The following is a 282,236-nucleotide window of genomic DNA, read 5'->3' as shown; positions in this document are numbered from 1 at the left end:
TTGATTATGATTAGTGATGTGCTGCTGGTTTTGCTGTGTTGTGTTTTACTGTTTTGTGATTTAATTCTGCTTAGATTGTGATTGTCTTGATGATTTATTGATTTCAGTTATGGATGATGGTATCAATCAAGAAGCATTTGCCGATAATAATACATCTATGTTTATTCAACCTAAATCCATTAATTCTGTTTAAGCCTTCAAATGTATGATGAACATACTTTTCTTTACAGTCTGATTTTTATTTATTGAATTTTTTTAAATATATATTTTGCTGTTGCTGTTACTGTTGCTTTGATTCATAACAGTCTGATTAATTTTTCATGAATTGTTTGTTCCATGGGAAAAGGAAGATTAAGTTAAGGTAATTGGACATACTGTTTGTGTCATAACTCATAAATCATAATTTCTTAATACATTTCAGGCTGATGTAGAAGAAATTGTGCTTAGACTGTGATTGATAGAAGAAGAAAATATGAACTTATAACTGATTGAATATGAATCTAAATTCAATGAATTTTCACTTAAGTAGTTATGTTTATCATCTAAATTCAAGGAATTGTTGATTTATATTTCATTTAGGTCATTGAATTGTTCTAAAAATTTTGGTTTCGTCCTTGAGCCACTGTGCTTGTTTTCATGGGATCATTTTTTTTTTATTATTATTATTTCATGATTGCATCTACAGGTCCTAATGGTTATGTTTGGTGGCTTTGGAAAGTATGCCTGCACTTTGTATGTTGAGCAGTGAAAGCTAATTCAATCGAAAAGGTTGAGTCCGTGATTCTTCAGTTTGTTGAGGCATTAAGAACAATACTAGAGTGGTTCGATGACCGGACCAGTTTTCAGAACCTTGAGAAAGACAGAGCTGAACAGAACAGAGTATCCAAGTTCCAGTGTTTGGTGCTGGCTGCTGTGTTATTGTTCAACCATGTTCAATGGCATACCAGTGCACAACACCACTTCAGAGACCATTTCCTTCGATATTTGAATGTACTCTTCAGCAAATATGAGGCTTCTCAACAACCTGCGAACAAAGACACTTAAGTGTTTTGTCTCTTCCGTGGCCGCAACCTCACACTCTTTAGCTCCCACTTTTCCCCGAACTTCCCCTCCCATCAGAATATTCTCCTCCTTTTCGCATAAAGATTCGATTTTGATCCCACCCACCAAGACCCATCTCTATGCTTTCTTCTTCTGCACCCTCATTCGCCTCTACGTGGTCTGTGGCAGGTTTTGCAAAGCCTCTTGTGCTTTCTCTTCCATGTGTGGACTTGGTCTTGTTCCTGTTTTGCCTTTGTGGAATAGGCTCTTGTATGAATTCAATGCTTCTGGTTTCGTTTCTCAAGTAAAGGTTCTGTTTTCCGAAATGGTCTTCCGTGGTGTTGTGCCTGATGTTTTTAGTGTCAACATATTGGTTCATTCTTTATGCAAAGTTGGAGAATTGGATTTGGCTTTAGAGTATCTTAGGAGCAATGATGTTGATACTGTTACGTATAATACTGTGGTTTGGGGTTTATGTGTGCAAGGATTGGCAGATCAGGGGTTTGGTTTGTTGTCTGAGATGGTTAAAAGAGGGATAAGTGTTGATTCAATTACCTGCAATATCCTGGTTAAGGGGTATTGCAGAATTGGATTGGTTCAATATGCAGAGTGGGTGATGTACAATTTAGTTGATGGGGGTATTCCAGAAGATGTTATAGGCCTCAACACATTGATTGATGGGTATTGTGAAGCTGGACTAATGAATCATGCATTGGTTTTGATGGAGAACGGCTGGAGGGGTGGCATCAGGCCTGATATTGTTACCTACAATACTTTGCTCAAAGCTTTTTGTAAGATGGGCGACATTGTGAGGGCCGAGTCTCTTCTCAGTGAGATTTTGGGGTTTCAGAATGATGAAGAATTTGGTCAATTGAAAAACCGTTTTGTTAAAACTAAGGCTGAGATAAGAGACTTGCAGCCAACACCTTCCACGTACACAACAGTAATTGATGGGTATGCTAAGCATAGTGGAATTGAAGAATCCCTTTCTCTGTATGAGCAAATGATTATGAACGGGATCATACCTGATGTGGTTACTTGTAATTCAATTATCTGTGGACTTTGCAGGCATGGCAAATTAAATGAAGCGGCAGTGCTACTGAGGGAGATGTACACAATGGGTTTAGACCCTAATCATGTCTCGTACTCTACAGTTATTAATTCCTTGTTCAAATCGGGGAGGATAATGGAAGCTTTTAATCTTCAAGGCCAAATGGTTGTTCGGGGCTTATCTTTTGATCTAGTTACGTGCACAATTGTGATGGATGGACTTTTAAAGTCTGGAAAACTCAAAGATGCTGAGGACATGTTTCAAACAATTTTAAAGTTAAATCTTGTCCCAAACTGTGTCACTTATTCAGCATTGCTTGATGGCTATTGCAAGGTAGGAGACATGGAACGTGCGGAGTTAGTGTTGCAAAACATGGACAAGGAACACGTTCTTCCAAATGTTGTTACTTTTTCTTCTATTATGAATGGATATGCCAAAAAAGGAATGCTCAGTAAAGCAGTTGATGTGTTAGGGAAGATGATTAAAAGGAACATTGCGCTGAATACTTTTGTTTATGCAATTTTAATCGATAGTTATTTTAAGGCAGGCGAACAGGAAGCTGCTGCTCACTTTTATAAGGAAATGAAATCACAGGGATTAGAGGAAAACAATGTAATATTTGATATCTTGCTTAACAACTTGAAAAGAGTTGGAAGAATGGAGGAAGCTGAGTCATTAATTAAAGATATGTGTTCTCGGGGTCTTTGCCCAGATATTGTTAACTACACTTCTCTGATAGATGGCTATTTTAATGAAGGGAATGAATCAGCTGCACTCCCATTAATCCAGGAAATGACAGAGAAAAGCACACAGTTTGATGTTGTTGCATATAATGCTTTCATTAAGGGGCTTTTGAAGCTTGGGAAATATGATCCGCAGTATGTGTTTTCGAAAATGAAAGAGTTGGGTTTAGCTCCGGATTGTACTACATATAATACTGTAATTAACACATACTGCATAAAAGGGAACACTGAAGATGCACTGGGTCTCTTGACCGAGATGAAGAGCTACGGGATAATGCCAAATGCAGTCACTTTTAACATTCTGATTGGTGGGCTTTCTAAAGCTGGTGAATTTGAAAAGGCGATAGATATTTTGAATGAAATGTTGGTTATGGGGATTGTTCCCATGCCAATTACTCATAAATTTATGCTTAAAGCTGCCTCAAGGAATAGAAGAGCAAATGCGATTTTGCAAATTCACAAGATGCTTGTGGATAGTGGCCTCACACTCAACCAGGCTGTGTATAACACTCTAATCACCGTATTCTGCAGGTTAGGAATGACTAAAAAAGCAAATGCGGTGCTCACTGAAATGGTGGCAAGTGGAATTTTAGCTGATGTTGTTACTTATAATGCCCTTATTCGTGGTTACATTGTAGGAAGTCATGTGGAAAAGGCATTCGATACTTATTCTCATATGTTAGCTGATGGAATCTCTCCAAACATTACCACTTATAATACCCTTTTAGGAAGTCTTTCAACTTCTGGTTTTATGAGAGAGGCACATAAATTAGTTAGCGAGATGAAAGAAAGAGGACTCACACCGAATGCCACTACTTACAATATTTTGGTTTTTGGCCATGGTAGAGCTGGAAACAAACAGGATGCTATGAAGCTCTATTGTGAAATGATAATCAAAGGTTTTGTTCCCACTGTTGGCACCTATAACGTTCTTATTAATGATTATGCAATAGCAGGAAAAATGCGCCATGCTAGAGAACTGTTGAATGAAATGCTGACAAGGGGGAGAATTCCTAATTCTTCAACATACGACATTCTAATTTGCGGATGGTGCAAATTATCCTGCCAGCCAGAGATGGATAGGGAACTTAGAATGTCATATCGGGCTGAAGCGAAAAAATTGCTGATTGAAATGTGTGAGAAAGGACATGTGCCATCTGATAGCACAATCTCATATATCAGTTCAAATTTTTCTTTACCAGGGAAAAAGTCTGATGCTCAAAAGTTATTGAAGCTATTTACTGAAAGGAAGAATAGCTGAAAAATGGTCTAAAAAGTGGGTCATAAATGTTAATCCTTGAAGTGGAGTGAGGAAGTTGGAGGACTGCCAATATCTTTAAATTTGGTATATTTTCAATAAAAGTTTTTTTTTTTTTTTGGTGGGGGGTTTTTTAATTTGAAGGATTGAAACTTGATCATGGTATTGAACAACTGCTTGATTTTGTTTGCTATTTTCATATAAGCTGATTTGGTAAAGTTGGATAATTTAGTGATTTAGTCCAGTTTTGGATTTAGGTGTAACGGACTAATGGAGTCTCTCTTTTTATTATTATTATTATTATTATTATTATTATTATTTTAGTTTCTCTGTTGATCCGTTTTTTAAATTAACAATTTCTGGTTTGATTTTCTGGGCTTGTTGATTTCTGTCATTTATAATGAATAGTAATCATATTTTGTATTATGACCTTAAAATAATGAAGATGGAAATGATGCGTTTGTGGAATGGGATAACATATTGAGATGAAACAATTATGGTGGTGATTGGTTTCTGTGATGATCAGTTTTTCTTGGACTGATATAAGAACAGTGTTTTGGGAAAGAAAAGAAAATCACTTGTGTTTGATATGCATCCTCTTCTCTTAGTTCAAGACGTAATTCTAAAGAACGTGTAAGAGAATTTTTCTTGGCGGCTTGTCCTACGTGTGTTCAAAACTTCAAATATGTTGTGTTTCATCATTGAATTGAGGATGTGAGGTTTGACCTTTCAAGTGTTTTCTACTGCAAGTTGTGTATAGCTTTGAGGGTAACCTTGTTTTGGCTCTTTCTTATCACAAAACAGAGATTATGGTGACAAAGACATGGTTTCGAAAATAATAATTAACATTCAGAGTCTAAGTATTGAGGATGCAATGACACTGTAGTGTCATTTTCAAACAAAAAAATGTATTAAGAATTTCTAGCTTCCTTGATTCAGATTCTGTTGAATGTGTTTATTCACTTATTTATTTTTTATCTATTGCAGAAATTGGTGTACTACTATTAGAGCAAACTATGATTATTTAGTTCTCATTTTTCTTAGAACTCAAATAACAGGAGTTCTTCTTTTCTTATCAATTTGACAGGGTATAAAGGTTGATGATCTTGAGACGAATCATTTTGTTCTTGTTCATGGAGGTGGTTTTGGTGCTTGGTGTTGGTACAAAACTATAGCACTTCTAGAAGAAGCTGGTTATAAAGTATCCGCCATAGATTTAACCGGTTCTGGAGTTCATTCATTTGATACAAACAACATAAAGAGTCTCTCACAATATGTGAAGCCACTTACTGACTTTGTTGAAAAACTTCCTGAAGGAGAAAAGGTGCTTATTTCATTACATGCCCATTTTAGAAATGATGGACTGTTGTATGTTAATTTGTATCTTTATTGGCTGTGTTTGAGAGTTTCCGATTCTTAAAACAGGTAATCTTGGCTGGACATGATTTCGGCGGGCATGTATATCGTATGCGATGGAGCTGTTTCCTCATAAGGTTTCCAAGGCTGTGTTTATTGCTGCGGCAATGCTAACAAGCGGACAAAGTACTCTGGATATCATTTCTCAAAAGGTTTTCCATTCTTGCTACCATTACATCTCATTTTTCACCTGTTCTTTGGTTGGATTTGTCATTTGTGGGCATAATATGCTTCAATTGCATGCTAAACTGATGAACTTGCTGTCTTTTGATGAAGATTGTTTATATTTTACAAGGAACTAGTGAATTTGAGAACAGAGAATTAACATGTCCTTTTATTGATGATTTTCTTTCTGGCTATCTGTTGCAGGAAGGTTCAGATGATCTTATGCAACAAGCACAAATTTTTCTGTATGCAAATGGGAATGATCATCCTCCCACTGCTTTCGAAGACGACATGTTAGACTTTGTGTCTATAGAAGAATTTTTCCTATCAGAATTAGTCATAACAATAAGGGAGGAGATACCTGAAATACAAAATTAAAATCCAAAATCTACTTCTCCATAGCATGGGATCATGTCTATGCACATTGCAAAGAAGGAAAAGTCTTTGCATGAAATGCGTTCTACATTCCTTTTTTGATGGTCTAACATGGCTGGCATGTCTTATGTTCTACTCTCTCTCTCTGTGGATACTTTCTCCAACATTTTAATATTTTTTTTCCACTCTAATTATAATAGATGGAAACTGTTAGCAAAATTAATAAAGAAATTCGTCGTGCTTTACAAATGTTCAAGGAAAGCTAAGATGTTTTAACTACTTAATTAATCTCTTGATTTTGTTGATATCTCGCGTGGGAACACGTTTGATATGTTAATTGACCTTTTGAGGTACCATTGGAATGGAGAAAGAAACTCAGAACTTTTTTGAGATATCAAATATTGAATTTGAGATATCAAATAAAAAAAAATTCGACAATGCTTTAGAAGATTTTATTAAAAAATATTCATCAAACTAACTAATATGACGAGTCTACTATAATATTTTAGGAATGAATATAATTTCATACAAATTTATGCAATGTACACAAGAATTAAATTCGTAAATCAACTTTTGAGATAATATTTGCAAGTTTGCACTAACTCGGTAAAAGTGGGTTAGTGGCTAAATAGTAAATATATGTATTGAGGTGAATGATTTGAGAACAGTTGTTTTATTTTTTCAATTTAATAGTGGTGATGCTTGTTGGGCTCGAATTATGAGTCCATTTTGAAAAGCCCAACATGGTATCCTGAAAATATACCTTGTGTTTGGTGTGTCAAAAAGTCTTAAAAAGTTTATTGTACAACACACCAAAGGGCTGAGTTTTGGTTCTTAACTTCTTATTGTGTGCTTTTCAATTTCTTTTTAGGGTAAAAAACACAAATAAACCATGGGAGGAAAGTTGTTACATGAATAAGCCAAATTGAAGATTGATTCACGAATCAGCCAAAGTATACTTATATGTAATTCGAACCTATTTGGTTCGAACTACATTTGCATATAAATCGAAAATATTTGGTTCGAACTTCACACACATAATTCGAACCTAATTGGTTCGAATTACTTATGAATTAGTGCAACCACAAATTCAATTGGTTCGAATTACGAACAATTGGGCTATATAAGGAGTTCAAATCAAGCAAATTCGAACCACTTCTCATTTTCCATACCCCACCAAATCCCAGAGAAAACGACCCAGATTCGATCCGAGAAATAGTTGAACCGAAGACTCAGCTGATGGGGGACGATCCTGCAAGGCTGTACCGGTTGGACGGGGTTGCTCATATAGCCGGGGTCATCAACGACGAGGTTAGTACATAGAAAACGACAAGGTTTATTTGAGTTAGTGGTTTTGCATGTGATTTTAGTGGCAATTTATGTTAGCAGTTTATTGTGGTGGTATTGCAAATGGTTTATATTAGAGGTTTTGCATGCCGTTTAGTTTGTGGTTTTAGGTAAGTGGTTTTATATGCGCTTCTGTTAATGGTTTATGTAAGTGGTTTATGTTAGGTGGTATTGTTAGTGGTTTATTGTAGTGGTATTGTAAATGGTTTATTTTAGAGGTTTTGCATGCGGTTTAGTTGGTGGTTTAGGGTAAGTGGTTTTTTGTACGTGGTTTTATATGCGGTTGTGTTGATGGTTTATGTAAGTGGTTTATGTAAGTGGTTTATTGTGTTAGTTTTTTTTTTCGTTATCAGTATTGTATGTAGTTCTAATAATGCGGTCCATTTAATGCGCAGCCACAGCGATGCATCAGGAGCATGCGGCGGCAACAAGGCATGCCACTCGATGAGCGTTATGTTCCCTACTTGCAGATGGCCAGGTTATACCATCTGGCTAGGCTGAACGATAGATGGTTCCGGTTAGACGAGCCTCTTGTCAGCGCCTTCGTCAAGCGGTGGCGTCCTGAGACGCACATCTTCCATATACCCTTCGGAGAGTGCACGCTCACGCTTCAGGACGTGGCGTACCAGTTGGGGTTGGCAGTGGACGGGCGTTATGTCAGCGGTTGCCTTACAGAGTTCCATTTGTATATCGAGGGTGGACGTCCAGCTTGGGTGTGGTTCGAGGAGTTGCTTGGAGTGGTTCCTCCTCCGAGCCAGGTTCAGAAGTTCGCAGTAAACTGCACCTGGTTCCAGGAGACTGTGCGGCGCTTTGCTCGTGCCTATATCATGATGTTGTTGGGCACTCAGCTATTTGCCGACAAGTCCGGCAACCGCATTCATATCAGATGGCTTCCCTACGCAGCTAGGCTTGAGGAGATGGGTTCCTACAGTTGGGGGTCTGCAGCATTGGCATGGTTGTACTGGTGCATGTGTCGAGTGGCAAACAGACATGTGGTGAAGTTAGCGGGCCCACTTCAGCTACTTCAGTCCTGGATCTTCTGGCGCTTTCCCAGGTTTAGGCCTGCTGGGTATGATACGTGCAGCTGGCCTTTGGCATCGAGGTACGCTACTTATGCTTTTCTATTTCAAGTTAAAATAATTGATGTTCATGTACGCTTGTACTGTATTACAAATCTGTCATACTTCTGATTAAACATAACACCCATGTGCACTGCAGATGGTCAGGTTACAGCCCTTCCTACAGCGAGAAGAGTCCTAGAGTGCAGAGCACGAGACTGAGGATAGACATGTTACAGCCCAGGGATGTGAGTGTTGTTCCGGTTACTTTTATTTGAATAACTAGACATCACATGTTTCTGTAGAAGGAGTTGGCGTGACAACATAGCTATTTTTTTTGTGCAGTTTATCTGGATGCCGTATAGCTCCCCCGAGGTACTTCAGGTTTTTTTTGTTCAATATATTCATCACTACATAAAAATATTAAAAGTTAACATTTAACTTGTATTTTCCATCAAAATTGTTCACTTATATTATAGTTTTCTAATTAGTGTCTTTGGAAAATTTGTTAATTAAAAAGAAAAAGTAAAAGAAGCAAAGTTAGTAGTAGGTCATGCATGTTTTTTTTTTTTAATTAAGATATGGCTTATATATAATTAATCCGGTAATTAATTAATTAGTCCTACTTACTTTAATTTGGATTTTAAAATATTATCAGTACATTAGACACTTTTGATATTCAAATAAAAATATAATTATTAATTAATTAATTATGTTAGCTAGATTATTTTTTTAATTAATAAAATATAAAAAAAGGGTAAAAAACGTAAATAAGCCAAGGGAGCTGAGAAATTACGCAAATCTGCCAAACTGTAAATTGCTTCACGAATGAGCCAAAGCACATTACTATATAATTCGAACAAGGTTGGTTCGAACTACAGAAACACATCATTCGAACCAAGGTAGCTCGAATATTGATGGAATAAGTGATGCATGTAATTCGAACCTAGTTGGTTCGAACTAGGATTGAGAGTAATTCGAACTAGGTGAGTTCGAATTACACGTTTGGACGCTTCAGCAAGTAATTTGAACCTAGTTGGTTCGAATTAGTCAAAGTTTGCCTCGAATAGTAATTCGAACTATGCTGTTAAAAAATTAATAATTTATTAAAAAAATTATTAAAAAATTTATTAAAAAAATTAATAATTTAAAAATTAAAAAAATATATATTTTATTCCATCCAAAATAATTAAAAAATATATTTTATTCTATACAAAATAATTTTAAAAAATAACTTAAAAGATGTTATGAGTACTATAAAAGTTTGTAATATTCTATTGATTTAGGTAAATACATGATAAAAATATTTTTTCTTTAATTTCTAAATTATTAGTGACTATGTGGAGTATTTCTTTAATGTCCTAAGTCATTAAGACATTATAAATTTTATAGTACTTCTAACATTTTTAAGCCATTTTTTAAATTATTTTGCATAGAATAAAATATTTTTTTGTGGTATAATTTAAATAAATTTATTAAAAAATATTCATGATAATTTTTTAATAAAATTATTTAAATTATATGGTAAGATATTACATAATTCGAATTACGCATGTGGAAGTTCGAATCACTCTGATTCAAATTATATGGTGAGCAATTCGAATTCTATACAATACTCTTCTGTCCATTCTTGATAGCTAACGAATATTTTTTAATAAATTTATTTAAATTATACAAAAAAAAATATTTTATTCTATGCAAAATAATTTAAAAAATGGCTTAAAAAATTTTAGAAGTCCTATAAAAATATGTAATGTCCTAATGACTTAGAACATTAAAGAAATACTCTACATAGTCACTAATAATTTAGAAATTAAAGAAAAAATATTTTTATTATGTATTTACCTAAATCACTAGAATATTACAAACTTTTATAGTATTCATAACATCTTTTAAGCCATTTTTTAAAATTATTTTGTATAGAATAAAATATATTTTTTAATTATTTTGTATGGAATAAAATATTTTCTTTTATTTTTAAATTATTATTGACTATGTAAAATATTTTATTTAAAATTTGAGTACATTCATGTATTTACCTAAGTTATTAGAACATTACAAATTTTTATAGTACTCCTAACATTTTTTAAGCCATTTTTTTAAATTATTTTGCATAGGATAAAATATTATTTGTAGTATAATTTAAAAAAATTTATTAAAAAAATTTATTAAAAAATATTCATGAGCTATTAAAAATGGACAGAAAAGTATTGTATGGAATTCGAATTGATAGCTTATTAATATTTTAAAAGTCTCGTAATTAAATATTTTGTTAGCTTTTTTTTAACGTATGAAATAAAATATATATTTTTTAATTTTTAAATTATTAATTTTTTAATAAATTATTAATTTTTTAACAGCATAATTCGAATTACTATTCGAGGCAAACTTTGACTAATTCGAACCAACTAGGTTCGAATTACTTGCTGAAGCGTCCAAACGTGTAATTCGAACTCACCTAGTTCGAATTACATGCATCACTTGTTCCATCAATATTCGAGCTACCTTGGTTCGAATTATGTATTTTTGTAGTTCGAACCAACCTGGTTCGAATTATATAGTAATGTGCTTTGGCTCATTCATGAAGCAATTTCCAATTTGGCGGATTTGCGTAATTTTTCAGCTCCCTTAGCTTATTTACGTTTTTTACCCTAAAAAAAATATGCTAATTATATATTATTATTTTGTGGCAGTGAGGAGGGCCTAACTATGAAGTGCCACTAGGAATAAGAGATGGCCTCAATTTCAGCATTTCAGGAACAAGAAGAGATTCTCGCCAAGTGCAATGTGGTTAATAATAAGTTGACTTCTGTTGTGGAAGAATTGGTTGACTTCACTCAGCAGTTTTAAATAATAAAGTGGACGAGAAGTGGTGTTGTTTTAATTTGGTTACTTATTAAATATTATTAGCTTGTGGTGTTGTTTTTTGTGTGTTTTGCGGCTTCTGTTTTACAATCCTTTTTTAAATATATAATAAATACATTAAAAAAAACTAATTTCAAGTAATTTTAACACAATTTTTTTATATTAAGAAACTTAAGCAAAACACTATATATTATTATTATTATTGTTGTTATTACTACTAGTATATTAATAGACACTACCATGCTATTAATTAATTAATTAATTTAAATATGTATAATTATAACAAATATGAGTTTGGTCAATATGGTAAATTTTTAATATTCAAACAAAAAAGTTTTGGATTTGATTTTTTCAAGTAGTAAAAATAATTTTTTATAAATTATATATAATAAAAAATATTTCAGGAAAAGAAATGTGTTCACCAAACTTCTTTGACTTTAATATCTCCTTTATATAATAGATAGATTATATTATTATAACAAAGAGTACATTGTTGGATTAAGTGGTAAAAAAACTTGGTCTCCATGTGAAAATGAAGAGACAAATTTAAATGTGCACTTATTGTAAAAAAAGTAACTAAATGTTAGTAATCTATGAAAGCACGGATATTTAAGTTGCTGTGTTTGCGTGTTGGACACATTTCGGACACGACACTCACCGACACTCGTCCGACACGCGTGTCTGCTGTGTTCAAACCGTGTCTCAATAAAAAAAATTCTTCTCCGGACACACTTGGACACACCTAAATACCATCACGTGTCAGCGTGTCCCGTCTTATTCTTAATATATATTCTTAAAATAAATTTAGATATAGTATATATTATTATTTATTAAAACAAAAAATATTTTAAATACTTGATATAATTAAAATAAGACATTAAAAATAATTTAAAAAATTAATTTATATTTTAATATCAATAAAATATTAAAATATCATTACGGTTTATCTAAAAAATATTTTATATTTTATATGTATGCGTGTCCCCGTGTCATGTAAGATTTTAAAATTTGCATGTCAGCGTGTCTCGTGTCGTGTCCCGTGTCCGTGTCAGTGTCCGTGCACTATAGTTAGTAATACTTCAAAGTAGTAGGTACTTGAGCAAGTTAATATAAGAGGCATAGATAGAGTAGAAAAGTTGGTGTATCCTTTTGGACTTAGAAAGGAACTTACTACCTGTCCCTACTATCTATGAAGAAAACTTTGCTTGCATCAAACTCATGTCTCTCATTACTCAACGTGGATACAAATTCAAAGACCATGAAGAAACAATATCCATTAGCCTCACTGTATTATTCTTAGTTGGCAAGATCTAAAACAGTGACACATGTTACTTCAAATGATACCACATTTGCATTAAGTTTCATGCCAAACTTGTTCAAACCCAATAATAATTTCTTAGACAAAACATTTAGATATCAGAAATCCTAGAGACAAAACAAACAGCTGAGGGTAAATTGGTGAATTCTCAGTATGGTGAACCTAACCCATGATAGAGCAACTGCACAAACAGCTGAGGTGTTATGTTCTCCAGCCTATTGTTCTGGTCAGTGGCTGTTGCTTCAAGATATGGGAATCAAGTTGAATTCAAGATCTGAGTGTGTAAGTGAGACAGTGATAGCAATATATATGCACTGTAAGGTACCTAACAACCATTAGTTGAGCCATCACTTGAATCACAATTCCCTCTATTGCTCTTTTTCTACATTACTACACTTCCAATGCCACTCCAATAAGGTTTCTAAGTGAATCCTGGAGGCAAAGATTGTCACATTATTATTTGATAAAACATTAGAGGCACAACATCTTGATCAGGCAATGAGGCTTGTCATAATAATACCTCTCTGTGTTATTGTTCTGTTCTCTTATGCAGGTTTTGCTTCATTTTCACCTTCATTTGCCTTTTTCATTTTCACACACACATATTTCACTTATTTATTGATTTTTTTTTTTTTTTTTAGCTGCATATGATCCTTTGGATCCAAATGGAAACATAACAATCAAATGGGATGTTATGTCTTGGACACCAGACGGCTATGTGGTAAGCAATAAAAACAAAAAACATCCTTGTTGCTTGTTTCATATTTTTAACATTTATTGAACAATTTAGATAAACTTTCTTGTTCAATATGTATGTCATTCTCACATTTATTGAACAATGAATTATTTGCACTAGTTTGTAACAAGTCCTATATTTTGGTTTCTTTTGAAAGAGTAGATAGTAAGAGAATTGAAAATTCATCAGAGTGTTTGTGTCTATTGAATTTTTTCTAACCAGGCAGTGGTAACAATGAGCAATTTCCAAATGTTCCGGCACATCCCGAATCCGGGATGGACCCTGGGATGGTCATGGGCAAAGAAAGAGGTTATATGGACCATGGTAGGAGCTCAAACCACAGAGCAAGGAGATTGTTCTAAGTTCAAAGGCAATGTACCTCACTGCTGCAAGAAAACTCCAACAGTTGTAGACCTTCTCCCTGGTGTACCTTACAATCAGCAATACTCAAACTGCTGCAAGGGTGGAGTGGTTTCAGCATGGGGCCAAGATCCTTCGAGCGCTGTCTCCGCCTTCCAAGTCAGTGTTGGACAAGCTGGCACCTCCAACAAGACAGTTAAACTCCCCAAGAACTTCACTCTCTTGGCTCCAGGACCTGGCTATACCTGTGGCCCTGCCAAGGTTGTTCCCTCCACTGTTTTCCTTACACAAGATAAGCGCCGCAAGACTCAAGCACTAAGCAAGTTATCTTAACTCTCAAGACATGTCAATTCTTCTCCTTAGCATCTGAAAAATTCTAAAAAAGTTTCCTTTGTTCTGTTTTTATGTAGTGACATGGAATGTTACCTGCACATACTCGCAATTTCTGGCTAGAAAGAACCCGAGTTGCTGTGTATCTTTGTCATCCTTCTACAATGAAACCATTACTCCTTGTCCTACTTGTGCCTGTGGTTGCCAAAACAAGAAGAATTGTGTCAAGTAAGCTTAAAATCTCAAAACACTCTAATAGAATTTCCAGTTATTGCTAATAATCTTGTCATGGAATGCAGGAGTGACTCGAAATTCCTCAACACACCCGGCGCTCACACTCCGAAGAGAGACAATGATCCATTGCTGCAGTGCACTCATCATATGTGTCCAATCAGGGTACACTGGCATGTGAAGCTCAACTACAAGGACTACTGGCGAGTCAAGATCGCCATAACGAACTTCAACTATAGAATGAACTACACCCTCTGGACTCTCGCCGTCCAGCATCCGAATCTCAACAATATCACCCAAGTTTTCAGTTTTGATTACAGGCCAATTCTTCCCTATGTGTCCATCAGTGAGTTCATCAAGCAAATTGATATGTTATGTTTATGCTTGTTTAACAAGTAAAGAACTTTAACAATGACTATTCAACTGTACTCATTTTTTTATGCAGATGATACTGGTATGTTCTATGGCATGAAATTCTATAATGATCTATTAATGGAAGCTGGACCAAGCGGGAATGTTCAATCCGAAGTGCTTCTTCGAAAGGATCAGGATACCTTCACGTTCAAGCAAGGATGGGCGTTTCCTCGCAAGGTTTACTTCAATGGTGAAGAATGCATGCTTCCACCACCAGATACCTACCCATTCCTCCCCAATGCTGCCCCTGTAAAGCTACTTAACTTAACATCACTCATTTTCTTCTTGATTCTCTTGCTTGTAGCTTAGTGAGTTTAGTACATAATTGAATGGAAGCTGTGTTTTTGTGAAAAATCTTGAAGCCTGGTATTAAGACTTAAGACCCTAAAGCATTTGTTGAGAACACCAAGCCAAACTCATGGATATATATTTAGTGATTCATGATCACTATAAGAGAATGAAAGTTACAACACCCTACAATGATTTTGTCTTTAGTTGAGTAAATGATTGTATTGCAATGTTGTAATGAATTGGTCATATATTTTTCATTCTGTTTCTCTGGGAAAAGTTGAACACGAAAATAGAACAATATTCTCTTGCAAAATAGACCACTAGCATTTCAAATCCATATAAAGTTCAAGAAGTCTATCTTTTCATGTGATATCTTGCTGTATATGTTTATTAAAATTATAATTACAGGTTAAAAAATACAATAAGAATACATATATCATTACATCATAACAGGAGAAGAAAAAAAGAAAACGTAGTAGCAAACTCTAGCACCAAAATGCAGAATCAGTTTGTAACAAATTGTAGGACAACTGAGCTAATCTTCAATTGCCACTGGATGTCACTCCCCTGCTTGCTTCAAATTCCAAATTGACATCACAAACATGAGCCAAAATTGGTCTTACTGAAAATTTTTTATCACCAAAGTCGAGTGAATCGCGGATCGGAACCTCAAGCACATGCGTAAAAGACCAAGGATACCAAATAAGCCAACACTAATACAAGCAAGGAAACTTCCTTTTGAGAACCAGCATTAGGCAACCATGGATAAGCATCCGGTGGTGGCATCACGCAGTTGTCGCCATTGAAATAGATCCTTCGAGGGAAAGCCCAACCTTTCTCGAAAGTGAAAGTTGACTTATCCTTTCTGAAGAGCAGCTCTGATTGTACATTACCATTAGGCCCAGCTTCATTGAGAAAATCATTATAGAACTTAACTCCCCAAAGCATAGCAGTATCATCTGATAAAGAACAACAAGCATAAGTAACTATCCAATAACAAGTCAATGAAACAATCAATTAGGATTATACTTACTTATGTTACCATAAGGAGTTAATGACTTGTAGTTGAAACTGAAAAGTTGAGTCAGATTATCAAAGTTCGGGTGTTGAACAACTAAGTTCCACTCTGAATAATTCATCCTGTAATTGAAATTAGTAACCGTGACCTTCACGCGCCAGTACTCCTTGTAGTTAAGCTTAACATGCCAGTGGACTCTAACCGGACACATATGGCTAGTGCATTGAACTAAAGGAGAAAAGTTATTCTTTCCAGCAACGACCGATGCCAAATGTGGCGTATTTGCACTGTAATATACAAAAGAGAAAAAGAATAAGTGAAGGTACAGTCTTATTTTCTAGAAGAGAATCTCAGTGCTGAGTGATGAAAACATACTTTACACAAGATGAGTTGCTCTGGCAGCCACATGCACATGTTGGGCAAGGCACAATAGTATCATTATAGAACGACGAGAGAGAGACACAGCAAGTGGGAGTTTTCTGGGCTAGAAACTGCGAATATGTGCATGTCACGTTCCATGTCACTGCATCGAATCAGAGTAATGTTAAGTTCAAAGGAAACTGTAGTAAAAATTTCAGTGAGGATGCTTGGTAAATGTTGTAAGTACATAAAAGTTTTACTTACTGAGTGCTTGGGTCACTCTTCTTTTGTCTGATTGAATGAACTTTGTTGGTGGCACAATTTTTGCTGGCCCGCAAGTATAGCCCGGACCGGGTGCTTTCAAGGTGAAATTTTTTGGCACTTTGACAGTTCTGTTGGTGGTTCCAGCTCTACCAACACTGACTTGAAACGATGCGACTGCGTTGGTCGGATCCTGGGCCCATGAGCTAAGTACTCCACCTTTGCAGCAATTTGCTATTTGCTGGTTGTAAGGTGTGCCGGGAAGTAAATCCACAACGGTCGGATCCTTCTTACAGCAATGTGGAGGGTTTCCCTTAAACTTTGAACAATCTCCTTGTTCAGTGGTCTGTCCTCCCATCATGCTCCATATAACCTCCTTCTTCGCCCATGTCCATCCCATTGACCAGCCAGGTGCTGCAATATGCCGATATTGTTGGAAGTTGTTCATTGTAACAACAGCCTGTCCATTCAATTTTTTCTTAGATAAGAAGGTAGCTAATAGAACGAAAACCTTGGTACTTTTCAAGCTGTATTTCTAGTTATATAGTCCAAATAAGAACTAATATATCAAACATGAGATGAAGCTGAAAGCTAACATGCAGATCAATCCCTTCAGATGCCAAAATTGTACAACAGATGGTTAGAGTTTTGATTCACATATGAATTGGCAAAGGTTGTTAAAAATTGTACTTACAACATAACCATCAGGTGTCCAGCTTATGATATCCCATTTGATTGTGATGTTTCCATTTGGGTCAAGTGCATCGTAAGCTTCTGAAACATAAACAGAAGTTATTAGCATTAAAAGAAAGGAATTAAAAAAAAAAAAAAAGAAGAAAACTCAAAAAACATTGAATCTTCCTATCACAGAACAATGAGTGGTGTGACACATGAAAATGTTTTACACTAAGTTACTAATGTTTTAAGCACTGGAATACCTAAATCTAAACCTTCAATACATGAATCATTTCATTTGAAGCAAAAATTAATCAATAGTGATAACCACCCATGTGTGAATTCCCCAATTTTATGGCTCCATAAGCACAAATCTCGTTTTAGCAACCATAGATTCGACTTGAAAGTATTGTAGACACACAAAAAGAGGTTTTGAAAAATGAACTTATACTTATCACTTAATTCAAATGAAAATCAATTATAATCAGAGCAAGTTATTACTTAAAAGATAATCAGAACATAAAACTTCGTAGTAAATCTTGGCATCAAGAAAAGAAGCTAAACGCCGCCATAATTTTTCAGCTGAGACAATTGACATCAAGTTGAAAAGAATAAAACAGAAGAAGCTAATAAATGCTTTCCACATTTGGATAAGAAACATCAAATTCAAAGAACAAAGGTTGAATCTTTGACAAGAATTAGTTCCAAATTGTCTAAGGTCCAAGCACCAGGAACTGAAGGCTAAGAAAAATTGACAGCCCAAGTTCAGAAAAACACAAATCGAACTAAAAAGATAAGAAATTTGGTGAGAAAAAAGGAAATGGGGGTGAACCAACCTGTTGAAGTGAAGCAGGTGCAAGAAAGCAGGAAGAAGAACACAAAGCAAGTGGGAACAGCTTTGTGGTGTGACATCAAAGAGAAGAAGAAGCCCATCATGTTTGTTAGTGGCAAAAATGGAATGTGGTGTGACTCTGATGCTCTCAGTTCTTGCCTGAAACAGATCAAGATCTGTTTACAGAGAAGAAAACTGAGAGAGAGAGAGAGAGAGAGAGAGAGAAGGTGAAACTGACTGTTATGTCTGTCTGTACTATGTAGCTAGCTGGCTCCTTAGCTCAAGTAAAGTATATAAGCAAAGTGTTATCTTAAACTCACAGTGAGTTGGATTTTCTTTTTTCTTATTTTCTTTCACCTTATATGTCTAATTTTCATTAACAAATGATTAATTGTGATTATCATTGTGGAAAACAAAATGGTTAGTTGATTTTTTTTTATTTAGACGTATCTCCCAATTCGGTAGGTTAAAGATTAATTTATTGCGAATCGAAATTTTATTTAAAAATTTATTACTAGTCAATGAATTACTGTATACATAATGTAAAATTTAAATCTTTAATATTTATTTAAGTAGACTAATAAGTTAATTATTAGACCAATCAAATTTAATTGGTTAGTTGATTTTTATTTAATTTATTTATTTTTGGGCATGGTAGTTGATTATTATAAGGAAAAAAAGTGAAGATGGTTGGGCTTGAATAATTAATTTAGCCTCAAAATATCATGGCCCATGTGGCATATGATTAGTTACTTGTATGAGTTAAGTAAGTGTTAGAATTCGAATCATGTCTTGTGTATATAACAATTTATTGAATATTAATTAGTGATAAATTTTTAAATGAAATTCAGGATTACGATTGATTAATATTTTACCTGTCTGAGTTAAGGAATAGGTAGAAAATTAAAAAAAAAACAAAAGAAAAAAAATTATTTTATGCGATATTCATAAAATAAATACTAAAATATAATAAACATTTTCGTTTTCATATTCCCAAGTGAGAAAAATGGAGTAATACTGAATAATAATAACATTTACGAGAATTCATGTAACTTACTTTGTATTAAGTTTCCATAGGGCATGTACGTATATTAGTACAATTTTTTTTTTTACAATCTTCAATCGGTACGACATAATCTTGTTTTAACTTCTAAAATTTTGGATAATGTAGAAATAAAATAGGAGTTCTCATTACCAGCTCCTTATATAGTATGTATTATCACGTTATTTCTATTAATGAATTCATGGTAATTCAAATTATAAGTTAATCGAGTAATTAATTTAATCGTTTCTAAAATAAATATTGAGAATTTAAAATTAATTTTGTGTCTAATAATTTATTGAATAATAATAATTTTTTAAATAAAATTCAAATTCGATAAATATTTTATTTTACTGATTGGAGACTACTGTAAAAACAAATTTTATTTTCTATCTTCATTGTTTCCATTCTTAACCAAAATGGAATTTTAACATTTTCCTTTTCGTGTTAACACCAACGGCCTTCTAAGTTCTAATGCAAGAGACTCGCTCTAAATTATTTCTTAAACATTTCTAAAGTTATTCACTTATGCCATGTTCTGTTTTAAGCCATAAAATAATTATATGATCAATTTGTTGCACCTAACATATGAATTGTTTTTCCTCATGGTTGTAGATGACAATAGAATAATAGAACTAGACGAATTTTCTTAGTTTTTATTAATGTGAAACAGCTATTGATTAATCACCCGATCAATATCGAACCAACTAAATATGTAGATTCTTGAAAGCAACCTGTGGCATTGGGTCAGCTCTTGCATTAATTTCTTTTTCTTTGTTTATTTATACAAATCAATATTTGTCGTTAATTGAATTACGATGCTCTAATCAAATACACGTGTCAAATAGTGATTGGAGGAACAATGTGGAACATAAGATGGACCTCATTTTTGTGTCGGTGGTAATTGGTGTCTCGATTTGCATGTGATGGAATCCTTGCTTTATAGGGGGGTGTACCTTACCGACACAACTTGACTCTCCTAAGGTACAACCTCTTCAAGCGTTCCTAATGCACAAATTAGTATGCTGATAAGAATCATTTATATTCTATCTGTGAAATATAAAATATTAAAAAATAGCGTTTATATTTAGTATATATATAATGAGGATTAAAAGAAATTAGTATACAAGTTTTTGTTACTAAAATATTCTTTATCATATATATTTATAAAAAAAATTACAATTTGTAAAACATGAATTCAAGATACCTTTTTGTTAAAATATAAAGTATATATTAATTATTTTAACTAATCTCATATTTATTATTTTTATACATGTTTAATAAATAAAAAAATTAATAAATACCTAAGAACTTATTAATAACCAACAAAAATAATGATAATCTGGAAAATGGTACAATTATATGGAGAGTGGAGAGTGGAGAGACTCTCAACAATTGTTCATAAACAAATAAGAAGTAGAGAGTGGTTAAGAAATTTTGATTAGGCGTGGCAATAAATGAGTTTACTATCACTAGCTCATAGTGTTCAATGAAAATGCATAAACATTGGATTCACTATGCATATATATATAGAGAGAGAGAGCGAGAAAGAGACATCAAAGAGTTCATTATACAACAACTTGGACAGACATCCATATCCATTATTTAGGGATATAAATGTTTGTGTTGTCATAAACTTAACTTGTCTTGTATGTTGGGCTGTGTTAGTGTGTTAGAAATATCAAAAATGTCATTTGTAAATTAAAATTAGCTACTAAAATTAGCTATTAATGTATTTGTATATAAATATGTGTGGTTTAATTTGTTTTTAATGTATATTTATATTATAATATATATTTTATACTAACTACTAATTTTAATATCTGATTTTAGTGTACACTTAGTATAGTCGTAGAAATATAGAGAGACATGAATGGGAGTGCCAGCATTGAGACTTGTGTGTGTCTCTAAGCTCTCACATGGGGGCTACCTCTTTGAAATATAATTCTCACATATACATACACTACTCTTCAAAGATGTTTATATATTATGGTGAATGCTATGATGCCTATCACTTTGTATTTAAATTATTAAAAAAGGTAAATAAATAATATTTAATAAATTTTATATAATTTATTTTTTATTTTAAATATTTTATTTTTTATTTTAAAAGAAAAGTTAGACAATTTAGGCACCATAATAAAAGTACCATAGAACTCACCATATATTAAATACAACTTAATGCTGAAAATGCATCATCTATCATTCATAATTAACAGAACATGTTTGTAGGGAATGTATCTTTACATATAAAATGATATATATAAATCTTATCTTTTATGCATAGATTTAAGAGAGTCTAGCTAATTGATAGTAAAAATCAACCATATTATATGTAACTTTTTGCAAAACAATAATAAAGTGTTTAATTTGTGTCAATTAATAAGTAATGTTGTATCACAAGTTCAAGCATAATTAGGCAACCATGGATAAGCATCAGGTGGTGGCATTACACACTGGTCACCATTAAAATAGATCCTTAGAGGGAAACCCCAATCTTTCTTCAAACTCAAACTTGAGTTATTATCCTTTCTAAATAGTACCTCAAATTCTACATTACCAGCTTCAATGAGAACATTATTGTAGAACTTAATTCCCCAAACCATAGCCAGATGAATACCATCTGTTTAAAACAATAATTAAACACAATTAAATTAAACGACAAACAAATAAATAGTTATAAATATTTTTATCACATGCATTTAACATGTTGTAGGATTTAAATGCAATAAGGATCTTACTTAGGTTACTTACCTAGAGGAGTAAATAACTTGTACTTTAATCCGAAAACTTGAGTGAGATTATTGTTGAAATTAGGGTGTTGAATAACCATGTTCCAATCTGAATAATTCATCCTATAATTGAGATTGGAAATAGTAACATTCACACGCCAGTAGTTCTTGTTATTAAGATTAAGGTGCCAGTGGACACTGATTGGACACATATGATTACTACATTCAACTGAAGGATTCTTTCCGGTATCTGTTCTGTAATGTACAAACAAAACAGAAATACAATTCAGAATTAGACCAGATATTCAATTAGAGTAAAGTATCGTTTTTATCCCCAACGTTTGGGTAAGTTCTATTTGTATCCCTAACGTTTAAATCGCCCTATTTGTATTCTTAACGTTTATAAAAGTGATTCAATGTTATCCTATTATCAATTATAATAACAAATCAGATTATATTTTTCAATTATTTTCACTTGGATGTATTCATTCTCAATTAGGTCTCACTTGGATGTGTTGATGTGTTCGATTTTAATATTATACCCACTATTTGTGTTTAGATTTAGTTATGTCCCTAGAAAAGTGAATTATGTAAATGTTGTAGGAATTAGTTTCAACATTTGATGAGCTATTTTTCGGAGTAGATTATTGATTCTATCCCAGACATTTGTATTCTAACTTCAAGAAGAGATTTTTAAAACTCAAACTAAAGCGCTCGTGATGTTTAATTGACGGCAGGATAACATTGAATCACTTTTACAAATATTAGGGATACAAATAGGACGATTTAAACGTTAGGGGCGCAAATAAAATTTACTCCAAACGTTGGAAACAAAAATGATACTTTACTCATTCAATTATTTGGTATAATAAATTATAAACATATTTTTTTATTTATTAAAATGACCTATATAAAACAGTATGTTTTTAGTTTAGGACTAACTTGTGACTTATGTAATAAATCAACTAAATCAGCCATCAAACTAGTCATTATGTATTTACACATTTTGAATATGTATATTATATTCTAAGATGTATTGACTATTTGGTGACTAATTTGTAATATATATGTAGCTTAATAATTGTTGACTCAAGTGAAAGGGAGAAACATTGAACATTATATACTTTAGGAAGTTATATAAAATCTTAGTTCCTAGAAGGAAATCACTTACTTGACACAGGTTGAGTTGCTGTGCTTGCAGGCACATGAACATGTTGGGCAAGGCACTGTAGTATCATTATAAAACGTTGAGAGGGAGACACAGCAAGTGGGAGTAGATTCTTGAGCTAGAAAATGTGAATACGTGCATGTCACATTCCATGTCACTGCATTTACTCAGAGTAACACACATTAAGGTCAAAGGGAAAAATCATAAACAATGAAAGATTGATGATCTAGGTAATTAGATGTCTTACTTATTGCTTGGGTGACTCTCCTTTTGTCTGGTGAAATAAACATCGTTGGTCTAACAATCTTGGCCGGGCCGCAAGTATAACCCAAACCGGGTGCATAGAAGGTGAAGTTCCTTGGTACTTGGACGGTTCGGTTGGTGGTTCCAGCATGACCAACAGTGAGTTGAAATGATGCAACCGAATTGGTTGGATCCTGAGTCCATGAAGTAAGCACTCCACCTTTGCAACAATTTGGAAGTTTTTGGTTGTAAGGTGTGTTGGGAAGTAAATCCACAACTGTTGGATTCTTTTTACAAGAATGTGGGAGGCTTATTCCCTTAAATAACCTTGAACAGTTTCCTTGTTCAGTGGTCATGGCTCCCTTGATGTTCCATATAACCTCTTTGCCGGCCCGCCATGCCCATGTTAATGACCAGCCAGGTGCAGAGATATGGCGATATTGTTGGAAGTTGTTTATTGTAACAACAGCCTGTTCTTATATTCAGTAAGAACTAGTTATATAAGGTTTTTATAGTATTTTATAACAGTAGTGCTAAGGCCAGTATATTTTGTAATTTGTAATCATCAATTAATCATTATTAATAATTTTAATGGTGTGAGATTACATTTAATGGTATAGAATTATACACTTTTTTTTATGGTTAAATGCCGACTAAATTTTAATAAAAGTACTGACTCGAGACTTTCTCATTTTATAATGTGCAACAAATATTTAGTTTGTTTCACATAATATTACGAGATTTTCTTGGAAAAACTCTGTTTTCATGAAGTTGTCATCAAAGTGACAAAGAATAAGCAGAACAAAAACACTAATGTCATAGTTTAATAACACTTTAGATTTGTATACATTTTTTTCTACAGTATTTCTCAATTTGGTAAGTTAATGACTAATTCGCCATATATCAAAATTTCATTTAAAGATCTGTTACTGCTAATAATTGTTGCATACATAAAGCATATTCGAATTTCCAATACTTATTTAAGTAGATAAGTAAGTTAATCATTCCACCCATCTAAATCAATTATTCAACTTTACGAGATAGTCATAGGTAATTACTAAAATTCAAATATTCTATTACGTTTATAGTATCATAGAGTTGTTGAAATTTAAAAAATAAATTAAAATAAGGTGCTCTGTGCTTACGCAATTTGATTATGAATAGGTGAAGGAATTGTAAAAAACTTTACTTACAACATAACCATCAGGTGTCCATCTAATAACATCCCATTTGATTGTGATATTTCCATTTGGGTCAAGTGCATCATAAGCTTCTGAAATATGCAACAGCTAATTAAGTTATTATTAAAGTAAAAGAAAGGAGAAACAAAACAAAAACTATATTACTAACTACATATATTACTCATCTTTGCATATTTACTATATATTCCTATAGAATAGAATGATTCCATGGACAAATTCAACAGTTGGTGCCTAAGATCCACGCACTAATTAAGAAAGGATCGAAGTCCAAACATGTGATGATGAGAATAGTGAAATAAAGCAGCAATATCATTATCATATACCTGATGAAGAGAAGGAAAGTAGGAATAAGAACACAAAGCAATAGCAAGTATGAAGTGCTTTGTGCTCTATCAAAGAGAACCGCATCATCATAATCAATGTGTTGTTTACTTGGAACAAAATAACATACCAGTTGCTGCCAATGATAATGTTTATAAGCAAAGGAAAGTGATGATATCTCTTGAACTCATCACTATGAGTTGGATTTTCATTTTTCTTTATTCACCATTTTTCAAAATTCTTTACTTAAAATCGCTGGTCAACTCGTTCTATTCAGAGTGTTCAAAATATTCATTAGGATTGTTTAGTACAGCACAAGTTAGTTGACTTTTTCCCACTACGTAGAACTAGCTAGGACGCTAGAAATAAAAGTCCATAATGCGAAGAAGTCGGAGTTGTTTAATAATCTTGCCTACCCTACATAACTAAGAATAAGAGGGAATAAAAGAAAAAAAAAATGAAAACCCCGGTACAGTAGATGTCTTTAAGTGAAATTGATAGTCTAAAATCATTAAATATCAATTTAATCAAATCTATCAAATTATCTAATAATTTTTAATTATTAACTTCATATGAAGTTAACTATACGTAATCGTAAGTCATAAAAAAAAATGTTAAAGTCAAAAAGCCAATGACATATGAGTTATATATATGTATGTAATGTATTAGATAAATTCTATGGTATTTATAAGAGTTAAATCTCAATTTTGCCTCTGAAATTTGGCTTAATACTTAAAATGACCCCATAATTTCGTTGGCCTCAATTAGAACCCTAAGTTTACAATTGTGGCTCCAGATTGTCCCTGCGATCATCTCCGTCACCGGAATGCTGATCTAGCGCAATTGCATGACATGGTGGACACTACTTAAACGAAGGTGTATTAGTTTCGCGCGCAAATCCTTTGGAAACCACGTAATGTAAGGGTTTTCTCGATATTTGGCAACTTATGATCGTGGTAGTGGAAAGAAAGAGAGTTTTAACCCACAAAAAACTGAAACGACGTGGTTTCCAAAAGGTTTGGGCGCGAAACCAATGCGCCGTCGTTTAAGTAGTGTCCACCGTGTCATGCAATTGCATCAAATCAATATTCTGGTGACGAAGATGATCGCAGGGGCAAGTTGGAGCCACAATTACAAATTTGGGGGTTCTAATTGAGGCCAACGAAATTATGGGAGTCATTCTGAGCATCGGGCTAAATTTCAGGGGTCAAATTGAGATTTAACTTGTGTTTAATTTTTATCTAATTTATTTATTATGGAAAATTTTAAATATTTAATAATTATTTATTTTTATACTTTTAAAATTAAATATTAATTTTTAATATTTTTAATAAGTTAGACAAATACTTTTAGACACTATAGTAATCACCAATATATTATGAAAAAGTCTACTTAAAAAAAGAAGATTTGTAATCGATAGATCTATATAGTATAAAAAAGTTTTCAAGTATACCTATATATCAGTATTTCAATGATTTTTAGCTGTTAATCTTAATTATATATATTATATATATTTTTTATAATTAAGATCTACGGTTAAAAATTTTTTGGAGAGAGAAAGATTTTCTCTAAAGCCACAATAGATCTTAATTTTTTATAAGATTTTTTCATCATGGATCAATTGGGATAAAAAGTTTAAGAACATTCATTTAATCAGTTTTTATCATTGAAAAAAGACACATAAGTCTTATTGTTGACTAAATAAAAAGACTTTATGTCTCAATAAAAAAATTATTTGTTTCGTTTTTTCAATAGTAAAAACTTTATAATTATTTAATTTTAATTTAAGACTTATTTGTTCATGCAAAAAATAGTTAATATATAAAATATTTGCATAATATTTGTTACACCTGTAATATGCGAATGTAAAATGATGTAAACTCAAAATTAACTCTATAAAAAGTTGACTTCAACTGGAATAAAACGAAAAAAGGTTGACTTAAACATTTCCATGTATGAGATAAATTAGCAAAGTAAATATGGAGAGAAAAACAAGGGAAAAAAAAAAGAAGAAAAAGAGTTGAGCTGAAAAGGAAAATGGAGGAATGAGCGAATGAGGATGCAAATGAGGAAATGCAGGGTGATGTTAAACATCCATCTCCAGCAACAGATTAGAAAAAAGGTGCGAACGAAAGAGGAAGATTCTGCATCTTAGAAAAGAAAATATAGAATAGAAAATTAGAAATAGAATAGAGTAAAAAATAGTCAAAGTTAAAAAGCATGGAAAACATTGTCTTTGAACATTTTCGAAGGCGTGCTGCCTTCTCCCACAAAACCGCGTATGCCGTATGCGCAGCCTTTTCCCTTTACCATTCTTCCACCAAACATTAACATTAACATCCACAACCTTAAACCTTAATCACCCAATTCCAGCAGATTTCAGATGTCTTGTTCTTGCAAAATTGTTGTTCTTACCATTTAGGATAATTTGCCTTTTGATCTTTTGATCTTTTGTTCTTCATTTTTGTTCTGATTTTTCTGAGAATATTGGATCCTTCATTCCCTTCAAATGGCTCAATCATTTGGTCAAACTGAAATCAACTGGGACAAGTATGCTCCTTTTTTCCCTTCCTTTTTCCATGTTCTGCTTTACAACTTAATTTTTAATTATTAATGGAATTTGAATGTTGATATGATATTGGTTGTTGCATTTTCGCATACCCATTACTCGAAAGTTTTTATCTTTACCTTTGCTATCAATTGGGGGTGGGAGAAATCATAGATTCTGATTTGCTAGCTTGTAACGGTGAGAATCAAGCGAAATCCGTTCAAGGGGAACTGCAATTTTTTTTGCTTTGAGGGAAAAAAAAAAGAATGTAAATTTATCAACTTGATTGGATATTTGTATATTGGAGCTGTTGAAGATTGAAGATTTAATATTGAGGCATCTTTCCCTTGATTTGGTTTTGTGCTTTATCTATCTCATGAATGTTGTTTTGGCTCTTTTAGCTGAACCTTGCATGTGCTAGCTCTGTATCCTAATCAAAGTTCACTCAATTCTGCAGGCTAGATAAAACTAAGTTCTATGTCATAGGAGCTGGCCTCTTTACCGGTGTTACGGTAGCACTCTACCCGGTTTCTGTTGTCAAAACAAGGCTGCAGGTTGCTACAAGGAATACTGTAGAGAGAAGTGCTTTCTCTGTTGCAAAAGGATTGATCAAAACCAATGGCATCCCTGGTTTGTATAGAGGGTTTGGCACGGTTATCACTGGTGCAATCCCTGCCAGGATCATATTCCTAACTGCTCTGGAAACCACAAAGTCGGCTTCCTTCAGAATGCTCGAACCGTTGAAGCTATCTGAAACTACCCAGGCTGCCATAGCAAATGGAATTGCAGGCATGACATCGTCACTTGTAGCCCAATCTGTATTTGTTCCCATGGACGTGGTATGAGAATCTAATTCATTTGCAATGTGCTCCAGAACCAAATCACTAACTAACAACCAGATATACAATTGATATGAGTTTGGTGATATATACAAATACATCTGTCGTTGAACAGCAGAACAAGTTATTTTAGACAGCTCAACAGTCTTTTATGCTTTTCTATTCTTTTTCTTTTTTATGAAAATATGAAATTATAGTATCTAATCTTGAAAGATATTCAGGTTTGCCAAAAGTTGATGGTGCAAGGATACGCAGGCCATTCCCAGTATAGCGGGGGTTTGGATGTTGTTCGTAAGGTTTTAAAGACCGATGGTATCCGAGGATTATATCGAGGTTTTGGTCTATCTGCTATTACTTATTCTCCTTCAAGTGCTGTATGGTGGGCAAGTTATGGTACAAGCCAACGCCTAATGTGGAAGTAAGACATAATAATTCCTTCTCCAATTGTTTTTATTTAGTATTTATTGTCAAATGGTAAGAAATTCAATTTATTCCCTCTCCAATTGTTCACTAATAGAAGGACCCTTCTATTTGTTTGCCAAGATTTGATAATAGGGAGGAGTTACACTCCTATTTACCGATGATCTTATTTAGACTTGTATTTAATATTTAATGGAATTTGCTACTGAATCTTTTATTTTTTTTTTAAAGGGTTAGACAATTTTGGTGTTACTTTCCATGTCAATGAACTTAATTGGTGTCAACTTTCTTTATTCTGTATAGATTCATAGATTGAATCCTGCATGTTTTCCTTTAAAAGTTGGGTCAATACTTAGATATATAATTATTCATATGGCTCAACCTAATAGTTTAAGTATTGGGATAAGTGCTTTTATGATAAAGCTTCTATGACTAAAAGTTTATAGTTTAATTCTTCTTAAGCATAGGGTGAAAAAAAATATCCTATGCAAAGTTCACATATCAAGTCCAAAAGAGGCTTTTGCATTAGGGGCTATATAACCATTCATGTACTTCTAATAGCTTAAGCTTTTAGGATAAGTGATTTCATGTCAGTTTTGTCTTTGATTCCTTGATTGGTATGTTCTATATATCTTCCATCTTATTAGAGTAACAAACATTTGAAAAACATGGATAAACTGAAAAACCACTAGCATTGTGCGTTGCTCAAATATGATAGAAACTCTTGAAGTTTGATCTTTTAGCTTTTTAGATCATTGATGAATTCAGTCTCAAGGGATTGAACTTTATCATGCTGCAACTGCATCTGTGTGCAGGCAGTACCTTGTGTTAATACGGGAATGCTAGAATTTCCTATTGGCCAAGAGAATCGAAGAGTCTCTGAAATGGATAACCCAATTTTGCAGTTATTTTATGAGGGATTTATTCTTTCAACTTTTTAGGATTGATGAATTTTATATAGGTAATAGGGTAATGAACTTCTAGTACATTTGCATACCGATATTTTGATGTCTACACTATTATTAAACGACTAATTAGCACATGGCTGCATGGACAGATTCTTGGGACATGATAGCCCATCCGACGAAAACCCGCCTAGCGTGCAAAAGATTATGTTAGTTCAGGGTACTGGAGGGATGATTGCTGGTGCCACTGCATCCTGCATTACAACCCCATTGGATACTATCAAGACACGATTACAGGTTTGTTATACAATTGAGTTTTAATGTGGAAATGTTAGGTCTTAGGGGTGTGGAAAATTTAAGATATTTCCTTATTCATTTTTTTTATCTGCATGCACTGCAGGTGATGGGACATGAACATAGAAGCTCGATAAAACAAGTCGCGAAAGATTTAATCAACGAAGATGGTTGGAAAGGCTTTTATAGAGGGTTTGGTCCGAGATTATTTAGCATGTCGATGTGGGGTACTTCGATGATATTGACATACGAGTACCTAAGTAAGAAATCCTATCCCTTCCTGTGATTACATTCTCTTTATGTATTGTATCTGCACTTGAATATAAGTTCATCATTTTGTTAGTGTCTTATAGTCTAGTGTATGCAAATATTGGAATAACTACTTATCTCAATTTCAATTCTTTTTTCTTTGATCAGAGCGTGTGTGTACTAAAGATGAATAAAGGCATTTTAGTCTGCAAGCTTTGTCTTCTGTTTTGTAACTAGCCATGAATAATTGACAAGCACAGATTGGATTATAAACCTACACCTTCAGCACTGGAGTTGCTGTTCTACATTTATCATCAGCAGCTTTGGAAGATTAACCTTTTTTGCATTTAAGCTATATATACTAAGTACTAACAGTGACAGAGTGAAAAAATTACTGCTGGATTTGTTGCAGCTAGAGATGTAATAAGTTCATTCTTTTATATGACTAAATTGTATTCATGTATTCATTTTTGGCTGTGCCTTGTATAATGTATATTTATTATATGGAAGGAAATCAGAAATAGATTGTAATGAAATATGAATAATCAATTAGAAACTCTTAAATCTGTGTGTGCAACTATGGATGTGTTGCATACATTAGAAACAGTTTTATGCACAACCATGCATATATTATTATATATGAATAACATTTGTTTTTCCCCTTTAATAATATCACTGGTTGTCATGTCTAATTGTCTAGCTTATTATCTAAGCGAATATGATTCACTGTCCTACAAATTTTACATGCGATGCTGCATTTCCTGTATCCATCTAATGCATCATTTATTAGGTCATTTGTCAGTGACGGATTTAGAAAATTTTAGAAAATTTTGATAGTGGGAACAAAATATATATATATATATATATATATATATATATATATATATATATATAACTTTTATAATAAAAATATTCTGTGTACATAAAAATTAGTTATTAAATTATTTATTAATCATTATGTATTCGTATATAAATATATGTATTGTTTAATTTATTTTTAATGTGTATTTTTTATTTCAATATATATACACAGGTAGTTATTTTCGATGTAAATATAACATGATTAGTTTTTATAATATCTAATTTTACAAATTAAAACACTAAAATAATTATTTATAAATAGGGTAAAGTACATTTTTTGTTATTAAAGTTTGACAAAAGTTTTAAAAATATTCCTAAATTATATTTTGTTTCAATTTTGTCCCAAAAATTTTCGATTTGCATCAAATATACCCCTAACAGCTAATTTTTCAAAAAAGTTAAGATCGATTCAACAACAATTTCATAAAAACAATTCCTCAACACAAGCAAATCAAACATAATTTTCATGCATTATTGTTATATTGGTCTTAAATTTTTTGAAAATTTAGCCTCCAAGGGTATATTTGATACAAATCGAAAACTTTTGGGACAAAATTGAAACAAATTAAAACTTAGGGGTATTTTTAAAACTTTTGCCAAACTTCGGAGACAAAAAATATAGTTTACCCTTATAAATATCTTTCTTTTTATATAGGATAATACTACATATTCATATTTTTTTGTTAACCAAGTCCAATCAAATTTGTCTAAGACAACAAAAATCAATTATGACTAATATTATTTTAAGTTTTATTGTTTAACTTGGTTAAACTTAGTTCATAAAAAGACTTGGATGTGTAGTATTTCTTTTACATATATATAAGTAAATACTTATTTAAAAATTTACTTCTTATACAATTAGAAGTCAATTCTTATTGAAATTCATAGTTGAAAAATTTCTTTCAATTAATGTAGTTACAGAAAAAAAATTAAAACTAATATAAAAAAAGATAAATAACACTCTTTCGAGTTGATTTTTAAGAAAAAACACAAATTTTATTTAAATTGAGAATTGATCATTCTCTAATATAAAATGTTTAAATTGACTATGAAGTACTAAAAATTGAGTAAAAAATTATTGTGGAGTCAAATTTAATAATTTAGTGAGGACAAATAAATATTATTATCATATACTACTCAAAAAAATTTCAAATCGCCTCCACACACATATACATACATCCGTCCCTGATTTCTTGCATAGCTTTTACTCCTAAAATAATTTAATATATCAAACTAGATTATTATCTAACAATTTTTAACTATTAAATTTATATAAAAATAATTACATATTAGTTTTTATCTCCAATAATCTATCCATCAATTTGAATCCCTCTAAAGTCCACACTACTTAAATAATGTGCCTCTGGATTCTAACCTTTAGGCTTTATCTAGTCATGTGTATATGTTGAATAACTTTCATAACAAAACAAAATAAAATGATATTACTAGTTTTGTCATTTGTGCATGGCCCTATGCTACTACATACAATATCATCAACTAGTATTATGTAATAAAAATATTTTATTCTCAACCTAACAATTGGTCAAGTGACTAGAGTAGTTTAATTAATTTTGTTGAAAATGGGAACAAAATCTCTCTTTTTAAGGAGTGTCTCTAATAATCTATCCTCATCTTGTCTAAACGTTCATGCATTTGATTCATCTTTTCCTCTAATTCTCTTTGGCATAAAGTTTCCATTAATTTCATGGCTAACAAGGTGAATTTGATAGAGAAGTGTCAAGTTGGTCCTCCACAAGGTTCGGTTCCTTCTCCAACCTCTATTCCTCTTTCTTCCTTTGATCTTCCATGGCTATTATGTCCTGTATCATGTAAACGCATTTTCTTCTATGAATTTCCTTACCCCAAAACACACTTCTTACAAAAAGTACTTCCAAATCTAAAACAATCACTTTCACTCACTCTCAAACACTTTTTTCCTCTCTCTTCCAACATAGTTTTCCCTCCAAAGCCACAAACCCCTCACATCCTTTACTTAGAAGGTGACACTTTAACTTTTACTGTTGTTGAATCCACAACAACAAATCTCAACAACCTCGTATCTCACACACCAAGAGATGTCACGTGCTTGGACCCTTTTATTCCCATTTTGCCCTCACCACATGTTTTAGAAGATGGCACCTTGTTCATCACTCCTATGGCCATTCAAGTCACTCTCCTTCCAAATTCTGGTTTCACCATATGCATCACTTTTAACCATGTGGTTTCTGATGGAAGATCCTTACATAATTTCATCAAGTTTTGGGCTTCACTTTGTATGTCAAAAAAGGACTTGTCTTCTTTCCCATTTCTTGATAGGGACAAAATTGGAAATTCAAATGAACTTAAGTCTATTTTCTTAGAAGAACTTTGGAACATGCCCTTAAATAGCATAGGTCACATGGACTTTGTTCCTAATAATAATGTTGCTAATGACATGGTGAAACACACCATTGTGTTGAGGCGTGACCAAATTGAAAATTTGAAGAAACTAGTGTCTATTAAGTGTCAAAGCCTTGGTCTAGGGACATTGTTGCATGTGTCCACATTTGTTGTGACATGTTCTTTGATTTGGGTTTCTAATATTAAATTAGAATGTACCCAAATTAGTGATGAATTTCCTAATGAAGATGAAGAATTATACATGATGGTGTTGGCAGATTGTCGTTACTTTAGTGAAATGAAAATTCCCTTAACATACTTTGGAAATTGTTTGGTTAGTGGCTTAGCTACAATGAAAAGGAGCAAGTTAGTGGGGCAAAATGGTCTTTTTGAGGCAGCTATTGCTATTGGAAGTAAAGTTAGAGAATTGCAATGTGATCCCTATAAGGGTGTTGAAACATTGATGTCAATATGTAGGAATGTTGTAAGAATAAGGCAGCGTTTGTTGGCTATTGCAGGTTCACCAAAGCTAGGTGCGTATGAGAGTGATTTTGGATGGGGAAAACCTAAATTGAGTGAAGTAGGTCATGTAAATTCTCCAGGAGTATTCTCCCTCTCTGATTGTAGAGACATAGAAGGTGGAATTGAAGTTGGGATAGCACTTGAAAAGAGTCACATGCACAAATTCAACATCATTTTGAATGAGCTTCTTACAAATCTTGTACTTCATCAAGATTGAAACACCTCTATTTATGTGTTTTTAGAAGAGTTTAGAGATCATTATTCTTGTACACGAACATTTGCTTATGTATTTGAGTTTATCAAACAAGTTGAAAAGTCTATGTGTTATTTTTTATTTTCTCTCTCTCTCTCTCTCCTTATCTCTAATGTTTAATTATATACTTTCTTTTTTTGTCATGCTTTGACTTTGACCAAGAGCTATGAATGCATAAAACTTCTCTCATTCTCTGTAATAGAGTAAAGATACTACCTTCTATTATTATATGGCCATTTCTTGACTTGTTCCTCAAATCAACCACCACAATAATTCTATACCCAAAGTTTCCATAATACCATGGCTAACAAGATGAATAATCATAATGATTATGATCACAAAGTAAAGGTGTTAGAGCAGTTCCAAGTTGGTCCTCCACCAGGTTCTGTTCCTCTTTCAATCTCTATTCCCTCATATTCTCTACTCAGAAGGTGACACTCTTCCTTTCATAGTTGCTGAATCCACAACAACAAATCTAAACAACCTCGTATCTGACACACCAAGAGATGTCACGTGCTTGCACCCTTTTGTTCCCATTTTGCCCTCACCACATGCCTTAGAAGATGGCACCTTGTTGATCCCTCCTATGGCCATTCAAGTAACAATCTTTCCCAACTATGGCTTCACCATATGCATCAACTTCTATCACGTGATTGCAGATGGTAGATCCTTTCATAACTTCATCAAGTTTTGGGCTTCAATTTGAGGGTCTAGAGAGAACTCTATTGCTCTGCCACTGCATGACAGAGACATGATTATTCAAGACCCAAAAGGGCTTAACTCTATTTTCTTAGGAACATTATGGAATTCTCCGAGAAAAAGCACCTTGACTATTGTCCGTGATGTTCCTAGTGACATGGTGCGCCGCTCCTTTGTTCTAAGGAATGATCATGTTGAGAATTTAAAGAAGTTAGTGTCTGCTAATTGCCAAAGCCATGGTTTGGTGGGGACATTACATGTGTCAACGTTTGTTGTGACATGTTCTTTGATTTGGGTTTGTAAGGTAAAATCAGAAGTGATGAATACTCATCCAAATGATGATGAAGATTTATACTTTTATTTTTGGGTTGATTGTCGCTACCTTGCTAAACTGAAAATTCCTTTGACATATTTTGGAAATTGTTTGATTAATGCAAACACAGCTATAAAGAGGAACAAGCTAGTGGGACAAAATGGTATTTTTGAAGCAGCGGTTGCCATTGGAAACAAGATTAGAGAAATGCAATCTGAACCGTATAAGAATGTTGACACATTGATGTCATGTTTTAGTAAATTTGGATCAATGGAGCAGCATGCTGTGGCTATTGCAGGTTCACCAAAGTTTGATGCGTATGAAACTGATTTTGGGTGGGGAAAACCTATGTTAAGTGAGGTGCTTCAAGCAGATTCAAGATTGGTCACCCTTTCTGATTGTAGAGAAAAAGAAGGTGGAATTCAAGTTGGAGTAGCTCTTGGGAGGACTCAAATGCATAAATTCAACTCTATTTTGGAACACCTCCTTGCTGATATTGCAATCAAGGAGGGTGAATAATTAATTTCCTCAAAAGTAATAATTATGAGCTTTGGCTCGTATATATCTCCAGTAGCTACTATATATTTTAATCTCTTTTTGTGGCCATGGTTATTTATTTCAGTAAGTGGAAGAATTATGTTATTGGGATTCAATTGCAATACCAGGTCATGCATGTTCAGAGAATAATTGGTCATTTGGTCTTATATTTTCTTTTGTTAAATAAGGTTTTTTTTCTCAGGATTAATTATTCTATCAATTCCTATAATTTTACTGAATTTTTAATTAAATTTTATACTTTTGTTCTTTATGATTGGGTGTCTATACCATATCAGATTTTATAATTAAGTTTTTATCGTAACAATTATAAAAACCAACACAGTAATTAAATATTTTTTATATAAGTTTTTATTGTATTTTGATCTTTATGATTCTCTTAAAATGTATATATAATTTTGAAAGAATTTAATTTAACACCTATAATTTTATAACACCTGTAATTACACCATTATTATATCTGATATCATGTATTTATTTAAGTTCTTTATGATGATTGGCCATTTGGCCTAACAATTTGTCCGATTGTAGTGTGAAATTTTGACTTTCACAGTTTCACTAGAGTTGCATTATTATTAAAATATCTGTCATGATAGAGACAAGTCTTTTTGTCTTTCTTGGATTTCTTTTCTATATACTAACCATATCTTGAATCTTGCAGTTGTTCAAAAATAATAAACCACAAAGTCTCCATGGCTAACAAGTTGAATCATGATGACACAGTAGTGAAAATCATAGAGCAATGTCAAGTTGGTCCTCCACCAGGTTCTGTTCCTTCAACCTCTCTTCCACTTACTTTCTTTGATCTTCCATTTTTATGCTGTCCTGTTACATGTACACGCATCTTCTTCTATGAATTCCCTCACACCACAACACACTTCATGCAAACACTGCTTCCAAATCTCAAAAACTCACTTTCACTCACTCTTCAACACTTCTTCCCTTTATCTTCACACATAGTATTCCCTCCAAAGCCACAAGCCCCTCACATCCTCAAGAGATGTTACAAGCATGTACCCTTTTGTTCCTGAGTTACCTCAAACAATTGCCTTACAAGATGGCACCTTGTTGATCCCTCCAATGGCAATTCAAGTCACTGTTTTTCCCAATTCTGGCTTCACCATTTGCATCAACTTCAGCCATGTGGTCACCGATGGAAAAGCCTTCCACAGTTTCATCAAGTTCTGGAGCTCACTTTGTAGGTCTAAAGAGAATAATCTTGTTGCTCTGCCATTGCATGATAGAGACATCATTCAAGACCCAAATGAGCTTAACCCCATTTTCTTAGAATCAGTGTGGAATTCTCCAAGAGAATTCATCATGAACCCTATCTATAATGTCCCTAATGACAGGGTTCGCCACAGGTTTGCGTTGAAGCGTGAACAAGTGGAGATTTTGAAGAGATTGGTTTCTACTAAATACCAAAGCCTATTACATGTATCAACATTTGTTGTGACATGTGCTTTGATTTGGGTTTGTAAGTTAAAATCATCAGAAGATGATATAAAAAGTAGTGGTAATGATGAAGAATTATACCTAAGTTTTTGGGTAGATTGTCGTTACCTTGCTGAATTGAAAATTCCCTTAACATATTTTGGGAATTGTTTGGTTAATGGCGTTGTAGGAATTAAGACCATCTCCAGTAGGGAACTCATCCCAGTTCTTGTTTATGGCCCACCTGTCATAAAAAGTAACTCCACATCAGCTTTTGCGTCATAAACAGTAAATAGGAACTCAAAACATCTCTCTCTTCTCCATTAGGAGGAACTAACTTTAGTTCCTGTTGTGGTCCCACTTAATTAATTAATTAAAATACTTAAAATAAATGTAATTTATTTTTTTCAATAATATAATTTAAATTTATAAATTTAAAAATAATTTACAGTTAAAAGATACTAATATTAAATAAATTCATATATAACAATAATACAAAATATATAATTCGAGATTATACTAATTTGTAAAATTACTTAATACAAAGAAAAATATAATTAAATTTTATAGTTGACGACAAACATTGTAAAATGGCCTTATATGTTCAACAAATTCTCTTTTAACTGTCTATACTACTGCCTATTTAATTATTATAATTATTAATTAATTTAAACTAATTTATAAAATTACTTAATATAAAAAATATAATTAAACTAATTTACAAAATTAATTAACATACATATAATAGGTATGTAATATATATTTTAATTTATTTATATATAACATTTTTTAATTCATTTATATGTAACATGCAACAGTTATAATATATATGTATATAATACAATTATCATTTTATGTATATGTTTTAATTTAATTTTATTTATTGACATTCCATGTGTCAAATTTTTGTTGGAGGCTGAGAGTTCCTCTGAGCAGGAACTCTCCTCATCGATCCATGTGAAGGAACTCATTTGAGTTCACACTCCAACAGGCAAAAGTGCCCTTGTGTCAGAGAAGGAACTTGGGATAATTACCATTGAAGTTGCTCTAAGAGAAGCAAGCTAGAGGGGCAAAATGGTATTTTTGAAGCAGCTGTTGCACTTAGAAGCAAGATTAAAGAATTGCAATCTGGTCCTTATGAAAGTGCTGAAACATTGATGTCATTTTTTAGTAAATTTGCAACAATGGGGCATCTCGTATGACGGGAATTGTAGGTTCACCAAAGTTGGATGCATATGAAAGTGATTTTGGGTGGGGAAAACCCAAATTGAGTGAAGTACTTCTTGTAAATTCTCCAGAGTTGGTGTCTTTCTGATTGTAGGGACAAAGAAGGTGGAATTGAAGTTGGTGTAGCATTTGGGAGGGCTCACATGCAAAAATTCAACACTATTTTGGAAGAGATCCTTGCTGATATTGCACTTCATGATCATGAAAAGGTTCAAGTTTTCGGCTAGTTTTAAATAAAATATTTAAGGGTTTTTATTTTAGTCTATCGTTCTTGATGTCTTGCAAGGATTTTACTTTTAATTGAAGTAATGGTATTTGCCATTATAAGATGAGACGACAAACAAAATAAATTACAAGTTTGGTGTAGTGCAAGTCTTTTAAGTCCCTTAAATAAGTTGGTATATATGAATAAAGAGATAGGAGTGGAACCTAATATGTATAATTTTACCAAAAAATTGTGGAAAAGTATTGTGTCTCTACGGATTGAGTTGTTGACGTGGTTTATAATTTTAGAAAGATTGAATCCTAGAGATAGATTATGTAAGTTTAAGATTGTACCAAAAGCAAAATTTTTTTGTGTATTATGTAAGAAAAAATTGGAGACGGTATATCACTTTTTTTTTTTTTCTCGTGTGATTGTATATGGAAAGTGTGGGGATCAATTTTGGTGGAATAGAGTGTGAATTGGGTTTGGCCACCAACCACCAAAAAATGCTTTGAGGTGTGGATAGATAGAAAAATAAAAAAAGATGTGAAGGAAGTGTGGATAGTGTTATTTTTTTCTATAATATGATGCATATGAAGATGTAGAAATAACATTATCTTTAATAATGGAGTGTTGGTATTAGAAACGTTAAAAGAGGAAGACAAGGAAGTTGTAGAATGTACAAATTGATGGTGTCGGTAATTAATGTGTTTATAAGTACAAATATTAAGTTTAAGATGAATAAAAAGACATAAGAAAATGATTTATGATGATTTGCTGTTTAATACTAGATTCTATTTTTTTTTATTTTGTTGTCCTGTTTATACTGCTATTTTTTAGAATTGGGTGGAGATGTAATTATCTAAAAAAATTTCCTTAAATAAGTAATATGATTTAAATTCTATTTTAATTCTTGAATGTGTTATATGACACCACTCTTATTTAAAAATAGAATTCATCAGTCAGCCCTGTTCTACTAGACAACTAGTTAACCCTTTTAACAATGAATATCTTAATTTTACCCAAAACCTAGAAAAAAATGATTTAACCATGTTATGTTTTAAGAATAAGTTTAATGTTTAAACAATTTTATGTATTTAATATATTAAAAAAGTAAAAAATGATTTTTTTTTAATAATTTTTACTAAAATATTTTTTAACAAGACTTTAAAAAAAAAAAGAAATTATAATTTTTAATTAAACAGAGATTTTTACATATGAATGCGTCATTTCCCATACTTCATAGTTTATAGGTCGCGTTTGATTTCTAGATCAGAATAAAATATGAGATTGGAATTTGGAACAGAGACTAACGCGATTTATGACAGGAAGATTTACCACTGAAGCGATATACCTATTAAGAAGGATGATGGAGAGGTATTGTAGTAATAAAAGGGATCTACATATGGTGTTTATTGATTTGGAAAAAGCGTATGATAGGGTACCAAGGGAGGTCTTATGGAAAGTTTTAGAAAAGAGGAGAGTAAGGATCGCATATATTCGGGCAATTAAAGACATTATGATGGGACCACAACTAGTGTGAAGACTCAAGGTGGTGTGACAGAAGAATTTCCTATTGGTATAGGATTAAACCAGGGATCATCTTTAAGTCCATACCTTTTCACATTAGTCTTGGAAGTTCTCACAGAGCACATCCAAGAGCCTGTGCCATGGTGCATACTTTTTGCCGATGATATCGTCCTTATGGGGGAGTCAAGGAAAGACCTAAATAAAAAGTTGGAGTTATGGAGAGAAGCTCTAGAAGTGTATGGTCTGCGCATAAGCCGTAGCAAGACGGAATATATGGAATGTAAGTTCAGTCTGAGAAGGGAAAACCCCAATATAGAGGTGAAGATTGGAGAAAACACCCTACGAAAAGTTAAAAGTTTTAAGTATCTTGGGTGCATCATACAGGATAAAGGAGAGATTGAACAGGATGTAAATCATAGGATCCAAGCAGGTTGGTCAAATTGGCGGAGTGCATCTGGTTTTATATGCGACAAAAAAGTACCTTTAAAACCTAAAGGTAAATTCTATCGCACCGCTATAAGACCGGCTATGCTGTATGGTACAGAGTGTTGGGCGGTTAAAGGGGAGCACGAACATAAGCTGAGTGTGGCAGAGATGAAGATGTTGAGATGAATGAGTGGTCATACGCGATTGGATAAAATAAGGAATGAAGATATAAGGGAGAGAGTTGGAGTAGCACCCATTGTGAAAAAGATGGTTGAATCGCATCTCAGGTGGTTTGGACATGTGAGAAGAAGACCGATAGAACATCCAGTCAGAAGGGTGGATGAGATGGAAGATAGACAAAGGGCGAAAGGCAGAGGAAGACCTAAGAAGACCATCCATGAGGTGGTCAAACGAGACCTACATGTAAACGGTCTCTCTGTAGACATGATACATGACAGAACACAATGGCGTCGTTTGATTCATGTAGCCGACCCCACTTAGTGGGACAAGGCTTTATTGTTGTTGTTGTTGTTGTTGTTGTTGTTGTTGTTGTATATATACATAAGTAGTTATTTTCAATGTAAATAGAACATGATTAGTTTTTATAATATCTAATTTTACAAATTAAAACACTAAAATAATTATTTATAAATAGCGTAAAGTACATTTTTTGTCATTAAAGTTTGACAAAAGTTTTAAAAATATCCCTAAATTTTATTTTGTTTCAATTTTGTCCCAAAAGTTTTCGATTTGCATCAAATATACCCCTGACGGCTAATTTTTCAAAAAAGTTAAGATCGATTCAATAACAATTTCATAAGAACAACCCCTCAACACAAGCAAATCAAGTATAATTTTCATGCATTATTGTTATATTGGTCTTAAATTTTTTGAAATTTAGCCTCCGAATGTATATTTGATGCAAATCGAAAACTTTTGGGACAAAATTGAAACAAAATAAAACTTAAGGATATTTTTAAAACTTTTGCCAAACTTCGGAGACAAAAAATATACTCTACCCTTATAAATATCTGTCTTTTTATATAGGATTATGCTACATATTCATATTTTTTTGTTAACCAAGTCCAATTAAATTTGTCTAAGACAACAAAAATCAATTATGACTAATATTATTTTAAGTTTTATTGTTTAACTTGGTTAGACTTAGTTCATAAAAAGACTTAGATGTGTAGTATTTCTTTTACATATATATAAGTAAATACTTATTTAAAAATTTACTTCTTATACAATTAGAAGTCAATTCTTATTGAAATTCATAGTTAAAAAATCTATAATGTCCCTAATGACAGGGTTCGCCACAGGTTTGTGTTGAAGCGTGAACAAGTGGAGATTTTGAAGAGATTGGTTTATACTAAATACCAAAGCCTATTACATGTATCAACATTTGTTGTGACATGTGCTTTGATTTGGGTTTGTAAGGTAAAATCATCAGAAGATGATATAAAAAGTAGTGGTAATGATGAAGAATTATACCTAAGCTTTTGGGTAGATTGTCGTTACCTTGCTGAATTGAAAATTCCCTTAACATATTTTGGGAATTGCTTGGTTAATGGCATTGTAGGAATTAAGAGAAGCAAGCTAGTGGGGCAAAATGGTATTTTTGAAGCAGCTGCTGCACTTAGAAGCAAGATTAAAGAATTGCAATCTGGTCCTTATGAACGTGCTGAAACATTGATGTCAATTTTTAGTAAATTTGCAACAATGGGGCATCGTATGACGGGAATTGCAGGTTCACCAAAGTTGGATGCATATGAAAGTGATTTTGGGTGGGGAAAACCCAAATTGAGTGAAGTACTTCATGTAAATTCTCCAGAGTTGGTGTCTCTTTCTGATTGTAGGGACAAAGAAGGTGGAATTGAAGTTGGTGTAGCATTCGGGAGGGCTCAAATGCAAAAATTCAACACTATTTTGGAAGAGATCCTTGCTAATATTGCACTTCATGATCATGAAAAGGTTCAAGTTTTCGGCTAGTTTTAAATAAAATATTTAAGGGTTTTTATTTTAGTCTATCGTTCTTGATGTCTTGCAAGGATTTTACTTTTAATTGAAGTAATGGTATTTGCCATTATAAGATGAGACAAACAAAAACAAATTACAAGTTTGGTATAGTGCAAGTCTTTTAAGTCCCTTAAATAAGTTGGTATATATGAATAAAGAGATAGGAGTGGAATCTAATATGTATAATTTCACGAAAAAATTGTGGAAAAATATTGTGTTTCCACCGGTTGAGTTGCTGATGTGGTTTATAATTTTAGAAAGATTGAGTCCTAGAGATAGATTATGTAAGTTTAAGATTGTGCCAAAAGCAAAATCTTTTTATGTATTATGTAAGAAAAAATTGGAGACGGTATATCACTTTTTTTCCATGTGATTGTATATGGAAGATGTGGGGATCAATTTTGGTGGAATAGAGTGTGAATTGGGTTTGGCCACCAACCACCAAAAAATGCTTTGAGGTGTGGATAGATAGAAAGATAAGAAAAGATGTGAAGGAAGTGTGGATGGTGTTATTTTTTTTCTATAATTCCATGCACATGGAGATATAGAAATAATGTTGTTTTTAATAATGGAGTGTAAAGATAAGAAAAGATGTGAAGGAAGTGTAGATGGTGTTATTTTTTTTTTTTTTTCTATAATTTGATGCATATGGAGATATAGAAATAATATTGTTTTTAATAATGGAGTGTTAGTACTAGAAACGTTAAAAGAGGAAGATAAAAAGTTGTAGAATGCACAAATCAATGGTGTTGGTAATTAATGTGTTTATAAGTACAAATATTAAGTTTAAAATAAATAAAAAGACATAAGAAAATGATTTATGGTGATTTGATGTTTAATGCTAGATTCTATTTTTTCTTTTATTATTGTTGTCCTGTTTATACTGCTGTTTTTTAGAATTCCCACATTCTTTATAATTGGAAAGAAGATGTAATTATCTAAAAAAACTTCCTTAAATAAGTAATATGATTTAAATTCTATTTTAATCCTTGAATGTGTTATATGCCACCACTCTTATTTAAAAATAGAATTCATCATCAGTCAGTCCTATTCTACTAGATAACTAGTTAACCCTTTTAACAATGAATATCTTAATTTTACACAAAACCTAGAAAAAAATGATTTAACCATGTTATGTTTTAAGAATAAGTTTAATTTTTAAAATATTTTATGTATTTAATATATTAAAAAAGTAAAAAATGATTTTTTTAAATAATTTTTACTAAAATATTTTTTAACAAGACTTTAAAAAAATAAGAAATTATAATTTTTAATTAAACAGAGATTTTTACATATGAGTGCGTCATTTCCCATACTTTATAGTTTATATAGGTCGCGTTTGATTTGTAGATCAGAATAGAATATGAGATTGGAATTTGGAAGAGAGACTAACGCAGCCTAACGTATTCCCTCACGTCATGGCAACTATGAACGTTGACCTTTTTTTACACAATACGATATAGCTCTACAAGTTGCATATTTTTATTTTTAATATTGGGTTAACAATGGTGTTTTTTTAAATTGTGATCTATTGTACTATTTTTTTAAAATGTGAAATAATTTAATTTATGGAGTATAAATCGAACCATCCGATTTTTAAGAGTTACATAAATCGGACTGTCCAATTTTTAGTACAAAAATCAGACCGTCCGATTTCTGTACTCGGACCGTCTTTAATTTTTTAAACACAAATCGATGGGTTCGATTTGTGTACCCCAAATTTTTAAAATTTTTTAAACACAAATTAAAAGGTCCGATTTGTATACCTTCCATAATTTTAAAAAACACCAAAAATTATCATGTTAAAATATAACACTCTTCCTACTTTCATATTCAAATTTTTTAGCCCTACAAGTTGAAGTTTTGAGCATGTGGTCCTACATACATGACAGTATTTTTTTTCTGAGCAATTTGTTTATCTTTAATCTAATAATATTTTATTCTTTTCTTCCTTTTCTAGTCTTATATCTACACATAGTCATCGGTTATTTATAGAATCAAAATGTAAAGTACCAAATTAAGAGTTCCATTATTAAAACTTGATGGCTAATAAAAGAGTGAAGGTGATAGAGCAGTGTCATATTGGTCCTCCACCAGGTTCGGTTTCTTCAACTTCTATTCCCCTTACATTCTTTGATATTCCATGGCTTTGTTGCCCTCCAATCAAACGCGTTTTCTTCTATGAATTCCATTATCCCAAAACACACTTCTTACAACAAGTGATTCCAAATCTCAAACAATCACTTTCACTCACTCTCAAACACTTCTTCCCTTTCTCTTCCAACATAGTTTTCCCTCCAAAGCCACAAACTCCACACATTCTCTACAAAGAAGGTGACACTCTTCCCTTCATAGTTGCTGAGTCCACAACAACAAATCTCAACAACCTCGTATCTGACTCACCAAGAGATGTCACGTGCTTGCACCCTTTTGTTCCTGTTTTGCCCTCACCACGTGCCTTGGAAGAAGATGAAAGTGGAACCTTGTTGATTTCTCCTATGGCCATTCAGGTAACTATCTTCCCCAACTCCGGCTTAGCCATATGCATTACTTTCAGACACGTGGTTGCTGATGGGAGAGCGTTTCATCACTTCATGAAGTTTTGGGCCTCGCTTTGTGGGCCTAAAGTGGGCCTTGATTTACCATTGCTTGATAGGAACATGATCCAAGACCCAAATGGGCTCAGGCCCATTTTCCTAGAAGCTATTTGGAATATCCCGATTAAAACCATGGAATCCACAGGCCAAGTTAATAATGTTCCTAGTGACATGGTGAGGCGCACGTTTGTGGTGAGGAATGAGCATGTTGAGAATTTGAAGAAATATGTGACTACTAAATGCCAAAACCATGGTCTAGAGACATTGCATGTTTCGACATTTGTGGTGACATGTTCTTTGATTTGGGTTTGTAAGGTGAAATCAGAAGATAATACCAAAGATGATGATGAATTACACATCTTGGCAATTATGGCAGATTCTCGTAACCTTCCTCAATTTTCAATTCCATTAACATACTTTGGTAATTGTGTGGTTTGTGGCAATGCAGAAATTACTGAGAGCAAATTAGTGGGGCAAAATGGTATTTTTGAAGCTGCCATTGCTATTGGAAGCAAAATTAGATGCTTGCAATATGAAGGTTATAAAGGAGCTGAAACATTAATGTCAAATTTTACTGAGTTTGCTACATTGGGGAAGCATATGTTATTAACTGCTGGTTCACCAAAGTTGGATGTGTATGAAACTGATTTTGGGTGGGGAAAGCCTAAGATGAGTGAAGTAGTTCAAGTAGAGTCTTCAATGTCAATTTCACTCTCTGATTGCAAGGGCAAAGGTGGAATTGAAGTTGGGATAGCACTTGGAAGGACTCAAATGATGAAATTCAATAGCCTTATGGAACAGTTCCTTGAAGAAATTGCAGTTCATGATTCATGATTCATGATTCAGACTTTGCTTGGATGAACTTCTAAGAAAATATCTTTTTTTGAGTTATTTCTTTTTAAAAGATCTTATGAAAAAGTAAAAGTAATTTTATATTTGGTATCTCATGCAAAAAGATCTTTTTATCTATTAATTATATTTGGGTATAACAATATAAAAGTATTTTTTTATTTATTTATTACATGAAAAATATCTTTTTTTTAAGAAAAAAAGATCTTTTAAAAAAAAGATATAAATTACAGCTTCTCAAAAAAGATATTTTTTTAATTTTTTTTAGTGCTTTTACTTTTACTACTAGAATCAAAATAATGCACCGAAAACAAGCACTCAAAATATAATATATTGTAAACGACTACAACAATGAGGCCACCATATTCTGTAATGATCATTAAAATATAATGTTATTATTTAAAAATAATCACGATTATAGTCCTCATATTCCCTACTACTTGATTTATTTTAAGGAAAAGTCTAGGGGGCCAGCAATTTTATTGCATTTTGGCCAGCATGTAACCAGTAGAAAAAGGTGAGCCATTGGATGAAATCTCACACCAATCTCACACCATCAAATCATCATTGATGGCTAGTTGATGGCTACCAATCACAAATGTTGCTGGCCCCCTAGCATTACTCTTATTTTAAAGTATCATTGTGAAATATACATGTGCAGTCACGAGACTCAAGACATATAGTGGAGAAACAAAAGCTCTAGCCTCTAGGGAATCTTACCCCTCTCCTATCAGCATCCTATGAGCGTGCTTTGCTAGGGAAGACATGGGGAATCAACACAAACTCTGAATCTGAAACCCAAGTTTCGTTCCATGGAGAACAAGGTGATGAATCATGATGACACAGTAGTGAAGGTGATAGAGCAATTTCAAGTAGGTCCTCCACCAGGTTCTGTTCCTTCTCCAACCTCCATTTCCCTTTCTTTCTTTGATGTTCCTTATTTATGCATGCCTATAACATGCAAACGCATTTTCTTCTATGAATTCCCTTACTCCAAAACACACTTCTTACAAAAAGTGCTTCCAAATCTGAAACAATCACTTTCACTCACTCTCAAACACTTCTTCCATTTCTCTTCAAACATAGTTTTCCCTCAAAAGCCACAAACCCCTCACATTCTCTATTCAGAAGGTGACACTCTCACTTTCATAGTTGCTGAGTCCACAACAACAAATCTCGACAACCTCGTATCTGACACACCAAAAGATGTCACGTGCTTCCACGCTTTTGTTCCTATGTTGCCTTCTCCACGTGCCTTAGAGGATGGCACCTTGTTGATACCTCCCATGGCTATTCAAGTCACTATCTTCCCTAACTCTGGCTTCGCCATATGCATCAATTTCAGGTATATATGGATTTTCACGTGCAGTTTGGATTATTAATGTTGAAGGAAAAAAACAAATTTCAATCCAAATTGTATTATTTGAATTTTGGGTGAAATTTCATCCAATCTTTTTGCACTTGCCATTAGTTCGGTTTGGTCAATTTTAACAATATTTCAGTAAATAAATGCAAATTATGCAATATAAATATATAAGTAAAAAAAAAAAAATACCAAAATGCTATTTGTATATTAAGTACTTGTGGCGTCATTATTTTATTAAAAATTTTTTTTTTTAATAAAAAAATATCTTTTTTTATTTTTTAGTGTATTTAGCAAATTTTTAGTAATAAAAGTAAAAGCACTAGAAAAATAAAAAAAATTTGTTTTTTTAAGAAGTTGTAATTTACATAATTTTTTTAAAAGATCTTTTTTCTTTTAAAAAAAAGATATTTTTCATGTAATAAATAAACAAAAAAGTATTTTTATATTGTTATACCCAAACATAATTGATAGATAAAAAGATCTTTTTGTATGAGATATCCAAACATAAAATTACTTTTACTTCTCCATAAGATCTTTTAAAAAAAGATAACTCAAAAAAAGATTTTTTCTTAGAAATTCATTCAAACAAACCCTAAAATCAGCTACTAAAATTAACCAACAATATATTTGTATATAAATACATATATAATTTAATTTATTTTCAATGTGTATTTGTATTCTAGTATATCTGGTGGCTGATTTTGGTAACTGCATAACTTAAAAAAGTATAGTAATGTTCTTTGGTGGCATAAAAGTATCTATACTTTTATCCATAATTAGCGTCCGTTGGGCTTTTTTTAATAATTTTTAGATATTAATTTTTTTATTGTTTATTAGTATACATTAATTATCTTTACATAAGAATAATAATTAAAAATTATTAAATGATAATTTAATCAAATATATTTAATTATTTAATAATTTTTAATTATGATTTTTATATAAAAATATCTTCACACGAAGAATTATCTTAATAAAATTTGTGAGTTGGTTGATAGGAAAAAAAATTATGAGGCATGAGGAAAGAAAAATAATGATCAAAATTCAAATACTCTCCATTCTCTCATAATCAATTAATATAAAAGAACAACAAAAAATAAATATTAGAACTTTTAGCCATAAATATTTTGATGTTATATTATAGAATCTTTTTCTTAAATTTTGAAATTATTAGGTGAAATACATGAATTATGATACATCTTGAGATCCAATATAAATTGGATCAGATCTGTTCTAAAGTTAAATATTAGAAAGACCGAATATAATTTAGATTATTGTGGTTTTGTTTAAGCTTTCAATCCTATTATTTCAGTCATGTGGTTGTAGATGGGAAGGGATTCCATCACTTCATGAAGTTTTGGGCCTCAGTTTGTGGATCTAAAGAGAATAATATTGTTCTGCCATCTCATGATAGAGACATGATTGAAGACCCAAATGGGCTTAAGGCTATTTTCTTAGAAACAGTGTGGAATTCTCCAAGAGAAAGGTTCATGAGCCTTGGCCACAATGTTCTTAGCGACAATAACCATGTTCGACTCACGTTTGTTTTGACGCGTGACCATGTTGATAATTTGAAGAAATATGTGTCTACTAAGTGCCAAAGACATGGTCTAGAGATATCACATTTGTCAACCTTTGTTGTCACATGTTCTTTGTTTTGGGTTTGTAAGATAAAATTAGAACAAGATATTAAAACTAATGATGATGAAGAACTTTACCTATGTTTTTGGTTAGATTGTCGTACTCGTAACATTGGTGAATTGGAAATTCCCTCAACGTACTTTGGAAATTGTTTGGTTAATGGCATTGTTGCAATTAAGAGGAGCAAGCTAGTGGGGCAAAATGGTATTTTTGAAGCAGCTATTGCTATTGGAAGCAAAGTAAGAGAAATGCAATCTGAACCTTATAAATGTGCTGAAAGATTGAAGTCAATTTTTAGTGAAGTTGCTACAATAGGGCACCGTATGTTGCGGATTGCATCTTCACCAAAGTTGGATGTGTATGAGACAGATTTTGGGTGGGGAAAACCCAAATTGAGTGAAGTAGTTCACCTACATTCTCAGTTGGTGTCCCTCTCTGATTGTAGGGACAAAGAAGATGGAATAATTGAAGTTGGTGTAGCACTTGGGAGGACTCAAATCCATAAATTCAACACCATTTTAGAAGAGGAGCTTGCAAATATTGTAGTTTGTGACTAATCAAATGGCACAATCTTAGTGGTCATGCTTTATTGTTATAAGTGGAACAATGTTATTCGAATTCTAATATTTCAAGACATGTTTCGGAGAATTGTCTTCATATCTATTTATTTTGCAATGCTCTCCCTGAAGCCTTATGGTTACTAAAGTTTCTACCTATACTGTAAAGTACAAAATTCAATAATGTTGTAGTACTTTTAATTGAAATCAGTGTATAACTGCAATTATAAATTCACAATGTAAGAGTAGATAAGCCATTGAAAATTAAGACCTGCGCAAACTTATTCTAAAAATAGCTTTGCTTTGATTTCTAGGACAGTAGAGGTTTAGAGAGTAGAGAGTATGTTTATTGCCACACCAACAGGCAACATGTGCATAATTTTACAGCCAGCAAGGAAGGAATTAAAAAGTATTGTATTTTGTGGCCAGCACTTAACCATCGAAAGAAAAGTGAGTGATCTTTCACCATTAAATGTAATCTCATACCATTAAAAATACTATTGATGGCCAATTGATGGTTACAAAACACAAAAGTTGCTGCCCCTTAACACTCTTCAAAATATATTATTAGGCTGCTAGACTAAAAATACCTGCTGACTAATATAACATAAAATTGTTGTACACGTAACTTTTCTCTTTTGAAAATCTATATATATATATATTTCATCCTTCTCGATAAAAGTTTTATTTGAAGGGGATGCTACGGTAAAGATGCCATTTTTATCTTTTCGTAAGGACGTTTTTCATTTTGTGGTTGTTATTGATTTAAAAGCGTATCACTAAAAGTGTTGCTTAAAGAGAAAGTATTACCCTTAATCGTTAACTTGGCTCTGATACCAATTTTTTAGAGTCGACTTTTCTTTTAATTTCTTTTTCGAAATTTCTATTAACTCTTCATATTTTACTTCGAATAAGTTTATAATTTGTATAGATTCAATTGGTGGTGCTTTATTTAAAGGATTTTGATAAAAATAATTTGCAAATTTATAATTTAAAGTATTGACCATTTTTACTATTTCTCTTGTATGATTATTTATTACTAGTCCTTGATGTATATTTATAATTCTGATTTCATTTTTATAGTTTTTCAATCTTATTTTAGTTTATAATATTCTTTTTTGCATGGATTATTGTATATAAAATCTTTTATCTGTTTATAATTTCTCAAATCCTCAAAAACTTCTTTTATTTCTACACTTTCTGTTGTTTCTAAATATCTTTTTAATTTTTTAACTTCATTCTCCATTTTTTTCTTTCAATAGCTTTAATTCTTTTAAGTCATAATATGGTTTTCCAGGCATTTATAAAATTTTTTAAGTTTAATTCCAACTTGTTTATATTTATTCTTATTTCTATCCTTTTTATTATAAGGTCATTAATTTTGATCTGAAGATTATTTAATTCCCTTTTATACTCCTTTATTTTACTTTTTAATTTTTTTGCCCTTTTTTTTTTATTTTATTTTCTGGTTTTTCAATCTTTTTATGCTTCATTATTTATTTTAGAATTTCTGCAAACTCTATCATCGATTCATCACTATTTTCTAGAGATTCTATTAATTTTTCTAGCTCTTCAACTTCTCTTTTCAACTTGTCATAAATTATTTTTAGAGCTTCAAATGCTCTTTGATTTATTTCAGAAAATTGTAAATAATTCAACCGATTTTCTCTTTCAAAGAGCTCTTGTTTCTTGTCTTGATAAGTTACATATATTTCTTCTTTATTTATTGTCATAATTTAATGTTTAGGGTTTCATTTAATTTTTCGACCTTTTTTGTTAATTCTTTTATTTCAGAATTTTCTTCTTTAATCTTTAACTTAGATAAACTTAAAGGGCTATTAATTTTAGATTCTCTTATTTGAAAATTCGATGAAACTAATTTTCCTGATGGTTCTTTTAATAATAGAACTGGGTTTTCAATAGCTTTATATTTTGGTATTTCTGTTTTTACAATTTTCTGAAATAATTCATCGACATAAATTCTTTCTCTGTTTTTAAATATTATACTATGATGGCTATTTGTTAAAGCATAATTTATTGCATATGTAATTGAAAATGGTTCATCATCTTGTTCCATTAGATTCTTTCTGTGAAATTTATAAGTCAAACTTATAGATCTTCCAAGATTTTCAGTTGATAAAGGTATAGCGTATCCAAGATGGGCATTGAATTTAACATTTACGTTTGCCAAGTTTCCATGAACAATTCCAATTATTTGATCTATTGGGTCATCAGTAATTCTTTTGTCACAGATTGCTAGGCTTATTGGAGAATTAATTCCTTTCATATATGTAGATTTGATTAAGACTTGTATAGTACTAATATGAATCCATCCAATTTTAGATCTTTTTTGTTGATCCTTAATTTTCTCAATCTGTTTACTCAATTCTTCATCATTTATCAAAGCTATTTCAAGTTCTTCATTGGCGGATTTTATCTTTATAGGGGCTTCAAGTTGAATTTTTCCATAGTATATTATATTTTTCTATTAAAAACTTCTTTTAAAGGGTTTTGTTTATTAAAATTTTTATTTGATTTGAGATTTAATTCTGTTTTTAGAACAGCCTGTTTTTCATTATCTAATAAAGCAGTTAATCTATAATAATCAGATTCTTCTGTTAATTCTAAACTTTCTAAATAATTCATAATTGAAAGACTAGGATGAAGATGTACCTTTCTAGAGAAAAACTTCCTTTATTTAGTATATTTTACATAAGGTGTTTTTATCTCCAAAGGGGAGATTGTAGATACTAACTCCAGATGGGAGTTTAGAACTATTTTTCCCTAAGGGAATTCTTCCTCAGACTATAGAATCGCCTCGGTAGCTTCCTCCTTACTCTCCTAGCATATGAGTACTCTTAGCCTTCTACTTTCTATTGTCTGATGCTCTTACAATTGCCTAAGCAATCTATTTATAATGGTTGGGTCTGATGGACAATTCCCATCCTTACCCTTCTTATGACGTCATTGCTTACGTCATTGTTTATTATCTTGCATCAGCTACATTGTTAGTGCTCTATGACCTAAGTGCTTACGTCATTATGCAATAATGTTGAGAGATGCTTTAGATGCATTGTCTTCCTCTTTTATCATGTGGCCTTCAGATGCATTGTCTTCTTCCTTTATCATGTGGGTTGATTCCGTTTCATTATTGCTTTCTTCAGATATTTCTGAGGCACATAGCTGGCATTTGTGGTCTTCTCTGTCTTTTATCAAATAGCAGAGATTCTTCTTTATCCTTTCAGTGAGTTTTTCTAAAAGTCCAGATAAGTTGTAGAATGCTGATTCAAATTCCACCAAGAGTCTCATCTCTCTTTCTTCAATTTCATTTCTCTTACTGGATACAAGTAGAGTATTTCTACTTTTATAATTAATCCTTGTGTGAGATTCTTTCGTTATTTTTTGAGTTCTTTCAAAGACCCTTGCTAATGTGCTGGCTAGCCTTCCTTCATGACTGTAAATTATTAAATCTTGAATCTGATCAATTGGTTGAAAATTTCCTGGGAAGACGGACATGAATATTACTTGGTGTGCTGGAACCAAGCATTCTTCTTCTTCATTAAAAATAGGTTGACTGTTTGTAAATTTTAGGGATATATCCCTTAGATTTACATTGTCAATCATATTTTTAAATCTCTTTACTGCATCAACGAATCCTGCAGGAAACTTACTAATAATTTTTAGATCATTAAAAATTAAAATTGTATCAATTAATCCATACTGAAAAAACTGATAAGTGTCAGATGGGGAAGCCTCTGGAAATATAACCAGCTTTGTTAGCTGTTCTTTGGCAATAGGATAATATCTCAAAATTGCCCTTTTTTCTTTAGTCCAATTCAGGACTATATTAAGGGTTTCTCTGAGATTTGATCTACAGACCCTTTTCTTTTCCTTGATTTCAGCCCTTGTAGGAATGTTTCTTATTATCCCTGTTCTCTGGGTTTGAATTGGAGTTTTATCTGCTCTTTTTAGGGTTTGCTCTGGATGAAGAGCTTCATATTTCCTGAAGGATTCCTTTGCCTCTTCCAGTGTTAAAAACCCTCCTTTATGAATTATCCTTGATTGATGTGTGAATGGTGCTGCTTTTTCCCAGGCATCATATACTCATTTCATGGGGCCATTATAAATTACATAATATTTTTTTATCTTGGGTGGATTTTTTAATAATTTCAGCAATTGTTTTATTTTCTGAAATTTTTTCTTTACCTGATTTGTCCACCATGCTTAGCTGGCTGAACTCTGATGGTTTTGCTTGTTGTGTTGATTTCATTGCTTCAATGGCCTTCTTGAGGGATTGGATCTGTATTCTTATTTGCTGACAATGCTTGCATTTTTCGAGTTCTTGCTCATATTTTTGAATTTCTTGATCTAATGCGTTGTAGACGAACTCCATTCTCTTGTTAATGTATCTGCAATAACATTTTTGTCACCCTTAATATATTCAATTTTTATTGGATATTGTAACAAAAATAATTGCCATCTTACCAATCGTCCATGATTATAATCAACTTTTAAATTATATCGTATGAAACCTATTAGGTAACTTGAATCTGTCCTTAATGTAAATTCTCTGGGTAGTAAATCAATTTTCCATTTCTTAAGAGATTTAATTGCTGCTAGAGTTTCCTTTTCATGAGTGGTATATCTCTATTCTGTTGGAGTAAAAGTCCCTGAAATATACCTGCAAAGTAATTCCTTTGGAGAATATTTAGAATCTAATGATTCTTTTTCTTGTTTCAAACTTTTTATAGCTTTCTTAACTTTTAGACATCCTGACCAGGTTATGTCTGAAGCATCTGTTTCTACTATTAAGTAGTCGTTTTCTTCTGGAATATAAAGTTCTGGAAGTTTTTCACATAATTCTTTAACTCTTTGAATTTGCATACTATCTTTTTCATCCCATTTCCATTCTTTTTTAGTACTTATTTTTGGAAATAAGCTTTTAGTGTATTCTGTTATATTCTTTAAAAATCCTTGATCAGAAATATAATTTATACACCCTAAACATCTTTGTAATTATTTTCTATCTTCTATTTTATTAGGAAATAAATTTACCTTTTCTAGAACATTTGGTTGAAGTTTTAGCTTTCCTTGAGTGGATAGAATTAATCCAAGAAATTCTATTTCTTGTTTTGCTATTCTTGCTTTCTTTTTGCTAAGAACTAATCCTTTTTCTTTACATCTTTCTAAAACTATTAATAATTTTTGAAGATGATCTTCTTTATCCTGTTTTATAAAAATTAGTATATCATCAATGTATACTAAAACAAATTCATTTAACTCTTTTAGATTTTCTTCCATAAATCTTTGATAAATACCTGGGGCTTGTTTTAATCCGAATGGTAATACATTCCATTCATAGAGCAACACACTTGTTGATTCTTTTGTTGGGCAAGTAAAAGCAGTTAATTTTCTTGTTTCTTCGTCTAAACGAAGTTGCCAATATCCTGATTTTGCATCAAGAGATGAAAACCAAGTTGCTCCTTTGATTTTTTCTAAAATAGAATCTTTTCTTGGAAGTTTATGAGCATCATCAATAGTTGCTTCATTCATCTTCTTATAGTTAATAACCATTCTTCGTTTTCCCTTTTAATTTCATTATTGTTTTCGACATAAAAGGCCGGAGCCGCATGAGGACTTTTACTTAATCTTATAATTCCTTTTTCCAAAAGATCTCTACATTCTAATGAAAACTCTTCTCTATCTCTTGCGGAATAAGGAATTTTATTTGAAACATTTATCTCTTTTGTAGGATCTTTTAATTTAATGCTTACTAATTCGTTATTTGTAGTTTTAATATCTAAAGGATTTTCAGCACAAATTTCATCTAAAAGTTCTTCTATCTTTATTTCAAGATTATTTTTTGGAATATTTATCTGAAAGTATAAATTTAAATAACATGTCTCTAATATAGAAAATATTTTAAATTTTAAGATCTTATCTATAGTAGTAGTTGGTATTTTTATACGTTTTGATTTTTGATTTATTGAAGAATCGTGTGGAGCTTTTAAAACTATATATGTTAATTCTTGAATGAATGGATGATATAGCTTTAAAAAATTATTTCCTATGATAAAATCCATTCCAGAATCTAACATATATATAGATGGAACAATGAACCTATAATTTTGAATAAAAATTTCAGCCATCTCTGCTTTTTGGTCAATTTTATGTATTGATTTGTCAGCTATTCTAACTCTTAATGGTTTCTTTAATTTTTTCCAATCAAGTTTTATATTTGTACTAGCAAAGTATTGTGTTGCTCCAGTATCTATGAAAGCATTTGTAAACTTTTCTGTTATTTTTATAGTAACAAATGTGGCATTATTACTCAGTCTCTGAGTCTGTTTCTGAGACATATTCAAAAATATAGTCTAAGTTATCATCAGATTCTTCTAATGGTTCCATGAAACAAGACTTAGCAATTTCTATTTGCTTAGTAAGATCCTTTTTATCCTTCTTTTTTGGACATTCATTTGCATAGTGTACTTCTTCTTGGCAATACCAACACTTACAATTTTCTTTTTTATTCGGGCAATAGTCATTTTTTTGTCTTTTGTTTTTATTGTTATTTCTTTTTCTAAAATACCTCTTTTTTCTCCAGTTTGGATAGTATTTTCTTTTTCTAAATTGATATTTTCTTTTTCTTTGAAAATTTTTATTAAGACCATATTTTTGGGGTATCTCTTCATTATCCTGACAGCAAATTCTAATTATATTTGCAAATTTTTTTGAGTCGCTTCTTGCATACAACGTTCTTTTATTTCCTCTCTTATTGCAGAGGTTGCTCCACCAAAATTATTTTCAATTGTCCCTCTATTTATTTCTCTTATAAATCTTCCCATTATAAATTCATTAGCAGGATATGGAAGTTTTGTTATATACATACTAAGATAATGATTTTTATCTTCTTCTTTTAGTTTGTAATAATGTATTCTATATTCACATATATAAGACTTCACATTACATAGATCATATATCTGAATATTAGCTAAATGGTTTTTTGCTTCTTGATATTCTTTATTATAGACTTCTTGTTTATGATCTATAATATTTTTTCCAAAAAATTCTTTATATAGAATCATCATTATATATAATATTTTATCATAAGCTGTTGTTTTTGTTGCTAATTCTTCTATTATTTAGTTTTCTATTGATGTCATATAATCTCTTATAATTCCTTTAGTATGAAACCCTATGTAATTCCAAATATCTCTTCCAGACAATTCACTAAGTTTTGGATTAGTAAAGGCTTCTAATAAGAAGGAATTCAACCAATTTTTGAAAATTTATTTTTCATTCTTTTTACAGTCTAAGTCAAGCATTCTTTCTCTTTCCATTTCTTGGATTTTAGGAACGTATTTTGATGGTATTTTTGTATATTTTGAATCTTTATTTATAAATCTTTTTTTAAAAGCATAGTTATCAAAACCTGTTTCCATTTAAATTGAGATTGATTATCCTTAGATGTTCCAACTTCATTTTTTACTTGTATTGGAATTGCTGGTTCTTCGTCACTTGAATAATCTAGGATGTGTTCTTCATTTTCTATATTTTCAGAATTTACTAATTCTTCTTCTATTTGAAATCCCTGTTCCATAATATTATTTTCTTGAGTCATTTTTAATTGTTTAAAAAACATTGTAACTTCTTCTAATTTTTCTTCAATATTCATAATTTCAATGGTGGTTTTACTTTTAAATCTATTACGTTGATTATATTTTGAAACTTTTCTTCTTTGGGATTCTCTTTTTCCTTATTTCTTTGAAATTTTATGAATACTAATATTTCTTCAAGCATATCTACTATAGAATTTAATTGTGGGTTAAAAGTATGATAAAGATGTGGAGAATCATTTCCATGGTAACATTTTTTTGAAATTCCGTGTGAAAAATAAGTTTTTTCAGGTTTTTGAAGTCCTTCAATAAAACTTATAGTAAAATAAAGATTTTGAGAAAAATTATTTTATATTGATTTTAAGAATTCGGTATCATTACAATTAACATTAGTTAAAATCATTAATTTTTGATCTATTAATTTTGATAATTTAATTATTTCTTCTCTTAAATCTTCTAATTTACTTTTTTTTATTAGGTGACGCTTTTCTTTGTGAAGAGTTACGGTTTTAAGTGAAAAGTGTGGCTTTAGAATATATGGTTTAGATTTTGCCACGTAAGCGTCTTTACCATAAAGTCATTTTTGGGATCTTTATTTAAGTGGTGCCCTTTATTTGAAGGGAGCTACTCAAATGAAGATGCAAAAAACATCTTTTTATGAAGATGCTTTGTATAAAAGTGTAATTTATTAATTTGGCCACACTTCAAATAAAAACAACACTTTTATAACATATCAAAATCTAACCCTACACTCCATCATCTAAAGGTCAAAAAGAAAAATCATCACATGAAGACAATTATAATATCTTCATGGGAGTATCCACCTTATTTGAATACATTGACAACAACAATAGCAATAAATTAATAATAATCTCTGCACACATATTTGTGTCATTTAACAGGCAGCAAAGAAGGAAACAGAAACATGATTAGTATAAGAAGCACAAGAAATTCAGCTGATACTTGCTCTTAGACTCTTAGTCACTACTTACTTCCGAGAAAGAGCCTTCCTCCATTGAAGCATCAAAGGTCAGATCACCATTACTTATACAACCTGAAAATATATCGGACAAACAAGTAGTGGATAATAAAGTATAGGGAGCAGCATTGGTGTTTGTAATATCAGCTTGTTCCTGCAATGAGAGAGCATTCTCAAGCAGTATCTCAACTTGGCCCATTGTAGGTCGCTCATCTGCTTCGTGCTGCAAGCAACTCTGTATGACACTAGTGAATACCTGCCAACATTCTGGTGCAATCTTCCCATTCAGATTTGGATCTATTGTCTCCTCAAGAGTGTCGGCATCATGTTTGAAGCGCGAAACACCGTGGCCCATCACGAATTGCAGAACCATACCAAAGGAGAAAACATCACTTTTATCAGTGACATAACCATGCCGGATGTGTTCAGGAGCAATGTATCCAACTGTGCCTGCAACGCAATCTACTTCAATTTTCTTTTCCTTTGATGCAGAGAGCGCTCCGTACAATGATAACTCAAAACCCGAGATTTTGGGAACCATATTCCCATCCAATAGAATGTTATGAGGCTTTATGTCACGATGAATGATACAACAACGCTTGGCTCCAACGTGAAGGTAGTGTAGAGCACGTGCTACTCCGATGCAGATCTCTAGTCTCTTCTTCCATGACAGTGGTTCTTTGTTCTTATTATTCAAGTAATCATGGAGTGATCCATTCGCCAGGTACTCATATACAACAATACGTTTCTTTTTTTGGTAGCAGAAGCCTATAACGGAGATTATATTTGTGTGACGAAGCTCACATAGCATCTCAATTTCCTTCTTGAACTCATAATACCAAATAGGCATCACCTTCAATGCGATCGTATGATCACTTGCATCACCATTATTATGTTTGAGACAACCTTTGTAAAACTTACCAAAGCCTCCTTCTCCAATTTGAAGATTCTTGTCAAAGCCGTTGGTTGCCTTTCTAAGAGCTTGAAACGAAAAATGATGGCATTGCTCTTCTATTACTATTGGATATTTTCCCCCCTTCTTTGAATCACCAAAGCGTAAACATTTGAGAAACATTATTCCAATCTGAAACAATGTCAGTCATGAACAGATACATGAGACTTAAGATTATTTCTTTTCTGATCTGTAGAAACTTACCAAATAATCATTTACATATATACATATAGAGAGAAAAGTTTGCCAAGTACCTTATGGAGAAGTGAAGTACCTGAAGCCTGGGTGAAGACGAAGTTAGAGACAAAAGCTTGCTTGACTAGTTTGATTCTGCTTCTTCACTTGTTATGTTTTCGTTATATAATTGCATCTCCGTTTTTTGCTTAACGCGTTCCCTGTCGAAAATCAAAGTCAAACAAGCGTAGAAGATGGGAATGGAAATGGAATCAATAGGACTTCCGAATTTACCTGGAAATGCATGCTTTCTTATATTTACATTTTAGAGTCAAGAGTTTCATTGAATGGGTCCTTGTATTAATTAACCACTGGACTAACTCAAATGTTAATGAGTATATAGTAATTTACTTCAAAAATAAATAAAAATAACACTAACAGCTTAACGCCTTAACCTAACACAAGTATCAATGCAAATGTAAAGAGGAGAAAATTAGTGGGACAAAATAATATTTTTTGTTGTCCATATGTCAGCTGCATAAAGATTTCTGAAAATTAACCCTATATTTTTAACGAGGAATGTTAGGGATCAGTAATTTTTGTAATTTGTAACCATAAAATAGCTATTAACAATGATTTTAATAGTGTGAGATTTCATCCATGACTTATTTTTCTTGTTGATTACATACTGACCAGAATTTAAAAGGTTGCTGTCCCTATACTTTTCCATTTTTAACTATGCATGTTGTCATGTGTCCATCCATTTGCGTATACTTTACTTTCTAATGGTTTATTTTGTGGCAACTACTCCCATGAAGATGGCAAAAACATCTTCTCATGATGATCCTTGTTCAAAAAGTGTAACTTATTTATTTAGCAACATTTTAAATAAAAGTAACACTTTTACTTCAAATCAAATCAAGCCCTACAATCTATCATCCAATGGTCAAAATGATGTATCTTCACATGATGATAATCATTAAATCTTCATTGGAGTAGCCACCTATTTTGTTACTCTATTTAAATCGAAGAGACAAAACTGACAGTGGTGTGACGCCGTAGTGTTTTAAAATATCTGGTTAATATTGTAATTTCAACCCAATATCCTCGTAAATAAAGGATTGACCTCTTTAACTTGTTCAATTATTATTGAAAGAATTAATTTCTATTATTATGATTGATACTAATCATCACTACTCTAACTTAATTAAGTTAATTAAAATAAATTTTTAAACCATGATAAAATTCATTTTGCAAATTATAATTTCTAACCAATTTTTTGTAAATTAATATATAATTTATTTTATGTGACATGTTAATTTTTTATTGATTAATTTTTTATTTAGTTATTAATTACACTGTTACTTTAGATTGCTTAAATTTGATCAAAATTAATATTTAACTATGGTTTGTTACTTTACATTTGAATTCTTGTGTAATTTTTAAAAAATATTATCCCAATTTAAAATTTTCAATTTTTTTAATGTCATTTTTTGGAAAAAAAAAAAGAATAATAGAATAATAGAGAAGGAGCTATTAGCTATATTATTTATATTTTTAAATAGTAATAAACAGGAGTATTTAAATCCAGACCGATCCAAAAAAATTGCAAAATCTCATTGATGTAAATCGAAAATGGAAACAAATCACTCAATTTTAGGATTGGTTTTATTGCGATTTTGATTCGGTTTGCAGTTTTACTGTGCACAATCAAACCAAACTAAACCAAATCGCGTATTGTATATAATAATAATAATAATAATAATAATAATAATAATAATACCCCCTAGTACTTAGAAGTGTCACACACACACACCAGTCTCTACAAACACAAACCCTAACCTAAAAAAGAAACTCCTCTCTCGTATTCGTATTTCACTCGCTCTTACTCATTCTCTCTCACCATCACACGTCTTCTGCTGTCTCCTCTTCTTAATGATGTCGTTTGTCGCCTCCTCTTCTCAGTGACACTGTTGTCGTCTCCTCTTCTCGGTGACGCCGCTGCTATCTCCTCTTATCAGTATGTTTGTACTTATTTTTGTTTAATTTTGTATTGTTCTAGAGGAATTTGTTCTTATTTTTGTTAAACTTTATGTCGTTCTTGTTATTTTTGACAATTTGGTCTTGTTGATTAAAATTTGTTAAACTGTGTTAAATTAAGTATTTTGTTCTTGTTGATTGAATTTTGTTTTTTTATCTACATACATTAATTAACTTTACTATTTTAATATATTTAAATTGCTGATATTTATTTTATTATATTTTATTGTAGAATTTGAGCCGATTTCTCAACTAGGGACAAATCCAAAAATATTATCATGGAGGCTAATAACATATATAATATTAAAAAATTATGCAAAAAATTATATAATGTAAAATGTATTACAAAAATATACCGATAGAGAATATATTTTAAAGTACAAAAAATATGTATGTACTTTTTATTAACGAAGTGGTCGATTATTCGTATCATGAAATTCATCAATAATAGAATCTATGTCAAATTTTTCAACAATTTTCTTTTCAATATAATTAAAATACAATTAGTAAGAAATTCATCTTTCATTTTGTTTCTGAGTCATTCTTCATAATATTCATAGCTAAAAAAGATCCCTCAGTTGTAGTAGTTGAAATAGGAAAAATTAATACTAAATGAATCAAGAAGGATGCTCACAAGAAGAAAAAAATTCACTTTATGGGATTTAAATTTTTTTTATATAATTAAAAAATAATAGTAATAATATCTTTTTAGATTTTTTTAATATTGTTACTTACTTTTTGGATATTAAAAATCATTAATATTTAGGTTAGATTGGACTTTTATTTATATTAGACTAAATACTAAATAATTTTTTTAAAAAATTAAATCGTACTTAATAACTTATTACTATTAATCTTTTTCTTAAAAAAAGCTGGGTGAGCCGAGACTTCCACTTGCCCCCTGTATGTCCGTTCCTATCCTCAACTAATAGATGAAGAAGGTTCTAGTGATGAATCTAATTAGTGATCAGTGCTTCACCTCTCAGTTTGGAGTTTTTATGTTATATTTTTATTAAGACTTATTATGTTATTTAATTTTATGTTGTTGAGACTTGTTTTTATGCTGAAGAATTATTATTTTATCAAGATTTGTTGAAGTTATTGGATGGATTGCTGGACAGGTTGTTTTATAATGTTTATGGGATTTATGTTTTATTATTATGTTACAATCTTGGACATGTTATTTTATAATGTTTACCAAATTATTAGTACTTTAGTAGTGTGTATTTATACTATGTCATGCAGCATTAACTTTGTAAATTAATTATTATTTTTTATTTAAAAAATTACAAATCCAAACTGATCTAAAATCGTTTGTAATCGGATCAGATTAGGTCAAATTTTTAAAAAGAGTTTATTTAATTCAAACCACACTGCACATAAAATAAATGTTTAAATCGAATGACTTTTTTTCTTAAAATCGAACCAAATTGCACCACAATCATTCCTAGTAATGCACAAATGATAAATGTTTTTTGCATCAATTTTCTGTAATAATAAAAATTGTATTTATATATTAATACTATGGCTCCGTTTCATCACTGTGTTTTTTTTTTTCAACAATAATATAAAAAAAAATCTTTGAAAACTTGAATTGGACTAGTATTTTTTAAAAAATAACATAACAAAATTTTAAAAATAAGTTAGTTGCTGACTCTCTCATCATTGAAATACTAATTTTGGTAACTTTTAACAATTCAAATTAAAAGTGAAGTTAATAATCCAATCAAAGAATCAACTAATCATAACATATCATAAAAGATAAACTATATATTAATTTAAAGAAAATTAGTTAAAAGTCATTTATAAAAAAAAAGTATCTTCACATATTTCTTATAAGAAATTCGCCTAATAAGTCCTAGTTTTTGTCTCATTTAATGTTTAATCATTGTACCAAAGCAAAATATTTATTCTAGGTTTTAAAAATATAATAATTTGATTTTCAGTGTTTTAAAATGATAGTTCCAATTCTCGAAACTAAATTACAATAACTTTTCAAGTAGTGGGATAAATAAAGCAAAAATGATACATAAAAGACCTAGAATAATTTGGGCTTATATCAAAATAAAATTTAATTAAGGAAAAAAAGCTAATTTTTTTCTCAAATGTTTAACAAAACTACATTTAAACCAGATATATATTTCATCTATTTGATGTCCCTATTTAATCCATCAATTTGTTTAATTGTATATATAAAATCATTTTCAATAGAGTATTTTTAGAATATTAATTTTGATATTTTTAAGAAATAAATTAATTTAGAATTAAAATCTGCATTAAAAAATCAATATCACTTTAAAGCTAAGATATTACTTGCTAGAAAACCAATAAAATTTTATCACTCATATAATTATATTGATAAAATAATTAAAAATAATATAAAAATATAATTAAACTAAGACATTGACAAATTTTATTTTTAATTTTAAATTATTATTATGTAATTTTATAAATATTTATGTGTCATTTTATAGAAGTCAAAATAAAATTAAAATTAAATCTACCATTAGTATTGAAAATGCTCTAAAACTTCTCTCTGTGTAATAGAGACAACAACTCTCTCTATAATAAGTGAATCTCACTAGAGAGTTAATGAAATATCTGTACAATATGTACTACAGTAGGCTAATTATCTAGCCTAATAAAAATAAATAATAAAAATATGTCCATAGATTACTCTAAATTCAAAAATTCTTATTCAGTTATTTTATATCGAATTTCAAATTTAAAATCCTTTAATTTTAATTTTTTTTAAATTCAAAAAAATAACCATCCAAAATTCTAATTTACCAAAACATTTCATTTCAATATCTTCTTCTTTTTCAACCTGCGCCCATCCCACCTTTATCAATAATCATCTCACTCCACCTTCGCTGCTTGGCTTGCCACAACACGCCACTCACCCTTAATAAAAATAACCATCAACTTAAGAATAAAAATAATCATCTGCATACCTAATGAATTGAACATCCAACATATTTTAATTATATATAACTAAATTCAATTCAGTCAAAATAATCATTTACATAAAAATTAAAATAATCATCCACATACCTACTAAAATGACCATCCTAAATTGACCATTAAATATATTAAAATATCCCATTTACATTAAAAATAAATATCTCATTTACATGAAAAATAAACATTTACATGCATATATAAAACTTTGGCTACATACTGTCTCCCAACAAAGAATTTCTTCCGATTAGTTGCTTCAAAAAAAGTGTCACTGCAAGTAGGTTTATGTAAAGGACTTTCAAAGACACCAACATTTTGTTTCTTGGCATTTTTCTTCTCTGGCCTTCGCTTAAAGCACCACAGCACAAAAATACAAACGCCTAACAAAATAAATATCAAAAGACCAACAGCACCAGCAACCCAAATAATATTCTTAACCATAAATAACTTCTTAACATTTGCAAGCATTAATGCAGTTGGGGAAAAAAGACTATTTGCTACTTTTCAAGGTGATTTCCCAAGGGATGGAGCCATAACTATATGATGTATGATCATACGTATATTCTAATTTAAACATATAAGAACTATTTACTTTTCTTGCCTATTTAATTTTTTTTTGAAATTTAAAATATAATTTCAATAATAATAATAATACCATTAACTGTATTTCATATTCAATATACATTACTATTAATATTCCAGCGGATCTATTGCCATTATGTACAAAAACATGGGTGCTTACTTATTGGGTGTCAAGGTCTCCAAAGTATTCAAGTCTTATGCTTGTACATGCAATTTAAATTTAGTCATATAAATTCATATATCAATAAAAAATAGTTCAATAAATATCTAATTTCATCCGGCGTCAACGCAATATGCCATGATCAATTAATACAAACCAAGGGCTTCATACATATAAGCATACCATGAATATAAGATCATCCCAAATGTGGTTGAATCATGAATGTTTATGATACATCTCGGTAAGCATAAAACATAAAACTAAATACACTATTTGCATTGATTATGAACATCTAAATCGCTTGAAAATAACCATCCATTATCAATGCTTTCAACGTACGTTGCTCACTTTATTACATTACTCACCCTCGACGACGGAGTGATTGGTTATGTTTTCATGTGGATGTGATGAATTTTAATTACCTCCGGAAGATGGAATACAACACAATGGTTCAACCAAACTAACCTCCATTAAGGAACTTCCGCAGAGTGATGAACGTGAAAGATGAAACACACTCGAGAGCCCTTTCTCTTGCGACGTCGATATCGGGAAGAAGGCACACACCAGCTGCGATGGAGTCGCTGGACGTCGGGTTGAAGCGGTGCCGCCCATTCGGCGTACACAATATACGCGTCCTCCCTTGACATTGGGCATGAGCGGACGACGGCATGAGTCAGAATCATAGCAAAGTGATGTCTGACGGCGGCTGCTGATGGTGGTGGCGCTATACCGGTGAAATTTAAGGAGAAAGGGAGAAAGGAGGTCATACCGTATTGGGAGAGGGAGGTCGTTTATTTGTTTCCATAATTCATGGTAACACTAATTTGATTCAAATTTCAAAATACAAACTATTCAAAATTAACTAACTGCCTATAATTTAATTTTAATTTCAATTTAACCCCTATTGTACACATTGTATAAAACATATATTGGCTTTTCGTACTTTCTCTAAGTAAAAATATAAAATTCCGTTAGGAAACCAATGAAGTATTTGTATAATGTGTACAATTGACTATTTATTTGGCCTAATATGAGTTAAAAAATGAACATCCAAGATAAAAAATATTACTAATTTCTCAAACACAATACACCCATACTATCTAGAATAACCATCCGGATACCAGAGATAATAAACATCTGATATCCTACTGAATCGAACATCTCTCAACTACCATTATATACATCGTACAAATTCTCCATTTACTCCCTATACTTTCTCAAGAATATAATAACCATTCCCATCTTGGTTTGCTTTTCTACATAAATATATCCATTTCTCGAGGAATCAAAGTATTAAATTAACACAAACTCTCTTTATCCAAGTTTCATTTCATAATTCCATGGAGAAGAAGGTGAAGCATGATGACAGAGTGAAGGTGATAGAGCAGTGTCAAGTAGGTCCTCCACCAGGTTCTGTTCGTCCAACCTCTGTTCCCCTTACTTTCTTTGATGTTCCTTTTTTATGCTTGCCTGTAACATGCAAACGCATTTTCTTCTATGAATTCCCTTACTCCACAACACACTTCTTACAAGAAGTGATTCCAAATCTGAAACAATCACTTTCACACTCTCTCAAACACTTCTTTCCTTTCTCTTCCAACATAGTTTTCCCTCAAAAGCCACAAACCCCTCACATTCTCTACTCAGAAGGTGACACTCTCACTTTCATAGTTGCTGAGTCCACGACAGCAAATCTTGACAGCCTCGTATCTGACACACCGAGAGATGTCACGTGCTTGCACCCCTTTGTTCCTATGTTGCCTTCTCCACGTGCCCTAGAGGATGGCACCTTGTTGATACCTCCTATGGCTATTCAAGTCACTATCTTCCCCAACTCTGGCTTCACTATATGCATCAATTTCAGGTATGAATTTTCAAGTGCAGTTTGGATTAAACTACTTGAAAAAATTATGTCATAAAAACATAACTGATAACATGTTAGATAAAAACAGAACTCTTTGTATATTCAATACTATCTATTTGAATTGCATTAGATCATTTAAGATTTTTGTTAGATCTGAAATCAGATTCAATTTATGCAACTTTATTTAAAAAGAAATTCAATCTAATTCGGTTTTGTTTCTGACCGTGAAATACAATGTAATATAAATGGTGGAAACTCAGGTGCAGTCGACTTCACGTGAAGTTGATTGTTGAAAGCCGTTAGATGAAAATTTAGTCAAATCAGTCAAACCATCTAACTGCTCTCAGCTATCAACTTCACTTGAAGTCGACTGCACCTGAGTTTCCACCAATATAAATTATTGTGGTTTTGATTCCTATTGTTTCAGTCACGTGGTGGTGGATGGGAAGGGATTCCATCACTTCATGAAGTTTTGGGCATCAGTTTGTGGGTCTAAAGAGAACATTGTTACTTTGCCAATCCATGATAGAGATACGATTAAAGATCCAAATGGACTTAAGCATATATTCTTAGAAACAGTGTGGAATTCTACAAGAGAAAGGTTCATGAGTCTTGGCCACAATGTTCCTAGTGACAATGTTCGCCGCACGTTTGTGCTGAGGCGTGACCATGTTGATCATTTGAAGAAATACGTGTCTACTAAGTGCCAAAGCCATGGTCTAGGAACGTTACATTTGTCAACATTTGTTGTGACATGTTCTTTGATTTGGGTTTGTAAGGTAAAATCCCAAGATATTGTAAGTAATGATGATGAAGAATTATACATATGTCCTTGGTTAGATTGCCGTAACGTTGGTGAGTTGGAAATTCCCTCAACGTACTTTGGAAATTGTTTGGTTAATGGCATTGTTGCAATCAAGAGGAGCAAGCTAGTGGGGCAAAATGGTATTTTTGAAGCAGCTGTTGCTATTGGGAGCAAAGTTAGAGAATTGCAATCTGAACCTTATAAATGTGCCGAAACATTTATGTCAATTTTTAGTAAATGGTCGCATCGTATGTTGGGAATTGCAGGTTCGCCAAAGTTGGATGTGTACGAGACTGATTTTGGATGGGGAAAACCCAAATTGAGTGAAGTAGTTCAACTAGATCCTCAGTTGGTGTCCCTCTCTGATTGTAGGGACAAAGAAGATGGAATAATTGAAGTTGGTGTAGCACTTGGGAGGACTCAAATCCATAAATTCAACACCATTTTAGAAGAGCTTCTTGCAATCATTGTAGTTTGTGACTAATCAAGTGGCACAATCTTATTATTATTGGTGTTTTTAATCCCTTTTGGTGGTCATGATTTATTGTTATAAGTGGAACAATGTTATTGGAATTCTAGAATTTCAAGACATGTTTGGGACTTCGTATTTATTTATATTGCAATGTGCTCTCTGGAGCTTTATGATTTCTAAAGTTTCTATTGCAAAATTTAATAATGTTGTAGTACTTTTAATTGAAATTATTATATAGATGCAATTATAAATTCACAATGAGTAGATAAGCGATTGAAAATTAAGACCTGGGCAAACTTATTCTAAAATAAGTAATATTTGGGAGACAATATTTAAAATTATTTTATATAATATAGAGTTTTATTATACATTTAAATTTTTTGATAATTAAGTATAATAAAATTGGTTTAAGTCCAATAAAACTCATTTTCATTAGTAAGAATGTATTTACACGCGCTAATTTTTTAGTTACTAACGTGAATGTATATTCTTCCTCTTTTTTTGTCGTATTTTTTTTGTTCTTTTTTTTATGTGTTTTTTCATTATTGTCATTCTTTTATTATTGTTGTTGTTGCTGCGTTTGTTTTTTCTTTTTCTCTTTCTCTTCCTAGTGATTTTGTAGTATTATGTATTTTTTATTTAATTTTTTTTTTATTCTTGTTAAGAGGGTAAAACAAGAAGAATTATGAGAAGGTAAAACAAGAAAAAGAAGATGAATAAGAAAAGAAGATAAGAAAAAAAAGAAGATGATGATGATGAAGAAACAAAAGAGGAGTAATTTTGAGTTATGCAGAATTTATCAAAAAATAGCACCGAAATTTTTTAGTCGTGACACAGAAATTTTTTAATTTGACATCGAAATTTTTTAATCACAACATAACTTCTTGTTAGGAGAGTGAAACAAGAATGATGAGAATGAGAAACAAGAAGAAGAAAAAAAAAAGAAAGATGATGAAAAAGAAGAAAAGGAGGAGGAGGAGGAAGGAAAGTTTTGAATTATGCATAATCTATAAGAAAAATAATATCGAATTTTTAACCGTTACATAGAAAATTTTTTTATTTTGACACCGAAATTTTGCTTAAAAAACATAGAAATCTCCTCTTTATTACTGTATTTTTTTTGCTTCTTATTATTCTTATTTCTTTTTTTATTTTTTGTTGCTCTTACTTCTTTTTTTAGGAACATTGCTTCTCATATTAGACTTAAATGAACATGTCTGTACTGTATTATAATCTTATTTAATTGAATTAATGTAAGTTTACAATCATTGAATTAGATTCTTGCAAGAAACAAAAATAACACCGAAATTTGTTTAAATTGATATTGGAATTTAAATATAATGATACAAAATATAGAAAATAAATTACATACTAAAAAATCACGTTGACTCTATAAAATAAAATAAGATAACATTAAAATTACTTAAAATTGATACTAAAAATTTAGTAACATGACACACAAAATATTGAATCTTTATAAAAAATATTACATATTTAATGAATTAAATATTTATCTCATATATAAAACAATACATAAAAATATAAAAAATAACATCGAAATGTCTTTAGTCTAACACCGAAATTTTTAACTAAATGATGTGACACTAGTAAGAACTTATTTAATGAAAACTTAAGTTGTAGATTCACAAATTTTAATAGAAAAGAAAATAAGTGAAAAACCTGTAGATAACACAACGAAATTAACTCGAAAGAGAATGAACAATGACATTTACTTATAAAAAGAAAGACGACTGATATATGAAACAACACATGAATTTTTAAAGAATAATACCACAATGTCTTCATTATAATGTGATCAAATTTAAGAATTTATTTCACTAAAACTTGAGTTGTAGATTTACAAATTTTGTTAGAAAAGAGAATAAATAGATAACGCAACAAAATTAATTAGAATAAATACAAAAATTCAAAAAAGAATAAATAATGTTATTTATGTAAGGAGGAGATAATCATGATGATAATGATGAGAATGATGACGATGATGATGACGATGATGACGACGACGACGATAATGGGGAGGAGGAAAAGGAAGGAAGAGAAGAATTTCAGCTGAGAAAAGGAGGAGGAGGAGAAGCTGATGGCCGTGATGGTGGTGACGACGACAAAAAAAAAAACGATGAGAAAAAGGGAGGAGAAGAAGAATTCGCATAGCAATAGGGGTGTAAAAAGAAGAAGATGACGATAACGTAAAATACGCGTGTGAAACACATTATAACAATTTGGTTAGATTTAGTTAAATATTTTGCTTAGTTGTAAAGTTTTATTGTATAGCATAAACATAACATTTATATATATATATATATATATATATATATATATATATAACATCCGTAATTACATATTTATTACACCTAAAATTGCACAATTATTTTACAGCCTGAAAAAGAAAGAAAAAACATGAAAAGATTTAAGAATAATATTACACATCCAAGTCTTTTTGTTAATTAAGATCAACCAAATTAGTCTAACCTAACAAAAATAAGTTATAACTTGTAATATTCTAAGTCTTATTATTTAATTTAGTTGGACACAATTCATTAAAAGATTTGAATATGTAACATTATTCTAAATTTAAAGTCTTTTAAAAGGAAAAATACAGAAATAAAATTAAAAAAAAAATCCATCAAATTTAGGTGAAGGTTGTCGAAAATTCATGCATTCTGCTTAGCACTTGTGCTAGAACCATATTTCAAAATCTGATATATAATACACCGTTCTCGTTAAGACTTTTATTTAAAGACATCATCAACAACAACATCAATTAAAAGAAGGAAACAGAAGCAGGATTAGTAAAAGAAACACATGAAATTCAGCTGATACTTGCTCTTAGTCACTACTTACTTCCGAGAAAGAGCCTTCCTCCATTGAGGCATCAAAGGTCAGATCACCATTACTTATACAACCTGAAAATATGGTAAAAACTCAGGTACAGTCAACTTTACATGAAGTTGATAGTTGAGAGCCGTTAAATAATTTGACTAATTTGACTAAATTCTTATCTAACGGCTCTCCGCATAAATGTGACTCTACCTGAATTTCTACCTGAAAATATATCGGACAAACAACTAGTGGATAATAAAGTATAGGGAGCAGCATTGGTGTTTGTAATATCAGCTTGTTCCTGCAATGAGAGAGCATTCTCAAGCAATATTTCAACTTCGCCCATTGTAGGTCGCTCATCTGGTTCGTGCTGCAAGCATCTCTGTATGACACTAGTGAATACCTGCCAACATTCTGGTGCAATCTTTCCTTTCAGAATTGGATCCATTGTCTCCTCATGAGTTTGCCCTTCATTATGGCCTACCACGTCTAGTAGAACCATGCCAAAGGAGAAAACATCACATTTATCAGTAACAATACCATTCCAGACATACTCCGGAGCCATCCATTTACATGTACCTACAATCATATCTACTTTGATTTCCTTTGGCTTCAATGTAGAGAGCGCTCCCTGCACTGATATCCCAAAATTTGCAAGTTTGGGCATCATATTCTTATCCAAAAGAATATTATTTGGATTTATACCACGATGAATGATAGCACGCTTGGCTCCTGAGTGAAGGTAGTGTAGAGCCCGGGCTACTCCGATGCAGATCTCTAGTCTTTTCTTCCATGAAAGTGGTTGGTTATTCCTAATCCCATCTCCCAAGTAATCACCAAGTGATCCATTGGCCATGTACTCATACACAACTATCTTTTCCTTTTCTTGGTCGCAGAAGCCTATTAGAGAGATTATATTAGGGTGACGAAGCTGACATAGCACCTCAATTTCCTTCTTGAATTCAAGTGAACCTTGGATGGAGTAATGAGGCACCATCACCTTCAATGTAATGGTATGCTCAGTTGCAGCATCATTATGTTTGAGACAACCTTTGTATACCTTATCACCAAAGAGTGACCACCCAATTACTAGTTTATCGTCAAAGTTGTTGGTTGATTTTCTAAGATCTTCAAAGGAAAATCGATGGCATAGCTCTTCTATTACTGTCGGATAGTTTTTCTCCTCCTTTGAATCACCAAAGCATAAACATTTGAGGACCATTATTCCAATCTGAGACAGTAGATAGATAGATGAGATTAATGATTATTCTAATCTGATCTATTGAGCAATTTCCGCTTTGTGAAATCAGTGACAGAAACAATGGGGGAAATATACAGATACTTATCAAATAATCACTAGTTTGGTTCTCTGTACCCACCTACTCTGCTGCTTCGATTCATATGTTTTCATTATAATTGCATCTCTTTTTCTTCGCTTAACGCGTTCCACAAAGTCAACAAATGGAAATGGAAACGGAATTTGCCTGGAACGTATGCTTTCTTATATTTACATTTTAAGGTCTTTTCTGTTGCTAGGGGTGCACAGACCCGGCCCGGCCCGAAGGTCCGGCCCGGTCCCGAACACTTTAGGGGCTAATTTGGTGTGATTTCATCGGGTTTAGGGCCGGGTAAGGGTCTCAAAAATAGACTCGGTCATTATTTCGGGTCGGGTCCGGGCTATAGCTCGGGTCACCCGAAGTCGGCCCGGTCATCATACACAATTAATATTTTGTGTTATTAGTGATGGATCATGACTATTCTTATGTGGAATTTAAGTATTGTAAACCTTAATATTTTGTGTTATTAGTCATTATAAGACTATAAGTTAATGTTTTATGTTTAGAATGCATAAGACTTTAGACTAATACATAATATTGTGTTATTTGTATTGATTTAAATATTTGGTATTATTAGACAATATTAGTATTGATTGTGGTTTTGCTTTAATATTGATTGTGGTTATGCTTTAATTTTAAAGAATGGTTGGTTCTTGTTATATTTTTCTAAGTAAATTTTATCATGTTAAATAATGGTTGGAGTCTTGGAAATTTGGATATTTCTACATGCTAACTTACAAGAAGGTATCAACATAATGTAATGTTAACGGCCCGGTTTTCACCCGATATAATTGTGGCCCGAAAGTGTATTAGTTTCATCGGGTCTAGGGTCGGGTTCGGGTTTAATAAATAAACCCGATGTATATTTCAGGTCGGGTCTGGGTCACATCAAACCCAGCTTCACCCGACCCATGTGCACGCCTATCTGTTGCTATCAAATCCTCATGGTTAAAGAATTAAAGTCAAAATGACCATACCATATGGTAACATAAACAGCTTAACCTAATAGGCTGTCAATGCACAAGATAAGAGAAAATTAGTGGGACAAAATGGTACTTTTGTAGTAGCTGTTGCTTTTGGAAACGAAATTAGATGCTTGCAATCTGAAGGCTATGTAGGAGCTGAAACACTGTATTCATGTCAAATTTTACTTGATTAGATTGCAATGAAATTAGCATTGGTTCTGCAGCCGGGATAACCAGATAACGATACCTATAACAATGAGCCCACCATTTTTGTAATGATAAATTGATAATTTTGTTGTATGTATTTGAGAAGGGAATGGATTCATTCCCATTCTCTCCATTTTTTTTTAATTATTTTGTAATATATAATCTCTAATCAATAATTATATATTTTTTAAGTAAGACAAAAAAATATTAAATAATAAAAAATTACCATGGACAAAATAATTAAAAAAAATTGAGAGAATATATTTTTATTTAAAAAAAACTTATTATTATTAAAAAAATTTTAATGACTTAATAAAAGAGATTGAACCAAATAAGTATTTTTGATAGTTATAAAAATACTTCTTTTTTTAATCTTAATTTCTCTCCACATTTACTTTCGTTTAGGATAAAAGTAAAAACACTTTCCAAGATTAAATTCCACTAGTAGCACGTCTTTTATGTATATTTTTTTCTCCCATTATATTTAATTTTAGAGTTTTATTTTCTATTTTTTTTATGGTTAATTATGAGCTTATTTTAATGGACAAAGTAAAGAACTAAATGTTTAACTATCCTTAAATTAAAATAATAAAATTCATATACAATAAAAATTACAAATTTAATAATAAAAAATTTTCATTTTATTACTTTACTGTTGTGACTAGGAAAGGATAAGAATGGATGTCCATTTAATGGGCAACCCATTTTCTACGTTGAAGAGAACAAGTTCTTAGGATGAAAGAAATAAATGTAGTTTGAAAAGTAAACTTCTCTTTGCCTATAAAAGCATGATCTGAGGCAAGAGAATATACACAACAATAATAAAATCAAACACTCTCTCTCTTTATGTTACAATCAAATACTCTTCTCTTTATATTTCTACTACAGTTCTTTCTCTTCTTTTATTTTATAAGTATTTTAAATTCTATTTTCTATTACTCTTTACATATAATATTAATAGCAATATTAATCATCTTTATTATATTGAGATTGTAACAATAAACAAATGCGATTCTCTCTTTCTTTATTTTTAATATTTCTTTCTATCTTTGTATATATATACACAATACAACATATAATATTATTATATATATATAAATTATTATTGAGCTAATTATTTTAATACTAGAGTCTTCTATTTATACATCTTTATTTTATATATCTCTTTTATTTTACAACACGTTATCAGCACGAGACTCTGATCAAATTTTTAGGAAGACCCAGGTAACAAATTTTCATTATGTCGAAGCTCTCTCATCTTGAATTCAATGCTCTTGATATATCTGGAAACAATTATTTATCATGGATATTAGATGCTGAAATCCATCTTGATTCAATGGATCTTGGAGATACCATTAACGCTGAAAATAATGCATCCCAGAAGGATAAAGCTAAAGCCATGATTTTTCTCCGTCGTCATCTTGACGAAGGGTTGAAAAATGAATATCTTACATTAAAAGATCCTGCAGATCTTTGGAAAGACCTTGAAGAAAGGTATAATCATCAGAAAACGGTGATACTTCCTCAGGCCCGATATGAATGGACGCATTTGCGTTTACAAGATTTTAAATCTATAAATGAATATAATTCTGCAATGTTTCGGATCACCTCACGAATGAAATTGTGTGGGGAAAAAATAACTGATCATGATATATTGGAGAAAACTTTCTCAACCTTCCATGCCTCGAATGTGCTCCTGCAGCAGCAGTATCGAGAGAAAGGGTTTAAAAAATATTCTGAGTTAATTTCTTGCCTTCTTGTTGCTGAACGCAACAATGAGTTGTTATTGAAAAATCATGAAGCGCGTCCAGCTGGCGCTGCCCCATTTCCTGAAGTAAATGTGGCAAATTACCCCAGAAGAGGTAAATGGCAAGGTTTTAATAATAAGAAAAATTATGGAAGGAAAAAGAATTATGTTCAAAAGAGAGGATCTCACCAGAAGTGGGACAAAGAAAGGAATATCGGGCAGAATAAATCAACCGAGGAGAAGTGTTTCCGTTGTGGTGGAAAGGGCCATTGGTCACGTACCTGTCGTACCCCAAGGCACCTAGTCGATCTTTACCAGGCATCTTTGAAAAAGAACGACAAAGGAAAGGAAACAAATTTTGTTTCAAATGATGCTGAGAACTCCACCACTCATTATGATGTATCTGATTTCTTTGAGGACCCTGAAGGAAATATTGGTCATTTGATCAATGATGGAATAGTTTAACATGTGGGATTGTGAAGTATATATGTAAATAAATAATGTGAAAAAAAACTTATTGTTAAGTTTTATTTTCTATGTATTTAAGTTTCAAATGTGATGTACATAAATAATGAAATATTAATAAATTTTGAAATTATTAAATGTGTCAAATTTTTAAAATAAAATTTTGGTATATGACATTATTTTATGTACAGTGTTTCTTAGAAAATAATTCTGATCAAGTATTCAATTTAACTGTGCATACTACTCATTTTATTATTATTTGTTTTTGAAGAGAATGGCAAGGATACGTAATGAAGATGTATGCCTTGCGGATAGTGCAAGTTCTCACACTATTCTCAAAAGTGATATATATTTTACCCATCTTGTACCAAAAGAGGAATATGTTAACACTATTATTGGCTTAGGCAATGTGATAGAAGGCTCCGGAAGAGCTATAATTTTGTTTCCTGGAGGAACAAAATTTATAATAAATAATGCACTATTATCTACCAAGTCTCTGAGAAACTTGTTGAGTTTCAAAGATATTCGCCGAAATGGATATCATGTTGAGACGATGAATGAGGGAAATCATGAGTATTTATGTATAACAACTCATGATTCAAATAAGAAAGTTATATTAGAAAAATTACCCTCACTTTCATCTGGGTTGTATTATACCAAGATTAGTGCAATTGAATCACATGCCACTGTAAACCAGAAGTTTACTAGCTCAAATGAGTTCATAACTTGGCATGACCGATTGGGTCATCCGGGAACAACCATGATGAGGAGAATCATTGAAAACTCTCATGGACATTCACTAAAGAACCAGAAGATTCTTAAAACTAGTGAATTTTGTTGTGCTGCATGTTCTCAAGGGAAGTTAATTTTAAGGCCATCACCAGTAAAGATTGGATTTGAGTCTCTTGAATTCCTAGAAAGGATTCAAGGTGATATATGTGGACCTATTCATCCACCATGTGGATCTTTTAGATATTTTATGGTCCTAATAGACGCATCTTCGAGATGGTCACATGTGTGCTTATTATCTTCTCGCAACCTGGCGTTTGCGAGATTACTGGCTCAAATTATTCGATTAAAAGCACAATTTTCAGAAAACCCAATTAAAGTAATTCGTCTTGATAATGCTGGTGAATTTACTTCCCAAGCTTTTGATGCTTATTGTATGGTTAATGGAATAAGTGTTGAACATCCAGTAGCTTATGTTCACACACAAAATGGGTTAGCAGAATCACTTATTAAGCGCCTCCAATTAATTGCTAGACCCTTGCTTATGAGAACAAATCTCCCAACCTCGGTTTGGGGGCATGCTATTTTACATGCCGCAGCACTTATTCGTTTGAGGCCAACGAGTTATCATCAATTCTCTCCTATACAATTAGCTTTTGGCCAGCAGCCAAATATTTCCCATTTAAGAATATTTGGGTGTGCAATATATATTCCCATTGCACCACCTAATCGCACCAAAATGGAACCCCAAAGAAAATTGGGGATATATGTTGGATATGATTCTCCCTCTATAGTGAGGTATCTTGAGATACAAACTGGTGATGTGTTTAAAGCCCGGTTTGCGGATTGTCATTTTGATGAATCAAAATTTCCAACATTAGGGGGAGAGGATAAGCTTCCTGAAAAGGAACTTAATTGGAATGCATAATCGTTGATGCATTTAGATCATCGATCAGCGCAATGTGAACTAGAAGTTCAAAAGATTATACATTTGCAAAGAATAGCAAATGAATTGCCTGATGCATTTTCCGATACAAAGAGGATAACCAAATCTTATATACCAGCGGAAAATGCCCCAATTCGAATTGATGTCCCAGTAGGACAAGTAGCTACTGAAGCGAATTCACGCAAGAAGCGTGGCAGGGCGGAAAATGTCCCAATTCGAATTGATGTCCCAGTAGGACAAATAGCCACTGAAGCAAATACACGCCAGAAGCGTGGCAGACCTGTCGGTTCCAAAGACAAAAATCCTCAAAAGAGAAAAGAGGTAAATATGATTCCTGTTGAAAAAGACATAGTAAAGACACCTGCAGTTGTCCAAAATTCTGATATAACGCCAGAAGACGTTCAGGTACCTGAAAATTATGAAAATGACGAGATCTCGATTAATTATGTCTTTACAGGAGAGAAATGAGACCGAAATAAGACAATTGTCAATGAAATATTTGCATATAATGTGGCATTAGATATCATGCATGAAAGTAAGGATCTTGAGCCAAGATCAGTCGAAGAATGTCGACAAAGAAATGATTGGCCAAAATGGGAAGCAGCCATGAAGGCTGAATTAGACTCACTTGCAAAACGTGAAGTCTTTGGACCTGTAGTCCGTACACCTGCAGATGTAAAACCTGTTGGATACAAATGGGTATTTGTGAGAAAACGAAATGAGAAAAATGAAGTTGTGCGCTATAAAGCCCGACTTGTGGCACAAGGTTTTTCACAAAGACCCGGTATAGATTATGAAGAAACGTATTCCCCAGTAGTGGATGCGATAACATTGCGTTATTTGGTCAGTTTATCTGCATATCATAAACTGCATATGCATTTAATGGATGTGGTAACAGCCTATTTATACGGCTCATTAGATCGGGATATCTATATGAAAGTCCCCGAAGGACTAAAGATATCTAAACCATCCAATGAATATTCGCAAGGGTTATACTCAGTCAAATTGCAAAGATCTTTATATGGTCTAAAGCAATCTGGACGAATGTGGTATAATCGTCTTACTGAGTATCTGGCCAAAAACGGTTTCAAGAATGATGATATATGCCCGTGTGTTTTCATAAAGAAAACTGCTTCTGGATTCATTATAATTGCTGTGTACGTTGATGATTTAAATATCATTGGGACTCCTGAAGAGATTCCAACAATTATAAAAACTCTAAAGGAAGAGTTTGAGATGAAAGATCTTGGAAGAACTAAATTTTGTCTCGGCCTGCAGATCGAGCATATAAAAAGTGGGATCTTTATTCATCAAACAACATACACAGAAAAGATCTTGAAAAGATTTTACATGGATAAGTCACATCCATTAAGTACCCCAATGATTGTAAGATCTTTAGATGTGAAAAAGGATCAATTCCGTCCTAAAGAAGAAAATGAAGATATCCTTGGTCCTGAAGTACCATATCTTAGTGCCATTGGAGCGCTAATGTATCTTGCTAATAATACGCGACCTGACATATCATTTGCTGTGAATTTACTAGCAAGATATAGTTCCTCTCCAACCAGAAGACATTGGAGTGGAATCAAACAAATCTTTCGATATCTTCATGGGACGGTTGATATGGGTTTGTTTTATCCCTATGGATCCAAGTCACAATTAGTTGGCTATGCGGATGCTGGATACTTGTCTGATCCACATAAAGGGAGATCTCAAACAGGATACCCGTTCACATATGGTGGTACAGCTATATCATGGAGGTCCACGAAACAGACGATTGCAGCAACCTCCTCTAATCATGCTGAAATACTGGCGATTCATGAAGCTAGTCGTGAGTGTTTTGGCTGAGGAGTCTGATTCAATATATTCTGTCATCATGTGGACTGATTGATCATAAGATAGCTCCAACTGTCCTGTTTGAAGATAATACAGCATGCATTGCTCAACTTAAGGGTGGATACATCAAAGGTTATAGAACAAAGCATATTTCTCCCAAATTCTTCTTCACTCATGACCTTCAAAATCAAGGGACAATTGATGTCCAACAGATCCGTTCAAGTGACAATCTGGCAGATTTATTTACAAAGTCACTCCCAAAATCCTCATTTGAAAGATTGGTACATAAGATTGGGATGCGCCGATTTCGAGACATTAAATGATGTCAGCAAGAGGGGGAGACTGTACTCTTTTTCCCTTGGTCAAGTTTTTTTTCCATTGGGTTTTTCTTGACAAGGTTTTTAATGAGGCAGTTCTCATCACAAAGGATTTTGTACTTTTTTTTCCTTCACTAAAGTTTTTTTTTCCATTGGGTTTTTCTTTAGTAAGGTTTTAACGAGGCATAATCCTAAATGGACATCCAAGGGGGAGTGTTGTGACTAGGAAAGGATAAGAATGGATGTCCATTTAATGGGCAACCCATTTTCTACGTTGAAGAGAACAAGTTCTTAGAATGAAAGAAATAAATGTAGTTTGAAAAGTAAACTTCTCTTTGCCTATAAAAGCATGATCTGAGGCAAGAGAATATACACAACAATAATAAAATCAAACACTCTCTCTCTTTATGTTATAATCAAATACTCTTCTCTTTATATTTCTACTACAGTTCTTTCTCTTCTTTTATTTTATAAGTATTTTAAATTCTATTTTCTATTACTCTTTACATATAATATTAATAGCAATATTAATCATCTTTATTATATTGAGATTGTAACAATAAACAAATGCGATTCTCTCTTTCTTTATTTTTAATACTTCTTTCTATCTTTGTATATATATACACAATACAACATATAATATTATTATATATATATAAATTATTATTGAACTAATTATTTTAATACTAGAGTCTTCTATTTATACATCTTTATTTTATATATCTCTTTTATTTTACAACATTTACCAATTTTTTCATTTTACATTCTCTCAAGATTTTTTCGCTTAGCATCAAACCAAAAGTACTTTTAAGGCTCATTTTTATTTAGTAGCATATTTTTCAAGTACATTTTTTTTTCCGTTTACATTAATTTTAGAGCATTATTTTTTTTATTGTTTATAGTCAATTATGAGTTTTACTTTAATTCTAACTTTTTTTCTTTTCCTATTCCCATCACAATTGTAATAATTTTTTTTTAGTTATATGTAATTGTAATAAGAATGTCTTATCTTTGTATAATTATGAATATAGTTTAGAAGCTTTTTAAGAATAAAAAACCATACAAGTTTTATTTTTTAATATGTCTTTTATGTTACTTAATTAAAAAAATATTTTTTTATCCAAATAAAATTAAAAATACTTTTAATCTTTTTAAAAAAATAAATATGATCTAAATGTTAAATAACTTTTTAAAAAATAAAAAAACAATTTTTTTTTCAAAATCCAATTCAGAACTGACTCTTCCCTTTCCTTGGTCCTCTGTTTTTAACCCAACTTAAAATCTCGGGGCTGAGTGAATTGGTATACGAATTGCGAAAAGCTCAGCATTTCATTTCAATTTCCAAGCATGGATAAGAAGAAGAAGCAGAAGCACACAACAGAGAACAAACCAACACAGCAATCGACCATGGAGAAGAAGAAGAAGAAGCAAGAGCAGAATGAGAATCACAAGAGCAAGAGCATTCACGATATTCTCCCTCTTGAGCTGATTCACAGAATCTTACTTAGGGTTCCGCTCAAACAACTCGGTCGCCTCAAGTGCGTTTCGAAGATATGGAACACTCTCATTTCCGATCCCGACTTTGCGAAATCGCATGTTCACCGCTCTGCCGCATCCACCCATGTATGCCTCTTCATAGATGACTACTCCAAGGCTTTCTCCGTTGACATTGACGCAGTATTTCACCGCCACAAGAGTGCTACTGCAGTAAAAGAGGTATCTCTCCCTTTCAAGATGAAAACACATTATAATTTTGAAGTTATGTGCTCCTGCAGAGGGCTTGTTCTGTTACACCGAGCCCCGCATTTTTTTGTCGTATGGAATCCAGTGACTGGATCCAGCAAAAGAGTATCCCACTCTCACATTGTTTCTCATTGTTATCCCAAGTGGTTTATGTTTCCCTATGGAGCGATTTTGTATGGATTTGGTTACGATGCCTCACAGGATGACTACTTAGTTGTTGTAGCTTCTCAGGATAAGAATGGCCATGAGCACTTTGATTGCCTGTCTTTGAGAACCAATTCATGGATTAATCTTGATTTTGCACTCTCCAAACCCTTGGGTAGGAACAACTGGGAATCTAGTGGGTTCTTCTTGAATGGCGCTATTCATTGGTCGTCCCGCACTCTTAGAGTTAGAGATTATAGTATTCTTATATTTGATTTGAAGGAAAGGAGTTTCTCAACCATATCTATGCCTGAACAAGTGATGGGTTATCTCAATCCCACTCATCTCGGCCTACTAGGAGGCTGCCTGGCCTTGTATTCTTATGATCGCGATAAAACTAACATATGGGTGATGAAAGAATACAAAGTGCATTCATCTTGGACTTTCTATCAGATTTCTGGTGGTGGTGAACAGTCTGCGCCTCTGTGCTTATCCAATGGTAGTGACATTGTTGCACTAGATTCTAGTCTGAAATTTATAGATAGCTACTTAAGGTTTGCCAAATCTAATGTCAGAGGAGAGCTCCTCCAACTCAAATGTTTTGATTGTCGTCATCTGGGACATTTTAAAGGTCGGTCTAGTTGGTGGTGTAAGGACATCAAAAGCTACATTGTATACACACAGAGTCTCGTGCCAGTCCCTAATGAGATTAAGGATAAGGATAAGGATAAGAAGAAGAAAAATGGTATGTAACTATTCTCCTAAGGATTGCACTATGTTATTCCTCATAGTTTTCATTGCTTTGTGATTAATTAAAAATACCTAGCAAGATGCATTATGCATCAAGTTGCAATCAGATTCGGGGTTTGGCTGTTTGAATTTATCAATGCTTATGGAATAATTGATCACTGTCTTGCTTCCTGAAGCTTACTCTTGTGATGAGGGGTTTTAAGTTATTTCCTTTTTCATGTCTAATGCGGTGCTTATCTTTTCTATAGGCCATCCGAATCACAAGGACAATGTCAAACAAGGAAAGAGAACTAGGAGCGAATGACTCAACAACAGAGACACTTAATTATGTTGTAAATAAAGTGTAGTATTGGCAAGTTTAGCTGGAAGAAGCTTCGAGAGAATTTTGTTTTATTTTGCTTTTGCATTAAAGTTTGATTTCCCTTCCAACTATGAATGCCAAAAAGTGGAACATTTGAAAGTGCAGATAGAGTTTCCTCTAGTTAAATCAAATCTCTTATATTATCTGCTTTATCTTTATTCAATATTGCCTTGGTTGAGTTATAATGTCTGCACAGAATATCACACATCAATATTAGATTTAACATGTAAACTAATTGTTAGTTTGTCAATTCGGTTGGGACTTTTGTAGCAAGTATTTCAGTATTTTGTTTGTTGGAACTACAGTTGGGATGTTTGTGTTTGCCCCTTGAATTCTTCGATGTTCATAGAGCATGTGCTCGTAGGTCTTTCTTTCATGGGCCATGGTAGGTTAATTGAACCTAATTAAACTTTACATGTTGATATAATCACTATAGTGGTGTAAATTTTACATTTTTATGTATGGCTTTCAACTTTATTTTATTCAGGTGCTTCCGAGTATATTTACTATGCGATGGTCTCTCGAGTTTTATTTAATAGTGCGGTACTTTTAATATAAATCACTGTATAATTGCAATTATAAGTTCACAAACGAACGTGGATTAGTCATTGAATTAAGTCCTGATTAAACCTATTCTAAACACAACTTTAATTTGCTTTGATTTCTGGGATATTGATTGCAGGATCAAAATGCAGGTTAACATTTTAAAGCGAAAGTTAACGTGTACTAGCAATAAGTTCCTCTTATTCTTTCTTTTCTTAATCTATTTGAGATGTTATATATTGCTCGATAGATCACCACGAATCATGTGTAACATGATATGCCTCATTTAGTGCAAACCTATGTGAGAACTATACATATTGTGTTTTTAGAACCAGAAGAACGAAAAGAAAACAGAGCATCCATAAAAACTATTGATTAGATGAGTAGAAAAAGATCCAGCACTATCTGGGTAGTGATTCATGATCATTATATCGCTCTCGACAATAACAAGGGGTAGTGGATGATAAGGTATAGCGACCAACATTCCTTATAATATCAGCTTGTTGCTGCAATGAGAGAGCATGCTCAAGCAATACCTCTACTTCCCCCATTGTTGGTCGCTTATCTGCTTCGTACTCCAAGCAACTTTGTATGACACTAGTGAATACTTGCCAACATTCTGGCGCAATCTTTCCTTTCAGAATTGGATCCATTGTCTCCTCAAGACTGTGCTCTTCCTATTGAATTAAGTAGTTTAACACATTATGGCCTACCATGTGTAGTAGAACCAAACCAAAGGAGTAAACATCACATTTATCAGTAACAATACCGTGTATAGCATACTCCGGAGCCATCAATGCAGATGTACCTACAATCATATCTACTTTGATTTGCTTTGGCTTCAATGTAGAGAGCCCTCCCTGCAATGATATCCCAAAATTTGTAAGTTTGGGCATCATATTCTTATCCAAAAGAATATTACTTGGATTTATATCAGGATGAATGATAGCAAGCTTGGCTCCTGAGTGAAGGTAGTGTAGAGCACGTGCTACTCCAATGCAGATGTCTAGTCTTTTCTTCCATGAAAGTGGTTGGTTATTCCTATTCCTATCTCTCAAGTAATCACCAAGTGATCCATTGGCCATGTACTCATACTCAATTTCCTTCTTGAATTCAAGTGAACCTTGGATGGGGTATTGAGGCACCATCACCTTCAATGTAATGGTATGATCAGTTGCAGCATCATTATGTTTGAGACAACCTTTGTATACCTTATCACCAAAGGGTGACCACCCAATTACTAGTTTATCGTCAAAGTTGTTGGTTGATTTTCTAAGATCTTCAAAGGAAAATCGATGGCATAGCTCTTCTATTACTGTCGAATAATTTTTCTCCTTCTTTGAATCACCAAAGCATAAACATTTGAGGACCATTATTCCAATCTGAGACACTAGACAGATAGATGAGATTAACGATTATTTCTATTCTGATCTATTGGGACTCTCACATTCCGCTTTGTGAAATCAGTGATAGAAATAATGGGGGAAATATACAGATACTTATCAAATAATCACTAGTTTGGTTCTCTGTACCCACCTACTCTGCTGCTTCGATTCATATGTTTTCATTATAATTGCATCTCTTTTTCTTCGCGTAACGCGTTCCACAAAGTCAACAAATGGAAATGGAAACGGAATTTGCCTGGAACGTATGCTTTCTTATATTTACATTTTAAGGTCTTTTCTGTTGCTATCAAATCCTCATGGTTAAAGAATTAAAGTCAAAATGACCATACCATATGGAAACATAAACAGCTTAAACCTAACAGGCTCTCAATGCACAAGATAAGAGAAAATTAGTGGGACAAAATGGTATTTTTGTAGTAGCTGTTGCTATTGGAAACGAAATTAGATGCTTGCAATCTGAAGGCTATGTAGGAGCTGAAACACTATATTCATGTCAAATTTTACTTGATTAGATTGCAATGAAATTAGCATTGGTTCTGCAGCCGGGATAACCAGATAACAATGAGCCCACCATTTTTGTAATGAAAAATTGATAATTGTGTTGTATGTATTTGAGAAGGGAATGGATTCATTCCTATTCTCTCCATTTTTTTCTTTAATTATTTTGTAAAATATAATCTCTAATCAATAATTATATATTTTTTAAGTAAGACAAAAAATATTAAATAATAAAAAATTACCATTGACAAAATAGTTAAAAAAATTGAATGAATCTATTTTTAGGGCAAAAAACTAGAATAAGCCAAGAGAAGTTGCAAATTACCTAAATAAGCCAAAGTGAAATTCGTTTCAGCAATGAGCCAAACTAATATTTATATAATTCGAAGCAATGTGGTTCGAACTCGAATCATTAATAATTCAAACCAGCTTGGTTCGAATTACACACAAATACACGCACACACATAATTCGAACCAGCTTGGTTCGAATTACACACAAACACACGCACACACTAATTCGAACCAGCTTGGTTCGAATTACACACACAATAATTTATGGTATAATTCGAATTATGCTGTTAAAAAATTAATAATTTATTAAAAAAAATTTATTAAAAAATTAATAATTTAAAAATTAAAAAATATATATATTTTTATTTCATACGTTAAAAAAAACTAACAAAATATTTAATTACGATACTTCTTTAAAATATTAATGAGCTATCAATTCGAATTCCATACAATACTTTTCTGTCCATTTTTAATAGTTCATGAATATTTTTTAATAAATTTTTTTAATAAATTTTTTTAAATTATACTACAAAAAATATTTTATCCTATGCAAAACAATTTTAAAAAAATGGCTTAAAAAATGTTAGGAGTACTGTAAAAATTTGTAATGTTATAATAACTTAGGTAAATACATGCATGTACTCAAATTTTAAATAAAATACTCTACATAGTCAATAATAATTTAGAAATGAAAGAAAATATTTTATTCCATACAAAATAATTAAAAAATATATTTTATTCTATACAAAATAATTTTAAAAAATGGCTTAAAAGATGTTATGGGTACTATAAAAGTTTGTAATATTCTAGTGATTTAGGTAAATATATGATAAAAATATTTTTTCTTTAATTTCTAAATTATTAGTGACTATGTGGAGTATTTCTTTAATGTCTTAAGTTATTAGGACATTACAAATTTTTATAGTATTTCTAACATCTTTTAAGCCATTTTTTAAATTATTTTGCATAGAATAAAATATTTTTTTATGGTATAATTTAAATAAATTTATTAAAAAATATTCATGATAATTTTTTAATAAAATTATTTAAATTATATGGTGAGATATTACATGATTCGAATTACGCATAGCGAAGTTCGAATTACTCTGATTCAAATTATATGGTAAGTAATTAGAATTCTATACAATACTCTTCTGCCCATTCTTGATAGCTCATGAATATTTTTTAATAAATTTATTTAAATTATACCACAAAAAAATATTTTATTCTATGCAAAATAATTTAAAAAATGGCTTAAAAGATGTTAGAAGTACTATAAAAATTTGTAATGTCCTAATGACTTATGACATTAAAGAAATATTCCACATAGTCACTAATAATTTAGAAATTAAAGAAAAAATATTTTTATCATGTATTTACCTAAATCACTAGAATATTACAAACTTTTATAGTACTCATAACATCTTTTAAGCCATTTTTTAAAATTATTTTGTATAGGATAAAATATATTTTTTAATTATTTTGTATGGAATAAAATATTTTCTTTCATTTCTAAATTATTATTGACTATGTAGAGTATTTTATTTAAAATTTGAGTACATGCATGTATTTACCTAAGTTATTATAACATTACAAATTTTTATAGTACTCCTAACATTTTTTAAGCCATTTTTTTAAAATTGTTTTGCATAGGATAAAATATTTTTTGTAGTATAATTTAAAAAAATTTATTAAAAAATATTCATGAACTATTAAAAATGGATAGAAAAGTATTGTATGGAATTCGAATTGATAGCTCATTAATATTTTAAAGAAGTATCGTAATTAAATATTTTGTTAGTTTTTTTTAACGTATGAAACAAAAAAATATATTTTTTTATTTTTAAATTATTAATTTTTTTAATAATTTTTTTAATAAATTATTAATTTTTTAACAGCATAATTCGAATTATACCATAAATTATTTAGGTGTGTGTAATTCGAACCAAGCTGGTTCGAATTATGTGTGTGCGTGTATTTGTGTGTAATTCGAACCAAGCTGGTTCGAATTATTAATGATTCGAGTTCGAACCACATTGGTTCGAATTATATAAATATATGGCTTGGCTCATTGCTGAAACGAATTTCACTTTGGCTTATTTAGGTAATTTGCAACTTCTCTTGGCTTATTTTAGTTTTTTGCCCCTATTTTTATTTAAAAAAATTTATTATTATTAAAAATTTTCTAATGACTTAACGAAAGAGATTGAACCAAATAAATAATTTTGATAGTTATAAAAATGCTTTTTTTTTAATCCTAATTTCTCTCCGCATTTACTTTCGTTTAGGTTAAAAAGTAAAAACACTTTCCAAGACTAAATTCCACTAGTAACACGTCTTTCATGTATATTTTTTTTTCCATTATATTTAATTTTAGAGTTTTATTTTCTATTTTTTTAATGGACAAAGTAAATAACTAAATGTTTAACTATCCTTAAATTAAAATAATAAAATTCATGTTACGGATCCGACCCACGGATCCCGCATACCCGGTTATCCGGGGACGACCCGCCTCAACACGAAGGCCCAAACACCGGCCCTCCAAAACCTCTAATCCAAATATCTCTCTCTTATCTTAACCAAATAAGATAAGATAAGATATTCATCTATAAATAAGAGGACCCAGGTCCCCCCAGGTATTCATTCATTCCACACACTTTCTACCTCTTAGATCCATTCTGACTTGGGCGTCGGAGTGTCTTTGCAGGTACCACCCCCCCATCGTTCCAGTCAAGCGACCCGGCTCCAGTTCCGTCCGCGGGTTCCCGATCCACCCTTCAAACCGTACCAGAGACTTCTCGTACATTGGCGCCGTCTGTGGGGAACCTGCGCCAGCTGGACCCAATGGGGGACGTCCTGGAGGAAACCCCCTCAAGCCAGGATGACTCTCAACCAATTAACCCAACCCCCGAGCACCGTGAAGTAACGAACCAAGCGAGAATAGCAAGCACTATTCAAAACGCGAACGATCACGACATCACGGACCGACGACATCCTGAAAAAGCCAGCGACAAAGCAGCGCAGATCATCCAGGATCTCTGCCTCCGAGTCCAAGAACTTGAAGGCAAGATAACTGATAAAGGAAAACACAACAACGAGCACGGAAGCCATGCAACCTCCAGATCAAGATCTCGCCGCGGAAGGTCGCCAACCCGACGACACGACAGAAGAGACGGTCGCAGCTCAACACGCGATCATAGACACGAGAAATCGCCAGAACGGCGATACAACAAGAAACATAACCGCAGCGCTTCTCAAGATCTGAGTTATCAACACTACTCAGACGAAGATCGGAGAGACCGAAACACCAAACGCACGAGAAACGACCATATAATAATGGGAGCTACACCCTTCACAGAAAGAATCCTGAGGGCAAAACTCCCCAAAGGCTTCGACAAACCTACCGATATGAAATACGATGGAACTAAGGATCCCCAAGAACACCTAACGGCTTTTGAGGCCAGAATGAACCTAGAAGGAGCGGCCGACGCGGTCCGATGCAGAGCCTTCCCGGTAACCCTCGCCGGGCCAGCGATCAAATAGTTCAACGCCCTCCCGAACGGATCCATAGCCAGCTTCCACGATATTACACGAAAGTTCATGGCCCAGTTCACTACTAGGATCACCAAAGCCAAACACCCCATCAGCTTACTAGGGGTCACGCAAAAACAAGAAGAATCCACAAGAAAATACCTCGACCGCTTCAACGACGAATGCCTAACGGTCGACGGACTCACGGATTCCGTCGCAAGCCTTTGCCTGACCAATGGGCTAATGAACGAAGATTTTCGCAAACACCTCACCACCAAACCGGTATGGACCATGCATGAGATCCAGAACGTCGCCAAAGATTACATCAACGACGAAGAAGTCAGCCAGGTCGTTGCTGCCAACAAACGGCAGCACGGCAACGCCCAGCGCGGCAACTCGGCTTCTCACCAAAACCCAACACTCAAAGAGAATCAACGGGACCACCCCAGGCCGACCAGCCGACCACCGAGAATAGGCAAATTCTCAAACTACACGCCCCTGACAGCACCAATCACCGACGTATACCACCAAATAGCAGATCGAGGCATCATTCCGAAAGCACGGCAACTCAAAGAAAGGACAGGAGGCAACAAGACCCTTTACTGCGAATACCACCGAGGTTACGGTCACAGAACACAAGATTGTTTCGACCTTAAAGACACCATTGAACAAGCCATACGAGACGGCAAACTCCCAGAATTCGCCAAAATCATCAGAGAACCGAGACGCGCGGAGAGAGACAGGTCGTCGGAGAGGGAAGGACGTAACCCGAGAACCCAAAAGCAACCCTCGAGGGAAAGCCCAGAGGAAGATCCAACCATCATAGTAAACGTCATCACAGGCAAAGACGTATCAAGCAAGTCAAAACTAACAATGAAGAAAGACCTCAAGATAATGGCTGTAAGGAACCAAGTCCCAATCTCCGCGGCCGACAATACGATAACGTTCTTACCAGAGGACTGCCAACACGGCACCTCAGCTGAGGACGCCCCTTTCGTCATCTCCGCTAGAATCGGAACAGGACTCGTACGAAGAATACTGGTAGACACCGGGGCAGACTCAAACATCCTTTTTCGGGGAGCCTTCGATAAACTCGGACTCCGTAACGACAACCTCCAAACACACCGCCACGGCGTCACGAGACTCGGAGACAACTTCCTCAAACCAGACGGCTCAATCACACTTCCCATCACCATAGGAACGAGCAGCCAAAAAAAGATAATTCTATCTGAATTCGTAGTCCTAAAAGACTCCACAGCCTATAACGTGATTCTCGGAAGGAAAACAATCAACGACTTCTCCGCAGTTATCTTTACCAAATACCTCCTCATGAAATTCAGAACCGACGACGGCTCCGTCGGCACCATCCACGGAGACCGAGAAGTCGCAGCCGAATGCGACAACACCAGCCTAGCCCTAAGGAAGAAATCACGAGATGCGGCCGGTGTATTCCTAGCCGATCTGGATGCCCGACAAGACGGCCAACCCAGGCCAGAACCAGAAGGGGATATGGAAAAATTACAAATAGGGCCAACCAAGGATGAGTACACCTTCATTAACAGGAACCTCCCATACGACCTCAAAGAGGAGCTCTCTCAACTCCTGAAACAAAATAGGGACCTGTTTGCATTCACACCGGCCGACATGCCGGGAATAAGCCCCGACCTAATGTCTCACCGTCTGGCCGTGGATCCCAAAGCTAAACCAATAGCACAAAGGAGAAGAAAAATGTCACCGGACCGAGCCACCGAGGTCAAAAAACAAGTTAAAGCCCTACTCGAGGCCAACTTTATCCGAGAACTCCCCTACACGACTTGGCTAGCCAACGTCGTACTGGTGAAAAAACCTAATGGGAAATGGCGAATGTGCGTCGACTACACGGACCTCAACAAAGCTTGCCCGAAAGACGCCTTCCCCCTACCAAACATCGACGGATTGGTAGACGCCGCATCCAGTCACCGATACCTCAGCTTCATGGACGCATACTCCGGATACAACCAGATTCCGATGCACCGACCAGACGAAGAGAAAACAGCGTTCATCACCCCAGACGGGACGTACTGCTACACAGTAATGCCCTTCGGCCTAAAAAATGCTGGAGCAACCTACCAAAGACTGGTTAACAAGATATTCCGAGACTTATCCGGTAACAAATTAGAAGTTTACATAGACGACATGCTCGCCAAAACCGAATCCGGCGAACAACTAACCGACGACCTCAAAGTCATAATGAACACCCTACGAAAGCACCAAATGCGACTCAACCCGGCAAAATGTGCCTTCGGAATGGAGGCAGGGAAGTTCCTCGGCTTCATGATCACGCAACGCGGAGTTGAAGCAAACCCAGAGAAATGTCGCGCCGTCCTCGAAATGACGAGCCCCAAAAACCTCAAAGACATCCAAAGGCTTACCGGTCGACTAACGGCACTGTCACGCTTTCTCGGGGCTTCAGCCCAAAAAGCGACCCCCTTCTTCAAACTAATGAAAAAAGAAGCCCCCTTCAAGTGGGAGACGGAATGTGAAGAAGCATTCCAACACTTCAAGAGGGTCCTAGCGGAACCACCAATCCTCGCCAAACCCCAGACAGGGGAAACACTTTACTTATACCTCTCCATAACGGAAGAGGCACTCGCAGCAGCACTCGTCCGTGAAAACGAGAAAAAGGAACAAAAACCCATATACTTCATAAGCAAAGTCCTACAGGACGCGGAAGCCCGCTACTCACGCTTAGAAAAGCTAGCTTTCACACTCCTTACAGCCTCCCGACGCCTACGACAATACTTCCAAGCTCACCCCATAACGGTTCGAACCGACCAAGCGGTCAAACAGGTGTTGCAGAAACCCGACCTAGCCGGAAGAATGCTAGCGTGGTCCATCGAACTATCTCAATTCCAGATCAAATTCGAACCCCAGAATGCGATCAAAGCACAAGCTATGGCCGACTTCATCGCCGAGATGACCCCGGGAAAGCTCACCCCCGATTCATGGAAACTACATGTCGACGGCTCATCAAACTCCACCTATGGAGGCGCCGGAGTCATACTCGAAAATCAAGACGGAATCACGATCGAACAATCGGTACGATACGAATTCCCGGTATCAAACAACCAAGCAGAATACGAGGCCCTCTTGGCAGGCCTTTCCTTAGCCCAGGAAGTCGGAGCAAAGGTCCTAGAAGTGAATACCGATTCATAAGTAGTCAGTTCCCAAATTAACGGAGACTACCAAACACGAGACCCCCTACTCCAACAATACCTCGCCAAGGTAAACGAACTAAGAGAAGGATTCGAACACGTCACCATACGGCACGAAATGCCAGAGCAGATCTACTCTCCAAGCTAGCCAGTACCAAACCCGGACACGGCAACAAATCGTTAATCCAGGAAGTCGTTAAGACACCTTCCGTGTCAACAACAACCAGCGCTCACCTGACAATCTCAAACCAGGGATCTTGGACCTACCCGATCCTGCAATACCTCCTCGATGGAACACTGCCACCAGATCACAAAGAAGAAAAGCGAATAAAAAGGGAAGCCGCCAACTATACCATTGTCGCAGGACAGCTGTACAAACGCGGATTCTCGCAACCCTTGCTCAAATGCATAGAACCCGAGAATACGGAGTACATACTCCGTGAAATCCACGAAGGCTGCTGCGGTCACCACGTCGGAGGCAAGACTTTAGCCCGAAAAGTCATCAGAGCAGGCTACTTCTGGCCTACGGTTATCCGAGATTCCATACAAATAGTTAAAAACTGCGACAAATGCCAAAGGCACGCCAATATCCACCAAGCCGCACCGCACCAGCTCAGCACCATATCGGCAGAACGGTCGTTCGGCACTTGGGGCATCGACCTCGTCGGACCTTTCCCAACGGCACCCGGCCAGCTTAGATACCTCATCGTCGCCATAGACTACTACACTAAATGGATCGAAGCCGAACCCCTGTCCTCCATAACGGCAACCCAATGCCGAAAATTCCTCTGGCGTCAGATCATCACCCGATTCGGGATCCCCGAGATCGTTATCTCGGACAACGGAACCCAATTTACCGACAAAAAATTCAGAGAATTTTTAGAGGGGCTACATGTATCCCACCGTTTCAACTCGGTAGAACACCCTCAGACAAACGGACAGGTGGAATCCGCGAACAAAATAATCGTCAAAGGACTTAAAAAGCGGCTCGACGAAGCCAAAGGACTATGGGCCGACGAGCTCGGATCGGTCCTATGGTCATACCGAACCACACCCCAAACAACAACGGGAGAAACACCTTTCCGACTAACATACGGCGTTGAGGCGGTCATCCCGGTAGAAATCGGAGACCCAAGCCCCAGAAAAACGGTCGGAGGTAACGACGAGGAAGCAGAACGAGACCTCATTGACGAAACAAGAAGCATAACCCATCTCAGAGAGCTAGCCCTAAAGCAAAGAATCAGCCTGAGATACAATCACGGAGTCATCCGGCGAGAATTCGCGGCCAACGACCTCGTTTTACGACGAAACGACATCGGTCCCCCGACCCCAGGAGAAGGGAAGCTCACCCCCAACTGGGAAGGACCATACAGAATCAAGGCCGTAATCGGAAAAGGAGCGTACAAACTCGAACGGCTCAGCGGCGACGAAGTCCCGAGAACATGGAACGCCGCCAACTTGCGACGATACTACGCCTAGACCAACCCACAAGGTCGCACCCTTGCCCTCATCTCTGTTTTTGTACTTCTCCTACCAGTATACAAATTCTAAGTGTTTTTATTTCATCTAAGTTTTAAACTCGGGTACTCTTTCCCGCCACCAACGGAGGGTTTTAACGAGGCCCAACCATCAATAAAAATTCCATTAAAACAGCTATTTATATTTTCCTAAACGTCCCAAAAAACGGAACGAAAACACGGCCATAACTGGGGAACTGATCACCCCCCAGGTCCAAAATACGCGGATATCCATGAAAAAACCCCGACCAAACGACGGTCTGAGGGAGCAAAATAGCCTAAAACGGAATACATGATAGGCCCGGACGGCCCAAAAACAACAAACGGAACATACGAAAGGCCCGAATGGCCGATAAGTACCATTAAAACAAAAATAAAGTGTTCCAAAATCAAAATACACGGCCCCCGGCCATCCGAAAATATCCAAAAGCACAGTTCAAAGAAAAAATCCAAAGAGATAAAAGTAAAAGCTACTCGAGGTCAACGATCTGGCCATCGCGAACAGTCTTGAAGGCCCCCATCACGGACACATCCACACCAGGAGCCAGCACTGAAGCTTGAGCCCTCATCGTTTCCTCGGTAGCCGCAATTGCGTCCTTCGCATCAGCTAGTAACTCCGTCTTCTCCCTCCTCAAGGCAGCAACCTCGGCCTTTAGAGCCTCCGACTCGGCGAGAAGCATGGCAGCCTGAGAACCTACATCAGAAGCCCGCTGCCGCTCCTCTGCCAGCTGAGAAAGAAGCGAAGTTTCAACCTCGGCAAGTCGAAGAATCTCTGACCCGGCCTCCTCAGAAGACTTCACAGCCCTCTCCCTCGCAGCTTCGGCAGCCTCAAGTTCCCCCTTCAACTTGGCTACCTCAGCATGAGAATGACGAAGCTTCTTGTCCAGCAAACCGACCTGAGCCATCACAGGCTCAGCCTTCCGAACAACAACGGCAGACCGGAGGAGAGCACGATACACCGACTTGGCCTGGAACGAAACATCGCAGCCATCAAAAAATGGCTCCGTTCCAGGCATCAAGTGTTGATCAATAAACCCCGGAGCATCGAAGCGTCGATCCATCACGCTGGGCACAAGACCTTCATCCTCAAAAGTCTCACTGCTCGGGTCCTCAGGCCTCTTTCTCTTCCGAGAAGCCTCAGCAGCCGTCACCACGACGACTTCAGGAGAGTTCGCAGGGCCAGGGGAAACTTGAGTATCGGCCCGCGCACCTGAGGAAATCACCTCCTGGGAAACCGGCTGCGACTCCACGGCAGGATTAGAAACGGGAGTAGCCGGGGACGACGACCCCTCCTCCTGGGCCATCGCCGCCTTCAGACGCGCCAAGGATGTCAAGCCACCAACCATCTCAACTGCAAACAATACAAAAAAATTCCCAAGTTACAAAAACGGGAAACAAAACATAAAAACCAAAGAAAAAACAGACACACACCAACATATGACCGACAAGCAACCGGATCACCCATCACATCCCGGGGATTAAGAGGACGCTCTCCAAACAACTGCCACAGAACGAGAGCAATATCCCGCTCCTCCGAGGACAGGAACTCTTTCGAAACCCAAGTAAAAACCGACGGTCCCGCCTTAAAATTCCAGTAAGTGGGGAACCGACGATCACCCTCCAACGTCAACCAAAAGGGATGATGTCCCCCCGCGGGACGAACCTTAAAATAACCACTCTTGAAACCGTGGAAGGAGTCTTCATACAAACCGAAAATCCGACGATGGGGCTGAGCTCGGAAAGACACATACCCCTTTTTATGCTTCCCCTCCTTAGTCGGAAGAGTGCACAAGAAAAGGAAAAGAAAAACGTTTACTGAGGCAGGTAACTCTAAATAATCACAAACAAGCTCAAAAGACCGTATTGCCGCCCAGCTGTTCGGATGTAGCTGGGACGGCGCCACGGAGCACCGATTCAACAATTGCTGAACAAAAGGAGAAAAGGGAAGCCGAACACCAAGCCGGGTGAACATCGCCTCATACACCCACATCCAATCCGGCACTGTCGGGGAGTCGAGATTGGTATAGCAAACCCTCTCGTCAACCCCAGAGAGGGCAAGCTCGTAGTGGCGTTCGGCATCGCCACCCCCACAAACAGCCCCTTCATCACGGAGCCGTTGGAGGTCCGCCTCCGTCATCCGCGACGGTGTCCCCCAAACATCACTGGTGACCCAAGAAAAAAGGTCAGGGACACCCCCCGCCGGGGCCACCGGAGCCCTCACACCCTCCATCCGTCGGCGAGCCATACCTAAAATATCGACGAGCACCACCGTCAGCCAAACCTCACGGCAGAAAACGACGGCGGGTAAAAAACCAAAAAATACCGCCACCGCACACCACCAATTATACGGTGGCACTCGCCCCAACCCTTTTCTAGGAAACCAACAGAACTATCTAAACCACCATACAAACACCACAAAACTACTCTAAAACAGCTACACTTAGCAAAAACAAAAACAAAATGCTGCAGAAAATAAAGCAGAAGAAAGCAAAAAGAAACAAGAGAGATGCTAACCTGATAAATCGAAGGAAGACAACCCCAAGGAAAGACGCCGCAAAAGAAATCCAACCGAAACCACAGAAAGCGAAAATGGAGAAGGGAAAATGCTGTAACTAGAAAGAGAAGCAATAGAGAAGTAAAAGCAGAACGAGGGAACTAAAGGAGGAAAACCAAAACGGTTTTGAAAGAAATACAACGACGAAAATACCCTTAGGAAAGCAAAACAAACGCAAGGGCAAAAAAGAAAAAGCACAACCTGCAATAAATACCCCTCGAAAAAAGGTAACGCCTCGAAGAACGCAACAGACGCGACCGATACGGAAGAGTCACGTCAGACCTAAACGGTCAGACGAATCTTCCACAAACACGGAGACCGAGGCACCGACCTCATCTCAAAGAAACCAGACGGGCACCCGAGAAAAATCGAGCCCATGACAAACGTCTCCCAGCGACAGACCGACCTCGCTCGCTCTCCCGCTGCGGGGGCAACTGTTACGGATCCGACCCACGGATCCCGCATACCCGGTTACCCGGGGACGACCCGCCTCAACACGAAGGCCCAAACACCGGCCCTACAAAACCTCTAACCCAAATATCTCTCTCTCATCTTAACCAAATAAGATAAGATAAGATATTCATCTATAAATAAGAGGACCCAGGTCCCCCCCCAGGTATTCATTCATTCCACACACTTTCTACCTCTTAGATCCATTCTGACTTGGGTGTCGGAGTGTCTTTGCAGGTACCACCCCCATCGTTCCAGTCAAGCGACCCGGCTCCAGTTCCGTCCGCGGGTTCCCGATCCACCCTTCAAACCGTACCAGAAACTTCTCGTACAATTCATATACAATAAAAATTACAAATTTAATAATAATAAAATTTTCATTTTATTACTTTACCAATTTTTTCATTATATATTCTCTCAAGATTTTTTTCGCTTAGCATCAAACCAAAAGTACTTTCAAGATTTTTTTCAAGTACATTTTTTTCTATTTACATTAATTTTAGAGCATTATTTTTTATATTGTTTATAGTCAATTATGAGTTTTACTTTAATTCTAAATTTTTTTTCTTTTCCTATTCCCATCACAATTATAATAAATTTTTTTAGTTATACGTAATTGCAATAAGAATGTCTTGCCTTTGTATAATTATGAATATAGTTTAGAAGCTTTTTAAGATAAAAAAAAAAAACCATACAAGTTTTATTTTTTAATGTCTTTTATGTTACTTAATTAAAAAATAATTTTTTTATCCAGATAAAAGTAAAATGTTTTTAATATTTTAAAAAAAAAACTAAATATGATCTAAATAGTAAAGAACTTTTTAAATAATTTTTTTTAAAATAAAAAAATATTTTTTTTCCAATATCCAATTCAGAACTGACTCTTCCCTTTCCTTGGTCCTCTGTTTTCAACGTAATTTCAAATCCCGGGAATGAGGGAATTGCTATATGAATTGGGAAAAGCACAGCCTTCCATTTCAATTTCCAAGCATGGATAAGTAGAAGCAGCAGAAGCACACAACAGGGAACAAACCAAAACAGCAATCGATCATGGAGAAGAAGAAGAAGCAACAGCAGAATGAGAATCACAAGAGCAAGAGCATTAACGACACTCTCCCTCTTGAGCTGATTCACAGAATCTTACTTAGGGTTCCGCTCAAACAACTCGGTCGCCTCAAGTGCGTTTCGAAGCTTTGGAACACTCTCATTTCCGATCCACACTTTGCGGAATCGCATCTTCACCTCTCTGCCGCACCCACCCATGTATGCCTCTTCATAAGTTTCAACTCCAAGGCTTGCTCCGTTGACATTGACGCAGCATTTCACGAATACAATTGTGCTACTGTAGTAAAAGAGGTATCTCTCCCTTTCAAGATGAAAACACATTATGATTTTGAAGTTATGTGCTCCTGCAGAGGGCTTGTTCTCTTACACCGAGCCCCGCATTTTTTTGTCGTATGGAATCCAGTGACTGGATCCAGCAAAAGAGTATCCTACTCTCACATTGTTTCTCGTAGTCCTCGCAAGTGGTTTATGTTTCCCTATAGTGCGATTTTGTATGGATTTGGTTACGATGCCTCACAGGATGACTACTTAGTTGTTGTAGCTTCTCGGGATAAGAATGGCCAAGACCACTTTGATTGCTTGTCTTTGAGAACCAATTCATCGACTAATCTTGATTTTGGACTCTCCAATCCCTTGGGTAGGAGCAGCTGGGAATCTCGTGGGTTCTTTTTGAATGGCGCTATTCATTGGTCGTCCCGCACTCTTGGAGTTAGTGAGTATAGTATTCTTATATTTGATTTGAAGGAAAGAAGTTTCTCAACCATATCTATGCCTGAACAAGTGATGGGTTATCTCAATTCCACTCATCTCGTCCTACTAGGAGGGTGTCTGGCCTTGTATTCTTATGATCGCGATAAAACTAACATATGGGTGATGAAAGAATACAAAGTGCATTCATCTTGGACTTTCTATCAGATTTCTGGTGGTGGTGAACAGTCTGCGCCTCTATGCTTATCCAATGGTAGTGACATTGTTGCACTAGATTCTAGTCTGAAATTTATAGATAGCTACTTAAGGTTTGCCAAATCTAATGTCAGAGGAGAGCTCCTCCAACTCAAATGTTTTGATTATCGTCATCTGGGACATTTTAGAGCTCCTTCTCATCGGCGGTTTAAGGACGGCACAAGCTACATTTTATACACAGAGAGTCTCGTGCCAGTCCCTAGTGAGATTAAAGATAAGGATAAGAATAAGAAGAAGAAAAATGGTATGTGACTATTCTCCTAAGGATTGCACTATGTTATTCCTCATAGTTTTCATTGCTTTGTGATTAATTTAAAATACCTAGCAAGATGCATTATGCATCAAGTTGCAATCAGATGCGGGGTTTGGCTGTTTGAATTTTTCGATGCTTATGGAATAATTGATCACTGTCTTGGTTCCTGAAGCCTATTCTTGTGGTGAGGGGGTTTTAAATTATTTCTTTTTTCATGTCTAAGGCGGTGCTTATCTTTTCTACAGGCCATCAGAATCAGAAGAACGATGTCAAACAAGGAAAGAGAACTAGGAGCGAATGACTCAACAGAGACACTTAGTTATGTTGTAAATAAAGTGTTGGCAAGTTCAGCTAGAAGAAGCTTCTAGAGAATTTTGTTTTATTTTGCTTTTGCATCAAAGTATGATTTCCCTTCCAAGTTCCAACTATGAATGTGAAATATTGGAACATTTGAAAGTACAGATAGAGTTTCCTCTAGTTAAATTCAATCTCTTATATTATCTGCTTTATCTTTATTCAATATTGTCTTGGTAGAGTTATCATGTCTACACGAAATGTCACATATCAGTATGAGAGATTTAACATGTAAACTAATGGTTAATTGAATAGTAAGTATTTCAGTATTTTGTTGGGATTACAGTTGGGATATTTGTGCTTGCCACTTGAATTCTTCACTATTCATAGAGCATGTGCTCCTAGGTCTTTCTTTCATGGTAGGTTAATTGAACCACGTTAAATTTTCTATTTTCAACTTATTTTTGGTTGTATCTGATAATGAAGCCTTGTAGCATGTTGATATAATTACTATAGTGGTGTAAATTTTACATTTTCTTGTATGGCTTTCAACTTTATTTTATTCAGGTACTCCCTAGTTTATTTAATTTCCATGCTCTCTCAAGTTTTGTTTAAGAAAAAGTATAGGAAACAACTCCTCTACAAGTCAACATAAGTCAATTCTATTTATAATTTAAATTTTATAAATAAATAAAATTTAAAAATCAAAATTCAAAATTTAAAAAAGATTATTTCTACATTTATCCTAATCACATTTATAATACACAATAAAAATAGAAAAACTTAATCCTTTATTATTTATTTAGAAACACTCAAATCAATAAATAAATAAAAATTCAAAAATCAAAATCTAAAATTAAAAAAAAATCCTTTCTACATTTATCCTAATCACATTTATATTACACAATAAAAACCATCCATAAAAAATTTAATCCCTTTCCATTTATTTAAAAACAGTTAAATCTCTCCCTTCACAAATCCGCCATCTCCACGCATTTTTTACACTGTCGCCCACCAACCACTGTTGCGACTTTCGTCGCGCTGTGCGACCTCTTGAATTAGGTTGTTTACTATAATTTTTTAAAATTTTATTTGCTTAGGTTGTTTACTAGAATTTTTTAAAATTTTATTTATAAATTATAACGTATTAATTCGTTGGGTTGTTACTTTTCAATTTTAAGTTATTTGCTTTAGTAGGTTGTTTTGCTTAGATTTTTATTTTTTAAATTTTAAATTATCTGCTTATGTTATTTTAAATAAGTTCACATAATTATTGATTATTGTAGCTCATATTTCTAAACTAATAAATTAAATTTTTTAAAAAAACTAATCTAAATTTATTTTAATTTAAATTTATTCCTAAACTAATTAATAAGTTCACCTCATTATTGTGATTTTTGAAAAAATTAAGTTCTATTTAAACAAATTAAATAAAAAATAAGAGAGTAAGTTCACGTAATAAAAATAATAATTCTATTTAAATAACTAAATTTAAAGATACTTTTATCATCTTTTAAACCAAGAACGAATTAGTTTTATCACTTAAGATTTATAACTAAGTGCGAATTAATTTTGAAGTAATAATATTAATTAATAATTAATTAATTAGTTTTCATGTAATAATAATAATAATTAAAAATTAGTCAATTAGTTTTTGTGTAACAATAATAATTTAGTTTGCATTATATCTTTTAGTTGTTAAGATTTATATTTTAAATTCAAATAAAAATCAATTAGGTTTTAGAAAATAAAAATGCTATTTGTACATCAAAATCAACCACTAAAATCAGTCATTAATGTATTTGTATATAAATACATGTGTGGTTTAATTTATTTTCAATGTATATTTGTATTCTACCATGTATTTTATACTGTGGCTAACTTTGGTGGCTAATTTTGGTGTACACGTAGCATAACTCTTCAGAAAATTCTAGTTATAAGTCAACTATAAAAGTACAAATTAAAGATGCATAGCACCACATCTCCCTTGCTTAGTACAATTAATTACTCCTTTTAAAATTTTTCTATCTTTTTTTGGTGGAGGTTCATACTCACAAAATTGTTGAGATCAATCCTACAGTTGATAGTTTGTGTGTATGTATACGAGTGATAAGGTTATGAACACTAATGAGTTACGAAAATTCTCCTTTATCATACTCAATTGTAATTGTTTGGCTTGATGAAGACGTGAGTTTACTACCATTTTTTTTAACAATATTAAATTTATATTATTGATATTTATTCTATTTTGTGATTAGATTAAACGAGTTTTCTATTTTAAAACGAATATTTGTTTTATATCTTATATAATTGCTAATTTAGAAAGTATACTTAATATTTATATTCTATAGAAAGAAGATCTATCGAATACACCTACACTTTTGTTCAATCTAATTGATAAGACCTTTCTCTTTTTCTTTATCATTGAAGTCCAAATATTTGATAATCCACATTTTTTATCTTCTTATAAAGTTAGAAAGATGACTGATGATATAGACCTCATAAATAAATTCAGAGAGGATCACTCTATTCAAATTGTGGGTGCAGTTACAAATACAATTTCTATTAAAAATCAATTAACGATTTTGATTCTATAGTCATTGATAGTATCTAATTTATATAAAATAATTAATAATTAATTATAATTTTAGGATGTTGACTATACTGGTGGTTTGCTTCCAACCTCAAAGACATCCTCAGTCATTGAAGGAGAGAAAATAGAAGGTGCAAAGGTAGTTATTCAAAAAATATTTTTTCGTAAAGTTAAAGTCTAATTTTATTCAAAAAATTTTATTGAGTTAAAATAAAATGTGAGAAGGATGTCTTTAATTTAACATAGTATTTTGTACAAAATTTATTGCTTGAATTCTCCAATGAAATTACGGACAATGGTGAATCTGAGGTGTTGGAAAATGCTATTACGCCAATCAAGCGACTATCTTCGAAGTCCGAAAATTCAAGGGTGGAAGAAGATACCTCAATTTATTGATAATAGTGGATACCCATCATATAGAAGACGAGACACATGAGTAGTTATCGAGAAAAAGAGAGTCCATATGGATAATAGAAATGTGGTTCCATACAATGCATATCCAAGCACATGTTAAAGTAGAGTACTGCAACAAGTCAAATGCTATCAAATATTTATTCAAGTACGGAATAGAGGTCCAGACAGGATAGCTATTGGAGTTTTAAAGAAAGCTTTCACTGGAGAGGATGCTCGGGTTATTGATGAAATCAAACAATTTTATAATTGTAGGTATCTATCTGCATGTGAGACTGTGTAGAGAATTTTGGCTTATGATATTCATTAGAGATGGCCTTCAGTGATGAGATTAATCTTTCATTTGCTTGGAGATCATCTTTAAAGATGATGACAATCTTGAGAAAATCGTGGAAGAAGAGAAAGAAAAATGTACGATGTTCTTAGCATAGATAGAGGTCAATAAATAATTTGAAGCATGTCAAACTTTGACGTATACTGAGTTTCTAAATTAGTTTGTTTATGATAAAAAAGCAAGGGAATGTCATCCACGCAAAAAAGGCATTCTATTGGGAGGTTAAACTATGCTCCATCGAGCACATGTATCTACTATATGAGAATTTTGTTAGCTCTTCAGAAATTTTGCACAACATATGAGTCTATTAGGACAGTTAATGGGATTACATATTCTAACTTCGAAGATGTTTGCTATTCCATGGGACTATTGTGTGACGATAGAAAATTCATTGCAGTTATTAATGAGGTAGCTGAACTTACATCTGGTCATCAATTGAAAAATTGTTTGTGATGCTACTCATATCTAATAGTATATTAGCAAACCAAATCGTATTTGGTATGCAACTTGGACATTAATAGCTGATGGAATACTATATGAGAGGAGAAAAATATTGAAAAACTAAAATATTTCACTATCTTTTTTTATATCAAGATTGTATTATCTTATTACTTTTATTTTTATTAATAATATTAATGATTTTTATTTTGGAATTACTTATTAAATATTTCATAAAACCATCATGTGCTTTTGCTAGGATTAAACATGATTGATAAAGAATTAAAAAATTTCTGCCTTATTGAGATTGAGAAGATATTCAACAATAATACGAGATCTTTAAAAGAGTATCAATCAATGCCATATCCTGAGCTGTTTGATGTTCGCCTTTTTCAGAATAAGCTAATAGAGGAGAAGTTAGCATATGACACAAATGAGTTGACTCATACAAACTTATAACGGAATAAAAGATGACTCATAAACAAAGATTAGTATTCGATGAGATACTCAATGTTGTTATTACAGACTCTGGTAGTTTTTACTTCGTTTATGAGTATGGTGGGTGTGGTAAGACATTTATTTGAAATAGACTATCTTCTGTTATTCGGTTTAAAGGAAAAATTATTTTAAATGTCGCATACAGTGGAATTGCGTCTTTACTCCTACCTGGTGGCAGAATGGCTCATTCTAGGTTTTCAATATTCATTACAATTATTGGTGAATCTACTTGCAACATCAAGCATGACAGTTTGAAGACTGAGCTGTTAATCCAAAGTACCTTAATAATTTGGGATGAAGCACCAATGCTTAATAAAATGTGCTTTAAAGCACTTGATCAGACACTCGTGGATCTTACGTCAGTTACCGATCAACATAAGATACATCAACTATTTGGTGGTAAGATTGTGGTTCTAAAAGGTGATTTCAGACAGATAATTCCAGTGATTCCGAAAAGGAGTAGACACGATATATTATCATCAGCTATTAACTCATCCCATATATGGTCGTTCTGTAAGGTTCTGAACCTGCATATGAATATGAGGCTTCTAATGGCTTTTTCATATCAACATGACGGTGAAATAAAGATATTTGCTAATTGGATACATGATGTTGAAAATAAAAATATTGGTTCTGCTGTTGATGATGAATCAGAAGTTGAAGTTCTAGATGATCTGCTGATTGTAACTACTGATAACCCTCTCTCTCATTTGGTAGATTTTGCATATTCAAATTTGTTGCAAAATATGTCAGATTACAGGTATTTTCAGAGTAGGATAAGTTTTGCACCCACGCTTGAAAGTGTTGAAAAGGTAAACGATTTCATCTTGACAATCTTCACAGGGATGGAAAAGGAGTATCTAAGTTCTGACACATGTCAAGCTGATAAGAATGAAGATGTAAAACAAGAGTGGTTCACACCAGAGTTCCTAAATGACATCAAATGTTCGGGACTACTAAGGTTCTGAGAACCGGACCGATCATCAAACCGTTCTAGTCACTGGTTCACTGGTTCAACCGGTTCAACCGTGGTTCAACTAGAAAAACCGTTTTAGAATAAAATAATAAATAAATTATAAATAAACATTTTAAAATATAATTATAGAATAATATAAATCTTAAAATATCTTACAAATTTAAAATACTACAACAAGAATTTCAAATTTATCGGTATTTCAGAATTTCAGAATTCATATACAAGACAAGAAGACTAAAATCCCACAAGCATTCTCATACACAGGTGGATAGCAATTAAAATAACAATAGCTGATAAACTCGACTTATATGACACATCAACTAGGTTGAAACAGCAACATGATTTAGTATGTGAACGTTATTGAGAAAATGAATAAGTTATACATAACCAATTAATCTCAATTGGAAAATGCGCCAAATTCTTTAGTGAAGCTATGCATAACCAATTAATCTCAATTGGAAAATGCTCCAAATTCTATAAACAAAAAAGCAACTCTACCATAGTCAACAAGAGGTAAAAAAGAAGAGATAATCAACATATATCACACATTCATTTGTACAACAATTAAAAAGTAGAGGCAGGTACTACAGAAACAAATTGGAAGCTTGCTGATAAACATAAATGAAATATAAATCAACAAATTCATTGAATTTAGATGATAAACATAACAACTACCTAAGTGAAAAATTAATTTAGATTCATACCATGAAATAGGAACAAATTATTATAAATAAAACAAACACTTAAAAAATGAGGCCAATAAAAACCATTCCTAAAACATGAAGCTGTGAAAAAAACAAGTATGCAGCAACATAAAACCTCAGCACAAACAACACGGTATAAGTTATCAACAGGCACTAAACCATATCTAAACAGTAGCAGCATTTAGCAACAAAGAACAAACATTTAAAAGGTTACACTAAATTAATCATCAGCAACACCATATCTAAACTCAACAATCACCATTCAGCAATTACAAAACACTAAAATAGCAGTACATTATAAAACACTAAAACAGCAACACCAGTACATTATCGAACAGCAACACCATTCAGCAAGGCAGTGATGACACTAAATTAAATATTAAACACTGAATGAAATTTCAGAAATTAAATAGAGCATTAGCAAGGCAGAAATTAAACAGAGCATTAGCAAGGCAGAAATTCAAAAGTTCAAAACAACAATAAATTAAACAGAGCATTAGCAAGGCAGAAGAAGAACATTAGCAACAATATTTGAGCAAAAATTTCAGAAATTAAAAGGAAGAAGAAGAACCAAGCATTCAGTAACCAGAGCCATCAGTAACCAGAGCAAAATTAAAAGGAAGAAGCAAAGCACGACCACCCACCTTCGACGGAGACACGGACGGTAACCAACGAGAGATGAGACGACAGCAACAGGTGAGATGACAGCAAACGGCGAGTTGCTCCAACCTCCAAGCCACGAAGAGAGAAGCCAGTGGACGACAGACCGAGCTACTTGGGTTCCGGAGCTGGGGAAGAGGAAGAAGCAGAGGTGACGAGAAAGGAGAACCTGGGGCGGCGGCGGCGACAAGGAACCTGAGGAAGAAGCGGCTAGGGTTTTGCTCCAAAGGAGGGGGGTTCACGAATGATTGGGGAAGAGGGGGTTCACGAATGGAATAGCCGAATGGCTTCAGAGGCTTGCACATTTGGGTTTTGTTTTTGTTTTAACACAAAACGACGTTGTTTTTATAGAACCAGCCGGTTACCAATTCGGTCTAACCAGCAGTTTCTAAACGGTTTTTTTATCAGCGGTATTGGCAGCGGACCGGAACGTTTTCATTGCTGGTTCTCGGTTGAACCGGTTCGACCGACCGATTTGCTCTGATTTTTAGAAACCATGGGGACTACCCAACCACAAGTTGACTTTGAAGCCAGGAGTCGTTGTAAAGCATAGACCATACTTCAGGTTTATGCAACGGGACAATGTTAATAGTTAACAAAATTGGCAACAACGTAATTGGAGCGACTGTAGTAACCGGTAGAAATATTAACGAAAAATGTACTTTCCAAAAATGAACTTGATCTCTTCGAATTCAGGATTGCCATTTAAGTTCTAATGGAGACAATCTTCATTAACAGCGTGCTTTGCAATGACCATCAATACGAGTCAATGTCAATCATTATCACATGTAGGGCTTTACTTGCTAAAATTAGTGTTCACCCATGGACAACTTACGTTGCTTTGTCAAAGAGTTAAGAGTCATAGTGGTCTCAAGGTTCTAATTCTGGACGAAGACGGTAATCCAAAGTCATTAACAACAAATGTCATGTTCAAAGAAGTTTTTAATAATATTTAGGTAAAAAAAATAGTATTTTCATTTTAATAACATGTTAAGATTTATACTTTTGCACAAATATTTACAGTAGATATATCTAATTTATCAATAACTCTACTTTCAGACTTGAAATGAAGTGTTAACACGGAGCACATCATATGCTAATTGCTTTTCTAATGATGTTAATAAAATAATAGGTTGTTGATAAATTTTCATTAGCCTTTTGATATAAAAGTTTACTATAAAATTGACATACTACTATTACAGTTATATATGTTCTTATTTTTCCAGGTCTCTCTCTTTATGGTTCAAGAATATTATAGACTTCAAACGGTTCTATTTGTATTTTACTTTGAATAAATATGAAACAACATATTCAGTACGTTTATTATATAATGACGGTGATAATGTTATATTAAACTTGAAACATTTATGATTATAAAATATTATTTTCAATTTATAATGTCAAATTAAAATGTAAGTCCGTACATCACATAAATTTAACACTAGTAAATAGTAAAAGATGAATTAGAGTAAAAAGTAATCATTAATTTTGTATTTTTTAAAAAATAAAATTTAAATAATTAATAACAGTTAATTAATATAGAATATAATTTAAATATCCTTGTTGGCTTGTTATTGGTTATACCCTATTAATTTCCTAAAGAAATTGGTTATTTAATAGTGCAATACTTTTAAATTTTTAATGCAAGTCATTGTATAATTGTATTTATAAATTAAAAATTAACAAATGTGAGTGGATAATTCATTTAGATCTCATTAAATTTTAATTTTTCTTCACATTTACTCTCATTTAGATTAAAAATACTTTCCAATACTAAATTTCACTAGTATGCATCTTCCAAGTATATTGTTTTCTCTTGTCATATATATTTAAATTTAGAGCTTTATTTTTTTATTTTTTGTGGTTAATTATGAGCTATTTTAATTGACAAAATAAAAAGATAAATATTTAATTATTTTAAATTAAAATAATAAAATTCACGTACAATAAAAAAATTATAAATTTAATATTTTATTATTTTACTAATTTTTTCCCTTAACAAAAGAAATCCAAATTCATATTTATATATTCCGTCAAAAATTTTTACTCTTAGCATCATTATAAGTTAGACTAAACGCTTTTCAAGGCTAGTCACAAAAAAAAAAAACGTTTTTCAAGGCTCAATTTTACTAGTAGCACATTTTTCAGGTTTTTTTAAATAAATAATTTAATTATTTTAATTATCAAAATAAATAATTTGTAGTATATTTATTAATTTACATCACATATATTTATTTCATTTAGATGGTCAATGAGATATATAAAATTTTTTAAAATAATTAAAAATTATTTATATATATTTTATAAATAATTAAATATAATTTTTAAAAATAATAAAAAATATTAATAATTCAAATTAAATCAAACTTTTAAAAATAAAATATTTTAAATAATAGAGAAGATGAAAATTTTAAATAATAAAAACAGTCCATTTTAAATAATAAAAAAGATTGACTCTCTATTTAAAATAAGTACGTTAACACGTTTATTTTTTCTAACCATTAAAATAAATAAAATCACATAAATACATTATTAAACTACCTACTATTAATACATCTATATTTTTTCTAATTAGTCATTATTAATTGAGTCCTGCTAGGGAGACGATGAAGTATCTATACAATATATACAATGGGTTGTTTATTTGGCTCAATATGTATTAATAATGTAAATTAAACATCATTATCCCTAATTTCTAGTTGCTTTTTGTGATATCTATCCCCAATTTACTCCAAATTCTTTCACATTAACCCTTCATCACCCACAATTACCTACCCTCCAAAAAACCCCATTTCTCCGCCGCCCCGCCGTGTGCGCAGAATTTGCGTCCTACCACTCTATTTCTGCGCGACGTGTAGCCTCCGTTCCTGCCGATCGGAACTGTCGCGCTTCGCCTCCTCGCGCCAACGTCCTCGCCGGAAGAACCTCCGTCACTCCTCACGTGGCCGAACATCCGTGACCTGCAACTGTCAGCGTCGCCGACGTGAGTTGCAACCCCGAACTGCGATCGCATCATCCCAGCACTGCTGCCTGTGTCTTGTTGAATTACTCGAAGAATAAACATCTACGAAAACTGAGAAAGTGAACATTCAAAATCATACAAAAACGAACATCCAATGTGAACGTGTATAAATTATAACCAGCAATAATCGTCTACAACTAAACACTCAAGAATAATCATCCACGTTCACAGAAAAAGTGAAAATCCGGCTACAGGAAGAAGGCACAAACCGAATGTGATGGAGGTGCTGGACATTTGGGAAACTACTCAAAATTAATTAATTGTCATAACTAACGATATCATAATTTAATTCAAATGTTAAATTGAAAACTACTCAAAGTTAATTAATTACCTCTATTTTAATTCTAATTTCAATTTAATTCCATTGTATACATTGTAAAAAACATACGATAGCTCCTCGTACTTTTCTTTATTAATACTATTGCTTCTTCCATTCACCTACTTCCATCCATCGACGTTTATGGAGCAGAAGAAGCAACAACAGGATGAGAATTACAAGAGCAAGAGCATTCACGATATTCTCCCTCTTGAGTTGATTCACATAATCTTACTTAGGGTGCCGCTCAAACATCTCGGTCGCCTCAAGTGCGTTTCGAAGCTTTGGAACACTCTCATTTCTGATCCACACTTTGCGGAATCGCATGTTCACCTCTCTGCCGCACCCACCCATGTATGCCTCTTCATAAATGAGTATTCCCAGGCTTTCTCTGTTGACATTGACGCAGTATTTGACGGCTACAAGCATGCTACTGCAATAAAAGAGGTATCTCTCCCTTTCAAGACGAAAACACATTATAATTTTGAAGTTATGTGCTCCTGCAGAGGCTTTGTTCTCTTACACCGAGCCCCGCATTTTTTTGTCGTATGGAATCCAGTGACTAGATCCAGCAAAAGAGTATCCTACTCTCACATTGTTTCTCGTTGTAATCGCAAGTGCTTTATGTTTCCCGGTAGTGCGATTTTGTATGGATTTGGTTATGATGCTTCACAGGATGACTACTTAGTTGTTGTAGCTTCTCGGGATATGCATGACCAAGAGCACTTTGATTGTTTGTCTTTTAAAACCAATTCATGGATTAATCTTGATTCTGCACTCTCCAAACCCTTGGGTAGGAGCAACTGGGAATCTCGTGGGTTCTTCTTGAATGGTGCTATTCATTGGTCGTCCCGCACTCTTAAAGTTAGAGATTATAGTATTCTTATATTTGATTTGAAGGAAAGAAGTTTCTCAACCATATCTATGCCTGAACAAGTGATGGGTTATCTCGATCCCACTTATCTCGTCCTACTAGGAGGGTGCCTGGCCTTGTATTCTTATAGAACCAAAGGCAATAAAACTAACATTTGGGTAATGAAAGAATACAAAGTGCATTCATCTTGGACTTTCTATGAGATTTCTCGTGGACAGTCTGAGCCCCTCTGCATTTCCAATGAAAGTTACATTGAGCCTTTCTGCATTTCCAATGAAAGTGACATTATTGCATTATATGATTTTTGTTCACGTCTCTTCTTAAATTTTACCAAATATAATACCAGAGGAGAGCTCCTCAAACACAAGTATTTTGATTATTGTCATCTCGAACATTTTAAAGATCGTTATCATTGGCTCTCTGATTACGGCACAAGCTACACTGTATACACAGAGAGTCTCGTGCCACTCCCTAGTGACATTAAGGATAAGGATAAGGATAAGAAGAAGAAGAAAAATGGTATGTAACTATTCTCCTATGCATTGCACCATGTTATTCCTCATAATTAATTTTCATTGCTTTGTGATTAATTAAAAGTACCTAGCAAGATGCATTATGCATCAAGTTGCACTCAGATGTGGGGTTTAGCTATTGATGGTGAAATTTGAATTTATCAATGCTTATGGAATCATTGATCACTGTCTTGCTTCCTAAAGCCTAGTCTTGTGGTGAGGGGTTTTAAGTTATTTCTTTTTTCATGTTTAATGCGATGGTTATCTTTACGGTAGGTCATCAGAATCAGAAGGATGTCAAACAGAGAAAGAGAACTAGGAGCGAATGACTAAACAACAGAGACACATAATTCTGTTGTAAATAAAGCGTAGGACTGTCAAGTTCAGCTGGAAGAAGTTTCTAGAGAATTTTGTTTTATTTTGCTTTTGCTTTTGTTAGAGAATCATTAGCATCAATTAGGATCAAGTAGTATCGTCTATATTTATGTAGTATATCTGTATATTAATTATAGGATTCTATGCCTTTATTACTCTGATTCATTTAGCACCTATAAATACCTCTTGTATATTGTACTTTTGATCACAACTCAATAATACACCTTTCAGATTACTCTCTCAGTCTCTTGTTTCTAACATAGTAAACTTGAACCTCGGGCTCATATGTGTTGTTTTCTTGGTTATGACACTGAATACAAGGGTTATCGTTGTTGGGATCCTCTTTCTAAACGTATTCGTATATCTCGTCATGTTGTCTTTTGGGAGCACCACATGTTTTCTCGGTTCTCATCCTTTGAGTCGATTCCTACTACTCAGTCACCTTTGTTTACTAACCCCAATGTTGATCTTTTTCCTAGTGATGATTCTACAGGTTCTATCTCAAGTGACCCTCCACAGCCTCCTGTTCCTCCGCCTTCTCCATCTCCCGATGATTCCAGACCGGACAATGATCCTGCTCCTACCATCATGCCTCCTCCTCCCGCTCGTTCTTCTAGGGTAAGGAATCCACCTCCTCATCTTCTTGATTACCATTGCTTTTCTACTATTCTTCATCAACATGAACCTAAGACATTCAGAGAAGCCTCCTCAAACCCAAATTGACAACAAGCAATGCAAGAAGAATTACAGGCACTTGAAAAAGCACACACTTGGGATCTGGTTGATCCTCCTTCTGATCAGGAAGTTGTGGGCAGTAGATGGGTATACAAGATCAAGACTCGCCCTGATGGCTCTATTGACCGTTATAAGGCCCGCTTGGTTGCTCAAGGTTGTACGCAAGAGTATTGTATTGATTATGAAGAGACTTTTGCCCCTGTCGCTCGCCTTACGTCTGTTCGAGCTCTTCTTGCCATTGCCGCGGTTAAAAAATGGTCTCTCAGTCAGATAGATGTGAAGAATGCATTTCTTAATGGGGATTTGAAAAAGACAGTCTATATGAAACCACCTCCGGGATATCCTTGTCCTTCTGATAAGGTTTGTCTCCTTCGCAAGGCATTTTATGGACTTAAGCAAGCTCCTCGTGAATGGTTTGACAAGTTCAGCACTACCATATGCAGTCTTGGTTTTACTTCTAGCCCTCATGAGAATGCGCTCTTCATTCGTAAAAGCGAACGTGGAGTTGTTCTTCTACTTTTGTATGTTGATGACATGATAATCACTGGGGATGATGTTGATGGTATCTCTGCTCTCAAGGCCTCACTTCACCATACCTTTGAGATGAAAGATCTTGGTTCTCTCAGCTATTTTCTTGGTCTCGAGGTCATCTCCACCGATGATGGCATCTATCTCTCTCAGGCTAAGTATGCTTCAGATCTTCTTGCTCGTGCTGGGATTACAGATAGTCGCACTGAGTCTACTCCTCTTGAGCCTAATGTTCGATTTACCCCTATGGATGGCACTGTTTTGGATAATCCGACTCTCTATCGACAGTTAGTTGGCGGTCTGGTCTACTTGACTGTCACCCGTCCAGACATCGCCTATCCGGTTCATGTACTTAGCCAGTTCTTGTCAGCTCCTCGTACTACTCACTATGCGGCAGTTCTACGCATTCTTCGCTACATCAAAGGCACTCTCTTTCATGGTCTTTATTTTTCTGCCCATTCCTCTTTATCTCTTCAGGCTTACTCCGATGCTGATTGGGCTGGTGATCCCACTGATCGTCGTTCTACTACTGGTTACTGTTTGTTTCTTGGCGACGCTCTCATTTCTTGGCGTGCTAAGAAGCAAACGTTCACTGCTCGCTCAAGCACAGAAGCTGAGTACCGTGCCCTCGCTGACACCACTGCTGAAGTTGTCTCGGTTCGTTGGCTTCTCGAAGATTTGGGTGCTCCTCAGTCGTCCCCTACTGATGTTTTTTGTGATAATCGCAGTGCTATTCAGATTGCCCATAATGATGTCTTTCATGAACGCACCAAACACATTGAGCTTGATTGTCACTTTGTTCGGCAACATATCCTTATTGATGCTATTCGTCTCATTGCTGTTGGAACACTAGATCAGACTGCTGATATCTTCACGAAAGCTCATCACCCGACTCGTTTCCGGACTTTGTTATCCAAACTCAAGTTGGTATCCTTAGCTCCCACTTGAGTTTGAGGGGGGATGTTAGAGAATCATTAGCATCAATTAGGATCAATTAGTATCGTCTATATTTATGTAGTATATCTGTATATTAATTATAGGATTCTATGCCTTCATTTAGCTCCCACTTGAGTTTGAGGGGAGATGTTAGAGAATCATTAGCATCAATTCGGATCAATTAGTATCGTCTATATTTATGTAGTATATCTGTATATTAATTATAGGATTCTATGCCTTTATTACTCTGATTCATTTAGCACCTATAAATACCTCTTGTATATTGTACTTTTGATCACAACTCAATAATACACCTTTCAGATTACTCTCTCAGTCTCTTGTTTCTAACAGCTTTAAAGTATGATTTCCCTTCCAACTATGAATGTGAAAAACGGGAACATTTGAAATTGCAAATAGAGTTTCCTTTAGTTAAATCCAATCTCTTATATTATCTGCTTTATCTTTATTCAATATTGCCTTGGTTGAGTTATTTGACGTCTATACAGAATATCACATATCAATATGAGAGACTTAACATGTAAACTAATTGTTAATTTGTCAATTCAATTTGGTATTTAGTAGTAAGTATTTCAGTATTTTGTTTGTTGGGATTACAGCTGGGATATTTGTGCTTGCCACTTGAATTCTTCACTATTCATCGAGCATGTGCTCCTAGGTCTTTCTTTCATGGTAGGTTAATTGAACCACGTTAAATTTTCTATTTTCAACTTATTTTTTGTTGTCTCTGGTAATGAAGCCTTGTAGCATGTATATATAGTTGCTATAGTGGTATAAATTTTATATTTTTATGTATGGCTTTCAACTTTATTTTATTCAGATACTTCCTAATTTATTTAATTTTCGATGCGCTCTCAAGTTTAATTTAATAGTGCAATACTTTGAATGCAAGTTACTGTATAATTGTAATTATAAATTAAAAATTTACAAATGAGAGTGGATAATTCATTAAGATCTCATTAAATTTTAATTTTTTTCACATTTACTCTCATTTAGATTAAAAATACTTTTCAATACTAAATTTCACTAGTAATGCATTTTCCAAGTATATTGTTTTCTCTTGTCGTATTTAAATTTAGAGCTTTATTTTTTTTATTTTTGTGATTAATTATGAGCTTTTTTAATTGACAAAGTAAAAAAATAAATATTTAATTATTTTTAAATTAAAATAATAGAACTCACATATAATAAAAAATTACAAATTTAATAATAATAAATTTTTTATTTTATTATGTTACTAATTTTTTCGCTTAAAAAAGAAATCCAAATTTATATTCATATATTCCGTCAAAGTTTTTAACGCTTAGCATCATTATAAATTAGACTAAACGTACTTTTCAAGGCTCAATTCTACTAGTAGCATATTTTCCAAGTATATATATATTAGATTAATTGTAGAGCTTTATTTTTTTTAATTGCTTACGGTCAATTATGAGTTTTATTTTAATTCTAGATTTTTTTATTTTTTTATTTTCATCATAATCGTAATAATTCTTTTTAGTTATATATAATTACAATAAAAATATCATATCTTTATAAAGTTATGAATATGGTTTAGAAGAATAAAAATTATATAATTTTTATTTTTCGATATGTCTTTTATATAATTTAATTAAAAATTATTTTTTATCTGAATAAAATTTAAAATATTTTTAATATTTAAAAAATACTTTTAATTTTTTGTTAAAATAATAAAGAGTGAATACTCAATCTGACTCCTGATAATTTTTTTGAAAGACAATAAGATTCTTAGAGAAAAAAAATTATTTTCGACCCCTGATATTTTATCCCATAAGACAAATTAGCCCCATATTAATAATTTATCTCTCGGGTTAACAGAATATGAATACGTGACACGTTAAGACGATAATGTGTCCGTTAAGTGTCTCGATTGACATATTAATGAATCACCCATCCCGGTCTCCGACAATTTTTTAAGAATATAACTTCGTATTTTATTTGTGCAGAACATGAGCAATCTTAAGTGTCCCTTCCTCCTTCCTCCTTGTGTAGAATCCTAACTGTGCTACCACCATGAGTCATGGGATCATTCTTCAGAAACTAGGAGTCGCACTCTGCATGATTATAGTGTTAGCAAAGATAGTAGGAGCTGCACCTTTTTTTCTTGGAAGTGTTGGGCAGCTAAAAAAAAAATTGTGTCTCTAAAATGTCATTGTGGCACCTATAGACTTTTCTTTCAATCTTGCACAAAACTTAACTCAGATAGATTCTTCTTGGGATGCCCTAATTACAATTTAAGTATTAATTTATAATTTTTGTATGAAGATTTTTTTGTGTACTTTAAATTTGAAAATTTTATATAATTTGTATATTTTTACAATCAAAATTTTAATTTTCAGGCACCCATCCCATATTGCAAGTATTTCAAGTGGCTAGATGTATTAGTTCAAGAAAATATTGATGGGGATATTATTTTTAAGAATGCTATTTTAATGGAAAGGAGATTGAAAGAAGTAGAACATAGAATGAAAGAGTTAGAGATGGAATTAAATTTGAAAAATCAAAACGAAATTGGATCTCAAGATGGTAGATATTACTTTAAATATTTTAGGTTTATAATTTTAGATATAATTAGTATCATAATTGCTTTAGCCTTTAAGACATGTCCTAAGTAATTGTCATAACCTTAGTTGTGGTATTTTGTGATAATTATGTTGTTTTGTAATGCTTTTAAGATGCAACTAAACTTGTGTAAAATTATATTTTATGTTAATGAATTTGCTATTATTTTAGTCTGAAATGATATTGTATTGAAAGAAATTAGATTATACTACAAATGGATAATTACATATTTTAATGGATAAATATATAAAAATCTGGGTATACAATAATTGTAAACTAAAACTAAAATATATGTTTCACCAATCTGAACAAAATCTCTACAATATAATTTTCATATGTGCTATATGATAGTAAAGATGGAACTATAAGCACAATCTAAAATAGTTATATAATCTATTATGATAAACCTAACACCAAAATATGATTGTTTGTGGGTAACAAAATAACATGTCTCTAAATTGCTGGTTGTCTAACTTATATACCAGCTAATAAGTTTACAACTATTAATGAACCAAAAGATAATTAATTGAGTTCATAAGATACATATGATTTTTCACTTATAGAACAGAAAAATACAAATGAGTCTTCACTTGGTGCTTACGATCCATTAATGAATCTCCTCAAGTGTGAGTTGGAGGCCTAAAACCAGGTATTGACATGAAGGTAAACAAGCTTCCGGATGTCTCTGAGGAGCTGCTCTAAGTGGCTCTAGATGGTTTTGAGCAAGGTTCTGAAAACCGAACCGGTCATCGAACCGCTCTAGGTACTGGTTTACTAGTTCATAGGTTCAACCGGTTTGACCGTGGTTGAACCGTAAAAACCGTTTTATAATAAAATAATAATTAAAATATAAATAAGCACATGAAAATATAATTATAGTCTAATCTAAACTTTAAAATATCATTCAAATTAAAAGTACTACATAAACCAAATGTTATAATCTCATTCAAATACAAATTCAAAGTTCAAAAGTCAACAAACAACCAATCAAACCTAACATAACATCATCAAAATGATCCAAGTTTGTCATCAATCATCAAAATTCTCTATAATTTGCTGCAGATTTGCCTCATTGATTTTCATTTTATTAATTCCCCCGCCCCCAAAAGTACTCAGACAAAATAAGCATTGGTAATGCGGTTTTCCATTTATATTCTGTAAAGCAACGTATCTCCAAGCAGGATCAGTTTTCCCCCTAACACTACAAGTTTGTGATTGATTTTCGTTACTCGCGGGAGGAAGAGAACGTTCATTCGAAGCAGAATTATTTTCAGCATTATTATTCCTAGATAGGTCTTGGTTTATACTTTCTTCCATACCTAAATATTACCAGCAATCCAACCCAATAATCTCAACTCTCAAGTTCACAATAAATGAACAAACAACATCCAAATTCCAAAATCAGAGTATACAAACAAGTACAACATCTCAGGTTCAAAAAATTCTTTGTTCACAAAATCAGAATTCACACAATCATGTCACAAAATCAGTTCATATTTCATCACAAAATCAGTTCATATTTCATCACAGTTTCATCAGAGTTCACAGAGTTCACATATCACTATATCAGTTCATAACAGTTTCAGAGAGTAGAGACTCAGAGTTCAGTTCATTAGAGTTCAGTTCATCAGAATCAATGAAATCACAAAATCAGTTCATAACAGTTTCAGAGAGTAGAGACTCAGAGTTCAGTTCATCAGAATCAATGAAATCACAACATCAGTTCATAACAAGATCAGAGAGTAGAGACTCAGAGTTTAGTTCATCAGAATCAGATTTCATCACAAAATCATGTTCATAACTAAATTAAAAATTACCTGGAAATGAGGAAATATGTTGCTTTCTCTCAGAGCTCGAAGGACAACGCTTCAACGCTTCAACGCTTCTCTATTGCTTTCTCAGAGGCAGAGCTCGATGGAGGTGACATGCGAAGTGGCTGAGGGCGCGACGGAGCTGAGTGCGCGACGGAGCTGACGGTAGGAAGCTACTGACTGCGCGAGGTATCGGAAGGCGCGACGGACCCAATGGCGCCACAGAGCTGAAGGCGCGACGGAGGTGAGTGCGACGGCGGTGAGTGCGTTGAGGGCCTCGTGGAGTCGTGGGTGACTGGGTGTTGTTCTGTTCTGTGGGAGGCTGGAGTTGAGAACTGAGAAGCTGGAGGAAGTGGAGGCTGCGAAGGGGAAAAGGGAATTAGGGTTCCCTCAACACAAAACGGCAGCGTTTTGCTGCAAGGTTAAAAAACCGGCCGGGTCCCGATTCGGTTCGACCGACCGATAACCGGCCGGTTCGTCGGTTCAAGTCCGGGTTTCAAATTCTGCGGTTTTTCTTATTATCCGAACCGCTTCAGTGACTGGTTCACGGTTCGACCGGTTCGACCAGCCAGTTCGAACCGGTTTTCAGAACATTGGTTTTGAGTGAATGGTATTGGAGGCCTCACAATGGTTTACTTCATTCGGAACCCAACAGGAGGTTCGAAAATTTGCTAAGTAGCTTGCATAAGATAAAATAACAAAGGTTGTACATGGATCGAATAATATTCGTATATCCAGTGACGGACCCAGAAAAATTGATTGGCGAGGGCAAAAATATATAAAGATAAAATTTAGATAAAAAAAATTTATAGTTTGAAATGAAAACTAAATATATATATATATATATATATATATATATATATATATTAAAAATTAGAAATATACATCAATACATATATACATATATACATACATAAATTAATTAACTCGTAAACAATATATTAATTTAAATTATGATGAAAAGATAATTTATAATTATTTTTTTTTATTTTTAACAAAACTAAATGTTATTTTTATATATGTATTCTTAAATAATTATTTAATTATTTATTATTTTTTACTTAATTATGATGTTTATTTTTTATAATATTGACAATACAAATAAAATTTTTGACTAATAAAATAATTATTATAAAAAAGACCATTTTAATAAAAAATATTAATATATAAAAAGTATGTTTTTAGTGTTAACTAATATTTAAAAAATATTACTAATAACTAAAGTTACATTTAATTTTAAAATTAAATTTCAACATGATTATTAATTAATTTGCCAGTGTAGTGAAGTAAATTATAATTATTTGTTGATTAATTTATTTATTTTTTATTTTTTTAAAAAAACATAATCTAATAAAAAGACAAACATATGCATCTATATATATTTATTAATTACTTTATAAAATATTTGTCGGGCAAGTGCCCCTCTCTCCACTACTTCGGTCCGTCTCTGCGCATATCCGCGGTAATTATGTGCATCCGATCCGAATTTTGTGGATATTATCCGATCCGCACTATGCTAGGATTGGATTGCGGATTTGCCAATGATATCCACGGATCCGATTCGCATATCCGCACGTCTCATATAAATAATATAGTTTTATGATATCTTGTTTTAATTTTTTATGTTGTACTCTAACTTAGAATAATTAAACTTAGATATTGTGTTATTATTATTTTTTTTTGTTATTCAAGAAAATTTTTATTGATAATATTTTAGAAGTAAATAGGCTTAAACAGGAGAAAAATAAAATTTTTTGAACATTTTTTTGTAAAAGCAACTAAACAAGGCCTTAAAATAGTTTTTTTTAATTATGCTGATATACTCGATATCCGATCTGATCCCATCCGCAAGTATGCGGATCGGATCGGACCTAAAAAAACTGCGGATATCGTATCCGATCCGATCTGATGAGCGTAGTGCAGATCGGATAGAATTATAGACTATATTTAATCCGATCCGATCCGTGTGCAGGCCTAAAAGTAACCATTTTAGCACAAAAAAAACAAAACAAAACTAAAGTCGCCAAATACAATCCTATACTCACAGGTTTATCATTATGAGGTGTAGATTGAGATAAATCAATCTTTTCAACAAAATCTACATTGGGTGAGGCTCTCACTTTTGGCATCTTTTTCTTATAAACTTTCACTAATAAACTCTTATAACAGAATTCAGCAACACCATATACATCATAAATAAACTTCACTAATAAAGTCTTATAATAGAATTCAGCAAAACCATAACATCATAACTAAACTTCACTAATCATACTCTTATAACAAAATTCGGAACACATTATAACAGAATTTATAACACCATAAACACAATTTAAATAAAATTTACTAATAAACTCTTGTAACAGAATTTAGCAAAACCATAAACATCATAAATAAACTTCACTAATCATACTCTGATAACAAAATTCAAAACACATTATACCAGAATTCAGAACACTATAAAATGTCATAAATAAACTTCACTAATCATACTCTTATAACAAAATTCAAAACACATTATAACAGAATTTAGAACACCATAAGCATCATAAATAAACTTCATTAATAAAGTTCACTAATAATACTCTTTAGCATGTTATAGAATGCTTACCTTCTGTTGGTCCGAGAATTCAATTCTTCATTGCAAACATCACCTAAATCTTCTTTCAACCTTGATAGAAACCATTTTCATGCCTCAGTATTTTTACTGTCCACCACTACATAAGATATGACAAAGAAATGATTGTTTACGTCTTGTGCTATGCAGATAGGAGTTGTCTACCATTATATTCCTTCAGAAACCATTTATCAAGGCCAATCAACCGCCTGCAACTAGTCTTGAACCAAAGCTTACAAGCCTCAAGAGAGATGTAAAGCATATCAAACAGTGGCAAGTCCTCTGGTTGAGGTATTGTCCACATCACTGCTGTGGAACTTGGGTTGCTCCTTAACAGCTCACTCAAGTAGTCTTATATTTTATCGTATTGTTCTCCTTCTTTTTCAATTACTTGTTTCCTTGCAGCCTTCAAAGTTATTGTGATCATCTTGTCATGTAGTTGCATATTATACTCATCAACCATGTGCACCTTAGCATCTTTTGATATTAAGTTTGGCCGAGTTTTCAAAACCTTAACCAACTTGCTTGCAACCCATTTGTGGCCAACCATATTAGAACTAAAATTCCTCTCACACGTATGGTTATTTACAAAAGTTTTGATCTGATAGCAATAATCTCTAGAATTATATGAGATTATGAGGTATAGATTAACCACGGACATCCTTGCTTCTTCAGCACACGTCGCCCCTAATTCTTTCTGGTTCGTTCCTAATATATCAACATTCTTTTCTCTTATAGACAAAGTAATCCTTCAAGCACTTCTTGAACTCAGTCATTGTGTCAAACTAACTCCATACCCAACTCAAAGTATATTTCTCCATAGCCATAACCGGTTTTGTGCTTTGGCCATTTGTGTTTATTACCTCCCTCATCATCTGATGAAACAGGAGAGACCAATGCTTCACTCTCATAAACATACTATTTCTCTTCTTCAGAATCAACCTCTTCTATAATGGGCTCAACACTTTTAGTGTGACTTGACCCACTTTTATCTTGTCTAGAACCAGGTTGGGCCTTAGAACCATTAAGCCGAGTATGTTGTCCACCTATATTACCTCTAAACCAACTCCAACATTACCCCTTCTACTAGGATTAAAATTAGGCCTAGCATATTTTTTTCTCTTTCCAGCATACTTCCTTGAATTAGTCTTCTTCTTGTTCGTGTTTACATTCTCAGCAGCCTTCTCATTAGCACCACTGCACCACCCTTTCCATTATCACAATCATCTTTTCCATTAACAACCTTCTTTTTAATAGACGTCCTTAGCTTTCACTCTGTCTTTGTCACTACCAGTGTCACTACTTTTATCATATGCATCTAAAGGAGGATTGTATGCCTTATCCTCGAAACTCCCGTCATCTTCATCAAATGTGAATGAGGAAGAAAAATCATTAACTTGATTGATAACCTGACCTAAATCCTCGTTAACATAGCAAGGATCACCATTTGGGTGTTTAAAGTATAAATTAAAATTCAGACATTCGCTAATAAATTGTTTCTCAAATCATTTATCTCAAAACCTCTCTTAATCACGTGAAATTCAAATTCTAAATTTCAAGCTGTGAATTCTAATCACTACATTATAGCATAATCAGCATATTTTATAAATTTTTTAGTAATTCTTCTAAATTAAAAAAATTTACTAAATCTAAGTTTATTAGAAAAAATTTATGTACCTTTTTATTCAAATACTGCAATATCTTGTTATTATCCTTCCCAAGTCTTTCACTATAGTTAAATACAGATACTACAAAATTAGACATTTCCAACACCAACAAAAGATAAATTTAACAGCAATAACAATAGTTAATACATTTTAAAGTGGTTTCATAATAATACTACTAAGGCATAAAAGCTTAATAACATAATAAGAATACTTTTAATATCATGGACATGTTCTAAATTGATAAAAAAAATCTTCACCTCCGAATATAATTATAAACTATACTCCAAATAGTAAAATGATAAGAGATAGAGGTAGTTAAAGGTTTTATTATTTTCAAACATACGTACAGTCTTATAAATTGTACTGTTCCCTAACAATCTATCTTATTTCTTTATTTATATATTGGGATCTATCCTTGTAGAGCTAATAGGCAGAAAAAGGTATTTGAAGTTCTCTATCTTCACAAAGAATCAGATTATATATAAACTTTGTTAATTTATTAAATTTTCGAGTCCTCAATCTATCGATGAATATATTATTAATGATAACAATGAAAATGGAAGCAACATTACATTTGTTGTAGACTGTCACATAATGAGTTACCAATTTGTTTAAATACTGGTGTTTTTTTGTGATAGCTTGTCTGTTTGTTCCGACATTTGATTCCAATGGCTTAAGCTATGTTCTAATTTAACCATCATGCAAAATTTACATATAAACTATATTTCAAATTATAAGTTTTAAAGCATATTTAATGGGAGAGAGTATGAATAAAAGTATATTCAATTTGATCATATACATATAATAATAAAGAGAGTGAACAACGAAATTATTTTAACAATCAATTCTTCCGTCATGATGTTGTCAAAACGTTATTAATAATTCTGTGAGAACTAACTTCTTCCTCCAAGTGAAGCGTCGTCAACAAATTTTTGGAGAAAAAGAGTTAGGGCTTTTTGTAATTTCAGAGAATAAAAAAAGAGTTGTGATATTAGGATTGAACATTTTATTTTAAATAGAATTGTTAGGAATTGAATTGAATGATCTATTAATTTATCCATTCAGATTGATATTTAATTGATATGTATTTATGGTCAGTTAGCTCTAGAAAAAAATTAACACAGGGTTAATTTATCTAACAGAATTAAAAAATCAGTTATGCTGCACATACAAGTCTTTTTGCCTTACAAGTCATTGGACCAAATTCAATAGAAACTATACTCACCCACAAAAGCGTGTTAACACGCGCATTATGTTTCCAAAGCACTCCTTCACCATTATGAACGACTCTTCTTCTTCTTCTTTCTCGATGAAAACCACAACTGTCATTTTTCTTCGCGTTTCTCCTCCTCCTCCTCTTCTTCCTTCTTCTTCTCCTTCTTCTTTGTGTTTCTCCTTCTTTTTTTTGCGTGTTTCATCTTCATTGTCGTGTTTCTCCTCATTCTTCTTTTGATTTTGCAACATTATGTATTTTTTTCTTCGTTGTTTGATTTTTTCCTCCCTAAAAGAATTATGAGAATATGGAATAAGAAGATGAAGAAGAAGAAGCAGCAGAAGATGAGGAAGAGGAAGAGGAAGTGTTCTGAATTATGCAAAACTTATCAGAATAAAAATACACCCAAATATCTTCGTTTTACACCCAAATTTGCTGCAAATACAGAAATGAGTTATGTTACGTGTACACTAAAATCAACCACCAAAGTCAGCCACCAGTATAAAATACATACTGGAATACAAATATACATTGAAAATAAATTAAAGCACACATGTATTTATACATAAATACATTGGTGGCTAATTTTAATGGATGATTTTACTGTACAAATAGTATTTTTGTACAGAAAAATGTTTCCTCTAATGCTGCATTTTTTTCTTCTTCTTCTTCTTTTCCTTATTTCTTTCTTTCTTTTAGTTAAATGAATATAAGTTCATCCTCTTCCAAGTAATTTTGCAGCATTATGTGTTTCTTCTTCTTCTTTGTTTGATTTTTTTGTTTTTATTCTTGTTAAGGGAGTAAAACAAAAAAAAAAAAACTTGAGAAAGTAAAACAAAAAGGAAAAAATGAATTAAAAAAAAAAGAAGAAGAAGATGGCGATGATGATGAAAAAAAAGAAGCAGCAGAATATGAGGAGAAGGAAGAAGAAGAGTTCTGAATTATGCAGAACTTATCAGAATAAAAATATACCCAAATATTTTCATTTTGCACCCAAATATCTTCGTGTTACACCCAAATATCTTCGTTCTACATCCAAATTTACTGCAAATACAGAAATGGGTTATGTTATGTATACACTAAAATCAACCACCAAAGTCAGCCACTAGTATAAAATATATATTGGAATACAAATATACATTGAAAATAAATTAAAGCACACATGTATTTATACACAAATACATTGGTGGCTGATTTTAGTGGCTGATTTTACTGTACAAATAGTATTTTTGTACAGAAAAATATTTCTTCTAATGCTGCATTTTTTTTTCTTCTTCTTCTTTTTCTTATTTCTTTCTTTCTTTCTTTTAATTTAATGAATGTAAATTTATCCTCTTCCAAATAATTTTGTAACATTATGTGTTTCTTCTTCTTCTTTATTTGATTTTTTTTTTGTTTTTATTCTTATTAAGAGAATAAAATAAGAAGAAACTTGAGAAGGTAAAACAAAACAGAAAAGACGAATAAGAAAAAAAGAAAAAGATGGTCATGATGATGAAAAAAAAAAGAATTAGAAGATGAGGATGGGGAAGAGGAAGAGTTCTGAATTATGCAGAACTTATCAGAATAAAAATACACCAAATATCTTCGTTTTACACCCAAATTTGCTGCAAATACAGAAATGGGTTATGTTACGTGTACACTAAAATTAACCACCAAAATCAGCCACTAGTATAAAATACATACTAGAATACAAATATACATTGATTCTTAATTTCGTTTCCCTTCTTATTTGTGCTTTGAACTCTTGTAGAAAAACTTGCAACCTTCGAATAATCATTGTAAAATTTTGCAGCATCTTCAAGAGTGTTAAAAGTCATCCCAACCTTGGGGACAAACTGATCATCAACACCACAAAAGGACTACAAAATACACTATATTAAAACAAGCATAAATTATAGAATACAAATACAACTATAAAACCATCATAAAAAATAACAAAAATCAGATTCATGAATTATAACTAAACAGAAACTAAAACAATTCAACTAAAAGAATAAGACAATTCACCCTCCGTCAGATGAAAAGTCATAAACTGTAAATACACCCAAATTTTTTTGAAATACACCCAAATATTCCTAGTCTAAACCCGAATGTCTGATATAAAATGGACAAAATTATTTTAATTCTAATGAGAATTAGTACATTAAATTCAATTCAAACAAGGAAGAATAAACAGCAAATATCACAGGCAATGTTCACGCATTATTCAGCTACACAATAAAAAATTACTAACTGGATTCAAATTCATACATAACAAATTTCATTGGATTCAGTTTCAAAATCCACTTTGCTCTAGTTCAACTGACAATTTGAAGTTGAATGATCCATTATTTTCAAAAACGATTTCAGAGCTTGATGTTAAAAAATAATGGAAATTGAGAATAACGAAAAAAGAGAATAGAGAAAGAAAAGCACGTATATGAAGAAAGATAAAGCAGAGAGAAACGCACGTAAACGACGAAGGGGAAGACAGACAAAAACTCACGAAAGAGATTGAAGAGAAAAGGCAAGAAATTCAAAAAAGGAAACGAAATCCTTTCAAAATAGGAAGTTATATATCCGCGCGTTGATTGAGTTAAAAATCTGTTAGAGGCGCGTGAAACATATGTGCATACCAAGCGAATTTGAGTGTAAAATTAATTAGAGGATTTGTAAGATTTGTAGAGCAAAATTACTTGGATATAAAGATTAGGGTAAAAAACCCAAATAAACCAAGGAGACTTCCAAAATACCCAAATCCGCCAAAACAAAAATCTACACGTGAATCCACCAGGACGAATTATTATGTAATTCGAATCAATAAGATTCGAATTATGCTCTCAAGTAATTCGAATTGATATAATTCGAATTATGTGCATGCAACGAGTTAAAGTAATTCGAATCAATATGATTCGAATTACTATGAAGGAGACAAAATGAAGCAATTCGAAACAATTCGTTTCGAATTATAATAAAGGAATTCGAGTTTAGTTAATTCGAATTACTAGGTTAGCTTGTGATACAACATAATTCGAAACAAATCGTTTCGAATTATAATTAAGGAATTCGAGTTTAGTTAATTCGAATTACTAGGTTAGCTTGTGATACAACATAATTCGAAACTTGTTTCGAATTATATATACATAGCACGAACCAGAGCTGTATATATATGCTGTGAACTCATGATGCTCTCAACAAAGAGGGGAGATGGCTAGTGAGGAGAGTTTCCTAGTGCTGGTACATTATAGAGGGTCGATTAAGAGAAAAACTCGGTCCGGCGTGAAGTTCACTGATAAGGATCCCCTATGTATTATCGTGACGCCAACAACCACCTACGATGCTCTTGTTAGCTGTGTGCTGGATAAGCTTGGTCTTGAAGGAGTTAAAAGGGTCAAGAAGTTTTTCTACCGCATTCCAACAGCGGTACTCCATGACACCGTGAAGTTTGATTGTTCCACAATCGGTAGTAACGAGGACTTGCAGGTTATGTTTCTTTGTCGTAGGCAGTTTCCCGAGGTAAGGACACCGGAGTTGTTGGCTAAGTTGGTTGATGTGGTATCTAGCTCGGGTGGTTCAAACCGGAATGCCAATACTATAGCCGCGGTTGCCGGCTCGAGCTCGAGACCTGCTGTTGCTTCGTCCTCTGCTCCTGTGTATGAGCCATCGATGCAGCCTGTTGCGTCCCCTTCGTTTGCCGTCGATCTGGGCGGGAATGTTGGAGACGAGGTTCGGCATGGGGAACATATTCCCACCGAGGTACATTGTCCCACACCGGCTGGTGTTGGTGATGGTTTGTTTGATGATCCAGAAGACGATGACGTGGAGCCGGATATGATCGCTGATGAAAGCGGCGATGATGTTGGAACTACTGTTCCGAGAAGGGCTACAGGTGGATCTAGTTCTGGCACACAGCAGTATCCACCCCATTTTTCCTCATTGGATCTGGATGCCATGCGGCAGGACGAAAATGCTCTGCAGCCCTCAGGATTTGGCGCTAGAGATACCGAGGGGTCTGCCGGTATGAACGAGTTTCAGGTTGGCCAACAATTTCAGGATAAAGATGAGGCGCTGTTGAATGTGAAGACGTACAGTATCCGCCGAGGGGTCCAGTACAAGGTCGTTGAGTCTGACTATCGCAGGTATGTGGGAAAGTGTTCTGAGTTTGGGAATGGGTGCACATGGCTGATTCGGTTGAGTCTCCGACAGCGGAAGGGTATCTGGGAAGTGAAGCGATACAACGGACCGCATACATGTCTCGCCAGCTCCATCTCCAGCGACCATAGGAGTCTGGACTACCATGTGATATCCACCTTCATTATGCCGATGGTTAGGGCTGATGCATCTGTGAACATCAAGGTGCTTCAAAATGCCACGGCCGCACACTTTGGGTTCAGGCCAACGTACAGGAGGGTATGGATGGTGAAGCAGAAGGCCGTTGCCGTCATATATGGGGACTGGGACGAGTCGTACAATGAGCTCCCTAGGTGGGTTTTAGGAGTTCAGCTGACGATGCCTGTCACTGTAGCCGTCCTCAGGACTTGCCCTGTTCGAGTTGGGGGACAGGTTGACGAGTCTCAGGTTTATTTTCATAGGCTGTTCTGGACTTTCCCCCCTTGTATCCAGGCATTCCGTCATTGCAAGCCTTTGGTGAGTATTGATGGCACCCATCTATATGGGAAGTATGGGGGAACATTGCTAGTCGCCATTGCACAGGACGGAAACTCGAACATCCTCCCCGTGGCATTTGCACTAGTCGAGGGTGAGAATGCTGAGTCATGGTCTTTCTTTCTTTCCCACCTCCGTGAGCACGTGACACCTCAGCCGGGTCTGTTAGTTATTTCAGATAGGCATAACGGCATCAAGGCAGCCCTCGAGGCTCCGGATGGGGGATGGCTACCCCCAGCTGCGTACCGGGCGTTCTGCATTCGACACGTTGCATCGAATTTTGCCTTGACGTTCAAGGGAAAAGATGCCCGGAGGCTTCTTGTTAACGCCGCATATGCCAAGACCGAAGTGGAGTTCGACTACTGGTTTGACATTCTGCGCTCTGAGAATCCGGCAATGTGTGACTGGGCGAACCGAATCGAGTATTCGTTGTGGACACAGTACTGTGATGAGGGTCGGAGATTCGGGCACATGACGACCAATATTTCGGAATGTGTCAACTCAATCCTGAAGGGGGTAAGAAACCTCCCTGTTTGCTCGCTGGTGAAGGCCACATACGGAAGGCTAGCTGAGCTATTTGTCCGTAAGGGTAGGGAGGCCGAGGCTCAGATGGGTACTGGACAACAATTCAGTCAATACCTAGTAAAGTGTATCGAGGCCAACCTGAAGACAGCCAGGTGCTTCACGGTGACTGTTTACGACAGGGATAACTCGGAATACACCGTTGCTGAGACGACTCCGACAGGTTCATTCTCCCTTGGTACGTACAGGGTCTCATTAGGGTCTAAGACTTGTGATTGTGGATACTTCCAAGCACTTCATTTTCCCTGTCCGCACGCACTGGCATGCTGTGCTTATTCACGACTTACATGGCAGCCCTACGTCCACGAGGTCTATCGCCTTAGTTCCGTTTTCGGTGTTTATCAGATGGGATTTACACCTCCCATTCCAGAGGGTTTCTGGCCACCTTATGCCGGGCCAACCGTTATACCGGATCCGAATATGAGGCGTGCGCGGGAGGGTCGTCCTAGATCCACAAGAATCCGCACCAATATGGATGAAGCAGATCCGAACCGGCCAAAGAGATGTAGCCTCTGCAGGCAGCCAGGTCACACCAGGCGTAGTTGTCCACAAGGTGCAGGCCCCAGCGGGACTGCTGGAAATCAATAGGAGATTTGTTAATCTATTAGCATTTGTCTTCTACTTCAGTTAGCAACCATTGTGCTCCGTTGTACTAAGTTGTTTCCTATTAGTAATGAAACTTGTTATTCGTGCCAAATATTTCTGCTGAATATGTTTTAAATGATTGAAATTAATATCTAAAACAAACAACATAACCTCAAGGGATGACTCATAATGAATGACATAACATCAAACTATATATCATAACAGAAAAGTAGAAGACAACATAGTAAATGACATAACAAAACATCAAAGTACATACCATAACATCAAATAACATAACAACAACGTACATACCATAACAATGATAACCAACCAATAAGGTACACAATATAAATATAAGAACATGACATACACCACTATCCATAAATCATCTAAATAGGTGCGATCCAGTGCCGCAACGGCGTGGCAACCGTGTTCGGAAACTCCTCCGTATAAGTGGCTCCTCATCCTCAATCGACTCGTCGCTGTCATCCGGAACTGGCTGTCTAGGGGTCACAGGCGCAACATGCACGGGTCTGGATGATGACGGGCCGGCAACTGAATGTGACCCAATAGTCTGGGCCGATGCTGGGGTCCCACCCATGGCAAAAGGATGCGCAGGAGCTACCGTGGTAGGCTCGTTCAGATCTACATCCAGGGGTGCCTGTGTCCCTGTCGTCTGAACCCGTCCGGCTGCAGCCTCATCCTCCTGCATGATGGTCCGGATATCATCAAGGAAATGCGGTCCACCAAACTCGGCCACAATGCCATCACTAGCAAGCAAGTCTCCAAACATCGAGCCCGGACTCACCCATGGAGTACTCTCTTGAAGGGTATGATCATCACCGGGAACACCTACGAAGTAATCTCCAAGACCTCCACCACCAACCCCAGCATCAGTGTGAGTCGTGGGATCTCCCATACCAGATCCACGCGACCCACCCTCATGACCGCCCTGATGGGCCCTATCAACCCCCGCAACATCACCTCCCCTAGGCATCTGGGCACCCTCTCTAGCAGCACCCACCCTCCTCCTGCCTCCACGACCACGAACTCTCCCCCCACCCCTAACTGGATGGTCGACGTCATCCATAGCAAGATCCACCCCGTTCCACTCACGCTGGCTACGACGTGTCCCAACTCGTGCTCTCCGCTCAATACGACGTCTGTCAGGAACATCCTCGACCCGGTCCATATCTGGAAGTCGACCTGCACCCCTCTGCGTCGCCTCATCTAGAATAGGAATACCTCTCGGATCCCCCAATAACATCTCCGGCGACAAAAACCTCTTTCCGTGCTGATACCACCATGTCAAGAAATCATGTGACGGACCGGGGTCGGGCACGATGTCAAACTGTAGAATGTGCTCCGCACGCTCCTGCCAGTGAAGATGCCACTCAGCGTAATGTGCCGGGAACCAATGGTCACCTCCTCTCCCGTCCTTCGACATCAAGAAGTTGATGTTTAAGGCGGGAGACGGTGTGGGCTGAACGCCGCCAAACTGAGGTAAAACTCTATCAACCTGATGCCACTCCACAACCGCAAAATAAATCAGGGAGGTCCTGCACCGCCATAACATCGTATGCCGAGGCTCCAAGACCTCCGGATGGACAACCTGGATGACGTCGAGTGCGCTATAGGGCATCCATATGAACTGGAAAAATAAAAATTCAAACGTTCGTACACTTATGTTTGACAATATAAACTGAAACAATGACTTCAGATACACATATGTTCTGTATACTTACCTGCCGAGGCTGTAACAAGTCGATCTTCAGGCGAGCCATCTGTACCCGAGGTCCCTTGTTGCTAATCCCAGGATTGTAACCAGACCATCTGCGTACGAGAAACATTAAAATTGGTTGCATAATCGAAAATAAATACAAGAAGAATATATAGTACAAAACAAAAACGGTACCTCGAGGCAAGGGGCCAGCTAATCTCATCATACCCAGATGGTCTAAGAGTGGGAAACCTCCAGAATATCCAAGACTGTAGTAACTGTAAAGGGCCAGCTAACTTCACCACATGTCTGTTGGCGACTCGGCACATGCACCTGTACAACCATGCAAGTGCCGCCGACCCCCAACTGTAGCGACCCATCTCCTCAAGCCGAGCAACATAAGGTAGCCATCTGATGTGTATACGATTGCCGGACTTGTCGGCAAAGAGCTGCGTGCCCAATAACATCATGATATAGGCCCGGGCAAAGCGCCTAACTGTCTCCTCATCAGCCCCGTCTGGACACTCTGCAAATGTCTCCTGAAACCAGGTGCAGTTGACTGCGAATTTCTGCACCTGGTTCTCGGGAGGTAAAACACTGAGCAACTCATGGAACCACTGCCAAGCAGGTCTCCCACCCTCAATGTAAAGGTGGAAGTCTGTCAGGCAACCACTAACGTAATCTCCGTCGACTGGCAACCCCAGCTGGTATGCGACGTCCTGAAGCGTGATGGTGCACTCTCCGAACGGCATGTGGAAGGTGTGCGTCTCAGGCCGCCACCTCTCGACGAATGCGCTGACTAGGGGCTCGTCTAGTCGGAACCATCTGTCATTCAGTCTCGCAAGATGGTACAATCCGGCCATCTGCAAGTACGGAACATACCTCTCATCAAGACGCATCCCCTGCTGCCGCCTAACGCTGGATATGCAACGACGAGGCTGGCCAATTCATAAACCGCATAATTAGAACAGATGCACAACCCACTAACATATACAATATGTTTCATAAGGAACCAGAATATAAATCGTGATGAGTAAAAGATATATGAAACAAACGACCAACATTTTATACACAAACCGCTCACTCAAACCACGTGCAAATACCATTAACAAAAACAGATGCATGTTCACATTTATCATAAATCACTACCGTTAACCGCTAAACCGCTTACTTAAACCGTTAACACTAAAATAAACCCCATAAAAAACCATTAACAAAACCCACTACCATACACCACCAACTCAAACCACCCCCCCTAAACCGCTAACCATCACTAAAACCACTATCCAAAACAATTAGCACAAACCGCTTACAAAAAACAATTTCAAATACCACTAACAAAAACCACTCGCCTAAACCGCTTGCTTTAACCGCTAACACTAAAATAAACCGCTATAAAAAACCATTAACAAAAAACCACTAGCCTACACCACTATCCTAAACCACTATCCTAAACCACTAACAGTAACATAAACCATTATCAAAAACTATTAACAAATACCGTTATCATAAACCGCTTTCATAAACCACTAACCTCGTCGTTGATCACACCGGCGATATGAGCAACTCCATCCAAACGATAAAGCCTTCCCGGATCGTCCCCCATCGACAAAAAAACCCGCTCTGGTCTTACTCGTACGAAAGGTTGGTCTTTTTCTCTGGGATTTGGTGGGGTTGGAGAAAGAGAAACTGATTCGAATGAACTTGGTTCGAACTCCTTTTTATAGCCGAAACCCTTGTAATTCGAATCAACTTGATTCGAATTACTATGCAAATCAATTTTCACCTAATTCGAATCAACTAGATTCGAACCTCTCTAAAGTAAACTTCTCCTAGTAATTCGAATTAACTAAATTCGAAATAGGTAAGTTTAATTCGAAACGTATTGTTTCGAATTACATGATTTTTTGCATCCATATAATTCGAATCATATCAATTCGAATTACGTTAATTTGTTGCATGGAGATAATTCGAATTATATCACTTCGAATTACATGAGAGTATAATTCGAATCTTATTGATTCGAATTATATAATAATTCGTCCTGGTGGATTCAGGTATGGATTTTTGGTTTGGCTGATTTGGTTTGGCTGATTTGGGTAATTTGGAGCTCTCCTTGGCTTATTTGGGTTTTTTACCCTAAAGATTAATTCTTAAAAAATAAGAGCAAAAAAAAAGATTGTTTAGGGTTTTTTTCTCAAAAAATAAGCGTTGTTTTTTCAGTAGCCAATTCAAAACTGACTCTTCCCTTTCCTTCGTCCTCCGTTTTCAACGCAATTTCAAATCCCGGGGCTGAGTGAATTGCTATATGAATTGCGAAAAGCGCAGCATTTCATTTCAATTTTCAAGCATTAATAAGAAGAAGAAGCAGAAGCACAGGAACAAACCAAAACAGCAATCAACCATGAAGAAGAAGAAGAAGCAACAGCAGAATGAGAATCACAAGAGCAAGAGCATTGACGACACTCTCCCTCTTGAGCTGATTCACAGAATCTTACTGAGGGTTCCGCTCATACATCTCGCTCGCCTCAAGTGTGTTTCGAAGCTTTGGCACTCTCTCATTTCCGATCCCGACTTTGCGGAATCGCATCGTCGACTCTCTGCCGCACCCACCCATGTATGCCTCCTCATAAACGATTACTCCAAGGCTTGCTCCGTAGACATTGACGCAATATTTCACGGCTACAAGCATGCTGCTGTAAAAGAGGTATCTCTCCCTTTCAAGGTGAACACACGTTATGATTTTGAAGTTATGTGCTCCTGCAGAGGCTTTGTTCTCTTACACCGAGCCCCGCATTTTTTGGTCGTATGGAATCCAGTGACTGGATCCAGCAAAAGAGTATCCTACTCTCACATTGTTTCTCGTAGTAATTCCGTTTATCGGTGTTTGTATGGATTTGGTTACGATGCTTCACAGGATGACTACTTAGTTGTTGTAGGTTCTCAGGATAAGAATGGCCAAGACCACTTTGATTGCTTGTCTTTGAGAACCAATTCATGGATTAATCTTGATTTTGCACTCTCCAAACCCTTGGGTGGGGGGAAATGGGAATCGCGTGGGTTCTTCTTGAATGGCGCCATTCATTGGTCGTCTTGCACTCTTGGAGTTAAAGATTACAGTATTCTTATATTTGATTTAAAGGAAAAGAGTTTCTCAACCATATCTATGCCTGAACAAGTAATGTGTTATCTCGAACCCACTCGTCTCGCCCTACTAGGAGGGTGCCTAGCCTTGTATTCATATGAATACCGTAAAACTAACATATGGGTGATGAAACAATACAAAGTGCATTCATCTTGGACTTTCTATCAGATTTCTCGTGGAGAGTGTGTGCCTATATGCTTATCCAATGGTAGTGACATTGTTGCACTAGATCTTCCCCCAATATCTACATATACCAACTTTAGTTTTGTCAAATATAATGCCAGAGGAAAGCTCCTCCAAATCGATTATTTTGATTATCTTCATCTCCCACATTTTAAACGTAACGGCACAAGCTACACTGTATACACAGAGTCTCGTGCCACTCCCTAGTGACATTAAGGATAAGGATAGGGATAAAGGACAAGAAGAAGAAAAATGGTATGTAACTATTCTCCTATGCATTGCACTAGTTATTCCTCGTAGTTTTCCTTGCTTTGTGATTAATTAAAAATACCAAGCAAGATGCATTATGCATCAAGTTGCAATCAGATGCAGGGTTTGGCTATTGTTAGAATTTGTCAATGCTTAGGGAAGCATTGTCACTGTCTTGCTTCCTAAAGCCTATTCTTGTGGTGAGGGGTCTTAAGTTATTTCTTTTTTCATGTCTAATGCGGTGGTTATCTTTTCTGTAGGCCATCAGAATCAGAAGGATGTCAAACAGGGAAAGAGAACTAGGAGTGAATGACTGAACAACAGAGACACTTGATTCTGTTGTAAATAAAGTGTAGGATTGGCAAGTTCAGCTGGAAGAAGCTTCTAAAGAATTTTGTTTTATTTTGCTTTTGCTTTAAAGTATGATTTCCCTTCCATATGAATGTGAAAAACTAGAACATTTGAAGGTGTAAATAGAGTTTCCTTTAGTTAAATGCAATCTCTTATATTATCTGCTTTATCTTTATTCAATGTTGCCTTGGTTGAGTTATCATGTCTACACAGAATATCACACATCTTAATGAGATTTAATTTGGCAATTCAGTTTGGTCTTTAGTAGTAAGTATTTCAGTATTTTGTTTGTTGGGATTACAGTTGGGATATTTGTGTTTGTCACCTGAATTCTTCACTGTTCATAGAGCATGTGCTCCCAGGTCTTTCTTTCATGGTAGGTTAATTGAACCACGTTAAATTTTCTATTTTCACCTTATCTTTTGTTCTATCTGGTAATGAAACCTTGTAGCATCTTGATATAATTGCTATAGTGGTGTAAATTTTACATTTATATGTATGGCTTTCAACTTTATTTTATTAAGGTACTTCTTAGTTTATTTAATTTCTGATGCTCTCGAGTTTTATTTAATATTGCAGTACTTTTAATGTAAATCACTGTACAATTGCAATTATAAATTATGAATTCTCAAACGAAAGTGGATAATTCATTGAACTAAGACCTGATTAAACTTATTCTAAGCACAGCTTTAGTTTGCTTTGATTTCTGGGACATTGATCGTTGAAACAAAATGCAGGTTAACGTTGCAAAGCAAAAGTTAATAACCTGTACTAGCAATAAGTTCCTCGTATTCTTTCTTTTCTTAAACTATTTGATATGTTACATATTGATCGATAGATCACCACAAATCAAGTGCAACAGGATATGCCTCATTTAGTGCAAACCTATGTTAGATCTATAAGTACTGTGTTTTTAGAGCGAGAATAAAGAACAGAAAACAGAGTAGCCATAAAACTATTGATTAGGTGAGTGAAGCTGTTGAAGACTAATGATTGGAGTAAAAAAAGATCCAGCACTATCTGGGTAGTGATTCATGATTATTATATCGCTGTCGACAATAACAAGGGGTAGTGGATGATAAGGTATAGCGAGCAGCATTCCTTATAATATCAGCTTGTTGCTGCAACGAGAGAGCATGCTCAAGCAATACCTCTACTTCTCCCATTGTTGGTCGCTCATCTGCTTCGTACTCCAAGCAACTTTGTATGACACTAGTGAATACTTGCCAACATTCTGGCGCAATCTTTCCTTTCAGAATTGGATCTAGTGTCTCCTCAAGAATGTGCTCTTCATGTTGAATTAAGTAGTTCAACACATTATGGCCTACCATGTGTAGTAGAACCAAACCAAAGGAGTAAACATCACATTTATCAGTAACAATACCGTGTATAGCATACTCCGGAGCCATCAATGCAGATGTACCTACAATCTTATCTACTTTGATTTGCTTTGGCTTCAATGTAGAGAGCCCTCCCTGCAATGATATCACAAAATTGGCAAGTTTGGGCATCATATTCCTATCCAAAAGAATATTAATTGGATTTATGTCACGATGAAAAACTGCACGCTTAACTCCAGAGTGAAGGTAGTGTAGAGCACGTGCTACTCCGATGCAGATGTCTAGTCTTTTCTTCCACGACAGTGGTTCTTTGTCCTTGTTACTCAAGTAATCATGGAGTGATCCATTGTCTGTATACTCGTACACAGCAATCTTTTCCTTTCCATGGTGGCAGAAGCCTATAAGAGATATTATATTTGGGTGATGAAGCTGACATAGCATCTCGACTTCCTTCTTGAATTCAAGGGGAACAGTCATCACCTTCAATGCCACCGTATAATCAGTTGCAGCAGCACCATTATTATTATTATTATGGTTGAGACAACCTTTATAAACCTTAGTAAGGGCTCTTTCTCCAATTATTAGTTTCTGGTCAAAGTTGTTGGTTGACTTTCTAAGATCATGAAAGGAAAAGGGATGGCATAGCTCTTCTATTACTGTTGGATATTGTTTCTTAGATGAACAACTTGCATTCCCCTTCTTCCAATCACCAAAGCATAAACATTTCAGAACCATTATGACAATTTGAGACACTGTCAATCATGTACAGATAGATTAGACTAATGATTATTTCTGTTCTATTGGCCAATACACACATGTAAATTTTCTAAAATCTAATATAGATTCTGCTTTGTGAAATCAGTTATGGAATAACAAGGGAATATATAGAAAAGGTTTCAAAGTACCCTAGAGATGGATAAGTACGAAGACCTGAAGGCTGAAGATCAACTTGGAGACAAAAGCATTAGTTTCGTTGAGTTCTGCAAGGAGTAAAAAGTTGCCAAAGCCCAATTAGGATAGTTTTATTAGTAATTAATCTACTATAAATAGATATAGTAAGAATGTAAATGGTAATGAATGATTTTAGTGATTGGTTCCTTCCTCTTTGGCCTTAATTTAATTTGGATTCTCTCTATTCTTTCTTCTCTCTATTGGCCCCCATAATTGGGAAATTTCTTATTCTATCTCTATCAAATTCTTCCTCCTTACAGATTCCACAAACACCTTGTTTTGTATTCTATTATTCATCTTTCAAATAAAGTATTAACAAATCGTTGATCATTAAAGTGGTACCTACTAGCTAGAACATTACTATTATCTTTTACCTTCATTAATAAAGCATAAGGAAGAGGGGATGAAAGAACTATTTTTTCAGCTTAAAATTGATTAATGGTTAAAAATTCAACATAAATGAACTTAAGTTGATGAATAAATAACTTGTGGAAATGGAAAAGAACCTGAGATGGAAGAAATGAAGCTTCATATAGCTCCAGCCTTGATTGTTGCAGTCCAAGAATGCAGTGGCTCATCCAACGCATGGTTTGTGTTTCTTTCATATCTAGGCGTTTACTGAGTCAACACCTTTGACCAAAACAGCATAACTCCTTAAATTTTTTGTATTTTATTATTTTATATTGTCAAAAATAAAAATTATTTTTAAAATTTTACTCTTTTAAAAATTAAGATAATAATTAAAAGGATAGTTTAAAGGTTGGATCTTTTTTCTTTTGCCTCTATGTATGTTTGCCTTTTATAATCAAGTGGAAATAAAAATAATCACTTAACTATTATTCTTTCTCACCTATCCATAACATTTACTAATTCAGACAAATAAAAATTTAAACATCCAAAAAGTTTTCTTAAATCCTGAAATATCAACAATGAGGCAGCAAATGGATGTAACTAGAGGCTTTCCAAAGCTGAATGTGTATGAGAATGAGAACAAAAACATCATCATTTTTTTGTAGTCTCCATGAAAAGACTAGACATCTGCATCATGGTTCCGGGCATGCATCTTCATCCTCTTGTAGTGCTAGTGCTTGCTCAAGTTCAACTTGTACTTCACCCATATCTGGTCTTTCGTTTGCATCTTTACTTAAGCATCTTTTTGTGATATCTATGAATACTCCCAAACATTCTGGTGCAATCTTTCCCAATAACACTGGATCAATAATCTCATCAACCGAAATCCTCTCCAAAAAGCTAGGTATATCCACATATGGAGTCATTAAATACAATGGCTCTTCTAAAAACAAATCTGAGTCGGCCATCATGTACATCTTCTCAAAGAAGCTCTGCTTGTAGCTAGTGGATAAAACTACCATTAAAACTATCCCAAAGGAATAAACATCACATTTATCTGTGAAGGTTTTGGTTAGGACATACTCAGGTGCCATGAAACCAGGTGTACCTAGCAAATAATAAGCAATAGTTTTAGTCAAGTGTTAAACTATTTTGAAGACATCTTTGTAAGAACAAAAGATTTAAGATAATTACCGATCATCATGTCCACTTTTATAGGCTTTGCCTTTGACCTTAATAGTGGACCTTGTAAGGAAAATCCAAGATGTGAGAGTTTTGGTACCATGTTGTTATCCAAAAGAATATTTTGAGGTTTGATATCACAGTGAAAGATAGGGCGCTTGGCTCCTGTGTGAAGGTAGTGTAGCCCACGCGCTGCTCCAATGCATATTTCTAGCCTTTTCTTCCATGAAAGTGGCTCGATATTCTTGGGACAAATTTTTTTTGAAATTTCTTCAGTACCATTACCTCCACTCCTCCGTTTGAAACCTATCACAGACTTTCTGGCAAGTTGTTTCAGGTTTGGCTTTTTATTCTCCTTTTTAAGCTTGGATATGACGTTGTTATTGTGTTGGACATTATTTATAGGATATGATATCTCCAATAAAGCATTAGAAGAAGAATTAGTATCAGTAGCTGTACCTGTGTTTTCTGATTCACCCTCATTTTCTTCCCTAGAACTCGAATTGGCAGCAATTTTTTCATTATTCTGTTTTTTCTGATCATCTTGTACACTCATTTTTGAGAAACTATCAAAAAGCCAAGCAGGTGAAGATTTTTTCTTCGATTGAGCTGGAATAGAACCATCCCGAGGTTAGTTAGGATTGAAGGAAGCTCTCTTTTCAGTTAGACGCCTACCGACTTGATCTGTCTTAAGCCATTCACTAACTTTATCTTCCTTGATATTGTTTTGGGCAGAATCATCAATAAAACATTGGCAGTTCTTAGATTCATGCCCCAATTTTGCACAATAAGTACAGAACACACCTATACATTCATAGCGTACTCCAATTTTCAGCATTTTCTGATTAGGATCAAGCAGTTTCAGTGTATCCCTCACTCTTTTATCACCGTTCAGTTCCACTTTAGCCTTCACTATGCGTGTATCTTTGCCTCTAACTTCAAATAGAGCAACATCTTCAATTTGACCAAGTTTGCCACCCAATTTTCGTCCAACCTCAAGTGTTTTGTATTATTCATGCAATCCCCAAAATTGTGCCCATACAGGAAAAGAAGAGATGTGGTTATCCTCCATGTTTATTGACTGCTTTCATCTGCGAACATGAATAACAAAACTCTTGAATAACCAGGGTGAACCTCTCTCAATTCGAGTCACATCAGAGTCATTCTCAAAGAAAAATTGAAACTGGTTCCTGGATTTTTCGACTACTCTGAATCCTTCTGGTTTATTCCATATTACATAGAGAGCTCTTCCATGATACTTACGGAAAAGATTCGATCTGAGAAAATTCTTCCAGACAGGCTCCGTGTACAGGCTTGAATTTCTTCAGAAACATCTTCATAAGCAAAAACGATCAAGTCATCCTCCTGATCACTATCAATTATATGAGGGTTTTGTGTCTCTGATTTGTTGCTCATGGTGTAGAGAAAAACAGAATTGGTATTTAATAATTTCAGAGAGAAATAAGATATATGGAATGGGTGAATTAGAAAACGAAATAAATTAAAAGAGGAATGAATTGGGAGAGAAAACGAAAATTAGGGAACTAAGTGGAAAAGAAATTAAGAGAAGAAAGTAGAAGAATGGAATTAATATATCCATTTGAGCTATTACTCATGAGCTTTTCTTTGCTTCTTTACTCACACTAATTAAGTACAAAATAATTTATTTGTAATAATTCTATTGATAAAATCAAATAAAATCAAATTTGTTCCAATTAAATAAGAATGAAATTTTCATGTTTATTTTTAAATATAATTAAAAATGATGAACATGATATTTCATAACATTAATTAAGCACATATATGAAAGTGGTGATACCTTTCACTAATGAAGACGAGAAGGTGCTTCAGCTGGAAGGTGGTGATACCTTTCACCGATGAAAATGAGACGGGGTTCCTGTTTCGTTTGAAATTCACTAATGTAGTGTGAATATTACGTAAAAAAAGAATAACAAATCATATTTGTTATGTGAAGTTACGTAAAAGAAGCAAAGTCCTAATAACTAACTATGAAGTGGGAGAGAAGTTAGGAAAATTTTTGTTTTTAATATTTAAATTAAATTTATTTATAGATATGTATCTAAAAAATAGGAATATGTTTCAATAAAAAAATAATTAAATATTGTTAAAGACTGATTAGTGTTGTACAAGTAGTATTTTCCTATTAAAAAAGGTGTGTTCTTCTGTGAGAGGTTAAAGAAGAAATTTTTCACCATGTAGTTATACATAAAGATCAAAGATAAAAATTACTAAAGAGAAGAATTTAACAGTCAACAATTTTAATTTATATTGGTTAATATTTTTAGTCAATAGTTTAATATAGATACAAATTGATATATATTATTGATTAAATTTGTTGAGCTTAGTAAATAATAACAAAAATTGATAATGACAAATATATTGATGAATGATGATTGAGTTAAAAGTCTAAATAGGGTTTAATGAAGTTGTTTAGTGTTACAGGCCACATATCATTAATCAGCCCAATAAAAAAACCAAACATATGAACCATAGCTTCTTGGACCAAAGCTGCCAAATGGAATTGAATTCATAACCCAACCCATTGCCATTCAAGCAAAAGGAAAGCAACCCTTACCTTTAGTCTGAAGTTCATTTCGAATCCCGCTTTTTGTGCGTAACAATTCATTGGTTAGCAACAAATTCTTAAATGAAACTCAGATTCGTGATAAATTAGTCTTTAATCTATCAAATTGAAAATATCATGGAAAACCAAAAAACAAAAAAGAGTTCAGTTTTTTCTTACCAAGAGCCAAAGAAAAAGAAAGAAAAATTAATTAAGAAGGCTATGTCAAATCAATATTAACATTCAACACAAACAAGCTAAGTTAAATTAAAAGTTAAAAGTAATTTGTTTTCATTTTACATGCAAGTTAATTGCTTGATGTTTTTTCCTTTTCTCTGCACCATCGTTTCGAGCAATATAAAAAAAATGGTGGCTACTTCAATCTGTTATGAATTAATGGTCAAAATTATTTTTTGGAGCCAAAATACAAGATTAAGGATTTGAATTTGGCAAATTAATTGAGAAATCTAAGATCTATGAAGCTGCCGCTGCTCGTCCTTCACTGCATTGCTTATTTCTGAATTTAAATCCCTGATTTTGGAGCTGATTGAAAAAAAAAAAGATAAGATCTCAGCTGGTTCAAGATTTAAGGAATTGACTTGTGAAGCAAATCCTAGCTGAAGAAACAGAGCTCATACAAAAAGAAAAATAATCTTCATTTTTACTCATGGAGAGAGAACCAGAATTTTGAGATTCATTGAGAGCTTTCTTGTAAGAGTTTAATATTTTGGATAGTGTTTCTACATCAAAGTAACATTCTGTCAAAATGGAGAGCTTCATCAAAGAGTGCTAAATCCAGTTCATCTTATAGTGTCAAAGCTGTTAAACATCATTTCCTTTATGGTTTATCTTTGAGTATTCTGTTTGTATGTTGTATATTTCTTTGTTTATATTCAGTGATAAAAAGTATACAAATGAGATATTAAGAAAAAACCATTGAGAGAAAAGGTAAAGAGAGAAACTTAAAGAGAAACGCCAAGATTTATTTCAGATCTCTTTTGATTATATTTCTGTTTTGTTTCTGATGTCTAAGTTGTATCTCTTGTTAAGTTGAATAAGCATTTAGTGTATTGAGAGTTTAAAAAGTTGCCTAGCCAAGTCAAGTTTAGGTTGAAATTTATTTGTCTTAGATAGGATTATGTTGAATTCTAGGAAATTGGTGTATATAATATTTAAAATGATAATGAAAATTACACTGCTGTTGTGGTGGAGACTGGATGTAGATTGTATTATATGAAGCAACTGAACCAGGATACATGGCTGTGTCATCTTCTTCTTCCTTGCTCTGATTTTGTTTCACACGATTTATGAGACAAAATAAAATTTTTTCCTACATAATTCATCTCGCAGATAGAACAGAAGTTAAGTTTCATTTTCTGGTTTGAGGTATAATTAATTAAGTTTAAAAGAATATTATAGATTCAACTCCTCTTCTTTAGGCTATCAAGAATTTTCAAAATTTTATGTGTGTAAATTTATGTATACAAATTTTGATAAATATAGATACAAATTATATATTTTATGTGTATACCTTTTGTAAATATGAATGTAAAATATTACGTGGGTTCTAAAATGATAACATATTGTACACACGTATTTCTCGTTTAACAGCCAGCAAAGAAGGAAAGAAAAACAAGAATTGTAAAAAAGCACATGAAATTCAGCTGAACCTCTAGCATAAGCCTCCTTCCATTGGAGCGTAAGAGGTTAGATCACCATTATTTATACTACCTGAAAATCTGAATATATCGGAGAAATGAGTAGTGGATAACAAAGTAAAGGGAGCAGCAGCATTGATGTTTGTAATATCATCAGCTTGTTGCTGCAATGAGAGAGCATGCTCAAGCAATATCTCTACTTCGCCCATTGTTGGTCGCTCGTCTGCTTCATAATCCAGGCAACTCTGTATGACACTAGCAAATACTTGCCAACAATCTGGTGCAACCTTTCCATTCAGAATTGGATCCATTGTCTCCTCAAGAGCGTGTTCTTCATGTTGAATTAAGTAATGCAACACATTATGGCCTACCAAGTGTAGTAGAACCATACCAAAGGAGTAAACATCACATTTATCAGAGAGCGATCCCTGCAATGAAAACCCGAAATCTGAGAGTTTGGGGACCATATTCCTATCCAATAGAATGTTTTGTGGTTTTATATCACAGTGAACGATACAACGCTTGGCTCCAGCATGAAGGTAGTGAAGAGCACGTGCTACTCCGATGCAGATCTCTAGTCTCTTCTTCCATGACAGTGGTTCTTTGTTCTTATTACTCAAGTAATCATGGAGTGATCCATTCGCCATGTACTCGTACACAACAATCATATTCTCTTGTTGGTAGCAGAATCCCATCAGAGATATTATGTTAGGGTGACGAAGCTGACATAGCATCTCAATTTCCGTCTTGAACTCACGGGGAGTTTGAATGGAGTTCTGACACTTGTTCACCTTCAATGCGATCGAATAATCAGTTACATCGCCATTATTATGTTTGAGACAACCTTTGTACACCTTTCCAAAGCCTCCTTCTCCGATTTTAAGTTTCTCGTCAAAGTCGTTGGTTGACTTTCTAAGAGCTTCAAATGAAAAATGATGGCATAGTTCTTCTATTACGGTTGGGTATTTTTTCTCCTTCTTTGAATCACCAAAGCGTAAACATCTGAGAAACATTTTCCAATATAAGACGACACTGTCAGATAGATGAGACTTCAAAGATTATTTCTATTATGATCTATTGGGACACATCATACATGTAAATTTTCTAAATTTAGTATAGAACAATTTCTGCTTTGTAAAAGCATGATATATGCAGATTCTTATCAAATAATAATTTAATTTGTATATAGAAAGGTTTCCAAAATACTTTAGAGATAGGGTAGTGAAGTACCTGAAAACGACTTTAGAACATGGGAATGGAAATGGAATCCATTTGCCGGCCGCCGGCCTTCTGAATTTACCTGGAGATGCATACTTTCTTTTATTTACATTTTAGGGTCTTTTCTGTTGCTATCAAACACTCATCCTCATGGTTATAGAATTAAAATGACAATAACCATATGTAGTAGTTTATTCCAAAAATAAATAACTAAAAGAAACATAAACAGGCCAGCTTAACCTAACACAAGTGTCAACGCGCAAGTTAAGCGGAGAAAATTAGGGGGACAAAAGGTATTTTTTGAAGCAGCTGCTGCCATTGGAAGCAAAATTAGATGCTTGCAATCTGAATGTTTTAAAGGGGCTGAAACATTATATTACCTAGACTTTGCGCCATAAGCTGAAGAAACTAAATTACATAGTATTATTTTATATAATAATAATTAGTGTGATTTTTCAAGAGGATCCATCTTCCCCAGTCCTCTCTAAGAGTCTCTATTACTAAGGGGAAAAAAAACTCACTTTCTTTTAAGAATAATAGAATCTGAATTCTTCTATTTAATATAATCTATCACTAAAATAATATCCTTGTTGATTAAGGTAATCATTAATATACCATTTTTCGTTATGAATTACCACAATAAAGCAGTAAATGGATGTAATTAGAGCCTTTCCAAAGCTGAATGTGTATGACAATGAGAACAGCAACAACATTATTCTGGAGTCTCCATGAAAAAAAAAAAGAGAGAAAAATTACAATATCCATCAATCATAATAAATTATAGTCAGCATCATGGTTCCGAGCATGCATCAGCCTCCTCTTGTAGTGCTAGTGCTTGCTCAAGTTCAACTTGTACTTCACCCATATCTGGTCTTTCGTTTGCATCTTTACTTAAGCATCTTTTTGTGATATCTATGAATACTCCCAAAGATTCTGGTGCAGTCTTTCCCAATAACACTGGATCAATAATCTCATCAACCGAAATCCTCTCCAAAAAGCTAGGTATATCCACATATGGAGTCATTAAATACAATGGCTCTTCTAAAAACAAATCTGAGTCGGCCATCATGTACATCTTCTCAAAGAAGCTCTGCTTGTAGCTAGTGGATAAAACTACCATTAAAACTATCCCAAAGGAATAAACATCACATTTATCTGTGAAGGTTTTGGTTAGGACATACTCAGGTGCCATGAAACCAGGTGTACCTAGCAAATAATAAGCAATAGTTTTAGTCAAGTGCTAAACTATTTTGAAGACATCTTTGTGAGAACAAAAGATTTAAGATAATTACCAATCATCATGTCCACTTTTATAGGCTTTGCCTTTGACCTTAATAGTGGACCTTGTAAGGAAAATCCAAGATGTGAGAGTTTTGGTACCATGTTGTTATCCAAAAGAATATTTTGAGGTTTGATATCGCAGTGAAAGATAGGGCGCTTGGCTCCTGTGTGAAGGTAGTGTAGCCCACGAGCTGCTCCAATGCATATTTCTAGCCTTTTCTTCCATGAAAGTGGCTCGATATCCTTGGAACGCAAGCAATCATAGAGAGAGCCATTGGACATGTGTTCATACACAAGAATCTTCTCTTCTTTGTGGTCACAGAATCCTATAAGAGAGTCCAAATTAGGATGAGAGAGCTGGCAGTGGAACTCAATTTCCTTCCTGAACTTCCATTGGTCAGATTTACTTTTCAACCTCTTCAATGTCACTGCATAATCAGTCACACCATTATGTTTGAGACAACCTTTGTATACTGTGTTAAATACTGATCTTCTAGTTACTTGGTTTTCATCGAAGTTGTTGGTTGATTTCCTAAGATCAGCAAGAGAAAATTGAGGGCATAGCTCTTCAATCACTGTTAGATAACATTTATTAGATGAACTTGCATCCTCTGAATGGCAGAAGCTCAAATATTTGCCAAGCATTATCCCCAGATAATTTTTCTGTCTCTTGGAATATGCAGATGAATTTCCTATATATAGTTAGCCATTATCATAAAGGAAATAAAATTGAATTTAGTTTCATTGAAATTCCAAAAACACCTTGCTCTGTGTTCTATTATTCATCTTTTACATAAAGTATTATCAAATCATTGATCAATGATCCTTAAAGTGGTACCTAGAACATTATTATTATCTTTTACCTTCATTAATAAAGCATAAGAGAAAGGGGATGAAGGAACTTCTTTTTAGGCTCAGAATTGATTAATGGTTAAAAAGATTCAACATAAATGAACTTCATTCAATGAACAAATAACTTGTGAAAATGGAAAAGAACCTGAAGGTGGTGGCAGAAATAAAGCTTCATACAGCTCCTACCTTGATTGCTGCGGATAAATTTACCATGGCCGGTGTTATCTTTCAGATCTAGGCGTTTACTAAGTCTATAACTTTGACCACAAGAATAAAAATATTTAAATGATATTGATTTTTTTGCTTAAAATCCTCACCTCTTTTACTGTATTGGATTAATACTTAATAATTAAATTAGTCTCTGAAAGATAAGGCATTTTTTATATGTGAAATGTTAAGTAATTGCTTACTTGATATATAACATATTCAATTGGATGTTGACTAAATATGTTTACGAAAATCTATCCATTTTATTCCTAGATCATATTGGGAATAAGATTTTTATACAACAACAACAAAGTCTTGTCCCACTAAGTGGGGTCGGCTACATGAATCAAACGACACCATTGTGCTCTGTCATGTATCATGTCAACAGATAGACCGTTTACATGTAGATCTCGTTTGACCACCTCATGGATGGTCTTCTTAGGTCTTCCTCTGCCTTTCGCCCTTTGTCCATCTTCCATCTCATCCACCCTGGATGTTCTATCGGTCTTCTTCTCACATGTCCAAACCACCTGAGACGCGATTCAACCATCTTTTCCACAATGGGTGCTACTCCAACTCTCTCCCTTATATCTTCATTCCTTATTTTATCCAATCGCGTATGACCACTCATCCATCTCAACATCTTCATCTCTGCCACACTCAGCTTATGTTCGTGCCCCCTTTAGCCGCCCAACACTCCGTACCATACAGTATAGCCGGTCTTATAGCGGTGCGATAGAATTTACCTTTAAGTTTTAAAGGCACTTTTTTGTCGCATATAAAACCAGATGCACTCCGCCATTTTGACCAACCTGCTTGGATCCTATGATTTATATCCTGTTCAATCTCTCCATTATCCTGTATGATGCACCCAAGATACTTAAAACTTTTAATTTTTCGTAGGATGTTTTCTCCAATCTTCACCTCTATATTGGGGTTTTCCCTTCTCAGACTGAACTTACATTCCATATATTCCGTCTTGCTACGGCTTATGTGCAGACCATACACTTCTAGAGCTTCTCTCCATAACTCCAACTTCTTATTTAGGTGTTCCCTTGACTCTCCCATAAGGACGATATCATCGGCAAAAAGCATGCACCATGGCACAGGCTCTTGGATATGCTCTGTGAGTACTTCTAAGACTAATGTGAAAAGGTATGGACTTAAGGATGATCCCTGGTGTAATCCTATACCAATAGGGAATTCCTCTGTCACACCACCTTGAGTCTTCACACTAGTTGTGACCCCATCGTACATGTCTTTAATTGCCCGAATATATGCGATCCTTACTCTCTTTTTTTCTAAAACCTTCCATAAGACCTCCCTTGGTACCCTATCATACGCTTTTTCCAAATCAATAAACACCATATGTAGATCCCTTTTATTACTACGATACCTCTCCATCATCCTTCTTAATAGGTATATTGCTTCAGTGGTAGATCAATTAACGTTTTACAACATCAATCTTTGAAGAAAATTATTAATGGGGTGATCGGAGGACAAATATGATTAATTCGTAATTTTTGAAGGTCCAATTTGATTAAAAAAATCTTTTAGAGATAAATTTAAAGAAGATCTTCTAGGAAATAATTTGACAATTAACCCTTATTATATTCTTAATTTCTTTCTAAATAAAGAAAATTTTGATTTTTCTTTTTCAGTTTGGTATTTTCAAAAATAAAGATATATTTAAGATTTAAATCTCTTAAAAATTAGAAAATAATTAAAAAGATAGTTTAATACTTGCCATAATTTTTCTTTTACCTCTGTATATTTACATTTCGTGTTTATTGTTCTTTCAAACAAAACAAAATGGATGTCGAAAACGTTTTTCTTAAATCCTGAAATATCAAAGAAGGGTGTTCTTCTGTGAGAGGTGAAAGAAGAAATTTTTTACCATGTAATTATACATAAATGTTGGTGGGTCCCCAACCTCAAGTGGGGCCCACACATTAAAACAAAAAAAATAATAAATAAATAAATAAATAAATAAAAGTGGCTTTAAGCCACGGAGGAAGGGAGAGAGAGATTTTTTTGAAGGCTTCATTCATTTGAATGAAAGGAAAAGAACAGCAAGGGTTTCGGCGTTGGAGAAGGAAAAATTTGGGAGAAAAGGGCAAGCCAACTTTGATCATATTGACTTGGTAAACTTGCTCTATTTCTTATGAAATTTTAGTATGTTATTCTTAGTGTAGAGATGAACATTAGGATATAACTTATTTGTTGTATTGCCTTCTCTTTTGCCTGATTTGAGATACCCACTTTGTGGAGGGTTTATGTTGATTCCACCAGTTTTGGTGATGTATTTTGTTGATTGTTGAGATGCCCTAGTGTCACTAAGAAGACTGTTTGTGTACCCATTATTTTGATAGTGGAAGTTTTTTCTGGACTAGGTCCCGTGGGTTTTTTGTCCCTCTTTTGGGGGTTTTCCCACGTTAAAATTCAGGTGTTTGATTATTTAATTTCTGCCATTATATTTGCTGCTTGGAGTATCTTTGGTGTTGCCTATTTAATTGCACAGGTTGTGGGAAAATTATTTCTGGTGCTTCCGCTGTTAAACAGGTTATTGTTTTTGAACCTGTGTTGAGATTTTCCCAACAAAGTGATATCCAGAGCTTAGGTTGTTTATCTCTGTGCTGATTAAATGGAGGAAAATACTCATGGATCAAATATGGTCAAACTGAATTCCCAAAATTATTCAATTTGGAAGACCCTCATGGAAGATATGCTGTATAGTAAGGACTTGTATGATCCTATGGAGGGAGATAAATCCAAAGGTACTAAATCCGATGCTGAATGGAAGAAGCTGAATCGGAAGGCAGTTGCTTTGATTAGACAATGGCTTGATCTTAGTGTGTATCCACATGTTGACACCGAAACGAATGCTGAGAAGATGTGGAAGAAATTGAAGGAGTTATATGAGAGGAAGAATGTGCAAAACAAAGCATTCTTGATTAGGAAGCTTGTCAATATGAAGTATGTTGAAGGTAAATCAATGCCGGAGCACTTGAGTATTTTTCAAGAGACGGTGAACCAACTGACAAATAATGAAATCACTTTGAATGATGAGTTGCAAGCCTTGTTGTTGTTGAACTCTTTGCCTGATAGTTGGGAAGTTCTAGTTGTGACACTGACTAACTCAGCTCCAAAAGGAAAGTTGACGTTAGCAATGGTTAAAGAGAGCATGTTGAATGAAGAAGCCAGAAGAAGAGAGCGAGGTTTGACTAATGCCTCCTCCCAGTCAGAAGCACTTGTTTCAGAGTCACGGGGGAGAAGTCAAAGTAGAAAACCTCACAATTCTGACAAGTCAGAGAGTCGAAGCAAGTCAAGAGGAAAGTACAAGCCAAGAAAGGAGTTCATTTGTCACCATTGTGGCAAGCCGGGGCATATCAAGAGGTATTGTAGGTTCTTGAAAAGAGAACAATCAAGGGGAAGAAATGAAGACAAAGGTAAAGATAGTGATAAAGAAACTGCTGCTATTGTTTATGAAGATGTTCTTATCACATATGATGAAAATTATGTGAATCTTGTCTGTGATGATTCCACTTGGATTATGGACTCTGGTGCCTCATGTCATGTCACTCCGAAACGTGAATTTTTCACTTCCTATACTGCTGGAAATTTTGGCAAAATTAAATTGGGAGATAAAGGAGTGTGTGATATCATTGGTATGGGTGATATGTGGCTTGAAACTAACATGAGATGCAAGTTGCAGTTGAAGAATGTTAGGCATGCACTAGATATGCGGTTCAATCTCATTTCAATGAAGGCATTGGATCAAGAAGGGTATTGCACTTCCTTTGGTAGTGAAAAATGCAAGATTACCAAAGGGGCTCTCATTGTTGCTAAAGAAGACAATAGTCTCACTACTCTCTACCGGTTGCAAGCAAAGTTGTGCAAAGAAGATGTGAATGTAGCTGATGATTCCTCTTCTGATTTGTGGCACATACGTCTTGGTCACTTGAGCGAGAAAGGACTAAGCGTCTTGGCCAAGAAGCACTCACTTCCAGTGAAAGGTACAACGTTAAATACTTGCACTCATTATTTTGTTGGAAAGCATGCTAGAATATCATTTCATAATTCTGGACCTCATAGGAGATCACATGTTCTAGATTTAGTTCACACTGATGTTTGCACTATGGATGCTAAGACACTAGGTGGTGCATCATATTTTGTTACTTTTATTGATGATTATTCTCGAAAAGTGTGGGCTTTTGTTTTGAAATCTAAAGACCAGGTGCTCGGAATCTTCAAACACTTTCATGCAAGTGTTGAAAGAGAAACAGGAAGGAAATTGAAATGTGTTCGAGCAGATAATGGTGGTAAATACAGGGGTCCGTTTGAAGAGTATTGTAAAGGATATGGGATCAAGCTTGAGAAGACGGTTCCTAAGACTTCTCAACATAATGGAGTTGCAGAGAGAATGAATCGTACTATCAATGATAGAGTCAGGTGTATGCTCTCTCATGCAAAGTTGCCTAAATCCTTTTGGGGTGAAGCGATGAGGACTGCAGTAGATCTGATCAACCTTTCTCCTTCAGTTCCACTTAATGGTGATGTTCCAGAGAAAGTTTGGAGAGGGAAAGATGTCTCGTATAGTCACTTGAGAGTGTTCGGCTGCAGGGCTTTTGTTCACATTCCTAGAGATGAAAGGTCTAAACTTGATGGAAAGTCAAAGCAGTGTATCTTCATGGGTTATGGTCACGAAGACTTTGGTTACAGATTATGGGATCCGGTGAGTAAGAAGATAATTAGAAGCCGAGATGTGATTTTTCTTGAAGACCAAACTATTGAAGATCTTGAGAAGACAGATAAGCCAACAGTAACTGTTAGACGTTCTGTTGATGATGAACCTGGTCCTTCCACTAGACCTCCTGTTGATGGGAAAGATGTACAAGTTGATAATGATGGTGATGATTTGCATGATGAACCTACACCTCAACCTGAGGTGCCAGATGTTGAAGTTCCACCTGAACCACCAGTTGAGCCTGAATTGAGAAGATCTACTAGAGAGCGTCATCCTTCTCAGAAATACTCTCCTCATGAGTATGTGATGAACACTGAGACTGGGGAGCCAGAGAGCTACCAGGAAGCTATGTTTGATGAGCATAAGGAAGATTGGTTGAAGGCCATGCAAGAAGAAATGAAATCCTTGCATGAGAATCATACTTTTGAATTGGTGAAGTTGCCGAAGGGTAAGAGAGCATTCAAGAATAAATGGGTGTTCAAGTTGAAAGCGGATGAAAATGTCTCACGGCCAAGATACAAAGCTCGATTGGTTGTGAAAGGCTTTGAGCAAAAGAAAGGTATTGATTTTGAGGAGATTTTCTCTCCAGTTGTGAAGATGTCCTCTATTCGAGTTGTGCTTGGATTGGCGGCTAGCTTGGATTGGCGGCTAGCTTGAATTTAGAGGTTGAGCAGCTTGATGTGAAGACTGCATTCCTTCACGGTGACATAGATAAAGAAATTTATATGGAGCAACCAGAGGGTTTCGAGGTTAAAGGAAAGGAGCACCTTGTATGCAAGTTGAAGAAGAGCTTATATGGGTTGAAGCAAGCGCCAAGGCAGTGGTACACGAAGTTTGATTCCTTCATGGAAGGTCATGGGTATAGTAAGACATCTTCTGATCATTGTGTCTATGTTAAGAAATTCTCTGATGGTGATTTTATAATTCTCTTGCTTTATGTTGATGACATGTTGATTGTTGGTCATGACACTAAAAAGATTGAAAGTCTTAAGAAAGACTTGAATAGATCCTTTGCTATGAAGGATTTGGGTCCTGCAAAGAAAATCCTTGGCATGAGTATCACTCGTGACAGGAAGAATGGAAAACTGTGGTTGTCACAGCAGAAGTACATTGAGAAGGTTTTAGAGAGGTTTAGCATGAGTAATTCCAAACCTGTTAGTACTCCACTTGCTAGTCATTTCAAGCTGAGTTCACAGCAATGTCCTACAAGTGAGAAAGAGAAAGCAGAAATGAAGAAGATTTCATATGCATCTGCAGTTGGCAGTTTGATGTATGCTATGGTTTGCACCAGGCCGGATATTGCTCATGCCGTTGGAGTTGTTAGTCGGTTTCTCTCTAATCCTGGCAAGGAACACTGGCAAGCAGTGAAGTGGATTCTCAGATACCTTAATGGTACTTCCAGAGTTTGTTTATGCTTTGGGAGTGGCCAACCTGTGTTGGATGGTTACACAGATGCGGATATGGCTGGGGATCTTGATTCAAGAAAGTCTACTTCTGGTTATATGATGACTTTTGCAGGGGGAGCTGTGTCATGGCAATCTCGACTTCAGAAATGTGTTGCTTTGTCTACTACAGAGGCAGAATACATTGCTGTTGTTGAAGCTTCTAAGGAACTCTTGTGGATGAAGAAATTTCTACAAGAGTTAGGCATCAATCAAGAGAAGTTTGTGTTGTTTTGTGACAGTCAGAGTGCTATCCATCTCAACAAGAATCCGACGTTTCATTCCAGATCGAAGCACATAGAGGTGAGGTATCATTGGATACGTCAAGCGCTTGAGATGAAGTCATATGCACTTGAGAAGATCCATACTGATGATAATGGTTCAGATATGATGACTAAGAGTTTATCTGCAGTGAAGTTTGATTCCTGCAAAGAGAAGGCGGGCTTGGTGGAGCAGCCTATCCCCACTTGAGTTGGTGAGGGGGAAATTTGTTGGTGGGTTCCCAACCTCAAGTGGGACCCACACATTAAAACAAAAAAAAATAATAAATAAATAAATAAATAAAAAAAAGTGGCTTTAAGCCATGGAGGAAGGGAGAGAGAGATTTTTTTGAAGGCTTCATTCATTTGAATGAAAGGAAAAGAACAGCAAGGGTTTCGGCGTTGGAGAAGGAAAAATTTGGGGGAAAAGGGCAAGCCAACTTTGATCACATTGACTTGGTAAACTTGCTCCATTTCTTATGAAATTTTAGTATGTTATTCCTGGTGTAGAGATGAACATTAGGATATAACTTATTTGTTGTATTGCCTTCTCTTTTGCCTGATTTGAGATACCCACTTTGTGGAGGGTGGAAGTTTTTTCTGTTAAACAGGTTATTGTTTTTGAACCTGTGTTGAGATTTTCCCAACAAAGAGCACTTTTTGGGCCAACCGTGGGGAGCTCTCGACAACCGGGGAGAATTCGGGAAGGAATCAAGTGAGAGAACATAAGATGAGAAGACACCACATCCAACTCAAAACCTTAAGGTGTCAAGTTAATGGGTCTCTCATCTTATAAACTCTTTACTCTTCCATGCTTTCTTTTATGTGGGACTAACTTCAACACTCCTCACACTTGCAACACTAACAATAAAGATCTAATTAAAAAATTACCAAAAAGTATATAACCATATAAGCAGTTCACATTATTACAGGCTATACATATAATATTTAGCTTTTAAAATTTACTTTTTCAATTCTCAATCCCTTCTCACACTTGCAATGTTCTTAATAATATATGCTTCCTCCAACCGGAGGATCAAAGGTCACAGATAACAAGTTGTAATCACCACTTGTGTTGGAATCTGCTTCCTCTTGCAGTGCCAGGGCATGCTGAAGTTGAGCTATCACTTCATTCATTGTTGGTCTCTCATTTGCTTCAAACTTCAAACAGCATTTTGTGACATTCAAGAATACTTCCCAACACTGTGGTGCAACCTTTTCCCTTTAGATTGAGATAAATAACCCTTCAACAATTGGTAGCTTGTTTGTTAATACCATTTTTAAGAGAATTATACCAAAGGAATAAACATCACATTTATCTGTGAAATCATGTCCTTGTAACAACTCCGGAGCAGCATAATCTTCTGTAATAAGCCACAGAATTGGTGACTGGTTAACAACACAAATGATTAAATCAGTATTTTTGCTTTGAGAAGATAAAAGTGAAAATAAAAAGTCACCTGCATGAATTTTCTTGGACCAGGGGAGCCCAAAATCTGAGAGTTTGGGCACCATATCATAATCCAAAAGGATGTTGCTGAGTTTTATGTTATGGTGAAAAATTGATGCTGTGTGAAGGTAGTTCAATCCTTCTGCTACTCCAATGCATATTTCTAGTCTTTTCTTCCATGTTAGAGCTGATTCATTCCAATTTAAGTGATAATGGAGAGATCCATTGGGAATATACATGTATACAAGAATCTTCTCATCAAGTTCATCACATAATCCAAAAAAAGAGACCAAATTCGGATGGCGAAGTTGGGAAATATTCTATCTTTTAAATTCCACTGTATATCATTATCAGAAATAAATAACCAATCCAACTTCTTTATTGCAATTGAATGATAAGCAGCTCCATTTAGTAAGATACGACCTCTGTATGCTGTACCAAAGCTTCCTCTACCAATGACTCTGCGTTCAAAGCCGAAGGTTGTTCGCCTAAGATCGGCTAGAGAAAACTGATGAAATATCAACTCTTCTAAATGAATATCATGCATAGAAATGACTTCACCTAAGTTTATAATGGTGGTGGATGATAAAGAATAACAACCATTGTTATTTTTGATATCTGCTTGTGCCTGCAATAACAAAGCATGCTCAAGCAACACTTCTACTTCACCCATTGTTGGTCGTTCATCAGGTTCATGCATCAAACATCTTTTTGTAACATCCATGAATACTTCCCAGCACTCTGGTACAATCTTTCCCCTGAGGGTTGGATCAATGATCTCTTCGATTGGGAATTGCTGCATAAAGGCTATTACATTCCATGGTTGAACTTGATCATCAATGAACTTTTCTAAGTATTTGATTTCACTCTTCCCCTCCAAATGTTGGTTACTTAACATGTTGGCCTTGCTAAGAAACAAATCCTTCTCCTTCATGCATACCATTACAAGTAGAACCATACCAAAGGAGTAAACGTCACATTTATCTGTAACAGTCAGGCATTGGAAACACTCAGGGGCTAAGTATCCAAATGTACCTACAAGTGAGATTATTATTTGAATTATTTAATTACATTCTTTGAAGTAAGCTTATAAAATTGAAAAAATCAATCAATTACCTGCAACATAGTCTACTGCAATTGGTTTTGGTTTGGAAGTAGATAGTGGTCCCTGCAATGAAAGCCCAAAGTCTGGGAGCTTAGGCACCATATTGCTATCCAAAAGAATGTTACTAGGTTTTATGTCACAATGAAAGATAGAGCGCTTGGCTCCAGCATGAAGGTAGTGTAGTCCCCGCGCGACTCCTATACATATCTCTAGCCTTTTCTGCCATGATAGTGTCCCTATTGTATAGGTGATCATGAAGAGAGTCATTGCACATGAACTCATACACAATAATCTTTTTCTTTTCATGGTTGCAAAATCCTACAAGAGAGATCAAATTAGGATGATGAAGCTGGCATAGCAACTCAATTTCCTTCATGAACTCAAGGAAATGCTGGTTGGAGTTGCAACACTTGAGCTTTAATGCAATTGTATGGTCTGATCCACCATTGTGTTTGAGACATCCTTTGTATACAGTGCTAAAACCTCCTTTTCCAACTATTAATTTCTGGTTGAAGTTTTTGGTTGATCTTGTAAGATCTTCCAGGGAAAATTGATGGCATAACAATTCTATAACCGTTGGAGAGTGCTTCTTGGATGAGCTTGTCTTCTTTGAAACAGGAAAGCTTATACACTTGAGAAGCATGATTCCAATCTGAAATACCTGTTTGGCTATCAAACAAAAACAAGATTCTACTGACATTTTATCCCCATTTTCACAGCTAATCACCTCGTATGGAATGAATTATGAAGCAAAGACCAAAATTTGTGAACCAATATCAAAAGTTACCAATTTTTTTTTTAAAATAGGAAAAGTCAAGTATCTGAGTACTGATCTGCTGAAGATGAAAGCAGAGACAAAATTTCAGAACTTTCTCAATTGTTGTAATCAGTAATCTACTACTCCATCTCAATGGTTCTTCTCAGGTAGTTCCTTATCTCGTTAGATTCTCATTCAATAAGAGAGCTAGAAAGTTGAGTTCTTTTGTTTGCTTTTCAATTCCATTATGATTCCCTTGATTGACTGCAATTGTGCTACTGTCATTTTCTTCACTTATTATGGGTTGGATGTTGACCTTGTCATGATGAACTCTCCTAGTAAAAAATGAGAATGGAACAGAACATTCCAAATTACAAATTTTCTTGTATTTACATTTTTATTTATTTATTTACTTTTTCAAAATCCACTTAAACTGTTGCTGTTTTCCTTGGACATATATACCCAAGTAACTCTCACCTTAAATCTTCATTGGCCTACATTTGCAAGGATTTACTTAGAAAAAATGAAATTATGGGATAAGATAAGAGCACATAGAGTTACATGAAACTAACATAAGTACAAACTTTAACTCTTGTTTTCTGTTTCTTAATCTGCTACATGAACAGCTACTTCAGTGACAATGGGATTGAAACAAGTGATTGATTTTAGAACTACATCTGCCAAACATATCTTCTGCAAATTCAGACAAACCACTCAACTAAGGAAATCATATTTTTTACCAGAATTATTGCAGTTAATTCTTGGCAACAGCTTCCTCTTGCAATTTTAGTGCATGTTCAAGTTCCACCTCCACTTCTCCCATGTCTGGCCTTTCCCTTCCCTCCATAAGCAAACATCTCTTAGTGATGTCAACAAATGTTTTCCAACAATCTGGATCAATCTTAGACTTAAGAATTAGATCAACAATTTCATTTGCAGATGACCTCAGTGATTGATTAAAGCCTTGAAAGTATTCTCTGATAATCTCGTGTGCCGGCTTTGCACTCACAACTTCTAATAGAACTATGCCGAATGAAAATACATCTGATTTTTCAGTCAACATATTTGTTGCTGCATATTCCCGATCAACATACCCCATTGTTCCCTTCACATCTGACTCCACCCTTGTCAATGATTTTGAAGTACTAAGTGCTCCCCTTTTGGATAATAATAGGCTTGAAACTTTTAGTTCCCAATTACTATCCAAAAGAATGAGACGTGTTTTAATGTTCCGGTGGATAATAGTGTACTTGGCTCCTGTGTGAAGATAGTGCAGTGCACGCGCCACTCCTATGCAAATTTGAAGCCTCCTCTTCCATGTAAGTGGATCTATGTTCCCACGATGAAGATGATCACGAACGGAACCATTAGACATGTAATCATATACAAGAACCAACTCGGTTCCTTCAATGTAGAATCCAACTAAGGAGATGAGATTGGGGTGTTGCAGCTGAGAAAGCAGGACAACCTCATTCTTCAAGCTGGAAAGACCAAAAACTGAATCCTTCTTGCACCGTTTGATGGCAACTAGTGTAGAACTGTTTTCCAGATAACCTTTGCAGACATTGCCAAAGGAGCCTTCTCCAACTTTCAAAGAATTATGGAAGTTATTTGTTGCTGATTGCATCTCTGAAAGTGAAAACTGACGGCAGAGTTCACTTATAATGGATGACGGTTGTTCTTCTAAGATACGTGTTCCTCTATCACCAGAAGAAGATCGGAAGCAGCAAGAAAAACCAGATAGAAAACCCATTTGTGCTGTGTTTTGAGTGATATTGAAATGCCTTCTGTATAGGCAGTAACTTAGTTTGCACTAACAGATAGAAAGTAACAAAGTTTATTGAAACAATGTTAAGTAATTAATTAGAATGAAGTTGATAGAATTATATATGCAGAAAGTTTCGATGATGATGTCAATAGAATATAGCTATGATCTCAAAATATAACAGGAATTTTTCTGATCTCCTCCTTTTCATGGTTCACATGCACATACATGTAGGTTGTTCATATGTTTCAACTGATGTGAAATAGGTCTAAATAATAATAATAATAATAATAATAATATAAAGGAGTAGAAGCAACTATATGTGAAGATGTAGGTTTTCTATATATGAAGATGAATGCAGAAGCAACTATTCAGACCTTTTTACTTTGGCTGAGTGCAGAATAATTGAGCTAAAAAAATTAAAGTTCAGCTTTGTGCTAATAATTGGGTCAAAAAGTTGTTTTAATTGTAGTGACAATTGCAGGTTTGCAACCTCCATTTTGTTAACTTTAGTCTTTCAATCTTTTTTAGCCGCTAGTTATGCTTTGATGCGATGGATGAAGTTGTATAATAAGTTGATATGAGTTGAAATAGGCGTATTCTAAATTATAATTTTAAAAATTAAAAAATTAAAATCGTGACTTACGATTTTGTATTTTTTTTTATCTTATACGAAATCGTGATTTTTGTTTACTTTCTTTTTTTTTAAAATCGTTATTAATAACTTTTTTTTATCTCATATAATTGTATTATACCAAAATATCATAAGAGTTAATACTCAAATTCGTCTCTAAAAGATCACGCGATCTCCAATTTTACCCGTGAATGATTTTTTTAATCAAATTAGTCCCTGAATAATTTTTTTTAAATCACGTTCGTCCTTCCGTTAACTTCCTCACGCTGCCGTTAACGATCTGCTGACCTGGAACGTGAAGTGGCAATACGAATTACACCTGGCATACCATGTGTGTTGCTGACGAGATATGTTTAGCAAAATGTATCAATTTAGTCTCTAAATTTCAATTAAATAAACCCTAATTCCCATCTTCCCATGAATATGAATGCATTGCTTGAGTGTTGTTGCAGATTTAGCCGCTGTTGAGGGAGGAGAAAATCGATTTCGGCGCCATGAGGGAGTGGAAGTGGAGGTCCCATAGTGGGTTTCCGTCGCACTCACATGATAGTTATGCTTCGAGCTCGTCCATGTGAAGAAGAAGGGAAAACGATGAGAAAACCTGTTTTTGCGGTTTAAAACCTTTGATTAAAAAATCTGGGACATCATAAGTTATTTCATACTTATCCAAGATATTAGGTGAGTTTAATTTTGTATGAATGATAGCATCATCTTGGCTTTCACCATTTATGTGAGATTAACTTTTTTATTCAATATTTTTAGGAGGGGAGCTACTGCAATTTTTTTAAATGGGTTGAAGAAAATAAACATGTTGTTGCAGAAGGTCCAAAGAGAGTCTCAAAAACTGATGTAGAACTGGATATTGATTATGAAGATTGGAAGGTTAAATTAGCATGGAGAAGTGGAAGTGCCATGCAAAATGGTGAGACAAACGGAGAAGGCTTGTAACGGGGATAACCGGGCATGGAAAATCAACTGTTATTGGTGAATCCCTTTTGATCATATGTTTATCCAAGTAAAGCTAGTAGTGATGTTAAGTTATGTTATGTTTGGGCTATTGATAGACTTTTGAGATTGAAAGAGTTGATTATGTAATGATGAAATGAGCTATTTCAACTTAGTTGTGTTTAATTCAACATATAATTTATCCATTGAACACATACAGACAATAGTACACTTTGAAATCGATGCAAGAATGGGATGATTCTTCTATTGTTCATGATAATGTTAATCAAATTAGTCAATTTTAAAGTATACTCCTGCAACATGTTTTGTAAAGGTAATATATAATTTTAGAGAGTCTTTGCATTTCTGGTGTACATTTGGATCTTGAAGATTGTGGTCTTTTGAATGTAAATATCACTTTTTGATGAACCTCGAATTTTGGTGAAAGTATATATGAAATTACTTTTTAGTTTAGCAAAAATACTTTTGAACTGTAATGTCATTATTACCTTCATATTAACATTAACTAACTTATACCTCTAAAAGTAATTTTATTTTATTCAGTTAAAAAAAAATCTAATTCTCCTAACTCATCCATGCTTTGCCAATGATGCTATTACAACAATCACTTGTAAGCTGTTAAGTACAGAGAAGCAAGACAAAGTAATTAACTAGTTAAACACTAGGTAGCATTATATTAAAACAACACTAACATGTAAGCAGCCTTATCCGAGTGTTAGAAATTATAACTCAAAATGAGGCTCAGGAATAAGTGCTATGATTTACCCTTATTGGTCATTACATTTTGGTAACACCAAATATAACTAATTTAAATCACTATACAAAACTTGTGTATGTTAATGTGTATGTGCAAAGATTATTGACAATGAGGACTTAACATATACAAAGGTGTTGTAACAATCTAAGTACTCTCATGCAAGAGCAAGATATATTTTCATTAGGGCCTAGATATGCTGGTAGACTCATTATGCGCTTATCTAAGACGGAACCTGATAAATATAGCCCTGTATAAAAACATAGACAACAACCATGGAGCAAAACACATGATACTAAGCAAATGGCTTTATCTTTCTTTCTTAGAGGCTTGAAACTTGGAGTTAGCACAAATGCCATGCAGCTGCAGCTGGTTTGGGTGAGGCATTCATTACAATCCAGTCGGCATCCGTGGTTAGCCTCTTCAACCCTTTGTCAAGGAGAACACCAGGAACCTTCTACAATCCTTGCACATTACAACCTCTGTATTATCCGGCTCATAATATAGATATCCATCCCGTTCTTTTTTAAACTTTCCACCATAGTAAAATACAAAAATCATTGCAGGACTTTCCATCTACAAAAACAGAACAACACCAAAACATAAACCCACATCACACAACCTAGTCATAATCATAACAAAAATTAGTCTAACACCAGAATGAACATGCATCAAACCCATAAACCCACAACAAAATAACCCTAAAACTTGTCGTTCCATCTTCAAAAGAAAAATGTTCTACCTAATATTATAACTTGATTAGCAACATCAACGTCGTTCCATCTTCAAAAGAAAAATGTTCTACCTAATATCATAACTTGATTAGCAACATCAACAGACAAATGTATTTCAAATTAAATTCCAAACCTTAACCTAACTTAACAATCCATATAAACTCAGCAAGATACAATGATACACACTAACAATGCAAAGCCACAAAAAATAACAACAAAAAAAATTAAAGCTTTACCTTTCACCTTTACGATGCCTTCTTCCACTGGTGTTCGGTCTCCGTGAGTCCTCCAACTTTGCACTCTGTTAGTGCGAACCCTTCCGCAAATGTCGTTTTGCAGAATGGTGAACTGAACAGGCAGGTTCAATTCTTTGGCAAGTGTCTTAGGGCAGAGCTTCAGAGAGAACAGAGGAAACAAGAGGTTTTGGAGCGAAACAGAGACATGGTTGCTACGAGAGGTGGTGATGGAAAGAAACGCTTGAATATTCATTCTGGAGATCAAACGACTTCATATTACGGGTTGGGGTCAAAACAAATAAAACTATGTCGTTTTGGAGTGTGCCATGCTGTTAGTTAACGTTCCACGCTAGTGATCGTTAGCCACGTCAGCCACTGAAATGACGGAAGGACGAACTTGACCAACCCAATTATTTTTCGAGGATTAATTTAATTAATTTTATCTTTTGAGGACCAAAATGGAGATCGGATCATTTTTTAGGGATGAAATTGACTATTAACTCATATCATAACATTAACAAAAACACCGATAACAATTCAATATAAAAAAAATTAACCTCTTTTAAATTTTAACAAACAAATATTTACGCATTTATTTTTCAACAAATATAGATACTCTAGTAAAAGTCAGTTAATGTATTTAACATCTCCCTCACACTAAAATTTGCAAATTCAGTTTCATATAGGTTTGAGTTTTGTTTAACTCCAAAACTATATTTATAAATTATAACATAAAAACTAATACATATCTATTTATAACATATAAACCAAAACTATATTCATAACAGGTAAAATTTCAAGATAATAATAAAAAAAAAATTCAACGAGTATCCAATATCTATTTATTTATAACATATAAACCAATTTTCTCTACATATAAGTTATCTTTTTCTTACTAATAATGTCACTTTAGTAGTTTTAAAAATTTGACAAAAAATAAGAATTAACCAATCATTTTTTAGTAAAAAAATTTTAGAAAATAAAAAATTCTTATCTATATTATTCAATTAAAACATAAAGTACTAATTAAATATAATAAACATGTACACTAAAAATATCATAATAATAATTATAAAAAATTTTATTTATAAATATTCAAATTCTATAATTTATACATGTTATGATTCTTACTATTCTTTATTTCTTAATCTCTCATACCAATATATCATATGATTATAAAATTAATTCATAATTTTATATTATATTTTCTATCTTTTTCATTCTCATTTTTTTTTTTTACTTTCTCTTAAATTATTTGCAAACCAAAAACACCATAAAAGAAGATAAAGTATGACAACTAAAACAAATGTAAAAATAAAAACAAAAAATAAAAATATAATTTTGTACAACTCTAATATAAAAATTTTAGGTCTTTTTAAAAAAAAAAATCAAATTCTCAAAATAATAAATTATATTCAAATTCTCAAATAATGAAAACTCAGGTGCAGTCGACTTCATGTGAAGTTGATAGTTGAGAGCCGCTAGATGAAAATTTAGTCAAATCAGTCAAATCATCTAACGACTCTCAGTTATCAACTTCACGTGAAGTCGAGTTTCCTTCTCAAATATATATTCTCCCAAGAAAAAAGTTTTGTAATAATCTAAAAAAATAATTAAAAAATAAGTATTTTTTTCCATATCCAATTCAAAAGTAACTCTTCCCTTCCCTTGAACCTTGGTCTTTTGTTTTGAACGCAATTTCATAGGGTGAGCACGGGTAGCGGGTATCCGATTACTTGTCCGAACCTGAACCGAACCAATTAAATTGGTTCTAGAATCAACGGGTAATCAGATCCAACCCAAACCAAACCAATGGCCTTTGTTAGTGATTGGTTCGGATATCGGTTCTGGGATGCGAAATCCGATCCAACCCGTAAACCCGATCATATATTAATTAAATAAAAAAATAAAAAAAAATGTATGACTTTTAGTGGCTTTTAGTAAGATTATTCACTATTAATATGTTTCAATTTTAATAAGTTTAGTTTTTAATGTATTTGGTGTTTAACATATTTAGATTATTTATATTAATGTTACATGTTTATTGTACTTGTTGAATTTTTAAGATAAAAATTTAGTTTTGATGAGTTTGGAAAACTCTAAATTAATATTTGTGATGACTAAACATTATTAATATAATTGCAAAATTAATTTTGGATTTAATATTGATTAAATTAATTTTGTAATGCAGGTTTTATTTGGGCCAGAATGAATGTTATTGATGCAGGCCCAAGAGAATGCTTTCTTATGTGCTCAATGCTTGATCCAAACTTACCAGGAAAGCAAATGCTTTTAGTGGGCCAAAATTTCAATAACCCAATGTGTTCTATACATGCTATGATCCAAAAGGAAAATGATTCTGGGCCAAATTGAAACCTATAGCTACCAAACCCAATGTTAATGAATGTTTCCATGCCCTATTCGAATCCATGAAGCAAAGGAAATAACTAAATGCTTCCAACGGATTCCACTTCATTATTTTGAAGGATTTCAAATGTAATTAATGCATTGGAAACATAAGAAAGAGAGAGAAGATTGATTTGATGGCTGTTATGATGATACACGCTACTCTAAGCTAGGGAAGTGGGACTTTAATTTCATTTTGCCATTACCCATTAGTTTGAGTTCAAATTTCTCTCTCCTCTCTCTCTCTCTCTCACATTTGCTTCTTTCTTCGGTTATTACACAGGAAGCCATGGAAGCTACTTGGAGCTACCAAAAGGAAAGAAAAGCAAAGCTAAAGACCATCGAGTTGATGGCACGAAAAAGAAAAAGAAAAGTATGCTGTGGCTGAGATTATCACCTAATCTGGTAAGATTTGGTGAGGTAATCTCGGATCCTTCATACACAAAAAGAAGGAAGAAGATTCGGCCAGTAGGGAAGATCCTTGGAGGCATGGCTTGTCTTTGATTCTGATCAACCACCACAGGGAGTAGCTAGAGTGGCGAAGTGATGGTTGAAGGCAGAGATCAAAGCAGAAGAAGTCATCATCATCATGAAGCATCAAGGGCCAGAAATCCATCTTGGAGAGGAAGCCAAGGATGGAGCGCTCGGATTGATGAAGAGTGATGAACAAGGAAGGACTAGAGGTATTTGCATGTTGGTTTTTGCATGAGTTACCTCTTCTCTCTGTGTGGCCGAACCGGTCTTTGTTGAAGGGAAGAAACTGAGCTCGGGTTTTATGTTTCAACTGTGAAGGCTTCACTCCTCTATAAAAAGGGTGAACAGTCATGGTTTGATTCAAGGAGAAGAAGTAAGATTTGAGAGTGCAAGGCACAGAGTTCTCAGAGCTACCTAAGCTAGCAGTTCTCTTCTCCTTCAATGTCTTCTGTTTAATATTTTTCTGTTTAATTTTGTCATGTCTTGAGTCTCATGGAAAAAGGCAAACAGTGAGTTTGTATGAAAAAGCCATAGAGCGGAAAAAGGCAGAGAGTGCAAAATTAAAAGAAAAAGCCATAGATGTCTTAGAGTTCCTTTGTACATCTGTGTTGTGTTTCATGATTCTGTGGGAATCCCCTTGTAAGTTGGGTTAGCACTTTACAAGTTGTAATCTGGAGGATTATAGTGAAATTCCATCATTGTTGTGATGGAGACTGGATGTAGGCTGCACTGCACTTAGCAGCTGAACCAGGATATATCTGGGTGTTATTTTCTCTCTCTCTCTCCCACTTCACTTCTGTTGTTTTTAAGATGCAACTTCAGAAATGTCTCATGCCAAGTGACGAGATAAAATGAAAATGTCTCGTGACTAGGGACGAGATAAAACAGAAAAGTCTCATCTGAAGTCCAGCAAGTTTTAGCAAGCGAAAAAGGGGCTAAGATTCAACCCCCCCTTCTCTTAGCCACTGAAACCATCAATTGGTATCAGAGCTTGGTCTCAAAGAGATCAAGCTTTGCAGCTTGGAGTAAAGATCCTAATGGCGGAAAACAGTGGCACAAATGTGGTGTCTTATAATCTGACAGAAGGACAATCAAGCAACAGACCTCCTCTTTTCAATGGGAAAAATTATACCTATTGGAAGGAGAGGATGAAGATATTTGTACAAGCTGTAGATTACAGACTTTGGAAGATCATCTTGGAAGGTCCTAAATTTCCGACTACCACAAATGCTCAAGGAGTAACCTCCCGTAAACCGGAAGCAAACTGGACCGAGGAAGATAGGAAGAAGGTGGAGTTAAATGCCAAGGCAACCAATCTGCTCAATTGTGCTATCAGCTTTGAGGAGTACCGACGAGTATCACGATGCACAACGGCAAAGGAAATCTGGGACAAGTTGCAAATCACTCATGAAGGAACTACCATTGTAAAAAAGACTCGGACAGACATGTTAAACAGGGAATATGAAATGTTTACAATGAAGGAAGGAGAGTCCATCGATGAACTGTTCGAACGGTTCAATGCCATCACTATTGGCTTAGATGCTCTTGGAATCACACATTCAGAATCTGTGCTAGTGAGAAGAGTGTTGAGATGTCTCACAAAAGAGTGGGAGACTAAAGCTTTAATTATTTCTGAGAGTAGTAGCCTAGACTCCATAACACTTGATGATTTGAGAGGAAATCTTCTTGCTTTTGAAAATACCTATTTGAAAAAAGATACAAAAAAGAAAGGAATTGCATTTTCTTCTGTGACTAACCCCCTGGATGATGAATCCAGTGATAACTCTTCTGAAAATGAGTTTGTTTTATTTGCAAAAAAATTCAGGAAAATGGCTAAGCTCAGAGGCAAAGGCAGCAGCACAAGGAAAGTGAAGAAAGACCTCAGCAAGGTAGCCTGCTACAATTGCAAGGAAATGGGGCATTTCAAATCTGATTGTCCCAAGCTAAAGAAGGAGGAAAAGCCAAAAAGAGGAAAGAAGAAAGGACTGATGGCCACATGGGAAGACTTGGAGAATGACTCAGATAATGATGATGAAGAAACCGAGACCAAGTCACAAACATGTCTCATGGCAGACCACATAGATCAGGTAATCTTTCATAACCCTAACACTGAAGATCTCCATCTTATGATAGACCACCTTTCTGAAAAAATAAGATGTTTTCTGCTGGAAAATCAAGAACTTGAACAGCAAATTACCATTCTTAAAGCCGAAAACAGTTTTCTAAAAGAAAAAGTGAGAGAGGCCGAAACTGCTTGTGATCTTGTTGAAGAAAATAAGCAGTTAAGAGCCCAAGTTAGGAGCTGTGAAAGTAACCATTGTGTTCTTGCATATGTGGACTGTTTTAAACAAAATGAAGAGTTGCTTAAAAAGGTTAAAAGACTTGAGGAAGACTTGGCCAAATTTACACAAAGTTCTGAAAGTTTAAATCACATCTTGGCTAGTCAAAAACCTCTTTATGATAAGGCTGGGTTGGGGTTTCATAAATCTGAAAATTCACATTTTGAAAATATTGCTTCATCTTCTAATGACACAAGATTTCAAGATCCCACCTACTTTAACAAAAAGGCAACTCCAAGGATTTGTAGACTATGCAATCGGAATGGACACTTTCCCATTCAATGCTTTTTCAGTGAAAGAATGGTTGGTGACAAGGTTTATAAAATTGTTTTTGATTACAATGGATTAGGACATAGAAGATGGTTTAACGTAAAAGGATCCAAAAAGATTTGGATACCTAAGGTTACTTAAGCATTGTTTTGTAGGTGTGCCTAGCATCCAAAAGGAAGGAAAATGTGTGGTATATGGACAGCGGATGCTCTAGGCATATGACCGGAAAGGCAACCTTCTTCATAAAGCTTGATGACTATGATGGAGGACTTGTCACTTTCGGTGATGATGCAAAAGGAAAAATTGTGGCTGTTGGGAAAGTTGGTAAAAACTTTTCTTCTTGTATAAATGATGTTCTTCTTGTACATGGCTTGAAACATAATTTGCTTAGTGTTAGTCAACTTTGTGATTTGGGTTTTGAAGTTATCTTTAAGAAATCTGTTTGTTTAGTTGTGTGTGAGAAAACTGGGAATGTTCTTCTTGAAGCTAAAAGATGCAACAATGTGTATGGATTAACTCTTGAGGATTTAAAGGAACAAAATGTAACATGCTTCACATCTTTTGAATCTGAAAAATGGCTTTGGCATAGAAAGTTGGGACATGCTAGCATGTATCAAATTTCTAAGCTAGTCAAAAGAAATTTGGTTAGAGGAATCCCAAACATCAAGTTTGATAAGGATCTTACTTGTGACGCTTGTCAATTAGGCAAACAAGTAAAATCCTCCTTTAAATCAAAAGATGGAATCTCAACCAAAAGGCCATTGGAAATGTTACATATTGATCTTTTTGGTCCTACGAGAACTCAAAGTTTAGGAGGTAAACATTATGGTCTTGTGGTGGTAGATGATTACTCTAGATTTGGTTGGGTACTTTTCCTTGCTCATAAGAATGATGCTTTTCATGCTTTTTCCACCCTTTGTAAGAAAATTCAAAATGAAAAGGATTTGAAAATTGCTCATTTAAGAAGTGATCATGGAAGAGAATTTGAAAATCAAGATTTTGAAAAATTCTGTGATGACTTAGGGATTTCTCATAATTTTTCATGTCCTAGAACCCCCAACAAAATGGGGTGGTTGAAAGAAGGAATAGAAGCCTTCAAGAAATGACTAGGGCTATGTTATGTGAGAGTGAAATTCCTAAATTCTTATGGGCTGAAGCTGTGAACACAGCATGTTATATTTTGAATAGAACAATCATTAGAAAATGGTTAAAGAAAACACCTTATGAGCTATGGAAAGGAACCTCTCCAAATCTCAAGTATTTTCATGTTTTTGGATGCAAATGTTTTGTACTTAACAATAAGGAAAACCTTGGAAAATTTGATCCAAAATCATATGAAGGAATGTTTGTTGGATATTCCACCACAAGCAAGGCCTATAGAGTTTATCTCAAGGAGCATAGGACAATAGAGGAATCCATACATGTTACTTTTTGTGATTCTAACTTAATTCCCAGTATTGTGAAGGATATTGATTCAGATTGTGAAGATGGAACAAGCAAAGAAATTCCCAAATCTGTCCAAAATGAAGAATCTGTCAGCCCGGTTTTATCTCGTCAGATTGTAGGAGAAACTTCCAATTTATCTCCTGAGCAGACACGAGAAACTGAAACAGTGAGACCATCAGAAGTTCATCAAAGTTCAACACCTGGCCGAAAACCTAGAGAATGGAAGTCTATGAGGGGTTATCCTCATGACTTCATCATTGGTGATCCCTCTCATGGTGTAACAACAAGATCCTCCACCAAAAGGCAAACCGAACCTAGCAACTTTGCTCTCTTGTCACAAATGGAGCCCAACAATGTCAAACAAGCTCTTGAAGATCCATCATGGGTCAAGGCTATGCAAGAGGAGCTGGCTCAATTCGACAAGAATGAGGTTTGGACATTAGTACCTTATTCGGATGGTATGAAGGTAACGGGTACTAAGTGGGTCTTTAAAAATAAACTTGGTGAGGATGGACAAGTTGTTCGTAACAAGGCTAGATTAGTGGCCCAAGGTTACGATCAAGAAGAGGGAATTGATTTTGATGAGTCTTTCGCTCCGGTAGCTAGAATGGAAGCAATTAGATTGCTTCTTGCCTATGCTGCCCATAAGGGTTTTAAAATGTTTCAAATGGATGTTAAATGTGCTTTTCTTAATGGCTTTATTGATAGAGAAGTGTATGTGGCTCAACCCCCCGGTTTTGAACATAAAGATTTTCCTAATCATGTTTTTAAACTTTCAAAGGCTCTTTATGGCCTTAGACAAGCCCCTAGAGCTTGGTATGAAAGGCTTAGTGCCTTCTTATTAGAAAATCATTTTCAAAGGGGAACCACCGACATTACTTTGTTCATTAAAGTTTCTAATGATGATATCCTTCTTGTTCAAGTTTATGTGGATGATATTGTGTTTGGATCGGCCAATGAATCCTTGTGTGAAGAGTTTGGAAAACTCATGACTAGTGAGTTTGAGATGAGTTTAATGGGAGAGCTAACTTTCTTTCTTGGCCTCCAAATTAAACAAACTCCTAGTGGTACATTTATTCACCAAGGCAAGTATGCAAAAGAATTGATAAAGAAATTTGGCTTAGAAAATTCCAAATCAATGGGAACACCAATGCATCCTAATACTAAACTTGATAAAGATGATGATGGCCTAGATGTGGATGAGACACGGTATAGAGGAATGATTGGTTCACTAATGTATCTTACATCCTCTAGACCGGATATTGTTCAAAGTGTGGGTGTATGCTCAAGATTTCAATCTCACCCAAAAGAATCCCATTTAACGGCTGTTAAACGCATCATTAGGTACATTAAGGGAACATGTGATTATGGTTTATGGTATCCAAAATCTGATGACTTTTGTGCAGTAGGGTTTTGTGATGCAGATTATGCGGGAGATCGAGTGGATAGAAGGAGTACTTCGGGCATGTGTTGCTTCCTTGGAAGCTCGCTCAACATGTGGTCAAGCAAGAAACAAGCCACAGTGGCTCTATCCACAGCTGAAGCTGAATATATATCCGCATCTGCTTGTTGTTCGCAATTAATTTGGTTAAAAACTCAATTGGAGGATTACAAATTAAAGATCAATAGCATACCCTTATTTTGTGATAACATGAGTGCAATAAATATTTCAAAAAATCCTGTTTTGCACTCAAGAACAAAGCACATTGAAATTAAATATCATTTCATTAGAGAACATGTGCAAAAGGGTACTATTGATATTCAATTTGTAAAATCTGAAGAACAACTTGCTGATATTTTTACAAAACCCCTCTGTGAAGATAGATTCTGTTTGTTAAGAAAAAGTTTGGGAATGATTGATTTAAATAATGTTGAGAATTTGTGAATTTTTGATACTGTCCAGTTTTATCTCGTAGGAATGGACGAGATAAAAACAAGGCGTGATGGAGGAGCTTTGATTCAGGGGGAGGCTGCGCAGACTTAGCTTCTAATGGGCCCACATAATCAAGTTTGACCCCTCATTGAATTTTTTAATGATTCCTCACTTTATGATGATCAAATCTTTTGAGTGTCATTTCATATCTCATTGGAAGTAGTTAACATCAAATCAAATCCTTCTCTCTCCCCCTCAATCCGTCAAGCAAACTCCCACCATGAGAAAGAAGATTGCTCACAAGAGTTCTGGCCGTGGCAAAAACAAGGAGCCCAGTGTTGATGAAGAGTCGTCTCAGACCTCACCCGTTCCTTCTCCACCGCCGCGATCACCAAAGAAGGCCACACCACACACATCAGGAAAAAACTCTCAGAAGCCCAAAGGTTTCGTGTTGCATGAAACCAGGGAACCAGCGAACCTTGAGTCACTGGAGTTCAAGAACAGGTTTCACAAGCCTCATTCTCATTTTGATCCATCCAGATTCCTGACATGTGCATTTTATGAATTTCATCAAGAAATTCTGGAAAAGAGGCATATCTGTCTTTCCTACCTTGTGAACCTTGATTATCTGTCAACAAAGGGAATTATCTTGCAACCTATGTTTGATAACCTCAAGTGGTCCCATCTGCTACACATTCACAAAATGGTATACCCAAAACTGGTTCGGCAATTTTATGCGAACCTCAGAATGATTGATGGTGCTCTCCATTCTTATGTGAAACGTGTGCATATGGTTCTGAACTCTGAAACCCTGGGTGCTGCCCTCGGGTACACGGACGAGGGACCAAAGGTATACATGAATGACAAATGGGATGATCATGTTGGGATAACTTATAAGCAGGTTCTCAGCCATATTTGTGCAAACATGTCTGGATTAGATGGCACGGTCCCTACTCATAAAGCTCTTGGACCAACAAATTCATTGCTGCATCGCATCATTACCCACATTTTAACTCCATAGAGTGGTTCTCACAATAGGGTAACTGTATCTGATTCTTTAATCATTTTTGCCCTTGTTACTTCTACTCCTATTTCATTTGCTTATCTTATGATCAGACATATGTGGGACTGTGTGAGAAGTACCAAAAAGGCAAATCTGCCTTATGGAATGTTTCTCACGTGTATTTTTGAGTACTATAAGGTAGATTTAACAAATGAATCTGTGGAAAACAAAACTTCCATGATCAAAGGTGGTGGTGCGGTAAAAGGAACAAAGAGCAAGAAACCAATGCCAATGGACAGTGATATTGAAAGCCAGTTTGAATCCTCTAAAGCCACTGAGTCCACAAGGGAAATCCTCACCGAATTCTCCAATATGTCCACTCTCATGATTCAATTCCATAGAGCTGCTCGAAAGCTAGCATATGAAAATGAACGTGCCTGGGGCAGATGCAAAGAGCGAGTGGGTATGATGCTGGAAAATTTGGAAAAAGATCTGGGCGCTGGCAGTGATGAAGATGCCGCAGATTCTGATTATAATTTGTCTGATGATTAATTTTTATTTTACTTGATATTGGCTCAAGTAGGCTCAATCCTTTTTTTGTATGAGTGTAACTACAAACTCCCTGCTCTGTGATACTTTGAAACACTCATGTTATTTTGTTGACTTGTTATTATGTTTATCCTGTGGTATTCTTCATGTGTTATCTTGTGCAGGTGCCCCCCATGATGACAAAAGGGGGAGGAAAATGAGGAAAATAAGTTTCCAAAATTGAAATTGGAAACAAAGAAAAACAGGGGATAAGAAGAATAGGAACAGAGATGAAATTTTCAAAATTGAAAATTCGTGATCTCTCTTGTTCGAAAGATGCCTATTAGTTGCTGATAATATTTGCATTGTTCCAACTGCATTTGGTTTATCATGTTTAGTTAATTCTGATTTGGCATCTGGTTTATAATTATGCTTGATGACTGGCTGTTGATTAATTATTAATAGGCTTATTGATTTGAAAATGTATTTTTGGCAGTTCCTGTAAAATTGTTTAAAATATCAAAAACTGCCTTATTTTGCTCTACAAATATTTTTCTTCATGTTATTTTGCTCTGATATGTTGAACAGGAAAATGTTTGGATTTTTGTTGAATTTTGTAATTTTTAATGTTTGAGCAGAAAATCAATTATGATAACAAATGAGTTTTGATTATCACCAAACTCTGCTCATAAATCAAGCATTCAACATTTTCAAATAAATATGTTGAATAACATTGTTATTTTGAAGCTTGATTAAAATGTTACAGGTTTATGTTTCCTTTGGTATGGTAGCACATATTAAGGGGGAGCCATGTGACACTTTGAAAAGGAAGAAATTCTATTCTCAAAGGGAGTACTTGTACTCTATTCTTTAATTTCTTCCATTTCAATTTTAATAATGTTTGTCATCAAGGGGGAGATTGATGAGTTTGGAAAACTCTAAATTAATATTTGTGATGACTAAACATTATTAATATAATTGCAAAATTAATTTTGGATTTAATATTGATTAAATTAATTTTGTAATGCAGGTTTTATTTGGGCCAGAATGAATGTTATTGATGCAGGCCCAAGAGAATGCTTTCTTATGTGCTCAATGCTTGATCCAAACTTACCAGGAAAGCAAATGCTTTTAGTGGGCCAAAATTTCAATAACCCAATGTGTTCTATACATGCTATGATCCAAAAGGAAAATGATTCTGGGCCAAATTGAAACCTATAGCTACCAAGCCCAATGTTAATGAATGTTTCCATGCCCTATTCGAATCCATGAAGCAAAGGAAATAACTAAATGCTTCCAACGGATTCCACTTCATTATTTTGAAGGATTTCAAATGTAATTAATGCATTGGAAACATAAGAAAGAGAGAGAAGATTGATTTGATGGCTGTTATGATGATACACGCTACTCTAAGCTAGGGAAGTGGGACTTTAATTTCATTTTACCATTACCCATTAGTTTGAGTTCAAATTTCTCTCTCCTCTCTCTCTCTCTCACATTTGCTTCTTTCTTCGGTTATTACACAGGAAGCCATGGAAGCTACTTGGAGCTACCAAAAGGAAAGAAAAGCAAAGCTAAAGACCATCGAGTTGATGGCACGAAAAAGAAAAAGAAAAGTATGCTGTGGCTGAGATTATCACCTAATCTGGTAAGATTTGGTGAGGTAATCTCGGATCCTTCATACACAAAAAGAAGGAAGAAGATTCGGCCAGTAGGGAAGATCCTTGGAGGCATGGCTTGTCTTTGATTCTGATCAACCACCACAGGGAGTAGCTAGAGTGGCGAAGTGATGGTTGAAGGCAGAGATCAAAGCAGAAGAAGTCATCATCATCATGAAGCATCAAGGGCCAGAAATCCATCTTGGAGAGGAAGCCAAGGATGGAGCGCTCGGATTGATGAAGAGTGATGAACAAGGAAGGACTAGAGGTATTTGCATGTTGGTTTTTGCATGAGTTACCTCTTCTCTCTGTGTGGCCGAACCGGTCTTTGTTGAAGGGAAGAAACTGAGCTCGGGTTTTATGTTTCAACTGTGAAGGCTTCACTCCTCTATAAAAAGGGTGAACAGTCATGGTTTGATTCAAGGAGAAGAAGTAAGATTTGAGAGTGCAAGGCACAGAGTTCTCAGAGCTACCTAAGCTAGCAGTTCTCTTCTCCTTCAATGTCTTCTGTTTAATATTTTTCTGTTTAATTTTGTCATGTCTTGAGTCTCATGGAAAAAGGCAAACAGTGAGTTTGTATGAAAAAGCCATAGAGCGGAAAAAGGCAGAGAGTGCAAAATTAAAAGAAAAAGCCATAGATGTCTTAGAGTTCCTTTGTACATCTGTGTTGTGTTTCATGATTCTGTGGGAATCCCCTTGTAAGTTGGGTTAGCACTTTACAAGTTGTAATCTGGAGGATTATAGTGAAATTCCATCATTGTTGTGATGGAGACTGGATGTAGGCTGCACTGCACTTAGCAGCTGAACCAGGATATATCTGGGTGTTATTTTCTCTCTCTCCCACTTCACTTCTGTTGTTTTTAAGATGCAACTTCAGAAATGTCTCATGCCAAGTGACGAGATAAAATGAAAATGTCTCGTGACTAGGGACGAGATAAAACAGAAAAGTCTCATCTGAAGTCCAGCAAGTTTTAGCAAGCGAAAAAGGGGCTAAGATTCAACCCCCCTTTTCTTAGCCACTGAAACCATCAAGTTTTTTTTTATAAATTTCAAAGTCATCGGACAATTATCCGAACCGAACCAATATGTTCTTAATCGGTTTGATTTGATTCAAATACATAAAAAAAATACAAATCCAAATCAAACCGAACCAATCAAAATACCAATTATATTTTGATTAGTTGGATTCTAATTTTAACTTAAATTCGAACGAAAGCCACGGTGCTCACCCAAACAATTTCAAATCCCGGGGCTGAGTGAATTGCGGAAAGCACTGCCTTCCATTCCAAGCATGGATAAGAAGAAGCAGAAGCACACAACAGGGAACAAACCAAAACAGCAATCGACCATGGAGAAGAAGAATGAGAATCACAAGAGCAAGAGCATTCACGATATTTTCCCTCCTGATCTGATTCACAGAATCTTACTTAGGGTTCCGCTCAAACAACTCGGTCGCCTCAAGTGCGTTTCGAAGCTCTGGAACACTCTCATTTCCGATCCACACTTTGCGGAATCGCATCTTCACCTCTCTGCCGCACCCACCCATGTATGCCTCTTCATAAGTAACTACTCCAAGGCTTGCTCCGTTGACATTGACGCAGCATTTCACGACTACAATTTTGCTAATGCAGCAAAAGATGTATCTCTCCCTTTCAAGATGAAAAGACGTTATAATTTTGAAGTTATGTGCTCCTGCAGAGGCTTTGTTCTCTTACACGGAGCCCCGCATTTTTTTGTCGTATGGAATCCAGTGACTGGATCCAGCAAAAGAGTATCCTACTCTCACATTGTTTCTCGTTGTAATCCCGTTTATCAGTGTTTGTATGGATTTGGTTACGATGCTTCACAGGATGACTACTTAGTTTTTGTAGCTTCTCAGGATAAGAATGGCCAAGACCACTTTGATTGCTTGTCTTTGAGAACCAATTCATCGACTAATCTTGATTTTGCACTCTCCAAACCCTTGGGTAGGAGCAACTGGGAATCTCGTGGGTTCTTCTTGAATGGCGCTATTCATTGGTCGTCTTGCACTCTTAGTGTTAGAGATTATAGTATTCTTATATTTGATTTGAAGGAAAGGAGTTTCTCAACCATATCTATGCCTGAACAAGTGATGGGTTATCTCAATCCCACTCATCTCGTCCTACTAGGAGGCTGCCTGGCCTTGTATTCTTATGAATGCGATAAAACTAACATATGGGTGATGAAACAATACAAAGTGCAGTCCTCTTGGACTTTCTATCAGATTTCTCGTAAGACTGTGCCTTTATACTTATCCAATGGTAGTGACATTGTTGCATTAGATTTAGTTTTGGGTACCCGCCTAAGGTTTGCAAAATATAATGCCAAAGGAGAGCTCCTCCAACGCAAATATGTTGATTATCCTCACTGTTTGTCCAGCAGAAGCTACACTGTATACACAGAGAGTCTCGCGCCACTCCCTACTGAGATTAAGGATAAGGATATGGATAAGAAGAAGAAAAATGGTATGTAACTATTCTCCTATGCATTGCACCATGTTATTCCTCATAGTTTTAATTGCTTTGTGATTAATTAAAAGTACATAGCAAGATGCATTATGCATCAAGTTGCAATCAGATGCGGGGTTTGGCTATTGTTTGAATTTATCAATGCTTAGGGAATCATTGTTCCCTGTCTTGCTTCCTATAGCCTAGTCTTGTGGCAAGGGTTTTTAAGTTATTTCTTTTTTCACGTCTAATGCAGTGGTTATCTTTTCTGTAGGCCATCAGAATCAGAAGGGGGATGTCAAACAAGGAAAGAGAACTAGGAGCCAATGACTGAACATCAGAGACACTTAATTATGTTGTAAATAAAGTGTAGGATTCGCAAGTTCAGCTGGAAGAAGCTTCTACAGAATTTTGTTTTATTTTGCTTTTGCTTTAAAGTATGATTTCCCTTCCAACTATGAATGTGAAAAACTGGAACATTTGAAAGTGCAGATAGAGTTTCCTCTCGTTAAATCGAATCACTTATATTATCTGCTTTATCTTCATTCACTATTGCCTTGGTTGAGTTATCATGTCTACACAGAATATCACACATCATTATAAGATTTAACATGTAAACTAATTGTTAATTTGTCAATTCAGTGTGGTCTTTTGTAGTATTTCAGTATTTTGTTTGCTGGGACTACAGTTGGGATGCTTGTGTTTGCTACTTGAATTTTTCAATGTTCATAGAGCATGTGCTCGTAGGTCTTTCTTTCATGGACTCATGGTAGGTTTATTGAATCTAATTAAACATTACATGTTGATATAATCACTATAGTGGTGTAAATTTTACATTTTTATGTATGGCTTTCAGCTTTATTTTTTTCAGGTACTTCCGAGTTTATTTAATTTCCAATGTTCTCTCGAGTTTTATTTAATAGTGCGGTACTTTTAGTGAAAATCACTATATAATTGCAATTATAAGTTCACGAATGAAAGTGGACAAGTCATTGAATAAAGACCTGATTAAACTTATTCTAAACACAGCTTAATTTCCTTTGATTCCTGGGACATTGATCGCAGGAAGAAAATATAGGGTAACGTTGTAAAGCTAAAGTTAAGCTGTACTAGCAATAAGTTCCTCGTATTCTTTCTTTTCTTAATTTACTTGATGTGTTACATATTGATCCATAGATCACCACTAATCAAGTGCAGCATGATATGCCTCATTTAGTGCAAACCTATGTTAGATCTATAAGTATTGTGTTTTTAGAGCCAGAAGAAAGAAAAGAAAACAGAGCAGCCATAAATGGTTGAGTTGAGTTCTTTTGTTTGGTTTCCAATTCCATTATGATTCCCTTGATTGACTGCAATTGTGCTACTGTCATTTTCTTCACTTATTATGGGTTGGGTGTGACCTTGTCATGATGAACTCTCCTAGTCAAAAATGAGAATGGAACAGGACCTTCTGAATTACAAGTTTCTTGTATTACATTTTTATTTATTTATTTACTTTTTCAAAATCCACTTAAACTGTTGTTGTTTTCCTTAGACATGAATACCCAAGTAACTTTTACCTTAAATCTTCATTGGTCTATATTTGCAAGGATTTACTTCGAAAAAATGAAATTATGGGATAAGATAAGAGCCAAACTTCAACTCTTGTTTTCTGTTTCTTAATCTGCTACATGAACAGCCACTAATGGGATTGAAACAAGTGATTGATTTTAGAACTAAATCTGCCAAACATATCTTCTGAAAATTCAGACAAACCACTCAACTAAGGAAATCATATTTTTTACCAGGATTATAGCAGTTAATTCTTGGCATCAGCTTCCTCTTGCAATTTTAGTGCAAGTTCAAGTTCCACCTCCACTTCTCCAATGTCTGGCCTCTCCCTTCCCTCCAAAAGCAAACATCTCTTAGTGATGTCAACAAATGTTTTCCAACAATCTGGATCAATCTTAGACTTAAGAATTGGATCAACAATTTCATTTCCAAATGACCTCAGTGACTGATTAAAGCCTTGAAAGTATTCTCCGCTAATCTCTTTTGCCGGCTTTGCACTCACAACTTCTAATAGAACTATGCCGAATGAAAATACATCTGATTTTTCAGTCAACATACTTGTGTTGTAATATTCCGGATCAAGATACCCCAATGTTCCCTTCACATCTGACTCCACCCTTGTCAATGACTTTGAAGTACTAAGTGCTCCCCTTTTGGATAATAATAGGCTTGAAACTTTTGGTTCCCAATTACTATCCAAAAGAATGAGACGTGTTTTAATGTTCCGGTGGATAATAGTGTACTTGGCTCCTGTGTGAAGATAGTGCAGTGCACGCGCCACTCCTATGCAAATTTGAAGCCTCCTCTTCCATGTAAGTGGATCGATGTTCCCACGATGAAGATGATCACGAATGGAACCATTAGACATGTAATCATATACAAGAACCAACTCGGTTCCTTCAATGCAGAATCCAACTAAAGAGATGAGATTGGGGTGTTGCAGCTGAGAAAGCAGGACAACCTCATTCTTCAAGCTGGAAAGACCAAAAACTGAATCCTTCTTGCACCGTTTGATGGCAACTGGTGTAGAACTGTTTTCCAGATAACCTTTGTAGACATTGCCAAAGGAGCCTTCTCCAACTTTAAAAGAATTATGGAAGTTATTTGTTGCTGATTACATCTCTGAAAGTGAAAACTGACGGCAGAGTTCACTTATAATGGATGATGGTTGCTCTTCTAAGATACGTGTTCCTCTATCACCAGAAGAAGATTGGAAGCAGCAAGAAAAACCAGATAGAAAACCCATTTTGTTAACTTTAGTCTTTCAATCTCTTTTAGCCACTCATTTTTTTTATACCATGGATGAAGTTGTGTAATACCTTGGGTATATTTTACAAGTGTGATATATAACACAAATCAGATTTGCATAACAAAAAAAATCATTATTCAAGAATTTATAAATTACAATTTTTTTTAAATTAAAAAATTAAAATCGTGAACGATTTTGTATTTTTGTTATCCTATATGAAATCTTGATTTACTGTTTTTTTTTTTGTCTTATTTAAAATCGTTATTGACAATTTCTTTTTATCTCATATAATTGTATTACACTAAAATATCGTAATTTTAACAAAAATTCTAATAACAATCTAATATTAAAAAAAATTAGCCGCTTTTAGCAAACAAATATTTACGTATTCGTTTTTCAGTACTGCAAATATAGATATTCTGGTAAAAGTCAGTTAATATATTAAACATCTCCCTCACACTAAAATTTGCAAATTCAACTTCGTATAAGTTTGAGTTTTGTTTAACTCCAAAACTATATTTATAACATAAAAACCAATACATATCTATTTATAACATATAAACCAAAACGATATTTATAACATGTAAAAATGTAAGATAATAGATAAAAATAAATAAATAAATAAAAATCTAACGAGTATCCAATATCTATCTATTTATAACATATAAACCAATTTTCTCTACATATAAATTATCTTTTCTTTACTAATAATATCACATCAGCAATTTTAATGATTTAGTAAAAGATGAAAATTAACCAATCATCCTTTAGTAAAAAATTAGAATGAGACTCGCGCAATGCGCGCGAACGATAAATTAATGATAATATATACTAAATATTAAAAATGACAATGTTTTGTATAATTAAATTAAATTAAATGAAAATCGCTGCATAAAGGCTATTACATTCCATGGTTGAACTTGATCATCAATGAACTTCTCTAAGTATTTGATTTCACTCTTCCCCTCCAAATATTGGTTACCTAACATGTTGGCCTTGTTAAGAAACAAATCCTTCTCCTTCATGCATACCATTACAAGTAGAACCATACCAAAGGAGTAAACGTCACATTTATCTGTAACAGTCAGGCGTTGGGAACATTCAGAGGCTAAGTATCCAAGTGTACCTACAAGTGAGACTATTATTTGAATTATTTAATTACATTCTTTCAAGTAAGCTTATAAAATTGAATAAATCAATCAATTAATTACCTGCAACATAATCTACTGCAATTGGTTTCGGCTTGGAAGTAAATAGTGGTCCCTGCAATGAAAGCCCAAAGTCTGAGAGCTTAGGCATCATATTGCTATCCAAAAGGATGTTACTAGGTTTTATGTCACAACGAAAGATAAAGCGCTTGGCTCCAGCATGAAGGTAGTGTAGTCCACGCGCCACTTCTATACATATTTCTAACGAGTAAATGCCTAAAATGGTTCCTGAAATTTAAATTACTACTCAATTTAGTCCTTAACTTTTAAAAATGACCAATAAAATTCTAGAAATTCAAAAAAGTACATCTCGATGTGGAGCGTGAACTGCCATGTGAGCATTCCAACTGTATGCTGATGTGTACCAAACTTGAATTTGATTCAAATTGGTACCTGGAATTGCTTAATAATACCAAAATTAGTCCATCTTCCATTATAAAACCCTAATCCCCAAATTCTTGTTTTCTCTTCTTCGACCTCTTTGCTGTTGTCTTCTCTTCTTTGAGCTCTCCGCTATCTTTCAGTTCATCTTGTTTTCTCGTCTACGTGAATGATGATGGATGGTGGGAAGAAAAGCCAAAGTACCTCAAGTAGGAACAACTTTACAGGGGGACCTTATGGCAGCAAAAGAATGTGCAACAGGAGAGGTAATAAAGCCGTTTTATGCAACTGCAGGCTTTGGATGGTGATGAAGTATTCAACGACGACAGAGAATCCTGGTAGACCATTTTATAGTTGTCCAAACTATAAGTTAAAGTTATGACTCTGAAGAAAATGTTAAGATGATTTCACTTTGAGTTTGGATTCACCTGTATTTTTTACTTTGCAGTATGAAATTCATTGTAATTTTTTTTGTTGGGCTGATTGATGTGAAGAACCAGTTTGTGCAACACCCATTCCACAAGAATTCTTGCATGAGTTCAATTGGAGGATGACAAGCTTGGAGAGTGATGTTAAGACCTTGAAAATGATGACAATTGGTGCTGTTGGTTTTTGTAGTTACTTTTGGTGTGTGTATAGGTTTTAGCTTGTTAAGTTTTATAGTCAATAAATGATGATTATGTTATGAAGTTTTAAATTTCTTAAGTAGTATGTAATGTCTTGATGAAGATGCCATGAAATGAAATACTAATTTTGCATGAGTTCAATTCTTGATGTTGCACTTGTTCTACTAAAATTGTGATCAATTAAACCAAAAAAGAGATAAATCAAAACATGTAATGAAGCTAAATATGAATTTAATTTAACATAACATAACATTTTTCAGAGTATGAAACAAGTGTTGTTTGTGCTAAAGCACATTGTGTATAACATACTATCACAACCCAAAACATGATAGGCCATAACAACATCAAAAGCCATGCATGCAGGTTTCAAAAGTTACATTACAAAAAATATAACATTGTTTAACCATAGCATTCAACCACAACGGCATGAACTCAAAAGGTGACTACACATTGTGCTAGCTAGACATTTTTTCTCGGTGGGTTGAATCCTATAGTTGGAACAAACTTCAATAAGGAGGCCAATTTCTAGAGGTTGTTGCACTAGCTCCCTGAATAGTCTCTCTTAAAATCTCAGTTGGATGTGGAACAGTTGCAGCAGTAACAGCAATAGATGCAGTTGTCCTCTTGATAGGGAGTTTATTGCGCCTCTCACTTTTAGTCCTCAGAAGTCCTTTCTTGGCATTCTTTGTATTATTTGTAGCCTGTGATAGTAATAACAACAATAACATCCATAATACTAATAATAATAATAATAATAATAATAATAATAATGATAAAGGACTTGTGACAATATAAAGTGTCATTATATGGATGAGGACACTGTCCAGAATCATAACATGAAACCAAAAACATATAATCTCAAGGAACAAGAAAATGGATTTGTTTTTAAAGATTAATCTACTCCATAACAACTCAATATTTTTTCTTTTATGATATTTTTTTAGTCTAGTAGAATAAAGATTAATCCGTCATAGACTTAAATTTTGTTTACGATTTTGTTATTAGTCAATAAATTATTACATATATAAAAAAAAATTCAAACTCCCAACAATTATTTAGGGGGACACAAGTCAATCTAAATTGATTAAATCAAACTCTAATTTTGATTAGTGTTTTTATTATTATTATTACCTGAGTTCCAGGTTATTGTTCAACTCTTTAACCCCTTCAGCAACAACTTCTGTTTGAATTTCAGTTTGTCCTCCTTCAATACCATTCTCACCTTCTGCACCAACAACCTCACTGATAAACCCCAATTTTGTGGTTTATGTTGTGTTGAATTTAGGAAATTTTATCAACTTTTCCCACATTTATTCAATGAAATAGCATGGTTTTGTGAATTGCTCCTAATTTGTGCTTAAGAGTGAAAACATGCTTTTTAGGCCTTAAAATTGCTAATTTTAATTCACTTTAATTCTATTTGATGCCTTGATATGTTTGTTAAGTGATCTCAGGATTAGAAGGCAAAGATTGGGTTGAAGGAATAAAGAAAAAGCATGCAAAAATAGAAAATTCATGAAGAAATGAGGATTTGCTGAACTGAAGGCCACGCGCATGTGTCAACCACGCGTACGCGTGAGATGGAAATTCGCAAGCGACGCGCACAGGTCACCCCACGCGCACGCGTGACCAGGAAAAGTGCCAGTGACGCGTACGCGTGACCCATGCGTACGCGTGACAAGCAGCACGTGACCAACTTAAAGGCAAAACGCTGGGGCAATTTCTGAGTTGAAGGAGGCCCAAATCTAACTCATTTCTGATGCTTTTGAACCCAAGGATGGCAAGGGATTGTGGGAGGTGGGGGAGACTCATAGGATAATTTTTCATCATGTTGTAGGTAGAATTCTAGAGAGAGAAGCTCTCCCTTCTCTCTAGAATTTAGGGTAGTTTAGGTTTAATTCTCTTAGATCAAACTTTTAATTCTGGTTTTGATTTAGTTTCCCTTTTAATTTCTTATTGTTATAACTTTACTCTTCTAGTTTTACTTGTTGATTTCTTATTTTGCTCTCTTTTACTTTCATGAACCCTTGTTGGATGTTAATTTTCTTTTAATGCAATTTCATGTTTCCATGTCCTTTTTATGTTTATCTTAATTGCTATTGTTGATTTCTTGCTTGTGTTAGTTATAAGTTTCATTAATTCTTGCATTTTGTGATGTTTACTTTTATTGCATACTAGGTGTTTGATAGAATATTTTCACTAGTTTTTGGGTAGTTTTCTTGACTCTTGGCCTAGGCTAAGGGAATTAAGTGACCTTGAGTCATTGGGTCTCATTGAATTGGTGATTTGAGAACCCTATGTGGTCAATTTGATAACCATTGACTCTAGCCTACTACTAAGTTAATTAGTAGCTAGGTTAGGACTTATGGATTGATGTTGATCAAGCCTATTTGACGTACTTAATGTATTGAGGTAGACATTATACTTACTTCAAGCATAGGAGTAGATTAAATGGGTTGGTCCCTCATAATTATCAATGTATGGTTTGTAGATAAGGATGGTGATCTCAATTACCTATATCTAGTCAAGAATTCTTTCCTTTATTTTATTAGTTCTTGTTATTTACTTTCTTGTTATTATATTTTCTTGCCAATTGAAAATCAAACCCCTTTGTTCTTCATAGCCAATAATTGATCACTTCATTGCAATTCCTTGTGAGACGACTCGAGATTTAAATACTTCGGTTAAATTTTTATTGGGGTTTGTACTTGTAACAACAAAAAATAAATTAAAATTTGATTTGAGCATTACTAGTTGGTTGGGAACTATACTATCAACAGAATTATTTTGAATGAAATTCCTAACTATACGAAAATGCTCTTTCACTCACCTTCCTTACCTTTAGCATTAGCATCACTCTCATTTGCAGCATCTTCGACAGATTTTGCAATAGCTGCTAACTCATCAGCCTTTTATTTTTTGCTATTTTACAACCCCTTGTTGTGTGACCAACATCTCCACATGTTCTACAAGTGAATTTGTCATATTTTCTCTTCAATTTAGTTGCAGTGCGCTCTTGACTTCCCCGAATAGGTGCCTCACGTGCATATTTTTTTCTTGCATAATGTGATGGCCTTCCATGGGGTTTGCTCCTTATGGGTGGTAAGTAATGGAGGTATTGTAAAGTCTCCCACAACTCTTGGCCTCTTACCGTTGATATAGTACTCATAAGTCTTGTTGTATGATCTCATTGTTAGCCATGCATGGACATAATTCTCGGGCCTACCATTCATGACTGAAATTGTAGCCATTACATGATGACAAGGTAACCATAGCAAACAACAAAATTGAGTAATTAAGTGTTTAGGATAGGTATGCTACCATGCAATTACACACAAGAAAATAAAATATTACTTACCCCGATAACTGCCAAGACCTGCAGCTACATATTTGATTTCCCAAATCAACCACCACGTTATGTGGTTCACCATGCACTTCAAACATGACCTCAGCTGCATCTTCAGACCACATTGGTGTATGATACCTGCTATGATACATCTCCTTCGCAAGTCTACTTTGTTGAATCGGAGGTAAGTGTCCCACATGGCTCGAGAGTTTCAGTTTGTTCCTTGCCATACTAGTCATGGCATACCTTCTAACCTCCTCCAGTAAAGTCAAGACAGACTTGCATCTGTATGGTTTGGTGGCAGCATTGAACACCTCACACACGTTGTTACACACATTGTCAACCTTTGGAAAGTCCTTGTAGTGAGCCTTGGTCCATGCTTGCTTAGAAAATTTGTCTAAATACACCCACGCCTTCTCATTCACCCTCTTTATTGACTGCATATGTCCATTGAATGCCTGGACAGTCATTGCTCTAACACACTTCCATAGAAAGCTCTTCAAGTGTGTGTTCTTCCATTGTTTCTAGAAGTTTTGCCACAGGTGCCACACACAAAAGCGGTGATGCGCGCCTGGCATAACCTTATGCAATGCCGGGATCAGACTCTACAAGGTAACAAAATAGTCATTTAATATATGTTACATTCACCGATAACACAGACAACTTAATTTAGAACAGTCCTTCAATTTTTGGTTATTATTACAAAATAGTCCTTCGAATTGTGTTCATTAATTCAAAATGGTCCTTAAATTCATATATCGTGCTTCTAATTGAACCATATAGATTACCTTCTACATGTCAAAGATGAAGCACCAACCATGCTTTGTCTAGTCTCCAATATCTTCATGCAAGAGCTCCAAAAACCACTTCTAGTTGTCTTTGTTATCAACATGAACAATAGCTCATGCAATTAGGTATATATGATTCACGTCTTGACCCATGACGCACAACAGCCAACCTCCATAATAGAATAGGTCTTTAAAAAAGCACCATCTAGTCCTACCAAGAGTCTACAGCCACCCACAAAACCTTTCTTGTATCCATCCAAATAGACATAAAACCTTTCAAATACACCGTCTCTATTAAGCATCGTACTAATACCTAACTTGATAGTTGAACCCGGATTAGATCTCAACTACTCCTCTATATAATCTCTGAGTTTAGCATATTCTGCAGCTTTATCACCCCTCACTATCTTCTTTGCATCACCCAAAGCTCTTGTAATTGTAGTCCTAGACAATTGTATTACAGTTTTTGCCTTTAAGTAATTAAAAACCTCACAGTGTCTAAATGTGGGGAGCTTCTTAACATTCTTAACGAGTATATCAGTTATCTAAGACCTAGTTGCACATATATTCTTAAAAGTTCTCCATATGTATGATCATCATTAAAAGTCTTAATTTTCCAACATTCATTCTTTTTGTTATAAGAACAAAACATCATTCAGGGACAATCTTCATTCTTGCATATCATCCTACATCCAGTAGTATCATTTTTCTTGTACCTAACACCCCCACCCTCTTGCAACGTATAATTTCTAACCCCTTTCTTAAAAGCATCCATAGTGGTAAACTCCATACCTATCTCTAACCTTACATGTCCAAATTTGGCAGCATCATTGAAGATGGGATTCACAACTGGGTCTACATCGTCTTTAGAGTCTGATGGAGTCCTTCAGTTCATCAGATTTTCAACTATCATAAAAAAAGATACTGCCATACAGATTCATGCATTACATCATCGAAAAAAAAGAATAAAATTAGTAATTATATTTAAATGGAATTAATTATAATAAAAAATATAATTTACATACATTACAAGTTTTCTTCTTCTTCATCATCATCTACCTCCTTCTCATAATCAGATGCATCCATTGAAGAGGGACGGAGAACATCTTCATCACCAAAAGCCTTTTTCTTGCCTTTATCATTGTCATTGTCAGCCTTCTTTTTTCTCCTATTGCTGGAAGGACCAACATCATCATTGTTGTCATTGCTTGAGTCCACACACCCAAGTGGCATGTGTGGTTTGTATAAACTGTCCTCTGCAGACTCATAAGAATCAAATGAGCTATCAACATTCAAGTGAACTGACTCCTTGTTTATTTGTTTTCTCCAGCCTTGTGATCATGTGATATACCTTCTAGAAATTTTTGTAGATGTGTTAAATTTAAAGTTAATAGGCTTGGATTATTTCTTTGATGTACTAGATTTTTTAATTTGTGCATTGTTGGTTGGGGGGTTGGGTTGAGAGAGAATTTTGTGAGATATGACTTTGGAAGTAATGGAATTTGGTTGGGATAGAGATTTATGAGACTTGGCCTGTGAGCAAGGTTTGGAGACATTTATCTTGAGGGCAGTGGATTTTGGTGGAGTGGACTTGGAGGCAATGTGCTGGGAGGCAGTGGGCTTTAGGGCAGTGGGCTGAGAGGCAATAGGCTTGGGGTAGTGAGCATGGGGTAGTGGGCAGTGGATAGTGGGCTTAGGGCAGTGAATTTCAGTTCAACTATGATAAAGGTAATTGGTTCTTCAAGTTGGCTTAATATTATGCTGATTTCTTTCGCAGTTTCAACACCTACTACTCTAACTTCTTCCATTCCTTCCATTCCAACCTTCTGGCTTAGAGCATGATCATCATCATCTTCAGTCTCAGACAACTCCATTATATCAATTATATCAGGAACCGAATGTCCGTGCTTAAAATATATGTGGATGACATTGTTATTCTCATGGTAGTGCCTGATCATATTAACATGGCCCTGGTCCACTTGCAATCTCCTAAGAACAAATTCTAACCCATCTTTAGGGTCCAAAAACCAATATGCTTCAGCCTTGTCATATCCCAATTTCCTATAATAACTTGTTACCGCAAACATGTCAACATAGTCTTCATCAACTCCAACCCATTCATCATACAAGTCAGATGTGTAGATAACACTTCCACCAGGATCTGTCTCAAACTTTCCACCATAGTAGAAAACAAGTTTCAATTGATCAGGCATATGAAGTTTACAGCACAATATAAAAACAGAGAGCATTAGTCATTTTGTAGCAAAACAACCATGTTGCATAGAACAAGAAATCAACACTATATTTGTAATAAGAACGCATACATTTACTTCCTAATGATTATAACTTAAACCACACTATGATTACAAGGTTCATATTAAAAACCCTAAACCCTAACATTTGCGCCACTAACAACCACAGCATTCTAAACCACTCATTTACGTATACAGTGACTCATTCACACATAAGTACCAAAAACCCTCAACAGAATACAAAAAATAGAAGAGAAGGATCAACATGAACCCTTACCTCTCATCGTCGACAGTGTGCGAAGTTGATACTTCGTCGATAAGTCCTCCACAGACCGGAGAAAATAGATTTCAAGGATGATCGCCGGCGAAAAATGTGAGTGGAAAGTATGGGAGAACAAACAGACAGAGATGAAGAGAATGCTTTTTTGAGGTTTTGGTGGGAAACGTTGAAAATGAAGGGGACCAGTTGGAATTGTTTATTCAAAGGGGAGAAGATGTTGAACGACGTCATTTCACACACTTAGGACATCCTTCTCCCTCAACGACGTCGTTTAATGGAATGCCCACATGGTAGTTCACACTCCACATCATTAATATTTAGACGTCAGTTCTCCGAAGAACTAACAGAGATGCACTTTTTTAAATTTTAGAGATTTAATTGGTTATTTTTAAAAGTCAATGACTAAATTGAGTAGCGATTTAAATTTCAGAAACCATTTTGAACATTTATTCTATCTCTAGACTTTTCTGCCATAATAGTGGTTTCTTGTCCCTATTGTAAATTTTATTATTATTATTATTATTATTATTATTATTATTATTATTATTATTGCAACTTTCTACTTAGTTGTTTCTATGAATTTATTTTTAAATGGATTATTTAACTATAAATTAATCTTATACAAATATGATAGTGTAAAAGATTTATTAAATGATTATAATCTAAAGAAAGGCTCTCAAATACTATGAGAAAAACATTCGTTTTACAAAGTGATGTCCAATCAGAAATATCCTTAAAATAAATCAAACAAGTATTAATATTAAATCATAACATTAAACTCTATGTTACAAATAAATACTCTTATTTAATATTTATATATTTTTTGACACTTAGTAACAAAATTATATCCTTTAAAAAAAATCAGACTCACATCATCTGATAAAGATCTATTATCAATAAATACATTAGGAAGGAAAAAATCAAAACACATCCAACAACCAACAATAAAAACAAATGGATCAACAAATTGCAGCAACAAAGAAAAAGAAGAACTAACACAATCAACAGTTCAAATTAAATGACAAGCATATTTTACTCTAATCATTAAGAGGAAAACAAAATAAACATCACCAACAAGTAGCAACTCAACAAAAAAAATAAAAAAGACATAAAAAACAAAAAAAAAGTAAAAAGCTATATTCAATAATTTTTTTAAATTTACTACTTAATATATTACAACCTTTGACAATTTCAAATATATTTATACATGATTAAATAAAAAATTCAATACTACATTATTTATTGCAATTACTTGATTAAATTCTTCATATGAATATATAATATTTTATTTATAAAATTTTATAAATTCTAATAAAAAATAATATATAAAAATTATAATTCAAATTCTTCGCGCATGGCATGCGGCTCAAAATATAATTCCTTAATTAGGGTCTGTTTGGAAAGTTTTAAAAGTAATTTTTTTGAGTTTTTGACTTATGAAAAGTAGTAGTATTGATGTTTGATGCAATTTTCAAAATTAAATTGCGACTTTCTAAGAAGTTATTTAGGAACTTATAAAGAAGTTAAAAAAATGACTTCTCTCATAATACTACTACTTTTTACCACATTTTTATAAAATAAATATTTTTAGAACTAAAAATTCAAACACAAAATAATTTATTTATAAATTATTTTTAATATAATTATTTATTATTTAAACTATTTTTTAAAAAAAAGCTTAATTAAGTTGTTTACTGGACATTAGTCCTTTAGATTGCAATAAAATTAGCATTTATTTTGCAGTTGGGATAACAATATCTATAACAATGTGCCCACCATAACAATGTGCCCACCATGTTTTGTAACGATAATTGTGTTGTATATTGTTGTTATAATCATCATTATTATTATTATCATAAAAAATTTTCAAATGACTTAAAAAAATTTAAATCTTTTAAAGTAAAAAAATTAATAAAATAATAAAATAAAAATTAACGACTATTAATTTTATAATTTTAATAAAATATATATTCTATTCATTATTTTAATTTAGGAATAGTTAACTTTTTATTTTATTATTTTATTAACTTTGTCATCATAAAAAAATTTATTCAATTTTAAAAAGAAAGATTGAATAAATAAACATTTTTAATAGTTATAAAAATGTTAGGAAATTATTTGATTTCCTAACTTATTTGTGGGCAATACATATATTAATTATAATCACAAATTATGCTATTTCAAATTAAATGACTTATATAATGGTGATCTCATTTATTGTTATAAATGCTAAATTGAATAAGTCATTATTACTTTTAATTTGGAATTAAATGAGAATAAAACCGGATATTATCTTTTGTTCCTTAGATAATTATCTTTTTGGATTTTAGATATATTATCTTTTGGGCTTTAGATACTATTTTATTTGGGTTTAAGGGTTTAATGGGTGCCATGTTCAAATATAAATAGATCTTTAGGGTTTCGATCCCCAATATGCCAAAGCCGCCTTTGTTACTCTTTCCCCATCAGAAGAGTTGCAGTTCAGCCTCCTAGGAATACAGAAGGCTTTGGTTGAGGAAGATCGAAAGAACCACAAATCCAAACTCTTCCGATCGTATGATTCATGTTTATGAATTCAGGTACGCTTCCGCATTATGATATGATATATTTTTTGATGATTCAATATGGATGATCTAGGATATTAAAATTAATTTATTCCAATAAGTGGTATCAGAGCCATCCATTATTTAGTCATCAAAAATATTCAGTTTTTTGTTTTTTTTTCTATTGTCGAATCAATATATATATGCATGTTGTTTACGTTATAAATTGTTGCACGCATATATATAAACTTGTTTGAGTTTGTGTGTGCCTCAATGTATATATATAAATTGATACGTAGATATATATCTATCGATATGCCCCGTGTGTTTCTATATATATATGATTTTAGTATTGTTTCAGATTACATGTTATTACTGCCACTTGGATTGCTTTATATATATATACTTTCGGCTGCTTATATATATATATATATATATATATTTTACCGTATTGATATTTTTATTTGATATAGTAATTGATTTATTCTGAAACATTAGCACAAAGAATTATTATAATTGTCTCGATTTTTTTTATTTTGTGTGTCATTAATTTGATATAAAATTAATGGATTATTTTTTTTTGGATATAAAGATTATTATACCCACTAATTTTATAAAGATTAATTTTAATCTTAATAGATCAAGAATTTTTGGCACATAAATTATAATCATATTTTTTCTTTAAGATCTCAAAAGACATCATTAAGATTTAATTCCTTTTGAGATTTAAGTATTTTTTTTGTTGTTACATAAGGAAATTGGTAACAATTTGGATTAGTATACCATCTATTTTATAAAGATTTGGTTTTGGAATAAATTGATTGAACATTATGCTGCCAAAGTAGCCTCTTTTGTGAAAATTGATTTATTCAAAACATAAGGAATATGGTGTTATGTAATTCATGCGAATATTGATCGGCCCAAAGGAAGGTCTATATTTGGCCGAATTACATACATATTGATGGTAAATACATATTTGGGTAACTAATTAAGAATAAAGTAATGCTTATTATTTATGCGAATAATAATCGGCCCAAAGGAAGTTTATTGTTTGGCCAAATAATAAGCATTGTACACTTTTGTTTATTTTCTATTAATTATGCGGTCAATAATCGGCCCAAAGGAAGATTATTGTTTGGCCAATTAATAGAAAATATATGCGGTAATAAATAGGTTGCGAAGTTTAAGTTTCCATGTGCGCATTAAGTCGGTCCAAAGAAAGGCTTAATGTGCGACAGAAATTTTGACAATATTTACAGTTAATTTTTCTATCCAAAGATTGAAAATTAATGCTGTGCTGAATATCTCAATATGGATTTTTACCCATTAATTAACTAATATTTACTGCATGTTCTTTTGTTCTAATCCAGAAACTATGACTTTAGCTACCAGTATTTCTGCGCAAATTAGCAGTATTCCTATGCTGAATGGTTCAAACTTTAAAGTTTGGAAGGATACCGTGGAGATTGTCCTCGGTTGTATGGATCTAGATATAGCTCTTCGAGAGGAGAAACCCACTTCCACTTCGGAAAACCTCAATGAGGTTAAAATAAAGAAGTGGGAGAGAGATCCAATCGAATGAGCATTATGACCATGAAGCGCTCAATTCCTGAGGCGTTTCGGGGCTCAATTACTGAGGATAAAGATGCCAAACAGTTCCTAAAGGACGTTGAAAAATTCTTTACTAAGAATGAAAAGGCGGAGGCAAGTAGCCTTTTGAGCAAACTTGTCTCCATGAGGTATAAAGGTAAAGGGAACATAAGGGAGTACATTATGGATACATTATGGAAATGTCTCATCTTGCTTCAAAATTGAAAGCACTAAAGTTAGAGTTGTCTGAATATTTACTCGTGCATTTCATTTTGATTTCCCTTCCTGCACACTTTGGGCAATTCAAAGTGAGTTATAACACTCTGAAGGACACTTGGTCCTTAAATGAGCTTATATCTCACTGTGTGCAAGAAGAAGAGAGGCTACAGCAAGATAAGACTGAAAGTGCTCACATGGCTTCATCTTCTCAGTATAAAAGAAAGCGTGATACTACTGCGGATGTGCCTTCTCAGCAGAAAAAGGCTAAGAAACAAGATCAAGTTTCGACTTGTTTCTTCTGTGAGAATGTGGGACACATGAAGAAGAATTGTACCAAATATGCCACATGGCATGTAAAGAAGGGTATAATTCTTACTTTCGTTTGTTCTGAAGCTAGTTTAAGTTATGCACCTGTTGATACTTGGTGGGTAGATTCTGCTGCTACTACTCATGTAAGTGTTACTATGCAGGGTTGCCTGTGGAGCCGACCGCCAAGTGATGCTGAAAGATACATCTATGTGGCAGACGGCAATATAGTTGCAGTTGAAGCTATAGGAACCTTTAGATTATGTTCCATGAGTGGATTTTACTTGGATTTATTAGAGACATTTTATGTACCGTCATTTAGACGGAATTTAGTTTCTGTTTCTCGTTTGGACAAATCAGGTTATTTTTGTTCGTTCGGAGACAATAAAGTCAGTCTCTTCTATAATTCGAATAAAATTTGCTCTGGTCATTTGGTGGATAATCTATATAGGCTTGACTTAAATTCCTATAATAATGAAATACTGCAAACGGGTACAAAACAAAAACTAAATGAGAATTCGGCATCATTATGGCACAAACGCCTAGATCACATCTCTAAACAGAGAATTCAGAGGCTCGTGTCGGATGGAATTCTTGGACCCCTAAATTTGGCGGACTTTGAAGTCTGCATTGAGTGCATAAAGGGAAAAAGGACAAACGAAAGGAAATTAGGTACCGAGAGAGCTAAAGATGTCTTAGAACTGATACATACCGATATATGTGGCCCATTCCCTATTGTCTCTTGGAATGGACAACGGTACTTTATTACGTTCATAGATGATTACTCTCGTTACGGGTATCTATATTTAATTCATGAAAAGTGTCAAGTCTTGGATGTTTTCAAGTCTTTCAAAGCTGAAGTTGAACTTCAACTTGGAAAGAAAATTAAAGCTGTCAAATCTTATCGTGGTGGTGAATACTACGAAAGATATGACGGTTCAGGTGAGCAACGTCTCGGGCCTTTTGTTCTTTTCCTAGAGAAGTGTGGTATTGTTCCGCAATACACCATGCCAGGCAAACCTAACACGAATGGTGTTGCAGAGCGAAGGAACCGAACTCTTAAAGACATGGTGAGAAGTATGATTAGTCATTCTTCCTTGCCTGAATCACTCTGGGGAGAAACCTTAAAGACCGCAGTGTACATCCTTAATAGGGTGTCAAGCAAAGCAGTTAACAAAATCCCATATGAAATTTGGACTGGGAAAAGGCCCAGTATAAAGCATTTGCATATTTGGGGATGTCCAGCTGAGGCGCGACCTTATAGGCCGCATGAAAGAAAATTGGACTCAAGGACAATCAGTTGCTACTTTGTTGGTTACGCTGAGCGTTCACGGGGGTACAAGTTTTACAATCCTGCATCAAGGTCTATTTTTGAGACGGAAAAATGCGAGATTTCTTGAGGATGTTGAGTTTGGGGGGAAGAAAATATTAGGAATGTTGCTTTTGATGAGGATTCTGTAACTGACAATGATCAGGTCCTTGTGGCTATTGTTGTTCAAGATACAATTATAGTACAAGAGCACAATGAGAATCCTACTGTAAATCTAGCTACAGTACAAGAGAACAATGAGAATATTGTTGTTGCTCAAGATACTGCTACAGTATAGGAAAATAATGAGAATCCTCCTCAACCCCAACCCATACAGCAAGCTCAACAACCTCAAGAAGTGTCATTAAGGAGATCCAATAAAAAAAAAGGAGAAAATCTATCTATAGTCTCAAACAAGCTTTCCGTCAATGGTATCACAAGTTCATCAAGTCATTACCTCATGGTTTTGAGGTAAATATTATAGATGAATGTGTATACTGCAAGTTCAGTGGGAGTAAATACTTTTTTTTTGGTCTTATATGTTGATGACATTCTACTTGCTAGCAACGATATAGGCTTGTTGCATGAAACTAAGAAATTTCTATCGAACAAATTCGAAATGAAAGATCTTGGTGATACCTCTTTTGTATTAGGAATCGAGATACTAAGAGATTACTCTCAAGGTATTCTTGGATTGTCACAAAAGAACTATATCGAAAAGATTTTAAGTAGATATGGCATGAAAATTTGTAGACCAATGGACACACCCGTAACTAAAGGAGACAAGTTTAGTCTCAAGCAATGTCCCAAAATGATCCTAAGAAGACAACAATGCATGATAAACCTTATGCATCAGCACTAGGGAATTTAATGTATGTTCAAGTCTACATACATCCCGATATATCATTTATAGTGGGAGTATTGGGTAGATACTTGAACAATCCAGATATGGATCATTGGATAGCTGTTAAACACGTAATTTGTTGTTTAAAAAGAACAAAGGATTACATGCTTATTTATCGGAGATCAGAAAATTTGGAGATTATTAGGTACTCTGATTCCGATTTCATGGCATATGGTTGCGAAACTTTGTCACTAAGCTTCATATAGTAGATGACATTGAAAGGCCATTAAAGATATTTTGTGACAATAAGTCAGTAGTACTATACTTCAATAACAATAAGAGCTTGACAAAATCGAAGCATACAGACATCAAGTTCTTAGTTGTCAAGGAGAAAGTTTAAGAAAAACAGATTTTCATAGGACATATAGGAACAGAGTATATGCTAGTAGACCCATTACCAAGGGATTGACCCCTAAAATTTTTCATGAGCACACTGCTCGGATGGGTGTCAATATTTGTGATGCCTTGGTTTAGTGGGAGTTTATGCTATATGTCCTATGACAGATATTGAGTTATTTTTCTGCAGAATTAAGTTGATGGTTTATTTCATGTTATGTGAAATGTTCATTTTGCAATATTTGTATTGTGTTTGATCTCAATAAAGTTGGACCAGCTGGAAATAGACATGCATGAGATCACTTGGCATGTAATTTCCATATTACTCATCCAAATTTGATCTATGTCGTTAAGTATATTAGGATGGTGATTGGCGTGGTTTAGTCACGGCATTTAATGTGATAAAAGCTGCGGTAGTTCCATATCTAATGTATGAGACGGACTAGATTGTTAAAGTAATGAGAGAAATAGCATTCAGATGCGCGCATAAAGTTTATAAAGATGTGATTATGTCAAGAAATGATATATGTATAGCCCAAGTGGGAGATTGTTAGGAAATTATTTGATTTCCTAACTTATTTGTGGGCAATACATATATTAATTATAATCACAAATTATGCTATTTCAAATTAAATGACTTATATAATGGTGATCTCATTTATTGTTATAAATGCTAAATTGAATAAGTCATTATTACTTTTGATTTGAAATTAAATGAGAATAAAACCGAATATTATCTTTTGTTCCTTAGATAATTATTGATTAATTACCTTCTTCAAGCAATTAGAACGATGAGGATAGACTCTAAATGGATCGAATTCAGAGGCGTGCCTTTTAATATAGAGTTGAGATCGAGGTATCATCCAGTTTCTTAGATCTTTCCATTCATCTTTCTCTGGTCTACTCTCCTTCTTGTCTTAAAACTCCTAGCTCGTCTTTTCGTCCTCGGTTCCGTAGGAGCAAGTCATAAAGATTGAGAAAAATCGGTCATTCCTTTTTGGATTTTAGATATATTATCTTTTGGGTTTTAGATACTATTTTATTTGGGCTTAAGGGTTTAATGGGTGCCATGCTCAAATATAAATAGACCTTTAGGGTTTCGGTCCCCAATATGCCAAAGCCGCCTTTGTTACTCTTTTTCCATCAAAAGAGTTGTAGTTCAGCCTCCTAGGAATACAGAAGGCTTTGGTTGAGGAAGATCGAAAGAACCACAAGATCCAAACTCTTCCGATCGTATGATTCATGTTTATGAATTCAGGTACGCTTCCGCATTATGATATGATATATTTTTTGATGATTCAATATGGATGATCTGGGATATTGAAATTAATTTATTCCAACAAAAAACACTTTAAATTCTATTTTTTTAATTCTAATTTCTCTCCACATTTACTCTCATTTAGGTTAAAAACACTCGAAAACTAAATTCTACTAGTAGTAGTTAGCACATCTTCTAAGTATATTTTTTTCTCCAGTCATTTAATTTTAGAGCTTCATTTTCTTATTTTGGTGGTCAATTATGAGTTTTTTTTTAATTGACAGAGTGAGAAAATAAATATTTAATTATATTTAAATGAAAATAATAGGACTCACATAGTTATATATAATAAAAATTATAAATTTAATAATAATTTTTTTATTTTATTATTTTACTAATTTTTTTATTTTATAAAATCCAAATTCATATTTATATATTCTTTCAAATTTTTTTACGTTTAGCATCATTTTAATTTAGACCAAACATACTTTTCAAAGCTCAATTCTACATTTCTACTAGTAGCATATTTTCCAAGTACATTTTTTTTCTTTTTAGATTAGTTTTAGAGCATTATTTTTTTTATGGTCGATTATGAGTTTTGTTTTAATTGTAGATTTTTTTTTCTTTCCTTATTTCAATCACAATTGTAATAAGTTTCTTTTAGTTATGTATAATTGCAATAAAAATATTGTATTTTTGTAAAATTATGAATATAGTTTGAAAGCTTTTTAGGAATAAAAATCATACGGATTTTATTTTTGGACATGTCTTTTATGTAACTAACAAATATTTTTTTATCTAAATAAAATTAAAAATATTTTTAATATTTAGAAAAAAATATTACTTTTTTAAAAAATAAAAAATTAAGGGTTTTTTTTTTTTTTTTTCAATAGCCCATTCAAAACTGACTCTTCGCTTCCCTTCCCTTCGGTCCTCTGTTTCCAACGCAGTTGAGAAAATCACAAAAGTGACAAAACCTCTGGCCCTAGCACTCCTCAATTTCAAAGCACTGCATTCCATTCCAAGCAATCAAGCATGGATAAGAAGAAGAAGAAGCAGCAGAAGCACACGGGGAACAAACTAAAACAGCAATCGACCATGGAGAAGAAGAAGAAGCAACAGCAGGATGAGAATCACAAGAGCAAGAGCATTCACGACATTCTTACTCTTGAGCTGATTCACAGAATCCTACTGAGGGTTCCGCTCAAATATCTTGCTCGCCTGAAGTGCGTTTCGAAGTTTTGGAACACTCTCATTTCCGATCCCGACTTTGCGAAATCACATGTTCACCTCTCTGCCGCACCCACCCATGTATGCCTCTTCATAGATGACTACACCAAGGCTTGCTCCGTTGACATTGACGCAGTATTTCACGACTACAATTGCGCTACTGCAGTAAAAGAGGTATCTCTCCCTTTCAAGATGAAAACACGTTATGATTTTGAAGTTATGTGCTCCTGCAGAGGGCTTGTTCTCTTACACCGAGCCCCGCATTTTTTTGTGGTATGGAATCCAGTGACTGGATCCAGCAAAAGAGTATCCTACTCTCACATTGTTTCTCGTAGTCATCGCAAGTGGTTTGTGTTTCCGTATAGTGCGATTTTGTATGGATTTGGTTACGATGCCTCACAGGATGACTACTTAGTTGTTGTAGCTTCTAAGGATAAGAATGGCCATGAGCACTTTGATTGCCTGTCTTTGAGCACCAATTCATGGATTAATCTTGATGTTGCACTCTCCAAACCCTTGGGTTGGAGCAACTGGAAATCTCGTGGGTTCTTCTTGAATGGCGCTATTCATTGGTCGTCGTGCACTCTTAGTGTTGGAGATTATAGTATTCTTATATTTGATTTGAAGGAAAGGAGTTTCTCAACTATATCTATGCCTGAACAAGTGATGGGTTATCTCAATCCCACTCATCTTGTCCTACTAGGAGGGTGCCTGGCCTTGTATTCTTATGATCGCGATAAAACTAACATATGGGTGATGAAACAATACAAAGTGCATTCATCTTGGACTTTCTATCAGATTTCTCGGGAACGGTCTGCGCCTCTATGCTTATCCAATGGTAGTGACATTATTGCACTAGATTCTATTCTGAAATCTATAGATCTCTACTTAAGGTTTGCCAAATATAATGTCAGAGGAGAGCTCCTCCAACTCAAATGTTTTGATTATAGTGATCTGGAACATTTTAAAGATCGTTCTCGTCGGTTGTCTCAGTATGGCACAAACTACATTGTATACACACAGAGTCTCGTGCCAGTCCCCAGTGAGAATGTAAGGAATAAAGATGAAAAACGGTACGTGAATGAAGGTCATGCAGAATCAGCACCAACAAGTGAGAGGGAAAAGGTTGTTATTGGGAATGGACAGCTGTCAAACGATCCTTCAATTCAAGAAATCAGGAGAAGCACGAGAGGGAGGGTCATTAATAGAACCCTGGACGACTTTGCGTGGTAACTATGCAGTGGTAACCTCACTCCCTTCTGAAATTTCTCCTCTGCTCTCCTTTCTTCTTCTCAAATTCTTCCCTCTCTCTAGTCTAATTTTCTCTCTAAAGCCAACTCTATTACTGTTACACTGAATTTGCTTTCTAAGTTACATTGAATTTGCTTTCTAAATTACTACGGAATATTTGTGTTTGCCACCTGAATTCTTCATTGTTCATAGAGCATGTGCTCCTAGGTCTTTTTTTCATGGTAGGTTAATTGAACCACGTTAAATTTTCTATTTTCACCTTATCTTTTGTTCTATCTGGTAATGAAACCTTGTAGCTTGTTGATATATCATATAATTGCTATAGTGGTGTAAATTTTACATTTATATGTATGGCTTTCAACTTTATTTTATTAAGGTACTTCCTAATTTATTTAATTTCTGATGCTCTCGAGTTTTATTTAATATTGCAGTACTTTTAATGTAAATCACTGTGCAATTGCAATTATAAATTATAAATTCACAAACGAAAGTGGATAATTCATTGAACTAAAACCTGATTAAACTTATTCTAAGCACAGCTTTAGTTTGCTTTGATTTCTGGGACATTGATCGTTGAAACAAAATGCAGGTTAACGTTGCAAAGCAAAAGTTAATAACCTGTACTAGCAATAAGTTCTTCGTATTCTTTCTTTGCTTAATCTATTTGATATGTTACATATTGATCGATAAGATCACATTTTGTGCAACCCTATGTTAGATCTATAAGAATTGTGTTTTTAGAACCAGAAGAAAGAAAAGAAAACAGAGTAGCCATAAAACCTATTGATTAGCCGAGTATAGCAGTTGAAGACTAATGATTGGAGTAGAAAAACATCCAGCACTATCTGGGTAGTGATACATGATCATTATATCGCTGTTGACAATAACAAGGGGTAGTGGATGATAAGGTATAGCGAGCAGCATTCGTGATAATATCAGCTTGTTGCTGCAATGAGAGAGCATGCTGAAGCAATACCTCTACTTCCCCCATTGTTGGTCGCTCATCTGCTTCGTACTCCAAGCAACTTTGTATGACACTAGTGAATAGTGAATACTTGCCAACATTCTGGCGCAATGTTCCCTTTCAGAATTGGATCCATTGTCTTCTCAAGAGTGTGCTCTTTGTATTGAATTATGTAGTTCAATACATTATGGCCTACCTTGTATAGTAGAACTTCACTATTAGTAAACATCACATTTATTAGTAACAATACCGTGTATAGCATTCTCCGGAGCCATCAATGCAGATGTAACTTCAATCTTATCTACTTTAATTTGCTTTGGCTTCGATGTAGAGGGCCCTCCCTGCAATGATATCACAAAATTGGCAAGTTTGGGCATCATATTCCTATCCAAAAGAATATTAACTGGATTTATGTCACGATGAAAGATAGCACGCTTGACTCCAGAGTGAAGGTAGTGTAGAGCACGTGCTACTCCGATGCAGATGTCTAGTCTTTTCTTCCACGACAGTGGTTCTTTGTCCTTGTTACTCAAGTAATCATGGAGTGATCCATTGTCTGTATACTCGTACACAGCAATCTTTTCCTTTCCATGGTGGCAGAAGCCTATAAGAGATATTATATTTGGGTGATGAAGCTGACATAGCATCTCGACTTCCTTCTTGAATTCAAGGGGAACAGTCATCACCTTCAATGCCACCGTATAATCAGTTGCAGCAGCACCATTATTATTATTATTATGGTTGAGACAACCTTTATAAACCTTCCTAAGGGCTGTTTCTCCAATTATTAGTTTCTGGTCAAAGTTGTTGGTTGACTTTCTAAGATCATGAAAGGAAAAGGGATGGCATAGCTCTTCTATTACTGTTGGATATTGTTTCTTAGATGAACAACTTGCATTCCCCTTCTTCCAATCACCAAAGCATAAACATTTCAGAACCATTATGACAATTTGAGGGACTGTCAATCATGTACAGATTGATTAGACAAATGGTTATTTCTGTTCTATTGGGACTCACACATGTCAATTTTCTAAAATCTAATATAGATTCTGCTTTGTGAAATCAGTTATAGAAATAATAAGGGAATAAAGCTTTAGTTTCATTGAGATTCCACAAACACCTTGCTTTGTATTCTATTATTCATCTTTCAAATAGAATATTATCAAATCATTGATCATTAAAGTGGTACCTAGAACATTACTATTATCTTTTACCTTCATTAATGAAGCATAAGAGAAAGGAGATTCTTTTTAACCTCAGAATTCATTAATGGTTAAAAAGATTCAACATAAATGAACTTAATTTGATGAATAAATCACTTGTGAAAATGGAAAATAACCTGAAGGTGGTGGCAGAAATAAAGCTTCATACAGCTCCTACCTTGATTGCTGCAGATAAATTTATCATGGTTGTGTTATCTTTCAGATCTAGGCGTTTACTAAGTCTATGACTTTGACCAAAAGAATAAAAGTATTTAAATTATTTGACTTTTTTTTTTGGCTTAAAATCCTCACCTCTTTGACTCTATTCTTAATTTCTTTCTAAATAAAGAAAATTTTGATTATTCTTTTTCAATTTGGTATTTTCAAAAATAATTATATATTTAAAATTTTACTCATAGTTTAATACTTTCCACAATTTTTCTTTTACCTCTATATATATATATTTACATTTCGTGTTTATTGTTCTTTCTGGCCTATCCATAACATTTACTTACTCAGACAAAAAAAATTTCGTATTTACTTATTCGGACAAAAAAAATTTCGTGTTTATTGTTCTTTCTGGCCTATCCATAACATTTACTTACTCGGACAAAAAAAAATTGAAACATCAAAAAGGTTTTTCTTAAATCTTGACATATCAAAGAAGAGTGTTCTTCAACTACCAAAAAAAAAAAAAAGAAGAGTGTTCTTCTGTGAGAGGTGAAATTACCAAGAAGTATATAATTGTTAGAATATAATTAGGATCAATGATGATCAATTAGTATTATTTAGTATATCTGAATATTTATTGTAGGAGATTACGTCTTTATTATTACGATTCTTTTAGTCCCTATAAATAATACTAATTGATCATAATTGATTCTAATTATATTCTAACAATAACATATAAGCGGTTCACATTATTCATATTATCATATACTATTTAGCTTTTAAAATTTACTTTTTCAATTCTCAGTCCCTTCTCACACTTGCAATGTTCTTAATAATATATGCTTCCTCCAACCGGAGGATCAAAGGTCACAGATAACAAGTTGTAATCACCACTTGCGTTGGAATCTGCCTCCTCTTGCAGTGCCAGGGCATGTTGAAGTTGAGCTATCACTTCATTCATTGTTGGTCTCTCATTTGCTTCATACTTCAAACAGCATTTTATGACATTCAAGAATACTTCCCAACACTGTGGTGCAATCTTTCCCTTTAGATTGAGATAAATAACCCCTTCAACAATTGGTAGCTTGTTTGTTAGTACCATTTTTAAGAGAATTATACCAAAGGAATAAACATCACATTTATCTGTGAAATCATGTCCTTGTAACAACTCCGGAGCAGCATAATCTTCTGTAATAAGCCACAGAATTGGTGACTGGTTAACAACAACAAATGATTAAATAAGTATTTTTGCTTTGCCAAGATAAAAATGAAAATAAAAAGTCACCTGCATGAATTTTCTTGGACCAGGGGAGCCCAAAATCTGAGAGTTTGGGCACCAAATCATAATCCAAAAGGATGTTGCTGAGTTTTATGTTATGGTGAAAAATAGATGCTGTGTGAAGGTAGTTCAATCCTTCTGCTACTCCAATGCATATTTCTAGTCTTTTCTTCCATGTTAGAGCTTCTTCATTCCAATTTAAGTGATAATGGAGAGATCCATTGGGAATATACATGTATACAAGAATCTTCTCATCAAGTTCATCACAGAATCCAAAAAGAGAGACCAAATTAGGATGGCGAAGTTGGGAAATATTCTCAATATCTTTTAAATTCCACTGTATATCACTATCACATATAGATAACCAATCCAACTTCTTAATTGCAATTGAATGATAAGTAGCTCCATTTATTAAGATACGACCTCTGTATACTGTACCAAAGCTTCCTCTACCGATGACTCTGCGTTCAAAGTCGAAGGTTGTTCGCCTAAGATCGGCAAGCAAAAACTGATGGAATATCAGCTCTTCTAAATGAATATCATGCATACAAATGACTTCACCTAAGTTTATAAGGGTGGTGGATGATAAAGAATAACAACCATTGTTCTTTTTGATATCTGCTTGTGCCTGCAATAACAAAGCATACTCAAGCAACACCTCTACTTCACCCATTGTTGGTCGTTCATCAGGTTCATGCATCAAACATCTTTTTGTAACATCCATGAATACTTCCCAGCACTCTGGTGCAATCTTTCCCCCGAGTGTTGGATCAATGATCTCTTCGATTGGGAATCGCTGCATAAAGGCTATTACATTCCATGGTTGAACTTGATCATCAATGAACTTTTCAAAGTATTTGATTTCACTCTTCCCCTCCAAATGTTGGTTACCTAACATGTTGGCCTTGTTAAGAAACAAATCCTTCTCCTTCATGCATACCATCACAAGTAGAACCATACCAAAGGAGTAAACGTCACATTTATCTGTAACGGTCAGGCGTTGGAAACACTCAGGAGCTAAGTATCCAAATGTACCTATAAGTAAGAGTATTAGTTGAATTATTTAATTACATGTTTGCAGTAAGCTATAAATGAATTACCTGCAACATAATCTACTTCAATTGGTTTTGGCTTGGAAGTAGATAGTGGTCCCTGCAATGAAAGCCCAAAGTCTGAGAGCTTAGACACCATATTGCTATCCAAAAGAATGTTACTAGGTTTTATGTCACAATGAAAGATAGAGCGCTTGGCTCCAGCGTGAAGGTAGTGTAGTCCACGCGCCACTCCTATACATATCTCTAGCCTTGTCTGCCATGATAGTGGTTTCTTGTCCCTATTGTATAGGTGATCATGAAGAGAGCCATTGCACATGAACTCATACACAATAATCTTTTTCTTTTCATGGTTGCAAAATCCTACAAGAGAGATCAAATTAGGATGATGAAGCTGGCATAGCAACTCAATTTCCTTCATGAACTCAAGGAAATGCTGGTTGGAGTTGCAACACTTGAGCTTTAATGCAATTGTATGGTCTGATCCACCATTGTGTTTGAGACATCCTTTGTATACAGTGCTAAAACCTCCTTTTCCAACTATTAATTTCTGGTTGAAGTTGTTGGTTGATCTTTTAAGATCTTCCAGGGAAAATTGATGGCATAACGATTCTATAACCGTTGAAGAGTGCTTCTTGGATGAGTTTTTCTTCTTTGGAAGAGGAAAGCTTATACACTTGAGAAGCATGATTCCAAGTTGAGATACCTGTTTGGCTATCAAACACAAACAAGATTCTACTGACATGTTATCCCGATTTTCACAGCTAATCACCTCGTATGCAATGAATTATGAAGCAAAGACCAAAATTTGTGAACCAATATCATAAGTTACCAATTTTTTTTTTTTTTTTGAAATAGCAAAAGTCAAATACCTGAGTACGGATCTGCTGAAGATGAAAGCAGAGACAAAATTTCAGTACTTTCTCAATTGTTGTAATCAGTAATCTACTACTCCATCTCAATGGTTCTTCCAAGGTAGTTCCTTATCTCGTTAGATTCTCATTCAATAAGAGAGCTAAAAAGTTGAGTTCTTTTGTTTGTTTTCCAATTCCATTATGATTCCCTTGATTGACTGCAATTGTGCTACTGTCATTTTCTTCACTTATTATGGGTTGGGTGTTGACCTTGTCATGATGAACTCTCCTAATAAAAAATGAGAATGGAACAGGACCTTCCGAATTACAAGCTTTCTTGTATTTACATTTTTATTTATCTATTTACTTTTCCAAAATCCACTTAAACTGTTGCTGTTTTCTTTAGACATATATACCCAAGTAACTTTCACCTTAAATCTTCATTGGTTTACATTTGCAAGTATTTACTTGGAAAAAATGAAATTATGGGATAAGATAAGAGCACATACAGTTACATGAAACTAACATAAGCACAAACTTTAACTCTTGTTTTCTGTTTCTTAATCTGCTACATGAACAGCTACTTCAGTGACAATGGGATTGAAACAAGTTATTGATTTTAGAACTACATCTGCCAAACATATCTTCTGAAAATTCAGACAAACCACTCAACTAAGGAAATCATATTTTTTACCAGAATTATAGCAGTTAACTCTTGGCATCAGCTTCCACTTGAAATTTTAGTGCATGTTCAAGTTCCACCTCCACTTCTCCCATGTCTGGCCTCTCCCTTCCCTCCGTAAGCAAACATCTCTTAGTGATGTCAACAAATGTTTTCCAACAATCTGGATCAATCTTAGACTTAAGAATTGAATCAACAATTTCATTTGCAGATGACCTCAATGACTGACTAAAGCGTTGAAAGTGAAAGTATTCTCTGTTAATCTCGGGCGGCAGCTTTGCACTCACAACTTCTAATAGAACTATGCCGAATGAAAATACATCTGATTTTTCAGTCAACATAGTTGTTGCTAAATATTCTGGATCAAGATACCCAATTGTTCCCTTCACATCTGACTCCACCCTTGTCAATGACTTTGAAGTACTAAGTGCTCCCCTTTTGGATATTAATAGGCTTGAAACTTTTGGTTCCCGATTACTATCCAAAAGAATGAGACGTGTTTTAATATTCCGGTGGATAATAGTGTACTTGGCTCCTGTGTGAAGATAGTGCAGTGCACGCGCCACTCCTATGCAAATTTGAAGCCTCCTCTTCCATGTAAGTGGATCTATGTTCCCACGATGAAGATGATCACGAATGGAACCATTAGACATGTAATCATATACAAGAACCAACTCGGTTCCTTCAATGCAGAATCCAACTAAGGAGATGAGATTGGGGTGTTGCAGCTGAGAAAGCAGGACAACCTCATTCTTCAAGCTGGAAAGACCAAAAACTGAATCCTTCTTGCACCGTTTGATGGCAACTGGTGTAGAACTGTTTTCCAGATAATCTTTGTAGACATTGCCAAATGAGCCTTCTCCAACTTTAAAAGAATTATGGAAGTTATTTGTTGCTGATTGCATCTCTAAAAGTGAAAACTGACGGCAGAGTTCACTTATAATGGATGATGGTTGTTCTTCTAAGATACGTGTTCCTCTATCAACAGAAGAAGATTGGAAGCAGCAAGAAAAACCAGATAGAAAACCCATTGTGCTGTGTTTTGGGTGATATTGAAATGCCTTCTGTACTGTATAGGCAGTAACTTAGTTTGCAATAACAGATAGAAAGTAACAAAGTTTATTGAAACAATATTAAGTAATTAATTAGAATGGAGTTGATAGAATTACATATACAGAAAATTTTGATGATGATGTCAATAGAATATAGCTATGATCACAAAATATAACAGGAATTTTTCTGATCTCCTCCTTTTCATGGTTCACATGCACATACATGTAGGTTTTTCATATGTTTCTGATGTGAAACAAGTCTAAATAATAAAGAGGAATGCTAGGGGGCAGCAATTTTTGTGATTTGTAGCCATCAAATAGCCATCAAGATGATTTTAATGGTGTGAGATTGGTGTAAGATTTCATCCAATGACTCACTTTTCTTTGCTGGTTACATGCTGGCCAGAATTTAACAATCTAATAATAAATTAATAATAATAATAATATAAAGGAGTAGAAGCAACTATATGTGAAGATGTTGGTATTCTCTATATGAAGATGAATGCAGAAGCAACTATTCAGACCTTTTTACTTTGGCTGAGTGCAGAATAATTGAGCTAAAAAAATTAAAATTCAGCTTTGTGCTAATAATTGATTCAAAAAGTTGTTTTAATTGTAGTGACAATTGCAGGTTTGCAACCTTCATTTTGTTAACTTTAGTCTTTCAATCTCTTTTAGCCGCTAGTTATGTTTTTATGCGATGGAAGAAGTTGTATAATAAGTTGATATGAGTTGAAATAGTGTATTCTTTTTTTTTTTGAAAGTGAAGCTTAACACGTGAAGTGGAGCAAGACAAAACGGAAAATAAAAGACAAACATCAGAACAACAGTAACTTATATTCCCATGTTATCTCCGGTATTGTCATCAACAATCAAAGGGATTTGCACCAAGCCACTCCTTGTAGTTCAGAGAGTACATGGTAACAATCTCCTCCACTCCTTTTCCCTTGTTCTGAAATAGTCTTCTATTTCTTTCCAACCACAAGTTCCAGATAATCGCGCAAAAGCTCACCATCCATGCCTTACGATCTGCCATTCTAATTGATACCTCAGTCCAACTTAGGAAATGCTCCTTCAACGAATCCGGACAAGACCATAATCTACCAGCATATGATAGCCATGCACACCAAATCTGCCAAGAAAAGCTACATCCTAGAAGTAAGTGGTGACCAGACTCAACACAATTATTGCATAATACACATAAAGTATCTTGTTGGTTAATGATCCCAAGTCGACTCAGTCTCTCCTTCGTATCGATTCTGCCAGTCAATGCAAACCAAACAAACACCTCCACTCTTGGTGGCACAAGTCCTTTCCAGATAGTACTCGTAAAGCTATAGCTTGTGATCTCCTCTGGGACCATGTTCGCCTGCATTACCTGCACAAATGAGTTAGTTGTAAAAACACCTTGTTTATCATATTTTCACACAACTTTGTCCTGTCTGTCATATGCAAGTCTAACCAGCCTTAACTCATCAAGTAGCTGGTTCACAAGATTCAACTCTCATTGGAACAATTGTCGTCGCTATTGGAAGTTCCATATCCATTCTAATCCATCCCAAAACCCACAATCCCCTATCACTGATCCTACTTGGTTTGAAACAGAGTAAAGTCTAGGAAAACGATCTTTCAACAACCCTCCAAGTAGCCAGACGTCCTCCCAGAAGCGAGTATCTCTTCCGTCTCCGACCTCCATAGACAACCCATCAATCATCTTCTGCCTCAGTTCTTGAGTCGTGAACTGTAACTGACAAATATCCCTCCACGGCCCCCCGCACGGGTAATTCTTGGGTGGACAAAGGCACAGTTGGATTCTAAAATACAATTTTAAAAATTAAAAATTAAAATCGTGACTTACGATTTTATATTTTTTTTTATCCTATATAAAATCGTGATTCACGATTTCTGTTTACTTTCTTTTATTTTTTGTCTTATTTAAAATTGTTACTAATAATTTACTAAAGACACTAAAAATGTATTTTTTTAAAGACATTTACATGTGTTATGTTATTATTGGACATTTTTATTAAACTGGTTAATAATTTATTTTTTAATAAACCAGAACAAAATCAGTTTATTATAGCAATAATAATAAACCCAATTGTTTGCATTATAATTATTAGACCCGATTTGATCCGATTAAATTACACAATCTAAACCGAATATCTTTAAACGTTTTGATAAAAAGACAAATATATTCCTGATATTTTGTTTTGTGGGATTTAAAAATACAATTAAATCTCTAAAAAAAATAGATTTATTATTATTGTTTTTAAAAAATCGGTTTTATTCTAATTTGTTAAGAAATTTAAAATAACCAACTCATTAATACGTCCAATAATAATACGAAATATAAGTGTCTTTACAAAAAGACGTTTTAAGCGTCTTTATAGGAGCATCTCTTAATTTCTTTTTATCTCATATCATTGTATTATACCAAAATATCATAATATTAACAAAAACACCATTAAGAATCCAATATAAAAAAAATTAACCTCTTTAGCAAACAAATATTTACGCATTCGTTTTCAGTAAATATAGATATTCTGGTAAAAGTCAGTTAATATATTTAACATCTCCCTCACACTAAAATTTGCAAATTCAGTTTCATACAGGTTTGAGTTTTGTTTAACTCCAAAACTATTTTTATAAATTATAACATAAAAACCAATACATATCTATTTATAACATATAAACCAAAACTATATTCATAACATGTAAAAATTCAAGATAATAGAAAAAAAAAAAAAAATCCAACGACTATCCAATATCTATTTATTTATACCATATAAACCAATTTTCTCTACATATAAGTTATCTTTTCCTTATTAATAATGTCATAGTTTTAATAATTTGACAAAAAATAAGAATTAACCAATCATTTTTTAGTAAAAATTTTTTCGAAAAAGCTCTACATTCATGTAATTTTTTTATCCAAGTTATCCAAGTAACTTCAATCAGACGCGCCCCCCAACCCCCTTACACGTTTGTTATACACGCGTCTTATATAACGTATATAACGTAAACCTTCTGCTGCGTGATAAACCTCTTTCAACGTAAACCTTTCTCACTGTAAACCTTGTTCTCTTCTCGCATTTTTCTCTTCTTCTTCTTCTTCTTCTTCTTCAACCTAATAAAATTCATCGTTCTCATCTGTTCGCGTTTTTCTTCTCTGTTCGCATTCTTCATTATTGATCTGCATTAAATTCAACGTAATAAGCTCCGTCGTTCTTCTTCTTTTTTGTTTTCTTCTTCGATCTACACTTCTGAATGGAAACAATGAATAATTCAACTTCAAATCAGTTGAATGAGGTTATTACATTGAGACAGCTAGGAAATGATTGCTGCATGCTATCACAATAATCTTAAACTCTGAACAAAGTAAAAGGAGGCCATCGAACCGAACAACATTCATTCGGTGAATCAAAATCACAAAGGCCACTGAACTGAACAATATTCATGTGGTGAATAAATGGTGATCAACTTTCAATCAACAAAAATAGTATTTCTCCTCCTCTTTCTCCTCCTCCTTCTTCTTTCACATTCGCGCACATAGGTTCTTCTTCTGCTTCTTCTTCTTCACGCACGCATATTCTTCTTCTTCTTTCGTTATAATCATCACCAACAACACCAACATTTTGCTCGGTTAAGTGAAGTTGCTCATTTTGATTCACTTGATTGTTAATGTGTTCAGTTGAGTCCTTGTGCATGCAGAAATATTTTTCTTACTGATTGAATGCTTATCACGTTTTATTCAGCACATGATTGGTGTTCGGTTCAGTGGTGTTGACCATTTCGGTTCACCTGATTATTATGTGTTCAGTTGACTTCTTTTACATGAAAAAATGCTATTCTTGATGATTGAATGTTTATGACGTTTTATTCAGCACATGAATGTTGCTCGGGTCAGTGGAGTTGCTCATTTTAATTTACTTGATTGTTAGTGTGTTCAATTGAGTCATTGTGCATGTAGAAATATTTTTTTTGATGATTAAATATTTATGATGTTTTATTCAGCACATAAATGATGTTCGGTTCAGTGGAGTTGGCCATTTCGGTTTCATTTCTGTTTTGCACAATTCAAAACTCTTTCTCCTCACCTTCTACTGCTTCTTCACCAGGGAGAGAAAGATTAAAAGAGAAAAAAAATACTGCAGTAATAACAACAAAAGAATGAAGATAAGGAGAAAACACGTGAAGAAGAAGGAACGCGAAAAAAAAAGGAGAATGAGGAGGAGGAAGGCGAATCTCTGTTGTTGTTTTCGTTCGTTTTTTGTTGTTCCTTGCCAAATCTTCTCACGATTCTTCTCAAGTAGTGATTTTTGCAGAAATCGTGATTGAAGTTTGAGTGATTTTGAGAGAGATTCGAAGAGAAGGAGCGGTTTCGTGTAGAGGAAGAAGTAACTTTTTTCAAAATGAGCGCGAAGTAACAAAGGGTTTTCAGTCGCGTGTTTTCACTTGTTATTAATGTGCGTGACTCTATTTGGACTTGGGCCAACTTGGTTACATGGTTACATGGATGTGTAGCGCGCCCGAAAATTTTTAAAAAATAAAAAAAACTCTTACCTATATTATTCAATTAAAACATAAAGTACTAATTAAATGCAATAAACATGTACATTAAAAGTGTCATAAATAATAATCATAAAAAATTTCATTTATAAATATTCAAATTCTATAACTTATACATGTTATAATTCTTACTATCCTTGATTTCTTAATCTCTCGTACCAATATATCATAATTATAAAATTAATTCATAATTTTATATTACATTTTTTATGTTTTTCATTCTTATTTATTTTTTTTTAACTTTTTCTTAAATTATTTGCAAACCAAAAATACCATTAAAAAAAAATAAAGTATGACAACTAAAACAAATATAAAAATAAAAATATAATTTTATACAACTCTAATATGAAAAATTTATGTCTTTTTTTAAAAAAAAAATTCAAATTCTCAAAACAATAAATTATATTCAAATTCTCAAATATATACTCTCGCAAGAAAAAAGTTTTGTAATAATTTAAAGGGTTAAGTATGGTTTTGGTCCTAAAGGTTTTTCGCCAAGATCGAAACCATTCCTCGTCTAATTTTCGATTTAAAATTATCCTTAACGTTTTTCTCGTATTAAAATCGTCATTTTAAATAAAATTTTTAATTTAATTCCTAAAATACCCTTATTTTAATAAAAAAATAAAATTTAAAAAAAATTGCGTTTTGGAGGAGGGGGGCAAAGGAAACGCGTTGGAGATGGGGGGGAGGAAACGCCATAGCCGTCGCCACCATCGCCGGTTCTGCTTGTATTAAATTTGTGTTGATTTGTTGATTTTCTGTTTTTTTGTGTTAAATTTGTGTTGATTTTCTCTGTTTCTTGGAGGTGGAGGTGGGGTGGGGGGAAGGGGAGACGGGGAGAGGGAGGAGACGCGGGGTGGGGGTGGGGTGGGGGGAGGGAGAGGGGAAGGGGAAGGGGAAAGGGGGGAGGGAGATGGCGGCGGCGTTGGTGGTGGTGTTGGTGGTGGTGGTGGTGTTGGTGGTGCTGTTGGTGGAGGTTTTGGCGGTGGTGGTGGTGGTGGTGGTAGAGGTAATTGTGTTGGTAGTGGTGAAGATATTTTTGTCAAAAAAAAAAAAAAGACGATTTTAATACGAAAAAAACTGTTAAGGATGATTCTAAATCGAAAATTAGATGAGACACGATTTCGATTTTAATGAAAACTTTTAGGACCAAAACCATACTTAACTCTAATTTAAAAAAAATAATTAAAAAATAAGTATTTTTTTCCAATATCCAATTCAAAAGTGATTCTTCCCTTCCCTTGGACCTTGGTCTTCTGTTTTGAACGAAATTTCAAATCCCGGGGCTGAGTGAATTGCGAGGAAAGCACTGCGTTCCATTCCAAGCATGGATAAGAAGAAGTAGAAGCACATAACAGGGAACAAACCAAAACAGCAATCGACCATGGAGAAGAAAGAGCAACAACTGAATGAGAATCACAAGAGCAAGAGCATTCACGATATTCTCCCTCTTGAGCTGATTCACATAATCTTACTTAGGGTTCCGCTCAAACAACTCGGTCGCCTCAAGTGCGTTTCAAAGCTTTGGAACACTCTCATTTCCGATCCACACTTTGCGGAATCGCATCTTCACCTCCCTGCCGCACCCACCCATGTATGCCTCTTCATAAGTAACTACTCCAAGACTTGCTCCGTTGACATTGACGCAGCATTTCACGACTACAATTGTGCTACTGCAGCAAAAGAGGTATCTCTCCCTTTCAAGATGAAAACACATTATGGTTTTGAAGTTATGTGCTCCTGCAGAGGCTTTGTTCTCTTACACCGAGCCCGGCATTTTTTTATCGTATGGAATCCATTGACTGGATCCAGCAAAAGAGTATCCTACTCTCACATTGTTTCTCGTAGTAATCCCGTTTAGGATGACTACTTAGTTGTTGTAGCTTCTCAGGATAAGAATGGCCATGACCACTTTGATTGCTTGTCTTTGAGAACTAATTCATGGACTAATCTTGGTTTTGCAGTCTCCAAACCCTTGGGTAGGAGCAACTGGGAATCTCGTGGGTTCTTCTTGAATGGCGCTATTCATTGGTCGTCTTGCACTCTTAGTGTTAGAGATTATAGTATTCTTATATTTGATTTGAAGGAAAGGAGTTTCTCAACCATATCTATGCCTGAACAAGTGATGGGTTATCTCGATCCCATTCATCTCGTCCTACTCGGAGGGTGCCTGGCCTTGTATTCTTATGAATGCGATAAAACTAACATATGGGTGATGAAACAATACAAAGTGCAGTCCTCTTGGACTTTCTATGAGATTTCTCGTAAGACCGTGCCTCTATACTTATCCAATGGTAGTGACATTGTTGCACTAGATTTTGTTTTAGGTACCCGCATAAGGTTTGCAAAATATAATGCCAAAGGAGAGCTCCTCCAACGCAAACATGTTGATTATCCTCACTGGTTGTCCAAGTACGGCAGAAGCTACACTGTATACACAGAGTGTCTCGCGCCACTCCCTACTGAGATTAAGGATAAGGATATGGATAAGAAGAAGAAAAGTGGTATGTAACTATTCTCCTATGCATTGCACCATGTTATTCCTCATAGTTTTAATTGCTTTGTGATTAATTAAAAGTACCTAGCAAGATGCATTATGCATCAAGTTGCAATCAGATGCGGGGTTTGGCTATTGTTTGAATTTATCAATGCTTAGGGAATCATTGTTCCCTGTCTTGCTTCCTATAGCCTAGTCTTGTGGCAAGGGTTTTTAAGTTATTTCTTTTTTCACGGCTAATGCAGTGGTTATCTTTTCTGTAGGCCATCAGAATCAGAAGGGGGATGTCAAACAAGGAAAGAGAACTAGGAGCAAATGACTGGACATCAGAGACACTTAATTATGTTGTAAATAAAGTGTAGGATTGGCAAGTTCAGCTGGAAGAAGCTTCTACAGAATTTTGTTTTATTTTGCTTTTGCTTTAAAGTATGATTTCCCTTCCAACTATGCATGTGAAAAACTGGAACATTTGAAAGTGCAGATAGAGTTTCCTCTAGTTAAATCGAATCACTTATATTATCTGCTTTATCTTCATTCAATATTGCCTTAGTTGAGTTATCATGTCTACACAGAATATCACACATCATTATAAGATCTAACATGTAAACTAATTGTTAATTTGTCAAGATGAAAACACATTATGATTTAACATGTAAACTCTGGTGCAATCTTTCCCCTGAGGGTTGGATCAATGATCTCTTCGATTGGGAATCGCTGCATAAAGGCTATTACATTCCATGGTTGAACTTGATCATCAACGAACTTCTGTAAGTATTTGATTTCACTCTTCCCCTCCAAATGTTGGTTACCCAACATGTTGGCCTTGTTAAGAAACAAATCCTTCTCCTTCATGCATACCATTACAAGTAGAACCATACCAAAGGAGTAAACGTCACATTTATGATTTATCTGTAACAGTCAGGCGTTGGAAACACTCAGGGGCTAAGTATCCAAATGTACCTACAAGTGAGACTATTATTTGAATTATTTAATTACATTCTTTGAAGTAAGCTTATAAAATTGAATAAATAAATCAATTACCTGTAACATAGTCTACTGCAATTGGTTTTGGCTTGGAAGTAGATAGTGGTCCCTGCAATGAAAGCCCAAAGTCTGAGAGCTTAGGCACCATATTGCTATCCAAAAGAATGTTACTAGGTTTTATGTCACAATGAAAGATAGAACGCTTGGCTCCAGCATGAAGGTAGTGTAGTCCACGCGCGATTCCTATACATATCTCTAGCCTTTTCTGCCATGATAGTGGTGTCTTGTCCTTATTGTATAGGTGATCATGAAGAGAGCCATTGCACAATAATCTTTTACTTTTCATGGTTGCAAAATCCTACAAGAGAGATCAAATTAGGATGATGAAGCTGGCATAGCAACTCAATTTCCTTCATGAACTCAATTTCCTTCATATTTTTTCGACAGGAATTGTTTTATCCTATTTTGGAATGGACAATGATCGGATTGGGTGTTTATTCAATTTTGTCATAAATGTGTGTTGTATTAAGAATAACAAAAATATTATATATATATAAAAAATTAGTCACTAAATTAGCTATTATGTATGTTTGATATGTGTTATTTAATTTATTTTTAATATGTATTTTGTATTTCAACATATATTTTATACTAGAAATTGTATGCTCTGATCCACCATTGTGTTTGAGACATCCTTTGTATGCAGTGCTAAAACCTCCTTTTCCAACTATTAATTTCTGGTTGAAGTTGTTGGTTGATCTTTTAAGATCTTCCAGGGAAAATTGATGGCATAACAATTCTATAACCGTTGGAGAGTGCTTCTTGGTTGAGCTTGTCTTCTTTGAAACAGGAAAGCTTATACACTTGAGAAGCATGAACCAAAAGTTGTGAACCGATATCAAAAGTTTCGATTTTTTTTAAATAGGAAAAGTCAAGTACCTGAGTACTCATCTGCTGAAGATGAAAGCAGAGACAAAATTTGAGAACATTCTCAGTTGTTGTAATCAGTAATCTACTACTCCATCTCAATGGTTCTTCTAAGGTAGTTCCTTATCTCGTTAGATTCTTATATAATAAGAGATCTAAAAAGTTGAGTTCTTTTGTTTGGTTTCCAATTCCATTATGATTCCCTTGATTGACTGCAATTGTGCTACTGTCATTTTCTTCACTTATTATGGGTTGGGTGTGAACTCTCCTAGTAAAAAATGAGAATGGAACAGGACATTCCGACAAGTTTTCTTGTAATTACATTTTTATTTATTTATTTATTTACTTTTTCAAAATCCACTTAAACTGTTGCTGTTTTCCTTAGACATAAATACCCAAGTAACTTTCACCTTAAATCTTCATTGGTCTATATTTGCAAGGATTTACTTGGAAAAATGAAATTATGGGATAAGATAAGAGCACATATAGTTACATGAAACTAACATAAGTACAAACTTCAACTCCTGTTTTCTGTTTCTTAATCTGCAACATGAACAGCTACTTCAGTGACAATGGGATTGAAAGAAGTGATTGACTTTAGAACTACATCTGCCAAACATATCTTCTGAAAATTCAGACAAACCACTCAACTAAGGAAGTCATATTTTTTACCAGAATTATAGCAGTTAATTCTTGGCATCAGCTTCCTCTTGCAATTTTCGTGCACGTTCAAGTTCCACCTCCACTTCTCCCATGTCTGGCCTCTCCCTTCCCTCCATAAGCAAACATCTCTTAGTGATGTCAACAAATGTTTTCCAACAATCTGGATCAATCTTAGACTTAAGAATTGGATCAACAATTTCATTTGCAGATGACCTCAGTGACTTATTAAAACCTTGAAAGTATTCTCTGTTAATCTCGTGCGCCGGCTTTGCACTCACAACTTCTAATAGAACTATGCAAAATGAAAATACATCTGATTTTTCAGTCAACATACTTGTGTTGTAATATTCCGGATCAAGATACCCCAATGTTCCCTTCACATCTGACTCCACCCTTGTCAATGACTTTGAAGTACTAAGTGCTCTCCTTTTGGATATTAATAGGCTTGAAACTTTTGGTTCCCAGTTACTATCCAAAAGAATGAGACGTGTTTTAATGTTCCGGTGGATAATAGTGTACTTGGCTCCTGTGTGAAGATAGTGCAGTGCACGCGCCACTCCTATGCAAATTTGAAGCCTCCTCTTCCATGTAAGTGGATCGATGTTCCCACGATGAAGATGATCACGAATGGAACCATTAGACATGTAATCATATACAAGAACCAACTCGGTTCCTTCAATGCAGAATCCAACTAAGGAGATGAGATTGGGGTGTTGCAGCTGAGAAAGCAGGACAACCTCATTCTTCAATCAGGAAAGACCAACAACTGAATCCTCCCAGCACCGTTTGATGGCAACTGGTGTAGAACTGTTTTCCAGATAACCTTTGTAGACATTGCCAAAGGAGCCTTTTCCAACTTTCAAAGAATTATGGAAGTTATTTGTCGCTGATTGCATCTCTGAAAGTGAAAACTGACGGCAGAGTTCACTTATAATGGATGATGGTTGTTCTTCTAAGATACGTGTTCCTCTATCACCAGAAGAAGATTGGAAGCAGCAAGAAAAACCAGATAGAAAACCCATTTGTGCTGTGTTTTGAGTGATATTGAAATGCCTTCTGTACTGTATAGGCAGTAACTTAGTTTGCAATAACAGATAGAAAGTAACAAAGTTTATTGAAACAATATTAAGTAATTAATTAGAATGGAGTTGATAGAATTATATATACAGAAAATTTTGATGATGATGTCAATAGAATATAGCTATGATCTCAAAATATAACAGGAATTTTTCTGATCTCCTCCTTTTCATGGTTCACATGCACATACATGTAGGTTGTTCATATGTTTCAACTGATGTGAGACAAGTCTAAATAATAATAATAATATAAAGGAGTAGAAGCAACTATATGTGAAGATGTAGGTTTTCTATATGTGAAGATGAATGCAGAAGCAACTATTCAGACCTTTCTACTTTGATGCTGTAATGTTATGCTCAGAGCCCTTCTAAGGTTAGCTATACTTCCTTCCCTGGCAGATTGCAGAATAATTGAGCTAAAAAAATTAAAGTTCAGCTTTGTGCTAATAATTGAGTCAAAAAGTTGTTTGTAGTGGCAATTGCAGGTTTGCCACCTCCATTTTGTTAAGTTTAATCTTTCAATCTCTTTTAGCCGCTAATTATTTTTATACTATGAATGAAGTTGTGGAATACGTTGATATAACTTGAAACGGGTGTGTACTTATTATTTGTATAACAAAAGAAATCGTTATTCAAGATTTTATAAATCACAATTTTTTTAAATTAAAAAATTAAAATCGTGACTCACGATTTTTATTTCTTTTTATCCTATTTGAAATCGTGATTCACATTTCTGTTTACTTTTTTTAATTTTTTGTCTTATTTAAAATAGTTACTGACAGTTTTTTTTTATCTCATATTAATTGTATTACACTAAAACATTATAATATTAACAAAAACATCAATAACAATCCAATATAAAAAAAAAATAGCCTCTTTTAGCAAACAAATATTTACGCATTTGTTTTTCAGTACTGCAAATATAGATATTCTGGTAAAAATCAGTTAATATATTAAACATCTCTCTCACACTAAAATTTGCAAATTCAGTTTCATATAGGTTTGAGTTTTGTTTAAATCCAAACCTATATTTATTACATATAAACCAAAACTATATTCATAATATGTAAAAATTCAAGATGATAGATAAAAAAAAAAATCCAACGGGTTTCAATATCTATTTATTTATAACATATAAACCAATTTTCATCTTTTCCTTATTAATAATGTCGCCTCAGCAATTCTAATAATTTGGTAAAAGATGAGAATTAACTAATCATCCTTTAGTAAAGATTAAAAAATAAATTATCTATTATTATTCAATTAAAACATAAAATACTAATTAAATGCAATAAACATGTACATTAAAAATGTCATAATAATAATTATAAAAAAATTTATTTATAAATATTCAAATTCTACAATTTATATATATTAAGACTCTTACTATCCTTCATTTTTTAATCTCTCATACCAATATATCATGATTATAAAATTAATTTTTAATTTTATATTACATTTTTTGTGTTTTTCATTTTCATTCATTTTTTTTCAACTTTTTCTTTAATTATTTGCAAACCAAAAAATACGATAGAAAAAGATAAATTATGACAACTAAAACAAATAAAAATAAAAACAACAAATAAAAATATAATTTTGTACAACTCTAAAATAAAAAAATTTATGTTTTTTTAAAAAATAAAAAATTTAAATTCTCAAAACAATAAATTATATTTCAATTTGTATTACATTTTATTTGAATAATTATATAAAATTATATACAAATTATCAAATAAATATTCTACAAAATATTTTTAATATAAAACACTCCAAATTTAACTTAATTTACATATTATCTAATCAATGTTTAAATAATATAACATTTATTAAAATACACCATATAGTATAATTAATTTATCTATCCGTATATTGTGGAAATCTCACTCTAGTTATATAGAAAACTCATAACACTGATATGCTTTGTGGTCATATCTCAGTATCATGTTTGTTCAATGTTTTACATCTTTTTCTATTTTCAACGATCATACCAGGTACTTATTTTTAAAACTCAGATAACAGATAATATTATGAGCTAGTATTCATGCTTTTTTCATTGGTCAACAAGTTTACACATAAATCTTGAATAAACATATTAAATAAATGAACCAACAAAATACAATTTCCGAAAATAATGCTAACATAAGGCTCTTCCTAATAAAACATCATCATCAAAGGTCATTGATAATAAGTTGTATTCATCACTAGTGTTGGCATCTGCTTCCTCTTGTAGTGCCAGAGCATGCTCAAGTTGACTTATAACTTCATTCATGGTTGGTCTCTCATTTGCTTCAAATTTCAAACACCGTTGTGTGATGTCTAAGAAAACTTCCCAGCACTGTGGTGCAATCTTACCCTTGAGAATCGGATCACTCTCCCCCTCAATAAGCGGTAGCTTGCTCGTGAATACTACTTGTAGTAGAACTATACCAAAAGAGTAAACATCACACTTATCTGTGAATTCATGACCTTCAGACCATTCAGGAGCAGCATAATAACCTGCAAGTCCTTGAATTGGTAAGAATTATTTGGTTTCTCTTACAAGTACAAGCTAAATAATTACCTGCATGTATTGGGTTTGACCAGGGAAACCCAAAATCTGAGAGTTTAGGCACCATAGCGCGATCCAAAAGGATGTTAGTAAGTTTAATGTTACGGTGAAAAATGGATGCTGTGTGAAGGTAGTGTAGTCCTTGTGCTACTCCAATGCATATTTGCAGTCGTTTCTTCCATGTCAGAGCTTTCTTATTCCGATGACTATCATGCAGGTTATAAAGTAGACTTCCATTCTGTATGAACTCGGATACAAGTATCTTGGCATCATCATCATTATCATTGTCAACAGAATCATCAAGATCATCATCATCATCATTATCATCATCATCATCATCACAGAATCCTAAAAGAGACACCAAATTTGGATGGCGAAGCACACAGATTTTCTCAATTTCTTTCCTGAAGTTGAACTGCATCCCAGAATCACAAATTGATGGCCAATCCATCTTCTTTATTGCGATCCAATAGTAGTAATTATCTGTTACACCATTAAGTCTGACACGACCTCGGTACATTTCCCCAAAACTACCTTTTCCCATTATTCCATAATCGTCATCGAAATTATTGGTCATTTCTCTAATATCAGGCAGGGGAAATTGATGGTTTAGCATGTCCTCTATGTTATTGGCATGAATACAAATTGATGGTTGCATATGAATATAGGTGGTGGAGGATAAGGTGTAATGAACAGCAGAAGAGTGTGTTATATCAGATTGTTGCTGCAATGAGAGAGCACTCTCAAGCAACAACTCTACTTCACCCATTGTTGGTCGCTCATCTGCTTCATAGTCTATGCATCTTTGAGCAATACTCATTACTGCATCCCAACACTCGGGAGCAATCTTTCCGTTAAGATCTGGATCAACCATCTCCTCCATAGGAATCCACGAACATAAGAGCTTGCTTGGGGGGAAATGTTCCAAATATTCATTCGTCTTCTCCCCAAAGTGTAGGCTTGCTAACATATTGATCTTGTTCATCAAATCCTCGTCCTTTGTGCCGCATATCACATCTAGTAGAACTTTACCAAAGGAGTAAACATCACATTTATCAGTATAGATGCCAAGTGTAAGCACTTCATCGGGAATGTATCCAATTGTACCTATAAGTGAAACTAGTGTTTAATTATTTAGAGAGTAATATGTTAATATGTTACACATGTTTAAAAATGATCCAATCCAATCCTTTACTCTTAATAAGGAAGTGTTGATAACTTAATAGAAAAAAAATAAATTAAATTACCCCGAATAATATCTATAATTGGTTTTGGCTTGGAGGTAGAGAGTGGTCCTTGCAAGGAAGTTTCAAAATTTGTGAGTTTGGGTACCATATTCTCATCCAATAGAATGTTAGCGGGTTGTATGAAGCGATGAAAGATAGTACGCTTGGCTCCAGCGTGAAGGTAGTGTAGAGCACGTGCTGCTCCGATGCAGATCTCTAGTCTCTTGTTCCATGATAGCGGTTCCTTCTTCCTTTTACTCAAGTAATCACCAAGTGATCCATTGGCCATGTACTCGTACACAACAATCATTTCATTTTCATTGTCGCAGAAGCCTATAAGTGAGATTATATTTGGGTGACGAAGCTGACATAGCACCTCAATTTCCTTCACCATATATGAACGGATGGTATCGCGCCCGGGTTTTACTGCAATTGTATATTCAGTTGTACCGTTATACTCGAGACAGCCTTTGTACACGCTACAATAAGAGTCGTCTTGTAGAATGAGAAGTTTTTTGTCAAAGTTGTTGGTTGCTTTTCTAATATCTTCCATGCAAAATTGATGGCATAGCTCTTCTATTACTGTTTTATACTTTCTCTTTGATGATGAACTTTCCTTCTTCTTCCAACCACAAAACCCCAAACATTTCAATATCATCGTTATTCTAATTTCATACACCTGTCAAAGCATCATGATTCATGACCATGAGTCGGTTGCAAACTGCAAAGGCTAGGCTCCAGGAATATGTGAAACTAGTCTAAATAAAATGATACTAATTTAGGAAATTTAACTTATATATAAATGCTCATCAAATAATCTGATAAATGCAATAGTAGGTGGTTGCCAAATTCTATAACGAATATATAGGGAAGGAGAGTGAAATACCTGAGGATTAAATGCAGAAACAAATCTTCACATACCTTGATGCTGTAGTCTCTTACTCCGATCCAGCTCAGAGAAGCCCTTCTAATAATGCTTAAACTAACTTTTTTATCCGATAGGGTTCTCAAGTTCAATAATTGAGTAAAAAGAGTTCACATATTTTCATTGCAACAGCGTCTGCAAGTATGGGTTCAATGAGTTTGACTTGTTTGTTGCCTCTGTATCGGTGGAAAATTAGACATTAAAGAGATTTGATATATATATATATTTCTTCTCGAAGTAGCTTTTTCTTTAGAATGAGTAAAAAGTAAAATTAGAAAAGGAGGGTATTGGGAGTGAGGAGTGAGGAGTGAGGAGTGAGAGATGAGAGAAGGAATGAGAAAGAGGATGGAAACATATAGTAGGTTAGAATTAGAGAATATGTAAAATATTACGAGATTTGGAATCGAGAAAAGTATCAACGGTTGGAAAATAAGTCTTTTTTCATCTTTGTTGATAATCTCTCTGAAAATATTTCGAAGAATGAATTATTTCATCTGTTTAATTGGACTGGACGCATTAACGATATTTATGTATCACGAAAACAAAAAGGTGGTAATATGTATGTTTTTGCGTTCATCCGATACACAATGAAAGGTGGAGCTCTGAAGGCTATAACAAAAATGAATCGTATGAGGTTGAGAGGGAAGATTGTGTACGTGGGAGAAATGAAGTATAGACGAACTGAGACAAAGGTCCGAAAGACAGTTCAGGAACGAGGTGATAGTCAGAACAAGACAAATTCTCAACCTTAGAAAGGAGATAACCAAAAGTAAGTAGAGAAACTAACAACGCACCAAAAAGAGCCAGACTCGCATGGAAATGGGTGGACAAAGAAAGTGGAAGTATCGGTGGTGAAAAAGAATCTGGAGTGGCTACAGAGAAGTCTGGTCGGCAGTACGACGAAGGCAATTGATTTAAGTTCCTTGAAAAAGATGATTGGAAAAAACCTGCCTCAAGTTGTCAAAGTATGGGAACTGGGAGCATATAAAGTTCTTTTGACTTTTGATTCTATATTGAATGCGGAAGAAGCATATACATTTAAAATGCATAGTCTCTTGCAATTCTTCCGTTACATGCGTGGTCAGCAGAAACCTTTAGTATATTAGGAGGCCAATGGGGAAAGTAGTCGGTTGTGACAAAGTGACAGAATCGTGCATGTCTTTTAGGTAGCGTTTGTTTTCGGGGGCAGGACACGGAGACATGGACAACACTTGTTTAAAAAGTGTTTGGAAGCAGAGACATGGACAGTGGATATATTGTCTCCGAGACAGTTTTTTATACTTTTGTGTCCACTCTTTCACGAAGGACAATGATAGACACGGGATTTGGAAGAGTGGATACGGACAATTTTATAAATTTTGTTTTCCTTTTTTTCCACTATTACCCCTTTTTATTTTTTCTATTGCGTTGTTTAGAGATACTTTTTCTTCCTGTTCTTCCCCTATCTCTTTCTTTTCTAAGTACTCTCTCCTTTCTGTAGAATTTTTTATTGGGGATCGATAATTCTTTTTCTTTTTATCGTTTTACTTCAATACCATTTTAACCTTATATTATATTATTTGATTTGTAATAAAAATAATAACAAAAATAATTAATCTTAAAACTTTTGAAAGATAAATATTAGCAAAAGTAAAATTGATCTTTTAAAATGTTAAAAAATAATTTATAAATTGTAATTGATTTTATATAATTTAAAGAAAAATCAGTTTTTTATAAAGAAAAATAAGTTTTTAGATAAAAAAATTAGTTTTTTTTTAAATAAAAATAGATTTTTATATGCAAAAACTAATTGTTTTTTCATGTAAAAATGGATTTTTTTAAATTAATTTTTTATTTAAAATTAATTTGGCTTATTAACTTAAACAAAATTTTTTATTAATCAAACTCAAATTTATTTTTTTTGTTAATCTTAACCATATGTATTCCTACATATTAATAATAAATTTTAAAATAAAATAATTATATTTATAAATTTTATTTTAATATAAATACTAATATATTTTTTTATTAAAATTTTTTGCCTCTTCAAATATTTTTTTCAAGTTTCGTCTGTACTCCTACGTACTCTTATTTTTTATTAAATTAATTTGTATTGATGTAGAAAATTTGGAATCACAGGGTTATTTTAGTCATTTCATATAATATTTTAGTCTTATCCATATGTATCCAAACATAATACTAGACATTACATTAGTGTATTGTCCATCGTATCCAAACACAATACACAAAAGATAATTTTTAGTGTCTCCGTCCTATTGTCTCCGTTTCAATGTCATGTTCTGTCCTATCTCTAAAAACAAACGCAGTCTTAGTGTTGGACGAATGTAAATTGATACTTGTATCATGGATATGATTAATGAATGGGTCCATATCACAATAGGTATCAGTAGATTCGATGTGCTAGTGAAAGAAGTGAGACGGGAGGCTTTTGGATTGAATTGTTATGAAGAAGCTAGTGAAAAAAGTGACTATAATTGTGAACAACGAAGAAGTTGCGGAAAGAGAGTGTGTGGGTACGAGCTTAAGGAGTGCACGGGCTATAAAATCGGCGGTTTTCAACGACCAAGCAGCCGATGTGGTGATGGGAGAGTTGAGGAAAGATGGAGAAGATAAGGGCATGTTGGTAATTCCTGAAATTATTTTGAATGAGTGGATTAATGATCATTCAAAACAAAAGATAAAAACAGTAACATATCAACCAACTTATGAAGGAATTGAAGGGAGAGCGGATTGTGTGGGATGTGATCATATTAATTATGAAGTTGATTTTGAAGATACAGTAACATGGATTTATGAAGGTAACTTTAATGGATTAGAAAGGAGGGGCAAAAGGAATAAGAAAAAGAAGGTTCTTTGTAAGTTTGGTGTTAGGTCCAACAATTCAAAGATGTCCAAAAAAGACAGAAAATGATCTTTAGACTCGGCTTCCTCAATCAACCGGTTCGGTGATGTTGGGTTGGATTTAGAATCTGAGTCAGACTTCATGGAAATAGAGCACGATTTTTATGATAGGGATGGGCACACTAGAGAAGGGTCTACAACAAGTGTGCAGCTGCAAAACTTGCACTGAAAACCGGCGCAGAGAAGATCAAGGGAGACCGAATCGATGTTGAAGGAGAAAAGCTAAAGACTGACCACGACAAAGGAGGTTCAACATGGCAAGGAAAATGCACAACCTTGATGCCACCTATGTTGGGTCGTGAGATCGAGGAAGAGTTGGTGGCGGAAAACCAAGCCGCTACTCTCCCGGCGGTTTGAATGGAGGGACTGGTGGGTTGGGTGTGTATGTTGATGATGATGGTGCAGAAGACGTTGATGAAGAAACGCGTGATAGGGATGACATTGTGAATAATAGTGGCATGGGTTTCGGCACAAAGGGAACAACATTTACAAAGAGACAGGGGAGAGCTATCAGAACACGATGAAGAAGTAGCTGGAAAGAGGGTGGTTGATGATGGTGGTTCGGACAAGAATGAAGGAAGTAAGGGAAACAGAAATAATATTTTGGAGGAGCAGATGCTTTAAAATAGAAAAACTTGGGACCTAGCGTTGGAATCAAGTGCAATTTTATACAATGAAGAAGATGATATTATAGCTATTCTCCAAGCACAGAATGAAAAAATTGCTCAGAAAAGAAAATTTGGCAAAACAGAAAGAGAAAGCAAGACACTGCAGACCAAAAAAAAAGGTGTGTAATAATTTATTAAAATAATTTGTTCTTTGAATGGTAGGAGGTTAATGGGCGATGGAAAATTAAACATGGTCAAAAACCTCAAGAAAAAAATTAAGTTGAATAGGTTGGGCTTGTTTGAGATTAAGTGGCGAGTAGTGACGAAATTTGATGTAATAAGAATTCGAGAGAGTGATCTGCGGGATGAGAATATGTTGAGTCGGAGGGTGCCTCAAGTGGTTTACTGTTATATTGGGATGAAATAATGTTTAAAATGAGTCGTTGTCATAAAGGAAAGTTGGCACAGGATTCGGTGGTCCAAGAACTTTTGGACCACTTAGTGGTCCAAGTAGAAAACATGTTTTTGGAGTTTTTTTTATCAATTATTACGTAGTCTTTGAACTAATTTTAATTACAAATTAACTCTATATATTTTATTTAATTATAAAAATAATTTTTTATTTTATAAATTATTATTTTATCAATTATCTATTATATTTATTAACAATCAAATACAAAAATAACAACCAATTATATCCTCCATTCATCCTAATAATTTCAATTGATTAAAAATTAACTTTGATCTCGTTATGTTCGTCCATGGCTTTAATTTCGTCATGTAGTATCACGGATTTAATTAATACTAGTAGAAATACATTTCCTTCGTCCAAACTAGACCAAACTACAGGATCAATGATTTAAGTTAAGTGATAAAAATTGTTCTTATGTTAATACATTGATATTGGTGCAAGAAGATAATAAGATCCTGATCATGGTGATTGAAAAAAAATGGATTAATGAGGATTTGTACAACCTATTTGTGATTTATGAAAGTAGAATAGAATAAATTGTGCAAAATCCTACAGAATTCTAAAAAATGAGAACATTACCAATTGATTGAGTAGATGGATATTCCATTACCAATCGATTGAAATTGGCAAAACATTCAACTTCATCACCTTCCAATCGATTGGATTACATTACCAATCGATTGAATTTGGCTAAAACTTCAATGTCATCACTTTCCAATCGATTGTATTTGGCAAATCCTTGTTGTTTTCGTGAATTCAATCAATTGAGTAACAACAACAATCGATTGTTTTGAGGCATTCATTCGATTGGAAAGTATAAACAATCGATTGGTTTAAGTTTTTTACCATTCTACCTTACAACTTTCAATCGATTGTTTTGTGATATAGTGTAAACCAATCGATTGAATTTCAAGGAAACACGATTTTGAAGCCATGGACGAACGTAACGAGATCAAAATTAATTTTTTAATCAATTGGAATTATTAGGATGAATGGAGGATATAATTGGTTGTTATTTTTGTATTTGATTGTTAATAAATATAATAGATAATTGATAAAATAATAATTTATAAAATAAAAAACTATTTTTATAATTAAATAAAATATATGGAGTTAATTTGTAATTAAAATTAGTTCAAAGACTACGTAGCAATTGATAAAAAAACTCCAAAAACATATTTTCTACTTGGACCACCGAATCCTGAGCTAGGAAAGTTTTGGTTGTGTATTGAAGGAGTCTTACTAAAAATTATTTCAATTATGCTTTCTGTGGTGTATGGAGTTCATACAAGAGAAGAGAAATTTGCTGTGTAGGGAAAATTAAGTTGTATTGCAGAGTTATGTCAGTTTTTATAGGAGACTTCAACGAGATTGTGCAGGTGGAGAGAAGAAAAAAAAAGATGTTTTTACAAGTACAAAATTAGTAATACAAAATCAGGAGTACACTATAAAAAAGAAGAGCACAAAAAATAATTGATGAATTTTTTTATAATTTTTTTTAACTTTTTATTTATTTATTGTTATTCTTGTTCCACTTATTGTGCTGAACTCTCTTGTTCAAGAGCGTCTGTAACTTTGCTGTAAGAAAGAGAATAGCTGACGGAATTTGAGAAAGAAATATGTAACTTGTTTTCAAAATATAATTGGTTAAAAATAAGTAATTTGACGTGGATAAATTTATGTTACTTAATTAAAAAAGGAAAAGTTTAGGGGTGAGCAATTTTATTGAATTTTGGCCAGCATATAACCAGCAGAAAAATATGAGCTATTGGATAAAATCTCACACCAATCTCACACCATTAAATTATTATTAATGGCTATTTGATGGCTACTAATTATAAAAGTTGCTGGCCTCCTAGCATTGCTAGTTAAAAAATAGTTATAAATATACATACAAAATCACCAAGATAGTAATAGTAATAAATAAATAAATATGGATGAAAAGTAAAATACGATTATATATAAGAGGAATGCTAGGGAGTAGCAACTTTTAAGATTTATAGTCCTCAAATAGCCATCAATGAAACTTTTAATGATGTGAGATTAGTGTAAAATTTCATCCAATGACTCATTCTTCTTTGCTGGTTACATGTTGGCCAGAATTTGATAAAGTTGCTGGCCCTCTATACTTTTCCTATATATAAATCAATATGAGAAACAATTGTACAAGTTCATTAGCAACTTTGAAGTTCCTAAACATAAATTGTTAAAACTTATATCTAGATAAGAATCTATACAAACAAAAAGTATGTAATATAATAATAATAATAATTTATAACTGAGTCTAATGAAGCAGATAATCAATGAGCATGCACCAAAGTCAACTAACAAGTCTTACACGCAGCTCACAGAGAGTTTGGAAGAGGAAACTTACATGCTCAACCCCCATCACTGCTGAACCACTGCCTTCACAATCACAGCTCCTTATTCTCAACAAAACCAAGGTCATCTCTAAATCTACTTGTATTGTATATCATGCTTTCTGAATTGGCTTCTCTATGTATTATTTCACTATTTTTGTTGTTCCTGGAACAAGCATAGGATAGGATGAACATATGAGACATATAACTACATAAGTCTTTGTAAATCTGGTAATACCTAGTTCACAAACCCCTTTCATTTTTAGCCTTCGCTTTGCTCTCTTAGTTTGAAAATTTTCATCTGCATAGTTATTTATTTATTTATTCGATAATGTTAGTTAGGTAAATAAGTAGGATATGTTTTCTAGGTAGCCAGAAATTTGTGTATTTGAATCACAACTATTTGTTCTTCAAAATCTAATTGACAGAAAGTTAAGGCCTAATTATGTTTTATGCCTCCAATTCAGATCTGATTTGTGGCTAATGAGAAGTATTTGTGTGTAACTGAAGGAAACAGAGTTGTTATAATGGTTGAGGCGGTTGTGTCCTTCGCAATTGAAAGGCTTAACGACCTACTTGTTGAAGAGGCCAACTTGTTGCGTGGTGTTAAAAGCAATGTCGAAAAATTGCAGACTGAACTGAGGAGGATGCAATGCTTCCTAAAAGATGCTGAGAGAAGGCAAGATCAAGATGAGAGAATCCAGGATCGGATATTAGAGATCAGAAGACTAGCTTATGATGCCGAGGATGTGATTGAGAATTATGCAATCAATGTTGGAACAAAGAATCCTCTCTACAAAGGCACCTATCTTCACAAGGTTGGGTCTGAGATTATGTCCATTAACTCTAAAATATCTGATCTCACAAGAAGCCTGCAAACTTATGGTTTAGAGGAAAGAGACAGAGAAAAATTGCGCATCGAGTTTGAGAATCAAAAGGAACTAAGATGGTCTTATTCTCATATAGTTGAAGAGTTCATTGTAGGCTTGGAGGAGGACATAGCACAGGTGGTTGAATGGTTGTTGAATCAAGATCAGCATTCTAGAACAGTTTTCATTTGTGGGATGGGTGGTCTTGGTAAAACAACACTTGCCAAAAAAGTTTACTATCATAATGCCATTAGGCGCCACTTTGATGGTTTTGCATGGATTTATCTATCTCAGCAATGCAAGAAAAGAGAAGTTTGGGAAGGAATTTTGATTAAGCTTACTTCTCCTACCAAAGAGGAGAGGGATGAGATCATGAAATTGAGGGACGAGGAATTAGCAAAGAAGCTGTACAAAGTTCAGCAAGATAAGAAATGTTTGATCATCCTTGATGACATATGGAGCAATGGGGATTGGGACAAAATGAAGCATGCCTTTCCTTTGGAAAACACAAGGAGTAAGATAGTTTTCACATCGCGCAATAAAGGCATTGCTCTGCATGTAGATAGTAAAGGCTTGCTTCATGAGCCAAAGTGCCTGAATGAAGAAGCAAGTTGGGCATTGTTTCAAAAGAAAGCTTTTCCACAAAACAACGATTCAGGTACCTAATAGGATAATATTTATCCTCTTGCTCTTGTCTGTTTTGCTTGTTTCATTATTTCATCATGTTCATTTAGCTTGGTGCATAAATTAATTAGTACTCCTTACATGCTTTGTCAGGACTTAGGACTTAATCTGCACTTGACACTAAACTTATGCATAGTTTCTGAATTTATTTTGTTCAATTGTTGACATTAGACCATTGTTTTTTTTTTTTTTTAATCATAATTAGATGCATCAAAGGGTATGGCCCGTTTTCTTTTGAGAATATGTCTTAACAATGAACGATTTTATGCTTAAAAAATGTAGGTTCTGCATACCTTTTACGTAGATGGCATGTGTAGGAACTTTACATGTTCCTTTTTAAGTAGAAGTATCAAGTATGCATGTTTTAAGTAGCATCCTCATGTTTATTGAGTGTAAGAGTATGACTTTTGCAGAGTTCCCAGTTTACAATGACTTCAAGAGATTAGGCAAGGAAATGGTTGTGAAATGTGCTGGTCTGCCTTTGGCAATCATCGTGCTTGGAGGGCTCTTGGCGACGAAAGACACAGTCAGTGAGTGGGAAACAATACATAAATATATAGTTTCCTACCTAATAAAAGGAGAGGAACTTGAAAGGCAATCAAGATTAGCTGAGGTGTTGGATTTAAGTTACAATGACTTACCTTATCACCTGAAACCATGTTTTCTCTACTTAAGCCAATTCCCTGAAGACTCTGAGATACCAACAAACAAGCTAATTCAGTTGTGGGTAGCAGAAGGTGTTGTCTCATCTCAGTATGAGACTGAAAGGGGTGAGACTATGGAGGATGTCGCCGAACGCTACCTTGGTAACTTAATCAGTCGTTGCATGGTTCAAGTTGGTCAGATGGGGTCTACAGGGACAATTAAAACCTGTCGGCTACATGATTTAATGCGTGATTTGTGTTTGTCAAAGGCCACCAAGGAACAATTTCTCTACATCATTGGTGGAGTGCAACAAAATAGTACCACTAATTCTGCTTCTTCATCTAGTCTTTCTGATGCAAGAAAAACTGGTGGAGTTCGAAGACTTGCAGTGTTCTTGGATCAGCAAGTTGATCAGTTGATTCCACATGATGAGCTAGTGAATTATCGCCTCAGATCTCTTCTCTACTTTCATGAAAAGAAATGTAGATTGAATGATTGGCCTATAATCAAAGTTCTGTTTGCTAAGTTCAAATTTCTCAGAGTTTTAGACCTTGAAGGTATTAAAGGGCAAAAGGGACAGTCCTTGCCTAAAGAAGTGGGAAACTTGATATGGCTGAAGTTTCTGAGCCTAAAAAGAACTCGCATACAGATACTGCCGTCTTCGTTGGGAAATTTGGAGAATTTGCAGACCCTGAATTTGCAAACTGTCAGCAAAGTGAGCTGGGATTCAACTGTAGAAATTCCAAATGTTATATCGAAGTTGAAGAGGTTGAGACATTTATATCTTCCCAGCTGGTGTGGCAATGATGATAACCAACTGCAGCTGGAACATCTGACCAACTTACAGACATTAGTCAATTTTCCTGCTAGCAAATGCAATGTAAAAGATCTGTTAAAGTTGAAAAAACTTAGAAAATTGGTACTAAATGATCCAAGGTACTTTGAGCAGTTCTGTGAGATTTTCAATCCCCCTAATGAAAGATTGGAATGCCTTGAATCATTGTCCTTGAGGACTGATATGCTGTCGTTCCCAGATAAGGCAGTTAATCTTGAAAAGTTGGTGCTAGGATGTCCTTCCCTCAGGAAACTGAAGATAGAAGGACGTGTTGAGAGGCTGCCGGAAGCAAGCCTATTTCCTCCACACCTTGCAAAGTTAACTCTGTGGGGTTCTAGACTTATGGAAGATCCAATGGTAACACTGGAGAAGCTTCCTAACCTCAAGTTCCTGAATGGATGGGAAATGTTCATTGGAAAGAAAATGGCATGCTCACAAAATGGTTTTCCTCAACTGAAATCTTTAGTACTTCGCGGCTTGCCTAATTTGGAAGAGTGGACAGTGGAGAATCAAGCCATGCCAAATCTTTATCGATTAGGCATATCTGACTGTAACAAGTTAAAGACTGTTCCTGATGGACTGAAATTTGTTTCTGGTCTCCGGGAGATAGAGATCAGGTGGATGCCTAAATCATTCAAGACTAGGCTTGCCACTGATGGAGAGGACTACCATAAGGTTCAGCATGTGCCATCCATTGTATTTTTGAACTGAGCTTATAAGCCTGAACTCTAAACGAATAAATACAATGTAAGATTGTCACTCTCAAAATATCTTTTCTTTTAGCTTTTCCTTAACTAAATTAATTTAAAAGAAAAGTTGGAGTTATTTGCTATTACATTATCTTCATGATCATTTCTGCTAACAATTTTTTGTATTCTATTTGCAGTCAAGTGATGAAAGAGGATCATCCTTTGCTCCTTTGCTTCCGAAATTGAAGTTTTAAACCAGAATTTGTTGTATTCTATCTGTATCCTATGATTGATGAACTGTTGTATAGATTAATAATTTTTTTACTATTGGTTCCATGTGTTGTGGCTTGCTTCTGGAATGTATTACAAAACTTGTGGCAGAAAGACTGCACTGATATGTATGTTTCATGCAAATTTGCTTCTGCTTTGTGTGCATCCTTGTTTATATTTCCTTTCAACATGGATCAAAGAGAAACAGGTTCTGGAAATAGAAGAACTGAGAAAGGTTCAACACCCACCATGAATTGATTAAATGACAATCAAAATTCAGATAAAAACAGTCTCACTACATCCAAAACTACAAGTATGCATACATGAAATAAACCCAACTAAGCAAATCATATTCTATCAGCTTCCTCCTGAAATTGCAGTGCATGTTGAAGCTCCACCTCCACTTCCCCCATGTCTGGCCTCTCCCTCCCCTCTGCAAGCAAGCATCTCTCAGTGATGTCAACAAATATTTTCCAACAATCTGGTTCAATCTTTGACTTAAGAAATCGATCAACATTTTTCTCTGCATATGACTCGAGAGACTGATTGCAGTCTTCCAAGTATTCCCTGTAAATCTCCCGCGGCGGCTTTGCACTTACAACTTCTAACAGAACTACCCCAAAAGAATATACATCTGATTTTTCAGTCAGCACTCCAGTTCTTTCATATTCTGGATCTTTATATCCATATGTTCCTTTTATATCTGACTCAGTCCTTTTCAATGACTTTGAGCTCCTAAGAGATACTCTTTTGGACAGTGTTAAACCTGAAACTTTAGGCTCCCAGTTATCATCCAAAAGAATGTTACTTGTCTTAATGTCGCGGTGAATGATAGTATACTTGGCTCCAGTGTGAAGATAGTGAAGTCCACGTGCCACGCCTATGCAAATCTGTAGCCTCCTCTTCCATGGAAGTGGATGAATGTTTCGACCGTGAAGATGACGATAAAGAGTACCCTTAGGAAGCAACTCATTTACAAGAATTAACTCATTTCTTTCGACGCAAAACCCAACCAAAGAGATGAGGTTGGGGTGGTGCAGCTGCGAAAGCAAGACAATCTCATTCTTGAACTCCAAGAAACCAAAACCTGAGTCCTTCTTATACTGCTTGACTGCAACCGGTTTAGAAGTATTTCCTACATAGCCTCTGTGAACAATACCAAACCTGCTTTCTCCCAAAGACTTTTCGAAGTTTCTTGTCACTGATTGTATCTCTGCAAGTGTAAACTGATGGCAGAGTTCAGTTATGATAGATGAAGGTGGTTCTGTTGAGATGAGTGTGGGATCAGAAGAAGATGGATTTGTCGCCCTTTGACTTGAGTCACCGAAACAAGACAAGCTTGAAAAGAAGGGAAAACCCATCTGTGTTGTGTTTTGATGGAGATTGAGGATTTATGGCATAGAAACACCAAGTCTTGATCTTCTTGTACTAATGAGGTAGTTCATACGTCTTTGTCAAATCATAATCAGAAGCCTCCTTATTTGACTTTGAAGGGATCAACTTAATTTTCAACCAAGTTATTGAAATAATATTAGCTTTTTTTCTATTCTGTTTATAGAACTCCAAAGAAGTGGAGAAAGAGCCAAAGCAGGATGCAACTCAGAAAAAGAAAATCATATTCTATCAAAATTTTCTGAACCAATAATCTTGGCATCAGCTTCCTCTTGCAATTGCAGTGCATGTTCAAGCTCCAACTCCACTTCCCCCATGTCTGGCCTCTCCCTTCCATCTTCAGCCAAACATCTCTCAGTGATGTCAACAAAAGTTCTCCAACAATCTGAATCAATCTTTGACTTGAGAAATGGATCAACAATTTCCTCTGCATATGATTTCATTGAATGAATCTGGTTATACAAACGTTCCTTTTGCATTGTTCTTGTACTCACAACCTCTAACAAAACTACACCGAATGAAAATACATCTGATTTTTCGGTAAGCACTCCGGTTCTTACATATTCTGGATCAAGATATCCAAATGTTCCTTTTACATCTGACTCCACTCTAATCAATGACTTTGAGATACTAAGAGGAACCCTTTTGGACAGTGACAAACCTGAAACTTTAGGCTCCCAGTTATCATCCAAAAGAATGTTACTTGTCTTAATGTGGCGGTGGATGATAACATGCTTGGCTCCAGTGTGAAGATAGTGAAGTCCACGAGCCACACCTATGCAAATTTGAAGCCTCCTCTTCCATGAAAGTGGATCATGGTATATATGATGAAGATGATCAAAAAGGGAGCCATTAGACATGTATTCGTACACGATAATCAACTCGTTTCTTTCGATACAGAATCCGGTTAGAGGCATGAGATTAGGATGGTGCAGCTGACAAAGCAAGACAATCTCATTCTTGAACTCTGAGAACAGCTGCTGTGAAAATGATCCAATGCTGCACCTCTTGATGGCAATTGGGATATTACTATTCTGCAGATAACCTTTGAAAACATTCTTGAATCCACGGGGTTGTCCTAGTTTCGAAAACTCGTTGGGATTTCTTGCTATTGCTGATTGTATCTCTGCAAGAGAAAACTGATGGCAAAGTTCATTTACAATGGATGAAGGTGGTTTTGCTGACATGAGTGTTGGATAAGAATCAGAAGATGGTTTAATGAAACAAGACAAAACTGAAAGAACACCCATTTTTTGTGCTGTGTTTTGGAACAAGATTGAATATTGGTCTTGAACTAATATATGAATGCATGATATGCTTGCTAGCTTAAAACGCAAGTCTTTGTCTTTGTATGACTACAAAGTCAAACAAAAGCCACATTAGTTGACTTTGTGATTCTGCTTCAGCTATAACAACCTATAAGTAAATATTCATTGTGTTCATACCAATATCCCCTAAATAGTTATCGTGTTGCATTAAATGCAACTTCATCCAACATATTTATTCAACCTCCTACAACTATCAACTTTAATTTCCTTAGAGCTCCACAGAAAGAGAAGAGAAATTTCTTCCTTCCCTTTTTGACTTTTGCAACTCACGAGTCATTAGTGATTTGACTAATCGAGTGTCTTCTATGTATTTGGCTTGCTTGTGGAATGAAATCACTTTTTGAACCTTAGAATTTTATGGATTTATAAACTTAGTATGAATTGAATTACAAATTGCAATCAAATTACAAACTAGTATTACATATTCAGTACATTTGAAACCCAACATGAAATAAATCCTAGTTATTATTAGATCATATTCTATCATCAGAAAACTTTAGTTATCAAATCTTGGCATCAGCTTCCTCTTGAGATTTTAGTGCATGTTCAAGTTGGAGTTCCACTTCCCCCATGTCTGGCCTCTCCCTTCCCTCTTTGAGCAAACATCTCTCAGTGATGTCAAAAAATGTTTTCAAACAATCTGGAGCAATCTTTGACTTAAGAAAAGGATCAACGATTTCCTCTGCATATGACTTGAGTGATTGATTGCAGTTTTCCAAGTGTTCCTTGTGAATGTCTAGTGCCAGCTTTGCACTCAAAACTTCTAACAAAACTATTCCAAATGAATATGTATCTGATTTTTCGGTCAAAAAACCAGTTGCCACATATTCTGGATCAGCATATCCCCATGTTCCCAGCACCCTGGACTCCACCCTTGTCAATGTCTTTGAGATACTAAGAGGTCCCCTTTTGGAAAATGTTAAACCAGAAACTTTAGGCTCCATACTACTATCCAAAAGAATGTTACTTGTCTTAACATCACGATGAATGATAACATATTTGGCTCCTGTATGAAGATAGTGCAGTGAACGCGCCACCCCAATGCAAATTTGAAGCCTCCTCTTCCATGAAAGTGGATTAAAGTTTCTACCATGAATGTGATCATAAAGGGAGCCATTGGACATGTACTCATACACAAGAATGAGCTCGTTCCTTTCGATGCAAAATCCAACTAGAGGAATCAGATTGGGATGGTGAAGCTGACAAAGCAAAACAGCCTCATGCTTAAACCCGAGATCAAGAGAATCCTTGTTGCAGTGTTTGATGGCAACATGGGTAGAACTTGTCTCTATAAAACCTTTGTAAAAAGTGCCAATTCCATCTTGTCCAATTACCAAAGACTCATTGAAGTTACATGTTGCTGATTGTATCTCAGCAAAAGAAAATTGATGACAAAGTTCTTGTATGGTGGTTGAAGGTTGTTTTGTTTCCCTTGGCCTTGTATTACACCACAAACAAAACAAACCCATTATTTGTGCTGTGTTTTGGTGAAGACTCGAGTTAAGAGTGAAGAGACCACAAACTACCTAATAAGAGACCAAGCCTTTAGATGCGTTTGTTTTGTGTATACTTTGAAACATAGACAGAGACATAAACAATAAAGACATAGACACAACAAAACACAATTTTTTTAATTTTGGTATCTAAGTACAAGACGGAACCCACAAATCCTAGTCTTGTTAAAATTTCAATATTGTCCTTATTGCAAACTATTATCAGTGCCACCACTACACAACCATCATCTCAACCAAACCACCACCATTAACAATCAGCCACCATCTCAACCAAACAATCACCGTTAACAATCTAAAACTAAATAACAAATTTAATCTAACAAATATCATTAAAAAAATTCAATCTAACAAAATCAATACAAAATTATTTTAACAAAACTTAACCAAAATTCAAACAAATAAAAAAAAATTAAATTATACAAAAACAAAAGACAACCAGAAGGCGGGGAAGAGGAGCAGAAGTGAAGGAAGATGGTGACAGAGATGAGAGGCAGGGAAATACGGATCTGCAAATAGAAGAGTAGGCGAAGGCAGATTGAGAGATAGAAAGGGAGAACGGTGCGCGGATCTGGAAACACGTCGACGAAAGGGAGGAAGGAAGGGATGGGGAGTGGTACCGGTGGTCTGGATGGAAGAAATGGAGGAGAGGCGGTGGCCTGAGTGGAAGAAAGGCGGTGGTGGTCTGGTGACACGAAGGGAGGAGAGACAGCAGTGATTTGGGTGGAAGGAAAGGAGGAGGAGAGGCGGCGGTGGGCTGAGTGACAGGAAGAGAAGATGAGAGGTCTCTGTTTTTTGGGAGTGGAAGGGAGGAAAGGAAAGGGAGGAGGAAGAAGATAAATGAAGGTATATTTGGAAAATAAATGTTAAAAATATTGTTTGTATCTCAAAATTTGTGTTCTACACTTCAGTTCCATATACAGATTTTGTACCTTTTTTTACTTCTAGTGTCTTTTAAAATTGTGTTTTTTACTAACCAAACAGCAGACATATACCATCTGTATCTTGGGTAGACACACCCACTAAGGTGTTCATGTTTCAAAATTGAGTATAAAAAACTTTCTATTCCTGTTCTTTGTCCTCTGTAGTCTGTATGAATGACTTATCAGAAAACCACCTCAATTCACTTGCTCAATAATCCTTATATTAGATTGAAACTTTGGAGAATTGGGTGTTTTTTTTTTTTTTGGTCAAACGGATTGGACAGCTCCAATCCTAAGTATTATACCCATGTTTCACATACTCACACAACACACTCACACACACTACCATAGGTACTATGGATTCTTGAGAATTGGGTGTTGTCCGTTATCTTTATCTCGAATGATTGTAGAACTTGTTTTTGGTCATGATGATTGTTTTTTTATTGGACTTTTCTACTCCAAAGAAATATCAAGCTAGCAGGTTTTTCAATTTTGTTATGGGCCTCAACTTTCTTGGCTCAACTGTTTCCCAATCTGTCTGCATAATTACATCATTAAAACACACACACCAAACACCTTTTATAATTTGGGCCATATTCTTATGAACCTAACAACATTTGTCATAATATATTATTAACTTCAACAAGTTTTAACTCCAAGACCAAAAATAAATGTAAAGAGTAATAGTCAAAGTTAGGTACACAGAAAACGCCAAGATATGAAAGACAATGCCGACCATGATAAATTTACAACTGAATTAAGCTAGTAAGGGACCTTGGATGAGCCACTGCATTCTTGGACTGCAGCATGAAGGTAAGTAGGAGCTACATGAAGCTTTGTCTCTGAATAACCTTCAGGTTCTTTTCTATTCAGAAGCTATACATTTCATAAGTTCATTTATGTTGAATTGTTGATCCAATAATCAATTTGGAGTTTATGAATTAGTTCCTTCATCCCCTTCCCTTATGCTTTATTAATGAAGAAAACAAGATGATTCAGCCAACATAAAAATAATATTCTATATGCCACTTTAATGAACAATGATTCAATAAGTTACTTGAAAGATGAGTCTGGAAAAAATAGCAAGGTGTTTATAGATTCTCCATGAAGCTAAATTCTATCCTATTTTATTTACTTCATGATAATGTCAACAGGAAGTTCATCTGTTTCTGCATTTTTGGTCCCAACTTTGCTGAGAAAATTGAAGCTTTTATTTATTTTTTTTCAGATATTTATGATATGATAAGATGCAGATGCAAATAAGTGTGTCACCTCTTGGATTGTAAAAGGTAAATCATGTATAACATGGGATCAAGCTGATTCAACATGAATTGCTGCATAAATATGACTAAAAAATTCCATAATGTTTATTTTGAGGACTTGAATCCAACCAAAATGATTTTGAACATAAGCTGAGTTGTTGGTCATGTTGGACTTTTCTCCCTTGTCAACTACATGTAATGTTGAAATCCTCGGTATCAAGAACTAATTTCTGTTATATTCACATCTATGTACTGATTTCCTTCCTTCTCTGTGCAAGTCTTTAATCATTGCATTACCTCATGTAAAGTCTTGCACAACTAACTCGAGCTTTCTTTTGCCACAGAGAAAGATTTTACCTGCACAACTAACAGGTTTGCTAGGTTGAAGACTTTCCTCATTCATATTATTACAAAATATTTCCCTTGTATGCATGGAAATGCAAGTCAGAAATGGGGATAATGCTTGATAAGTATTTGAGTTTCTGCCATTCAGAGCATGTAAGTTCATCTAAGAAGCTGTATCCATCAATAATTGAAGAGCTATGCCCACAGTTCTCTCTTGAAGATCTTAGGAAATCAACCAACAACTTTGATGCAAACCATTTAACTGAAATATCAGCATATAATAGAGTATACAAATGTTGTATCAAACATAATGGTGCAAGTGATTTCACAGTGGCATTGAAGAGGTTGAATCGCGAAACCGACCTATGGAAGTTCAAGAAGGAAATCGAATTCCACTTCCAACTTCACCATCCAAATTTAGTCTCCCTTATAGGATTCTGCAACCACAAAGATGAGAAGATTCTTGTGTACGAACACATGTCCAATGGCTCTCTCTATGATTACCTATGTTCCAAGAATATAGAAGATTTGTCATGGAAGAAATTGTTAGAAATATGCATTGGAGCAGCAAAAGGACTACACTATCTTCACACAGGAACCAAGTGCCCCATCTTTCACTGTGACATGAAACCTCATAACATTCTTTTGGACAAAAACATGGTACCTAAACTCTCACATCTTGGATTTTCCTTGCAGGGGCCACCTTTGAATTCAAAACCAAAACCAGTAAAAGTTGACATGGTTATGGGTAACTATATTTACTTTATGATCAAAGTTGTTTGTTAATAACTTCATCAAATGAATAACTTAATGCTTCCATTGATTGCTGTAGGTTCAGCTGGTTACATAGCACCTGAGCATGTCCTAACCAGAATCTTCACAGATAAATGTGATGTTTATTCATTTGGTATGGTCCTAATAGAAGTTGTATCCACTACTTACAAGCACACCATCTTTGACAAAATCATCATGTTGGAGAGCTCATCAGATTTCTCTCTCGATCCATTTGATTTAATGAATCCATTCGTGGATATATCTGAAATGTTGGAGAGATTCTCAGTTGATGAGATTATTGATCCAATTCTGATGAGAAAGATAGCACCAGAATGTTTGGCAGTATTCATAGATGTCACAAAAAGATGCTTGAGCAGAGAAGCAAATGAAAGACCAAATATAGGTGAAGTAGAGGTTGAACTGGAGCTAGCACTAGCACTGCAAGAGGAGGCCGATGACCGGAATCATGGTGGTGGCTGGTGAATATAATTTTCTGTCCATTTTTCTGCAGAAAACCTTTGTAAACAGTACTGCCAAACACACCTGGTCCAATTATCAAAGACTCATTGAAGTTGCAATTTTGCTGATTGTTTCTCAGCAAATGAAAATTGGTGACAAAGTTCTTGTATGGTGTTTGAAGGTTGTTTTGTTCCCCTTGGCCTTGGATTACACCACAAGGAAAACAAACCCATTATTTGTGCTGTGTTTTTCCAAAAGCTTAAGCTGATAGAAGGAGATACGTATGTTTATATTTCTAACACATAGATACCTTTAGGTTCCAAATTCCAATTGAGGTGTGCAAGCTTCAAAATTGAGTGTAGGAAACCTTTTAGTCCAGTTCTTTCCCTGTGGAGACTCAAGAGTCAAGAGTGACTATAACTAATAACCTACTTTTTAAACCATACATTGATAAGAGTCAAGGAAACCGTTTTCAGATATTTATGTATTATTTAACCATGAAGATGAACCGTGAGATTTTGTGATTTGTCATTCAAATTTTGCCACCATTAAACAACACCCTTACGTTTTATTCTGCAGATAATATTCCAAACAAACACGCAAAATTCTGCCTATGTTACACGGTAGATTTCTACAAAATAATATTTATTTTGATAAAACAATTTCTTCCTCGCATAATCTCTTATTAGTATCCGAATCATTCCAAATATCAAAGGTTCAAAGACCATTCCCATGATGAAGAATAATAATTTAAAGTTTTGCCATGTCAATAGGCCTATGTGGCAAGGCTTTAATGAACATTAGGCGTATATGGAAGAATATCCCAATGTCCAAATAAAATTTCCTATATAAGATTTTTATAAACATGACAATCCCATGAATTTCGTTTTCTCAGCCAACTCAATAAAACCCCATCATTGATATTATCATTGTTATTTTTCACAATATGGGTTCTCTTCTCTGCTTGCTTATGGTTATTCTCCCATCATTGTTTTACAATGTTTCAGCTGCTTGTTCTAATGGAACTTGCAGGGTTTGTATTTGTATCCCTCTCACTATATATGCTGCTTTAATTTTAATTTATGAAATCTATCTTTAAGTTATTTATTCAATTATTATTGCTTTGTATTGATTTTATTAGCTACTTGATGAGTGTTCATCTGATAAAGATTGTGGAAGTGGACTGTATTGTTTCTCATGTCCATTTGGGTTCACAGGCTCAAGGTGTGTCAGATCATCAATCACTAATCAATTCAAGCTCATAGTAAGTTATCTATTATTCTATATTATATCTTCACTGTTCTGGATTCATTTTAATTGTTTTTTTATTAAAAAATTAGCACCGGCACACTTTTATTTATGATAAACATATACAAGGTGGTTGGCATGCATCAATGCCAACCATGGTGGTTGTGTCACTAGGGTATTATTCTTGTGCCCAGAAATCCAGACCCTATTTTGATTTGTGTTTTTATTTTCATAATTTTTTTGTTTTTAAAATTGTGACAAAAAAAATAGTCAAAATAATGAAATTATATTTTTATCTATTACAAATATTAAAAACAGACAAAATAAAAAGAAAAAAGAAAAACACAAACCATACCATCCATTTCTCTCATGTTACATTATCCTACATTCTCTTATATTTTTGTTTTGCTGAGTTTTTAATCAATTTTAATTTTGTATTAAGAAATGAAGAGTTATGATAAACATCTGAATCTGTTAGTGTATCGTTATCAGATCAGTCCAATTTGTTGGAAGGTTATTATGAAAAAGTCATATGTTTTTGTTTTATTTTTTTAATTTGTAATATTTTTGGGCCTAAGAAAAAGTCTTATGTAGCTATGTTCATGGCCGGCTAAGCAACACAGAAACAAAACAGTAAATTCTTGAATATTCTGACCAGGAAAAAAGAAAGTAAATCTAGTGAAAGATTAATAAACAATTTATTTTATTTGCTTTTAGTCAAATAGACAAGAAAATTGTAATTATTCCATACTTAATTTTTTTTTTTCCTTGTGTATGGATACATAGAACAATTCTCTACCGTTCAACAAATATGCATTTTTGACAACACACAATTCATATGCAATCGAAGGGGAGCCATCTCACACAGGCGTGCCACGTGTCACAGTCACCAACCAAGAAGACAATGTTACACAACAACTTAATGTGAGATATTATTGTTCACAACCATATATGTGTTATAAGCAATGTTTATAACCCTCCATTTTGTTTCATCAATATAATGATTAATTTGCAGAATGGAGTTAGAGCACTAATGCTGGATACATATGATTTTAAAGGGGATGTTTGGTTATGCCATTCATTTGGAGGCAATTGCTATGACTTCACAGCTTTTGTATGTAAATAATTCCATTTTTTTTTTCATTTGGTCTAAGCTTTCCTACCTACTTTGTCGAAGAACTTTTTAACATTCTTAATCACTACATCTGCAGCAAGATTCTAATATGTAATTAACTAGCAGGAACCTGCTATAGACACACTGAAGGAAATTGAAGCTTTTCTTTCAGCAAATCCATCAGAAATTGTCACAATTATCTTGGAAGATTATGTTCATACCCCAAATGGTTTGACAAAGGTTTTCACTGATGCTGGACTAATGAAGTATTGGTTCCCCCTAAGTAGAATGCCCAAGAATGGTGGAGATTGGCCTCTTGTTAGTGACATGGTTTCCAAAAACCAAAGATTACTAGTCTTCACTTCTATCAAGTCTAAGGAACAAAGTGAAGGCATTGCATACCAGTGGAATTACATGGTTGAAAATCAATGTAAGGGAAAACAACAATATATTATATTCAAAACTCAATGTATCTTGGTATAAATTATATACAAATGTTGATTTAAATTGTGCAGATGGAGATGGTGGAATGAAAAATGGAAGCTGTCCAAACAGGGCAGAGTCATCTCCTCTTAATGACAAAAGCAAATCATTGGTGTTGGTAAACTATTTCCAAACTACTCCAATTAAGCTAATCACATGTAAAGAGAACTCTGGAGCACTAATTGGTATGCTAAGAACTTGTTATGGTGATTCTGGTAACCGTTGGGCTAATTTTGTTGCTGTTGATTTCTACAAGGTTGGTTTTTGTTTTTCAAATGTATTGGCAGCTAAATCATCAAATCATCATCATGAGAATAATACTCATAATCTCATATTGTTATTATGCAGAGAAGTGAGGGAGGAGGTTCTTTTCAAGCAGTGGACACTCTCAATGGGAAGCTATTGTGTGGATGTGATGATGTTCATGCATGTCAGGTAAAGCTTTTCTTTGACTTATTATGAGAAACAGAAAAATATTAATATGGAGCTAGTAAAACTAATTCTGATTCTTTGTTTGCAGGCTGGATCAACTTCACAAGCTTGTTCATCAACATAGAAAGCAGAATGGTTGTTGGCTAGTGCATAGTGTTGTCAATTTACATTTAATTCATTTTAAATCATTATTGCTTGCAACTGTAATTGGATATTTGGATCACACACTACAACTTTGGAGAAAAGTTACATATACCAATACTTGTTTTGCTATGCTGAGTTATCTGAAAATTTTTCATCTAGCTACTATGATCTCGGTGAAAAAACCTCAACAGTCAACAGTATCATCAACATAATTATTTACAAGCACATAAATAAATTAACCATAAGGTACAAAAATGCATGTCACCGTGGGACATTCTTGCTGATATATATAAAAAATATTAACATGTGGTCAAAAGATGACACAAGCATCAGTCTTCTGATTTTAGTTGAAGCTGCAAGGCAAGTTCAAGTCCCTCCACCACTTGTCCCATTGATGGCCTCTGATTTCCTTCATGAACAACACAATTCAGTGCCATCTCAACAAACTTGCTCAAACATTCTTGGACAATCTTGCCCCTAATAAACGGATCAACCATTTGGTCAATGGCATGGGGTCCCTCACTTTGGCAGGACCTTGCCCATTCCACAAGGCACCTCTTTGGTCCCTCAACTTTTCTAAGCAAAGGTGCCCTACCACACAACACCTCAAGCAACACCACACCAAAAGAATACACATCAGATTTATGAGTCAACCTCTTAGTCTTTGAGTATTCAGGGTCTAAATATCCAAGACTACCCTTAACCTCTGTGCTAACATGGAACTTTGACTCCCCATTTGGTCCAATTTTGGACAACCCAAAATCAGAAACCTTAGCCACCCATTCCTCATCCAACAAGATATTTGATGTCTTCACATCACGATGAATGATCTTGAATTTTGCTCCACTGTGGAGATATTCCAATCCTAGCCCTGCCCCTATGCATATCTTAAGTCTTTGCTTCCATGAAAGAGGTGTATTACAAGTCCCATACAGATGATCCCGGAGGGTCCCATTCGCCATGAAATCATAGACGATTATCATGTCGTCTTCGTCGTTGCAATAACCAATCAAAGGCACCAAATGAGGGTGGCTAAGTTGAGACAACATCTCGACCTCGTTCTTGAACTCTTGAACACCTTGCACACCATTTTCAGGGATGAAGCGCTTGATGGCGATAGGCTTCGTGCCATCATCGATATAGCCTTTGTAAACTTTGCCAAAACCTCCAACACCAACAACAAAGATGTCATCGAAGTTGATGGTGGCTGCACTTATCTCAATGATTGAGAAGCAACGACATGAGTTCCCTGAGGCCAGTGTTATTGATGATTTTCTTGAATTTGTTGTCTCTTCATAGATCAATTCCATCTTGGCCTTGTGCTTCATTCTAGAGTTTCTCCAAACCCAGATACATAAGAGGAAAATAGAAGACATCGAAATGAAAACAGAAACTGCAATGACACAGTAAAGAACACCACCAGATATTGATGCAGGCTTTGTCTGCGATGGTGGTGGTTGTGCTGATGGTGAACAATTCATGCATGACTCTTCATGATGAACTACCTCAGAAAATCTGAACCTCGATTTCTTTTGCTTGTTGCATTGATCATGGTACTTGAACAAAGACATGACCTCAATCCCATTAACAAAGGCATAAGAATCTTTATGAGTGGTGTTTGGGATGAAGGTCAAGGTTAGATTCTGACCTGGTTCAACTTTTATGCAGTGCTGATACTCAATAAGTAGAATCTTGTTTGGATCACTATGATGATGATGATCTCGGTGTTCTTGAGCAGCACCTGAAGCGTTGAAGTCCCTGAGAAGAGTATAAGGTCCTGCTTTCACAGAAAACACGGACTTAGAAGGATGGAAATTGGGGTATGAAGCAGGGTTGAAGTGAAGCTTAATGAACTTGTGACCAGGAGTGACACCATGAATTGAATATGTGAATTCATAGTGAGAGATTCTTGAAGTGCCATAAGGATCATCACGATGAGGAGTAGCAACAGATATTGAAGATTGATTCTTCTGTGGTGATGATTCTAAGACAGAAAAGTGTTTCGAATTGGTAGCGTCTCCAATCCAAATTCGCTTGTTAGCTAGAACAATAGAGTTTGATTCAGTGCCACAGTTGATTGCTAAATCTTCTACACGAGAATAGGCGTATATAGGTTTGATGAAATAGTGTTGTTGGTGAAGAACTAATAAGAATAACAATAATATCATGTTTGATGATCTATAAACATGGAAATGGCTGAAAAAATAGTTCATGATTATTGAGTAGTACACCAACAAAAATGCAGAAAAGTTTAATCATCGTATTGTATTTATGGCAAGACGACAACAAGCACAACACGTAAGAAAGGTAAAGGTGACATCATCAACCAACGATCAACGGTTACTGGTTTGTACTACTATTATTGCCGTGTATGTTTAATGCGACTATTTCAATGTACAATATTCCAAAGCTTGGAACATTTTCCACCGTTCACACTTCACACCAGACCTTTTCTTCTAAGAAATGTCAGTGTAAGTGTGTGTAACATATAACCAACCATATGTCTCCCAAGGTGATGCATGACAGAAGTTGAGTAATATTATATCACCAAATTTATATAAATTTCAGAGTTCTGCGTGGAAGATCATGAACTGTTATGCTTATTAATCACAGGCCCTACTTATTAAAATGAAGTCATGTATGAAAGTACGTGATCGTTGTTTCCCTTGTTAAACTAGAAATTTTCTTTTCAAATTAAATTTATGAGAATTAGAGAAAAAAAATTATTTTGCCCAATAATTAACGTTTCAGGAAGGAGTTTCGTCGTTTATCTTAACAAACAACAACGACAACTTCGTTACAGGGAGACAAAAACTTAGAATAACCTGAGGGGGTAATAAGAGCACAGGAGGATTCAACGTAGAAATTAGAAAAACAAGCGTAAAGCTCCAAAACATCACTTTCACTAAACATGCCACTTAGATAAAGACACTTAAAATATTTTTTTTAAAGATGTTTTTAAGTAATTAAAATTCAATAAGTATAATTTATTAAACTATGTTATTTTATCAAAATTAGATCAGATAAATTGATTTGACCACAAAATCAATAAATTATATCTTGAACGGATCTAAATTAATATTTTTTATAAAAAATAATTACAATATCCCTATTATAAAAAAGACTAAAATATTCTTATTATATATATAATTGACAATCCTAAATTTTAACTCTTTTCTTCTCTCATCATTATAGGATTAGAATTTAGAGTTTTTAAAATTAAAAAATATATATAATAAGAATATTTTAGTCATTTTATATAATAAGATTATTGTAGTCATTTTCTATAAAAAAAATATTAATTTAAATCAGTTTAAGATTTGATTTACCGATTTTTCGGCCAAATTAATTTGTTTGATCTAATTTTGACAAAAATAATATAATTTAATCAATATAGTTTGATCTAATTTGTTTCACTATTTCATATTTTTTAATTTTTAAAAAAATTGTGAATAAATACTGAAAAATAAAAATTCACGTACAGTTATTTTTATATAAAATTGATATTTATATGAAATTGATAGTTAAAAATTATTAAATTATTAATATATTAAATTATTTAACAATTTTTAACTAACATTCACATAAAAATAATTGTACACAAATTCTTAATATATTAAAAAGTTAATATATATATATATATATATATATATATATATATTCCAGATCTTCAAATAACGCATAAGAGCAGAAAGGCTAAAAAGAAGTATAACCGCAAATACACACCCAACAAATTAGCGACATTGCTGAGTTTTGTTTGTGGGTTGATTGAGACTGTCTTTTCAAGTATGTTCGGTTTGTCTGTATAGACTACATTGTTTTTTTTTTGTCGTTCTTCCTCATCTATGTCATTATAAAATTGAGTGGAAATTGATCTGTCAGCAACTTTCCTGCACATGCTTGGATTAGGATGCAAGCGTGTTTCGTACCATTCTGGCTATAGCTTTTCATCTAATATCGGCAGAAACTTCGTCTCATATACTTTGAATACAGTCTCTTGTCTGTATACTGGATGAACATATTGATCCCATTCGATGCTTGCGGCGGCACGAATGGTAAGTGCATGACGACATGGAAAATGAAGTGATTGGAAAAGTCCACAATCACACGTGTCCATCGACAATCGAACACAAAATGAATTTTGTGACCCTCGAAAGGCTCTAACTCCTCGACCACAAACGCTGAAGTCCTTCTGTCGCAGTGAGTAACACGCATCCTCGATATTCCCTCCATGTTCTTCTCAATAGCAGTTACCAGCCATTAGAAAAATTGATTTCCTGCTGCCAGATGTGTCTGTGCCTCTCTGCCCTTTCTTACCAACAACTGCCTCAACCTGTCGTAAATGTATTGCACGATAGCTGAAATCGGCAAATAACGCATACCCTTAAGTACTGCATTCCTGCACTCGGAGAGGTTCGTTATCATGTGCCCAAACTGGCAATCGCTGCTGTAGAGCTGTAACCATATTTTTTTGTTGAATTTACCTGTCCAATCCGCCATTTCACGCGACAGACCTCTCAAGGCATCCATGAACAACTCGTACCCAGCCTTGCTGGGACTATAAGCAGCATTTATGAGATATCGCTTGCCTTCTGCAGATTTGAAATGAGACACAAAGTTCGCAACCATGTGCCTGACACAATAAGCATGGAACGCTCTAGGAGGGTGTCAACCATTATCGTCGGCTCTCAATGCAATTTTGATCGCCTGTGATTTATCAGATATAATCAACAGGCCATCTTGTGGGGTCACATATCGTCTCAGCTTAGTAAGGAAAAACAATCAGAACTCCATAGTCTCAGACTCAACAATTGCAAAAGCAACCGGAAGGATATTACTGTTACCGTCATGTGCCACTCCCATAAGCAACACACCACCATATTTGACATACAGATGTGTGCTATCGACAGAGATGAAGTGCTTACAATGCTTGAAAGCCTCCACACAAGCAAAAACGCTCAGAATACCTTATCAAATTGGTTGCAATCGCGGACCATAAGATGCCCATCATAATACGGGACGGCGCTAAAATCACATATTGTTCCGAGATAACAACTCTGTAATGCTTGCAGCAATCTCGACACCTTATTGTATGACTCCTCCCAATCACCATATATCTGAGCAGTTGCCTTTTACTTTGCCATCCAAACCTTTCTATACAAGGGTTTAAAGTGATAGTTTTGCCTAACTGCATATTGGAGAACAAGGATACTGATAGATGGACTGGACTATATCAGGGGCAGGATGACATTACAAATGAGATTGTTGTCCAACTGTCAATAGTCCTAAGACATGGTGGGTGCTAAACACGTGTGCGTACCTCCAACTCTACACACCTCCCTAACGAAATAAAATATACATGGTTGACATTTTTAACAAATATAATAACGATAAATAAGAAAATACACCATAATTAAACTTGACCTCATCATCAGTATCCTGCTGCAGATTGCCGATAGTAGATTTGGTACTCTAACTGGTCCAACTCTACAACTCGGTACTCAGCACTTCTATGAATGCTGTAATTCTTCAAACCTTGCACTATCACATCTCTGCTTTTGATTCTGTGACCAACCCAAAATTTCACACCACCGTCTAAGTTGTAATCGTCTGCTCCCGCGTTAAAAATAAAGTCTTTTCATTCATCGCGTCCAGATACAACATATGATAGTGCCTGGGTACAGCTGATAAGGCCGGAATTGGGTGCGGGGCAGGCTGCGTGGACCGACGTCTCTAGTACAAACTCCTTCTCATCATCATTTTCAGAAGAACCACTATCATTGCTATCGGCAACATACTCTTCATCGAACTACTCACCGTCTACGTCCATGTCTCCCACTGGATTAGTAACGTGTAGCGGTAGTGGTGCAAGAGGTGGGTCATCCTGCACAAAATTCGAGTTGCCAGATCCACCGCTACCGACATCACCAACTTCTGCAGAAGGCTCCATCACTTGTTACGCCATGATTCTACCATGGATGTCAAACATGAGCCTCACATGCTCGTCGCCATGGAGGCAAAACAGACAGAACCGAAAAAACTCCATTTTTCATCGGCGCTAGCAACCTATACCCAACTCTTTCAATCTCTTTTCTCCCTCTAACACCAACGTTCGTCAATATCAGACTCTTTAGCTTGGACAAAGAGCTTATACGTCGAGTGTGCAATAGAATGGAATTATCATACTCAAATGTCACTCCAATGTCACCGTTTCTCATATGACAATTGAGGATACACACTAACAACTGCATATCCACTACCATTAGACATTTTTCTTAATTTTTCGAAGAAAAACAGAAGAAAAAATGATGTGAAATGTTTGTAGAGAATACAAATGGTTGTACATCCTTTTATAGCTGCTGAAATTTTGTCGTATTATATCTCATTTACAGTGTAAATAAAATAATATTGTATATATCTAAACGAGATATACACATTTCATCTATTGTGTCTTATTTCATTTACAGTTTAAACAATATATACATAATGTTATTTCATTTACACTGTAAATGAAATAAGAGATACAATCCATTTTGATAAAAACACTATAAATTATCTATTGAAAAAGTCTAGGGGTAGCAACTTTTGTGTTTTGTGGCCCGCACTTAATCATCAAAAGAAAAGTGAGTGATCTCCCACCATTAGATGTAATCTCACACCATTAAAAACATTATTGATGACCAATTGATGGTTATAAAATACAAAAGTTGCTGCTCTTATCTATTTTCATAAAATAACATTGTATATATCTAAACGAGATATACACGTTTTATCTATTGTGTCTTATTTTATTTACAGTGTAAACCATATATACATAATGTTATTTTATTTACACTGTAAATGAAATAAGAGATACAGTCTATTTTAATAGGAAAAGTATAGGGTACCAACATATTATCTGTCAACTTATTGTCAATAATAATTAATTATTATATTTTAAACACATATATAAAGAGACACATCCAGAAAATATATTTATAAAGACACTTTTATTAAACACAGTCATAAAAAATACATTTTTATTAGACACATCCACAAAAATACTTTCATTAAACACAGTTATAAATAAGAGTTGGCAGAAGTTGGCAGAAATGTTGTTGGTAACGTAGCGCGATTGATTTTGATAAAAATACTATAAATTTCATAAATAAAAAATTTATTTTATTTATTTAAAAAAAATCCACATTATTATTGAAACAAGTTGTAGTAGATTTTATCTTGCTCTTGGATCTCCAATTACAGAGAACACGAAACCAGAAATCATAGCACGTTCCTCACTACTACCCGAAATCTTAGCGACCCTACTATCCTTGGTCCCTTATTCATCACTAGTAAAAAGCACGTCACTCCCTTCATCACTCGTAAACTGCGGTATCAACGGTCTCTCCTCACCCTTTTCCTTTTGTTGGGCCCCACCAAAACTATTATCTTTGTCGCCTTCGGCCAACTGCATTGCAAACTCGAGTGCCCCGACCACATCATTCATCGATGGCCGTTGATTTCCATCATCATGCAAACAACTCATCGCCAATTGACCGTACCATTTCAAACACTCTGGCGTGATTGAGCCTTTCAAGAAAATATCCACCGTCTGATCGAGCTTACCCTGATCATTCAGTTTTCTTACCCAGTCAACCAAGCTGGCCTTGTGCTTGTCCACGTGACGGATCAAAGGCGGCCTCGCACACAATACCTCAAGAAGGACTACACCGAAAGAGTACACGTCAGATTTTAAAGTCAAGCGTTGACGCTTGTAGTACTCAGGGTCTAAATACCCAAGGCTACCCTTAACCATGGTGCTGACGTGGGTTTGGGAAGTCCCGGTGGGTCCTACTTTGGATAATCCAAAGTCGGAAACCTTGGCCACCCATTTCTCGTCCAATAAGATATTTGTGCTCTTGACGTCACGGTGGATGATATTGTGCTTCGCACCTGCATGAAGATAATGCAGCCCTCTTGCTGTGCCTAATAGGATTTCGAGCCTCTGCTTCCAAAGAAGAGGTTTGTTATCTGAACCGTAGAGATACTCAAGGAGAGTGCCACGTTGCATGAAGTCATAGACGAGGATCATCTCTACGCCATCGTTGCAGTAACCAATGAGGGACACCAAATGAAGGTGCCGGAGCTGGGAAAGCATATCAATCTCGTTAAGGAACTCGTTGATGCCTTGTTGAGAACCGGGTTTGAGACGCTTGATGGCCACGGGGGTTGCACCCTCATCGATGTAGCCCTTGTAAACGTTACCGAACCCTCCAACCCCGATGATGAACACATCGTCGAAGTTGTTTGTGGCAGCTCTGATCTCTGCGATTGTAAAGTAGCGGCATAAGTGTGATGGCAGCGATGATGAACCTTCCTTTTTTGTGGTTCCCTCCCTATAATCAAAACTCCTCCTCCTCCAACTGAAAATGATGATTCCAATAACAGATGTCAGCACGAGGCATGAAACTGCAATAACAGCAACGATAACAGTGATTATCTTTTTCTTTGAGTGTTTGGATGATTGTGGCAACTTCTGTGATTCTTGTGTGGAAGTTCGAACATGTTCTGGATTGGGTCCTGCGAGATTGTTGGTAGCATCACTGATTTTGAAGATCTCGATGCCATTCAATATGACATCATGGTAGTTGGTTAACTCGGCATTTGGCAGTCGTTGAAGCTTGATGGAAATGTTGACTTTCTTAGAACTTTGCCCTGGGTCATCAGAGAGAAGCTGAAAAACATAATCCCTTCGAACAGGAACGTGATTACCACCACTCCAGCCAATCACATCGGCGCAATCCTCAGCCAAAAGCTCTGATATAAATATCTGAAAAGATCTGTCGGTATAGCGTTTGATTTGTGGCGCATACTCACAAAAATGTAAACTGACCATGTAAGTAAACTGTGAATCCACTTCAAACCGCCAAGTCACGTTATAATTCTTGGTCTCGCGCATCCCGTAGCTTCGCGCACTCAAGTAAACAAGGCTAGGTGCAGTGTAATCTCGAGTAATATTACTGTTGAATTTCAGTGGTGGATAGCCGAATGAAATACTCGACGGATACTGCTTCTCTATGTAATCGGCATCCGGTTCCCAAGACCTGTACATACCAGTATCTTGCTCTGGTGCAATCTGTGTTTCACCAACGTTGATTCTGTAAAGTGTTTGCAGAGCTTTTTCACTTTCATGCTGATGCCATGGCCTACAAACTCAAACCCGGAGGACTTGCTGGGGTCCGTGTAATAGAGGTAGGGAGGCATGGAGACCACCTCAATCCCGTTGATGAAAGCATAATAAGATTTTCTGGGAATGAAGGTGAGGTCAAGCCTCTTTCCTGTTTCTACGTTGACACAGTATTCTATGAAAAAGGTCATTTCGTCATTGGCGAGCCAACGTGAAGCATTGAAATCCTTGAGAAGGGTGAAATTGCCCGCTGTAACGGAAAAAAGGGTGTTGTAGGGTTCAGAGTTGGGATAATTTGTTGGATAAAAGTGAAGCCGAAGAAACTTGGGGCCATTAGTTTTGAGAGGGAAGGAGTATGTGAAATTGGAAAGGAAAATGCGTGCAGAGCTAAACGCAAATGAGTTAGCTGAAAGAGGATATGGAGTATGAGTTATGAGAGATGGTTGCTTAGTTTGTGGTTGCTCAATGGTAGAAAATAGTTTGGAGTCAACGTCTCCTACCCATTTCCGACCAGCGTAGACTGTGGTTTCTTTTGATGAGCCACAGTTGACAGCAAAATCATCGTCAGGATGGTATGATGATGCACCCTGCGCAGGAACCACTAGTGAATGAAGCAGAAACAGTAGGAGTAGTAGGAGGGAAAAGCTAATAATTGGTGGTTTATCACTGATTACTACTTTGTTTCTTGGGTACCCCATACCTCCCCGAGAGGTTCAGAAACGCTGTTATGTTGAAGGAAGTGACGTGTTGTGCGTAATTCTTGCTCCTCTGTTACAGGTTTAAGTACTAGGAAATTCGCAAGGCAGGGAAAACAACCCCGTGTCCTCGCAAGGCCCGTTTGGAAACACCAAAAACTTATTTTTTTTTCAATTTTTGACTTATAGAAAGTTACATTAATGTGTTTGGTACAAATTTTTAGATAAATTTTAAACTTTTCAAAAAGTTATTTAAGAATTTTTGAAGAAGTTAAAAAATGTGACTTCTCCTATTTTCAAAAGCTATTTTATCATTCTTATTTAATGCACAACTTTAAAACAATGACTTTCATAATAACTTTCCAAACACAAAATAACTTATTTAAAAGTTAATATTAATAAAAGTCCTTATATTTTAAGCTCCTTTTTCAAAAGAACTTATTTAAGAAGTTTAGCAAAACTAGCTCTTAGTCTTTTGAACTATTAAGAAAAATGACAAAAATGAAAATTCTATGAGTATTTAATTTTAGTTAAAGAATTACTTGACACAGAATAGAGATTAGAAAAGTCTAGCGCCATCAACTTTATTAAATTCTGGCCAGGATATAACCAGTAAAAAAAAGTGAGCTATTAGATGAAATCTTACACCAATCTCACACCATTAAAATCATTATTGATAGTTATTTGATAGCTACAAATCACAAAAGTTGTTGGCCCCTAACATAGTTCATAGAGATTTATTTATTTTGTATTCTAAAAATATTATATGATTATACTATTTATACACTAAAATCAGTCACTAAAATACATATTAAAATATAAATATACATTAAAAAAAATTCAACCACACACATATTTATATACAAATATATTAATGACTAATTTTAGTAACTAATTTTAGTGTATAAATAATATTTTTAAAAATTATATACCCATTTAATAATTTCATTTTAATAGATTTAACATTACACAACATCTAATCAAATTTATATATTTAGATTATCTTTTGTTACTGAGTTTAAGAATAATTACTTTTGAAAATACTTTTTTAAATTTATATCTAATCCAAGACTTAAGTCTAATTTGGGTAAACAGTTTAATTAAGCTCATTTTGAAAAATAAATTAAATAATAAATATTTATGACCCAGTTTGGATAAATAACTTAATTAAATGAAAAATAGTTTAAACAATAAATAATTAAATTAAAAGTAACTTATAAATAAATTATTTTGTATTTGAATTTTTAGTTCTAAAAGTGTTTATTTTATAGAAATGTGATAAAAAGTAGTAGTATTATGAGAGAAGTCATTTTTTTAACTTCTCTATAAATTCCTAAATAGCTTCTAAGAAAGCTACAATTTGGTTTTGGAAATTGCAACAGTCATTAATATTACTACTTTTTATAAGTTAAAAGTTCAAAAAAATTACTTTTGAAACTTTTCAAACGGGTTGTGATAAAAAAAACTTTTTATTATAAAAATTTTTTTTTTTTTAATTTTTCTATAAGCACTTAAATAATTTTTTAGAAAGTTACAATTTGATTTTAAAAATTGTATTTGAATATACATTTTCATAAGTTAAAAAAAATTACTTATGAATTTATCGAAACAGGTCAACCTTTTTTATATATATATATATATATATATATATATATATATATAGAGAGAGAGAGAGGTAATTTACATAAATAAATTGAATGAGAAAAATTAAGACAGATGTTCTAAATTGAATTTGGTTACTATTCATATCCTCACCCAAAACATATAGCCAGATCCAAATGATGAATAGAGGTCCACTACTACACCTACCTGTTCTTATAGAGGTCTGGCACGTAAACAGGACAACGACAGTTCAGCTATATTTATTTGAATAAGTAACTAACTCTTATTATCTCTCCTAAAAAGAAAGGCCATCCACCATCAAAAATAGAACTACTTTAAAAAGGTGATTATCTTTTTTACTATAAATATACTGACAAACTTCAGGTATACGAAGAACTCAAACTACTAAAAACCTACTTAAATCCCTTACTAACTTAAGTATTGGAGTCTCTTGCAGGTACAACTCCCACCTCCTCACGAGGAATTCGGACGGCGACATCTCGACATCAATACAAGTCAGACGCTGCCTCAAAATGAGTCTGGACTTCACGTCTAGGCTCAAAAGCAACCCAATTTCAGTTAATTCTCGGAACAGTTACATACATGTCTTATTGATTCTCTATGTAAATTGAATCAAATTGATTCGATTAACTACTGGTACAACATATACATTAAAAAAAATATAAATAAAATTTATTTAATTCTATTTACATAGAATCAAACGAAATATGCATATAACCAAATTCAATTTAAGATATTTGCGTAATTTTATTCTTATTCAATTTATTTATATAAATTATCCTATATATTAGCTATTATTATTATTGTCTTTGTCTTTAATTTTAATATCGACTTTAATAATTATTATTAAAACAGTCATGCAAATTAAATGAAAAAACATGATTTGATGATAATATATATGAAAAAAGATAAATTATTAAAAATTATTCAAAATTTTTATATTACAAATAAAAATAACTTTAAAAAATAAATAACAAAGATGTTATTCAAAAAATTAATGGACATAGTAAAAATAATCAGATATTAAATATATATTTTTAAGATAGTTTCAAAGTTCAAATTTTGATATGATTTTTTTAAATATAATTAAAAAATCTAATATTTTCATTCTTAAAATTTTGTGACTTTACATTAAGTATATTTTTTGTATTTTTTTGTGAGTGATAAAAAATTATTTTTAAAAATAAAAAAGTTTATAAAAATGAAATTTTGCTCTAACTTTTACATATACTTTTTAAATAGTTATTTGAATATTTCTAAAAAAATTTGAATAAAATACGCAAAAATACAAAAATCATTTTCCTTTTACAAAAATACTTGTTTTTGCTGCTTTTGTCAAATTTCAAATCTTTTAAAAATTTATTTATTTTTTATATCTTTTAAATTATTTTTGTTAGTATATACCTGTCATGAACTTTTAAATAATATTTTAGTAGTTTAAAAATTTATATTGTCTATACATTACCACAATTAAACCCTTAATATATATAATGAAAACATTATCTATCTTTTTATTTATTTTTGGTGACTAAACAAAAAAAAAATAGTCATTTATTCTACATCCACAAGCATAAGATGCTAAAGCTCATCACAAGAGTCCGACCAAATAACATAAATTGGATTGGTCTTGACTGCATATCTCGCCAGCCAATCCACCACAACGTTAGCTTTACGGGTCATCTATTCAAAATCTACAACCCAAAATCTTGACAGAAGCTCCTGGATCTTTTGAAGAATATCAACATCACAATTAAGCCTATTTGCCAGATTGTTTAAAAGGTGCAAAATGTCAAGACAATCAGTTTCGCACACAATATCTCTCAAAACACAATTCCAAACTAAAACTAAATCCCTCTAAACAACAAAAAATTCACATCTGGCGATAAGCCCTGGAAGACAGTTACTAAAACAACCCAAAATCCAACGTCTATTAGAATCTCTAATGACACAACCAATTCCTGCAAGGTTCCAATCAGAAAACAGACTCACATCACAATTAACTTTAAAAGTGTTATCTGTTGGAGATTCCCACCTCATTTGATCCTTGAAAGTTATACAACTGGCACTGATAGACTTTCTTAAATCATTACCAGTTATTCAAGTCATAGCAACAACCTTGTAGTTTGATCACTGATCGCTATTGTTGAAAATTTCATTACAACGATGCCTCCATACCCATCAAAGACCTGCCCCTACAATTGCCTCATTGCCCGACATGACCTTCATTCCGAATCCAAAACTCCAAAGGGATACCTTCAAATGAATCAATAAGCAAATGATCTAACATTTGTCAAATGTCTCTTGATTTCACACAGTCCCTAAGACAATGCTCCATTGTTTTCAAATCAGCATTGAATCTCGAACATCTGCTCGAATAAGTTAAATGACACTTGAACCAGAAGACATTTGTTGAAAAGGAATTTTGTAAACTCAGCCACATCATCATCTTTATCTTCTCTGACAAATTAGAGCGCTAAATTCACCCACATTTTCTATTTTCAATCGAATTCACTTTCTTCTTCAGGAGTCAATGATACTATAGGCTTTTAGCGATACAGGCCACCAGATCCATCCAGGCTCCGATTCTGACATTAGCGGAGGCCCAAGGTTGTGCAAAAACTGTTTGACTTCATAAGAAATTGGCTTGCAAGCTTATCTCCCTCCCAAGTACCATTGCTCCACAAACCAGTAAGAGAAAAATTTATTTTATTTAGATTTGTAGACATAAGACGTAAGCTCACAAAGTTTGCTAAGAGGACTCCACTCATCATACCAAATCGATTGTTGCATATTTTCCACACTCCATCAAAATCCTTCTTTTAAGATATCGTAAGCCTTTAGAATATTCCTCCAAGTAGTTGAGGCGTTGTGACATCGAATGATGCCCATGTCCTTGGAGTTCCGGAGGTATTTGTGAGTTAGAACCTGCACCCACAACTTGTCCCTATTATTCAAACAATCCCAAACCAACTTACCAAGCAATGTCATGTTCGCATAGAAAGTATGTCTAACACCCAAGCCACCTACCTTTTTAGAAGTTATAGCAACATTCACTTGACCAAAGGCAACTCTCTCCTATTCACTTGACTCTTCCATAAGAGCTGACGCATCAAAGAATCAATCTTGTCACACGCATAATTCGAAAGAAGGAAAACTTGCATATTGTAAACTACTGGAATAGAAGCCATAACCGCATTCACGAGACAAAGTCTACTCGCCTTATTCAGCAAGCACCATTTTCAACTAGCAAGCTTTCTCTGAACGAATCTTGTCAATGACTTCCTGCGCCATCTTTCTAGAAGTCCTGTTATGACCAATATTAACTCCCAAATATCTTTCTAGGTCTTGGCAAAATCGAATATTCGAGACTCCTAATAACACCTCTTTTCTTCTCGCCTAGAAGCCCTCTCATAACTAATATTAACTCCCAAATATCTTTTCGGGTCTTGGTAAAATCGGATACTAGAGACCTCTAACAATATTTCTTTTCTTCTCACTGAAACATTTTTAGAACATTGAACCTTATATTTATGGATATTCACCTTTAGCCTTGATGCTTGAGTAAACATTTCCAGAATTTTCATAACCGTTTTCATAACCTTTGTCACTTGAGTTTTCATGAATCTCTCTATCTATTTACTTACAATAAATTCACTCCATGAAGATAAATCCATAATTACCACATATTTTTGGAGTTTGCCACCGTTATCTTGTAAGGTTAGAATTGTCATACTTCATTTTGGTATGGATGTCAACTGTTAAGATCATAACAACCAAACTAGAAAAAATTGAGATTTTATAGAAAATTAAAAAAATAAATTAAGTATGTAAAACGTAAAATTTTAATAAGATTTAAATCGTAAAATCGTTAGACTTAGTAAAAATTTTATAAAATCGTTAGACTTATTTAAAATTGTAATATCGAAAGATTTTAAGAGTTAAATCTATATTTTAGCTACTATATGTTGTATCGAAAAATAATATTTTCGACAAGAATAATATCGATCAAGATGTTATCGAATTCTTTGACAAGCCAACGTTCGACAAGTTTAGACTTCGATCATTGCCAAGTGTCAAAATAATATTTCGATCAACCTCCAAATACATGTTACAATTAACTTTGGATTGGAGCCAATTAGGTACTCCGTTATGTACTCTCAATTAGTCGATTGACTTAAGTGTGAAAATCGAAGAGGCAGACTCGACATAGTCTGTCAAAAAAGAGGTCAGCAGTACAATTTGTTAGTCGGAAAAGATAAACAAGTTGTGAACTTCGAGGTGGAGAATAACTGTATTGGATTCCTTGAAGATGGTCAATCGATGAAGAAGAGAATTGAGAATTCAGATCGATTAGGACTCATCGAGAGAGTGTGAAGCAATCGAAGGAAGTTACTAAGTGAAGATAGTTGGCGGAAGTTACAGACTCAAATAGCGGAAACGGTTATTCAAGGATCAATGCACGTGGAAGTTATATTTGAATTTGATTGGTCGATGACTTCTATAAATGAGTGAAAGCTCGAAGGAACAAAGGTGTGAATCTTTTCGGAGAAAACACTCACACTCACTCACATCCCAACGACTTTCTGAATCAGTCAAGAGTCTTTTTCTTCGAAGGGTTCCTTCCATGTCTTTACTTTTCATTTAAATTCCCTACAACTTTCTTTTCATGCAATTTATCTTCCTTGCAATGTCCTTTCCTTTTCTTTAAATTCAGCAACTTTTATCCTTTCCCGTCTTTACCTTTTAATTTGCTATTTATTTTTCCAAACACTTTTTTTTTCTGTAATTTGATTTCCCTTTTATTCAAGTCATTTAAGTTTTATTGTTCATTTCAAATTTCTGCAAAATTTGATTTTTTCTTCTTCGTCATTGTTAAAGGCATAATTTTGATGCAAATAAAACTGGCACCCACAAAAAAGGAGTAAGTTATATTATTTTTTTAAATACAAAATTAAAGTTTAAATTTTTAATATGTTTATTTTTTATTTATTAAACAAAAATATTTTAAAAAAATTATTAATAATAATCTTATCATATATTTTAAAAGTATACGCTAACTAAACCCATATGCATTTATAGAGGCGAAACCAGGCCAGTTTGGATTTTTTTATATTTTAAAAATATATCCCACATGAGGAGCCATTTATTGATGATGTAATGTGGGATATATTTTTAAAATATAAAAAAATCCTGATTACAAGTTATATATTTTTTTTATAAAATTGTATGAATAATTATGACTTATTAAAAGATTATGATTTATTAAAAAGTTATATTTTTTAAAAAATTATTTTTTTTATGAGCATGTTGATTAGTTGATATATGAAGTTAATGCTTATAAATAAAATGTTAGATATGGTAAAACAAAATACAACAATTTGCTATGAAGAGTGCTAAGACTAAAACTATCTAACTAACTGAATTTAACTACCATTAACTCAAACCCTGAATTTGTCATGAAACTTTCTCAAACCCTAATTACAACACACTAAATTTTATTTTATTATTTTATTTTAATATATCACTTATATTAAAAAAAATTATTTTTTCATAATTTTATTTAATAGTTTACGCAAATTAATTTTATTATGGAAAGTGATTTGGAGTAGGACGGCGTTATGGAGAAGAGGAAAGCTTTACCTGAGTGTAGTGTCAGCAACGTACAAATCAGACCGTGCGACTTGGCCTTCACCAAATTGGACCATACGAGTTACTGGAGGAACACGGACCCTCCGAGTTGTAGTAGCACAAGCCACGTGTTGCATGCTAGTGGCTCCCAGCGACGGTGCCCCTTTAACCCCACAACTCGGACTCCTTGCATGCGTACCCTTACTTTCCCTTCTTTGCTTCCTTCCCCACCCAGCTTGAATACCTCAATCTTCTTCCTCCATGAAAGCTTGCAGCTGCTTCTTCCATTTGTTTATAATGGAAATTTGTTTTACAATGGAATTTGGTGTTTTTTAAAATTATGGAAGGTACACAAATCGAACGGTTCGATTTGTATTAAAAAAATTTGGAGTACACAAATCGGACGGTCCGATTTGTACTTCGTACATTAAATCATCCCACATTTTAGAAAAATAACACAGTAGATTACAATTTAAAAAAATTATTATTAATCTAATATTAAAAATAAAAAAAGGACAGAAAGATGTTATTTTAAAATAAACATATAATAATGAAAACGGACCATCCGATTTCATTCTGCGAAAATTAAAAACAATTTTTTCCTTGCACAACTCGGACCCAACGAGTTGTTGAACTTAATTTAAAAAATAACTAATAACCAAAACGGACCCTTCGATTTCATTTACATAAATTTTTAAAAAATTATACAGGCACAAATCGCATGGTCCGATAAGCTTTATTTGAATTTTAGATATCCCTCCATACAAAAACGGACCCTCCGATTTGCTAACAAAATTATAAAAACAACGAAATCGGATGGTCCGACTTCTTAGCATCATCTCTGAAAAAAGGCTGTCCCACATATTGGTATAGTACCTCTATAATCCATAACCCGATATAATACATTCACATCTTCCATAACCAAAAAAATCAGCGAAGTTTAGTAGGTGAAAAAAAACTTCAAATTTTAAATTCCGATCATTATTGAGATTTCAAAATAATTTTTTTGCTTAATAATTACTTATATTTCTAATTTTGGTCATCTTTATGCTTATGAATATGCTTAAGTCCGAATTAAGGTTATTAGATTTAAAAAATTTGGAATTTTTGTCAAATTGAATAAAATTATGTTAATTAACAATATTATTATTATTATTATTATTATTATTATTATTATTATTATTATTATTATTATTATTATAGAATTGTAGAGTTATTGGACATCATTTGGTAGTTCGGTGGTGCGCTCAGAATTCACTACAATAAAAATGGAGAATAGCGGCGGTTTTTTTCATGACGCAAAATCAAAGGCCGGCGGCTCCTCAGACCGCCCTGGTTATGAGCACCGGGATTAGGTTTGGCGGCAGTTTCCAGCAACCGCTGGTATAACCACCGCTAAATCAGTAATTCGCGGCAATCACATAGAAAACCACCGCAAAATACGAGTGCCATGATTTTCAGCATGTTTACTGGCGGTTTTAAAGCCACCGCTATCCCTTTACTAGTTTAAAAAAAAAATGCAGCAGTTTAGAACTGCCACAATTCTAATGGATGCTTTTAAAAAAAGTTTAGCAGTTTTCATCCTAAAATATAGACAACAGAGCACTGCAAAATATGTAGGTATTTAATACAGATCCAACAAAAATCCCAAAATATAGACATAACAATGAAATCATAAATTTATACAAAAGATTACTGTGTAGCACTCATACAAAATCATATTTGGGCTCTTTCTCGTCTTCTTTCAACTGTACATGTTGCCCTCGGTCTAATGGAATGAGTTTTACAATTTCATTTGCCAAAACATAAACTTCTCCAGAGGTTATCACGATCTTGAATACTTTGCACAACTCCAACACTCTTTGGTCTAGCACTTTGCTATCCATAGGTAGGAGCTGTGACAATTTTTTTAAATGTCACCCATGCTCCCACTTCAAATCTAAATACAGTCAATGACAAACAACTTTTTAGTGCATAGAAGTCACATGGTAGAAAATAAATAGTTAAATACCAATACCCAATAAAAAGAAAATTAGCTAGAAAGAATGTCTTACACTCACATTGTAGGAGAAAGATGAACTCCTCTATTCATGAGTGCCTCCATCAGATCTTCAGATATCCATTCTCGGAGAAGGGCCTCCAAGATGTCACGTTGTGTCTTGCCGCTGTCATAAAACATAACCTCTTAGTCATAGTAGAGCATTCCAATTGAATGTGCTTAATGTTATTATGGAATAGCAACAATCAACAGTTAAATAGAGTTACAAATGCAAAAATAGATATTAAAATGCAAACTACATAACAAAAAAAGGTGTATGTGTTGTCAGTAAATACCTGAGCTAAGTTGTAAAAATTTGAGAATAAGTTTTGTTTACTGTGCAATTAATAACAGCTTCAGAAAACCCTTCCCCTTTATTCAAAGCCTTATCAAATGCTTCCTTGAACTTATCGAAAGTTCCAATCCTTATATGTCCAAGGGCAGAGTGGAATGCTAGTTGGACAAGCTATCCCATTGAAAAGACAATAGGAGAAATAAAGTAGCATCATTAATATCACAAACATGGAAAAGCATTATTGAAAAGACAATAGGGAAAATGAAGTAACATAATTAATATCACAAACATAGAAAAGCATTTGAAGGTAGAATAGAACAGATAGACATGACTAATCCAGTATCATAAATGATAAATATTCATTTGTAATGCCAACTTATTTATCTCTTTCAATAACGACTAATTCCTTTATGTAATGGAAAAGGGGAAGGTCTAAGAAGCATGTTTGCACAAGAGCTAAGTTGATATAGTTACTTGCAATAGTTTTTCTTGAAGGTGCTTTTGTTTAGCAGTTCTCACACCTTCATCAAAATAAGTGGCTTCAACATCATACCTATGTTGAAAGAAGAAAAGACAAAAAAGACTCAAATATACCTTCATAAATTTCTTATTTTAACAAATAGGTAAACAAAAATACAGATGTTTATAAATATGAAAATATGTTATGACCTACTAATCAACATGCTAATTTTAGTACTTCCATAAAATGATATGAAAAGCTTAGAGAGTGAACTCAAAGCTTATTAACAATATTTACCATATCTCATATAAAATAAAATATACTATATGGATAAAATGTCAGATAAAATTAACTATACTAACTCTGAAAGACAAGTATCAAGAAGCGAATTGAGCTTTTTCCCAAATTCAGCAACTGGACGTGATTGCACAGCCTCATCTAGCTGACGCTAGTCCTGAGTGGTAATTTCAACTAATTTCAGTAATTATAGTATATAAGACTATCAAAATGTATTGGATAATCATAGCTAAAGAAAAACAAATACCTCATTGGCAGCAAAAAGGGCATATTTCTCATTGGCAATTTCTTCACGTCTTACCAAGGTTCTGAAAACCAAACCGGTTATCGAACCGCTCTAATTACTGGTTTACTGGTTTATAAATTCAACCGGTTCGACCGTAGTTGAACCGAAAAACCGTTTTATAATAAAAATTTTACTACTAGAAATTTACCAAACATGAGAAAGATAAAAAAAAAATTTTTTATTGAAATAAGACATTTTTCTATCAACTTAATGGTACCCAAACTAGCACTAAAACTACTTTAAGAACACTTTTTATTTATCAACTTATTAATTAGTTTCAAATATGTACTACTCTACTTTACAATTAGAGATAATCTAATTAGTTTTTTTTTTGTTAAGTATGATTTTAGTCCCTGTAATTTAGGCCGAAAATTTTTTTCGTCTCCCATCTTTTTTTGCATATAAAATCGTCCCTAAGGTTTAATACAATTTTAAAATGAGTAGTGCTAGGGAGCCAATGGCCTAAGCGTACAATGTGTACAATGGGCTAAATCTTTGGTTTATGAATAAAATGAACATCACCTATACACCTATACTATCCAGAATAACCATCCGGATACCAGGGATAATAAACATCTCATGTTATAAAAAACTAATTTTGAGTTCACTAAGGTTCGAACTCTTAACCTTCCGGATCTAGAACTCTAATACCATGTCCTGAAATCACTCATCCCAAAAGCATAACCTGACAGGATAATGTAACACTAATAATCATATCTCTAATACTTTCTAAACCTTCATTGTACACATTGTACGCTTAGGTCATTGGCTCTCTATACTTTCTCTTTGTCATTTTGGACAGGTTAACTTTTTAAATGACAAGAATACCCCTCTTTCTCTTCTCACCACCACCACGATGCCACCCACTACTATCCCATCACCATCTATTCATGAATCCAACAAAAAAATCTAACCTTCGACAACAACCTCAAATAAATTAAAATCAAAACAGTAATTCATCACCAAAACCATCATCATTAACAAGAACAAGAAAATAATCACATCATTGTCAAAAAAAACATTAACAAGAACAACAAACATCTTGTTCTTCTTCCAATTTCTCACCAAAATAAAAAAAAATCAACAACAATCTATGTTCAGAAATTAGGGTTTGTGATGAAGGAGAAAGGAATTAGGAAAAATCATCACCGACAACATCACCGTTGCGGGCACCATCATAGAGGTATCACGGGGCAACCACAAAGGTGCTGAAATCAACGGCTAGAGAGAGCATGACGCAGCCACATGATGATCCTAGAAAACACGATGAAGGATGAAGAAAGACTGGACGGAGCAACGACGGTAAGCATGGATGGGGCAGCCCAGCAGCGACAACAATATCTTCAGCAGAGATCTTATCGAAGGCACCGAGAGGCGGTGATGGCACCTGAATTTTCTACCTGACCTTTGAAGACCAGGAGAAAAACCAACCTAACATCCTCCAAGCATCAGGGGGAAGGGAGAGTGGGATTACTCAATTCAATTCAAAGAAAAATACCTCCAATCAGTTTGATAATCAACTAATCACACTACACAGTTCAAAGAAAAATAAAACAGAGAGAGTGGGAGACACTGAGACAGCGAAGTCACCTTCAAGGCAGAACATGCAACAGGGAGAGTGAGAGTGAGGCGGTGAGAGACAGCGAAGGCACCTTCTCAGTTCTCCACGGCTGCTGCGGTGGCTCGACGGCGGTGGCTCGACGGCGGTGGCTCGACCCGTGTGAGAGTGAGGCGTTCTCACTTCTAAGTTCTCGACGGCTCTAGATGGCACGACGGCGGTGTCTTGACGGCGAGCCCTCGACCCGTGTGACGCAGTGACGCCAGTGACTTCAGTGAAGCTCGAAGAAGAATCATCAACAATGGGAACCACTGAAGCAGAGAGAGCAGCGAAGCCAATTAGGGATCTCAGTCTCAGCCTTGGGAGTTTTCGTGATTTAGGGATTCAGACTTCAGAGGGGAAAAAACTCAAAAACGGCAGCGTTTTGTTGCTAACTTAAAAATTGTCCGGGTCACGGTTTGGTTCGACCGATCGGTTATCGACCGGTTCGTCGATTCAATTCCGATTTTTTACTTTTACGGTTTTGATGATTGACCGATCTGTTTTTTTGGTCTGGTTCACAGTTTGACCAGTTCAACCGGCCAATTCGAACCGGTTTTCAGAACATTGCATCTTACAATAGCAACCATGACCTACAAGTGGCTTAACTACAAATAATTAATGAAATCAATATACAATAAAAACACAAGTAGTATTTCCATTAAAACAATCAAAAGCAATCACATCAGGTATCAAGATATTACCTTGTGTGGGGGAAGGTCAAGATCTTTGTTCTCCTTGATGACTTTTTAGATTTGCTGAGCACTAAAAGAAAAGCCCGAAGCAGGAACAACTCCACGCCGATCCCCGATAAGCCCACCAGGATTTATGGAATGAAAAAATTGTTGCCTCAACTCATGAACCTACATTTAAAGTGATCAAAAGTAATAACACATACACAAATTAGCTCAGGTATTTACTGACAAACAAACGGCTAATTATGTTTTCCACCATAGTGCAAAATTAACACAGGTCTTACATGCAAAATTTGAGAATAAGTTTTATTTCTAAACTAAATTCTATCAAAAAAAAAAATACATAAGGAGGAAGCATAGGTGCTTTTGTAGCTGTAGTTAAATGTCTAGTACTAACGCATCAATCTTAGAGGAATTAACACTTCTACCACTGCTTGAATGGCTCCAATCTTCAGAAACTATGCTTGCTAATGCAGAAGCTTTTTATTTAACCAGAGCTTAAACGTTCTGAATTTTGAAAGCTGAAAAAAGCAACTCAGAACACCTCTCTCTCTCTCTCTCTCTCTCTCTCTCTCTCTCTCTCTCTCTCTCTCTCTCTCTCTCTCTCTCTCTCTCTCTCTCTCTCTCTCTCTCTCTCTCTCCATCCAGATCCATTAAAAATAACAAATAGTAAGCAATAACATAATCCAAAAACTAAACACCATGAGTCCAATCAAAACAACATCAACATCAAAATCAAGAATGAAAACAAGTGACAGGAAAGAGGCCGCGATAGCTGAGATTCGCGCACGGTGGAGGAGGGTGTAAGGGTTTCATGCACGGTTGAGGATTTAGGAAACTTCGACAACGATGAGGGGAGGATGTATGGGCAGCCACGGGTCGACTCCACGACGACACAAAATCGCACGGTGGAGCAGAGATTACGGATTTTGCGCACCGTGGAGGAGGAAGCAGAGATTTCACGTATTATGGAGGAGAGGTGAAAGGTTGCTGCCGGGGAGAGAAGGATCGATGGCAGCTGTGCGACTCCACAACCACGCAGAAGTGTAGGGTGGAGCAGAAATTAGGGATTTCGGCAGATGGGGGGAGTGTTGGTTATAAGATAAAAAATAGATTGAATAAATGAAAATTGATATAAAGGTCTTGATTACCGGCGGTTCTTCATGTAGTAGCTGCTAATCAATCAAATGTTGCGGCAGTGGAATTACAATGGCTGATATCTCTATTATTTGCGGCAGTTAGATTAATGGCCGGCAATTTTTGGCCGGTATCCTCCGCCTCTCTTGTAGTGGTTGCTTTCGATTTCTTGAAACTAAGTTGTGAGTGGATATTATGTTCATAATTATTTTTACGTATATTACTATCAATATTTAAAATGAATCATTATTTTTAGCATTTGAAAAATATTTTGATTGTTGTAATTTTTGAATTATTGAAATGAACATTAATTTTTAAAAAGCTCATAATTTTATAGAAATACACATGAGACAATATTTGTATATTTTGGAAAGCATACATGTTTTTTGTAATTGACTTTATTTTGCTTTAATTTGATTTTTAGTATGCATACTTTTATATATATATTTGAGTTATCATGGAATTTGGTAATATGTTACGGGTATCATAGATTTGTTATACATAATTTATTTTGAATTAGTTTGGAAGATTCTGACTAAAAGAATATAGTTAACGGCGATTATGATGTTAATCTAGATGCATCTGGCTAAAATCTTAGTTAGCAGGGACGTTATTAGCTTAACGTGTAGGCCACACATTGGGTCTGTATGTATTACCATACGGACACACTAGAGAAAAGGACTACCCTTAGAAATGGAGTTGTCCAAATGTGTAATATTTGATTTTATTTGACTTCTGGAATGAAAACTCCCATGTCAGTTCATTTGTTTAATTACTTATCTATTTATTTGCATATTTACATAATATGAATTTCTCATCTCTAAAAAGAAATATAACTTTCAATGTAAATTTGGTATTGTCTTGTGTGAGTTATAGATATAATATTTGCTCACTGAGTTGCAAAACGCACTCTGATCTATCATGTTCTCATATTTTTCAGAGACAAGTGTCAATTCAGGTTCCATTCCACCTGCCCCACAGTAGATCTTAGCCATTTTGATGAGTCATTCTTCTAGCCAAGGGCTATGTTTGTATGTGGTGGAACTTTTGTGCTGAAATTTAGATTATGTCAATACTTTATATGTCACAGGCAAGATTCTCGTGTGAGTTATGTTATTTTGGATTTCAAACTCTCTGAATAATAATTATGAGTTGGTTATGTAAAACTATGGATTCAACTATATGCTTTAGTTATTAACTTATATAATGTGACTTTTGATATTGTTTGGTTTGTGAATATAATTGGGAGTAGTTGTTGTTGTTAGAGATGGATACATATTATTAATACAGAAAGATAATACTCATATTAGCAAGGTTCTAGGAATAGAAGAGATTCTGTCTATTTTTCTGTAAATTTAATTGATTGGCTTGCTAAAGAACTTATTCCTTAAGCGCCAATCACGACTTGATTTGGGTCATGACAGAAACCTGAGAAAAGAATGAAATGTGGACAATGTACAAGTTCTTGCTAGTCACTTGATCTCTAACATCATGTAGGTCAACCTCAAAGTGTTCAGACTTACTATGAACAACAAAGAAAGGCAACACTTAGGTTGTCATAAAAAATGATTGGTGGAACATAAGTAGTATATAATGTGCAATTCCCTCAAGAGCTTCTCAATTCACATAATTTAGAGTTTGTGTCGACCAAACAACGATATTCCACCTCAGATGATGATTTACTTATTGTGTGTTGCTTGCGGCTCAACCACGAGATGAGGTTGGATCCTACATATATGTAGAAGTCGCTTGTTGATTTTCGATAGTCCAAATCATTCGCTAAGTCACTATCTGAAAAAGCAAGAATACAAAAAATAATACTACGTGAAAAGAGAAATCTATAAGGATGTATTTGTTTACAAGGACATGACATTGAGACAGAAACACAGAGACACAAAATCGTATTTGATAGATAAGACATGAATAGAGATATTGTGTCAAGAGATACTGAATTAGTGTATTTTGTGTCTATCCTGACAGGAAGAACACAGAGACACTAACAAGGAACACAACTTATTTTTCATTTTCTCTTTCATTATTCTTGTTAATTTATTATAATTATATATTGGGTAAAGTATACTTTTTGTCCCTGAAGTTTGACAAAAGTTTCAAAAATACCCCTAAGTTTTATTTTGTTTCAATTTTGTCCCAAAAGTTTTCGATTTGTATCAAATATACCCTTGGCGGCTAATTTTTCAAAAAATTTAAGACCAATTCAACAACAATTTCATAAGAACAACCCTCAACACAAACAAATTAGCATTATTTTCATGCATTATTGTTAGATTGGTCTTAAATTTTTTGAAAATTTAGCTGTCGGGGGGTATATTTGATGCAAATCGAAAACTTCTGGGACAAAATTGAAACAAAATAAAACTTAAGGGTATTTTTGAAACTTTTGCCAAACTTCAGGGACAAAAAATGTACTTTACCCATATATATTTTTTATTATTATATTTTTCTTCTCAAAATTTTTTAATAAAGCCCCGCCAAAATCATGTCCAACCAAGATTACCTGTTTTAAGAATCGGAAACTCTCAAACACAGCCAAAAAAGATACAAATTAACATAGAACAGTCCATCATTTATAAAATGAGCATGTAATGAAATAAGCACCTTTTCTCCTTCAGGAAGTTTTTCAACAAAGTCAGTAAGTGGCTTCACATATTGTGAGAGGCTCTTTATGTTGTTTGTGTCAAATGAATGAACTCCAGAACCGGTTAAATCTATGGCGGATACTTTATAACCAGCTTCTTCTAGAAGTGCTATAGTTTTGTACCAACACCAGGCACCAAAACCACCTCCATGAACAAGAACAAAATGATTCGTCTCGAGATCATCAACCTTTATACCCTGTCAAATTGATAAGAAAAGAATAACTCCTATTATTTGAGTTCGAAAAATGAGAACTAAATAATCATAGTTTGCTCTAATAGCAGTACACCAATTTCTGCAATAGATAAAAAATAAATAAGTGAATAAACACATTCAACAGAATCCGAATCAAGGAAGCTAGAAATTCTTAATACATTTTTTTGTTTGAAAATGACACTATACAGTCATTGCATCCTCAATACTTAGATTCTGAATGTCAATTATTATTTTAGAAACCATGTCTTTGTCACCATAATATCTCTGTTTTGTCATAAGAAAGAGCCAAAACAAGGTTACCTTCAAAGCTATACACAACTTGCAGTAGAAAACACTTGAAAGGTCAAACCTCACATCCTCAATTCAATGAATGAAACACAACATATTTGAAGTTTTGAACACACGTAGGACAAGCCGCCAAGAAAAATTCTCTTACACGTTCCTTAAAAATTACGTCTTGAACTAGGAGAAGAGGATGCATACATATCAAACACAAGTGATTTTCTTTTCTTTCCCAAACCACTGTTCTTGTGTCAGTCCAAGAAAAACTGATCATCACAGAAACCAATCACCACATAATTGTTTCATCTCAATATCTTATTCCATTCCCCAAACGCATCATTTCCCTCTTCATTATTTTAAGGCCATGATAGAAAATATGATCACTATTCATTATAAATAACAGAAATCAGAAGCCCAGAAAATCAAACCAGTTTTTTTAATTAAAATAACCGATCAACAAGGAAGCTAAAATAATAATTACAAAAAAAGAGAGAGACCCCATTAGTCCATTACACCTAATCCAAAACTGGCTAAATCACTAAATTATGCAACTTTACCAAATCAGCTTATATGAAAATAGCAAACAATTAAATCAAGCAGTTGTTTCAATACCATGATCAAGTTTCAATCCTTCAAAACCACAAAAAAAAAAAAAAACCTTTTCTTTCCCCTCTGGTTTTGTATGAACAAACCTGATTAACAAGCTGGTGAGGCTGAAGCAAAGGGTCAGTGAGGGACCTGGCTCTGGAACTAGAGCTTCTAGGTAAAGCATTCTTCTTTGAAGAGCCATTGGGGTACCTTAGAGAGGTAGAACGATCAAAAGCGGCAGCACCATTTTGTAGCTGCTGCTGGTGCTGCTTGAACAGTATTGCAGCAGCTATGGCTTGTTCTCGAATGGAAGCATCATCAAACTTGTCTTTGCGGGAGGAACGCGTCCTTGACCAGCGGTTGCTTGAAGCAGCAGCGTTTGAAGAACGAAGCTTCTTGGAGTTGTTTGTGGATGGTAAAGGTTTTTGTTTGAGGAGAGCACAAAGGTTCCCCATTTTGGTGGTGGCGCATGCAAAGAGGGAAGAAGAGAAGAGAAGAGAAGAGAGAGTATAATAATAAGAGAGGGAAGGAAAGGTATGCGCCTTGTTGTGAGTGAAGGAAGGAAGGAAGTTTCAGATGAAGCTAAGTAGTTGTCAGCAACAGAGAGAGAGAGAGAGAAAGTGATTTTGTGGTTCTGTATATACGGCAGCTAGTTGCCAAACTTAACTGAAGAAAACAATCTTAGATCCTACGTTTTTCAAATACATACGTGTACTAGGTATGAAATGTATTCTTATATTTATAGCTCTCTACACTTTTTCTTATTATTATTTTTCACTTTTAAATAAAGTTATTGATGCATATATGCATAATATAGAACCGGTCAAATTACTGATTTTGATCGATTTTGTTTGATTTTGATCGTTTTAGAGTCCAGTTCAATATTTTTTCAATCGAACCAAATGATTTGGTCTAATTTTAACAGCTATACATATAGGATTTAGATTATTATTATTATTTTTATTTCTCATGATATCTTTGTGTTAGATAAGTTAAAAATTAATCTACTATTTATTAATGAATTATTACGTGGAATTCAAATTTTTAACTATTACTTAAAAAGATAACCCATATTAATTAAACTTCAAATGATTATTATAATTTATAAAATAAAAAAACTTCATATTTTTTATAATAATTTAATGAAGCATTAAATATTAGTCAACTTTTAAAAATTTATATTTTATTTTAATTTTAAATTTTAAATTCTTATTTTTAAACTCTAAATTTCTGGTGAGTATTTTAAACTCTAAATTTGTTTAAAAGATAAGAATTTTTATTTTAAAAAATTTAATTAATAGTAATTAATTAAAAATTAATTTTCAATGTTTATTCCTCTTATAATATTTAGCGTACAAAAGTCTTGCTTAATCATTTTCTTCTTTGTTAAACCGGTCCGTTGGGTCCCAATCTTACCCTGAGAACGAGAGAACAAAGATTAAAAATGTGTTTGGGCTCAAGAAGAAGCATCTTAGTAGGTTTCGAATAATGATATTATTTGGGGGAAATAATTTTTAAATAAGTAATGAATTGTTTTATACATGGTGCATATACAAACAGGGATCGCGTTGTGTTACTAAAGTATGGGATAAGGACAGAAGTGGATTACACAATTAGAAAATGGATTAATATAGATAGATTTATAAATAGATTTAGTCTTTATTACAAACAGATTTTTGGTTACCGAAAAAATTACCGACGGATTTTGTCCTTCTGTAAAAGTTCCGTCGAAAATTATTTACCGACGAATTTTTACCAGTTATCGGCGGATTTTTCTTCTATAAATTCTCCATCCATTTTTCGAAAACGACAAACTTTCCGACGGATTTTCTGTCTGTAATTACATACGGATTTTTAGACGAATTTTCCGTCTGTAATTACAGACGAATTTTTCGACAAATTTTCTGTCTGTAATTTGAACTTTGGGAAATCATCTCACACTCTGATTACAGACAGAAAATCTGTCTGTAAATCCGTCAGTAAGGTAAAATAGAATTTTTTTTTAGATTTTTCCAATTACAAAATAAACTTATTTTCATACAAAATAAATATAAATTTAATACAAATTTTTATCTAATTTGTATTCGAATATTTATAATATTTCAAAAAATAAACAAATTCATCGTATTATCAAACTAAAAGACAAGTATTATAAACAAGCAAGTTAATATAATTCAAAACATAAACAAAGTGTATTGATCGTCAACTATAATTCCTAGTATATTGTTCAACCATACTAAAACTATCAGCTATAGTCTTCAGTGTCATCTTCATCCTCATCATCATCATCATAGTCCTCATCCGAAGAGATTGAGGATGGCGACGGTGGCGGTGATAGTGGAACTGCACTAGAACTACTTGACTTCACTTGGACTCCTAATATAACAGAAAATCATAGTTTAAACATCAATATAATATCTTGCACAAATTCTAAAGGATTGCAATCCAAAGCAGTTTAAACATCAATAGAAAATCATAGTTTAAACATCAATAAACAATGAATCATAAATTATATCTTAGTATAGTTATAGCAGTGGGGTAATTTTTTTCTTTGTCATAACTTGTAATGTAAGAAAGGACATACCTTTGGTGAAGAAATATAAGGTCTTTGAGATGATATCTTTGCAAGAAGCTCTTCTGTGGGATTCAGCGGCGCAGTTGTCTCTTCTACTACCTCCACTATTTTACAATATGCAAGATCAGGGTTCTTGGCCATGACTGCCATAAGTTCTGCCACCTACCATAAAACAGAACTTGTTACTTTTGCTCTGTCATTCATAGGACTAGTTTTACAAAATTGGAAATTAGCACAAAAGTTTACATGTTAAGCACCTGAAGGTTTGATACTTGACCCCCAAATAAAGTGTCTTCTGTTGATAGTGTTAGGTTATAAGTTTCCTTGTAAGAATCCGTCGGCCGCTCCATACCTCTAGGTCTCACTATCTGAAGAACAATGTAAATAGTTTTAGACAGTTAGGATCCTGCTTTATGGCATAACTACCATCATAATCTTAAAAGTGAAAAATCACATGCAGTACTATTTTCAATATGAAGTTGATACTTAAAAACAGACTTTAAGATCGGAAATTCAGCAATCAGTTGAACTTCTTGTTAAAATATGATAATATCAGAAAGAATTTCATTAATGCTCACTTGAGAATAGTTGCAGGTAAACTAAATTTGTTTGTTCTCAATGAAGTAACCAGTATGAAGTGATTACTTTGGCAACAGTTGCTGCATCATAGAAAAAACAAAACCATTTTGAGTTTTCATCATATTAAGACATTAGTCTTAACCAAATAACAAGGAACAAATTGTTATGACAGTTTTGTGTTTTAAGATTAGGACTTAACAAGATCTTAACATAAGAGTGAAGAATCTTGTCTTACCAGCATCAATAAGGCTTTTGGTGGCGCGATAATCGATTCTACAAGGGCCAGTGATGTCAAAAACTTCCTTCTCACTAGCACCAATAGAACATATAACTGTTGATGCATTCCCCAGTGCTGGTCCAATTTGATCTGGTTTTTCCAAATCACATTCCACAATTTCAAGCTTCTCTACAGCTGGGCTAAAAACCAAAAACATTGTCTTGTTATTCAATACATCAGCATTTTCTTTATTGCCAAACCTACACAAATCATGAAATCCATAAACTTTCTTGTCTTACCTTGACTCCCTCCACTTGTTCCATCATCAAGCTTCATTTGCTCAACACTCTGCATATGTTCTATATCTTAATGCACATCCTTTTCATGTCAAGCACTAATGGATACCAAATCTTGTTCATAAGATAAAACCTGTACCTTGATTAGTAGACCAGCTCTCTCAGCACTCCTCACTCTAGCTCTTACTTTAAATCCAAGTTTTATAAGCTCTCTGAAATGAAACTATCACTAGTCAGCATTTTAAAGAAAGGAAGTTTCTTCTTAAAGAACAAGTGAATTAAAGAGTACTTACAAATGTACCTAATAGTTCTTGAACCAACTCTACCAGTAGCACCAGCAACAAATACTAAGTTATCATCCTTGGAATCTGTTTTCTCAGGAATCCCCTCAATTTTTGTTGAACCTTGTATAGAGTATAAATATTAACATTCATATTAGTGATCATCAACACAAACCAAACATGTATAGCAAAATTATATATCTAACAGTTCTATCTGAATCACCTGAAGCTTGAGCTCTAATGCAGTGGAACTCAGATGTGACGCTATCAAGAAAGGATAGACTTCAAGGAAGCAAAACCATGGAAACTATGAAGAAAGGATGGATTGCAATGCAAGCTGTTGTTGTGGCTACAGAGATGACCAAGTAGAAGCAAGAGTTGCAGGCGGTAAAGTTTGCTGAAGCTGTCTAAGAAGATTAATCATGCGGCCAGCAGTTTGTTCCGTTGCGAGGTCTTTTCCAGCACACAAAACCTACATCACATAAAATAGGCAACACTAAATAGAAAATCAAATTAAATCAAATCAAATATGCATTGGCACATCAAAGCAGCAAATGCTTGATAAAAACTAACCTCAGCAAAAACTGAAACTAAAAAAGAGTAAATGTGGGACTGCATTAGGAAACTAAAAGGGAAAATTTGAGTTCCTTACCTTTCAACCATGGAACAAAGTTGATCATGGACAACTTTGGCCTCAATCAAATCACCTTTTATTGGCCAGGCAAAGTCTACCCAATATAACCTTATATTAAGCTTGGTTATCAAATTCATGCCTAGACTAGGTCTCCTAAACTAACAAAAAAGTCCATACTGCACTCACAAAGGAACACCTCAGCTTATATGATATTTCGAGACTGATCAACAACCCCCTAAGGATTCAGATCATAATAACAACTTACTCATGCTATAAAAACCTAATGAATTCCATATAGATGCATCTAAGAACAGATAAACTTGTACACGGAATACCTTATGTAAAGCGTCCACCAGAGCTGGGGATGATACTGTCACTCAAAAATTTCAAATAGGATGCATCCCGACCTTGAGATTGCCCTTCAATAGCCAACTTTGCAGAACGTAATAGCTCCGACATTGCTAAAATGATATAAGAAATCATAACCATTAAAAACAGTTGGGATAATGGCATAAAGCAACTTAATGAGCAGAGGAAAATTGTTAACAAAAAAAGATGCAAAGGAAAAATCATTCTTATACCTGAAATGGCTGCTTTTCTAACCTCCTCATGGAAGTAAAATTTAAGAAGTGGAACTAAAGTTCCTGCAACATGTCCCACATGCAATTTAATACTCAGAAAAAGATGTTTCTATAAACAAAGTGCAATATGTAAAGGTGTTATTAACTTTTATAGTGTTCCCAGTCTAACCTGATCAATCCATGGAAAGAATCCTTCCTTCAACTCATCAGCATAACAGCAAAGCATGTTACAGGCTGTGGCCTTTTCTTCCAGAACACTAGTTTTGATATCAATTCTTTTGTCTCCAAGAGTGATGGTCTCCATACTATAATAGTATAATGAATAAACAAAACTTAGTTGGATTTATCTTGCCTAAGTAAAATTATCAATGCATCTGATTCACCAGTCAAATGAAACTGTAATGAAACTGTAATGAGCATTCGAAATGAATAAACATACCTGAAGAATTACAAGCAACTTGCTAACAATTCCATCTGATGGTTTATCAATGGCTAAGAGAAGAGGGGGTTGAATCTTAGCCCATTTTTGCTTGATAACACTTGCTGTCCTTTCAGAACACTTGAGGAGATATTTCTTATTTTTGTCTCGTGCCTAGTCAAGAGACTTTTTCTTTTTGTCTCGTAACCAGCCAAGAGATATTTTTCAGTTTTGTCTCCTACGCAGCAGAAAACAGAAATGGAGTAGAAGAGAGAGAAAATCACACTAAGATGTATCCTGGTTCAGCTGCTAAGTGCAATGCAGCCTACATCTAGTCTCCATCACAACAATGATGGAATTTCACTATAATCATCATGATTACATACACCAATTCTCCCTAGGAACTACTCTTCCTATCCGGGACAAGTCCAGAATCTAATCCCCAATCCTGAACTTGACTTGGTCACTGCCAAGCTTTCAACTGCTAAGTGCTAATCTAACTTGCAAGGGGATTCCCACAGAATCATAAAACACAACACAGATGTACAAAAGACCTCTAAGGACATCTATGGCTTTTCTTTTAATTTTGTGCACTCTGTCTTTTTTTGCTCTATGGATTTTTCATACAAACCTCACAGTTTGCCTTTTTTCATGAGACTCAAGACAGACAAAATTAAACAGAAAAATTACAAAATGAAGAACATTGAAGGAGAAGAACTTCTGTTAGCTTAGGTAGCTATGAGAACTCTATGCCTTGCACTCTCGCTCCTTGCTTCAAGCCCTGGCTGTTCTCCCTTATTTATAGAAGGGGAAGCCTCCACGGTTGAAACTGTTGAACCAAGCTAAACTTCTTCTTCTTCAAACCAAAACTGGTTCGGCCAGAGAGAGAGGAGAGAAAACCGAATGTAAAACCCAACATGCAATTACCTCTGTGTCTTTCCTTGTCACCAATCTTCATCAATCCGGGCCTTCCATCTTGACTTTCACTCCAAGAAGGATTCCTAGCCCTTGATGAGTTCTTGATGATGACAGCTCCTCCTGCTCTTATCCTCTGCCTCATCCTCCACGTAGCTACAGTAGCTACCTCCTGTAGTGGTTGAGCAAAGGTAGAGACGAGCCATGCCTCCAAGGATCTTCTTCCTCTGACCGAATGGATCTCTTCCATTTTTGGTTATGGAAGGCTTGAGACTTCTTCACCACACCTTACCTTTTGTTACAAAGATCTCAGCCACTCCATACTTCAGATTTTCTTTTTTCTTGATGCCATAATCACAATGGCCTCTTCCTTGCAACTAGATTCTCTGTGATTTTTACTGATAGCTTGCTTCACCCCTCCTTTCCTGCTAGACAAGACCGAAAGAGAGAGGATAGAGGACTGAGAAAAACTTGCAATGTAATTAAAGAAGAAAATGAAAATGAGTTAGGTTTACATTACCCATACCTAGCCTCTGCTTCCTTCTTCAGATTACTTGCTTCTACCATCTTCTTCTCTAACAGTGAGGTGACCGAATGCAAAGAGAGAGAAGAGAGAGTAGAAAAAAGAAAAGCAATGAAAGTAATGTGTGATATAAATTATAATCAATTAAAATCAATTAATCCCACTTCCCATGCCTTTGCCTTGTAACGTGCATAACTCAATAAATGCCATCAAATCAGATTTTCTCTTTCCATTTACCAAGGCATTTAATGATAATTGAATAAGTTTAAAATCCACCATATGATGAAAATGAGATCCGTTGGAAGCATGCAGCAAAATATTTGAAGAAATGGATTTTATCATTTTAAATGGGTAGCTTAAACCTTGACCCAATTCCTTTTTAATTTCGGGCCAACCATCTTTGTTGGGCTTCAAAATGGTTTTACTGGCCCAACAAATATAACAATTCAGCCATATATTATATAACATATTGCACAAGGCTGAATATATTATTTTAACACGATTTGGGCTTTGATTGCTTTTGTGCCCAATACAAATCTGCACAAACAAAATTATTAATTAACAAATGTGAATTGAAGATCAAATTAATAATTTTGTAATTAATTATTTTAATAATGTTTGATCATCATCAATTTAATTTGGAGTTTTCCAAACTCATCACCATCCAAGTAGGGTGTTAAAATATCAGGCGTGCAGTTCTCTGTCTCAGCACTGTAGTTACTTGTTTCGCCGGCATCTTCGTCCTCTGTCTCAACACTGTGCCAAGCAGGATCATCCTCAATATCCAACAGCATCTTCATCAGAATGGCGAACATCCTGCTGATAAACTGAGGCAGCTTCCTCATCATCCCAGGTGCCCTCTCCCTCGCCTCGGCCAGAGTAATCACAAACTCGATCGCCAAATGCCGCGTCCCTTCCTCCAGCGACTCTGCCTCGGCAATCTGAAGCATGGCTCCAACAACATCCACCAGCTGCCCTGGAGGAACCTCGGCTCTGTACCGGCAAGCTCGATCAGAAGTTCCAGAGCCTCCTGTGCAGTTAACCACTAATCGGCACTGTTTCAAACCGAATTTAGAGACCAGAGCAAGACACTGCACAATAATGCGTTTGGAATGAAAAATTAGCGAGAGAAACAAAGGATGGAGTTAAAGCTAACTGGTTAGTGGAGTGCGAATAGATCAAAAGAATGAAGATCTATGTAACCCTATATATAAAGTGTTTGATTCGATTTGATTCAGTTAGTGGAGAAGCTGGTCTTTGCCGGAGAAGAAGTTACCAACGGAGTCAACTATCATTCCGAGCTTCGCTTCAAGCTTCGGCATTCAACAATAACCACCGAATTTCCACCGAGTTGAGATGAGTTTCACGAATCGCTGCAGACGCGACCAGAGCGGCGGTGGAGAAGCCCGTGCGACGCAAGGGATGACAGAGAGAGATCCTGCGACGCGAGCGGCGGCGACAGCGGCGGAAGAAGCTGGTGCGACGCAAGCGGCGGTGACAACGGCGGAAGAAGCTGGTGCGACGGAGAGAAGAAGCAACTCGGTGACGGAGAGACTCATTTGATTTGTGTGGAGTGTGAATGGATCGAGAGGGTAGGGATAAAATTAGGATTAACTCAATATTTTCGACGGAAAATTTTAAGTTACAGATGAATTTTCTGTCTGTAATAATTTAATAAAACGCAGCGTTTTGTCTATTGAATTATAGACGGATTTTTCGTCTGTAATTATTTTCCACGAAAAAAAATTAATTTTACCGACAGAATTATCGACGGATTTTGTTTTCTGTCTGTAATTTATGCTAATTCATTTTTTTTGTTTTCTGACAAAAAAATTCCTCTGAAATTCCATCTGTATTTCCGTGGGATAAAATCTGTCAGAAATATCCGTCTGTAATAACTAATTTTCTAGTAGTGATCACTATTTTCTTGAGGAGTTGCGTTGTCATTTTGCGAAATAGATAAGGATCGAGTTAGTAGTTCACTTTTTATCATATATTATCCTTATATTTTGAAGTGATTCAAAATTTTACTATTTAAACTTTCTTTTGATTAGGTTAAATGTTAATTAAACATCCCTTTAAATATCACATTTCTATATGCTTAAATGATTAAGTATCTGATTATTATTCATTCTTAAAAGTAACTAATTACGAAGTAGAGACATTTTTTTATTTATTGTGTCCGCGTATCGAATACATTTTGGATAGACATTTATTCATACTCGTCGATACACATTTTTTATAATCAATCGTATCTTTATAAAAAATTATTCTTTAAACACATTTGGACACACCTAAATACTATCACTTATCAGCGTATTCAACCTTATTCTTAATATGTATTCTTAAAATGAATTTAGAAATAGTATATATTATTGATTGTTAAAACCAAAAATATTTTAAATACTTTATATAATTAAAAAATAATTTATATTTTAATATCAATAAAAATACAAAAATATCATTACAATTTATTTAAAAAATATTTTATATTTTATATATATGTCATATTTTTGTATCTTATAAAAATTTTAAATTTGTATATTTGTGTATTTCATATCGTATCATGTTCTATATTGTCAGTATCTATACATGATAGTCAATTAATAAGCAAAAGTACAATGCAACAGTAATATTAAGATATTTAATTAAACCGGTTAATAACTGTTTCAATCCCTTCAACATCATAATGTAAAGTATGCAACAAACTAAATCAAAGTCTCGCACATACTAAGCTATAGCTTAACCACAGACAGATAAGCCTTAAAAGTTTTCAGGTACGCTTCATAAATTGGTTGACTTTCTTTCCATATCTGAAATAATATACAAAACTTAATGAATATATATTCATGTGACCAGCATCTTAATAATTAAGGCCGGACCATACAATTTTCCAACTGTATAAGCTTTAATATGTATGTCTTAGAACCCCCAACAAAATCCCATAAAGCCACCTACAATATCTGTTCTTTAATCTAGACATACACATTAAATTTTGCCAGCAAACTTGTTTTTCTTGTACAGTAGTGTAAAATCATATATTGTTAATGGTTAGGTACATATATATAACTTTTATTATACCCAAAAAACACTATAGTATATATATAAAGGGACTAATACCAAATAAACATTAAGAATATTTTTGTCCTTATAACAATTAAAAATATAATGTATTCCTAGCCATCCAAATAAATATTTCATAATAGAGTGATTAGATAGAGTTGTAAGAGAATGGATAACTTGCTTTTGTTATAACCAAATCCCTTCTCGTTTCAAGAAAATACTAGTTTTCCAAAAATTGATTGTGTTAATAAATAAGCTGTGAAAGTAACAGAATGGGATTCACAAAGTGAGAACAAAACAAATTGTTAAAAGAGGGTATCCAAAAACATGATTAGATGCAAAACAATAATATTGTTTCAAAAATGCAATAATAATAATCCACGATCAAAGTCTATTTTGTCAGATTTTACTTAATTGATGAGGACCACACTTTAATTCCTCTAACTATAACTAGGACCACTGTTGTTTGTTGTAACTTTTCAGGAGATGGATGCAAGAGGAGGGCCATTAACCAAAAGCATTATATCTAACATACCTTCAATAGGATGAACAAATAATGTATCAGCTTAAGCATGTGAATCCACAATCATGGCGTGCATTAAATGCACATGATCCAAGTGATCATTCTGCAAAGTAACTAGCTAGCTACACTTAATTTGATCATAGACTAATTCATTCATTCAACTTTTTTCATCACCAATTAACTTTATAGATCTGGTCAAATAGTAGGGCTTTCTGTAACCTGGTGATAATGTATACATGATCGATTTTGAGACTATTGATGGTGTCATACTAAACCTCTCTGTATCATAACTTTTATGAGTCTTCTTAACTTTGATAAAATTGTATTCTGTTTCTCGAACTACAATTTAATTAATTAAACATTGAGTAATATTACGTAACCAGCAAATATTATCGTTTTTTACTAATTTATATCCATATTTATAAAAAATTTACACACAAGAAATATATAGTATGTACATATATTTACTAGAATATACATATGAATTAATACAGTTTATACTTATATTTTTTAAAATTTGTATACATGAATTAATAAAATTTATTTATTAAAGATAATTTAATATTTATACTAATTAAATGATGACCAAAAATACTAAAAATTACTAACTCTTAAAAATAGATCCCGCTAGGAAGACAATGGACTATTTGTACAATGTGTACAATGGGTTATTGAGTTACAAAATGAACATCCCTCATACTATATAGAATAACCATCCGAGTACTAGCTAGGATAATAAACATCTTTCTAAAAGATTAAATTAATTTTGGGATTCACCAAAGATCGAATTCTTGACCTTTCGGATCTAACGTTTTAACACCATATCATGATACCACTCATTCCAAAAGCTTCAGCTGATGGAAAAAAGTAACATTAATGATTATATCTCTAATACTCCATAAACCTCCATTGTACATATTGTACAAGTATTCCATTGGCTCCTCATACTTTTCCCTTAAAAATTTATCTCAAATGACCAGTTAAATCTCATGTTGCCTAAAATAAAAAAATACGATTATTCTATATTTTTTAGAATTTGTACACATAAATTAATAAAATTTATTTATTAAAAACAATTTAATATTTATACTAATTAAATGATAACAAAAAATACTAAAAATTACTAACTCTTAAAAATTTATCTTAGAAACCGGTTAAATCTTACGTTGTCTAAAATAAAAAATATGATCATTTTTATAAGCATGATATAATATAATCTTTAAAATTAAATATCTTATTTTAAAAGATAAGTTAACTCTATTTAATTTTTAATATAATATCAAAGCTAAATTGAAATTGTTATTAGCCCGTTCTTATGCTACACAAAAATTCAAGTTGTTTTCAAGTGACTAGAACACATCCCCGTAGTTCAATTAGAAAACTCACTGAACGAAACTGAATGTTAATTAAGTTGAAAATAAAACAATAAAAGCGAAGATATATATAAGAAAGATTAAATATAGGTAGCTAGGTTTAGCATAGAAGGATGGGAATGAAGTGGTGTGTGTGTTATATTATTTGATTTATGTGGTCCAAACTCCAAACTCCTTTCACGGACTTTGATGTGTCGGTCCATCGAAAGTTAGGTGTGTGCAACACAGTATGTAGA

The 282,236-nt window shown here is 34.4% G+C and overlaps 40 protein-coding genes, 4 long non-coding RNA genes and 6 pseudogenes across 60 annotated transcripts in view; 22 read left to right on the top strand and 28 right to left on the bottom strand.

Annotated features, from left to right (window-relative positions):
- The window catches only part of LOC112744624 (uncharacterized), a 5,313-nt gene extending 981 nt beyond the window's left edge, over positions 1 to 4,332 (top strand). Inside the window, exon 2 of the mRNA XM_025794297.3 lies at positions 686 to 4,332. Coding sequence (XP_025650082.1) covers positions 989 to 4,096 — 3,108 coding nt within the window. The 5' untranslated portion in view covers positions 686 to 988 and the 3' untranslated portion in view covers positions 4,097 to 4,332. The remainder of the gene's footprint in view (positions 1 to 685) is intronic.
- Positions 4,130 to 6,298, top strand: LOC112743385 (putative methylesterase 11, chloroplastic; the record flags this gene model as incomplete). The annotated part of the gene is given in 5 exon segments (XM_072216036.1): positions 4,130 to 4,180; positions 5,181 to 5,417; positions 5,519 to 5,546; positions 5,549 to 5,661; positions 5,879 to 6,298. Coding segments are annotated over 5 exon segments (603 nt in total), but the record flags the coding sequence as incomplete, so codon positions are not given.
- A 990-nt stretch (positions 6,299 to 7,288) lies between these two features.
- Positions 7,289 to 8,732, top strand: LOC112743384 (protein MAIN-LIKE 1-like). The gene is made up of 3 exons (XM_025792596.1): positions 7,289 to 7,360; positions 7,792 to 8,498; positions 8,615 to 8,732. The coding sequence occupies exons 1-3, from the start codon at positions 7,289 to 7,291 to the stop codon at positions 8,730 to 8,732; spliced, it is 897 nt and encodes a 298-aa protein (XP_025648381.1).
- A 4,238-nt stretch (positions 8,733 to 12,970) lies between these two features.
- On the top strand, positions 12,971 to 15,256 carry LOC112744626 (COBRA-like protein 4). The gene is made up of 6 exons (XM_025794300.3): positions 12,971 to 13,190; positions 13,279 to 13,358; positions 13,596 to 14,052; positions 14,144 to 14,291; positions 14,363 to 14,640; positions 14,740 to 15,256. Exons 1-6 carry the CDS (start codon positions 13,136 to 13,138, stop codon positions 15,015 to 15,017), a joined length of 1,296 nt encoding a protein of 431 aa, XP_025650085.1. The 5' UTR covers positions 12,971 to 13,135; the 3' UTR covers positions 15,018 to 15,256.
- Positions 15,257 to 15,304: 48 nt separating this feature from the next.
- Positions 15,305 to 18,427, bottom strand: LOC112744625 (protein COBRA). Its single transcript, XM_025794299.3, has 6 exons — positions 18,150 to 18,427; positions 17,333 to 17,412; positions 16,642 to 17,098; positions 16,393 to 16,540; positions 16,033 to 16,304; positions 15,305 to 15,958 (listed from the first exon to the last, which is right to left on the bottom strand). The coding sequence occupies exons 1-6, from the start codon at positions 18,247 to 18,249 to the stop codon at positions 15,669 to 15,671; spliced, it is 1,347 nt and encodes a 448-aa protein (XP_025650084.1). The 5' UTR covers positions 18,250 to 18,427; the 3' UTR covers positions 15,305 to 15,668.
- Positions 18,428 to 21,494: 3,067 nt separating this feature from the next.
- On the bottom strand, positions 21,495 to 25,134 carry LOC112744621 (COBRA-like protein 1). Its single transcript, XM_025794295.3, has 6 exons — positions 24,856 to 25,134; positions 24,524 to 24,603; positions 23,335 to 23,800; positions 23,091 to 23,244; positions 21,942 to 22,174; positions 21,495 to 21,810 (listed from the first exon to the last, which is right to left on the bottom strand). The coding sequence occupies exons 1-6, from the start codon at positions 24,944 to 24,946 to the stop codon at positions 21,593 to 21,595; spliced, it is 1,242 nt and encodes a 413-aa protein (XP_025650080.1). The 5' UTR covers positions 24,947 to 25,134; the 3' UTR covers positions 21,495 to 21,592.
- Positions 25,135 to 26,851: 1,717 nt separating this feature from the next.
- On the top strand, positions 26,852 to 30,780 carry LOC112744622 (uncharacterized). Its single transcript, XM_025794296.3, has 6 exons — positions 26,852 to 27,403; positions 27,859 to 28,240; positions 28,462 to 28,658; positions 29,718 to 29,862; positions 29,966 to 30,119; positions 30,277 to 30,780. The coding sequence occupies exons 1-6, from the start codon at positions 27,363 to 27,365 to the stop codon at positions 30,300 to 30,302; spliced, it is 945 nt and encodes a 314-aa protein (XP_025650081.1). The 5' UTR covers positions 26,852 to 27,362; the 3' UTR covers positions 30,303 to 30,780.
- A 1,894-nt stretch (positions 30,781 to 32,674) lies between these two features.
- Positions 32,675 to 35,939, top strand: LOC114925249 (coumaroyl-CoA:anthocyanidin 3-O-glucoside-6''-O-coumaroyltransferase 2). The gene is made up of 2 exons (XM_029292565.2): positions 32,675 to 35,126; positions 35,266 to 35,939. Exon 1 carries the CDS (start codon positions 32,675 to 32,677, stop codon positions 34,085 to 34,087), a length of 1,413 nt encoding a protein of 470 aa, XP_029148398.1. The 3' UTR covers positions 34,088 to 35,126; positions 35,266 to 35,939.
- Positions 34,424 to 35,654, top strand: LOC112744620 (coumaroyl-CoA:anthocyanidin 3-O-glucoside-6''-O-coumaroyltransferase 2-like). The gene is made up of 3 exons (XM_029292564.1): positions 34,424 to 34,505; positions 34,552 to 34,785; positions 34,918 to 35,654. Exons 1-3 carry the CDS (start codon positions 34,424 to 34,426, stop codon positions 35,652 to 35,654), a joined length of 1,053 nt encoding a protein of 350 aa, XP_029148397.1.
- On the top strand, positions 35,532 to 38,830 carry LOC140178381 (coumaroyl-CoA:anthocyanidin 3-O-glucoside-6''-O-coumaroyltransferase 1-like; annotated as a pseudogene).
- Positions 38,309 to 42,504, top strand: LOC140178780 (coumaroyl-CoA:anthocyanidin 3-O-glucoside-6''-O-coumaroyltransferase 1-like). The gene is made up of 4 exons (XM_072216034.1): positions 38,309 to 38,320; positions 38,423 to 38,560; positions 41,823 to 41,834; positions 41,953 to 42,504. The coding sequence occupies exons 1-4, from the start codon at positions 38,309 to 38,311 to the stop codon at positions 42,502 to 42,504; spliced, it is 714 nt and encodes a 237-aa protein (XP_072072135.1).
- Positions 42,505 to 44,573: 2,069 nt separating this feature from the next.
- On the top strand, positions 44,574 to 46,404 carry LOC112744619 (coumaroyl-CoA:anthocyanidin 3-O-glucoside-6''-O-coumaroyltransferase 1). Its single transcript, XM_025794294.3, has one exon. The coding sequence runs from the start codon at positions 44,574 to 44,576 to the stop codon at positions 45,960 to 45,962; it is 1,389 nt and encodes a 462-aa protein (XP_025650079.1). The 3' UTR covers positions 45,963 to 46,404.
- Positions 46,405 to 46,789: 385 nt separating this feature from the next.
- LOC112744618 (coumaroyl-CoA:anthocyanidin 3-O-glucoside-6''-O-coumaroyltransferase 1-like) lies at positions 46,790 to 49,632 on the top strand. Its single transcript, XM_025794293.3, has 2 exons — positions 46,790 to 47,322; positions 48,656 to 49,632. The coding sequence occupies exons 1-2, from the start codon at positions 46,790 to 46,792 to the stop codon at positions 49,539 to 49,541; spliced, it is 1,419 nt and encodes a 472-aa protein (XP_025650078.1). The 3' UTR covers positions 49,542 to 49,632.
- An 8,363-nt stretch (positions 49,633 to 57,995) lies between these two features.
- LOC112744617 (receptor-like protein kinase ANXUR2) lies at positions 57,996 to 59,486 on the bottom strand. Of its 2 annotated transcripts, none has more exons than XM_072215218.1 (2): positions 59,363 to 59,486; positions 57,996 to 59,220 (listed from the first exon to the last, which is right to left on the bottom strand). In XM_072215218.1, exon 2 carries the CDS (start codon positions 59,209 to 59,211, stop codon positions 58,135 to 58,137), a length of 1,077 nt encoding a protein of 358 aa, XP_072071319.1. In that variant the 5' UTR covers positions 59,212 to 59,220; positions 59,363 to 59,486; the 3' UTR covers positions 57,996 to 58,134. The 2 variants fall into 2 exon arrangements, with proteins under 2 accessions (XP_072071319.1, XP_025650077.1); XM_025794292.3 differs by having other exon boundaries at positions 59,343 to 59,477.
- Positions 59,487 to 66,323: 6,837 nt separating this feature from the next.
- On the top strand, positions 66,324 to 68,267 carry LOC112740697 (coumaroyl-CoA:anthocyanidin 3-O-glucoside-6''-O-coumaroyltransferase 1-like). Its single transcript, XM_025789293.2, has 2 exons — positions 66,324 to 66,869; positions 67,297 to 68,267. Exons 1-2 carry the CDS (start codon positions 66,346 to 66,348, stop codon positions 68,156 to 68,158), a joined length of 1,386 nt encoding a protein of 461 aa, XP_025645078.1. The 5' UTR covers positions 66,324 to 66,345; the 3' UTR covers positions 68,159 to 68,267.
- Positions 68,268 to 70,807: 2,540 nt separating this feature from the next.
- Positions 70,808 to 72,459, bottom strand: LOC112744616 (receptor-like protein kinase ANXUR2). 2 transcript variants are annotated; one of them, XM_072215217.1, is made up of 3 exons: positions 72,367 to 72,459; positions 71,210 to 72,218; positions 70,808 to 71,070 (listed from the first exon to the last, which is right to left on the bottom strand). In XM_072215217.1, exons 2-3 carry the CDS (start codon positions 72,207 to 72,209, stop codon positions 70,994 to 70,996), a joined length of 1,077 nt encoding a protein of 358 aa, XP_072071318.1. In that variant the 5' UTR covers positions 72,210 to 72,218; positions 72,367 to 72,459; the 3' UTR covers positions 70,808 to 70,993. The 2 variants fall into 2 exon arrangements, with proteins under 2 accessions (XP_072071318.1, XP_025650076.1); XM_025794291.3 differs by lacking the exon at positions 72,367 to 72,459 and having other exon boundaries at positions 71,210 to 72,360.
- An 8,317-nt stretch (positions 72,460 to 80,776) lies between these two features.
- LOC112744615 (F-box protein CPR1) lies at positions 80,777 to 82,697 on the top strand. Its single transcript, XM_025794289.2, has 2 exons — positions 80,777 to 82,168; positions 82,422 to 82,697. Exons 1-2 carry the CDS (start codon positions 80,884 to 80,886, stop codon positions 82,475 to 82,477), a joined length of 1,341 nt encoding a protein of 446 aa, XP_025650074.1. The 5' UTR covers positions 80,777 to 80,883; the 3' UTR covers positions 82,478 to 82,697.
- A 561-nt stretch (positions 82,698 to 83,258) lies between these two features.
- Positions 83,259 to 84,603, bottom strand: LOC112744614 (receptor-like protein kinase ANXUR2; annotated as a pseudogene).
- A 5,073-nt stretch (positions 84,604 to 89,676) lies between these two features.
- LOC140178779 (uncharacterized) lies at positions 89,677 to 91,998 on the top strand. The gene is made up of 2 exons (XM_072216033.1): positions 89,677 to 90,668; positions 90,774 to 91,998. Exons 1-2 carry the CDS (start codon positions 89,677 to 89,679, stop codon positions 91,996 to 91,998), a joined length of 2,217 nt encoding a protein of 738 aa, XP_072072134.1.
- A 5,416-nt stretch (positions 91,999 to 97,414) lies between these two features.
- Positions 97,415 to 99,319, top strand: LOC112740696 (F-box/kelch-repeat protein At3g23880-like). Its single transcript, XM_025789292.3, has 2 exons — positions 97,415 to 98,790; positions 99,045 to 99,319. Exons 1-2 carry the CDS (start codon positions 97,569 to 97,571, stop codon positions 99,098 to 99,100), a joined length of 1,278 nt encoding a protein of 425 aa, XP_025645077.1. The 5' UTR covers positions 97,415 to 97,568; the 3' UTR covers positions 99,101 to 99,319.
- A 29,791-nt stretch (positions 99,320 to 129,110) lies between these two features.
- Positions 129,111 to 132,398, bottom strand: LOC112740695 (serine/threonine-protein phosphatase 7 long form homolog). The gene is made up of 3 exons (XM_072216032.1): positions 130,641 to 132,398; positions 130,471 to 130,558; positions 129,111 to 130,376 (listed from the first exon to the last, which is right to left on the bottom strand). Exons 1-3 carry the CDS (start codon positions 131,342 to 131,344, stop codon positions 129,111 to 129,113), a joined length of 2,058 nt encoding a protein of 685 aa, XP_072072133.1. The 5' UTR covers positions 131,345 to 132,398.
- A 135-nt stretch (positions 132,399 to 132,533) lies between these two features.
- Positions 132,534 to 134,625, top strand: LOC112744612 (F-box/kelch-repeat protein At3g23880-like). Its single transcript, XM_025794287.3, has 2 exons — positions 132,534 to 134,028; positions 134,283 to 134,625. The coding sequence occupies exon 1, from the start codon at positions 132,754 to 132,756 to the stop codon at positions 133,978 to 133,980; it is 1,227 nt and encodes a 408-aa protein (XP_025650072.1). The 5' UTR covers positions 132,534 to 132,753; the 3' UTR covers positions 133,981 to 134,028; positions 134,283 to 134,625.
- A 517-nt stretch (positions 134,626 to 135,142) lies between these two features.
- On the bottom strand, positions 135,143 to 137,297 carry LOC112744611 (receptor-like protein kinase ANXUR2). Of its 2 annotated transcripts, none has more exons than XM_025794285.3 (3): positions 137,171 to 137,297; positions 136,619 to 136,693; positions 135,143 to 136,465 (listed from the first exon to the last, which is right to left on the bottom strand). In XM_025794285.3, exon 3 carries the CDS (start codon positions 136,446 to 136,448, stop codon positions 135,390 to 135,392), a length of 1,059 nt encoding a protein of 352 aa, XP_025650070.1. In that variant the 5' UTR covers positions 136,449 to 136,465; positions 136,619 to 136,693; positions 137,171 to 137,297; the 3' UTR covers positions 135,143 to 135,389. The 2 variants fall into 2 exon arrangements, with proteins under 2 accessions (XP_025650070.1, XP_025650071.1); XM_025794286.3 differs by having other exon boundaries at positions 136,644 to 136,693.
- Positions 137,298 to 137,480: 183 nt separating this feature from the next.
- On the bottom strand, positions 137,481 to 138,753 carry LOC112743379 (receptor-like protein kinase ANXUR2). Its single transcript, XM_025792591.2, has 2 exons — positions 138,210 to 138,753; positions 137,481 to 138,123 (listed from the first exon to the last, which is right to left on the bottom strand). Exons 1-2 carry the CDS (start codon positions 138,751 to 138,753, stop codon positions 137,708 to 137,710), a joined length of 960 nt encoding a protein of 319 aa, XP_025648376.1. The 3' UTR covers positions 137,481 to 137,707.
- Positions 138,754 to 142,420: 3,667 nt separating this feature from the next.
- On the bottom strand, positions 142,421 to 143,452 carry LOC112743378 (receptor-like protein kinase FERONIA). The gene has a single exon (XM_025792590.2). The coding sequence runs from the start codon at positions 143,450 to 143,452 to the stop codon at positions 142,454 to 142,456; it is 999 nt and encodes a 332-aa protein (XP_025648375.1). The 3' UTR covers positions 142,421 to 142,453.
- Positions 143,453 to 144,194: 742 nt separating this feature from the next.
- Positions 144,195 to 146,028, bottom strand: LOC112740694 (receptor-like protein kinase THESEUS 1). Its single transcript, XM_025789290.3, has 3 exons — positions 145,936 to 146,028; positions 144,950 to 145,630; positions 144,195 to 144,863 (listed from the first exon to the last, which is right to left on the bottom strand). The coding sequence occupies exons 2-3, from the start codon at positions 145,581 to 145,583 to the stop codon at positions 144,448 to 144,450; spliced, it is 1,050 nt and encodes a 349-aa protein (XP_025645075.1). The 5' UTR covers positions 145,584 to 145,630; positions 145,936 to 146,028; the 3' UTR covers positions 144,195 to 144,447.
- A 7,300-nt stretch (positions 146,029 to 153,328) lies between these two features.
- Positions 153,329 to 155,644, bottom strand: LOC112743377 (probable serine/threonine-protein kinase PBL22; annotated as a pseudogene).
- Positions 155,645 to 156,512: 868 nt separating this feature from the next.
- On the bottom strand, positions 156,513 to 157,511 carry LOC112740693 (receptor-like protein kinase ANXUR2). Its single transcript, XM_025789288.3, has one exon. The coding sequence runs from the start codon at positions 157,509 to 157,511 to the stop codon at positions 156,513 to 156,515; it is 999 nt and encodes a 332-aa protein (XP_025645073.1).
- Positions 157,512 to 159,766: 2,255 nt separating this feature from the next.
- On the bottom strand, positions 159,767 to 161,120 carry LOC140178909 (uncharacterized). The gene is made up of 2 exons (XR_011871901.1): positions 160,848 to 161,120; positions 159,767 to 160,453 (listed from the first exon to the last, which is right to left on the bottom strand). It is a non-coding gene; the product is annotated as an uncharacterized lncRNA (long non-coding RNA).
- A 12,953-nt stretch (positions 161,121 to 174,073) lies between these two features.
- LOC112744610 (F-box/kelch-repeat protein At3g23880-like) lies at positions 174,074 to 175,857 on the top strand. Its single transcript, XM_025794284.2, has 2 exons — positions 174,074 to 175,330; positions 175,587 to 175,857. The coding sequence occupies exons 1-2, from the start codon at positions 174,136 to 174,138 to the stop codon at positions 175,640 to 175,642; spliced, it is 1,251 nt and encodes a 416-aa protein (XP_025650069.1). The 5' UTR covers positions 174,074 to 174,135; the 3' UTR covers positions 175,643 to 175,857.
- Positions 175,858 to 177,110: 1,253 nt separating this feature from the next.
- On the bottom strand, positions 177,111 to 180,682 carry LOC112743376 (receptor-like protein kinase ANXUR2). Its single transcript, XM_072216030.1, has 5 exons — positions 180,637 to 180,682; positions 179,628 to 179,713; positions 179,324 to 179,375; positions 179,095 to 179,238; positions 177,111 to 177,943 (listed from the first exon to the last, which is right to left on the bottom strand). The coding sequence occupies exons 1-5, from the start codon at positions 180,680 to 180,682 to the stop codon at positions 177,111 to 177,113; spliced, it is 1,161 nt and encodes a 386-aa protein (XP_072072131.1).
- A 15,652-nt stretch (positions 180,683 to 196,334) lies between these two features.
- On the top strand, positions 196,335 to 198,335 carry LOC112744608 (F-box/kelch-repeat protein At3g23880-like). Its single transcript, XM_025794282.2, has one exon. It carries the CDS (start codon positions 196,494 to 196,496, stop codon positions 197,919 to 197,921), a length of 1,428 nt encoding a protein of 475 aa, XP_025650067.1. The 5' UTR covers positions 196,335 to 196,493; the 3' UTR covers positions 197,922 to 198,335.
- Positions 198,336 to 198,707: 372 nt separating this feature from the next.
- LOC112744609 (probable receptor-like protein kinase At5g38990) lies at positions 198,708 to 199,844 on the bottom strand. Its single transcript, XM_025794283.3, has one exon. It carries the CDS (start codon positions 199,842 to 199,844, stop codon positions 199,122 to 199,124), a length of 723 nt encoding a protein of 240 aa, XP_025650068.1. The 3' UTR covers positions 198,708 to 199,121.
- On the bottom strand, positions 198,708 to 203,683 carry LOC112743375 (receptor like protein kinase S.2-like). Of its 2 annotated transcripts, XM_072215216.1 has the most exons (4): positions 203,480 to 203,683; positions 202,656 to 203,321; positions 201,562 to 202,590; positions 198,708 to 201,464 (listed from the first exon to the last, which is right to left on the bottom strand). In XM_072215216.1, the coding sequence occupies exons 2-4, from the start codon at positions 203,293 to 203,295 to the stop codon at positions 201,106 to 201,108; spliced, it is 2,028 nt and encodes a 675-aa protein (XP_072071317.1). In that variant the 5' UTR covers positions 203,296 to 203,321; positions 203,480 to 203,683; the 3' UTR covers positions 198,708 to 201,105. The 2 variants fall into 2 exon arrangements, with proteins under 2 accessions (XP_072071317.1, XP_072071316.1); XM_072215215.1 differs by lacking the exon at positions 203,480 to 203,683 and having other exon boundaries at positions 201,020 to 201,464; positions 202,656 to 203,471.
- Positions 203,684 to 204,169: 486 nt separating this feature from the next.
- Positions 204,170 to 205,174, bottom strand: LOC112743374 (receptor-like protein kinase ANXUR2). Its single transcript, XM_025792586.1, has one exon. It carries the CDS (start codon positions 205,172 to 205,174, stop codon positions 204,170 to 204,172), a length of 1,005 nt encoding a protein of 334 aa, XP_025648371.1.
- A 5,824-nt stretch (positions 205,175 to 210,998) lies between these two features.
- LOC112744605 (uncharacterized) lies at positions 210,999 to 212,806 on the top strand. The gene is made up of 3 exons (XR_011871495.1): positions 210,999 to 211,457; positions 211,735 to 212,274; positions 212,531 to 212,806. It is a non-coding gene; the product is annotated as an uncharacterized lncRNA (long non-coding RNA).
- On the bottom strand, positions 212,797 to 213,721 carry LOC112744607 (putative receptor-like protein kinase At5g39000; annotated as a pseudogene).
- A 908-nt stretch (positions 213,722 to 214,629) lies between these two features.
- LOC112740692 (uncharacterized) lies at positions 214,630 to 216,383 on the bottom strand. Its single transcript, XR_011871494.1, has 2 exons — positions 216,246 to 216,383; positions 214,630 to 215,897 (listed from the first exon to the last, which is right to left on the bottom strand). It is a non-coding gene; the product is annotated as an uncharacterized lncRNA (long non-coding RNA).
- A 1,532-nt stretch (positions 216,384 to 217,915) lies between these two features.
- LOC112744604 (uncharacterized) lies at positions 217,916 to 220,802 on the bottom strand. Of its 6 annotated transcripts, none has more exons than XM_072215212.1 (4): positions 220,578 to 220,802; positions 219,713 to 220,370; positions 218,478 to 219,584; positions 217,916 to 218,413 (listed from the first exon to the last, which is right to left on the bottom strand). In XM_072215212.1, exons 2-4 carry the CDS (start codon positions 220,347 to 220,349, stop codon positions 218,052 to 218,054), a joined length of 2,106 nt encoding a protein of 701 aa, XP_072071313.1. In that variant the 5' UTR covers positions 220,350 to 220,370; positions 220,578 to 220,802; the 3' UTR covers positions 217,916 to 218,051. The 6 variants fall into 6 exon arrangements, with proteins under 6 accessions (XP_072071313.1, XP_025650063.1, XP_025650065.1 ...); XM_025794278.3 differs by having other exon boundaries at positions 218,478 to 219,572; XM_025794280.3 differs by having other exon boundaries at positions 218,478 to 219,491.
- A 5,964-nt stretch (positions 220,803 to 226,766) lies between these two features.
- Positions 226,767 to 231,101, top strand: LOC112744597 (putative disease resistance protein At1g50180). 3 transcript variants are annotated; one of them, XM_025794269.3, is made up of 4 exons: positions 226,767 to 227,041; positions 227,475 to 228,484; positions 228,924 to 230,737; positions 230,877 to 231,101. In XM_025794269.3, the coding sequence occupies exons 2-3, from the start codon at positions 227,485 to 227,487 to the stop codon at positions 230,699 to 230,701; spliced, it is 2,778 nt and encodes a 925-aa protein (XP_025650054.1). In that variant the 5' UTR covers positions 226,767 to 227,041; positions 227,475 to 227,484; the 3' UTR covers positions 230,702 to 230,737; positions 230,877 to 231,101. The 3 variants fall into 3 exon arrangements, with proteins under 3 accessions (XP_025650054.1, XP_025650055.1, XP_025650053.1); XM_025794270.3 differs by having other exon boundaries at positions 227,425 to 228,484; XM_025794268.3 differs by having other exon boundaries at positions 226,828 to 227,041; positions 227,468 to 228,484.
- Positions 231,102 to 231,296: 195 nt separating this feature from the next.
- LOC112744602 (receptor-like protein kinase FERONIA) lies at positions 231,297 to 232,310 on the bottom strand. Its single transcript, XM_029292369.2, has one exon. It carries the CDS (start codon positions 232,308 to 232,310, stop codon positions 231,297 to 231,299), a length of 1,014 nt encoding a protein of 337 aa, XP_029148202.1.
- A 252-nt stretch (positions 232,311 to 232,562) lies between these two features.
- On the bottom strand, positions 232,563 to 233,591 carry LOC140172945 (receptor-like protein kinase FERONIA). Its single transcript, XM_072216029.1, has one exon. It carries the CDS (start codon positions 233,589 to 233,591, stop codon positions 232,563 to 232,565), a length of 1,029 nt encoding a protein of 342 aa, XP_072072130.1.
- A 415-nt stretch (positions 233,592 to 234,006) lies between these two features.
- On the bottom strand, positions 234,007 to 235,251 carry LOC112744603 (receptor-like protein kinase ANXUR2). Its single transcript, XM_025794277.3, has one exon. The coding sequence runs from the start codon at positions 235,136 to 235,138 to the stop codon at positions 234,173 to 234,175; it is 966 nt and encodes a 321-aa protein (XP_025650062.1). The 5' UTR covers positions 235,139 to 235,251; the 3' UTR covers positions 234,007 to 234,172.
- A 1,517-nt stretch (positions 235,252 to 236,768) lies between these two features.
- Positions 236,769 to 239,112, top strand: LOC112744601 (receptor-like protein kinase ANXUR2). 2 transcript variants are annotated; one of them, XM_025794275.3, is made up of 4 exons: positions 236,769 to 236,916; positions 237,332 to 237,392; positions 237,710 to 238,458; positions 238,543 to 239,112. In XM_025794275.3, exons 3-4 carry the CDS (start codon positions 237,816 to 237,818, stop codon positions 238,965 to 238,967), a joined length of 1,068 nt encoding a protein of 355 aa, XP_025650060.1. In that variant the 5' UTR covers positions 236,769 to 236,916; positions 237,332 to 237,392; positions 237,710 to 237,815; the 3' UTR covers positions 238,968 to 239,112. The 2 variants fall into 2 exon arrangements, with proteins under 2 accessions (XP_025650060.1, XP_025650059.1); XM_025794274.3 differs by having other exon boundaries at positions 236,769 to 236,960.
- A 498-nt stretch (positions 239,113 to 239,610) lies between these two features.
- On the top strand, positions 239,611 to 244,946 carry LOC112744600 (PI-PLC X domain-containing protein At5g67130). Its single transcript, XM_025794272.3, has 8 exons — positions 239,611 to 239,976; positions 240,085 to 240,207; positions 240,978 to 241,115; positions 241,207 to 241,305; positions 241,432 to 241,735; positions 241,821 to 242,044; positions 242,137 to 242,223; positions 242,309 to 244,946. The coding sequence occupies exons 1-8, from the start codon at positions 239,890 to 239,892 to the stop codon at positions 242,342 to 242,344; spliced, it is 1,098 nt and encodes a 365-aa protein (XP_025650057.1). The 5' UTR covers positions 239,611 to 239,889; the 3' UTR covers positions 242,345 to 244,946.
- LOC112744599 (receptor-like protein kinase FERONIA) lies at positions 242,455 to 244,577 on the bottom strand. Its single transcript, XM_072215211.1, has 2 exons — positions 244,238 to 244,577; positions 242,455 to 244,141 (listed from the first exon to the last, which is right to left on the bottom strand). Exons 1-2 carry the CDS (start codon positions 244,575 to 244,577, stop codon positions 242,694 to 242,696), a joined length of 1,788 nt encoding a protein of 595 aa, XP_072071312.1. The 3' UTR covers positions 242,455 to 242,693.
- A 4,557-nt stretch (positions 244,947 to 249,503) lies between the features above and the next one.
- LOC112744596 (receptor-like protein kinase FERONIA) lies at positions 249,504 to 252,267 on the bottom strand (annotated as a pseudogene).
- Positions 252,268 to 261,082: 8,815 nt separating this feature from the next.
- LOC112744595 (uncharacterized) lies at positions 261,083 to 265,172 on the bottom strand. 5 transcript variants are annotated; one of them, XR_011871490.1, is made up of 8 exons: positions 264,443 to 264,776; positions 264,002 to 264,325; positions 262,814 to 262,874; positions 262,632 to 262,723; positions 262,284 to 262,362; positions 261,811 to 261,980; positions 261,531 to 261,641; positions 261,083 to 261,415 (listed from the first exon to the last, which is right to left on the bottom strand). It is a non-coding gene; the product is annotated as an uncharacterized lncRNA (long non-coding RNA). The 5 variants fall into 5 exon arrangements; XR_003172852.3 differs by having other exon boundaries at positions 261,537 to 261,641; positions 264,443 to 264,759; XR_011871493.1 differs by lacking the exons at positions 264,002 to 264,325; positions 264,443 to 264,776 and adding an exon at positions 265,154 to 265,172 and having other exon boundaries at positions 261,537 to 261,641.
- Positions 265,173 to 268,694: 3,522 nt separating this feature from the next.
- On the bottom strand, positions 268,695 to 270,733 carry LOC114924069 (putative methylesterase 11, chloroplastic). The gene is made up of 3 exons (XM_029292367.2): positions 270,127 to 270,733; positions 268,898 to 269,134; positions 268,695 to 268,796 (listed from the first exon to the last, which is right to left on the bottom strand). The coding sequence occupies exons 1-3, from the start codon at positions 270,475 to 270,477 to the stop codon at positions 268,710 to 268,712; spliced, it is 675 nt and encodes a 224-aa protein (XP_029148200.1). The 5' UTR covers positions 270,478 to 270,733; the 3' UTR covers positions 268,695 to 268,709.
- A 1,653-nt stretch (positions 270,734 to 272,386) lies between these two features.
- Positions 272,387 to 275,489, bottom strand: LOC112743371 (protein TIC 62, chloroplastic-like; annotated as a pseudogene).
- Between the last annotated feature and the right edge of the window lie 6,747 nt (positions 275,490 to 282,236).

The sequence above is a fragment of the Arachis hypogaea genome, chromosome 14 (genome assembly GCF_003086295.3).
Source record: "Arachis hypogaea cultivar Tifrunner chromosome 14, arahy.Tifrunner.gnm2.J5K5, whole genome shotgun sequence".
In the NCBI taxonomy this organism is placed as follows: Eukaryota; Viridiplantae; Streptophyta; class Magnoliopsida; order Fabales; family Fabaceae; genus Arachis; species Arachis hypogaea.
The sequence above is the reverse complement of the archived record's forward strand: the minus strand, read 5'-3'. Positions and strand labels throughout refer to the sequence as shown.

Excerpts from the sequence above, each read along its gene's own strand:
- LOC112743374 (XM_025792586.1), bottom strand. The coding sequence starts at position 205,174 with ATGGGTTTTCTATCTGGTTTTTCTTGCTGCTTCCAATCTTCTTCTGTT.
- LOC112743384 (XM_025792596.1), top strand. The coding sequence starts at position 7,289 with ATGGGGGACGATCCTGCAAGGCTGTACCGGTTGGACGGGGTTGCTCAT. Across the intron at positions 7,361-7,791 it reads CCGGGGTCATCAACGACGAG|CCACAGCGATGCATCAGGAG; the intron begins GTTAGTACATAG and ends TTTAATGCGCAG. Across the intron at positions 8,499-8,614 it reads AGCTGGCCTTTGGCATCGAG|ATGGTCAGGTTACAGCCCTT; the intron begins GTACGCTACTTA and ends TGTGCACTGCAG.
- LOC112744599 (XM_072215211.1), bottom strand. The coding sequence starts at position 244,577 with ATGAACTATTTTTTCAGCCATTTCCATGTTTATAGATCATCAAACATG. Across the intron at positions 244,142-244,237 it reads ATTCACATATTCAATTCATG|GACCTTATACTCTTCTCAGG; the intron begins GTGTCACTCCTG and ends CTGTGAAAGCAG.
- LOC112743375 (XM_072215215.1), bottom strand. The coding sequence starts at position 203,352 with ATGTCAGTAGAATCTTGTTTGTGTTTGATAGCCAAACAGGTATCTCAA. Across the intron at positions 202,591-202,655 it reads TGAAGTAGATTATGTTGCAG|GTACATTTGGATACTTAGCT; the intron begins GTAATTCATTTA and ends TCTTACTTATAG. Across the intron at positions 201,465-201,561 it reads GTCCAAGAAAATTCATGCAG|AAGATTATGCTGCTCCGGAG; the intron begins GTGACTTTTTAT and ends GGCTTATTACAG.
- LOC112740697 (XM_025789293.2), top strand. The coding sequence starts at position 66,346 with ATGGAGAAGAAGGTGAAGCATGATGACAGAGTGAAGGTGATAGAGCAG. Across the intron at positions 66,870-67,296 it reads ACTATATGCATCAATTTCAG|TCACGTGGTGGTGGATGGGA; the intron begins GTATGAATTTTC and ends CTATTGTTTCAG.
- LOC112744612 (XM_025794287.3), top strand. The coding sequence starts at position 132,754 with ATGAATTGCGAAAAGCGCAGCATTTCATTTCAATTTTCAAGCATTAAT.
- LOC112743378 (XM_025792590.2), bottom strand. The coding sequence starts at position 143,452 with ATGTTTCTCAGATGTTTACGCTTTGGTGATTCAAAGAAGGAGAAAAAA.
- LOC112744617 (XM_072215218.1), bottom strand. The coding sequence starts at position 59,211 with ATGTTTCTCAAATGTTTACGCTTTGGTGATTCAAAGAAGGGGGGAAAA.
- LOC112744620 (XM_029292564.1), top strand. The coding sequence starts at position 34,424 with ATGGCTAACAAGATGAATAATCATAATGATTATGATCACAAAGTAAAG. Across the intron at positions 34,506-34,551 it reads CCAAGTTGGTCCTCCACCAG|AAGGTGACACTCTTCCTTTC; the intron begins GTTCTGTTCCTC and ends TTCTCTACTCAG. Across the intron at positions 34,786-34,917 it reads CTATCACGTGATTGCAGATG|GAACATTATGGAATTCTCCG; the intron begins GTAGATCCTTTC and ends CTATTTTCTTAG.
- LOC112744597 (XM_025794269.3), top strand. The coding sequence starts at position 227,485 with ATGGTTGAGGCGGTTGTGTCCTTCGCAATTGAAAGGCTTAACGACCTA. Across the intron at positions 228,485-228,923 it reads TCCACAAAACAACGATTCAG|AGTTCCCAGTTTACAATGAC; the intron begins GTACCTAATAGG and ends TGACTTTTGCAG.
- LOC112744600 (XM_025794272.3), top strand. The coding sequence starts at position 239,890 with ATGGGTTCTCTTCTCTGCTTGCTTATGGTTATTCTCCCATCATTGTTT. Across the intron at positions 240,208-240,977 it reads CTAATCAATTCAAGCTCATA|AACAATTCTCTACCGTTCAA; the intron begins GTAAGTTATCTA and ends ATGGATACATAG. Across the intron at positions 242,045-242,136 it reads TTGCTGTTGATTTCTACAAG|AGAAGTGAGGGAGGAGGTTC; the intron begins GTTGGTTTTTGT and ends GTTATTATGCAG.
- LOC112743376 (XM_072216030.1), bottom strand. The coding sequence starts at position 180,682 with ATGGCTTTTGATGTTGTTATGGCCTATCATGTTTTGGGTTGTGATA. Across the intron at positions 179,714-180,636 it reads TCATGTTTTGGGTTGTGATA|GTACCAATTTGAATCAAATT; the intron begins GTATGTTATACA and ends AAGCAATTCCAG. Across the intron at positions 179,376-179,627 it reads TTCACGCTCCACATCGAGAT|GGACCACTATTTACTTCCAA; the intron begins GTACTTTTTTGA and ends CTTTCATTGCAG.
- LOC112744601 (XM_025794275.3), top strand. The coding sequence starts at position 237,816 with ATGGGGATAATGCTTGATAAGTATTTGAGTTTCTGCCATTCAGAGCAT. Across the intron at positions 238,459-238,542 it reads AAAAGTTGACATGGTTATGG|GTTCAGCTGGTTACATAGCA; the intron begins GTAACTATATTT and ends TGATTGCTGTAG.
- LOC112744609 (XM_025794283.3), bottom strand. The coding sequence starts at position 199,844 with ATGGTTCTGAAATGTTTATGCTTTGGTGATTGGAAGAAGGGGAATGCA.
- LOC112744610 (XM_025794284.2), top strand. The coding sequence starts at position 174,136 with ATGGATAAGAAGAAGCAGAAGCACACAACAGGGAACAAACCAAAACAG. Across the intron at positions 175,331-175,586 it reads GGATAAGAAGAAGAAAAATG|GCCATCAGAATCAGAAGGGG; the intron begins GTATGTAACTAT and ends TCTTTTCTGTAG.
- LOC112743379 (XM_025792591.2), bottom strand. The coding sequence starts at position 138,753 with ATGAGTGTACAAGATGATCAGAAAAAACAGAATAATGAAAAAATTGCT. Across the intron at positions 138,124-138,209 it reads AAAAGTGGACATGATGATCG|GTACACCTGGTTTCATGGCA; the intron begins GTAATTATCTTA and ends ATTATTTGCTAG.
- LOC112744618 (XM_025794293.3), top strand. The coding sequence starts at position 46,790 with ATGGAGAACAAGGTGATGAATCATGATGACACAGTAGTGAAGGTGATA. Across the intron at positions 47,323-48,655 it reads GCCATATGCATCAATTTCAG|TCATGTGGTTGTAGATGGGA; the intron begins GTATATATGGAT and ends CTATTATTTCAG.
- LOC112744616 (XM_072215217.1), bottom strand. The coding sequence starts at position 72,209 with ATGGTCCTCAAATGTTTATGCTTTGGTGATTCAAAGGAGGAGAAAAAC. Across the intron at positions 71,071-71,209 it reads TTTGTCCGATATATTTTCAG|GTTGTATAAGTAATGGTGAT; the intron begins GTAGAAATTCAG and ends CCATATTTTCAG.
- LOC112744626 (XM_025794300.3), top strand. The coding sequence starts at position 13,136 with ATGAGGCTTGTCATAATAATACCTCTCTGTGTTATTGTTCTGTTCTCT. Across the intron at positions 13,191-13,278 it reads TGTTCTGTTCTCTTATGCAG|CTGCATATGATCCTTTGGAT; the intron begins GTTTTGCTTCAT and ends TTTTTTTTTTAG. Across the intron at positions 14,053-14,143 it reads CCGCAAGACTCAAGCACTAA|TGACATGGAATGTTACCTGC; the intron begins GCAAGTTATCTT and ends GTTTTTATGTAG.
- LOC114924069 (XM_029292367.2), bottom strand. The coding sequence starts at position 270,477 with ATGGGGAACCTTTGTGCTCTCCTCAAACAAAAACCTTTACCATCCACA. Across the intron at positions 269,135-270,126 it reads CTCACCAGCTTGTTAATCAG|GGTATAAAGGTTGATGATCT; the intron begins GTTTGTTCATAC and ends TCAATTTGACAG. Across the intron at positions 268,797-268,897 it reads AACTTCCTGAAGGAGAAAAG|GTAATCTTGGTTGGACATGA; the intron begins GTGCTTATTTCA and ends TTCTTAAAACAG.
- LOC112744602 (XM_029292369.2), bottom strand. The coding sequence starts at position 232,310 with ATGGGTTTTCCCTTCTTTTCAAGCTTGTCTTGTTTCGGTGACTCAAGT.
- LOC112740696 (XM_025789292.3), top strand. The coding sequence starts at position 97,569 with ATGGAGAAGAAGAAGAAGCAACAGCAGAATGAGAATCACAAGAGCAAG. Across the intron at positions 98,791-99,044 it reads GAATAAGAAGAAGAAAAATG|GCCATCAGAATCAGAAGAAC; the intron begins GTATGTGACTAT and ends TCTTTTCTACAG.
- LOC140172945 (XM_072216029.1), bottom strand. The coding sequence starts at position 233,591 with ATGGGTGTTCTTTCAGTTTTGTCTTGTTTCATTAAACCATCTTCTGAT.
- LOC112744622 (XM_025794296.3), top strand. The coding sequence starts at position 27,363 with ATGGCTCAATCATTTGGTCAAACTGAAATCAACTGGGACAA. Across the intron at positions 27,404-27,858 it reads ACTGAAATCAACTGGGACAA|GCTAGATAAAACTAAGTTCT; the intron begins GTATGCTCCTTT and ends TCAATTCTGCAG. Across the intron at positions 28,659-29,717 it reads AGCCAACGCCTAATGTGGAA|ATTCTTGGGACATGATAGCC; the intron begins GTAAGACATAAT and ends CTGCATGGACAG.
- LOC112740693 (XM_025789288.3), bottom strand. The coding sequence starts at position 157,511 with ATGGGTTTTCTATCTGGTTTTTCTTGCTGCTTCCGATCTTCTTCTGGT.
- LOC112744608 (XM_025794282.2), top strand. The coding sequence starts at position 196,494 with ATGGATAAGAAGAAGAAGAAGCAGCAGAAGCACACGGGGAACAAACTA.
- LOC112744603 (XM_025794277.3), bottom strand. The coding sequence starts at position 235,138 with ATGGGTTTGTTTTGTTTGTGGTGTAATACAAGGCCAAGGGAAACAAAA.
- LOC112744625 (XM_025794299.3), bottom strand. The coding sequence starts at position 18,249 with ATGATGGGCTTCTTCTTCTCTTTGATGTCACACCACAAAGCTGTTCCC. Across the intron at positions 16,305-16,392 it reads AGCAACTCATCTTGTGTAAA|TGCAAATACGCCACATTTGG; the intron begins GTATGTTTTCAT and ends TGTATATTACAG. Across the intron at positions 15,959-16,032 it reads AACTCCTTATGGTAACATAA|ATGATACTGCTATGCTTTGG; the intron begins GTAAGTATAATC and ends GTTCTTTATCAG.
- LOC112740695 (XM_072216032.1), bottom strand. The coding sequence starts at position 131,344 with ATGCGTCTTGATGAGAGGTATGTTCCGTACTTGCAGATGGCCGGATTG. Across the intron at positions 130,559-130,640 it reads AGCTGGCCCCTTGCCTCGAG|ATGGTCTGGTTACAATCCTG; the intron begins GTACCGTTTTTG and ends TCTCGTACGCAG. Across the intron at positions 130,377-130,470 it reads ACTTGTTACAGCCTCGGCAG|TTCATATGGATGCCCTATAG; the intron begins GTAAGTATACAG and ends TTATTTTTCCAG.
- LOC112744621 (XM_025794295.3), bottom strand. The coding sequence starts at position 24,946 with ATGATGATGCGGTTCTCTTTGATAGAGCACAAAGCACTTCATACTTGC. Across the intron at positions 23,801-24,523 it reads GGACACCTGATGGTTATGTT|GCTGTTGTTACAATAAACAA; the intron begins GTAAGTAAAGTT and ends ATATAAGAACAG. Across the intron at positions 22,175-23,090 it reads AGCAACTCAACCTGTGTCAA|AACAGATACCGGAAAGAATC; the intron begins GTAAGTGATTTC and ends TGTACATTACAG.
- LOC114925249 (XM_029292565.2), top strand. The coding sequence starts at position 32,675 with ATGGCTAACAAGGTGAATTTGATAGAGAAGTGTCAAGTTGGTCCTCCA.
- LOC140178779 (XM_072216033.1), top strand. The coding sequence starts at position 89,677 with ATGAAGAAAGACCTCAAGATAATGGCTGTAAGGAACCAAGTCCCAATC. Across the intron at positions 90,669-90,773 it reads CCTAATGGGAAATGGCGAAT|CTTCATGGACGCATACTCCG; the intron begins GTGCGTCGACTA and ends CCGATACCTCAG.
- LOC112744615 (XM_025794289.2), top strand. The coding sequence starts at position 80,884 with ATGGATAAGAAGAAGAAGCAGAAGCACACAACAGAGAACAAACCAACA. Across the intron at positions 82,169-82,421 it reads GGATAAGAAGAAGAAAAATG|GCCATCCGAATCACAAGGAC; the intron begins GTATGTAACTAT and ends TCTTTTCTATAG.
- LOC112744604 (XM_072215212.1), bottom strand. The coding sequence starts at position 220,349 with ATGATATTGAAATGTTTGGGGTTTTGTGGTTGGAAGAAGAAGGAAAGT. Across the intron at positions 219,585-219,712 it reads AATTATAGATATTATTCGGG|TTTCACTTATAGGTACAATT; the intron begins GTAATTTAATTT and ends ATTAAACACTAG. Across the intron at positions 218,414-218,477 it reads GTCAAACCCAATACATGCAG|GTTATTATGCTGCTCCTGAA; the intron begins GTAATTATTTAG and ends AAGGACTTGCAG.
- LOC112744619 (XM_025794294.3), top strand. The coding sequence starts at position 44,574 with ATGGCTAATAAAAGAGTGAAGGTGATAGAGCAGTGTCATATTGGTCCT.
- LOC112744611 (XM_025794285.3), bottom strand. The coding sequence starts at position 136,448 with ATGGTTCTGAAATGTTTATGCTTTGGTGATTGGAAGAAGGGGAATGCA.
- LOC112740694 (XM_025789290.3), bottom strand. The coding sequence starts at position 145,583 with ATGCTTGGCAAATATTTGAGCTTCTGCCATTCAGAGGATGCAAGTTCA. Across the intron at positions 144,864-144,949 it reads AAAAGTGGACATGATGATTG|GTACACCTGGTTTCATGGCA; the intron begins GTAATTATCTTA and ends ATTATTTGCTAG.